Consider the following 288,358-nt stretch of genomic DNA (forward strand, 5'->3'; position numbering starts at 1 on the left):
AAACATTCCCATAATTACATGGAAATTAGATATAGTGATAGAGGAAGGCTTACAAGTCAGGAGGGAAAGGATGAACTATTTTTTTAAAAGGTGCTAGAAAAAGCAACTATCCACATGGTGTTTACAAGAGAATTCATGAGAATGTAATCAAGACTTTAGGTTAGGAAAGGGGTTCTTAAATAAGGAAACAAAATGAGACATGAAAAGACTGAATTTGACTATATTTAAATTAAAAACTGTATGATAAACATCATAAAAGTTCTGTGTTCTAATCCTCCATATTTTCATGCAAAAGTAAAAAGATCCCTCACAAAACTAAAAATCTATAAAATAGCTGAATAAATCTAATATGAAATGTGCAAGACCTTCATGAAGAAAGTTATTAAAATTTTATCCAAGAATATAACATACGCTAATAAAATGAGGCCTATCATGGTGCTAATGGGAAAAACTACATTAATTAAAAGAAGCCTATTATCCTCAAATTAATGCATAAACTAATACAATCCCAATCAAAAGAGCAACACAATTTTAGTGGAACTTAATAAACCGATTCTAAGATTCACCTGAAACAAAATGCACAAGAATAAGACAATGAAGAGGGGGGAAAAAGGAAGGGAAACATGCCTATAGATAGCAAAACACTGTACAAAGTTGGACAGGGAAGTGTGTGTTCAGTAGAATAGAATCTAGATCCACTGTCCAGAAACAGACAATTTAGCATATGATACACTAGGCATTTCAAATGGATGGAGAAAAGATTGGACTATTCAATAATAGTAGGAACAACTGCCTTTTCATTTTTGTTTGGGAAAGAGGGTAACCCCTAAGAGAGAAAATGATCTATAGTGAAACTAGGCCAACATAACATGAACAAGCAACTTGTAATGGAGGATCTACAAATGGCCAAAAAACATGGAAATGTTTAGTTTTATAAGTAATCAGGGAAATTCAAGCTAAAACAAGGTATTTTCAACCACAATATTGTTTAAGAAAACAAACTTCCGAGATTGATACGGCCTACTGTTGGCAAGGGTGTGGAGAAATGGTCCTTTTATGGAGTATGAATTGAAAGAGGTACTTTCACTACAACCATTAAAATAAAAAATCCACCTAATTTTAATTCCAGCAATTACATGAAGGTTGAGCTATACTTAGAGGAACGAAAGGATGTGTTGTATATAACGTTAAATGAAAAGTTAATAGTTGCAAAATAATAAAGATGATAATCCCATTTTTGTAAATCACATATAAAACAAAACCAGCTGCTGTAACAAGAAGACTCCAAAAGACAGTGGTTTAAACAAGTCAGGAATTTATTTTGCTCTTAACGGGTGAAAGGGAAGCAGTTCAACACTGGCAGGCCAACGTCTCCATCCTCAGCACACGACCTCTCCCCACCGCATGTCACTGCTAAAGCTCCCACAGGCATCTCGGCCAGCACAAAGGGGAATGTCGAATGGAGTGGACACCCAATTCCTTATTTAAGGGCCCAGTCTGGATGTTCTCTTCGTAGCCCATTGCCTGGTCACGTGGCCACAATTAACCATGAGGGAGGCTGGCAAGTAGAGTCGTGAGCTGAGCAGCCACGTGTCCAGGTAAAAAGCAGGAATCTTATCAGTAAAGGAGAAGGGGAAACAGACATTACAGCAGCAGTCTCTGCTGCACGCATCTGTAAAGGCATGGAAAACAGCCTGGAAGAATACACACCAAACACAGTACTTATCTCTGGAACACGAACAAGAGGGGGTGGGGAGGCAGAGTACTGCTTGAAAGTTTTTAAAGAGTGATAGTATATTCATGTATTAACTAAGGAATTTTTAAAATTTCACAAAATTTTAAAATCCTTTATTGTAGCTTAATACCATATAACATTTTAAACACATTATCTATATTGTACAAAGCTTTTAAAGTTCCAAAAGTTAGATATTATCTAAATGAAAAAGTTACTCTATGTTGTTAAAACCATGACTTAGAGCATCTTCCTCTAAGTCTCTCCACCCAGGGGCACGATGACGATGTTTACAGATATCCATACTGAGACACAGGCAAGGCAGTGACTACCCAAGGTCTCAGCTGGTGGCAGAGCTGAGACAAAGCTTGGAGTGAAGGCCACCTTGCTGTGACTGTATCATAACTTTTGCTGGCATTTTCTACTTGATGAGAAGGCTACAACTTCCCTAGCTTGGTAGAGCTTAGATTTCACACAACAGAGCTAGGATGCCAAAGCACTTCACACTCGTGAACTGCATTGGTACTTTAATCCGAGAACAAAAGGGATGCAATTTTCTTAATTGAAATGATGATTACATTTCAATTAATGACTTGATTACAAAAATAAAAATTAAAAAAGAACCTCCCAGAAACAAAAGTCATTAATTTTGACTCCCTTCTGAGCCAAGTAGTCAAGTTTAGGATGTACTGACCTGTTTAAAAGTCTCTATTATTTCTAGATAATGATGGCAGAATGAAGAAAATAATAGAATCTTCTTCCTCTAATACCGAACCACTCTAAAAACAGAATAAAATAAAAAAGCCAGAATCCAAAAAAAGAAGCAGAAAATTCTGGTGGGAATTATGACTCTGACAATGACATCTCCTAATCTAAGGGGAAGGATTCATGGCCCAAGCTATTTAACAAAATCTCAGAACAGAAAAGTAAAACCCAAGTCCTCCAACAAAAGCTGCATGCTGCCCAGCAGAGGCTCCCCCCGACCTCCAAACCCACACCCCTTCTCTCTGGGTGGCAGGGAAGAGCATACAGATCTGGACCCAGCTGCCTGATTTTAGCATGAGCTAGATGTAAAGAAACAGCATGGGAAGAAGGAGAGCACAATACAGAAAAATCAGAAAGAGTGAAAACAGCAGGCCAGAGGGAACAACTCTAAGAAACAAACTGCACCGTGACAGCTCTAGAAGACATTTAAGGAAGCCAATGAACTTCAGAAAACAGGACTTCAGAGCTGTGATGATAAAACAATGACAAGGAAAGAAAAACAACGCTAAGAAAACAAACTAAGGATCAAAACAACATCATCACAAAACTCTAAACACATAAACAACAGCCAGAAACAGATGCAGCTGAAAACCAAACCTCTAGAACAGGAGAGTCACGGCAAACGGAAAGGGAAAAGAGAGATGAAGATGACTGGACAGAAGAAGGAGAACAATGATGTCTGATATAAAGTTACCAGCATCCTTAGAAAGACAGACAATGAATAAGGTAAAAAAGGTTCAAAGTTCCCGCCCAGGATGTAAGCAGAGAGAGGGCTGGAATGGTGCTCACCATGTGGTGATGATGGAATATCCGGGTGTGGTCTGGAGCAACGTCCGTGTGCATGTGTGTGTGCATTGGTGGTTTTATTTGTACCTACTTTTGGTTCTGCTTGAGTTTTTTTTTTAAGATAACATATATTTTCCTAAAACCACTATTCACTATGTGGGGGGGAAAGGTGCCCTTTGCTTAAAATAAAGCCACTGTAAACTGAGAAAACTACAAGTTTCTGAAAATACATGTCTCATCATTTACTATCAAGCTATTCCATGCTTTACTAATAAAAATACCTGTCAATTTAACAGTACCTTAACAGAAGATCGTTTAAAGGCAACTAATAGGACTCAAAAGGTAACAAGTCTGATCTCTTTTTTGGGTGGCAAATGATCGATTTAAACATTTAAAAGCTAGGTACCAAAAACAATTCTGTTATCAGATACTGATGAACTGATTTACCGAACAGGTCTAACTGAATATAAGACATGATTTTAGCACCAATAAAAAGAATTCTTGAGAGTTCTGGTCTATAAACTTCTAAATGAGTAGTAATGTATTCCCTGACAGCATCTTCTGGGTAAAAGAACAAATGTGTTCCAAGAATTAACAGTTAGGTCCCTGATTTCATAATTAATTTTGGAAAAAAAAAAAAAGAAATCCAGGTATTTGGAAAAAAAAAAAGAAATCCAGGTATTTTTTAAGTTTCAGAGAAGAACTTCTTCCTCCCTAAAGTTTTAATTATGAGGTAGCTATCATTCAGAGTAAACATCAAATGCAGCCAACTTCCATTGACAAAACATGATTATTAATCATAAGATTAATAATCAGAAATTTCCACTAGAAAAAGTCAATTTAAAGTTCAGAAGGTAACATTGATTAGCAGTATTCTGGCTTGAGTTTCCAAATTCCTTCACCACCTGAAGTTCTATGAAAAGTGCACAGATTTCTCAATAGTTCTCGAAAGACACAAGACTGTGATGCTGATAACTTGGATTCAAACTCCTGCAGTATCTCCCGAGTGCTGGCCTGGCCATCAACTTGGGCCTGAAAGGCAATGAAGTTTCTCATTTCTACCAGAAGGTCATCGTGTTCCATGCTGGAAGGCGGAGGAGCAGAAGCCTCTGGAAGGTACCCACTTTCACTTTCTAAGCGCTCTGGCAAAATTAGGTGGTTTCTAGCTCTCATCTTAGCCAACAGTGAGGATGAAGTGAGGGCCCCGGATGAAGGCTCTGCATCTTCAACTTTTCCTCTAAAATGCTCTGAAACATTGTCTTTTCCATCCTTTTTCATAGTGCTGTCCTGGAGAAAGAAGACCAGTGCATCGATATATTTAATCTCCAGTTTACGCTCCCACTACTTATTTCTCCAAAGGCTCTGAGGGGCCATAAAATAACACACATGCCCAGGGCACTGAGGCTGACGGAGAATGGATGATACACCGTCTAATGCAAAGGGAAAGGAGGAGAGTCAAGTGTCTAAATGCACCCACTCTTAGAAAACATTTCCTAAAAAACCCAAAACTACACTATTTGCTTCGTCACCATCCTGAGGGACGGGAGTGGAGGGAGGGCAGAGAGGGTGGGGCCGGGCTTCCGAAGAAGGCTTCTAGGGAAACCTGTCTCCAGCAGGTACGAGCTCTGTGGGCATTTACTGTTCTTCCTCCCAAATTTTCCCTGATCTGAGCACCGTGGGATAAGGAACAATATCAGAGCTGTACTTCCTTCACTTTTAAATCTTTTTACTACTTTACACCTCATGTGAGTTTCCTTAGAACAGCTACATAAATCTAGTTTTTCTTCACATTCCTACTGCTAAAAGAACATAACACAGGAAGTCAAAAAAAAAAAGGTTCTCTATTCCTAAATGTGTTCATATTAACCTAAAACAGGAATCTGAACCTGGGAGTTTTCAAATTTTATAAGTAACATGACCCTTAAGCAGAAAAAAACAAAGTATTAAATGATAAGAGCATGGCCTACTATTTACTCTCAGTGAAGCACTCAAGGCCTTCGGGGTTGTAGGACAGGCAGAGAAGGGCACAGTGCTCTGGCAGCTAGGAAATTACAAACAACATTCAATAAAGGCCCTCTAGACCTTTAGTCTAGAGGGCAGTGGTCCTTGGAGCTAGTACTTCACCTCCGAATGGGGCAGGTGGTATGAGCAGCAACTCACACATCACCCATCCTTATATGAACTTTTGGAAGACAAAACAGAGATTCTACTATGGATCTTGGGTTAAAGACTTTGTCTTTTCTAGGAGGTTCGCTGGCCCTTTTAAATTCACACAAAAGTACTTCATAAATGCATGAAAGTGCATACAATGTAAACATCAGATGTCATTATGCCAGTGACGCTCTTCACGTGCAGAATCGAGTGAAATTTTCATGGCAATTCAATTAAGTAGATCTCACAAGTGAAAAGCTGATAGGCTATCAGATTACCTGGCATTTCTCCTTTGGAGACGCTGAAGAGGGATGCTGCACAGAGAAGCTGGAGTTCCTTTTCTGACCAAATCTTCTCCTAAATACGGAAGAGAGTCATAGTTGATAAAATGTAACTTTGTGACTTACAGATGAGAATGCCCTTCCAACAACTAAACTCCTCTTGGAGCAATTTTCTTCTGCACGTTTATTCTCTCACAGCCATGATGCTTCTGCTCCATCAGCCATGGTGCTTCTGCTCTATCCCCTGAGATTCCCGTACTTTACTCTCCTAGTAAAGTAGTAGAAATTATTACTGCATCTCAAGTAAAAACCACTCAATATCCTTGCTCAACTTACTACCCTTGAATTCTAGGTAGGGAAACTATTCTAAAAGAGCACACTGAATACCATAGTAATTACCGACTGCTGAAACCTAGCTACTCATCTTATTAAAGTTTAATCGTTATTCTGTACCTCTTACTATTTTTTATGACATCACCTCTTAAGCAAAACAGATTTCTCCTTTCCCTGAAAAATCAGCTTTGGAAAGGAGGGAATGAAAGCAAAGAAGAAGGTAAGATGATAAAAGTCTTTCCCCAAGTCACATACATCTGGCTGACCCAATCCCTCCCTGAGAGATTTTCTATTGCTTTAGATAAATGGGAGGAGGTATCCCCGCCCCCACCTGCCCTGATTTTATTTCCAGCCCAGCAGGTTTGGCCTCCTCACAAGCATGGCAGGGTGGCAACCTCTTACTTTCTTCCTGCTGGTGTACCAGCCACCCCCCTGTGGCCGGTCCAGGTGGGAACACCAGATGCTGCTCCCAGACACCGCTGCCGAGAGAGTCTCAGTGCTTTGAGGGCATCCTGGGCCACACGGTTGGCCTCTGCTTCCACCAGCACGTAGTCTGGACTGGCTCCGTCCATGATGGCATCATGCTTCATGATGCTGTGCACACCCACTGGCAAGAGCAAAGGAAACAGTGAACATGTTATTTCAGCTCGTACACAATCACACGTTTTCTTCTGTATAGGCTAGTGTGTTGTGAGTAGAGGAAACATCATGAACGTTTTTAGCTGCTATTCACCCATGATCACCAGGACCCAGGAACTTTTACAAATGCTGCTGCTCTTCACCTGCATCTCTACCCGATGAGGGAGGGACTATCAACTGTCATTGCTTTGTATAATCAAAGCATAATGCTTTAATAACCACACTTCAACATAAACTCTTCACTGTCACCTGGAAAACTTTAAAATCTTCTACTAATATATTCTCTATTGAAGGGGGAAAATATACAAATACAAAATAAATACAGAATTTCTAAAAAGTAATGATGATGGAAACACCACATATCAGAATCATCCAATGCAGTCATCAGTGGAAAATGCATAGCCCTAAATATTTCTATCAATAAAAATGAAAGAACAAAAATAAATACGCTGAATTCCAAGTCGAACAGTTTTATAAAAATTAAGACCAAAAAAACTCATCAAAACAACAACAAAAACAAAAGCAACAGGAAGAAAATACTGAAGATAAAAGCATAAATTAATGAGGTAGAGGACAACCATGGATCTAATTAATAAATCAAAAACCTGGTTTATTGGGAAAAAAAAAATCACAAAATAGACAATCTACTAGCTTAACCTGACAAAGGAAACGGGGGAAAAAATATACAAAATTAGAAATGACAAGGGGGAAATTATCTTGAAACAGAAGCCGATTTTAAAAAAATTATTACAAGAGTATTTTCTATGCCTCCAAGCAAATAAACTTGAAAATTAGACAAGACAGATAATTTTTCTTAGGAAAATAGACCAGGAACTGTAGAAAAAAATAGAGCAAGTTACCAATGAACTACCTTACAAGAAAGCATCAGGCCCAGATGGTTTCCTTCTGAGATGCCATACGTAAGCCTGCTTTCCTGAACAGAAACCCATTCAGCAATCTTTGGAAACTCAAGGCTGTCACCTTGGGAACACAATGACTGGTGAGACCTGAGTAAGACAGTCCCAGGGATGACTAATTTTTGCAGGCTGGCCGGTCCCTCCAGGGTCCTGGGCAATTGTTGAGTCTGCTTTCCTAATTTTTCTCCCTTGATATTAGCTACCAGCTTTCCTACTTCCAGAGTGCCTGCCTCTGGCCATGCCCCTGTGTCTCTCTCCCATGATCTGTCACTTTACTCTCCTGTGTTTGTTAAATCAGATAAATATAGCAGGCAGAGAAATCATCTATGAATGTTCAGGTAGTACAAATCCATTTTAAGCATTGCACCCCCCTGTATGTGGTTAGAAGTCGAGTCCTATTGTTCTCCCAAGGTTCAAATTCTCCTATGAAAGAGAGGTGAAAATGATTTTCAAAAATGTCAATACATTTCAAATCTGAGTTTTAGAAAGAAAAATACTTCCAGTTGAGCACACACTCTGCACTGTCAGAAAAGGCTGCTTCCACTAGAAGTGGCCCCCTCATTTCTATTCCTAGCACACCTGTGGCAAGGTCAGCAAAAGGAGTACCTGATTTTCTGAAAAGCTTTTCCAGGACGTAGTCGTCGTGGCTGCGTTCCTTGGGCTCGCTCTCATTTTCATTGTCCTGCCTCCGGTACTGCTTCTTCTTCACCAGGTGCGGAATTCGAGTTCCCTCAAACTTGGCATCTCTGCGGTGCTTAGAGCTCTTAAGCTTTTGCTTCGGCTTCAGCTGTTTCTCCAGGGTCTTTTCTTCTGCCACATGATGTTTCATTTTCGACTTGTGCTTATAAAAATTATTTTCTGTTTGCTCATTCTCCCAAAGAGGTTCTGTTTGAACCCGGCAGCTTTCTCTTTTATCAGAAAGACCCTCCTTTTCATCGATGCTTTCCTCACCAGACATCCTGTACATTTTGCTGATTCTTGGAGAATCTGAACCTTCCCCGTTTCCATGAATCACTGAGGAATCCTGCAGTCTGGACACTGCATCTGTCTCTTCTCCAAGCCTCTCACTGTTAGTTAGACTACAAGATGTTTGAGGGGCATCTTTCAAAGGATCACCTAGATTACAAGTTACTGCATTCACTTCAGGTCCTATAGTTGTAGATTTCTCTTCAGATGACATGGCAACGTTTGCAGATGTGTTAGAACCAGGGAACTTTTTACCTACTGGAACGTTCTGGTCTGTTCCAAAAGCCGGTTGAAGTTTTCTTTTTAAATGGCGTTTGGGTGTCTGAACATCTGAACCAGTTCCTGTGAAAGGGAAAAACATGCTAGTGTTATACTGCATAATTCTTATGTATTTCGTTATTTTAAGTTAAATTCTTTTATGAAATACCTGCAAAAATAGCACTTGTTTCAGTGCTCTGGGATGTATCAGGACTAGTCAGAGTAAACAGCTCATAAAGATCATTGGATTTGAAAAATCGCCTTTGCTTTGGATCTTTTAGCACTCTATTTGTCAAAAACTGCTTGAAGATTTGTCTAAAAAGATAGAAATCAAGCTGGTATGAAACAATGTTTAGCTGTACCTCAGAATTCTAAACATACAGTAATTGTTTATTAATAAGGTAAAAAAACAATCAGGTTCAAAGACATTTTTAAAAAACATACAATAAGACATCTAAGCTTATTTTAATGAGAAAGAAAAAAAACAAGATAAAAAAACCAAAACACATATCGCTCAGTTACAGCAACTATTGCTCTAAGATGGAAAGACTTTTTTTTTTAATTAATTAATTAATTAATTTGCTGTGTTGGGTCTTTGTTGCTGCGCACAGGCTTTCTCTAGTTGCCGTGAGCGGGGCCTTCTCTTGCTGCAGAGCGCGGGCTCTGTAGTTGTGGCTCGCGGGCTTAGCTGCTCCGCCGCATGTGGGATCTTCCCAGACCAGGGCTCGAACCCATGCTCCCTGCGTTGGCAGGCAGATTCTTAACCACTGCACCACCAGGGAAGTCCCAAGACTTCTTAAAGTACTATTTTTTAAAAATTCCCTGCTCCAAACCCTGGCAGCGTGCCTCTCCCTCCTGCACACCCGCAACCAGGAGAGCACCCTCCGGTCAAGGAGCACAGCCACGTGTACTGACCGGTGGTAAATCTTCTCTTCAATGGTGCCTGCGGTCAGAAGCCTGTACACCGTCACCTGTTTCTTCTGGCCTATCCGCCACGCTCGCTCCCGGGCCTACGGTAGAAGAGATGCAGCTCAACAAGGACCCTTCTCAGCGATAAGCACTGATTAATAGCCGGTCGCTTCCTTCCACTCCCGAAATTAGAATTTTGGCTAATGAGGCTAAGTACAACCAAGGCCTATTAAGGAAGATAAACAGGCAGGTGACAAAACAGACCCAGCCAACTCTACCTGAAAAACAATGTGTGTCTGTCCCCTCCCACGTTCTCTTTTTACCCATGTCTAGTGTGCCTGCTACGGGAAAACTGTGAAGACCCTTACTCCGAGCTGAAGACAAGCTACAACCAAGATGTGAGCTATGTGCTGAGGGTAACGTGGCACCGAAGGACGCTCCCGAGTGCAAGCCATCAGATAGTATGTCACCAACACGCTCCTTTAAACAAAATAAACGGACCTGCACGTCTGTGCTTGGGTTCCAGTCAGGGTCATAGATGATGACTCGGTTTGCCCCCGTCAGGTTGACTCCTAGGCCACCCACCCGAGTGGTCAGAAGAAACACAAATATGGATGTGTCCTAGAGGTAAGACACACAACACTCAGTATGCACATGGAAGACTAGTTACAGCTCCTCACCTCTGCCTTTACATATTCTCCACACGGAAGCCTGTTCCCAATACAAGCAATGGGTTATGCCCCAGAAACCTTTGGTCAGCCAAGATCCCATCTCACAGCTTCTACTTTTAATATCAATTATATTAGCAATATTTAAACCCGGGTTTTCGAGAAGGAATACACATTCTCTGTTTAAACACAACACATCCCAATAATCCAGAAAGGCACTGAGTTAAAAGCACCCACTGCCCAATCCCAGATGTAGGCTCTGTGGGTGCAGACCTCTCCTTCTTCCCCGCCCCGCACAAAGTAGCACCATGTGACTTCATCGTTCTGTTCACTTGTTACCTCATTGTATCTTGTAATCAGTGGTTGTCTTGAAGCTATCGCAGTGGTACCATCCATCTTGAGATAGGAATATTTTTGGGCCCTAAGGAATACTTCAAATATGTCCAACATCTGTTTGGGAGAAGGGGTGGAGGATATAAGAGTTTAAAAATCAAATGTACACCTCCAGTGAGTACTCCACATTTGTGTAAAGAGTCACATCCTTCCCAAAAGGCTTATATTAAAAGAGGTTTCCTGATTCGAGGAAGATAAATGTAATTACTGCAAGAATATTTTTGGTATTTCCATACTGTTAATTCTTACAAGTTTTGTAATCAGCACGGCATTTATTTGAGTTCAGACCCAAACTCACCTGCACCCCAGAATCACATGGTAATAAACCTTTTTTAAAGAGCCGACTTCTGGGCACCAACTCTAGAGAAAGATCCCATCTCCCAAAGAGCTTTGCTGGCTGCCACTTCGGGGTCAATGGGTGGATTTGCCTTTGGAGTCAGTATTTTAGACAATATCTCATTTTTTGAATAATGGTTGTGAGTCATAAAGAACCAACTTGTTTCTTATATGAGGTTTGTATACTCACCTGTCTGGACTGAGAAAACAGCAATACTCGTTGGCCCTGCTTGTGCCATATTTTCAACAAGGACTCAACAACTATCATTTTCCCAGAACGTTTCCAGTGTCCAAACTGATCTTCCCCTAGTTCCTCATCTGGAATTCCTTTAAGATTCTTGGGGCCTCCAGAAAAGAGATCAGGGTGGTTGCAGATTTTTCTTAGGGCTACAAGTCCAGAGAAAATCTATGGTACAAAAGAATTACGTGCACTCAGATTACCCCACGTAAAATACCATTCACTCCGGAAGGAAAGGAAGGAGGCTGTTTGATATGTAACACAGATTAAAAAGTAATTCTTCACCAGCTTCTTAGTTTCCTCCCTAATCACAGCATATTAGGAGCTGGAAGAAATCAACCTTTACACATCTTCTTTTCCTGATAGGGCAAGTTCTCTAAAAACAAAAAAAATCCTTATGGACCAAACATATCTACCAGGGTCACATTCAACTGCTGATGATTTATTTTCCCTCTAGAAAAAAAAGTATGCAGTTCACAGTATATAAAAAGCTGACTCACCTTTTAAATATAAATAAGAAACATCATGCCCATGTAAAATTTAGGAAAATCTATCATGTAACTTAACAAATGCATTTCTTTTTTTTTTTTTGAGTATAATTGCTTTACAATGGTGTGTTAGTTTCTGCTTTACAACAAAATGAATCAGTTATATATATACATATGTTCCCATATCTCTTCCCTCTTGCGTCTCCCTCCCTCCCACCCTCCCTATCCCACCCCTCCGGGCGGTCACAAAGCACTGAGCTGATCTCCCTGTGCTATGCGGCTGCTTCCCACTAGCTATCTACCTTACATTTGGTAGTGTATATATGTCCATGCCTCTCTCTCGCTTTGTCACAGCTCACCCTTCCCCCTCCCCATATCCTCAAGTCCGTTCTCTAGTAGGTCTGTGTCTTTATTCCTGTCTTACCCCTAGGTTCTTCATGACATTTTTTTCCTTAAATTCCATATATATGTGTTAGCATACAGTATTTGTCTCTCTCTTTCTGACTTACTTCACTCTGTATAACTGACTCTAGGTCTATCCACCTCATTACAAATAGCTCAATTTCGTTTCTTTTTATGGCTGAGTAATATTCCATTGTATATACGTGCCACATCTTCTTTATCCATTCATCTGTCGATGGACACATATGTTGTTTCCATCTCCGGGTTATTGTAAATAGAGCTGCAATGAACATTTTGGTACATGACTCTTTTTGAATTATGGTTTTCTCAGGGTACATGCCCAGTAGTGGGATTGCTGGGTCATATGGTAGTTCTATTTGTAGTTTTTTAAGGAACCTCCATACTGTTCTCCACAGTGGCTGTATCAATTTACATTCCCACCAACAGTGCAAGAGGGTTCCCTTTTCTCCACACCCTCTCCAGCATTTATTGTTTCTAGATTTTTTGATGATGGCCATTCTGACTGGTGTGAGATGATATCTCATTGTAGTTTTGATTTGCATTTCTCTAATGATTAGTGATGTTGAACATTATTTCATGTGTTTGTTGGCAATCTGCATATCTTCTTTGGAGAAATGTCTATTTAAGTCTTCTGCCCATTTTTGGATTGGGTTAGTTTTTTTGTTATTAAGCTGCATGAGCTGCTTATAAATTTTGGAGATTAATACTTTGTCAGTTGCTTCATTTGCAAATATTTTCTCCCATTTTGAGGGTTGTCTTTTGGTCTTGTTTATGGTTTCCTTTGCTGTGCAAAAACTGTGAAGTTTCATTAGGTCCCATTTGTTTATTTTTGTTTTTATTTCCATTTCTCTAGGAGGTGGGTCAAAAAGGATCTTGCTGTGATTTATGTCCTAGAGCGTTCTGCCTATGTTTTCCTCTAAGAGTTTGATAGTTTCTGGCCTTACATTTAGGTCTTTAATCCATTTTGAGCTTATTTTTGTGTATGGTGTTAGGGAGTGATCTAATCTCATACTTTTACATGTAGCTGTCCAGTTTTCCCAGCACCACTTACTGAAGAGGCTGTCCTTTCTCCACTGTACATTCCTGCCTCCTTTATCAAAGATAAGGTGACTATATGTGTGTGGGTTTATCTCTGGACTTTCCATCCTGTTCCATTGATCTATATGTCTGTTTTTGTGCCAGTACCATACTGTCTTGATTACTGTAGCTTTGTAGTATAGTCTGAAGTCAGGAAGCCTGATTCCTCCAGCTCCGTATTTCGTTCTCAAGATTGCTTTGGCTATTCGGGGTCTTTTATGTTTCCATACAAATTGTGAAATTTTTTGTTCTAGTTCTGTGAAAAATGCCAGTGGTAGTTTGATAGGGATTGCATTGAATCTGTAGATTGCTGTGGGTAGTAGAGTCATTTTCACAATGTTGTTTCTTCCAATCCAAGAACATGGTATATCTCTCCATCTATTTGTATCATCTTTAATTTCTTTCATCAGTGTCTTATTATTTTCTGCATACAGGTCTTTTGTCTCCTTAGGTAGGTTTATTCCTAGATATTTTATTCTTTTTGTTGCAATGGTAAATGGGAGTGTTTTCTTGATATTATTTTTTTTAAACATTTTTATTGGAGTATAATTGCTTTACAGTGGTGTGTTAGTTTCTGCTTTATAACAAAGTGAATTAGCTATACATATATATATATCCCCATATCTCTTCCCTCTTGCGTCTCCCTCCCTCCCACCCTCCCTATCCCACCCTTCTAGCTGGTCACAAAGCACCAAGCTGATCTCCCTGTGCTACGCGACTGCTTCCCACTAGCTATCTATTTTACAAACAAATGCATTTAAATATTATACTCCTAAGTACCTCACTAGAAGTTCTGTATTTTAACATGTGAGTCAGAGGTTGAAATTCCCTTTACCTTTACATTAGTTTATCAGAAAACATACCCACGTGCAAAATCCACGGATGGGAATGACGTGTGGGACTTTTCACGCAGCAGAAGGGCTTGGAGACCCAAAGTGAGAGAGCCCACCCGCCCGCCCCAACAAGAGGGAATCTTTCACAGGTTTCACCCCTGACTCAAGTCACACTCACCAGTATAAAAACTCAAGTGCAAAAAGATAAATCATAAATTAAGCCAAAAATCAAAGAGTATGGTAGTTTTAACTAGTAAACAGTTAAACAAATAAACAGTAAACGATCTGAACAAAGCAGGAACCCCATCACCACTCCCCAAAGTCATCTGTTACTTGTCTTTCTTTCTGGAGATCTCTGCTGTCCAACACAGCAGTCACGAGCCATGTGTGGCCACTGAGCACGTGAAGTGTGTAGTCCAAATTGAGATGTGTTACCAATGTAAAATACCCAATTTTGAAGACTTAGTACAAAAAAGAGTAAAATATCTCAGTAGTTTAAAAATTTTGATTACATATTAAAATATTTTAGATACATCAGGCTAAGTAAAATATATTATCAAAGTTGATTTCACCTGTTCTGCTTTTTAATCTTTTCTAATGTGAGTACTAGAAAATTTTAAATCACACATGTGGCTTGTGTTCTCTATCTACTGGACAGTGCTGATCTAGACCACCTAAGGCTTCACAACTTGGAGACACGTGAAGATAAGTTAAGGGGAGATACAGGAGAGATGAATAAATGTGAATGGTTTCAAAACCTCCTAGAGATGCCAAGGACAGACGAAATAAATAGTAAGAGGTGGATAAAAGAACGAAAATGCCTTAATCTGGAGGAAAAAACATGTAGATACTACGGAACACAGGCAGCCTTGTCACCCACACTCATCTCTATCTGGCTCCATGCAGGAGGCAGGAAGGTGTATTTCCCAGCATCCCATGCTGCTCAGCTGTACCTCCAACGAGGATGGACCAAGGACTAAGGAAGTCTTACATGTCAAATAAAAATACAATTCACGCTTCAAGATACTGAAGCACAAAGAAGTTGAAGAGTTTACGTGAAGCTTTTGACTAAAGCTGATGATAAACTTACTACATGTGCTGAATGAAGAAACGTTTACCCACGTATGTTGCTGAATATGCCCAATAACTAAAACGTTATTACTTATACAAAAATGTATAACAATAATTCTTCCTCTGTGCAGCCCAGCAGTCCGGGGCTGCTCCCAACACGCTACAGAGGAACAGCAATCCCTGTAGGAGCCACCACTACAGACCCTGTTGTCTAGTGCATTCTTCCACTAGACCATGCAGTGCTGGGTTCAAGTGTAACAGTGCTGCAGTACAGATAAAAAGGGAGCATGCTCAAACTGTGTGTTCTCTTACTTCTGGAAGGGCTTCAAATGAAGGGAAGGTTCACACCCAAATATTTTCAAGAGGGTAATAATAATAGTGAATCCTTGACTAGTATTAGTTTCCTTTCCTCCCCCACTTTCCTTGGTCCACAATTCTTTCTCCAGCTTCTATTATTTGGCTGACCTGCATCTCTCCATTGAGAATTCTGTAAACTTCTTTGGAATCAATGAAATTTTGGTAGACTTTATGTTGCTCATCTGTAAGACGGCAAAATAAGACCTAAGGGGAGAATAAAAACAGAGCTGAAAAATAAAACTTAACAAAACAAAATAACTAAAATAGTAACAAAATTTACTAATCAAAAGAACACAATGTATGTAATTTTCAGTGTACATCTTATTAAAAACAAAACAAAAAGAAGCCACATCTCAGAGCTGAGCAAAGAAGAGCTCCCTCCTCTCAAGAGCCCCCTCCGTTTCTGTCTCCCATCCACTTTTTGGTCCCCAGGCCATTTGGTCCCCACCCCACTATCCTGGGAGTCCCTGAAGCCTGGCTTCCTGCTCACGGGGAAGTTCAGGACCAGGTGCACAGCGCTTCCTCCATCCCAGCCTCCGAGTGCTCAGACCATCTCAGCTCGCAATCCCCTCAACCCACTCTTCACTTCAGCAAACCTGACCAGGGACCTTAGCCTTGCCTGACACACCCCCTCCCTTTCCTGGAGTTCTAAGCCATCCCCAAGTTTACCAGACTCACCTCTGACAACCCCTTACCCTGCCAGCCCAACAGCATCTACTAACCCACGCCCCCACGTTCCCCTCACCCCCCGACATTCTGCCTCTCAACCCTCCTCTCCTTCTCCAAGACCACTGCCACCATTTCACGGCCTATGTTCCTCGGCTACTCACAAACCCACGGTATTTTCGTTCAGCTACCCCTCTGCCACCCACTGCATCTGCCCTGCAAACTTCCAAATGAAGAGGAACTCAACCGCCTGCCTTCTCCACTCCTTTGTGGTAAGTGCTGAGTGCCGCTGGAGACAGCCCCACCAGGGCGGCGTCCTAGAGAGGACCCACCCGCTCAGCACCTGCTCACACCCAGACGGCCGTGACAAGACTCCTCACTCTCCCCAAGCCACCCACCCACCACCTGCGTCTCCACCTCTACTTAAAAACATCAAAAACAAAAAAACAGAAATAGAAACTGAAGCTATCAGGCCTGATTTCCTAATTTTCACTCTGTAAAATGTATCTACTTCTTCATCTGTCACACCTGGTTGTTCTCCTTTATTCTCAGACCAGCAGGTCCCTACAAGGGATCCAGGACAACCCTTTCATCTTTGCACCAGATCTGAAAACCCATTCATCTTCCTCAGATCAGTGCTCCACACCTTAGATGCTCCAAAAACTGAGGGGGATGCTTCCCTGGTGGCGCAGTGGTTAAGAATCCTCCTGCCAATGCAGGGGACATGGGTTCGATCTGTGGTCCGGAAAGATCCCACATGCTGTGGAGCAACTAAGCCTGTGCACCACAACTACTAAGCTTGCGCTCTAGAGCCCATAAGCCACAACTACTGAAGCCCGCGTACCTAGAGCCCGTGCTCCACAACAAGGGAAGCCACCGCGATGAGAAGCCCTTGCACCGCAACTAAGAGTGGTCCCCGCTCGCCACAGCTAGAGAAAGCCCGTGCACAGCAACGAAGACCCAATGCAGCCAAAAATAAATTAATTAAATAAATATATTTAAAAAAAAACTGAGGGGGAAAACTCCCTGAAAGGATGTGCACAATGACCACCTCCACTTCCGCACCCTCCAGTCACTCCTGAGCCCAGCAGGCTCACCTGTCGTAGGCAGGTATATACAACTGTAGACTAGCCTGCCCCAGAGCACCAGAGACCACACCTGTTAGCCTCACCTATTCTGTGTGTGAAAAGCAGGGTGAATGCCAGGTACACCTGTGCTTTAGGAATGTTTTGATAATTCTTGTATTTACAGACCTGTTCGTTTTTATCTGGCAAAGAAAGGCTCATTTTGACATCCGACTTCATTCTCCGCAGTAGGTATGGATTTATGGTATCTCGTAGAACACATGCACACTTATAAGCAGTTTTAACCTTTAATAAGAGAAAAGGGGAAACAATTACTGTATATCTAAGGAATGCATTTGTTCTTACCTCTCAAATGATTCCAATGCTTAAAAAAATTGTTTTAAAAGAATGACCAATGGTTGTACAAAATTGTGGCAAACAGTAGGAAAATGGTTTGTAAAAATTTAAGTTCCATATACTCCAGGACGCAGTAGCTTTCATAATAATATCATCAATAAAAAAAACAAAACAAAACTTCTCATTAACCAAAATGTACGAAAGAACAACTGCTAATTTTGTGCCCTGTTCCACCTCTATTTAATTATTATTATATAGTTAAACCCTAAAGTGGAGATTTATTCAGTGCTTGACCCCCTCTAGGGAAACAAACTGCTTTCAAACAAATCTCAGTTTATAATCTTGTACTCTCCAATAGCCACAAAGGAACTGCTACTCCGCAAGACTGAAGATCAAACACTAACTCAGGGAAACGCTGCAGCAAGGGGAACAGCAGATAATAAGCAGAGATTACTGCCCACAGGAGACTCAGAGAGTAAGTTCAAGAAAAGCCCTATGATCCCAGAAACGAAAGGTCACTCCAGCCTAAAATGGAACATATGGCTCTGTAATGGAGCACAGCCACATGAGATGGGTATTAACTGTCCAGAGAAAAACAAAGACCCACAGTGCAGGAAACCACTCTCTCTGCAATTCACTTAAAGGCAAACAAAGAATTCAATAAATTATTGATACTTTGAAAAAAATCTAAATAGGCTTAACAACCTAGTAAATACTATTTAATGGAACAAGAAAATTTCCAACCAAAGCTTAAATTTAAGAAAGTTATCAGCAAAATGAATAATTAAAAGAGCTTGAATAAACACAGAAAAATTCACGTTAAAAAATTAACATGGTTGGGCTTCCCTGGTGGCGCAGTGGTTGAGAGTCCGCCTGCCGATGCAGGGGACACGGGTTCGTGCCCCGGTCCGGGAAGTTCCCACATGCCGCGGAGCGGCTGGGCCTGTGAGCCATGGCTGCTGAGCCTGCGCGTCCAGAGCCTGTGCTCCGCAATGGGAGAGGCCCGCGTACCGCAAAAAAAAAGACAGAAAAACAAAAAAACAGTTTTACTTGGACCAGCAGACAATAACAAAGAAACTCCATTCATCAACGACTTTTGGTTACAGGTAACCCTGTAAACGTATCATTCAGACATTGATAAAAATTACCTGAAGATGATAACCAGGTTCATTTTATGGCTTGTAATGCTGAGATAAATTTCAAATTTTAACAAGACATTGCAGTCCTACCAAGGAAGCAAGTACATTATTTAAAATCTTCCTAAAAATATATACAGCATGTTAAGGAAACTCTGCCCACATGCTCACGTCTACCTCCATTTCTCTCCTCTCGAAGAATGAGTGAGATGCTGATGGTGCTGGAAACCCAGGGCTGGGCTAGTGAGTGGCCTGGCAGCTCGCTCTCTCCTGCCCGTCTACCCTTCTGGAAAGTCCGCCCGGCCCCAGCCCACTTGTGCTGAACTTGCAAGGGCTGGAGCTCAGAGTGGCTGGGGACGGGTCTGTTTCTCACACCCCACTCTCCCCAGAGGAAGATCTTAAGCTCTACACTGGGGTGGGGATGTGAGAGCAGGGAAGACCAAGAAACCCTATTTTAGCTTTGATGTCACGCCACATTCTCCAGTCCAACTTTCGAGCCAATTCTATATTGAATTCCCTTCTGCTTCTTGTGTCTGCCTCTCTGTGAGTAAAAATGCACAGTGAGGATCCAACCGTGTTCCTTCGTCACTCCACCTCCCCACTGCTATGGAAAATGGACACCTTGCTGAGCCCGCTCATGCTTCCTTCCTCTTCCTGAGGAGGCAGAGTGATAACTCCTCCAGTTCTGCCTCTCCCAGAGGAGGCAGAGTGATAACTCCTCCAGTTCTGCCTCTCCCAGAGCAAGTCACCAAAACGCTCAGTCTCAATAATAACCTTGAGCATGAAATGAGGAGGCTCAACTAGATGACTCCTCGGGCTCTTTTCAGTTCTAAAATCCCCTGCACAGGCTCAGTGTACAAATCCAAGGGGCAGTCCATGTTTTGGGTAGTTAATGTTCTTCCCCCTCACCCTCCTCAGCCTTTTAGGTCCTAATCATCCCCACCCAGGAAGCCTGCCTTGACTCCCACAAGCTCTGCTGTTGGCTATCTCCCCTGAGCACAGTCTTCATTACCCTATACCGTGATCATCTGTTTACCACTTTCTCCCCTGCACACTCTCCACTGGACCAGGAATGCTATTCAAGGCAAGGCTCTGATTGTCAGCCATTTCCCATCATTTTAGCCCCAGCCTGACACACAAAATATCTGCTGACAGACTACCTTCTTGGGATTCACTATTTCATGGCAACTATGGACTTAAAACAAAAAGGAGCAAATAAAAGCAGTACCTCTGCTCCCAACTTTACAGTCTAAAAAGGGAAAGAAGATAAGTGCACAAACTTCTGAAACGAGGACTTCAAGGAAGAAACAGACCATAGTTGCACCGCCTCAAAGTATACCCCATAAATGACTTATTAATTATAAAGGAAAAGTGGTAGCTTCAAAGAGTTTAGAAATCTGACACACAACACCTTGCCCAGTAGTCAGACCACCACCAATGAAGGGACAAACCAACAGCGTGTACCTCCAGGTACGGGTAAAGCACTGAGAGACGGGCCGCTTCTGTGCACTCCTGCTCAAAGGGGATAAGCTGATTCCAATCACAAAGAATGGAAAACAAACCCAAGGCGAGGCACGTTCTATGAAACAACAGGCCTGTAGTCTGCAAAAATGTCAAGTCATGAAGGCAAAAGAAAGATCAGAGGAACAGCTTCAGATTAAAGGAGACTAAACAGACACGGAAATTACTGGAACAACCGGCACAATGTGCATGACAAATAGATTAGATAACAGAATTACATCAATGTTACATTTCCTCCTGATTTTGATGTTTATACCATGGTTATGTAAGACAACATCCCTCTTCTTAGGAAATATACACTAAAGGATCTGGAGAAAAGGGGCATCATGTCTACAACTTACTCAGATGATTCAGAAAAAAAAAAGCATAAATTTGTGTGTGTGTGTGTGTGTGTGTGTGTGTGTGTGTGTGTATATATACGGCGGGGGGGAGGGGAGAGAGAGACAGAGACAGAGAGAGACAGAGACAGAGACAGGTAGGGAAGGAAAGATAAAGCAAATATGGCAAAATGTTAGCAAAATGCTAACAATTAGGGAATCTAGGAGCTATTTTTACAATTCTTGCAACTTTCTGTTAAGTTTGAAATTATTCCAAAATAAAGAGTTAAAAAAAAAAAAGAACAGGATACATGAAGGATAACGGGGATTCAGTGGAGGAAGAGAGCTCCCGTAAAAGTTAATTAAAAATCAAAAATCATTCAATCTCAAAATTTTAAAGGTATTAAAATGGTTTCTGACAGTCCTCTAATCTTAAAGGTCTAAAATTCTTTTTCTAGTTATGTATTTTATTTCTGGCTCAGTCATAACCTGGCTGGTACAGGCCCCCACCTGAGAGCTGTGCAGAGACCCAGCCTCTCATGGAGGCTAGAGCCTGCCCCCAAATTCCATAAACCGCCCTCCAGTTGGCCTCACCTCCTAACGTTCCTGTCTGTGACAAGCCCACTCTACCAGTCACCAGGCCTGAAGCCTCAGGAGTTAGCTACAGCAAGCTCACCACTCTCCCACCAATTTCCTTTATCTTATCAACCTCCACATCTTGTTTGTTCTGCCTAGAAAACGCCACTTGGGACTCTTGCTTTGGACCTGCTTTCTCAGGACCATCACCCACATCCAGGTCCAGGCTCTCATCACCCTCACCCCCAATTCCTGCAGGTCCCTCAATGCCAGCCTCCCTCCCACAACTACCTGCAGCCTGAGTAACCGTCCAAGAACAGCCTGCTCCCAGCCTCCTGCTCAAACACCTTCAGTGGCTCTTCCCTGCCTAAGCGCTCCTGCCTCCCTTCAAGGCCCCCACTGCCAGCATCCACAGCTTTCCCGCAACTCCTCCTAAAGCATCTCCAGTCCAGTCAAGCATGTCTCCTCACTGCTCATGGTCACACAGAGTGGCTGCATTATACTGTTACTCTAACCTAGAATGTCCCACTTTTCCCAACCTGTTTTCCCAGGATCAGGTTAAAGGGTATACGGCTTGTTAAGTCTTCCCTCGTGTCCCCTTTGCTAAGCTTGTAAAGTACTTTATAAGATGCACTACCCAATTTGCACTATTACATGCTGTCCAGAAGTGACTCACTCTTATCTCATAATTTCTGACTGCTCTTGAATATTTTACATGATTTTTTAAAAACTCATCTGGAAAGTTATGCGCTATCAAGCAAAAATAATTTTGTGGTTTTTTATCAGATACCAATTTATAAGCTTGGTCATTTCCCTTACATTCTGAATGACTTGGCTACAAAGTATAGTATTTAGTAGGAACATTTTAAATATTAAAACACCAGAAGTGTCACCTGCCTGATACATTACCTGTACTGGGGAGGCATTTGAATACCCCCCCATGGTGATGGGGACTGAGAACTGCTCCATAAACACAGGCAACGTGCCCAACTTTCCCGGGAAGATGAAATCAAAGAGTGACCACAGCTCACGGAGGTTATTCTGCATCGGTGAGCCAGACAGGATGATGCGATGAGGGGTGCGGAACTGTTCGGGGAAAGCAAGGACTTTTCTGTTAAATTCACCTTTTAGCAGATGATCACCAACCCTACCCCAAAACACTCCCATGCAATTTTATTATTTAACACAACTACATATTCTTTTGGTCTCCTCTAAAACGCAGACATTTTATGAAACTTTAATTCTTCAATTACACATAGATTAAAAAAATATATATATAGGGAAGAATTTTTCTTACTGTTCAAGCTGAAGACTATGGACTAGAGTTGGATTTGGTTACATTCTAACAACTGATCCCTATAAGAGACATTAAGTAATGTGAACAATTAGAATTTTAGAAAACATGATTAAGTGCAAGAATGAAAAGTGTTCTGCATTAAGGCAAAATGTGTATTTCAAATTCCTTATGCAAAAGCACAAGGAAAGGGCTTCCCTGGTGGCGCAGTGGTTGAGAGTCTGCCTGCCGATGCAGGGGACACGGGTTCGTGCCCCGGTCTGGGAAGATCCCACATGCCGTGGAGCGGCTGGGCCCGTGAGCCATGGCTGCTGAGCCTGCGCGTCCGGAGCCTGTGCTCCGCAACGGGAGAGGCCACAACAGTGAGCGGCCCGCGTACCACAAAAAAAAAAAAAAAAGCACAAGGAAAGATTAAATAAGTCTGTTACTAAAAGCAGAGTCTATTATTCTCAATTAAATATTATCCACCTGGAAACCCTCCTTGTTATTAAAGGTCACACCTGTTTGCAAGCAAGAGTGATGGCAGCATTTGGATTCCGAATTTTGTGTCCTTCGTCCAAGATCACATAGTGCCAGTCATGCCTGCTAATATCATCTTGCATCAGTCGAACGTAGGAGTAAGAAGTGATCAAAATCCCATGACAATGAGCAATATCTCGAATTAGTTTCTCCTAAAATGATGACAAAATGGTAAAGACAGTTTTAAATAAGAAGTTAAATGAGGATGACTCTTAAAAATCAACCTTTTAAGGACTTCTCTGGCGGTCCAGTGGTAAAGACTCCCCGATTCCAATGCAAGGAGCACGGGTTCAATCCTGGTCAGGGAACAAAATCCCACATGCCATGCGGCGTGGCCAAAAAATAAATAAATAAAATCAACCTTTCATGTGGAGAAAAGGGAACCCTCCTGCACTGTTGGTGGGAATGTAAATTGATACAGCCACTATGGAGAACAGTATGGAGGTTCCTTAAAAAACTAAAAATAGAACTACCATACGACCCAGCAATCCCACTACTGGGCATATACCCTGAGAAAACCGTAATTCAAAAAGAGTCACGTACCACAATGTTCATTGCAGCACTATTTACAATAGCCAAGACATGGAAGCGACCTAAGTGTCCATCGACAGATGAATGGATAAAGAAGCTGTGGCACATATATACAATGGAATATTACTCAGCCATAAAAAGAGATGAAATTGAGTTATTTGTAGTGAGGTGGATGGACCTAGAGTCTGTCAAACAGAGTGAAGTAAGTCAGAAAGAGAAAAACAAATACCGTATGCTAAAACACATACATGGAATCTAAGAAAAAAAAAAGGTCATGAAGAACCTAGGGGTAAGACAGGAATAAAGACACAGACCTACTAGAGCATGGACTTGAGGATATGGGGAGGGGGAAGGTTAAGCTGTGACAAAGTGAGAGAGTGGCATGGGCATATATACACTACCAAATGTAAAACAGATAGCTAGTGGGAAGCAGCCGCATAGCACAGGGAGATCAGCTCGGTGCTTTGTGACCACCTAGAGGGGTGGGATAGGGAGGGTGGGAGGGAGGGAGACGCAAGAGGGAAGAGATATGGGAACATATGTATATGTATAGCTGATTCACTTTGTTATAAAGCAGAAACGAACACACCATTGTAAAGCAATTATACTCCAATAAAGATGTTAAAAAAAAAAAGAAAGATAAGAAAGAAATAGCCATAGGTACCAGGAACAAACAGGAGATGGGCAGGGAAGAAATAGGTGAGGGAGATTAAGCGGTACAAACTTCCAGTTGCAAAATAAATGAGTCAAGGGTGAAATGTACAGTGCGGGGCAATCTAGTCAGTAACTATGCAACATCTTTGTATGGTAACATATAATAATTAGACTTATCATGAAGATCATTTTGAAACCTATAGAAATATTGAATTACTATGTTGTGTAACAGGAATTAACATAGTGTTATAGGTTAATTATACTTCAAACACAAACTCATAGAAAAAGAGATCATAGTTGCGGTTACCAGAGGTGGAAGATGGGGGGGAGGAGGAATTGGATGAAGGCAATCAAAAGGTACAAACTTCCAGTTATAAGCTAAGTACTAGGGATGTAATATACAACGTGACAAATATAATTAACACTCCTGTATGTTAGGTATGAAAGTTGAGAGTAAATTCTAGAGTTTTCATCACAGGAAATTTTTTTCTATTTCTTTAATTTTGTATCTATATGAGAGGATGAACATTCGCTAAGCTTACTGTGATAATTACTTCATGGTGTATGTATCTCAAATCATTATGCTGTACACCTCAAACTTCCAAAGTGCTGTATGTCAATTATATCTCAATAAAACTGGAAGGAAAAATAAATATAATAAAATGTTTAAAAATTAAAAAAATATCAACCTTTCAATCATGATACAATCTAAGGCACTTTATAAATATGTACACAAACATAATATATACAACAGAATTATACATTATCAGCAGTGGAAGTTTATGTTTCATTAATCTGTAAGTCGTAAACACTAACTAGTATGTCCACTACTGTGGGGGAGGAGGGCTCATAAGAAGACCAGAAAAAGGTATAACATGTAAACACTTACCCAATTTTTATTTTTCCAAAACATCCTTTGTGTCAATCCTTGTTAAACTGAAAACAACACAGTAGATGGAAAACGTTTTTTTTTTAAAACGAAAGAAAATGAGAGAAAAGCCAAGGAGACAAGAAAGACAAATCCAGGAGCTCTGATGATGTATAACATGAATTCAAGAAGGATAGAGTACAAAGGATATAAAAGAAGTGATTTTAAAAATGATAGAAAAAACTTCTGAGGAGAGACTAGAGTCTATAGAACAAAACACCGAAACAGCCATACACCTGGGTACACACCTATTAGATGTCTGAATCCCCAAAACAAGGGAAAACGAGAAAATGCTGTAGCTTCTAGTCAGAACAAAACAGACTGAAAAAAGATTCCCTGCAAAGGAAATCTGTGCTGGATATCTTTTCTGCAACACTAAATACGTCAGAAAACGAAGGGCAAATCTTTCCATAATTCTAGGGGGAAAGCAAAGACCCTGGAATTCTGCATTGATCCAAATTAGCAGTCACGCTTGACAGAAAAAAAGAACAAATTCCACCTTTAGCTGGGCAAGGACAGAAAATAAACCAGCAAGAGATGGCCTATGAACAGCATGCTACCTCCAGCCGGTGCAGGGGTGCGGTCACTAAAAGAATGCAGCTCCTTTCCCTGGTGGGAGAAGAAAGGTGCTCAGGACCCTGCACTCTGCACAAGAGCAGGCGGCAGAGCTCCCCGCCTCATGCTCATCACAGACTGAGTGCTCACAGCAACTCTGAGAGAGGACAGAGGTCCTTACCCCCAATTTACAGAGGGGAAAACTGTGGCTTATCAGGTCACATAGCTGGTAAAGTGGTGGTAGGATCTGAGCATAGAAAAGCAGCCAACTCCAAAGCTAATATTAACTGAATATTAGGCAACACTGCCTCTTACTTTACTATAAAAGAAAATATTTTTAAGGGAAGGTTACATGTAATATACCTACCATTCTAAAATTATTAAAATAATAATTAAGTAAATATTAAAACTGTTTTAAATACTAATGAAACTGTTATGAAATTATCTAAAATATAAAAAGGGATCTATTTTTGCATGATTATAATTCCAGTTTAATTTAACAAACCTAGAGTGAGAACAGGGGAAATTAAGAGTGTACTAAAAATCCCACCTTATCAATGGTAGAATGGAGCACAGGTGATGAACACTGTTCATGTCTTTATCATGACAGAAAAACAGATTGAAATACATTCATTAAAAATTTAAGCCCAGGGCTTCCCTGGTGGCACAGTGGTTGAAAGTCCGCCTGCAGATGCAGGGGACACGGGTTCGTGCCCCGGTCCAGGAAGATCCCACATGCCGCGGAGCGGCTAGGCCCGTGAGCCATGGCTGCTGAGCCTGCGCGTCCGGAGCCTGTGCTCTGCAACGGGAGAGGCCACAACACTGAGAGGCCCGCTTACCGCAAAAAAAAAAAAAAAAAAAATTTAAGTCCATTTATTGATTAATAGTTGCTACTTCAGCATAAATACCAGAAAAGAAATAGACTGTAGAACTATCAAACCACTATCAGGAAAAAAATAGATATAGGAATAGAAAATTTTCTAATAGGAAACAGAAAAAGAATTAAGAAAATATAAAAAGCAGAAAATACAATAAACAGAAAATAAGACAGCTGGCTTCAGACCTAACATTTATGTCAGGGTCTCCACATGACAGTGGGCTGTCAGCTGTGACCCTTTCCACTAGGAAAGTACGGCCAAAACCTGGCCTGTGTTTAAGAGGTGAGACCCAAACTAGACTGGTGCTGAGAGTTAAGAGTATGGGAACTATTAAAGATATCCCAAGGAAATGCAAACAAAAACAGGGCAGGATCAGAAATACAAGTATCAGACAACAAGAAGTGAACAGGAAAAGGAGGGCCTCTTTTGTATTTTAAGGAGACAACACACTAGAGAGAAGAGCCAGGCCTTTACCTGCCTGCCCGGAGCACTGCACCAGAACCCAAGGCACAGCCCTTAGAGCTATGCTGGCAAAGTAGCACATCCACAGCCAGCAGGGGACACGGCCACAGCTTCTCAGAGTTCGACAGTCAGAAGAGACAGAGGAAGACTAAAGGCAACTAAAAGCTTATAGTTAGGACCCAAAGGATCGGAGTCTCTCCATCAGTGAGCTCCTTTTAACAGCTCTCAGCAGAGCCTTAACCCACACAAAGATACTCATTCCCCACAACCTACTGAGGCTGAAATCAAACCCAGCAGCCAATACAATTGGCTAAATAAAGACAGTGAGACAGTAAGAGAAAAACAAAAATCAGGGAAGCTTAAGGACAAAACCTGGTCGAATTGATAGAGAAAAAAACTAAGTAACTCTTTGAAAAGACCAAAAAACAGACAGACCTCTGGAAAGTCAGCCCGAAGAACAGACTCAGATGGGCAGCATGAAAAACATTAAAGGAGTCACCCCAGAGGCAGAGAACACAAAATGTTAGCCAATGCCACGTGCAATCCAATGCCAAAGAATCTGAACTTTGACAGAGAATGTGAACATTACCCAAAATGGACCCAAAAAAATGAGACAAACCAATCAGACCAATACTGAAGGACTTGAAAAGGATGTTATGCTTTTCCCACCAGAAGTCTACTAGACCCAAAGGGTTTTACGAGTGAAGTAGGAATCAATCCTGTTATTTAAACGGTTCCAAAATACAGAAAAAGACAGAAGGCTAGCAAAACCCTGTTTTCAAAACTGACAGAAGCAACATACTCACACAGTGTGTGTACTCCCCAACTAGAGATTCATTACTTTATAAATAAAACCTAGCACTACATTAAGCTAACAAGGCACAACAGAAATAGAAGAATAGCCAAATATTAGGAAAACTAATACAATAATTCATGTAATCATAGTCATACAAATTTTATAAAATTCAACATCTTAAAAAATATTATCTTAATAAACAAGGGTTAAAATATTTTTTAATTCAATAGACTATAAAAGGGTGTAACAATGGCCAAGAAAATTCTGAAAGAGGAAAAGAGAAACTTTTCTCATGTCATAATACACTCAAAACTTCAGGTTAAGAGCTATAACATCTGGTACTAGTAAAGGCTCAACAGGTGAGAGCTGTATTATTAATATGACTACAGTTTTGCCATCTTCCTATTCATGATTTTCCGCGCCTATGCAATACTACATCGAGGGCCACACCTGATTTAATCATTTCCTGACTTTTTTTTTTTTTTTTTTTACCTATGATGAATGCAGCACTAAATACCTCAAGGCTCACAGCCTTACAAACACACGTATAGACCCTCCCATGCCTCGCCTTACCCACTTCTCCCTGACTACACTGCTACTCCACTGCCACCGGCTCTGCCACGGTGGCTAGTGTCCAGTGAAGAAAAGCAGGCTGTCCGGAGATGCACTGTTCCACCTCGAACGCATCCCACCAGTCCTGAGACTTTTAGAAGCCAGAGCTGATTTCAATAGTTCCTCCACATCTGAATTTTCCACTGAGATTCTAGGCAGGCAGCTATCCCAACTCTATCCCCATCTCTTCCTCCTCCTGGGACAGCAGTGGCTGCCAGAAGCCCTGAAGCAGGTAGGGCGTGGAATGACAGCAAACCGACACACAGGAATGCCCCGTGCCCTGTGCTACTCCAGGCACAGAGCTATGTGCCCAGAGAGAAATGGGAGAGTAAAACAACGACAACTGCTTGGGGCCTGAAATACAGCAGAAGTGAAATTACCACTCACATTTATAAACTGTCCGCTGGATCACAGCCAAACCCTGCCCATGTGGATCTGCTTGCTCATGACCCTGGAACTCCTAACTGCTAGATGCAGTGACTCACCACAGTCACTCCACTACCCTCCAAGGAACGCCACCCTGAACTGGATTTCGGACATCACTTTACCACAGTTAAACAAACGAGATGCCATGCCTCTCAAATACATACCACCAGAGTGATGTTTAGCTTCTTCGACATGTCTAAGAATTGAAGTTTATTTGGAAAATTCTGTAACGTTAACTACAGAAATACAAAATTTCTACCATATTCAAAAGGATGTATGATGATAAGAATCAAAGATGCTTTTATAAAAAGAGTAAGAAAATTTTTTAATGTCCACATTGAAAACATAACCTCCACTTAACAGCCACTGGGTAAAAACACATCTAAGACTATTTGTTTTTACCTGATTCAATCTCAGAATTCTGTAACTGCCTAGACCGGAGTTTCAACAATGGTGAATTGTTGAATATTATGGACGTCTCTATCCAAACACTTAAGACAAATCATCTCGGGCGGTTTCAAATTAAAAGCTTGTAAAATATGTAACCTCTCCTAGTTTTTGCAATTAATAGGGTACATCTGCAATTAGCCTGACTTACTGAATGCAGTGCTGTTGTCATTAAAAGATGTCTGTGAAAGTGCTGCTGTTATTACGGAGGCTCAGGAGACCAATCCCTCCTAGAGGGCAAACAGTGGACTGGTAGAAAACAACAGCCATAAATCACACTGTCAGGCAGCAGGGAGAGCGGAGTGGAGCACAGGCACATGAAGGCCATTCACGGTAAACACAGCACGGCAGCTTCCCAGGCAGGATTTACTGCACCTGTAATTAATTAAAATTTCCTTCAAGCTAAATCTTTAATAAACAAGGATTTGTGCTGACAATGAAGAAAAAAGGGCTCCAGCAACATAATTTTACAATATCCCTCAAAGACCAAGCATAGCATCTATCATTTCTTGTATCAGGTGTATACACCGTCTCGAAAGTTAATGGGAACTACATCGCATTGTGTTGTAATTTGTGTACCTGGAGCGGGTCTGAAATATTCAGGATGCTTGAGGGACCATGTGGCCCTTTTCTACTTTTATTTGTTATGTTTTTACTTGTCTCCCTTCCAGCTTTTTAAAAAGCCAAGTCTTTTTATTTTAGTGTGTCAGAAAACGGGCCTTTTTAAAGAACATGTGATGGTAGTTGCATCAGATGGCCATGTTTTCCTGTGGTCTGTTCTTTAGTCATAACTTGCATTTCCCAAAAAGAATTTTAACACTGTATCATTTGGGGGCCAATGAATCTAGACACGAAGGAGAAAGGTCTAGACGTGAATGACTATGAATATTTTTGATAAAGCAGGTCTGAACCTTCTACCTCGAATGTATTTATATTGAATCGCTCAGAAATGTCAGAGCATCTTTTCTCAAGTACTGAGATGAAGATGTCTACCACATTCTTCGTTTCTAATTGTAGGAATTACCTGAGTAGACACTGTATGCTGGGGACCATACTAAGTTTATTGTGCACACATATTAATCCAACAAATCCTCAAAAAATTACCAAAAATAACCCATTTTCAGGAGATCAAACTAGGCTCAGAAAAGCTAAGTGACTTGTACAAGGTCACAAAGCTATAAGATGGCAGATCCAAGATTCCAGCCCTGGTGTGGTAATTATAAAATCTATGCCTTTATGCCATTGTCACATTTCCTAATCCTATGCCTCTAAATACCATGAATGGATCAAAATGATCTCTTTGAATTATCAAAACTATTCCACAGAATTACTATATCCTACAAGACAGGGAAAGATGGGAGAGCTACAAAGTGACAACTGTTTCAGAATATAAGCAAGAAATTTCTCATTACACATCTTCCAACAAATTGAAAAAAGGGTCCTTAATAATTAAACTTTACAACACAGTGCTAAAGTTGCCACCCCCTGCTGTGAGTTATGGGATAAGAATTACAAAACTGCCTTCTTTTATTATCTTTTCATATATTTTCTTTCCCCAAGAAAATGGTTATCTTTTCAAGATCAGTTAAAAACATCATATCCATTTTTTGGAGTCCTAATAGCATCAAATACCTGCAATGTTATGTTTATAGTTATTCAACAAATAAATATTAATCAACTTATATATCAAGTTTCTCTCCATTAGAAAAAAGGGATCATAAAACATGAGAAAAGGATAATCTTAGATTCCTAGTAAATGAGATTTCAACTGACCATTAAAGGAGATTCAGAGCCTGAAAATGTCTTTATCTGATTTGATCATCTGGTTGAAAATATTAGCCACATATTTTTTTGCAAGGTTGCTGGGTGTGCATTTGATAATTCAAAATTATGCTGTCAACCAAAGAAAATATTAACAAAGATAATATAGGATCACCTGGTGAGAGAGGTGGGAAGCTAAAAGGCAATTTAGGGAAGAAAAATGATAGATGATCTCCATTTAGAAACTGTTTGATCATTTGATAGCTCTTCTCTAAATGAAAAACTTCCAAAATTTCAAAGTTTTACATCTTACCAGCTACAACAAATCATTAGAAAAATAAAAATAATCTATTTGAATGATAAGCAGAATAATTCTGGCATTATTACTTTTTTAAGTTTTCCAAAGAGAAATTCTCTTCTCTTCCCTATTTTCTCCAGCACTGAATAACCCTACACCAGAGTGCTGCTATTATCAATACATTTAGACAGGACAGCTGGTGCGCACAGAAAGTTCCCCCATGGAAAAAAGAAATTTCAGCCTATAAGGATGGAAAGGAAGTTAGACATTAGATGCTGGCTTAAAGGACACAGCAGCACTGACAGAATATTTGAAATGTGATTAAGAAATGTAAACTCTATTGCAATCTAACACACACCTTTAAGCCAACAGGTGTGCATGGAGTGGCAACAAAGATCTGTACACACAAATACAAAAGGAAGGAGCAAAGGGATCAAATGCCACTCAGTCTTTTAATCCAGAAGCCAGAGTTCTGATCTTGGAAGTGTTATAACAAGGCCTGTGCAGAGGAATTAACACATTTTCAATATGTCGTCATCACAAATAATAAACTGATATTAAATATTAATAATAAACTGATTGTGTTTCTAAGTAGAGAGTACGGTTTGAAAGATGTGAAAGAACATCTTTTCAATCTTTTGCATAACAGCTTACATCTTTAGAGATCTGAGATACTTTATAATGAAAAAGGAACTGTCCAAAGAGTTAAGGGTCAGAGTAAAAACACAAGTCTACTGCTTTTCCTCAAAAGTTAAGAAACTTCAAGTTAAAGCTCTTGGTAAACCATTAAGTACTAAAAAAATTATGAACAATCATATATATGCATGTGTCTGTGCATAACCAGACACCTCAGAAGGTGCAAATCACTGTAAACAAAAGTGAAATAATTGTTTGCTCTCTAAGCAAGTTAAGGAAGCAAATCTCACCAACAGAGACACGGACCAATGTCAATTCTATTTTCATTCATGAGTCAATGTATTTCATTTACATGAAGGTTGCTCTTCAGGCTATAATAACAGAAGAGACTCAAGTGAGCCATGATATGGTAAAGGTGTAAAAGAAAAAGCACAAAAGAAATAAAAGGATAAGGAGGAACATGTGAAAAATTTGCCTTTTAAAGACATTCATCAACTAATGAATCCTAGTACAAGACTTTGCAATACAAAATATTAAAAAATGTCAACAGACAATGGAAGTGAAAAAAGGAATCAAAAATGTTTTACAAGAATGATGACAGGATAGTTAACAATTTAGTTTGACTAGAAAAACAATCTAAGCTGCTATTTTCATGCTGCTGAAAAAAAAATCACTTTTGTTTTTTGTTTTGATTGTGGCGTTTATCCCACTTCATTAATTATTTCAACTCATTTGTTTTCTATTTATCATTTAAAATTCAGGGCAAAGTATGCTGTTTTTAACAACAGCTAGTAAAAGCAAGATTCCATCTCACCAAAGTTGAGCTACCAAATTATAGATACTCCTGATTCACTTTTATCAAAAGTTCTGCTTACTCATGACCATGAACAAAATGGGAATTTGGAGGAAAGGGGGTACTGGCAGAATTATAAAGACACTGGAGTTTAGTGGCTCGCACGTATTTAACTGAGCGAGGCAAGCATTCAACAGCTCTCTCAGCTCGCACTGCTTTCATGGGGGCACAGAGGCCTCACTCAAGAGCTGTGAAACTCAGGACAGAAAGATCTCATAGCAAACTGCCACTTCTTGTCTACAGAGTAAACCTGCAAACCCACAGTGAAAATGTGTAATTATTATCTATTGTCTATAGGGCCCCTGGGATACGATAACGATGAAGACATAGTCTCCACACTGCAGAGCTTACAGTCTAGATGGCAGACAGACATGAGGATTAAAAAAGCATAATACACCCTATCTATGCTACCCAGAGGAGAAGAGATGATAAACCTTTTTGATAATGTGTGGGTAAAACTACAAGTGAGAAAATGCAACTTTCAAAGAACAGTGATTAGACCTGAATGGTAATCAACGATTCAGAGAACAAAAAACAACTTAACTAAAAGGCAACAGTACAAATTACAAAATGGCAGGTTGTTCTTTTGTTCATTTAAAATACATTTTAAAAGCATGTTAACAAATTCATTTATCAATTAAGAGTTATTTTGTTACATTTTGTACCTACTTTCCTAAAACTGTTTAAAGCGTCTAATGCCCCCAAATCCAGCCAGTTAACTGCTGCATAAGCCCCCTGATTTCTGGTCCCACTCAGGGTATCAGGCTTGTGTTTCACGGGACAAGAACATGTCACCACCATGGACTGTTAGAATGACAAAGCCTCCATTCATAATCATTTTAAAAATACAGAGCTCTACATTAAATCAATAATAAGTTTAAATGCAAGAAAGAAACACAGGAACATACACTTAATAAATAAATGGATCAAAGCAAAAACAATTATGTAAAATGAGGGCTTTAAAACAAGCAGAAAGATTCTGAAGTACTGTAATGTTACCTTTTTGTGGGTAAAGGACCCAGTTTCGTGCAGAACTGCCACTCGGAACGGAGGCCACCACGTGTGAAATTCCTTCACCCACTGATGCATCACTGTCGTCGGACAGACAATTATAGTCGGACCCAACCCCTCGAACCTGCACCCAAAATGTCCAAGAAGAAAAGACAACCATGAAGGACAGCATATGGATGATCAACTGCCAAAAAACAAAAGAGAACAAACAAAAACTTAACAGCTCAAAAAAGAAAATCCTAGCTTTGGAAATTTACTGATATTTTCTTTAAAGAAAAAGCTATTGAGGATAAAACCCACCAAGTGAAATCCCTACAACCCCATTCATCAGTTAGTGAGTGCAGGTATTAAGAGAAGACACCAGCTACTACACATCAAAAGATAATGTCTATAGTAAAGTAAAAAAAAAAAAAAAAAAAAAAATCACACAAACATTACCTAACAAAAATACTTTTCTCTCTTCTTCCAGATTAGTGAAGGCATTGTACAGTATATCTTAACCTAAGTGAATATAAGAGTGTCTTCAATTGGTCTGAAGCTTTATAGTCTACCAAGAGTTTTCACCCACAAGATTTCAATCAATCTCACAGCCTCGGGAAGCAAGCAGGACAGAAATCCTGCGGTGTTCGGGGCCGCTGAAGGCTGCTGAGCCCGAGGCCCCCTGGTTACCAAGAGATGGAGCAAGGCCTCAAGTCGGTCTTCTGATCGCTGCAGCCTGCTCTTCCACTACATGGTGCTGCTCTCTTCTCCACGTGATAAAAAACAAGTGGGTGAGCATCACAGTGACCGTTTCTCCCAGAAAGCCCAGGCCAACGGAAGGCAAGCCGCTCAGTTCTTGTGTAAAGCAGCTGAGCACTACGTGGCAAGAGCTTTAACAAGAGTCGCACGTTGACCAAGCGATCCCAAGACAAACATTTGTGTACTGCGATACATACTGTAGCATTATTTATACTGTGGAAAAAGTGGGCGCTGCCTGAACATCTGTAAATAAGAGAAGGGCTGAATAAACCATCTTTACTACAGCACTACAGGCTGGTGGTTAGGAGCACTGACTGCCTGGGTCTGAATCCCAGCTCTGCACACACTATCGGAACCTCAGCTTTTCATCTTAAAATAATAACAGTAGTGATCATACCATTTATATGAAGATTAAATCAACATCTATAAAGTGCTTAGAACAGAATACAGTAAATACTATTAGGGTTTGTTAAATAAGATGGAATATAATATAACCATTAAAATCGTCTTTGAAGAATATTTAAAATCTGGAAGATGCTCATAAGTCTTTTAAAAAACCAAATTACTTATGGAATCACCCCAATTCACTTACACATAGATAGCCAGTAAACTGGTCACGGCCCCCTCTCTCAACATCCACATCTCCCCTCTCTCCTTCCAAACAGAACCACAATTTTGTGCAGGTATCCCCTCTTCCTTCCCAGACGTGTACTCGATGGGACTCTGATCACTGTCTGGCTATGGCGAAGAGGGGAGAAGCCAGAATCATAGCTTGTCTGTCAGCACACAGTGTTCCCCTGGCGACAATCACCTGTCCACTGAGGGGCGTGGGAAGACTGGCTTGCTCACGGTTAAGGAAGGACTTACACTCTAGGTCGGGGAGAGCTTCCTCTCTTGGTCTCTCCTGCTGCATGTGAACAAGGAAATACAGTGCAAGGAGATCTTATGACCACAAGAAGAATTGGCATCAGGAGAACCCGGGCCCCTGATGACATCCCTGGGCTGCTTCTGATCGTGCTGTGTCTACAGCCTACCCCCTCTGTAGATATGTGAACGTTTAACCCAATTTGAGGCCAAGATTTTCTTACCTGAAGTCAAAATATCCTGATCCACTGTACACCGTAGGCACCTGACTGAATCAGTACCATCCTGCCTTCCTTCCCTCCTGTTACCACGGAACAGGTGTCCCTTTTCTTGTCTGAGCCCATACCCCCGCTACATCAATGTTCCTACTACTGGAGTTGCTTCATCCTCAGTCCTGCTGGGAGATGGGTATCCATGAAATGAAAACTAAGCAAAGTCAAACTAACTATGGGAATCTCTTCAACACTAGACTCACACTCAGCTCATGCCACCAGAGGCAACTGGGAGCCAAGACTGACAGAGGAAACTGGAGCCCCAGATGGCCTACCTTCTCACTCATCCTGGAGCAGAGTCACTGGCACCTTTTAAACTGTCATTCTCCGCCCCCTACCCTTTTCTGCCCAATGAGGATACTGCATATCTGAAGCTAGATCCACTGCACACACTTTCCCCATGCTATCTCATTAACTCCCGGTCTCAATTACTATCTCTGCACTGATGATGCACATCTAGGTCTCCAACCCCAATCTCCTTCCTGAACTCCAAAGCACCACATGCCTGGATGTCCAACTGTCGGCTGACCTCTCCACTCAGATGTCCCCACGGCGCCACACGTCATCCTCTCCCCACCTGGCCCTCCTACCATGTTTCCTAATCCAATGGAAAGAACTGTCACCCATTCTCCAGGTACCCCAATTGGAAATCCAGGCCTCTGCCCCTCTCCTGTTCTCCACTGTATCCAACCTGTACTGAGTTCATGTCACATGTACCTCCTAAATCCCTCTCAAAGTTACTACCCTGTCTCTCCATCTACACTGTTAACACTCCACTTCTGGCCACTGTCATCTCTTACCTGGGTTACTGCACTTTCTAGGACAATCATTTCAAGAAAGCAAAATCTGAACACGTCATCCCTTTGCTTAAGAGCCTTTTCCTGTTTGTCCCCTGCTCTCGAAACAGTCCAAACACCTCACCCTGGCATATGAGACCAGGAGGATCTGACCTCGGCCCACCTCTTCAGCCTCTCCTCTCTCAGGGCCCCTACCCCGACACTGGCCCGGTGGTTCAGCACTCCCCCACCAGCACCGTCTTCAGTTCCTACAAAGTGCATACTCCCCTGACCTCTCAGCCTTCACCTTGTCCCTCCTTGCCCTCTTCTCCTAGCCACCTGTCCATCAGCCCGCAGCTTCTTCCCTTCCCGTCCCTTTCTCTCCAGGTAGGTCAAGGACCCTTCCCTGGTGCATCCACACTCGTTAGGACCCCACATTAACCCTGTCATAACGCATATCACCCTTACTGTAATTGTCTGCTAGATCCTTCCTAAGGTCCTTCAGGGTACAGGGACAGCCTCTTCTTCAAACGATCTCAATGTCTAGACCACAGGAGGTAATGAATAAATACTGGCTTTATTAAATGAAAACTTTTTTTAAAGGTTGGAATAAATTGTATTGAAACGTTAAAAGAGATTATTTCTGAGTTAGGGGATCCTGAGTGATTTTTTATTTTCTTGTTACGGTTCAATAAATGATTCCTGAACTTAAAATTTTTTGTAAACTAGAGTAAATCACACAGTACTTGAAATATTAAAAATAATCTGCACAACTGAAAAATACCTTGTGGTTCTAGTAGAAAAACAAGCCACAGCCTAAATGAGGCTTACCCTTATAATACTGCAACATAACAAAATGCCTCCACCCACTCTAAATCCTCCCAACCTCCAGCTACAGTCACTGCCCCTGTCCCCTCTGCTCCACAGCATGGGCTCAGATTGCAAGAAGCCAGGTGCTGACACTTCCTGAAGAATTCCCAAGCCGTGCTCTGCTCCTCCCCAAGGGCAGGGCCCATGCAAGAGCCCCTTCAAACTCCCTGGGGAGAGCAGGACTCTGCCCTGGCCTCTTCCTTGACAATATTCCTTTCTAAAAGGATTAAATGCACCAACTTCTTTATATCCTCCAAAGGGAATTAAAGAGAGTTATCATCGATATGCACTTAGCAGGGATTGGGAAACAACCAATCAAAACCTATCTAAAATATTTAAAAACAAATTCACTTTCAAAAACATAAATAGGTACATATGCTTTTGGAGGTTATACAGTATTTGTGCTCTTTTTATAACACACTCTCTGCCAACTGCCACAATGTCATTTAAGGCCAATATTTTATTCTGGCTGAACATCTAACTGGCATTATTATGCCCTTTAATTTCTGCCACTCTATGAGAAGATTACAGAGGTTTTCACACAGAGTGGGAATCTAGGAGCAGACCTAGATCGTCCCTGAACCACAGAAGGGGCAATCAAACCCATTAACAGTCACTTCAACTGCACCACCCTTCCCCAACCCTCAATCCCGTGAGATGAGTGTAAGAAATGGCTAAATGTACTAGAGTGATTAGCATCAATTACCAAACTGGCTACAATTCTTTTCATCTCTGATTATCACTGACTACCTAATGAGTTTACGACAAGCCCACGGCTCCATGGTCAAATATTTCAACCTGCAGGATGGAAATCTGCCATTCATAGCCTTGAATTTACCAGGAATTACAAAGTAAAAACATTTACCTTTGAAAGTTTATTACATTTTTCAGGCCATTTATTTGTAACTAGGAATTTCCTAAATGATATCCAAGACTTCAGAGTATTAACTGAAGTTTGAAAGGTAAATAATTTATTTCCTCTCCATCACAAAATTCAGGGGGCCTATCATTATAATATGAATGGCAAAGTGAAAAGAACGTAGTGTATACAATATGAACTGGGAACACAACAACTAGTATAGATGTTTATTATCCACATGTGAATGTAAATATGCTTTTCCCTCTTTTTTAAAAACACACATGTAAAACACATTAAAGAAACAAAAATTAAAAACTTCTTTTACCAGGAAATTCCTTCCTGGTATCCCAGAGATTTCCATGGTTTCAGGGACCGTTGACCTTAAAATTACAACACTGAGACCATCTCAAATTAGGGCCCCAAAATCTACAGCTTGCAAGAGTTCAGAGGAAACGTACATAGCCCATGAAGCAACGCTGGCTCATGCAGAACGTCGTTTGACTATGCATCTGGGTAGTTTTCTTTAGGACGTAAACACAGAGGAGGACTCCAAGGTCATCTAGTTTCAGCGGAGGACATAGTACGAAATTGTGAGAAAAATGTCATACAATTTGCTCTGGCACGTGCGCGTGGAAGGGACCAAGCTCCTCCGTACACCTCTATTCATAGAGAGCTCAGTTGTTTGGTTGATATGTAACTGCATTCTGGGAAGCCACTTCTACCAATACTATTCTAATAAAGACGATCTGGGCTATAATCCAACATGCCACACTATTTCATTACGGAAAAGAGGAGATGCGCATTGATAGTTAATTGATTACAGCTGCTGCTCATTATTAGCCCTCACTTCACTCCTAGTAGGATTGTCATCACTCGAGAGAGCACGTTTTAATTTTTTGACCGAAACTACACTGCAGGGATGACTTTAGGTTTCCTAGGCCCAGCATATTAGACTCCACACAAGTTTCATGGTAACAGGAAGGGAAGAAAAGAGATGGGAGATAAGAAAATCCCAGAAATCATTTAAGGAAAGAAAGACAGTCTTAGAAACTAGGGCAGCTTAGGGCATTCTAGTTAACAGAAACAAAAACAAAACAAAACAAAACAAACAAGAGGTGCAGAGCCAAGCCGACCAAAGAGCTTATTTAGAACAGAGAAAGCATTTTTTAAATGGTGAACTAATGACATACATAGATAAGAAAACCCTAAATGCCCATTTTCAACTCTGACTCTTCCACTGGGATGGAATGTTTTCACATGAAATGTAACAGAATTCCAATATCTGAAGAAAAAACTCTGCTTCAACACAACTTCCTTGTAATAACAACGGAACATTTAGTATTTAAAAATCTCCAAATACATTTTTCCCTTCCTACAGCTATATAAGTATTTCTAAAATATTCTAAAACTTCAGTACTGCTCCTGGTAAGTGTGGATCTGCTAAATTAATGAAAAGAGTAAGGAATAAAAGCAAAGCAATAGACTTTGAAGATTTTAAAAAAAGTTCTTTACTCAATAGTTTATGGTTCGTATCTGGCTCTCTCGCAAACATTTCTCTGACAATGAACCAGCGTGCGGGGCAGTAACTCTCTGCCGTTGCTGCCTTCAGGCACACTGACACTCTTTTAAAGGGATCGCCGAATCACATCTTGTGAGTGCCTGAGGTTTCCAGGACACAAGCACCTGGTACGTATCTTGCTGGTACTCATTAGGTCAGCCTGTTGGAATCCAAGGACATCTTCGATCACCTGGGCTCAAGATTAAAGATCCCACATAATTTACCTAGCATTATTTTTACCAATACTGATTGACATAAAAAGTCAATTTACAGCTTAAATACGGAAAAGCTCACTGGATTTCAAGATAAACTATTTCAGTCCTTCCACACAGAACAAATGTAGTTTAAATGCTTCTTCTTTCAGAATATTAAAGTTTTAATAGTTTATTTAAATTCCTAAAGAGAATAAAGATTACAACCTAAAAATATTTTTGTATCATTTTACAGTCACTTGGGCTTTGGCTTTAGAATTTATATAAAGTTATTAAAGACTAGGAGAGGAAGTAGAAAGCATAGTGAGCAGACAAATACGTAGCTTCATTAGAAAAAAAAGCACTATCTATAAAAGCTATCACGCGTAATTGATTATAAAGGAAATTCTCCAAAGCTTCAACTTTCCCCATGAATAGACTTTGTACTTACTGTAATGCTCACCCGGTCTCCTGCCAGAACAAATATTTTAATGTAAAATGTAATAAGTGGAACTAAAGGTATTATGTCTAATTTAAAATTCCATATTGTGTAAACTACTGATATTAACATAACTGAGTTTGTAAACAATCCATTTGTAGAAGCTAACCTTAGACACTGTATTGACCCAAAATATCTAGTGGGGCTCATCTGCAAAATGAAGCATCAATGCCTGGAATTCATTAAAAGTGTTACATGTTTAATTTCTCCTGCCCTACAGCTCCATTGTCTCGTAAAAATTTTCCTTTGATGTCCCCCACTAAAAGAATTAAAGGAATATTGTAATTGAAATGTCATCAATAATTCACAAGACCCTCCTCCACAGCAATACATCTGATGAAATATTAATTGAGCTCCACAGACTGACAGTCTGCAGAGGAGCACTTGCCTGTAATTTGAACCACGAGTCCTGATCTTGCTGTAGCTCAGACCTGCCAAGAAGGCAATTATCTGGATGGTCTTGCCCAATCCCATTTCGTCTCCCAGAATTCCTCCTGCCTGCTGGCAGTGCAATTCCCACAGCCACCTAACACCTGTCTGCTGGTACCTACAACAACAAACACCAACAAGAAAAAGAAAATGGCAAATGGTGGATAATACAGTTCATAACAGAAAGTACTCATGAATTAATCATTTAGCGAGGTTCTAGTACCAGTCAGAGAAACATGCCGGATGTGTGTTTTACATGAGTATTATATTTATAAGGTCATACATTTTTGATTACCTAGGCATAAAAATCACAAATTTTTCTTTACAGAACATTAACACATTTCTAATTAAACTGATAGATAGGGTAATTAGGGACTATTTCATTTCCTTTTCAACATTAGAAATAGCTTGGTAAACAAGCATAAACTTATTATCTTTTATTCAATATCCTTCTGGAAAAAACTGCAAATATTTTTAGTTATAGAAAGTTCCAATAATTTTTCTATGAAAAGATGCATTAACATTTACTTTTTCCATCTGAACAGCTTCAAAAAGCAGGACAGAGAACACTACAATTTACAGTATACACTGTTGAAAAGTCACTTGGTAATCATATTATCTTTTTATAGGAAAAATTAAATTTTAAGGCCATAAACAAGTCTGAATAACAGGGCTGCTCACAAAATTAGTACATATGATTCTGTCATATTACTAGCAGATGCAAAAAAAAAAACCCAACAGTTTAAAGACTCAACAATACAAAAGGTCTTTTAATATTTTAAAGTAGAACTTGATTCAGGGACTTTATCATAGATACAAAAAGGTCAGAGCTATTAAAATCTTAAATAAGGAGTACAGGTCAAAGAGCAATAATATATTCCCCTCTAAAAACAAAAAAAGAGTTGGTATTTGCCCTTCTCCATCAATGGTATGTCTAATTCAATAATCTAAAAATGAAGTTAAAAAGGGAATAATGCAAAAAGCATTTTTGAGAGTGAAAGATTTAACACTATGGAATGGTATGAAAATTATATGCCACGTAAAAAAATCTAAAGCAAAAAACACTTAAAAGACAATGATGGGCTTCCCTGGTGGCGCAGTGGTTGAGAGTCCGCCTGCCGATGCAGGGGACACGGGTTCGTGCCCCGGTCCGGAAGATCCCACATGCCGCAGAGCGGCTGGGCCCGTGAGCCATGGCCGCTGAGCCTGCGCATCTGGAGCCTTTGCTCCGCAACGGGAGAGGCCACAACAGTGAGAGGCCTGCGTACTGCAAAAAAAAAAAATGAAAGCTAAAGAATTTTTTTTTTTGAAAGAAAATACCAAGGCTAGTGAGCTGCCCACCTTAAAAGGAGGTGGTTTTGTTGCTGTTTTACTGCCCAAATGTTTTTTACTCTTTGGTATGTGATATGTCTACCTAAAATCTCATTGTGGATTTCAGTCCCTGTTAAACTAGTTTTATTTACTCTTCTCCTAGTAAGTATGTCATAATTAACTTTCCCCCAGTATTCTGCAAATCAATTCCAAAAGTTTGACTCTAGCTGTTGCCATTATTATCTATCATATAAGGAAAACTTTGAATGAGTATTTTGCTGCTTAAGTTTGCTAATTATAATATACACACTCAATATGTACCCTGGACGAGAGGATTTAAAACCCAAACACAGTGAAGTCTACTATGGATAAAAGATCATTTAATTTGGGATGAAGGACAAATTCTATTTAACACGTGGTATATAATCAGAAAATAAAAGCTACCAACCATTTAAGGGGCCTACTGCTGGGGAGGCACCTGGTCAGGTGAGGTTTGGATACAACCTCACAACCAGCCCACACAAAGAGGATCAGCCCATTTTATAGTTAGGAAATGAAGGCACAGAGAGGTTAAGTAACTTGCTAAAGGTCACACTGCTAGAAAAAAAAATGAGCAAGTCAGAACTGAAATCCAGAACCTCTGATTCCAAAGCGATTCCACTTTGGAGATAATCTTGACCAGCAGTTCTCAACCAGGGATGGGGGTAAATGGGGGGTAAAGAGGGTATTTTGCTCCCTAGGGGACACTGGACAATACCTAGAGACATTTTTGGTTGTTACAACTGGGAAAGTGCAAATGTAATCTAGTGGGTAGAGGCCAGAGATGCCGCTAAACATCCTACAATGCACAGAATAATCCCTATAACAAAGAATTATTCAGCCCAAAATGTCAGTTGTGCTGAGAATGAAAAATCCTGATCTAAAAATAAAAGTTGGTCATGAACTACTTACACTGGACTAATCTCAGCTATGGAAAAAGATATAGTTCAAAAAGCTCCCCCAAAAAACTGATGTACGTTCAGAATCACTAAATTCCAGTCAATCAGCCTCCTTTTACTGAGGTACAGAACAATTATGGGACCAGCTCCTCCGGGCAGAGTAGGGGCCAAAATCTCCCAGTGGCCATTCCAGTGTTTTCCCACTATACAACACTGCCTCCACCCAACACAGGTCCAACCCCTCTCTCTGTTTGGGGCCAATCAACTTAAGGAATCAAGAGAGGGACAATCGAGAAATCATGAAAGGAATAAAAACTGGTGACCAGCATGGTATCCCAGAGGGAGTTAGGACATCTGCATTCTAGGTGACTCACGAGAGGCAGAGACACTGTGCTAGATGTTTCCTCATGTACAGATGTAATTTCCAAGGGCGTTCACACAGTGTATGATTGTGCGTACAAGATGATGAACAACACTAAAGAAATGACTTCAGGAAAAATATCTACCAGGCAGCCCTGTAAGTCACATCACTACATGGAAATCCCCAACCACAGCTGGGGACGTTGTATAAAGATGGTGAAGAGCGGCTCTCTCTTTCCATGAAGGCCCTCAGGCTGCACGAGCACACTGACTGGTAGGCATGTATCACTGCATGAGGAGTTAGGGGGTCTGGGTTCTGGTTCCAGCAGCGTCACTAACTGACTCAGGCTTTGTTGCTTTAAGTTCCTAATAATAAACACTGTAAAACAATTACATACTTTAAATGAAAGCAGGCTACGGAATTCAGTTTTCAGAACCTTTGAAGACATAAAAATGACTCTTTAGGAAAAGTTAAAAGATTTTTACAAACTACTGTGTAAGAGTAAAGAAATTACTGTACTCTGCTTCCCCCATGAAACTGAAGCGTCACAAAATAACCACAGATAATTGGTATATCTTGGCATTGTCACATTAACCCAAGATTGCATTTACTAGTGTGGCTAAAAGTAAAGTTGCAAGACTGAATTTTGTCATCTGATTGCTAAATCACACAGTCAAATACATTTTCCGGGCAAACTTTCAAAACAGAATTTTAAAAGTTAACCGTGATCTTGCAGAAAACAGCACTTAAATAGATAACTGTACCTGCTGACTCCCTTGCGTACAAATATACCCTGTTAATTTAATTCCACAGAGTGCGGTAAGTACAGTAAAAATAGATCTACAGCTTAAAATTAAATTGGCCTGGCTAAAACTTAATCATGAAAGAAAAAAGGAGGCTCTACCAATCCTATTACTTTTTTTTTCATGTAGCAGAATAAAAGAAACAGAAGTTTCATAACATTTATGAACTATTTAAAATCCTGTTTTTGAGAGATGAAAAATGAAAACAACAAAATACTTTCCAGGAATGTGCAATTAAGACAAATTTTTTTAAAAAACCGTGCATTTACGTTAACTACAATAGGGTTAACAGTCAATACACTAAATCCTATATACTCCTAGTAAGCCAAGTTTGGTTCTATTAACTGTGAAACTCCTTTGCTAGAAAATACCACATTTATACAAAAATGCACATTCAACTTGATTCTTGAGGATATTTGCCAAATCACTTAATACTCATGTAGAAGTATCCTGTCTTTGTTAAACCAATTTAATCTATAATCTGGGTATTCCTTTTGCTAGTTTAACACTGATACTATTTGGCGTGTTTCTTAATAAGCAATCACTTTAGAGAAGATGAAAAGAGTTGCCAATAAATATTATCTTTATGTACCTTTCCATAGTTAAATTTTCATTTGGGAGAAGCAATAAACACAGTAGCCACCTCCCCAGGCTATAAAACATCTACAGAAATTACTAGAGATTCAGGTTTGAACTTCTTTACAGTTCTCCTGTCCAGTACGGCAACCCAACCAAGACAGTTCACATATTTAGGATTCAGCTTTCCTATTATGTTTAGTGGGATAAAATAACCACTCCCTTTGTCCCCTCCAACCCAGGAGAAAAATTAAAACTATAATAAAAGCTCTTCGAGAGGAAATATAAAAAGCACGCTCTTTTTAAGCAGACATCTTGCACAAGTTTAGGGCATGGCTGACAGCTGAATCTATGAAGGAGATTAAACATAACCATCTCAAAGAAAGAAGTTTACATCCTGCACCCAACTACCAAGTGATGATACAAGAGACAGAAAGAAGCTGTTTAATGCTTTAACTTCCTATATGCATCGAGGAAGCCTTCCTAAAGCACCTTGTTTAGTAAATCCCAGGAGGACTGAGATTGAAAACGTGGCTCAGTATTCACATTCATCACGGAGACTCGCCTGGACCTCGTAGGCTATAGGCACGCATCTATCACAGGGCATCCGGTTATATGCAACCCTGGGCCACTTGACATATGAAACATAGTCAGTTTCAAACAGCAACGCAACCCTGAAAGTGTTTGCCTATATCTTCTCTTTTGATATCAGAATAACATCTACAGGAAATATTTAGATACACATTTGGTCAGCTCAAAAGTATTATACCCTTAGGTACAGTATAGGACACTCAGAAAACTAATCTCTACACAGTTTCTTATTTCAATGTAGAAGTAAAAACCTCTCCAATATTGATTTTAATAAGCAAGTCTTCTTAATCTGATTTAGAAGTTAGAGGTTTGGCCCCTTAAAATTGCTAAGAACGGCAACAAAAAAAGAACTCGATGTAGATAGCTTTTAAATGTGTAGCTTTTAGTCTGCTGAGACAGGTCCACATAGATTCATCAGTTTATAAACATACCCAATGCGCACTTTAGTCAATTTATTACCGTCTAATCTTAATGAACAGCATGTGGCTAAAATTTCATTTGACAGTATCTGTGTTTGCAATAAATTGCTGCAAGTACCTTAAGGGCCCACAGGTAAGTACTATGTAGTTCCTAAAATATTAATTTGTACACAATGGCTTGATGACAGATGTAAAGGAAGGAACACATGGCACATACTTAAAAAGCTTTTTGAACAGAAAACCCGGCACTTTAAAACCTTCGTCAAATTCGGCATCACTTTCCTCAGAATCATCTTCAAGCCTCAGACTCTTCTCTTTGTCCTGCAGTCTCAGTTTATTCCATCTCCTACCGTGAAAACAAAAACCACATTTCCATTATTTTGGTTCCAAACCAGGTTAAAATAGATAGTTCTAAGTAATACACAGGAAAAAACAGACAAAATTGAACAGTCTTTTAGCTTTCTGCTGCCATCATTACCCAAAACACTGATATTCAAAGGAAAAAAAAAAACCAACTGATTCTCTTTTCCTTCCTCCTCAATTCAATTCTCATTTGAATTATTATAGCTGCTCTAGAAATATTCCTGTAAGGTCTCATTTCATTATCAAAACTACTTGCTCCTCTCCTGGCATACCCTAAAGGGAAAATTTCTCTGCTAGTTCCTAAGATATATGAACTTAATTCTAGAAAAGAGTCAGTGAAAATTTCAATATAACTAAATTTATAGATACTAAACGTCATAGCTCCAAAATGACAACGTAAGAAGAAATAAATTTTATTTATAATTACTATTTCTGTGCTAAAGATATGATGGTCATAGCATAAAACAGCACATCTTGAACATAAAGCAAATTTTTGGTCAAAATTACTATATATCAGATTCACATACTGATTACTTAATTAAGGGGAGGCATCAACAATATAAAGTACTGATAATTATACCACTGAGGAAAAAATGTGTCCACTAAATAAAACCTAAGTTATAAATTTAGTTATATGATGCTTTTCAGACGCGAAATAAGATGAACATTTATATTTCAGAAGGGTGACGCCATGTATGCATAACAAAAGAAACGTCTGAAGATCTGAAAGTATTAGCAATACAGCAAGGCTGTCGGGAAGGTACAGCCATTTAGCCAGACTAATTTTGCACCTATATAACTACAATGGACACTGGGGTCACAAGTGGAAAAAAAAAGTCAACAGCCTCATATTCTAGTCACTTCCATAATAAAAGGATGGCTTTTTTCAGTATGCATGCAACTGACACTTTGAATTTCACAAAATGGTGGAAATGAAATAAAACAATAACACAGATAAATGCCTTCCAAGTAAAAAGCTCACAGGAAGGGAATGAGAACAGCAACACAGTAAGAAGGCATTTCCCTGCCACTGACTATGCAGGAGTAATAGAGAAAGTGTGAGGGAAGGTAAAGGAGAACATGGAAGGATGATACCGCACACCCTGCCCAGTTGGAGGAATGGTATGTTTTCCAGCACCAACCACCAAATCAGCACAGAGGCCAAACACAGCCCCGTGCACTAGATGCTGGAGGACCTTTAAAGCACGTCCTCTGATAAATTCTGGTCTTGTTGAAAATTTCAGCTCTTCAGAGTAAGGAAAGGAAGGGTTAGCTGAGGATCAGTAAGGAAGAATTGGTTGGTGATTTGAAACTGCTTCGCAGGGCACTAAGAGAACCTATAAATGAGCAGTGCTGGTGATTTCCAGAGAACAGCCAACGAAAGAGACAGTTTATGGCCAAGTCTAAGGAAATAGCTGTCACATAACCATAAGGTTTAATATGTGACAGTCTTTTTATGGGAAAAATGTAATGGCCTTTTTGTGCTTAACTTCTAAAGGTGATCTCTTTCTCCCTTTTATTTGTATTTTTCTTCCTTAAAATCACCATGCAGTTGATGAAATGAAATACCTCTAAGTGGCTATAATAGTCTCTGCTACTCTTCTGAGTTCCACATTATCTACAAATTTAGGTAAGTGCAGTGGTTCTCAACAGGGGGCAATCTGGCCATCCTCCGAGGGCAACCCCCTCACCCCCACCCCAGGGTAACGTGACAATGTCTGCAGACATAACTGGTTGTTACAACTGCTGAGGGGGAGGGGAGAAACACTACTAGCATCTAGCAGGTAGAGGCCAGGATGCTGCTGAACAACCTACAACGTCCAAGACAGTCCTCCACAACAAAATGTTATCTGGTCTCAAACATCAGTAGTGTCAAAGTTGAGAAACCCTGGTATAAAGGTAACCCTTACCATTGGAACTTAGAAACCAAATGATGTATAAACGTTTTCCTAATGTATATATCTGAATTCCTGCTTCTCACTATCTGAAGTTTAGCAAGCAGGCAATTTCAGATAATGAGACAGTCCTCAGTACCCACATTCTTACCATCAGAGCTCAGAACCAAACACCTGCATATTAAAAGATAATTGTTTTTAGCGAATATGTGGATAATACAAATTTTGTGGAAAAATCACAAAACCTATCACAGCCACTTAAGAATACTTCATTGCGCAACTACTCAAAAATAATTGTACAGGAAGAAAAAGAAAAACAGAAGATCCTGGCTTAACAAGTTTCACACAATGAGGTCGTGAAATATCTTTCATATAAGAGTACCACACACTACCCTCCATTGATAAATGATAGCTATTGCCTTAGACTTAGCCAGTTAGTCTTTGTGGCTGTTAAATTTCCCACCACATCACTCTGTTTCAACAGATTTTCACCTTCCTCCTCCTCCCTCCCTTCTAAAACATACAGGCATCATGTCGCCACAGAACACACAGCACCTAGGAAACCACATAAGCCACTACAGAAATGACTGCATTCCAGTAACTTCCGTTTTGTAAAGAAAGATGAAAAGAGACAAATGTTTATTCAGTTTGGCTAACAGATGACTAAAGGTGGTGGGAAAAATCATTATTGCCTACAAGTATTTGTATCATTGTAAAGACAAATCGCCCCAGTAGAATCATATACACATATTAAAGACAGAGAGTACCAGGGTTACAAAACCACATGCATGTGTGGCTCAGGCTAAGAGATTCTCCTGGTATAGAAAGCAGTAATTCCTCATGTGGTTTACAGCCAAGAGACCTGACCGTCTAACCCGCGCACGCTGAAGCAGGGCAGCACCAAGTGCTGGTCGACAAGAAGTACCACGTGGCACACTATGGGGGGTGGAGGAGGGCCAGATTCACCTGGACTCTGAGAGAAACAGATGCCTTTCCCATCCCAGATGCTACCAGGGTCTAAAATTGCCCTCTTTAGTGTGCTTAACTCGCTGGTCCTACAGCCTGGCAGGCCAAGCGACCTGTCCAGCCAGCAGGTGTAAAGGGGGATGAATGAAGCGGGTCTGACACATGCAGGGAGCACAGGCCCAAACCCTCAGACTCAGACGGTCTAGAATCAAATTCTACTGCCATGTATTAGCACTTTAGCCCTCAGCAAGCAACTTAACCTCTTTAGCATCTAAGTTTCCTCGACTCTGAGACGGGGGAACAGCGGCATGTACTTCACTGGATTTAGGGGAGAATTAAATGAGGTGCCACATAGAAAGCACTTAGCACAAGCCTAGAATATAACAGGTGCTTAATGAATTAATGTTATTATATATAATCATATCTACTTAATGAAATCCTCACACAACCCTGAGTGAACTATAATGTTCACTTACAAAGGAAGAAACAGAGGCAATGTATAGTCCAATACAATCTGCATGGGATAACGCAACGCACCACAAATGCTTGACGGAACTCCTGAACATGTATATTTGCACAAAAACTATGATATTAAATGGAGGCTCAGTAAATGACTGTGAATAGCATGATCACCATGAGTAACGACACCTAGTCAGCAGACGGTATCTGCTGGAATATCTCAATTTAAAAGTTCTATAACAGATTTGTAAACAGTAAATTGACATGAAGTATGGCCACGTTTAATGCAACAGTAACAAAAAGATAGCTACAGAATGACCTAAAACTGGTTGGGGGCAGGTCAAAATTAAGATCTGGACCCCAGTGATCTGAAATCTTAAAACTCTGAAATGGCCTCGAAATGTCTAAATTCTGTTCTTTCGACAAATAAGCTAGAAAACAGATTTTAAAAGTGGGGGCGGGGGGGGGTAAATAGTCCAATATTTACGTTTTTGGAAAAGAAATAACTTTTTCATGTTTTCTTTCCTCTCGTTTTAAAAGAGCCACACATGTAAGAGTCACAGCTGCAGCCACATAAAACCTAGTGGGCCTGGTGTTCTCTGGCAGCTCCAACTCCCCACGCGACTGCCGTAGTCAGCCCGCTGCCGACTCCACTGGCAGCTACTCAGAGGAGAACCCAGTAATAAACATAAACTTACAATTCCAATCAGATGCAGGCAGGGCAAATGCTCCTTGGCTTCGCCACACTCACGCAGGAATGAGAAATCAGCCCAGGCTGTGGGACCTGGGTCTGATACTGCGATAATGATCTGTCAGAAGCAACGTGGACCCAGGGCCAAACTGCTAGCAACGCTGCACAGTCAACTGAACTGCACCAGAAACATACGTCCTTCAGTTGTAACCTACAGGCACGCCTTGTCGATGGAACCCTTAGAATACACCTGAGAAGTTAATTTATTTTCGAAGGAGAATTTCCAGCATTTCAAGGATGTTCAAAAATGCCAGGGCAGAAAAACACAGCTAGCTGCCACTGTGCTGAAATTCAGAGCCTCCTCTCTGTGCATGTGCATGCCCCGTACTGTCCCCAACCTCTCTCCCCCACACACCTGTGTACCCTTCAGAGCTCTGCCCGAGTAGCACCTCTGGAAGAAGCCATCCCTGACCGGCCAGTTAGGCGTCGCATCCTCCAAGTAGGTGCCTTCCCAACACCATGGCACCTGGGCACACCTGACATCTCCACTAGAACGCTAGCACCTACCAGAGTGTTAGCATCTTTTGAAATCCGTATCTGTCTCCCCCATTAGACTGAGGGAGACTGTCTCAGTCATTTTTGTATCTTTAGAGACTAGTATAATGCCCACCTCACAAGACGCTCAATAAATGCTCAGGGAATGAATGAATGAGGTTCTGAATTGGGCTGGGGATGAGGAAGACACCAGGGGTAGAGAAGCATGGCTTGAAAACGGTCAAAGTGGGTCCCTCAGAAATGGGTTCAAGAAACGCCCCGTTCTACCTCCTTTAGGGCCTGCCTCCTGCTGCATTCCTACCCCTTCTACATACGTGACTTTAAAGTACTACTCCGAGCTGTAGCCACTGCCTAAACGTGGCTGGGCCCACTGCAAAGGAGGCCTGGCAGAGGGTGACTGCAAAGCCAGGTGTTTAATTTAGAATTTTATAAGGAGGGAAAAAAAGGAGAGGAGGTTAAGCTCACTATGTTGAATGACAAAGATTTTGTAAGTTATTTTCAAGCCCTGATGTCTGTTTTTGGGGGGTTCCCAGGGGATTCACTTTGCAACAAGACTGGTTTTTGCACACCAGCTGATTGGAAGAAATCAGGAGTCCTGAGTTTGGGTCCAAGCCTCCCTAGGACCAGGTGGGAAAGGCTGAGCAAAAGGTTCAACTTTTTATAAAAGACTTGATCTTCTGGCAGAGGAAAAAAGAAGTTTAACTAGCCCTATATTTACATTACTAGAAAGGAAATAATGTTTCTAGTGTTCCCACTTTCATCTTTTTCTTTAATCCATACATATAAAAGTCACAGCTGCAACCAAATAAAATGAGGTGAGTGTGTTACTTACTGGGAGGTTTTCTAACTCCTATAGTCCCTCAGACTCCAGGGGCGGCCATTAGAGCAGAACCCAGCAAAAAACACAGATTTAAGATACCCACTGAGAAGGGAAAACCAGATGCAGGTCCATAACTAGTAAGGGGAGGTCCGAACTTTAGAAACATCATTTAACACCACGGTATTTGTCTCCTCGACCACAGTGAGCCAAATAATAGGTCCTTATAGGACTAAATAATATGTATACTATACCCTTTAGAAACTATTTTTTAATACTACATACATGTCAGATACTATCTTATAATTATGGGCAGGAGATTACACAAAAAAAGTAAAATTGAGAAATTTTAGTTAACTGTAGGTTAAACGTGAATAAATGGTAACAAATGTCGAAACACTTGGAATCGCAATCTTGGGCAGGCAGGAGTTAAGTGCAGCCCCCAAGTCTAGAAGGCCATCATGCTACTGCACCTGTACTATCAGCCAAGATCAAGATTATCATGGTCACTCTAGGCACAATGTCCTACACACCTAGTACAGCAAGGAATGTGGAAACTAAGCCTTATAAGGCACAAGAGAAGCATCTGGAACACTGACCTCAGAACAGAGAAAACTGTGAGGAACCAAAGTGTAATCCTGACCTATCCACACTCAGAACCAATAAGCAGGCTGTGAGGTTGGAAGAATGCCCCCTGGGCAGATGTCTAGTGACCCCTAGTTTGTTCAAAGGAGAAATAATTTTTTATTTCTCCCCAAACAATTACTGATAATGTACTTATAGTCATATAGATATTTTATCACTAAGTGGACCTTAATCATACTAATAAAAAATGTATTAGAGGTAAGAAAAGCCTAACATCAAACAACACTAAGTTTATAACTGCTAATGAGTTGCCTGTGCATATCACATACAATTGTTAAAGTGCTTTTTACCTTGGAAGAACGTCACGTCTTCATACATATCAATATTTATATAAGCTCTTCCTCATGATTCTCACAGACCCTCTTACTGGCTTGATGGAATCTTTGTAGTAAATGTTTTACCTAGTGGGCATGCAAATAACAAGAGTAGCTAACATTTATTGATTGTCTGACATTTGCCAAATATCTTAGATGTATTACCTTTTGTAATCCTCCTATCACCCTTGAAGAAGGTACTGCTAAGATCCCCATATACAAATGGGGAGATATACAAGACCCCATAGCTATTAGGGGAGACTGGCATTCTGACGCCATGGCCTGTGATTTCTACCCCCTATGCCATATATTACCTCCTTAAGTAACACTGGCTAGCTCTGGACAAGCTGTGTTTTGAAATTATATATACATATATATTATGTATACATTTTTTAAATTTAGAGGCAGAAAACAAACTCTAAGTAATAATAACAACTAATGGCTACCGATGCTCACTGTGTGCTGGGCACTGTTTTAAGTATTTACATGTATTAAATAATTTAATCCTTACAACCCTATGAGACAGATACTATTCTTAATCCCTTTTTCACAATTAAAGAAAGGTAGGCAGGGACACGTAAAGCAGCCTGCTCAAGATCACCAATGTGAAGATTCTAACCCGGAGTCTGTGCTCCTGTTGCATAATCTTGCCTCTCAAAAAGTATTTTCAAACTTCCAAAATTCACCCCTTTGCTCATAGCACCAGCCAAAAGGTCAATAATCACCTTTTTAAATGCTATACAATGAAAATGAAATGCTATACAAAAAAAAATGAAAACAACTGCACAAGAGCAAATCAAATTATAAAACTTCAATTCAAATTTGTCTCAAAAAACATTAGTGCTAAAAGTTTGAGGAGATGGGCTTCCCTGGTGGCGCAGTGGTTGAGAGTCCGCCTGCCGATGCAGGGGACACAGGTTCATGCCCCGGTCCGGGAAGATCCCACATGCCGTGGAGCCGCTGGGCCTGTGAGCCATGGCCGCTGAGCCTACGCGTCCGGAGCCTGTGCTCCGCAACGGGAAAGGCCACAACAGTGAGAGGCCCGCGTACCGCAAAAAAAAAAAAAAAAAAGTTTGAGGAGAGGAAAGATGGCCTTCGCTTTTGTACGATAACATGATTCCTTCCCCACCTCGCTACTGTGCAGAGTGGGTCAAAACTCACTCTTCACTGGACACCTGCCAACTTTTCCAAGTAATAGTAAAATCAGCTTAGTAATTCTTTTGACTACAGGTAATCTGGGCTGAACAAACACGTAAGATACACTTAATACCAGACAAACCGATATACAGGCATACCTTGGAGGTATCACAGGTTCGGTTCCAGACCACCGCAACAAAGCAAATATTGCAATAAAGCTAGTCACATGAATTTTGTGGTTTCTCAACACATATAAAAGTTATGTTGGGGCTTCCCTGGTGGCGCAGTGGTTGACAGTCCACCTGCTGATGCAGGGGATGCGGGTTTATGCCCCGGTCTGGGAAGATCCCACATGCCGCGGAGCGGCTAGGCCCGTGAGCCATGGCCGTTGAGCCTGCACGTCCGGAGCCTGTGCTCCGCAACGGGAGAGGCCACAACAGTGAGAGGCCCGTGTACCGCAAAAAAAAAAAAAAGTTATGTTTACACTAGACTGTAGTCTATTAAGTGTGAGACAGCATTATATCTAAAAGAACAATGTACATACCTTAATTAAAAAATGGTTGGCCAAGAAAACGCTAACCATCATCTGAGCCTTCAGTGAGTCATAGCAGTAACGTCAAAGATCACTGATCACAGATCACCATAACAAATATAATAATGAAAAAGTTTGAAATACTGTGAGAATTACAAATGTGACACAGAGATATGAAGTGAGCAAACGCTACTGGAAAAATGGCAATGATAGACTTGCTTAAGGCAGGGTGTCACACACCTTCGATTTGTAGAAAGTGGAGTTATCTGTAAGCACGATAAAACGAAAGGCAATAAAAGGAGGTATCGCCTATACTCAAATGCCTACACCAACCTACAAAAAAGGCAAAATATACCTATTAATGGGAATTATCAAATATTAGTAGCCCAAGATTATATATTAATAAAATGAACGTGCCCTCTCCAAAATTTCAAGGAAGTCACTGACTTTGCTGTTTGAAATTTACAACTGACCTTATTGCTCTGTTTTCATTTTTACGTTGTAAGAGCCACCAAGATCTGTAGCGATTGTGAGGGAAAAGTCACACATCATACAGTTAAATCATTTCTAATATAGAGTGAAATTTCACTCTCAGGATCATTCTCTGCTTATTGCAATATCCATGAAAAAATTCTACAACAGAAGCACAGTGAGTACAATTTGATTTTTTAAAAATATACTCAAGGCACCTAGCTGGGTATTTAATATAGTTTGCATTTCTGTAGTGCAATAAGTTTTCTATTTCAGACAGCTAAGAATTCCTTGCAGATTAGTCTAATTTGCTAAATTGAGATACTCAGTGTTTTACTTTTCTTATCTGCCTTTTTATGGTCTATCTGGTGGACTTAATTGGCACATCTGAGCAGATGAAATACTCTCAGTTAGGAGTCCAGATCTCACAGAGTAAATTAAGACTGATGCAGACAATTATGCACTGGAGCTGAGGATGAGAGGTGTGTGCAGAGCACGGAGCAGAATTAGTCTTCATTTGTGTCTTAGCTTCGTCATTTAAAAGAAGCCAGGATGCTCTCTAAGAAAAGTCCTAAAGGGAGTTAACTTTTTCTTCTCTCTTTAAAATATAGAGTCCTAGAAAAAGAAAAGAACACAAGTTTATTTCTTGAGAAAGAAATCAACTCCCAGAAACTGATGACAAGAACAATCTTCAAATAATTATACTTAGTTTCTGGATCAAACCTAGACTAAATTTTTACCAAATTCAGATTTTTAGAGATCAAATGATCTGCATTTTGTTTTGTTTTTTTAAAGGTACAAGCAAATCAAGCTCTACACTGTATCAATAATTTGGCCTTTGCCTAAGTGTGACCTGAATCCATGTGCAGCACAAACAAAGATGCAACTGAAGGATAAACATGGGACAATCGCACTGCAAAGGGACTGGCTCTGGGCAAAAGGAAGAGGAAGAGGCACGGTGAAAACAATAAAATGGAGACAGAGCAGCTGAGACTGTGGTTCTAGGAGGCACGGCCTTCAGCGCCGTTTCAAGCAAAGGAATGGGGCCTGCAAAAGTGTGGGCTTGGTCCTCATCAAGCAACGGGAGAAAGTGATCACTGAGGCCATGCTTTCTGAGCCCACCGCACCAGTCCACACTGACAGACCACTCCCTCCTGACCCAAACCACCGGCTTCTCCACTTGCTGCTATCCTGGGCAAATGACTTCAGCTTTCTCGGCTCAGGTTCCTATTTCCTAGGGCGCTGTGAGGACTAAACCAATAGAGCCACATACAGTGAAGCACTGCTAAGTGGTAAGCACTCACTAATGTCGGCTATCTTAGTTCTCATAACCACCTCCTCCCTCACCCACGGATACCACCCTTGCTCAGGGCCTCCAAATTTCAAATCCAAGAGGCTTTTTTCAACATTCATCCTCCTCAGCTTCACTCATTTCGGCATCTGAAAATACCAACAGCCTTCCCCTCCTAGAACTATGCATGTATACAGCTAAACCCTCCAAACCAGGATCCAACTCGCCCCTGGCCACAGAAGCCACAGTGCTCAAGAGACAGGGTGCTGAAGATACCATTTTCCCAGATGATTAAGTCTTACGGGGGCTTAGAAGATACTCTGTAAGATTTACACAATGAATGGAGCCATCTGACCTTTTGTTTGTTTGTTTGTTTTTGCGGTACGCGGGCCTCTCACTGTTGTGGGCTCTCCCTTTGCGGAGCACAGGCTCCGGACGCGCAGGCTCAGCGGCCATGGCTCACGGGCCCAGCCGCTCCGCGGCATGTGGGATCTTCCCGGACCGGGGCACGAACCCGTGTCCCCTGCATCGGCAGGCGGACTCTCAACCACTGCGCCATCAGCGAAGCCCTGACCTTTTTTAACTCAAAGTTATTCACGGTAAATAAAGTTCAAAATGGGGCAAAAGAAAAGAAAAACCTCTAACGACAAAACTGTATTAGAAGCCAGTTACATCAACCGGTGTCATGACTACAGACGCGAGTTACACCACACCACGAGGCAAATGCTATGCCCATCCACACCAGATCAGTCAAGTTTTCTAGAGTCCCTAGCAATCTCCCCAAATCTTTACCCAGCTGACTTGGGTCTAGGGTTTGGTCTCCAGCCCAGCGAGGTAGGGGCAGCTATGTTCTGATTCTTGGCACCACCATGTGGCCACACATAGGTACTGCCCATTCCACCCAATTCCACAAATGAAAGGAAACCGCCGTTTACACAACCCGGTCCTGGCTTCAAATCCCAGCTCTTAACCAGTGACATCATCGGCAAACTGATCACCCTGAAAGGGCCAAGATAAAGTGTTTGTGCAGCCTACTATAATCAGAACAACTGAAAGATATATATGCATAGGATCAAAGGCTGGAATGAAATATAAAAAAATAGAGGTGCAGGTAGTTTTTTCTATCTTATCACAATTTCACTATAAAAAAACAAGGAATTGGGGGCTTCCCTGGTGGTGCAGTGGTTGAGGGTCCACCTGCCGATTCAAGGGACGTGGGTTCGTGCCCCGGTCTGGGAAGATCCCACATGCCGCGGAGCGGCTGGGCCCATGAGCCATGGACGCTGAGCCTGCACGTCCGGAGGCTGTGCTCCGCAACGGGAGAGGCCACAGCATTGAGAGGCCCGCGTACAACAACAACAACAAAAAAAAAACACACACAAAAAGCACACACACATAAAAAACAAGGAATTATCAAAAGTGAAAGGTCAGGGGCAGGGTATGGGAAGCCTTCAAACTATCTGGAGGTACCAGTTCAAATCCATTTCAGGCTGTGATCTCAGCAGCTTGGCCCAAAGTACCAGATAATCTGAGGTGACCCAGGCACCACCTACTGAAGAGTCTGTTTCTAAATTCTACTGTTCCACTGACTGAGGATGGGGGGGTGGGGGGTGGTGATTTATCCCAGCAGCAATACCAAGCTAACTTTGGGCTAGAGTTGAGCATTACATCCTCAAATCCCAACATCCTTACCAACAATTCTTTCCAACCTCCTCAAAGGTTTCCTAAATGGGAACATCGTAAGGGCCTCTGATAAGGAAGAATGCTACCAACCTCACCTCAGAATTAGTGGGAGCTCAAAGCCCAAGTGCAGTGCCCAGCTCCTGCTGCTCCGGGCTGAGCCCTAAAGGTGCTCCCCAGGGGATTCTCAAGCACACACCCTGGTAAGAACCCGATGAACTATTATACACAGCACTGAGCTGAATAAACTGGCCCCAAAGCTCCTGCCCAGGCCCTCTCCTATGTAAACACAATTGTGCAGGGTACATAAAAGTTTAGAGAAAATGATATACAAACTCAATCTGCCAAAACTTACGGCCTCAGAAAGGAAGAGAATATATAAAGTCCACTTATATATATCAAAGTAGTTCCCAAACATGCCAGTGCCTCAGAATCACCTGGGAAAGCCTTTTTAAATGACCACCTGGTAGTCCCACGTACACATTTTGAATCAGCACCTCCAACGGTGGAGCCCCCAGTGATTCTGCAGGATCAGCCCATGGGCTGGGAATCTTTGCCTTAGTCTATGCTCATTGCCAAGAAAATACAGCTGTTAGGTGAGCAACTTAAGCAGTAATGGCTGGCAAATGGAAACAGAAAGGAGAGATTCAGAGTATAGGTTTAAGTCAAATTATAAATGTTCTCCCTAGTCGTGCCAGCAGGAGACAGACCTTATTTGGAAGTGCATCCTCTCACCCGGGGTGCCAACGGACCTACACTGCAAGTCCGACCCAAGCAGTACGTCCACTGCTGGGGAAAGAGGCATGAGTTGGTGACATTTTTTGTTTGTTATATCTCACGGTTGGCAAACAGCATGTTGCTTGCTTCCCTCTGTTGTCCCCGTGCCAAGGTAGACATCACCAATGGATTGCGGCACTCTTTCCCAGGGAAGCCAAACAGGCCCCAGTCTCCCCCAAACAGATTACCACTGCCAAAGGTGAGAGCTGGCTGGCAAAGGCAAGGGCTTGTGCCCTCCCTGTCTTGAAGTGGCAGCTTAGCAACCGGACTCCTCTGCAGACCACGGCCACCATGCCAATACCCGAAGCAATCCAGACGAGACCCTTGAGGAAACAATGTGCCCCCAAAGCAATGCAAGTATTTTCCTGTTCAGTGATGTACCTGAAGTTCGGGGGTAAATGTGGCAAGTTTTAACCTGCATCCTCAGGTCCATATCAACATATCTGAATGACCCAACAGACCAGGCCCAGAGCTGGGATGAACATCCTCCACAAAATCTTCCCCAAATACCTCAGTCTGATTTCATTATGCCCTGCACACTGGTTAGGTCCCATCTGTGCCCACGTCCCCTAAAAGACTGCAGATTCCTCACAGGAACCCCCAGACGCCAGTCCTAGAATGGAGATGTGCATTCATGCAGTGAGAGCAAAGATGAAGCAATGGAGATGACCTCACATCTCAACTGGAAAATGAACCAACTACACTGAGGGAACCGGGATTGCAGATCTCTGTTCACCTGGCGGGGAAAGGTGCACGTATGAAATGTGTGGTCTTCTACGCCACTCTGGGCTCACCAGGGACATATATCACCCAACACTGAATGTGTGTTATTTCTGTTAAGTGTTTGGCACCTGGAGCTCCCAGACCCTAGCTTTCTAAAGCAGCAATAGATTTGAAGGAAGACCTCACAACTGAGAGCCATACCCTAATGGAAACGTGAGTACCCCAAAATTAAAATAAAAAATAATGGATGCTTTGTAAGATCTGTTAGCGCTGACATGAATAAGAAACGACAGAATATTTGCTTCTAAGAAGTGGCCTGTCCATCACGGTACATTATCAAAGGTATGAAAATCAGGGAACACCATTGAGCAGACAGCCTCCAAATGCAACAGAACAGAGAAGAAAGCAGGATAAAAATGTTGGAAAGGCAAAATACACGGGCATTTTATAAGATGCTTAAAACTTCCAAGACTGATCTGAGGTCTTGGGCTACGTCAGAGAAAGCAGGATCATCTACTATCCAGATGCAGAAAAGGTTAAGCTGTAGAAAAGGCCTGACAGGAAATTCCCACTGAGCGTCAGCTAAAACTAAAGACACCTAGTTAGGACTAACCTAGAGCTAATGAAAGACCTAAGACTCTCCAAGTGGAGAGAATAAAGGGGGTGAGGTGTCTAGGAGTCGCCCACTTTCACTTCTAAGGGTTGAAAACAGCATTATAATCAACAGGGCTATAACCAACACATATTTAAGTCCAAAAGGTACCTACCTTGGGTACATATTCCTAAATTCTAACCATTAGGAAAAACTCATTTTCTATGTTGTAAACTATATGGGGCTTTATTCTTCTTATCCATCAACAAGCCAGTGCTAAGATAAGAAATCCTAAAGTGTTTTTCTTCCCTCAAGGGGATACCATTACAATTTCATTCTGCCTACAAAGATCAACAACAAGAAATAACAAAGTATAGAGTGACTGGCAGTTTTAAAATATTCTTAATATGCTTCTCAATCCTGAGCATTTTTTTTTAACATCCCCCAATCCAAAGGGTACCAAAGGAGATGCAGTATAAACATTTCAATGTGGATATCTGCAATTTAACAATTATCTACCTTAATAACTGTAGCTATAAAATTTTAAGAGCTATAGTATTTTGGTGGCAATTAGAGTTATTGATATTTCTGAAATTCATTTGAGATTTTACTATAACTTGAGCAAAAAACTGACTTCTAATATGGCTTTGGAAATAACAGTTTTACAGTCTTAACATTATTAAGAAAAACTTATTGCCATGAATTTAAACTAAACCTGTATTTAAAATTCAATCAAAATAATTGCTCTTGATCAAAATACTGATATACTTAAAATATATTTAATATTGACTCAATTTAATGGGAAGAATATTCATTCCACTTATAATCGATATGTTGAGATTAACACTTTTATTTTATTTTATTTTATTTTGCGGTACGCGGACCTCTCACTGTTGTGGCCTCTCCCATTGCGGAGCACAGGCTCCAGACGCGCAGGCCCAGCAGCCATGGCTCACCGGCCCAGCCGCTCCGCAGCATGTGGGATCCTCCCAGACTGGGGCACGAACCCGCGTCCCCTGCATCGGCAGGCGGACTCTCAACCACTGCGCCACCAGGGAAGCCCAACACTTTTATTAATTCTCTACAATAGTCAAGAAAAAGACTGATGCCACTCACTGTTCAGACAACTTTACAGATATCAGATGTGCAAGCTACAATGAGAAATGACAAACATTAAGCCACTCCTCAACTCTGTCTTGCTGCATGAGGTACTACCACAGTGAGAGTGTAACAGCTCTCTTAAAGACCTGGACTTAGGTTGCAGGTACTCAAATCATTGGTGAAAAGAACTATGCTGCACCTGCTTCTAAAAGGATGTATGTGGCAGCTTGGATGTAGGGCGTCGGCAGTTCTAAATAACAGAAGAAAAGAATATCAGGTCAATCTTCATTCGCAAAGGCCAGTGGAAAGCTACAAGAATTATAATAAACTAGGTCTCCCTACACTGAGAAACAAGAAAAAACTGTTGAGGACTGGGGAAAAAAGCCACCCTGGGAGCAAGTATTAAAAAAGTAATCTGTTAAGCAGATTCCCGCATCCCTTTGAGTCTCGCGGCACTCTTAAAAAGCTAAGGCGTGAGACCTGAGTCGCACAACGTCATGCTCCGTGGGACACGGTGGAGACTGTAGCATACACACTGGTTTTCTTGACTCAGAAGACGTGTGGCAACATGCAGTGCGGACTCCACAAACAAACGTGTTCACCTGGGCTTCCCTGGTGGCGCAGTGGTTGAGAGTCCGCCTGCCGATGCAGGGGCACGGGTTCGTGCCCCAGTCCGGGAAGATCCCACATGCCGCGGAGCGGCTGGGCCCGTGAGCCATGGCCGCTGAGCCTGCGCGTCCGGAGCCTGTGCTCCGCAACGGGAGAGGCCACAACAGCGAGAGACCCACGTACCACAAAAAAAAAAAAAAAAAAAAAAAGTGTTCACCTTCCTTTTACTTACTTACATCAGACACTGACAAATTCACGGAAATAAGAAGCCAAAGTTAGTCTCTAGCATAAAAAAAGACAGGGCACAGGAAGGGTGTGCTGGGCATAGGAAGCCCATTTCTGGCACGGTATTGTTGAAATTCTGTAGAGAACCACTTTTTCAAGACAAGGAAGGAGGGATTTAGGAAAGCAAGCTTATTCTTTCATACACTAAAACTTAAATTTCAGCTCTTTTTTGAAGGAAAGTCTCCTAAAATTACTTTCACCCAACATACACTACACAAGCCAACCTCCTCCTGCCCCTTGTGGCAGGGCACCCACTCTCCCACCCACCCACACAGCTCCTGCTTTAGTCCTAGGCATGCCTCTTGCCCAGCCCTCCCCCTAAGCTTTTCTTCTTAGACTTGCCCTCAAATCTCAATGAAGACCCCGAAGTAGAAGCATCTTGGGTCAGCTCCATCGAGGACTCAGGGGCTCTGATGGTTCTAGCAGGCTAAGGTTGCAGGAAGTCCAACCTTTGGATGAATGGAGGTCTAATATATTACGCTAGACTAGAACTCTCATTTATTAATAAACCTACCACCTACGATAAAGCAAGCAGTACAATCCCTGGAGACTGACCTTAACCGCTGCTTATAATAATCTTCATCTCCATCATCTCGGCATCTCACTACTTTCCGACCTCCTCCTCCTCCTCCTGCGGCTTCAGCTTCTTCCCCAGAACTTGGAAAGAAGTCATCATCAATCTCCTGCACTGTGACTTTCTTCTGCCGTTTCTGGCGACTGAGCACCCGTCTCCGGTCACAGTCGGTGTCTTCCCCAGACAGGTCAGTCCCTGCCGCCTCCCCCTGCTCCCACTCCGTGGGCAAGTACTCGGACACTTCATCCTCAGAGTCTCCCTCTGCCTTTGGCCTCACACCACACTCCAAGGGTTTCTTTCCCTTTAGCAATCCCACCTGCCCCTGGAACTGAAGAGCCCTCTTCTGGAGTTTCTTGATGTGTTTTTTCAAGCGCTTATCTGTTTTCGAGAGAACTTTGCCTCTCTTGTCTGGTTTGTTTTCATTGAGTGTTGAGCTCAGCTCAGAAGTGACCGAGGCCGGGGCTTTTTTAGTTGCTCTTTTATTACAAGCTTGCTTCTTTCTTTCAAAGGACAGTTTTGCTTGATCTGCCAAATACTTTTCAAAATCTGAGGCTTCGTTGAGCATTAGTTTTCTGGGCTTTCTCTCCTGCTTCTGAGGGATCTGGGTACCAAAAGGTGTCATCTGACCAGTGCGGACGAGCTCTTCCCAAGCAGTCTCCTGAGCGGGCATGAGCATGCTGCCGAGGGAGGACGGCTCTGCTTCTGAAAAGAGGGATGACAACACGTTGGGCACTAGCACAAAACTTTCCAAGAGAACAACGGATATGTGCACTACTCAATACATAAATTAAAAAAAGAAAAAAAATCACTGACGTACTAAAGTAGATGACGTACTAAAGTATAGTATATATGAAGAACAGAGTGAAATTTACTATGGCATTCATGCCGCATTTAGTATACTCCTATTCAAAAAGGTAACTTCTCAATAACTTTTCCCAAAACACTGCATTATCAATATACTTTCTGTGCATCCAAAGACAGACCCAGTCATATGTAACACACAGAGAAATTTTACCATGTTTCCTTATCAACTGCCCTTGAGGAAGCAATCTCCCAAGTTTCCACGTCACTGCTAATACCAGCATTCAGATGGACTTAAATACGAGACAGCAGAACTGAAAACAGACATCTAAAGAATCAGCATGCACCTAAATAGGTAAAACATAAATGCTGCCTCTGCACTGCCCAACAGGAGAGTCACCATATGGCTACTTAAATTTACGTTGAAAATTCATTCTCTCAGCGGTACTGGCCACGTTTCAAGCGCTCAATAGCCACATGTGGCTAAAGGCTACCATAATGGACAACACAGACAGCATTTCCACTATTGACAAAAGGTCCACTCAACAGCACCGTGTTAGATGTGTGAAGTTAACTGACTGAAGGGACGAACTAAAGTTGGAAGTTATGCCATAATAATAGAAAGCCACCCAGAGATCATCCCTCTTTCATCAGTTGAAATTAATCTCTAGCAAAATTACTTTACCCATAGCCAAAATACCAAAAGAAGTAAAGGCTTAATAGGAAGGCATCCATATTCTAAAATCTGTGTTTCTTGGAGGCCAACAATAGCACAGTGCAGTTTTTCATTAAATGTGCACTGAAGAAAAACATACATCAGAAAGTGCACAAATCCTAAGTGTACAGCTCAGTGAATTTTCAGAAAAAAAACAAACCCATAACACCAGCATCCAGATCAGGAAGCATAAATTACTAGGACCCCCAGATATGCCCTTCATGGTGCCTCCCAGCTTCTACCCCACCAGATACTGACTGACCTATTAACACGGTAGACAAGTTGTACCTGGCTTTCAACTTAATGGAAATGGGAATGTCTGTACTTGTATCTGGTTTCTTTTGTTCAACATTATGCTTGGGTGAGTCACACTTCCTACTGAATATAATTGCAGTTTGTTGATTCTCATTGCTGTTAGTATTCTATTATAACTCTACTACAATTTTTCCATTCTAGTGTTACTGGACATTTGGGTAGTTTCCAGGTTTGGGCTACCAGGAATAATGTTGCTACGAGCATTCCAATACACATTCTTTGGTAATGTATGTATATAATTTTTTGGGTATATTAAGCTTTAGTAGACACCACCAAACCGATTTCCAAAGTGGTCCTAGCAATTTTAAGTTCCACCAACAGTGTTTGAGAGCTGCAACTGGTCCACGTTCTTGCCATTCCACTTTAGCTACACTGGTAGGCATGGAGTAGTACCACTTTGTGGCTATAATTTGTATTTCCCTAGTGACTAATGAACTAGGGAATCTTTACGTAAGATCTGTTGATCTTTTGGGTAGCCTATTGTGAAGAAAATGTTCAAATCTTTTGCCCATTTTTCTCATATGTGGTCTGTCTTTAAAAGGAAAAAAAAAAAGATTTCTAGCTCTTCATATATTCTGGACTCAAGTCCCTGGACTGATACAGATATTGCAAACATCTTTTCCCATTCTGCAGCTTGCCTTTTCACTCTCTTAAATGCTATCTTTCAGCGACATAAGATCCTAGTTGTAACATAGTTCATTTATCAAATCTTTTCCTTTACAGTGAGCCTTGTCTTTGTGCCTTGTTAAATCTTTGCCCCAAGATCATGAAAATGTTTTCCTCTGTTATATCCTAAAAGCTTTGTTTTATCCTTAACGGTGAAATCTACAATCCATTTGGAATTTATTTTTGTACACTGTATAATGGGCCAATATTCACTTTATCTTCATGTGGAGTAACCCAGCACACTTAGTGAAAAGACGATTCTTCTCCACAGCACTGTACTGCCACATCTGTCATAAATCAAGTGACCACATATGGGTGGGTCTGTTTGCTGGACCCTCTACTCTGTCCCATTGGTGTATTTGTCTACTATCCTTATGCCACTACAGTGTCTTAATTACTATAGGTTAGTAATAAGTCTGGGTATTTTGTTCTTCTTCAAGATTGCCTTGGCCATTCTTGACCCAATGCATGTTTATATAAATTTTAGAATCAGGTTGTTAGTGCCACCCACTCTCAGCCTACTCTTCCTACTCTATACCCTCTCCCTCAAAAAACTCCCTGAAATTTATATTGGGGTTGCACTGAAACTATAAGTGGACAGAACTGTATCTTCCAATCTATGACCATGGTGTATCTCCCCATTTATTTGCCTTCTTTAATTTTTCAATGACATTTTGTAGTTTTTAATGTAGAGAGCGCTGAAGAAAACTACCTTTTTTTACTAAGAGTTATTTCCAGGTATTTGATTTTGATCGTAATTGCCATCTTTATTAAATTTTATTTTTTGCTTTTGCTCGTATGTAGAAATATGACTGATTTTTATATATTGACCTTGTATCCAGTGACACTGCTAAATTCACATGGTAATTCCAACAGACTGCCCATTGATCCTTTCAGATTTTTGATATGACCAATAACATACGCTGTAAATAATGATGGTTTTATTTCTCTTCTTACATTACTACACTATCCAGGTACAATGCTGAACAGGAAAGGTGATAGCAAGCAACTCATCTCATCCCAGATCAGAGGAGCAAAGCCAACTGTTGCAAAGTTTATCCCACCTAATTCCAGGAAAGGATTCTTTAATCAGATAATCCTCACAACAATTAGGAAACGGATCGCTATGTGGAGACCAGGGGAAAGGAAACCTCAGGCAAGCATGTGAGCAAAGAAATGAAGGTCTACTATGCTTATGCCCATCTCAAAGCAGACTTGGAAAAGTTAAAGAATGTAGCCAAGGTCTATACCTGGGCAATACAGAGCTGGGATACACAAAGCCTAGACACTCTGTTCTCCTGCCCCACCAAACAGAGCATAGAGCACCACAGAGAAGGAAGGTATCCCAGAAGGGATGGAGGAGGAAGGGTTATAAGAGAGACCAGGAGTCTGAAGTGTTAGCTGGAGCCCCACTGGAGAGGGATAATAGGAACCAGGAGTTCAGGAAAAGGGCAAAAGGCCACAGGTCTACAGATTTATAAGATACTAGAACCTAGGTGGCCACAAAAGCCATAGGTAATGGATGAGATTATTTGGGGAGAGGTAGTATAAGAAGAAGGCAGCTCAGGACTTCCCTGGTGGCGCAGCGGTTAAGAATCTGCCTGCCAATGCAAGGGACACGGGTTCGATCCCTGGTCCAGGAAGATCCCACACGCTGCGGAGCAACTAAGCCCGTGTGCCACAACTACTGAAGCCCGCGCGCCCTACAGCCCGTGCTCCGCGACAAGGGAAGCCACCGCAATGAGAAGCCCGCGCACCACAATGAAGACTCAATGCAGCCATAAATAAATAAATAAATAAATAAATTTATAAAAAAGAAGAAGAGGGCTCAGCAAGATTATTCTGAGAATAATCAACATTTAAGATAAGCCTAGAAAAGCTGGTCGTAAAAAACTAAACAGGAATGGTCAGAAGGCTAAAAGGAAAACCAGAAGAGAGACATGGATCTTGGAAGGCAGGGAAGTATCAGCTGCTACAGACAGGCCAAGTGGAGCTTTTGGATGGGGGAAGTAACAATTAATCCTGGGCCAAGTTTTACCAAACAAATAATAGGTAGCAAAAGGCAGCAGCAAGTTCTAGTCAGCCAGACCAGGACAATCGTTTTTTTTACCAATGAGAAATATGGCATTTCAGCAGCAGAAAGCACTCCTCATAGGCCCAATGGATTCTGGGAGACGTTAATAGCACATCTCATAGTTACTTTTTTCCAATGCCTCAATTCTCACAATTCTCTTGTCTTACTGAATAGTCTTCTGGAATTAGTAGAAAATATTTGCCTGAAGGGTTTAAATCTATACTTCAACTAGTAAATAACTGAACAGCTACCAACAATTTCTAAACACACATGCACACACACTGACTACAAAGATATTTCGTTTCAGAGCTTATGCATCTTCCTAAAAGGCTTCCCAAAAGATGCCCATCCAGGTCAGTGATATAAACAAAATCATGGCCATGGATTAAATAACCTGAATTAAGATGCCCTTTCTTGAACAACAGAATTGATGCTTGGAAAGCCTGCCAGACACGTCCCCAAAACATATTTAAAAGCAATTCTATGAATGTTCATGGGTGATGCTTGGTCAACAAAACGTAATCCAATCAAGATGTTAGGTGTCTACAAATCAATATAAAAGAATGTTAAGATTTCTAATTTATTAGACGTAATACTAAATGCACACCAGGAGCCTCCATTAGACTGAGTTAAAAATTTACTTTCTTTCTCTGAAACCCCATAAGACTTAAAATAGATTTGGTTCTACAGGTGTGGAGAATAAAATTTTCCTGTGTCTCTTTTGTCACTAAGTAAACAAATGTATTTTTCCCAACCCCCAGGCCAGAACTGAAGGGACACCCTCCACTGACGAGAGGCATCAGGCATCAATTCGAGAACAGAGACACCGTCCCCAGTATCCTCACCTGCATCCTCCTCCTCCAGACTGGCATGATCTAGTTCAATTTTTACCTCTGCTCCCCCAAGGATAGCCTGGAGACGTTTTTGTTTTGCTGTGATCTTCTTCAGTTGTTGTTCCTTAATGGGTAGATATTGAATACAAAAAACAGCAATGAAGTGATTAAATGTTAAATACAAACGACAGAGTTGCAAAATTTTAAAAACTTTAATCCAGAGCAAAATAAAACAATTACCAAATACAACTATTACTACAGAAAACCTTATTTGAATAACTTTTTGAATTTGAACTTTTTGAAACCTTATTTGAATAAACCTTATTTGAATAAACCTTATTTGAATAGCAGGAAGCCCTCAAAGCATGTCCATCGGGCAGCATCCCTGTCCCCACCCACTCTCCTGACTGGGCGGCACAGCTCTCTACCTGCCTGAGCAGCTAAGTTCACTGCACTGACTCTCCACTGACTTGGGAGGTGGAACTGCTCTACATGGTTTCCTCATTACACACTGGGTAAATCACTGAATTTCTGTTTCTGACCTTAGCAGCCAATGGGCTATGAGGTCAATAGGCTGTAGGGATAAGAAACAAACACAAATGTTCAAACAGTTGAAAAAGTCAGTCACCTTTGATAATCTACCATATTTATGACTGTCCTTTATAGTATCCTACCCAATCACAAAATTTTAAAGGGAAAATCTATTTTGATATACCCTTTTACTCTGTCCTCCTCGGGCCCCCCTTTGTCTTGTCTCCCTCTACATCACCAGAGCTTGGATATGCGGCCATTCCTAGGGACTCCCTAATTAACTAGGCCTGTGGTAGGTGGTTCTTTCTCCCAAGGTCAAGAATGCTTGAACACCAAACATGAGTGTGGAGCAAGGGGACATCCTGATTATAAACACCATGTTGTAATGACTTGTAATTCCTTTTACTGTATCTCACAGTTTTTCTCTCAGCAAACTCTCATACAAAACAGCCTCTCTCTGAATAGTCTCTCTCTAAACAGCAAAAAGCTGCTAAAGAGAGACAGGAATATACAACCAAGTTAGACCAGTACCTAAAGGGGCCTAAGATTGGTCCTCTCTGCTCTTCGAAACCCCAGCCCACCAGAAGCCCACTATTCACATGCTCCACGAGAAGCCAGGCGGTCTCCTCTCTGCTTTGGGGAGACCCCTGGTGCCTCAAGCCACTGTGAGCTCTGACCTTTGGGCTGCTGCTGTGGAGTTAAGTGAGAGAGACAGTGTGGAGAAGATCATGAACCGGTGAGTGGAGAGCAAAAGGAGGAACCAAGGTTAACCACACCCCACAAGTAGAGCCTGAATAAGAGCTGTGGGGACTCTACTCACTGCACTGAATCCACTGCAAGCACAAGGCCATCTGCTAGTCACTTAGGATGGCGGCAATAAAATGATCAAAACTAGTCATTTCTACCTCCTGCAATATATTGTCATGAAGTGTACATCAATTCTAAAAAATGTCTCAAACCTCATAAAAACAATGTCATAAGTGACAGACATTCCCTACCCTTAAGTCCTCCAACCCTAAGTGCAGACCCGGTCAGTGTGGCTGGGTGATGACTGAACACCGAAGGCCAGCCTCTCAGAACAGTGATCATGAGTGTGTGAGGGGCGAGGGCTGGGTCGATGGGAAACGTCTGCAGACAGTCAGTGCAAGCAGGAGCTGAGCAGGAAAAAGAGCAAGTCCACGCAAGACAAGGAGACGGCGGCGTGAGAGGCCCACATGCCAAAGAACCTAAGCTGGGGAAAGAAAGTGGCGCGGCAGGGAGACTATGAAAGTACCCGAGTGAGGAGGCACGCAAAGCCAAAAGAGGAACTTTTTCTCAGTTACGTACGTATGCGTACATATGCGTATTTTTAGAAACACTCTTTAAGCAGAGGATGTTAAAGGGAAACAGCCAAAAAAATTAAACGTATAAAAGGAACTCAAAAGTTTCTGTTATAAATTTGCTTCACATCTTACCAGTACTTTTCAGAATAGCTACTTCCCAAATATTAAATGAGCCTAAATAATGACTTTTGCAAAAATGCAACTTAGTGTGTTATTTGGAGTCACCTTGTTATACTTCTGTCGTTTTACAGAATCTAGTTTCCTGTTGATGTCTTTGTTGGTGTCAGCTTGAGGGCTAAGTTGTTCAATAATTTTATTGATTTGCCTTAGGGATGTCGTACATGACCTGAAAAAGAAGATAAAATGTCCATTTTCCACTCTGGTAACATCTTTTATAGAATAACATGGAGAGAAATGCTAAAAACATGTCCCTTTTACTTCTTATTAACTAAAAGACAAAAGCAACTAAACCAGAATACATATTCTTTTTGGCCACTAATAGAACTTGAAGGGTTATTAGGAGTCTAAGATGACTGCTCATGTTTTTCTCTAATCTGGCCAATTTTAATCAGTTCATTCCCATTTGCAAGCAGATTCATTCATTCTACAAGCATTTTAAGGGTCTACTCTATTCAAGAGACTGTGCAAAACCAATAGGCAATAAGTTGTCCCTTTATATGAAAAATGCATACACTTTTTTTTTGAGAGTTAATTTTTTAGAGTAGTTTTAGGTTCACAGCAAAACTGAGAGGAAGGTAAACATTTCCCATATACTCCCTGCCCCAAATACGCACAGCATACCCCATTACCAACAACTCATACATCCGTGTTTAAAGGCCATTATGGAAGTCTCCCAAAGCTTGGAAAAGTACTAAAAATATTTAAACATCTTCTTATATAGGTCAGGCAACTGTGACAATATTTTTCTTTTGCATGACTAGAAGACTTATTTGCTGTCGTTTTACACTTTGTAGTGCAAAGAAAAAGAATCAGTTTATAATACGTTGCTCCTAAAATAGACATCATAGAATTGTAACTCCCAAGTTTCAAAACACAAATTCAATCTCAACACTTGTGTAATTTGCTGTTTGTACCCTTTGTGGATTTCAGGAGAAGAGATGTTATCAATGCAAGTTACTGGCAGTCTCAGTACGTGTCACCATCTGTCTAGTGTTAGGCGGCCTCTAGTGTCAGGTGACTCTGCAGCACCCTGCTCTGTCACCTCTGCAAGCAGTGGATACATTTCCCAGGTCGAATGTAAAAAGTGTGTTCATTACATGGCATCGAGGTCCTCACACCTGAAGGTCAGACTACAACTATTGGAGAACACCTGCTGCTCAAGAGGCCCAAAGAACACACCAGAAAACTGTTAGCAGAAAACATGCCCTTTAAGTGCCAATAGCTGCCTGTACCACAGCGCCCCCCCACCCCACCCCACCCCAGGGTAGCCAAAAGCTCTACGTGCCTCCCTCCCCCTCCCCCAGCCGCTCCCACCTGAGACCACACCATCCCTCCACCCAGTCCTCCCCTTCCCCTTCCTGTTTCCCTGACACAGCCGAGAACACTGGCCAAGGAGGGCAGACTGGCAACGGAGAGCGAGCTCAACTCAATCCTCCGCCCCGTCTTCCAACCCAGGTCCAGGGCACCCCCTTCCCCACCAGTGTGCTGTGCGCAACACGGCCCAGGTCTGTTTCTCCTCTAAAGCACAAGTGAAGTCTCTATGGGACTTCAGCTTTCTTTATAGAGTCAAAATTACAACAGAAGAAAGAAAAAGCAGGGAGTTGTTTCTCACTGTTTCTAGAAATGCAAATCTGAAAAGGTACCAAAAGCCTGGCCCTAGGTTTAGGCACAGGAAACTGGAAAGAAATTATAGGATGGGGAGGTGGGGGGGGGGCGGATATGTTCCTGGTATCTGGAGTAGGACATATCAGAACTTTAGGAACACTTCTCCTGAGAACCATTCTGTGCACAAGCTTGCAAAATCTGGGGCACTTAGAACAGTGCTTCTCTCCAGGACATCATGTGTAACAAGCTGCTGTGAACTGAACTGAGCCCCTAACTACTGTGTACAGCGCTTCTGAGCGAAAGGGCTGGGGTTTAGACACAAGGTCAAGGACCACCCTTACTGACCCCATCCTCCAATTAAAGGTTCTATAAATCTCCTAAATTTCTGGACTACCACAGCTATTGTCTGAATCTCTCCGTCATATGTAAATACAAACTCTATAATCAGAGAGGAGGTGGTCCACTCACATGAGGTCGTCCAGCACTGACTGATACTCCTTCTCTGCGTCGGCAAGCTGGGCCACACGGCTGGCCTCATGAATGGCGCTGTCCACCTGCTGAAGCACCCCTTGCTCCAGCACGTCCTGGTCATAGACGTCCACACCCAAACCCTGCAGCTCCAGGGCCTGGGCACTGGGCTCCACCGCCTGGATCTGATGTCTGTTGATGTGCAGCAGGGCTGGCCCTCTCCTCGGAAGTTCCGAGGGATACCCCTTGGCGGAAGTGGAGGGTCCATTAGCAGGGGAACAAGAGGGGAGGCTCTCCCCCAGCTCCACGTCGCCATCGTTCTCCTGCTTGATTGTCCCCTCTGCACTCTCACTGATATCCTGACTCTGTGAACAGTCTTGCTCCTGAGTTTGACTTGAGTGGGGGATCCTCTCATTTGGCATCCTCTACAGACTATCTAAAAGGAAAACAATTTTTCAGTCAGCCCTTCAGTTATATAGAATTGATATTTATATAGTTTCGTAAATATCTTATAACGAAAGCAGACCAATTTCTAAAAAAATCAAGAAATAATCCTCCAATTATACATAAATTTAAGTTCCCAAGTATTTTTCTTAAACGGGCACAAGCTATAGATCTTCTTGAGTGCTGATAATTGAGAAAAATTAACCAGAAAAACAAAAAAAAAACGAAGAAAAAATGCAGTATCACCAACAAATGACACTGGGGTAGCCAGCTAAGAAAGCTGGCAGCCAGCATCCTGAATGATGCCCACAGAGTCTTCTCCAAATCAACTGAAGTCATTTCACTGCTGCTTTCCAAGTCAGCCTCTTCACTGCATTATGGCACAAGTGACCTACATTATAGTGGCAAGATCAACTGTAAAGTATAGATTTAGTGACTTGAGAGAGATTCTCTACAAATCTAACACTAAAAACTTTTAGGTTGAACTCCAAAAAACAGGAACTCTGAACAAGAGGTAATAAATAGCACCACTCAAATCAGAATCTGAGGAAGATTAATTAAAATATTCTCAAAAATAACTCCATTTCAATGCATGATATCATTTCTCACCATCAGGCTGGCAAAAACATGACGACTGATAATATCCAGGAGAGGCAAGAAAAATCCACTTTCACATAATGCCGGTGGGAACATAAGTTTGTAAAATTCTTTTGGAAGGCAATTTAGCAATATCTGTCAAGATTTAAAATTCACATTACTAGACACTTATTCCAGAGAAATACTCACATATACATAAGGATATTTATTGTAGCATGTTTTAAAATAGTTTTTAAAAGTCATTAAGTATTTTCAATGGTAGTGATATAAAAGCCAAGCAAGACGAAAAAAGTCACATCGTATGAAGACATTTATATTGGAAAACAATGTGTATCCACACCTGTGTGTATGGAATGCATTCAAAATGATCTGGGGATACAAACTAAACCTGCGACAATTGGGAGGGGGAAGCAGAAGGAACAGGTAGGAATAAAGGGGAACTCTCACATTTTACTCCAAGAAATCAAGAACTCCTTGAAAGAAAATGTGTTCACTATATTGCCTGTATAACTCCATCGAACAAATACTTTTATATACATTAAAAAAAAAGTGACAGCTTTTCTTTTTATTTAACAGTGAATAAACTAAGGTTTCTTTCAGCACTAAAACTTTATTTCAATGAAATGATGACAAATTCCCCAACAAGCCCCACTCATTCCTCATTAAATAAAATGATCCCAGTGGCCAAGCACTAGGATACAAAGATGCCAGGAACTTAAGTGTCATCCTGACCTAAGCAGCTCGCTCACTAGTGGAGGAGAAGCATGCCAGTAACAACACAGAGGGGCAGGTCTGTAAAAGAGGCACAGGCAAGAGCCCAGATGGGGGACTTCCCTGGTGGCACAGTGGTTAAGAATCCGCCTGTCAATGCAGGGGACATGGGTTCGATCCCTGGTCCAGGAAGATCCCACATGCCGCGGAGCAACTAAGCCCATGCGCCACAACTACTGAGCCTGCGCTCTAGAGCCCGCGAGCCACAACTAGTGAGCCCGCATGCCACAACTACTGAAGCCTGCGTGCCTAGAGCCCATGCTCCAAACCAAGAGAAGCCACCCCAATGAGAAGCCCGCGCACCGCAACGAAGAGTAGCCTCCGCTCGCCGCAACTAGAGAAAGCCCGCATGCAGCAAGACCCAACGCAGACCAAAAAAATAATTAATTAATTTTTGAAAGTTATCTTAGGAACTTAATAAATTCTTTAATTCAAATGAAACTCTTTGATCAACGTAGTCTTCAAAATTAACATTACCTACAGTATTTAGAGCAAGTCAGTTTGGAATATACACTGAGATATTTTTCTAACAGTAAAGATATTGAATCTATTTCCCTTTTTTCCTTCTGTTTCCCTGTGACCAAGGGCATATATTTTTTTTTCTGTAAATTCATTTTTTTTTGAATTTTTGAATTTTATTTTATTTATTTTTTATACAGCAGGTTCTTATTAGTTATCCATTTTATACATATTAGTGTATACATGTCAATCCCAATCTCCCAATTCATCACACCATCACCACCACCCGCCATTTTTCACCCTTGGTGTCCATACGTTTTTTCTCTACATCTGTGTCTTAATTTCTGCCCTGCAAACCAATTCATCTGTACCATTTTTCTAGGTTCCACATATATGCGTTAATATACGATATCTGTTTTTCTCTTTCTGAGAAAAAAAGAGGCCAGGTGGGCATAGAGGAAACGACAGTGCACTGGGTCTGGAGTTCAAAAAACACATACAAACTGAGATTTGAACATGTGACCCAGGATCTGATATACAGGAGGTGTTCATACACGCTGAAAGGAAGTAAGGTTCAGAGAGGAATCTAAAATAACAAGTCCGGTCTGGACAACCGAGTCACTCATGAATTCAGTCACAAAAATATGAATCAGAAAAGCAGCAGATGGGAAGCAGGGAGAGCTGGCAGTAACGTGTCCAGCTGGCATGCAGGCAGAAATGCAAATCTAGGCTCTAGAGAAAATCTGGACAAGATGTGGATGCACTGGCAGAGTAAACAGCCCCAGGGATCCCAAGGCTGTGACAGGTACCAAAGATCCTTTTAGAGGGTAAGAAAAGGCTAACACTGAAAAGGTTAAAAGAGAACAGCAGAGTAAGAAAGTTCCTCCATTTGGGGCCATTCTGATTATTTTCAGGAGAAAGGATAAGACTGGCACTCTGTCATTTTCAACAGAGACAGCAGGATTCTGGCTCAGAGTCTTCATACTAGCTGGAATTTAACAATTCTGTTTTCATTGTTCTTATTTGTATGTATATAAAGATTTCCTTTTCAGGTTAAAAAAAGACATTAAATCCATCAAAATATTAAGTAATAACACTGTAGTACAAAGAAAAGGTTAAAATAATAATGTTTGGAGAAAACTTCTAATAACAGAAAAAGAGTAAGAGGGAATGGTTAAAAATGGAAAATAATAGGGCAAGTTCCAAAGGAAACCAGAAAGGGTCCAGCGGATTTGGAAAGTAGGTCGCTAGTTACCTTAGTAAAAGAAACCTTAGTGGAGCAAAGGGGACAAAGCCAGACTGCAGTGGGATAAGAAGTGAGTAGAGAAGGAAACAGAGGCCTTATCCCCTTAAGGATAGGCCATGGCAGGAAGATCACTGGAATAATAAAGTAATCACAGGATGGGGTAAAGATGCTGAGTAATTGACCTTGGGGTCCAAGCTGGGTAGATTTTTAAAAAACAAGCCAGAAGGGACTGGAAGAGGGAGGGAAGGAGGGAGAAAGGGAAGGGAAGGGAAAAGGGAAAAAAGAAATAAGGAAGCAGTCAAGAAGCCACTTGGAGAATGGACCAAAGGGCAAGTCTCCTGGGAATAAGAGATGAAAACAAGGAAGCTCTCCTCAGAACGTGAAGAGTTTCCAAAGTGAAATAAATTATATGACATTCAATAAATATTTATTGAGTGACTTCCCTGGTGGTCCAGTGGTTAAGACTCCACGCTCCCAATGCAGCGGGCCGGGGTTCGATCCCTGGTCAGGGAACTAGATCCTGCATGCCGCAACTAAGAGCCCGCATGCCGCAACTAAGAGCCCGCATGCCAGCTCAGCCAAATAAATAAACATATTTTTTAAAAACATTTATTGAAAGTCAATTACACCAGGCAATGCACTCGGTTAACTAGTTTCCGTCCCCACTGAGCTTAGAGGCTCTTGCGGATGACACATATTTTAAGAATTTTATATATACATATACATATTTACGTATAAGTATGTATTTATACATAAATTATACACACACACAAATGTAACCGTGGTTAACTGCCTTAAGAAGAAAGTACAGGATTCTTTATGACAAAATAACAGAGGAGCCTAATTGACATTGCAGAGGTAGGTGTGAGGTCAGGGAGGTCTCTCTGATAAAGTTATATTTGAACCAGCATCTGAAGGATGAATAGGAGTTAACAGGCCAAAAGTGAACATTTTGCAAAGAAACAGCATGTCTAATTCCTAAGGCTGGAAAGAGCTGGTGCGGTTGGAAAAATGGAAGAAGGCTGCATTGTGAGAAATCTTTTATTTTATTTTACATGAATAACAGAGTTAAAGGAGCTGATAAAGACTCCATTTATTGTGTAAATTCTACAAAATATCTTCTAACACTCTGCAAGGCTCAATCATCTGAGAAAACAATATCTTCATTGTCTTTCTTTAAGCACTGGGCTTCTGTGGGATGAGCTGGATTCTGGTTGGGAGGTTTGGTTGAATGCATGCCGAGCTGGGGAGGGGAATGGGCACAAGTGAAGACGGAGGGGCAGGCAAGGGCCCTGAGGAAATACAAAGGGCCTGAGGAAACATGAACTTGGATTTTTCTCCAAGTGTAATGGAGTGACTTCGAAGAGTTTTAAACAGGGTGACAATGGCATGACCCAATTTATGTTTGTAAAAGACCAGTTGGACTACTGTACAGATAATGGATTGGAGGAAACAGTGCAACATGGACATGTTGGGACACGTACGGGTGACAAGTGACAGAAGCTTGGAACAGGGAGACAGCACTGAAGATGGATGCTACGTGGGAAATGTTTCTGTTACGGAACTTATATGCGGACTGCTCAATCCTCCTTCACATACTCCCACTTTACTGTATCAATGCCTAAAGTGCCTGACTTCTACTTACCCCGATTCTCTCTTTCAAATAACAGTGTTTTAATCGAGACCAAACAGGGCCAGGCTGCCCCTGCGCGCGGGGGCCGAACACAAAGCCGAGAAGTTGATGCTTAGATGCCGGCCCGCCTGCCCGCGGCGGAACCAGAAGCTGGGACAACCCCCGGCCCCCCCAGGTGAGCGCCCCGCAGCGTCACTTCCGGCCGCAGGTGGGCTGGCGCATTAGGCTATCGCCCGGCCCGAGGGCCGCCTCCCGGCCCCCCGCGCGGATGGGCTTCTTCCCGGCCGCCTGGACAGCCCGAGCGGGCCCCAGACATCTCCCGCCCGACGTTCAACTCAGCTGCCAGAACACTCACCGCAGGGCCGCACGGCCAGCCGTATAGAAACGTAGAAGCAGCCGCCTTCGCGAACAGCCTTGCAACCGGGTCTGGGACCGGGCGCGGCGCGTGCGTCTTCTGCCCACCGTAAGCACCGCCCAAGCACCGCCCCCAACAATGACCGGACTGGCTTGCGCGTGTGGGGCCTATGGCGCATGCGCCGGCTCCAGGGTTTATTTTGAACTGCGGGCGAGACCACGTGGTTTGAGCGAAGAATGCAGCCCCGCCTTTCTACCTGTGCACCGGGTACGAAAGTGGCCTAGGCTGCTGACCTGTGGCTTGTGACCAGCGCTTCACTCGTGGTGAAAAATGCCTCTGTAGTAAGGCGGTTATAAGAATTAAAAAATGTTTCCAGAAAAAGAGAGAGAGGTACGTATACTAGTGTGCCGTGCGAATGTAAGTGCTTACAATTAACCACGAACTCCAAAAAGAAAGTGAGCTTGGGGAAGGGAGCTGGCTTGAGCACTGCACATTTCGGTAGCGCGCGCGCGCGCGCGCACACACACACACACACACACACACCAAGCAGGGGTGGGTGTGTGTGCATAGTGGGCCTATGTCAATGTCTTGATTGCATTAGTGAGCCAGTCATTTAATATTTGTCCTCCTATCAAAGAGGTAAGGAGCATTTTGAGCCAGGTGAGAATTTAGCAGAACATTTGCAGAACATTTGCAGAAAGGAAATGTTCACACATGGGTTCAGAACAAAGGGAGGAAATTGAGCTACACCTGAGGAAGGAGTAGCCCACGATGGGTGGTAGCTGTACCATACAGCAGCTTCTTAGCCCAGGGATTCCTGCTCTGGGAGAGGGTGGATTTTCCAGGGGCCAGAGCCAGAAAGCCCTCTGGGAGTGGCAGTGACTGTGGGAAGGATCTTTGGGGCCTAGGTAGGGAAGTGCCTTAATCATTTTGAAGCCTGAAGTTGGAAGGTAGGAAAAGGGGATGGGAAGTGTACTTGATAATGCTCAGTAATACCACTGTATCTCTCCTGTTAGCAGTGCCAATCTACGTATGCCTAGAGCCATCCCACATCAAAATATAACTTTTTTATTAGAAAGGAATAAAAAATTCTAGCCATCTCTTGAATAAAATATTGAAAATAGTAATGCATCGGTAAGATATTAGTTTTAATGCTTGAATGTCAGAGCAGTTTCTCCCAGATATATAATGGTTACCAACCATTCTGAGAATGAGGTCCACTTTTTAATGTGTATTATTTTGGTGAGCCCCTATGTATCATTCAGAATTTGGACAGGAAGCAGATGGTACACTCAGACTAGGTAGTTGAGAAGAATTAATAACAATGTTTACAGAGGTGTGGGCAGGGTTTAGGAAAACAACTCAGGATGGCAAAGTAACCCTGGGGCTAGCAAGAGGCCAGGAGCCTCTGTTCCCATCTGTTATGGGCTAGATTGCATCCCCCCAAATTCATTTGAAATTCTAACCCCCAGTACCTCAGAATGTGTATTTGGAGATCTGGTCTTTAAAGACCCTAAAAGCCTTTAATTAAGTTAAGATGAGGTCATTAGGGTGGGCCCTAATCTAATATAACTGGTGTCCTTATAAGAAGAGGAGATCAGGACACAGACACAGAGGAAAGACCATGTGAAGACACAGGGAGAAGATAGCCATCTACAGGCCAAGAAGAGAGGACTCAGAAGAAAACCCTGCAGACACCTTGGTATCAGACTTCTGGCCTCCAGAACTGTGAGAAAATTAACTTCTGTAGTTTAAGCCACCTAGTCTGTAGTACTTTGTATGGCAGCCCTACCAAACTAATACACCATCCCTGGGCCTGAAGGGGTAATGGGAGGATACAGGTTCAGAAGAGAGTAGCTGAGTGGAGAAGACCACTTGACCAGAATAAAGCACAAACCTGTGATCACTCAGCAGGAGGGGACTAGGGAGATAAATACCCAGACCTCACTATCCTCCATTATTTCATCTGCTGGTGCATCCCGTTGGACAAAACCACTGAAGCCAGAGGGCAAGGGAGCCTGTTGATGCCCATCTATATAGATCAGTATCTTAGAGCACAGGGCAGGGTAGAGAGAGATGGGGAGTGGATCTGGAACATCAAACAAGATATGCATCATATCCCACACAATTGTAATCATCCTTTTCATATCCCTTTAATTTAGAAAATGCGTAATGATTTACAGTTACTATTAATTCAGGGAAGCTTTTCACGTGAATTTGTATTTAACTAAAGGGTCTGTATATACTTTCCCCAAGCCAAGTTTCCTCTGACCTCTCTAGACTGAAAGTAGTAATAAGGTCGTGTTAGCAGCAGAATTTGAAGATTCCTGTGCCCACCTGAATATTCAGGACCCTTCTTTTCCCCCACGCCCTTACAAATGAAACTAATACACTGTAAAAGAGAGATTCCCTTAGCCCTTCCACCGTGTGAGGACACAATGACAAAATCGTGGTCCTGGAAGTGGGCTCTCACCAGACACTGAACCTGCTGGCATCTTAATCTCGAACTTCCCAGCCTCCAGAACAGTGAGAAATTTCTGTTGTTTATAAGCCACCCAGTCTATATTTTGTTAGCAGCCTAAATGGACATAGAATATAATAGTGGGATTTTCAGTAACTTATTTGTAATACTCATTTATAAACTGAGACATCTAGATATCAACCAAGACCTCTCCTTTCCTCCCTACTCACTCAGTCCCCATTGGTTCTGCCTAAATAGCTTACACACCTACCCAACCTTCTCCATCCCCTCTGTTGGAACCAGTCTTCTCACTCCAGTCTTGTTCCCTACCCATGCATGTGCATGCATTTGCCAGAGGGATTTAAGACACTACTCTGGTCATGTTCTCCTCTGCCTCAGACCCACTCTTGTATGATAAAATCCAAGCTATTTAACATGTTATCCAAGCCATTTTATTATCCTGCCCAATCAGATTTTTCTGCATCATTTCTGTGCTCTCCCGGGATATGCTGAAAATTTAAGGAACTACATACTCTTCTATTTGTAGTGTGCTGCTGTTGGCTCCTACTGGCTAGCAAGCCTATTGTGTGCATCTATTCTCAATTGTTTTAGACTTCTTGGGCTGCCATAACAAAACATGAATGGCTTAAACAACATACTTATTTTCTCACAGTTCTGGAGGCTGGGAAGTCCAAGATTAAGGTGCCAGCTGGTTCAGTCCTGATGAGAACTCTTCCTGGTTTGCAGACAGCCACCTTCTTAGTGGAGAGAGAGTTCTGGTATCTCTTCCTTTTCTTATAAGGGCATCAGGCCCATCAGATTAGGACCCACCCCACTCTTAAGGCCTCATTTAACCTTAAGTATCAATACATCCCAAAGGCCCTATCTCCAAATACATTCACAGTGAGGGGTTAGGACTTCAACATGAGAGGGTGGTCATGGGAGACACAATTCAGTCCATAGCCCACTCTGCTTTCAGTGACTTCTCATTGGTAGCTTGAAATTGGTCGTATAGGAGTATTTACACTGCAGAAATGGATAAACTCTATGAGCCAGGGCTTTTGGTGGGAGGGGAGCAGTTAATCTTTCCCTAGCACACCTCCACTTCTTATTCTGAGGCCCATGTGACTTTGCACATGGGTCTCTCACCTGGAATTCTCTCACCTATTCCAAACTCAGCCTAAACTTTCTTCTTCTGAAGCTTTCCTTGACCCTCTCAGCAGAATTAGGCCCTTGCATCTCCTCTACACCCCGAAACCAGTATTTCAAAAATCCCTAGTATAGCACTTACTGTTTTCGATTTTAATGCATTCTACTTAACAAGCACTTATATAGCCCTGACGGTGGGCCAGGTTTTGTCCTAAGTGCTTTACAAATATTAACTCATTTAAATATGACCAGAATTGTCCTCGTACCTTGACGTTCTATTTAGTATTCAGTGTGAGAAACTCTCCCCCTACCCTTACAAAGCAGAAGGACTATGTCGACTCTCACTTTTAAAAACTTCTGGGTGATGACAATGCATCAGTTTGGTTCTCCATTCCCCATAAACATGAGGGGGAAACGTATATTGGAAGTGCATTGAAAACTGTGCAGATTTGATAAATCAAAAAATAAAGGTAAAAGCATATTGTTTAGAACTATCTTGGCAACCACTGGAAAAATTAATGTTAAATATATGCTGAATAAATGAGCAAATAATTTTAAGAGGAATGGCCATATAAAACCATATGATTCCATTGAAAAATGTAGCTATATGTATATATGTGTGCGTGTACACGGGTATGTACAGTGGGGGAGTATAAGATAGGAATGAGGAACGGTCTCCTTACTTTTTGGGCACGCCTCTGTAACGGCGTTCTGTGCCTCTATCTCTCTTAATCTCATTGTTTCATATATTCTGTCCAACATTGTTGTTGCCCTGATTTTTCACAAATCCCTCCCTGATTAATTTTGGGCGTTGCTTGCTTTTTCCCTAATCTTTTAGGGGCATTTTGGTAATCTTCAGCAAACTCCTTGCTCTCCAAAGCTGGTATAGAAAGAAGAGAGCAAATATGTATAAGCAAATCTCCTACTCAAACTTTAGGAGGTACCAGTTAATCTCAGTGTGCCCTGATTTTAGCAGGTTCCACTATTTCAGTGTAATTTTATTGTTAGTAACCAGCATTATAACTAATCTCTGCAGTTATACATTAAGGAGACTTCTAAGGGACTTGTGACGATTCTGAACACAAGAGAAGAAAAGGTATCATCAATCTATTCATATCAATGGAAACTGATTGAGAGTATGAATATAAGGAAGAATTTAGCAATTGTAAGAATAACCTGAGGATATGGACGTGTTTACACGATATCTAACTGCAGCTTAAATTCGTAGAAAGAAAGTAGATTGACATGATCTTAGTGTGCTGTACGCTGTGGGGCAATTTCACTTGTTTGTTCATTGTCAGTGCAGCTCCCTTTGAGCAGCCAACTCTCAGAGAATGCTATTACACCAATGGCCACTAGACGAAGCAGAGCATCAACCATTGGGTTTGAATAATTTCAACAGATGCCTTTGATTGAGTGGCTACTATTGTAACCAGAAGTGGAGGTGCGGCCGCCCCCTACTCAAAAGCTAATAAACAGCCAAGGTTGGTGGAAAGGAAAGTTTGCTTTATTTTGGATGCCAGCAACCTGGGGCGCGGGGGTGGGGCATGCCAAGGGCGGACTCCTGGCCACAGGCCGACTTCCCGCCTCCAATGACAACCAGTGCTGAGACTGCATGTCCGGAGCCTGTGCTCCACAACGGGAGAGGCCACAGCAGTGAGAGGCCTGCGTACGGCAAAAAAAAAAAAAAAAAAAAAAAATTGGCTAAACTTATCAGATGTGACCTGGGTAATATTGTCTGGCGAGAGACCCAGTTTTCTTTCCTCCCCATGTTAAGGAACAGAAGAAGGACCTAATACAGCAATGTTGATAGTAGTGGTTTTAGAGGGGGGAAAATCATATACACACATTGCAAGATTAACCTCCCAGTTCAGCCTGTTAACATCCTCATTCATTTTTCTCTCCCTCATATTTGGAGCTAACAATGCATCTGACCCTTGGAAAGCGGAAGAATAAATATCTGAGTCTTTGTTCATGTCCTTCTTCTCTCTAGGTTGTCAGTACGGTGATACTGTATGAGTCCCCCATTATTTACCTCAAATTCCAGTCCTTTCATAAAGCTTTCCCACCACCACCCTCAGGCTGCAGGAAGTCCTCTTTGCTCTCTGAGTCCAGCACAGCACTCCCCAGACTGCTTTGCAATTGGCTGGGTCAGCATCCATTTCCCCCACTGATGGGGAACTGGGACCTCTGCTGCCCCACCACCTTAACCTCTCCCTCCACAGACACAGAATACCACCCCTAGCCCTGTCCCCTCTCCCAGAGCTACAAGGACTGTCAAGCACTTAAGATAAAGAGGTCCAGCTGCTGCCTCTCAAAGCATCAGCCCCTTGGGGACCGCAGATCTCAGAGCCATCAGCAGTTCCAAGGTTGTACCAAATGGTGAAGCTTTAAAAACTTGCCTGCTCCAGCCTGGCATGAGCATCTACCCACAACCCACCTCATTTCTGCTAGGGCTGTGCTTAGAGACTCACAGATTCCTCAAGATGCTTTTTAAGACTTCCTGCTCTTTGCTGGCAAATTGTTAATCAGTTTGTGGCAGCATAAATAAAATTAGAGGGTTTAATTAAAATTAATGAACGAGTGAGTGGAGACCAGCCTGGCCGCTTTGCTCTCTGAGCCTCAGAGCAGTAAATAATGAAAATGTCACACAGCAAGTGATGTGTTTTAGCAGAAGTGAAGGGCCAGCCGAAACAAGGCCACAGAGAGCTCCTCCACTGGGGTGCAATTTGGAAGTAGGTGGAATCCCCATTTTGGTGTATCTTATTAACTAATTCCACAGGAACTGTTCCAGTTTTCTGGCCCTTCCAAAAAGAAAAAAAGAGTAGCACACAGGAAGTCCATTCTCTGTGTAGCCTTGGCGTGCTTTAACGTCCTGGTCCCCATGGAAGGGAGCAGTGGACACAATGATAGGGCCATACTGTAGGCAGTTAGTGGGCAGGAGTCTGGAATTCTGACTTTCTCAATGTGGAGGATACAAAAGCTAGAGTGTTCTATTTCCACTCGCCTTTCAAATGCTTTCCCAGAAGTTCATGTAGGTAAAAACCTGTCCATGACTGTTTGGGCTTAGGCCTGAGTGCCATTTAATCATAAAATCCTTTTTGCACAGTTTTAGTAAGGCATTTTCCAGATATGCAACGACCATGCAAGTGAGAGAAGCATTTGAAAGGTCACATCCCCAATGCAACCCTCCTCCCAGTGTCCACCTCTGTGATATAAAAGCTGCATCAGCCTGCACTGTAGCTTGTCACTTTCAAGGTGATTCTACACACAGATACAGGCATCTTATGATTCATTTTGTCCCTGAGTGGAGGCCTGCCCAAGCATTTGCATGTTGAAATGAATATTACTTTATTATGAATTGCTTCCCTTTTCGTCAGCTAGGGCATTATACTGATTTCAAAAAACTGTGTGCATGTGTGCAGGGAGTGTTAAGAAATATTTATTACAGAAATGGGTGCCTCAGACGTGATTCTGTTTGTGTATATGAAATGGGTGGGAGGCCGGCTCGTGAGATCCTGGAATGGTCTGCTGGGGAGTTTCCTTCTGCCTTCCTGGGTCTAGCGCCCTCTTCTTAGCTTGGAACAGTGCTTCTCCAAGTGTGGTCCGAGGTACACCTACATCAGCATCAGGTGCTTATTAAACAGAGATTCCCAGGCCCCCTTCAGACCACAGAATTGGAATCCCCAGGAGTAGGCTGGGAACAGGACTGTCTCCCCAGCTCCATGGGACCTGACACGTGGTGAGAAGAGACCTCCAGGACTTCCGGACCAGGGGAGGCACTTCTGACCCCTCCCCCTCAGGGGACCTCCTCTCCTCCTCCGTCCTCATCCACATGCACCCACCCCACCCCCAGATTTAGCCAACATTTCCTTTCCTTACATTTACCTCCACCTCCTGTTATCTCCCTCTGGCAGCTTGGCCTATTTTGCACACCAGAGTAACTATTGTGGAGTCCAGTGGGAATATTTTTCCATAAAGTTACACTTTCCTATTTCCCACTCAAAAAATGTATCTCAGGGCTTCCCTGGTGGCGCAGTGGTTGAGAGTCCGCCTGCCGATGCAGGGGACACAGGTTCGTGCCCCGGTCCAGGAAGATCCCACATGCCGCGGAGTGGCTAGGCCCATGAGCCATGGCCACTGAGCCTACGCGTCCGGAGCCTGTACTCCGCAACGGGAGAGGCCACAACAGTGAGAGGCCTGCGTACCGCAAAAAAAAAAAAAAAAAATGTATCTCAGTCACCTCTATGTTTATAGCAGCACTATGCACGGTAGCCAAGACATGGAAACAACCTAAATGTCCATCGACAAATGCATGGATAAAGAAGATGTACATCTATACGATGGAATACTACTCAGTCATAAAGAAGAATGAAATCATGCCCTTTGCAGCAACATGGATGGATCTAGAGATTATCACCTAAGCAAAGTCAGAAAGAGAATGACAGATATCATATGATATCACTTATATGTGGAATCTAAAATACGACACAAATGAGCTTATCTACAAAACAAACAAACTCACAGACATAGAGAACAGACTTGCGGTTGCCAAGGGGAAGGGGTGGTGGGGAAGGGATGGATTGAGAGTTTGGGATTAGCATATGCAAACTATTATATATAGAATGGATAAACAACAAGGTCCTACTGTGTAGCACAGGGAAATATATTCAATATCCTGTGATAAACCATAATGGAAAAGAATATGAAAAAGAATGTGTATATATATGTATAACTGAATCACTTTGCTGTACAGCAGAAATTAACACAACACTGTAAATCAATTATACTTCAATAAAATAAATTTTGTTAAAAAAGAAATGTGGTACTTTATTTGTAGTTGGCTGTTCTAGCCTGAGTCAATACGGAAGTGATACAGGTAGAGACTGAGGAGCAAACGTACAAAAATCAACAAAGGTCCCAGGAAAAATCCTAATTTAACAAAACAATATTCAAGAAAAGTATGCAAAACCCTCTCAAACAATTAATGGCTTGGGATCACAGCTTTAATTTAAAAATTTTTAAATACATATTGGGGATGAGGGTTAGGAATCGTAGCCAGCGAGGTGTGTGTTGTTTTCTGACTGGTAACAGTTGAGGCCTTTGGTCCAGGAGAGAAAATGTCAGGCTCAGCAAGATTCCAAAGTGGAAGCAATTTGAAAAAGGTTTAGAGGAGATCAATTCCCTGCCCGAAAGGTCTAAACAAACCCAAACCAGAGCTTTTTACACAAATGATTAGAAATGAAAGAAAAATTTCATCAAAGCGAATGTGTGTGTGTGTGCAACATATTGGCCCCCTGGTGTCATTTGAAGGAAATTAATGTGGAGGGCCAAAGAGATAGAGTCTGCATTATGCAATGCTCCGGAGACCTGCCTGCGATTTTGTTCCTAGTGTAGCAGAAATAAATGCTCCCAGCAAGCCTTCAGGGAGAAATAAGACATGTGCATAAGTAAGATTAATCAGTAAAGGTAGCGTCGACCTAATGAGTCATCTTTGACAGCATAAAACTTGAAAACTACAAGGTTGTGTCCTGTCAGACCTGTGCATTCTCACAAGAAGTGAAACGGGGCTGCCCAAGTGTGCAGTGTGAGCGGCTCTTCAGCACGTTGGGCCTAGCAGAGAGAAGGTGATAGAAAAATGGCTGCAGTGGGGTTTATTGACCTACCATGGGACTGGTTCTGTAGAGACTTGGGGTGGGATGCTGGGGTGGAGAAAAATGAAGGTTTGGGGGCTCGTGCACCTTCTTCCCTCAGGAACCCCCATCCTTCTTGTCAAATGAAGCTCCCAGGGAGGCTGTGTTTCCATCCAAACAAACAATCCACCAGGATTTCCTGAGGTACGGCAAAAGCTTCTGAGAGATTGGGAAATGGGGGGCACAGAGAATGGCCAGGTCAGGACGTCCATGGGGCAGAACCTCCAGAAGTTTCCAGGCCTGGTGAAGAGAGCTTGGAGTGGGCTTGTGTCCACCCGTGCTGCCAATTCTCTGCCCCCATTTGTCACCAGCTCCTGCAGGCCAGCCCTCACCTAGAATTAGCCCCTCTCTCTGCTATGCCTCAACACCTGCTCACACACAGCCTTTACTTTCTTTGCGCCTGAAAACCTCTTCACGTCCCTCTCTTCCCAGCCCTGATTATCCTCAGACTCAATCAACAACAGGCTGAGGACCTGCTGTCCTCGTAAGTCACAGTCCCTTTTAGAAAGTGGGGACATCAGTGTCTCAGATGTCCCTACCTTTGTTACGCTTAGCCGTCAAAATGCCAAACCTCTTCCTCAGGGAATCATGGTCACCTGGCAAGCCAGACCCTGCCACTCCCCAGATACGCCCCAGCTTTGAGAGATTTCTTTAAACACCCGAAAAGTTGAACCCCACCTTCCTTCTGTTGACTGATTCCGTTTAGATGGTGGACAGCATGCCCCAAAGGGCCCTAGAGAGTTCCTATGTGCTTAGAGCCTCCTGAACGAATAGCCAGGCCCCTCCACATGCCCACAGCCAGGTTCTGTGGGAGCAGCATCCTCCCTGCAGAGACAGCCGCACGGCACACTGGTGCGGGCACCCGACCCACCCTAGCCCATTACATGCACCACCAGCCCTGCTACCTGGCTTATTCCACAAGGCTCATCCTGGGCACACAACCCCCCTCCTCCCCTGAGCAGCTGATCCCACAAGTCCTCAGCAAGGGCATCAGACCTGGCCGTCTTTCCTGAGCCATGGGCACGCTCCCTGTCTATGCATGCAACTAGAGGAAAGGTTTCTGGGACTCTTGCTCATGATAGCCATTGAGTGCACAAGAGGGCACAAGCTTTGGAGCAATGTGGCAACCTTCCTGGCCCGGTGTCGTGGCACAGTCACTGATGTGCATCCTGGCAAGTGAGTTAATATCTTGGAGCCTCGGTTTCCTCATCTATCACTCACTCAATGATTATTTACTGTGCCTGCTATGTGCCTGCACTGTTCTAGGCACTGAGGATACAGCAGCAAACAGCAAAGATATAATCTCTGCTGTCCCGGAGCTGACAAACAATCAATGAGTAACCAAATAAATAAATGTAGTAACATCAGCCAGTGGTAAATGCCATGCAGGAAATCCATATGACAGAGGGACTGTGGCTGGACAGATGGGAAGTGACTTGGATAGTGTGGTCAGGGAGGGCCACTCTGAGGAGATGATCTTTGAGATGAGGCCTGATGACCCAGTGGAAGCCAGCTGTGAGAAGATCTAGAGCAAGGTGAAAGGAGAGAAGAAAGGTGGCTGAGGTCAGAGTGAATTCCACATATTCAAGGAGCAGAAGGGCAGTGAATGGAGGGAGTGAAGGGGAGCAGGGGTGACGTGAGTCCAAGACGTGGCTGGATCAGGTAGGGTCTTGGGAGCTACAGGGTCCTCTCTGTTTGATTTTTATTCTAATTGTAACAGAAAACCACTGGATGATTTTCCACAAGACAAGGATACAAAATTTCAGTTTTCAGAGCTTTACTGTCTGCCTGCATGTGATGAGTAGATGGTGGTAGTGGGGTGGGGGTGGGTGGAATAGAAGCGGGTGACTATTATTGTCCAAGAAAGATTAGGATGGAAATAGTGGAGTAGAGCTGGGACAGATTTGGAATATGCCTCGGAAAAAACCCGATAGATCTTGCCAATGGATCTGATATGAGGGTTGAGGAAATTCAGGATGAGTCTAAGAAGTTTTGCTGGAGCCACTAGTTGGCTGGTGGTACCACTTGCTGAGATGGCGACATCTGGGAGAGAAGCAGATACAGGTGGGGAGGAAGCAGGAGGAATGTTTTGGCTGGGATACGTTTGAGAGACCTCTTAGACATGTGAGTGGAAATTCCAAGTATGCAGTTGGTTATATGAGCCTAGAGTTGAAGAGAGAGGTCCGGAGTAGTACCTGGATGGAATGTGAAGTCGTGAGATCGGATGAGAGCACCTCAAGGCAATGTGTAAGTGGGAAAGATGGACCAAGCTCTGGAGACCCCAACCTTTAGAAGTCAAGCATGAGAAACCAGTGAAGGAGACTGAGAAAATGAGGTGGGAGCAAAAGTGGGAAAGAGAGAACATCATGAAAGCCAAGAGAGGAGACTACTTCAAGAAGCAGGGAGTAGTCTGCTGTGGTTTGTTTTCAATTTTACTGAAGTATAGTTGATGTAAAATATTGTATATTACAGGTGTATGACATAGTGATTCACAATTTTTAAAGGTTATATACATCATTTATAGTTATTATAAAATATTGGCTATACTCCCCGTGTTGTACAATATATCCTTATAGCTTATTTTCTACCTAATAATTTGTACTTCTTAATCCCTTACCCCTATCTTGCCCCTCCCCCTTCCCTCTCCCCACTGGTAACCACTAGTTTGTTCTCTATATCTGTGAGTCTGCTTCTTTTTTGTTATATTACTAGTTTGTTCTATGTTTTAGATTCTACATATAAGTGACATCATACAGTATTTGTCTTTCTCTGTCTGACTTATTTCATTTAGCATAATGCCCCCCAAGTCCATCCATGTTGCTGCAAGTGGCAAAATTTCAAGTTTTTTAATGGCTGAGCAGTATTCCACTGTATATATGAGCAATTTTTTTAATGGCTGAGCAGTATTCCACTGTATATATACGCAACAGCTTCTTTACCTGTTGATAGACACTTAAGTTGCTTCCATACCTTGGCAGTTGTAATAATGCTGCTTTGAACATTGGGGGTGCATGTGTCTTTTCAAATTAGCGATTTGGGTTTTTTTTATGTACACCCAGGGGTGGAATTGCTGGGTTATACAGTAATTCTATTTTTAGTTTTTTGAGAAACCTCCATGCTGTCTGTTTTCCACAGTGGCTGCACCAACCATGTACAAGGGTTCCATTTTCTCCCATCCTTACCAACATTTGTTATTTATGTTCTTTTTGATGATAGCTGATCCTGGCAGCTCAGTTGGACCATGTTCTGCCTTTAGTCATCCAATTATTCACGAGCCTATATACAATATGCCATGCATCCACCCACCTGCCCATCCAGTAAGCATTCATTGATCACTTGCTCTATTCCAGGTTCTGCGCTTGATGCTAAGAAGTCAGAAATGAGGAGAAATTCAGGATAAAACAAAACCAGATTTTAAGAGGGAATTATAAGGACCATAAATACCCTCCCACATGGAACAATCAAAAATGCAGTCAAAATATACGAAATAATGAATTTTAACACATTGGATACCAGGCAAGGAAATACAGGGATTCCTGAGAAATAGAAAAAAAAAAAAAATGGGATGAGCCCTACAATTGCTCAGTACACAGAGAATCCAAACAGAACCAGAAGACTCTCTGATTTGAGAACATGGAGCTGAGAGTCTGGGGCAACCAGACAGCTAGAGTTCTAAGGACAGAGTACCAGAGAGGAGAGAGAACTACAGAGACTTACAGCGAGTCCCTCTTGAGTATTTAGCAGAGTACTGACCAGCATGTTTGTGTAAGGAGATTACCCAGGTCTGGGAAAGGAGCCATCCAAGACCATTAGGGGGAACAATGCCCAGTGCTCACACAGTGATTGGAATAGTGCCTGCTCCTACCAGGCAGACTGGAATACCTCATTAACAATAGAAATACTCAGGAAAATCTTGCCTCAATAATGCAAAATTATTAATCCGAGACTGGGCACTGCTCCAAACTCACCAAACAAATCATAAATCAAAACTTAAAGGATCAAACTGTCTCCTAGTAAATTAACTTCATCCCAGAACAAAACTCAAGAAGATTTATAATAACAAAAAATATTCAGCATCTAACAAGGTAAACTCATAATGTCTGACATCCAATCAACGTTTACCAGGCATTCAAAGAGGCAGGAAAACATGATCCACAATGAGGATAAGACAGTTATTTTTAAGAAGACCCAAGTTAAATTCCTGAGGTGAAAACTACCACGTATGAAATGAAATCTACCCTGGATGGGATTAATGGAGGAATAGACATTGCGTAAAAGATGAATGAATTTGTAAACATTGTAATAAAAATTATACAAAGTGAAACACAGAGAGAAAAATAAATTTTAAAAAGAAAAGAGCATCAGTGAGGTGCAGAACAACTTTAAACAGCCTAATATATGTGTGATTGGAGTCCCTGAAGGAGCAGGAGAGAATATTTGAGAAATAATGGCTAAAATTTTTCCAAACTTGATGAAAGCTATGAACCCACAGATCTATGAAACTTAGTAAACCCAAAGCACAAGAAACATGAAGAAAAGTACACCAAAGCATATCATAATCAAATTGCTCAAAACCAGTGACAAAGAGAAGATCTAAAAAGCAGCCAGAGGAAAAGGGCATGTTATATACAGAGAAACAAAGATAAGGATGACTGTAGATTTCTCTTTGGAAACAGTGCAACAAGGAACACAGTGGAGCCACATCTTTAAAGTACAGATAGAAAAAAATCTGTCTAGATTTCTATACCCAGCAAAAACATCTTTCAAAAACAAAGGTGAAATAAATACTTTTTCTGACATATGAAAGCTGAAACAATTTATCATGAGCAGACCAGCAATACAAGAAATGTTAAAGGAAATCCTTCATAGAGAAGTAAAATAATACCATATAGAAATCTGGATCTATACAAAGAAACAAAGAATACCAGAAATGGTAACTCTATGGGTAAGTGTATGAGATTTTTTTATTATTTAAGTTAATTTAAAAGATAACAGTTTAACAAAAATGATGATAACATGTCATAATATTTATGACATATGTAAAGATAAAATGTTTGGCAACAATAGCATAAAGGCTAGGAGAGGAAGTATACTATTATAAGGCTCTTATACCATATGTCAGTGTTTCTCAACCACTATTAACATGTTGGACTGGATAATTTTTCATTGTGAGGGACTATTCTGTGCATTGTAGGAGTTTTAGCAGCATCCCTGTCCTTTATCGATTAGAGGCCCCTAGTCTCTAGATCATGCCAACTGTCTTCTGAAGGACAAAATTTCCCCCAGTTGAAAACCACTTCTGTATATGAAAAGGTTTAATATCACTTGAAGGTAGACTGTGATAAGTTAAACATATATCCCATAAACCCTAGAGCAACTACTAAAATAACAAAACAAAGAGCTGATAGGCCAACAGAGGGGATAAAATTGAATCTCAGAAAACATTCAATCCAAAGAAGGCATGAAAAGAGTTAAAAGGGAACAAAGAACAGACAGGATACATAGAAAACAAATAGGATGATAGACTTGAACTTAACCATATCAAAAAATCGTATTAAATGTACATGATTTAAACATCCAATTAAAGGCAGGGATTGTCAGACTGGATTAAAAAAGCAATACCAAAACTACATGCTGCCTAAAAGAAATCCACTTTACATATAAAGACAGAAATAGGTTAGACATCAGGGTGGAAAAAAACATATGCCATGCTAACACTAGTCAAAAGAAAGCTGCAGTGGCTGTATCAACACCAGACAAAGAAGATTTCAGAGCAAAAAATAATATCAGGAATGAAAAAGGTCATTTCATAAAGATAAAGGGGTCAATCTATCAAGAGGACATAACAGTCATAAACATTTGTGACCCTCGATAAGAGAACTTAATAATATATGAAGTAAAACTGATGTAACTGTAATGAAAAGTAGACAAATCCACACGATACTCAGAAATTTCAATACTCCCCTCTCGATAATTGATAAAACAAGAGCACAGAAAATCAGCAAAGGTATAGCAGATATGAACAGTCTCAACCGACTTGACCTGTTTGACATCTGTAGAATGCTCCACAGAAAAAGTACTCATTCTTCCCAAGTGCACATAGAACATTTACCAAGATACTCCAGGCTATAAAATGTCTCAATAAATTAAAAAAATATTCCAGTCATACAAAGTATGTTCTGTGACACAATGGAATTAAATTAGGAGTCAATAACAGAAAGATATCTGGAAAATACCCAAATATTTGTAACTTAAATAATATACTTCTAAATGATCCATGGGTCAAAGAACAAATCCAAAAAGAAGTCAGAAATTATCTTGACTTGAATGAAAATTAAAACACAATATAGGGCTTCCCTGGTGGCACAGTGGTTAAGGATCCGCCTGCTGGGCTTCCATGGTGGCGCGGTGGTTGAGAGTCCGCCTGCCGATGCAGGGGACGCGGGTTCGTGCCCCGATCCGGGAAGATCCCACATGCCGCGGAGCGGCTGGGCCCGTGAGCCATGGCCGCTGAGCCTGCACGTCCGGAGCCTGTGCTCCGCAACGGGAGAGGCCACAACAGTGAGAGGCCCGCGTACCGCAAAAAAAAAAAAAAAGAAAGAAAGAAAGAAACTAGAAAAAGAAGATCATATTAAAGCCAAAGCAAAAAAAAAAGGAAATAAGATCAATGAAGAAATCAATATGACTGAAAAAAAAAAAAAGATAGAAAATCAATGAAATAAAAATCTGGTTCCCTGAGAAGATCAACGAACTCGATAATCTTCTAGCCAAACTGATCAGAAAAAAAATAGACACAAATTGCCAACGTCAGAAAATGAGAGAGGCGATACCACTAAAAATTCTACACATATTAAAAGGACAATAAAAGAATATTATGAACAACTGTATGCCAATAAATTCACAACTTAGGTGAAATTGACAAATTCTAGACAAATTTTGGCTGCATTTTTGCTGTCTCCTATCCTCTTTTGACTTCTAAATGTTGGAGCGCACAAGAGTCCCATCTTGGCAATCTTCTCTTTTCAGTCTACTTTCATTTTCAATATGATCTCATCTAATCCTGTCTCTTTAAACACCATCTAAATGCTGATGACTCCCTGATTTTTTCCTCCAGGCTGACCTGTCCCCTGAGCCCAAAACATGTATATTCACTTTCTACTCAACAGCACCACGATAATATCCTATCTGCATTTCCAATTTAAAAGTTCAAAACAAATATCTTGATTTCCTCCTACTCACATACACAACTAGTCCCTCTCTCAGACTTCCCCATCTCAGTAAATGCAACGACACTTCTTCCAATGTCTTGGGCTAAAACCCAAGGAATCATCTTTAATTCCAATCCAACAACAAGTACTCTCTACTTTCAAAACATATATTGAATCTAATCTCCTCTCTATCTCCACCACTACTACCCTGGTACAAGTCACCGTATCTTGTCTGGACTTCTGCAGTAGCCTCCTAATTAAAATCCCTGCCTACACTCTCGCTCAGCCCCTACCATTTATCCTAATGACATAAATATTGAATGTTCACAGATTATCTGTGTGCTCCCTCAAACTTGCCAGCACCCTTGTAGTTCAGCCTATCTGACCCACTTCAGCCACCATGGGAAGGGCTTCCAACTAAGGGAGCAACTGGAAGAAAAGGGAGGGGTACTGATCTAAGTGAATGAAAAGCAGATGAAACAAGAAAAGAAAAGGTGAGCCCAAGTAATTGGAGTTCCTGGTCAGAGAGTGGGAGCGGGGTTATAGTGGGATAGCACCCGTTCAAGGGAGCTCATGGCAACAGCCATGAGTTTGAGCACCACCAGGGGGCGTAGGTGGGAGCCCCCGGGGCCTAGGAAGTCAGGTGTTGTGAGGCCCTAAGGAGGACTACATTCTTCCCTGACGATTCCTGTCTCCCCTTGCCCGCTGCGTGCCTTAGCCTCACAGAAGGAGGGATGGCCACAAGAAGATTATAAAAAGGGACCCTCTCCTGGCTTTGAATTTCAAAGCTAAGAAGGCCCTTCGGTGGCATAGACCATGGATTTGGGAGAAAAACCTGTTGAATAAGAATAGGGATACCACCCACCTTGCTCTGCCACCTGTCTCCCACCAATCGGAAAACCATTCCCTAGGCTATCAGGAGAGGGGATTTGAGGGTGGGGGATCGGAGGGACAATGAGAGTGTAAATGTGGGTGGGTCTCAAAGAGACTGGTCATGCAGGTTGTCCCCAGGCTGATCCTGAAGTACAGGTAAGAATCCAGATGAGTCTGTGGCATCTATGAGAAGAAGCAAGCTATGCCTGCCACCTGGGTGACACCTGGGAGAAGCAGCAGGGGTAGTCCTAGAGGGACAGGCTCTCAGTCAGTACTGACAGTGCTTCCTGTCATATCTCCAAGGACCAGTGGAGAGTCGGGTTTGCACTATCACCTCCCATCACAGCCCTTCTGCACACAAACTACCCCAGCTCAGTAGCTTACGGCAAAAAGCATTTATTTCTCTCTCTGCACGGTGAGCGACTCAGCTGGGATTGGCGGAGGGTGGCTCCAGGCTGGGACAAGCACGACTGGGGCACAACTTTCTTGAGGCATAGGGCAGAAGCACAAGATTCTAAATCGCATCACACAAGTACACCAAAGACTCTGATCACAGTTCCACCGGCCAAAGCAAGTCACACGGCCAAACCCCACTCCAGGGGGGCAGAGAGGTTCACTCTGCCCATGGCGAACCATGGCAAGAATGGACGGAGGGAAGATGGTGCATGACCAGTACCATCCATCTTGTCGATCTCACTAAATGGAAGGACTGTGTGACGAGACAGTGTATCACACTTGTGTTGATACAAGCACATGGCTCAGTGCCTGGCTCACAGTATGTTAGTGAAGGTAAAAGATACTTTCAGGCAAAGACTAAAAAGCCCTGTTTCCCTGACCCAATCTGACCGCCACATTTGGGAGACTCACTTCCCCACGGCCCCTTGTGATGGTTAATTTTATGTGTCAACTTGGCTACGCTATGGTGCCCAGATGTGTGGTCAAACCACTGTCTAGATGTTGCTTTGAAGGTATTTTTCAGATGAGCTTAGCATCCGGATCAGTAGACTTTTGAGTAAAGAGGACTACCCTCCATTCTGTGGGTGGGTCGCATCAGCGGATTGAAGGTCTTCAGAGAAAAAGATCAAGGTCCCCCAGGGAAGAAGGAATTCTGCCTCCAGTCTTTGGACTCAAGCTGCAACATCAACTCTCCCCTTGCTCTCCAGCCTACCAGCCTGCCCTGTAGATTTGGACCTGCCAGTTGACCTTCTCAAGGCAGAAAGCAGGGGCAGGAGACTCTAAGCCACACCACCACAATCACATGAGCCAATTCCTTAAACTTAATCTCTCTTTCCCTCTCTGTATATATACACATCCTACTGGTTCTATCTTTCTGAAGAACCCTGACTAATACATCCATCAAGTGATTTGTCCATTGAGGCCCAACCTCTGACCTCCCACAGGGTCACACTTTCCCCAGGGACCTGAATCCTGGGCAGGGAATGATCTATGCATGGTCATGGGTCAAAGAGGAAAAGGTCAGGCCACCTTCCAGAAACCTCGGAGCAAAGAAGTGTCCCAGAGCAAATACTCACTGAGATGGCTGGCTTGCTGGCTGCTTTGATCCCAAGCAATTTTTTAAACACACCAGCACTTCTTCAACTTTAATCCCTTAAAATGATCCTCAGGAGGAGTAAAAAGGCTGAGTGGTAAAAGTTTGGAAGACACTGGATAGGCTCATGAAAATTTCCAAGAAGTTCTGCAGTAAAATAAAACGCAGTAATAATAACAAAACCCTCCAAACCCAAATCTGTTTTACTTTGTTTAATGTAACCCGGGACGCTGCCCTTTATCCTCAATCTGAAATACCTGCAGAAAATGATGTGCCCACTGCCAGAAATCAAAGAGTTCGGGGCAATTAGAAGTTAGGCAAACCAAGGTCAAATTTCAATCACTAAATAGTTTGGTATTGGATGTCAGCATTTCCCCAAGCCCGAATGAAATAACGATGCTTCTTGCTATGAGAGATCCCGGGGAAATGCCTTGGATGTGGCCGGTACTGCTGAACATAGGTGGTAAGTTATTCTCCCTCTCCTGGGGACAGATGAACTGTCTGCTTGTCCCTCAGCAAGCACACCAAGACCTCTACGTGTCTTCCAAAAGAAAAGTGGTCTAGGAATCTGCTCTGAGAGAGGAGGACATCTATCTTCTGCCTCAAGCAGGTGTTTGAAAGCCTCTTTCTTTTTTTAATTGAAGTATAGTTGATTTACAATGTTGTGTTAGTTTCAGATGTACAGCAAAGTGATTCAGTTATACATACATGCGTATATATAATATATATATTCTTTTTCCTTAGAGGTTATTACAAAACATTGAATATAGTTCCCTCTGCTATACAGTAAGTCCTTGTTGGTTATCTATCTATCTATCTATCTATCTATATATTTGTGTACACACACACACACACACACACACACACATACATATATATAAAACTCCTAATTTATCCCCCGCTTTCCCCTTTGGTAACCATAAGTTCGTTTTCTATGTCTGTGGGTCTATTTCTGTTTTGCATATAAGTTAATTTGTATCTTTTTTTAAGATTCCACATATAATGAAATCCTCTTTCTTTAAAAAATCCTGCTTGTTTTGTTTATGGACCAGTTTGAGTCAATTATATATAATAAAGGTACGAATAAGTCATTTTTTAAAATCCTGCCTGCTTAATCTTTTGATATATGCCTTAATAAATAAATTGGGGGGGGATTTGTCTCTTTATACCCCAAATAGGACTAAGGAAATGTTTTATAGCTGTCACTGTAGACACACAATGTTGCCCCAGAGAAGGTGAGAGGTCAGAACGTTCCCATCTTCTACTGAGACCTTTTGTTGCCCCAAACTGAATGCTGATACCGTCAGAGGGAGAACATGTCATTCTCAAGAGTGACCAGACAGTGGCAGCAAAGACCAGTAATGGAATCATCCAGGCCAGTGCAGACTCTCGACCAGCAACCTGTTTAGCAAACATATAAGATAATTTCAGGCCAGAGCAAAGCCCTGCTGAGATCTCTTTAGAGATACAAATCCCAACCCCACTGAATCAGAAACTGCTGGTGATGGCGTCCAGGACTCTGCATTTTACCAAGCGTTCCAGATGATTCTTGTACCTGCTCAGGACACCCTGCAGCCAAGCCCTGGTCAGTTTTCTCTGAAATTAGCAGGCACTGCTGTAGGAATTGATTACATGTTTCTTTATTTCACCAAACAGCTTCTGCCTAGCCAATAAACTGCTTATTTTTGAAAGAAATAAAATGTGGCTGACTCTATGTCAGACTCGGAAGCCTGCCACTTTAAACCTTGTCTCCAGCTCTGGCAAAGGGATGGGTGGGTCACAGCCCTGTGTCTACAAGAATAGCTCCCAGGCTGGCCACTCTCATCCCCTTGTCCTCCTGGCCTGGGTACTGCGGCTGCCCAGCTTAACCTCCGTCTCCTGCCTCAATGCTTCTCACACTGATTACCTGCAGGTAGCATCTTCCCCGTGTGTCTTGGTTCTCCTCTTGGAAAAGAACCCTATGATCAACCCCAGGAAGCAGGATCTGCATTCCTGGGTCCCACCCTCCCCCCAGCCCCCGGCCTGGGTGCTGGAGTTCAGATGTTGTACCACCTGGAACTCCCTCTTTCCATAGTTTCCCGGTTGGTAAACTAGAGGGAACACCCAGACCTGGCCCTCTTCTTTCACCAGGTCAGCCCTGGTTTCTCCTATGAAAGCCTGGGCAGCACTCACAGTCACACCCCATGAGGGTATTGCACGAGCAATGAGTGGAACGAGGTGATGAGATGGAGATGATATTGCCCACAGAGCCTTGGAACAAGGTCTGGGCGCAGCAGCTGAAAGAGCAGGGGCTCCGGAAGAAGACAGACCCGTCCCAGGCTCGGCACCCCCGCCTTCTGCAGGGTATGCACAAGTCACCAAGTCTTCCCAAGCCTCGATTTCTAATCTGTGAAATGGAGCTCAAATCGCATTTCCCACAGGTTCACTGTACTATCAAGCAGTGTCTAGTACGGTATGTAATACCTGCTAGGCTCTCTGCACATGGAGATAGTCTTCCTTTCCCACAGGAAGTAATGAGCTTCCTGTGCCGGGAGGTATGTAAACAAAGATCGATGCCCATTTTGTCAGAGACATTTGTTAGGAGCAAAGACGACAAGCTCAAATGCTTACAGGATGCCGGAGACTAACAGAAGTTTGCACAGTAGCCAGATGGGGCCTGTGAGAGGCTGGGGACCGCACGGCCTGTCTGTACGGGAACGCTGCTACTTGGCTCAGTGGGCTGCTGCCCGGTGGAAAAGAGGGCCCTGAGTCATCAGACTTTCTAGTTTTTTGAGAGAAATTGGAAATACAGATGTGTACATGAAGCCCAGGCTATGGCCTTCACACCTGAGGGCTACAGCAGAGGGGCTTCATGCCCCGGGGCACTCACAGCTGTGCCAAGCTGAAACCGTCACCCTTGGAGGCCTTCCTGGGGGGAGGGCCTGGTCCCTAGTCAGCAGACCTGGCTTTGCATCTTGGCACCATGAGATCTTGTACCCTACGGTAACCAACACGAGCCTCTTCTTCTCCATCTGTTAAATGGAGCAGGTAATAACATCTACCTTGCCAGTCTTTAGTGTGGGTTGAGTGAAACTGCATGTGGGAAAGGGCTTTGAGACCTCACTGTTGATCAGTGATAACAAAGCCCATGTGGGGCCTTCCCTAGAGGTCCAGTGGTTAAGAGTTCCCCTTCCAATGCAGGGTGTGCGGGTTCAATCCCTGGTCGGGGAGCTAAGACTCCACATGCCTCCAGGCCAAAAAACCAAAACATAAAACAGAAGCAATATTGTAACAAATTCAATAAAGACTTTAAAAATGGTCCACATCAAAATCTTAAAACAAAAAAAGCCCATGTGATAAAGACTGCTAGGGATGTACCACCACAGCCCAAGAAAATTGTTAGTTAACTTGCTGCAAATAAGGAGACTGCCTGCTGTGGGTAGGGAACTGCGGGTGTCCAATCAGAGGAGTGGCAGGGCTACTGGAGAGTTTGGGGGAAGGGCGGAGCATAGGAACACATCTAAATGAAGCAGTGTTTGACACAGCTAAGACAGAGCAAGGCTGTGTGTAAAGGGGTCTTCTCCAAGAGGTCACCTGGGGTCCTGTTTCCTTAGAAACTACAAAGATCAGATCATATGGGCTGATGTGTCTGATAACCCTCACCTGGGGCTCTGCACCTGGGTTGGAGATGCAGCCTGGTTCTCTGAGCCACAGCAACCCCCTGGCTTGGGTCCTCCTGTGATGACCGGGACGTCCCATTCTTGCTCGTGATTCCAAACAGCCCAGTGTGTGGCCATCTGCAAATTTAGAGAGCTGGTTTCTCAGCACCACATCCCCGATGTCCCTGACGTGGTGTGATATCAATAGTAGGTGCCCCTCCAGCGCTGCGCAAGTTCAGAGCCTCAGCTCTGCCACTTCTTAGTTCTGCCACCACTACATTTATCAGAACCTCAGTTTGGGGACAAACACAGACCCATAATCCCTAACCTGCCATTTCAAAATCTAAAAAGCACTAAATGCCAAACGATGGTTTAGAACTCATGTGGCTGCAAAACCTGTCTGAACTGACATGAGCCGTTTTCTGTTTCTTGTGGTCTCTGCTGATGCTGCAACATGTGAATATTCCTACACGTCTCTGCAGAAAATACTGATACATTGGATTAGAGGGTGTTCCCCCCAGACTCTGCTGGAAAGTTAGAAAAGATACGGTATATGCATTACCTTCTTTTGCTAAAATAGGAAAGATTTTCAATTCCAAAAACCCTAAGGCCTCAGGGTTTCAGAAAAGGATTTGCAGATCTTTGGTAGCCGGCTCACAGGGCGGCTGGGGATTAAATGTGGAGCCTCGTGGAAAGTTGCTCTGTGTAGAGCACATGGCAAGTGCTCGGCGATGCAGCCGTGAGGATTGTGGCTGCATGCTGGTGGCACCCTCCTCCCCTGCCCCCCCTTCTCTTCCCCAGGTCTCACCTCCTTCCTCAGGGCCCCTGGGCACTTTGCCCTCTCCCCAGCCTCGATACCTCCTCTAGGCATTGCCAATTCTGAGGCTGTCCTCCTGGGGTGAGCCCCCCTTCCCAGGACAGACGAGGTATGGCCCTCCCATCCACCAAGATGCCCCCAGAGCCCATCCTTCATTTCACCTCAAGCCTTCAGCCAGGCCTTCCAAGTTCAGAGCAAGGCCAAACCAACTCTGCCCGGCAGCTTTCTCCCTTCGCCCCCCTCCCAGCTGATTGCCTCACTCCACTTCTCTTGCTGAAGAACCGATTAAAAGGGAAGGCCTCCCAAAGGATTCACTGTGTCACTCGTGTCTCCATCAGTCAAGGGCAGAACCTGCTTGTCCAGTTCCACAGGACCTGATGCCTGCGTTACTCAGAATCCTGGGAGGCACGGAGACTTCTCAGCAGCTCCTGTGTCTCCTGGGGTTTCCAGGCCTCCTGAATGAGCCATTCGTAGACCCGCTGCGCTCCTCCACTCTGCTCTGGCTGCTGGAGGACACAGCCTTGCCCAGTGAGTGAAGCTGGGATGCACGTCTCCTCATCTGGGGCTGGCTGCTGTGGGTGGTAGTCTCCACCCATGAGGTGCGATCTCTGATGTTCACCAAGATAGAGCCCACCCAGGCTTCACCCTGGCAGCTTTCAGTTCTGCTCGGACCTGGTCCTGACCAGCTCCCTTCTAAGGGCTCGCGGCCAGCTCTCTGCTGATGCAGGCTTCCAGACCCAGTCGTCTTGAGCAGGGTAGGAGGAGCTCAGGAATCAAGGAGTGAGAGCCACAGGCTCTAAGACAGAAGGACACAGATCTCCCAGGCCGAGAGGCCCTGGGGACAGTCTCAGTGAAGGCTTGTCCCTGGATAAGCTGAAGGGAAGTCTGGACCACCAGTGACTATGGGGACAGAGGGCAGTTTCCCTGGGCTAAGGTCACGGCTCAGGACACTTGGTCTGTGTCTCGGCACATTAAGAGTCCCAGCAGAGGGTAGATGCCATTAACCCTCTCGCCTCCTGCTTCTCTTCTCAAAGTCACACGTCATTTTTGGATTGGGCTGTTTTGTTTTTTTGTTATTGAGCTGCATGAGCTGCTTGTAAATTTTGGAGATTAATCCTTTGTCAGTTGGTTCATTTGCAAATATTTTCTCCCATTCTAAGGGCTGTCTTTTGGTCTTGTTTATGCTTTCCTTACTACCAAACGTAAAATAGATAGCTAGTGGGAAGCAGCTGCATAGCACAGGGAGATCAGCTCGGTGCTTTGTGACCACCTAGAGGGGTGGGATAGGGAGGGTGGGAGGGAGAGAGATGTAAGAGGGAAGAGATATGGGAACATATGTATATGTATAACCGATTCACTTTGTTATAAAGCAGAAACTAACACACCATTGTAAAGCAATTATACTCCAATAAAGATGTTAAAAAAAAAAAAAAAGTCACACGCCATCAGCTCACCGTAGCCCTTCCTTCACCACCTGGCTCTATGGACGACTCCTCCAAGTTACACTTTCCTCAAACACGCCCTCCACCTCTGGGCCTCCCTGAAGCCTGGCTTTTCTCCAGGGGCACCATCTCTTTCCCACCCTCCCTCTGGATTAATTCAACAGCCGCTCAAGGTCCTTGGAGTGCCAGTGCCTGCCACCTCCAGGGCCCCCACCCTCACCTCCCAGGACACTTCAGGGCTCCCTATCAGAGGGGCCATGCACTCAGCCCTTGCTACAGGCTGTGCACTGTCACCCGAAATGCAGCTAAGGCAGAGAATGGCCAGGAGGTCTCCCATGCGTTAACACCCTGCTGGGGGGCAGTGGAAAGATTCTCCCTCCACTCCCAGCCCTCCCCAAAGAGCAGCAGAGGGGTCAGACACCAGGATGCACCCCCATGCTTCTCCATCCTCAGCTCCGCCTCCACTCCAGCTGAGCAGCCAGGGCTGGGCCCCAGGCGGGGGCAGGGGGGGCAGTTAGGTGCTGGTAGGGGAAAGTGTGGCTGGCTTCTCTCTTTCTAGCTAACATTCAGCTCTGCACCCTGGCCTTGCTTCCCTTTCCGTGTGCCCTCCTGGGGCATCCATTCCAGGGAAGGGAGACAGACAGTAAACATAATCTATAAACTGTGCACATGGGGACAGGTACACTGGAAAAAATAAAGCAGCTAGGGAGGGATAAGAAGTACTGGGGTGCGGGGAGGGGGGGCGGGGAAAAAAAGAAGTACTGGGGTGCGATTTTAAGCAAGGTGGTCTGGGAAGCCTTCATTAATAAGTGCGGATGGGAGAAAGATGAGGGAATGAGACATGCAGATGGATTACTTTCCAGGCAGAGGGGAGAGCAGGTGCAAAGGACCTGAGGCGGGTAGAGCAGGCACACAGAGGACCTGCCAGCTTTGGTGAGGGTGGGGTCTAGAGTGCCTGGAGGCCGCCAGGAGGGCAGGAGGCCGACATCTAATCATCAAAGGACAGTAATTAAACAAGATGACATAGTTCCCAGGTTAGCTTGTTAGTCTTTTAAGGTAATAAACCTGGGTGTTGTCAGGGTGAAAAGAGGCACCCTCATAGTGGGAATGGAGGCCACATCATGCTTTTAGAAAGCCGTTTGGCTGTATGAGTTGAGACATAAAGATGGTCCTACCGTTTGGACCAGTCATTCCACATCCGGGACTGTATCCTTGAGAAAAATCCCAAACATGGGGATCTTTATATTGCGCCCTTCAATTAGCCATGAAAAGCCAGTTGGCTCCCTGGGGCCCTGGCACACTGCCCCCCCAGTCCCAGGGCTCTGCACCCCAGCACACCCCACCCCTTACCCACGGCCCCCTGACCTGGCTTCCCACCTGGAACCCCTGCCTCAAAGTGTGACATTGGTCTCCTCCCCCAGCACTGCGTGGGTCAGGGTGTGCCTACCCCACCCGCTCCTTCCCGTCACTAGAGGAAGGACAGAGGCTTCCTGAGCCCATCAACTGTGCAGACTAAACACTCAACAAGGGAGGCTGGAATTTGCTCAGTATCTGGGGTCAGACGAGACGAACGTTCCAGGTCATGCTGTCTGCTACCAGATGGCATCTGAGAAGTTCACGGGAAGACATGGTGCCAATCCACCTGTCACTTATTCATTTACAAACCCACGGACAGTCCATCCTGTGCCACCCTGGACAGTCATGGAACCTGCCAATGGTCCAGCCCCCGGCTGAGGCCTCACAGCCCAGAGGAGACAGGCACATTCCTTATGAGGGGTGCACACACGTGTCATCAAGAATTCGTTTTGAAACTAGCTTTAAATGGAGTTTAGCATGTTAATTGCCTGGGAAAACAGTGCTCTGGTTAGTTTCTTGATACAAAGCTTATCATGCTTTCAACTGAGTCACATGATCTTCCCCACAGTCGGGGGCCCCGTCTGCACACCCACATGGGGAGAGGCCTCCACACACCTGCATTCATGTCTCTGGCTATGACGTCTCTGTGTCCCTGTCCATGTCACCATCTGGAGCTCCAGGGATATGCAGGGGATTCCCCTCCTGCACTCAGACAGCTCTGAGTCAGGACTCACCATGAACTTGACTCAGGTGGTCGGGATGGCCAGAGTCAGTGTCAGTCAGAGGTGTTCTGGGCCACCTTCCTGTGCCCCAGGGGGCCAGTTCTTTGCATCAAGATAAAAGGTTTTTCTCCAGAACCTCCCACGACATCACCAGAAGCTTGGGGGTTGGAATCCCCAGCGTAGTAACCTAGACTTTCTTTGTCTCAGAGCCCCATCTTGTCACATGTCCACAGCGCAGGCCCCCAAAGTTCTTCAGTTGTACTTTAATATCTTTGTGCCTCAACAAGAAAGGGTCAGAGCTCCGCTCACTTTCCTCCCCGCAAATGCCTCCAAAAAAAAAAGCCACTTTTTGTTTGTTTGCTCCACAATCACGGTGCCAGGTGCTGGGGACACAGTGGTGACAGATCTGAGAGGGTCACGGCTCGTGCATGAGAAGCATTGGCTGTTGTCGGTGCACAATCACGGGCAGGACCAGGGGCACCGCTGTCCTGCAGTCGGCTGTGTGCTTCGCAGCCCTGTTCACATGTCCACCCGCCCTCCCTCACACCCTGCTCTCCCTGGTCCCAGATCCCGATACCCGCACTTCAGCACAAGCTAACTGCCCCCTCACCCCTGGAGGTACAGCCATAGCTCGACCTCGGAGGAAGGAGATCACTCCAGCTCTTTTTTTCCTTCTGTCCACATGCGAAGGGTGTGTAGGGAGCTGGGAGCCACCTCTGCAGCAGGGCTCACTGTGGTCTCTTGTCCTACTAGAACCTCGAGCCCCGATCAATCATCAAAGCCACATTTGTGGGCGTTGGGAGCACGGGCTTTGGGGCCACCTAGATTCAAACCCTGGCTCTGTTTCTCCCTGGCTGTGTGACCGCGAGTGAGTTATTTCATCTCTCTGTATCTCAGAGTCATCAGATATACATGGGAGAGAATCATAGTATCAACATGATAAAGCCGTTTTCAGGAAGAACTGAGCCAGCGCCACGCTTTACAAGCTGCAAGTCACCAAGGATTTCCTGGTTATAAATCCAGGTTAGTGGGTTATGACCAGCATTCAACATAAATAGAGTGGAAACAAGAGCATGTCTCACTTCAGAGGTGTCGATACACACATCTGTATGTGCATGTGGCACAAACCATCCCCAGATGTTTTTCTGCCTGTGAGGCACCATTGTGGGCTTTGGAGATGTTAGGTGGATTAAATACAGGTCAAGGTGGGGGGAAGACATGCAATCCAAGCCTGGAAGCCACGCTGCAAGTGCTAGGTCTGAGGTGTGTGCACGTGGGCCAGGATGCTCCCAGTGGTGAGTAACTTATTCTGCTGGGAAAGAAAACGTGGATGCCAACACGACACGGCATGTCAGGACCCTGGTGTCCTGGACAGGCAGCTGTGCATGTGTGGCCAGCCGTGCCAAGAGAAGCAGCACGGGGAGGGGCTGGAGTCACACACCGAGGGCCTTGAAAGCCAAGGTTACCTTTTGAGTTCGACCCTAGGCAATGGGAATTTAAAGCAGGATGACCGATTTAACAAATATCTATCGAGTGCCTACTATGGGGAAGATTTATGTTGTAAAACGTTGACTGTGAGAGCAGTTTGGGGGGTCAGGAGCTAGCGGCAATACTGAAGGCGGGGGATCTGCCACGAAGCTACTGCAAGAGTCCTAGCATGAGATAATAAGGACAGAGGTCAGAACGTCTGGAGAAGGAGGAGTCAGGTACAGCCTCTGTATCTGGGGCTGCGTGGTCCCCAGCATCCAGGGGAGGATGGCAACTATGACCCTGCACACAGGTCAGGGGGAAAGAGCAGGGCTCTGGAGGTCACAGAGGAATTCCACGACCCCCAAAAGCACAGAAGTCACATGGCCAAATGGATAAACCCATGGGCATGAGTCAGACAGCCCTGTGACCATGGCACATTACTCAAGCCCCTGCATTGCCAATTTATACAATGGGGCCAGCCCAGAAGAACACTTAGCTCACAGGGGTGTTATGATATTGAAAGCTAATAATGGTAAAAGCCTTCCACTGTGTCTGGCACAGGGCCAGGGGTCACACTAGGACTCCTTGCTGACCTCTCTTACATCACAGACATGCCTAGAGAAGGTGCTGGCAGGCAGCCTGAGAAAGGACCAACTTCTAGCCACTTACACACAAGTCAGGGAAACGGGGCTGAGTCTGTAGCACCGCTGCCCTCTCCAGACCCATGTTCACAACTCAGACCCGTCCCTCCCCAATGACTTGGAGCCTGGGGGTGGGGGGACATTGTATACAGGCCCTGCAGGGCCAGCCCTCTCACCCGATGAGGGCTCCTCCCTGCATCTTCATCACCCACACCATCACCATCACCATCACCATCACCCACCTCCCATCCTGAGAGGGAATAGGTTTTCAAAGGCTTCAAGACAGATGATCTTGAACGTGTGACGTTACCCAAGCACAGAGGGTTTCCCTGGTCCTCAGTGAAGATGGTCACTACATACGCATTCAGAACAATTCGCTCCGAAGCAAGCATCCCCGTTGGATTATTCACTGAGCCCTTCTGTGCGCAGAGAGTGTGCTGGGTGCTGGGGACGCAGCCCTGTGCAGCTCGCATCTGCAAGGAACCTCCTTCCGGAGTAATCCTCTGCCCTCCCTCCTGCTGGCCTCCAAGATTTCCCTGCCTCAAACCTACACTTTTCGGGTCTGACAATCGAAGTGACTCTGACTGATCAGTGCTCACTTTTTGGATCAAGACGAGCCTCCAAAACCAGGAGAGCTGGCTGGCAGCTTTCATAGATCTTCTTGGTTTTCCCAACAGAACCAACTCCGAATGTAAAATACAGAGTTTCCCTTAACTATCTTTCGCCTACGGAACTGGTCAACCAGGGAAGCTTTTCAGCAAGGCTGCATTGTCAATGTGCCTTAAAGCAAACATGTTTCCTGGCTATCCCCAGGGTATATCTGGGGTATTTTTCAGGAACACGTAAGCTTTTCTCTAAGTGTTCCCCTGTCCATTCCAGGCTCAACAGAATTTTGGCACAATGAGAAAGTCTACCCTTTTCAAAAGTGATAAACAGTTCTGTTCTTCCATTGCACAATCATCTGTTGGGTGTGTTGTGTACCAGGTGCTGAGCGCAACCCAGCCACCTTAGATTCTTCCTGCAAGGACACACACCCTGGTAGAGGAAACAGACACATGAACACATCCTCATGATACAGTATGACAAGTACAGTGATGGACACATGGAACTGATCCACGGGAAGGAGAAATCAGTTTTATTTGGAAGGTGGGACAAAGAGGCTTGATTTTATCGTAAAAGATGAGAAGTCACCTAGGTGGCTAGGGAGAGGTATAATTAACAACAGCATCAACTTACTTCACAAGGAATCTCATTCCAACAATACCAAACCCTGTGAGGCATTGTCAATGCACCCATTTTACTAATGTGTAAGTAAGGTTTGGAGAGGTTAAGTAATTTTTCACAAGGTCAGAGAGTTAGAAACTTGCAGAGGAGAGACAACTCTGTACAGCTTTTTAAATGATGGAAACTAGATCCAGAGAATTTAAGAAAATTTGCTTAAGGTTAGACAGGTGATGGAATAGGAATCAAACCCAGGCCTCATACTGAGACCATAGAGGTAGATGAGTTATAGAGGACCTTTCATGTCAAGCTAAAGAATTTGGACTCTTTCCCATTGACGATGAAGAGGCTCTGAAGGGTTTTAATTGGTGTGTCCACTTCACCACATCCACTCTAATTTATCCTGCCCAATACGTATAACTGATAAATTCTAGTAGTGAAGAAGAAACACCAGTTTTAGCCACAATGGACATGTCCAAGGCAAAGATATTTTATTTAATGATGTTAGTCTATTAAACGATGATATTCTATTTAATGAGAATTACTACAACTCAGGAAGAAAAAAGGCAAAGAATCTAATAGAAAAATGGGGAAAGAAAGTAGCAGCAATTTACAAAAAAGAAAATGCAAATGGCTAATACACATATGAAAAGGTAGTCAGCCAATTAAAACAATAATGTAATTAAAACAATAATGAACACCATTTTTCTCCCATCAGATTGACAAAAGGGAAAAAGAAAGAGCAAGTGTTAGCAAGGATATTTAGGGCTGTGTCCTCTGTTTTGTGAGGGTACACACTTATGCAGCCACTTTGGAGGGCAATTTAGAAATTTCTTTTCAAATTTAAAAAGCACACAGATTGGTGGGATCTACCAAGTTTTGGTGTATCTCTGGGGGAAGCACCTCCATACGAGCACAAGGAGATTCATTGCAACATTGTCACACCTAAAAATTAGACATAACCCAAATGTCCACCTAAGGAAATAGCTGTAAACACTGGGGTCTGCTCATAACAAAAAATAATGTGCAACAGCTAAGAAAATCGTGCTGCTTCTGTATAGACTAAAGTGGATACATTGTTGAGTGGAAAAGGAGAGAACTGCAGAATGATACATATATAACAACATTTATGTAAAAATATACTTATGTAAACACAGAGGCTGCTTATGTTACATTTTATATGGGTTCATAGATATGTATGGAGAGTTTAGCAAGGGCTTGGAAAATACATGCTAAAAACAGGAACAGTGGTAGTCTGAGAGGTAACAGAAGGGACCAGGGTTGGGGGCCAGAAAGAAACATTGATAATGCCCTAATTTCTATGAGCAATCTCTGTGAGCAATTTCTATTTATGTACTACTTATGTGATTAATTTTCATTTTAATAAATGTAGAGATGGATTTCAAAACCACTGACACGTCAGCTCCTCTGCAGTTTTATGGCCAGTGCTCTGCAGAATGCATAAGAAGCAAAATCTTGTTATTAGACACCCGAACGCAGATCCTGCCTTCAAGGAGCTCTCAGGCTGGTGTGGGGGAACAGGTCCACCACCACGTGGGATTAACTCCTGATGGGGAGTAGATAACGCAAGGGGATTCATGCTGGGAGGAAAGGGAGGTTATTCACATTATTTCAGGGATCCGGAAGGTATGGCACCCAAGGAGAGGCAAAGCTGGGCATGGGCCAAGAGAACTTCCCGTTCAAAGTGGGACCCAGCAATCCCACTACTGGGCATAAACCCAGAGAAAACCACAATTCAAAAAGACACATGCACCCTAATGTTCATTGCAGCACTACTTACAATAGCCAGGTCATGGAAGCAACCTAAATGCTCATCAACAGACGCACGGATAAAGAAGATGTGGTACATATATACAGTGGAGTATTAGCCTTAAAGGGAATGAAATTGGGTCATTTGTAGAGATGTGGATGGACCTAGAGACTGTCATACAGAGTGCAGTAAGTCAGAAAGAGAAAAACAAATATTGTATATTATCACATATATGTGGAATCTAGAAAAAATGGTACAGATGAACCAGTTTGCAAGGCAGAAATAAAGACACAGATGTAGAGAACAAACGTATGGACACCAAGGGGGGAAGCGGGGTTGGGGGTGGTGGTGTGATGAATTGGGAGATTGGGATTGACATATATACACGAATATGTATAAAATAGATAACTAATAAGAACCTGCTGTATAAAAAAATAAAATTTAATTTTTAAAAAAGTGCAGAGGTGGGAGCTCCTGTGGCCATTAGGGAAGACAGGGAGAATGGGAGGTGGGGGGCAGGTTGTGGAAAGGCATGAGGCTGGGAGAAGAAGATGGACCCTAGTCCCAGGCATCAGGGGCCCCTGCAAGGTATGTTGGTCCCCGAGAACGTGCCTGAAACTTTACAGAGAAAAGAAGTTTGGCATCTGTGCAGGAGTGGGTTGGCCAGGTCAGGAGGCAAAGGACAAGTTGGAATGTAATTGACTGCCCCAGTGCAAAGGAAGATGTGCAGTCTGTGCCAGGGGCAGGGGTGGTCTTGATGGAGGAGGGAGATGAACCTGAGAAACTCATTCGATTGGGGTGGGAAGTGAGTGGAGGGAGCAGAGACAAAGGGGATTTTGAGGCTCTGCTTCCACTCAGTGATTTACAGGAAAGCGGGTAGAGGCCGCCCCTTCTCTGGGAGCTATACAGAGGAGCTACAAGTCCCACACACAGTGCAGGAGCTGTAGTCCCCTTCTTTTCCCATTGGAGCCCAGCTATGCTGTGCATAAGGCAAGTCTGGCCCCTAAGGACAGGCTGGCCAAGGGCAGGCAGGCAGGCACGTAGTCCTTCTGGCTTCCAGCCACCAGACTCACAGGCTTCCGGGAAAGGCTGACAGGGCCGCTCTGTTCCTTTGAATCTGGAAATATGTGGCTGGGGAAACCTAAATTAATTAAGTGATGCTGAGGCCCTGAGGCCCCCCCCCCGAGGAAGCACACAAGGGAGGGGGTGGCGAGGGCAGGGTAAACTGCACCCCCCCTCCCAGTATTGGAATCCAGAGAGGCTCATGAGCCTCATTGGAACGAAGCCGGCACTCAAGTGCTTTCTGGAAGACAAAGAAATAATAAATCAAGAGCAGGGGCCCTGCCCACACACTGCCACTACCACCAACAACCTGCTTCTCCACAGATACATGGCCATTTCCCGTCTCTGGGACCAGATGTCTCAGTGAAGCAACAAACGGCAAGGCCCTGGAATTGACCCAGTCCATGACCTTCTCAGAAAAGAGGCCATGATGGACTGATGCCTCCCTCCAAAGCAGCCCCCCTCCATACACAACTCCCCCAGGACCCCCCCAAATACACACACACACACACACACACACCAGACCTCACCCAGGCACAGGTGCAAGATGGCTATCCTTCCACCCCCTCCCTCCCTAAGCTGCCACATACCGGGACTCCCCGAGTCCCCAGCAAGCTCCACTATGGCACTAGTCCGGTGTAGAAAAATTTTTTGTTTTTCTAGCAGACTGAGGTCACAACTGTAGGCAATGGATAAAATGAGAAGGAAGATTGTCAGCCAGAAATCATCAACCTGTCTCTATTCATACAAAGCAATAATAATTAAGCTCCCACTAAGTGTCAGGCATTGAGCTAGATACTTTCAAGTAAGTCATCTCATAATCTTCATTCGTCCTGGAGCAGGATAGCACGGTGGCTGAGAGCTGGATGCTGGGGCTAGCCTGCATATGAAGTCTGTCTCCACCACTTGAGAGCTCTCTGACTGTGGATGAATTTCTATACCTTGGCGTCCTTACCTGCAAAAAGGTAGTATGAAGGTTGATAAAGGATTAAGTGAATTAATGTTTATAAAATGCTTAGAACGGTGCCTGGCACTTTATAAACACATCTATGTGTCTTATAAATAAGTTCCTTGCTTTACTCATTCCACTTACTAGATATGTACTCTCTAGTAATAGTTACTACATCTGGTTGAGAAAAGAGAGAAAAAATTGCTTTCATTTTCTCCAACAGAATTGGATGGGAAGTTCCCTTTTGCCTGCGAGTTATGCTCAGATAGAGGACTCTCTGGGAAGGAATTTACCAAGAGTTCTGGTGAAGAGGAAGCCACAGGTGCAGGAAGATGGAGGGTCAGGGCCCTGGAGGGAGGCTGGTTGGCAAGTTGCAGAGCCTGTACCAGCACCCTGGACAGCTCCCTGCAGGCCAGGGCCAGAATAGAGGTTGATCCCCTCCTGCCAAGGCTCAGCTTTTTGCTGAGGCAAGGCATCCTGGCCTGCTGCCAACTCCTCCACCCTAGTCCTTGGGGCTGCTGATGCACAGGTGGGGGGTTGCCTTCTAAGCTGGAAGTGGGAGGGTGAGAGAATTTAGTGTCCCTGGAGCTTCCTTAAGGAGCTGGTCCTGGACCATCTTCCTTCCTCCCTTCCTTCCTTCCTGCCTGCCTGCCTGCCTGCCTGGGTGAAGTCTGGTGTGTGTGTGTGTGTGTGTGTGTGTGTGTGTGTGTGTGTGTGTGTGTGTGTGTGTGTGTGTGTGTGTGTGTGTGTGTGTGTGTGTGTGTGTGTGTGTGTGTGTGTGTGTGTGTGTGTGTGTGTTTGGGGGGGATGTCCTGGTGAGTTTTGTGTGGAGGGCTGCTGCTTTGGAGGGAGGCATCCGTCCATCCTGGCCTCTTTTCCTTCCATGGATCTTCATCTGCCCCTCTCCTTGGCACTGACAGGGAGGGTGTGGTCACCTTGCACAAAGAGCAGCAGAGGCATGATGAGGCACAAGGAACAGGGAAGCAGCATGAGGACAACAAGACTGGTCTCCATGGCCTGGGTTTAAATTTAGGCTCTACTGCTGGAATCTCAGGCAAGTGACCCAGCTTCTCCATGCCCAACTTCCTCATCAATAAGACAGGGGAAATAGCACCTACACTGAACCAGGATTCAGTGAGAATTAAATAAAGCAGCACACACAACACCTCTGGAACAGAGATGTGCTTAATAAATGAACCTGTTTCCTGCCATAGGGGAACAGAGAACTGGAGAATTAGGCATGAGCCCAGAGATAACTTGCCTTCATGCTCAGGAACAGCCATGAATTCTGTGGGCCAGAGAGCTGGAAGAAGGGATCTGCATCTTGAAGGTCCTGGGAAAGTTTCTCTTCTCTAAGATTCCACTGTTCTTTAGCCACGAGACAGAAAACTTCTGCCTTAAATTCCAACCCCCCTCTTTCAAATCAGATAAGGCAAACAACATATGCATACATGATAATTGCTCAGTAGGTGGGAAGACTGTCCCTTTGAAAGCCTCATAATGGGAGAGTCAGAAGGGACCAGAGGTCTCCAACTCAAAAGACCAGAGAGCGAGGCAGGTGATGTAAATTTGTGCAGCCAGCTGGAGAAAGACTGCAATGAGCTGGAGAGGGTGTGTACTGACTAACGGCCTTCAAATAAAATTTAAAATAATCATCTCACCCAACGGAGCCCTTCTACAGCACCCATTTCCTGCTGAGGGCTGCAGCGAGTTAGGAGTCCCCTAACCCCTTACTTAACAGAGACCAAGGCTGTGACTTGACCAAGGTCACCCAGAGCCAGGCCTGTCCCCATACTGGAACTTTTTCCCTCCCTCAGACAGAGGACAGTTTGGCCACTTCAGAGCAGGTGTTGGCAACTCCTTGAGTGGAAGTTTCTTCTCCTTCCCTGAGTGGGTGGAGAGATTGGGAATGGGTGGCAAGGCTGCTGCCTCTCACCCTGGCGTGCTGGTCTCCATCACCTCATCCGACAGCTATCTCAGGGACAGAAGCCAACTTTCCAATGCCTTCTGGGCGTCTCACCAGCCAAGACACAGCCTGGAATGATAACGCCTGCTTAACCAGCGGGGCAAGCCAGGAAGCCAGGGCACCCCTGAAACTTTTATCTCCTCTTTACAAGAGCCACAGCTGTAAAATGAAGATAAAACCACACATCTTACAGATGATAATAACCACAGCAGCCACTTACATTGCTCTTACTGTGTGCCAGGCACCCTAAGCAGTGGGTACTATTATCCATTTTACAGATAAAGAAGCTGAGGGATAGAGAGGTGAAGTGATTCCCCCCCTTCCTCCCAGGCACCCTAACTAGCAGGTGGCAGAGCCAGGAGCCATCTCAGTCCTCTGCCTCTAAAGCCCAAGTTCTTTCCACTGTATCAGGATGCCTCCTTCGGGGTGGGGAGCACCGTAAGGGAAGAAGCGGTGTCTAATGGTAATTTGCTTTTGAGGCCAGAAGGATGGGAAGAATCCTCTCTGACTCTGGAAGAAAGGGACAAACTGTAATCTCAACAGCACAAATCTCCCAGCCTCCACTGCCTCAGAGCCTCTCTCGGGCTAGTCCGCAGACCAGAACATGGACTCGATGTGCCATCCATGGTCAACGCTGGGGACGCATTAGGCCCAGCGCAAAGCCAGGGCGGCTCACCTTGTCTTCTGAGAACGGGGCGTCTCAGCGGGTGTGGCCCTCTTAAGGTGAGCCCCCCTTGAACCTCTGCTGAGAGCAAAGCTGCTGGATCCTGCCCAGGAAATGGTTTCGGCGCCCACGCGGGGTCTCTTACGGCTCCAGGCGTAGACCCCGCCACATCACTCCCTGAGCCCACCCGGGACTTGGAGGCAGCTCTGGAGATTGGAGGTGGGGGTGGGGTTGGGAAGGGGGCGGGACCTCGCAGGAGCGGAGGGAGGGCTTGGTGTAGTGCGAAGACGAGACTGCCTGGGAGGAGTTAGAACGGGGAGGGAGTGAGGAGGCGGGAAGGGAGAAGAGGCGGAGCTGCCGGACCCGGACAGTTAAAACGGAAAGGGGGCGCACTGGTTAGGAGAAGGAGGTGGGGAAAGCGGTAGGGTGGGCGGGGCAGAGCTGATATTGGGGGCCCCGGGTGGGGACGAAGCGACTTCTCCCCTCAATCCCCAGATGCTCTTAGTCTGGAGTTCTCTGCTGTGACATTCTCCCGAAGGGCCGGTCGGTCGGAACCCAGTCCAGCAGTATGCGCCTCCCCTCCCCGGCGTGGAAGGGGCCAGGGGGCGGGGCCAGAGAAAGGGTTGAGGGATCTGTAGTTGGCGCCCCTCCAGTCACTGCCCCACATTCCAGCTGCGAGAACAGATGGACGTAGCCGCGGCTCACCTCGGGGACTCCTTACCCGCTGCGCGCTGAGATCCAGGCTAAGGCGGAGATCTGGAGCCCCTAGCGTCCCCCTCTCCCGCGGGGCCGGGGGAAAGCGGCCGCTGTGTGCCCCTCTCCGTGGGGAGAAGAGCGGGCGCGGACCCCACGAGTCCTAGAACTGCTGGGGCGGAGAACCCGCTTGTCGCGCGGCGCACCCATCCTCAGGGGCTTGGCCAGGACTCTTTCCGCACCGAGACCCCTTTCTGGGGCTTCCAGCCTTGGCGCATCTGGGGAGAGGACCCCCTCCCGGCAGCGCCCCGCCCCCAGCCCCCGCCCCGCCGACGTCGCATTAGCATGAGCGACGCAAGTGGCCCGGGCACCACTCGGGGGCCGAGACTCGCCGCGTCACAGCCCCGAGTGTAAAAGAAAAAAAGAGTAGGCGGCGGCGGAGGAGGCAAGAGCCGACGCGAGGGGAGGGGAGAGCGGCGGGGCGAGCGAGCCGGCGGGCGGGCGGCAGCAGCATGCCCCTCGGCCTGCTCAGGCGGCCTCTCAGCGCTGCGGGGGTGGCTCCCTGCGCGCCCGAGCCTCAGAGCGCTCAGTCTCCGGCTCCGGCGCCTTGGCACGGCCGCCTTTCCTGACCGCCCCTGAGCCCAGCGGCGGCGGGTCCCGAGCTCGGTTCCGGACAGCGGCGGCGCCTCGCCGGACAGGGTCCTTGCCTTTCCCGGCGAGCAGGGTTCCCCGAAGTTCCGCGCCCTGGTCTCTGCACTGCAGGGCGCGCGCGCCCGGCCCCGGCCGAAGCGTCCTCGGAAGAGCGGCGGGGTGCGGGTGATGGAACCCGAGGCGCCGGCGGGTCAGGCCCCGGCGGCAGCCAGCAAGCTGTCGGAGGCGGTGGGCGCGGCGCTGCAAGATCCCCGGCGGCAGCGGCGCCTGGTGCTGGTCATCGTGTGCGTGGCGCTGTTGCTGGACAACATGCTGTACATGGTCATCGTGCCCATCGTGCCCTACTACGTGCACTCGGCCAGCGAGAAGCCCACCCTGACTTCCAAAGTGTGTGTGACCACCCTGCCGCCGCCCACTCCGGCCAATGCCAGTGCAGACACAGTCAACATCTCGGAGTCCTCGACGGCCGCGATGCCGGCCAGGTCTACCGCGCAGCCCCAATACCCCACCGACAACGAGGACGTGAAGATCGGGGTGCTGTTTGCCTCCAAGGCCATCCTGCAGCTGCTGGTGAACCCCCTGAGCGGGACCTTCATCGACCGCATGAGCTATGACTTGCCGCTGCTTATGGGCCTGGGCGTACTGTTCGCCTCTACAGTGATGTTTGCCTTTGCGGAGGACTACGCGACGCTCTTCGCCGCGCGCAGCCTGCAGGGTCTCGGCTCGGCCTTCGCGGACACGTCTGGCATTGCCATGATCGCCGACAAGTACCCTGAGGAGCCGGAGCGCAGTCGTGCCCTGGGCTTGGCGTTGGCCTTCATCAGCTTCGGAAGCCTAGTGGCGCCGCCCTTCGGGGGGTTCCTCCACAAGTTCGTGGGCAAGACCGCGCCCTTTCTGGTGCTCGCCATGGTTTCGCTGCTCGACGCCCTGTTGCTGCTGGTCGTGGCCAAGCCCTTCTCCGCCGCGGCGCGGGCGCGGGCCAACCTGCCAGTGGGCACGCCTATCCACCGCCTCATGCTGGACCCCTACATCGCCGTGGTGGCAGGGGCGCTCACCACCTGCAACATCCCCCTCGCCTTTCTCGAGCCTACCATCGCCACGTGGATGGAGCACACGATGGCGGCGTCCGAGTGGGACGCAGGCATAGCCTGGCTGCCGGCCTTCGTGCCGCACGTGCTAGGTGTGTACCTCACAGTGCGACTGGCAGCGCGCTACCCCCACCTGCAGTGGCTGTACGGCGCCTTCGGGCTGGCAGTGATAGGCGCCAGCTCGTGCTTGGTGCCCGCCTGCCGCTCCTTTGCACCACTAGTGGTCTCGCTCTGCGGCCTCTGCTTCGGCATTGCGCTGGTGGACACGGCGCTGCTGCCCACGCTCGCCTTTCTTGTGGACGTGCGCCACGTCTCGGTCTATGGCAGCGTCTACGCCATTGCCGACATATCCTATTGCGTGGCCTATGCGCTCGGGCCCATAGTGGCGGGCCACATCGTGCACTCGCTTGGCTTTGAGCAGCTTAGCCTTGTTATGGGCCTGGCCAACCTGCTGTATGCGCCCGTCCTGCTGCTTCTGCGCAACGTGGGCCGCCTGAAGCGCTCCCGCTCCGAGCGCGATGTGCTGCTCGATGAGCCACCGCAGGGTCTATACGATGCTGTGCGCCTGCGGGAGCGCCCTCTGTCCGACCGGGAAGGCGCGCCTCGCAGCCCGCCAGGCCCCTTTGACGCATGTGAGGACGACTACGACTACTACACCCGCAGCTAGCAGCCCGCTTCTCCTCCAGGCCACCCGCCCACTCCCCACCCCCGGGTCAAGGTGGCTGCTCTGTGAGCACACTGGCCAGCTCAGGCTCAGGTCCCGCCTCCTGCAGCGAGTACCCCAGCCTCTCCTCTGTCTTGATTTCCCCTGCCCGAGTCCCCTCTTTATGACCCTTTCTGTGTCCTCCTCCCTTTCCTCCAATGGAGCATGGAGCACCGAGGCACGTGAACTTATGTGCTCCTGGCAAAGACGAAGAGGCGCGCGGGTCGCCACCTCGGGGCTCCCCGATGTAGAGCCGTGCCTCTGTTTGTCCTTCCTTCCGTTCCTCCCAGTGCCAACTTGGCCCGCTGCGCTGCGGTGCCTCCGGGCCGAATCAATAAACTATATCTGTACGAGACCGAGTCTCTCTTTACTGATGGGGTGGGCGGCCGGGCAAGGGGCCAGGGCAGAATGGGAGGGTGAGCTGGGTCTAACCCAAATCCGGGTCTCAGTCCAGCGGGCATGCAGGAAGCCTGTTGCTCTTTTGCTACCTGGAAAAGGAGATACGAAAGAAGCAAACTCAACAAGGGCTCCCACCCACAAACACCCTGGTGCCTAGGCCGGCCTCAGCCCGCGACAGCCCCTCCCTCACCCAGGCCTAGCGCAGCGCCCCAGGGCGCCGCCCGGGGGAGCCTGAGGACCCTCTCCCTCCGGGTGCGCTGGTCCCGCCCCTTGAGGACACACCCTGAGTCTAAGACAGAGCTCTTAGGCGCCCAAGCTTCCCTTCCCTTCGAGCCTGGCAACCTGTCCCGTCCAGACTCCGAAAGGGAATAGGGGTGGAACTGTTATGGGCAGCTGAAAAAAAACCGGCTGCATCCTTAAGGGCTTGATTTCTCGAGAAGCGTGCGTGTGATTGTGTGTTCGTTAGACCACTGGACTCTATCCTACGAGGAGTGGAGGAACAGTTGTCGATGTGTCCGCTGTGTTCCAGCTATACGGGCTTGAGTCAGGGCTGGAGAGAATGATAGTGTGAGAGCTGATACCAACCCCACCCTACCCGGTCCTGAGTGCAAGCAAGCGCCCAGGGCTGCCAGAGAAGTCTCCCCACCTTGAGTGGGGGTCCCCAGAGTCCCAGACCAGCGTGTGTGCACCACTCCCAGTCCTGCAACCTGCGGCCTCCTGAAGGCTGCAGAGTCCTCGGATTCCGGCATGGAGAGGTCGCCGTGTTGGGGTACGCCTGTGTATTAGACAACGTCTGTGGGGGTCTGTACTGCTGGTGTGTGCACGTCTGTTCTGACTCTGTGTGTCCGGCTGTGTGTGTGTCTGTCTGAGCAGGGTCTCTCTTTGTGAGTCTGTCTGTGTGTGTTCGTGTGTAAGGATCTATATGGGGTGGGGGGGGAATGCATTGTCTGGGAGGAATGTCTGCCTCTGGCTGCGTGTCTCTAAGCATCCCCAGGTCTGTATCCTGCATATTCCCTGTAGTGCCAGCCGGGATGAGTGGGAATAGAAAAGGACCTGCAGTGATCGATAAACAGGTTGTTTTATTTATTATTATTATTATTATTATATTGTAAGAGGAGTTGTAATAAGGTTTGAGCCTGCCCTGGACAGTGGGGAGGCACAGATTTATCCAGACCCAACCCTCCCCCGGGTTCTGCAGAGGCAGCCACGGCTAGGATAAAGGGGTTAGGGGGGCGCAGGGACTGGGGAAGGCTGAGCTGAGGGCGATGGGCACGGGCGGGGCCACGTTCTGCACCCCCCATCTCGGGCCTGGATTCCGCTGCCTTTGCTAGAGATCGTCCGGGAAGCCGTCAGAGCACGGGATGGGGACCGGGAGGTGGGATCCCGGAAGGCAGCGGAGTGGTGAGGCGGGGTGGAGGGGGGGGGACAAAGGATGGAGAGGGCGAGAGGTAGGGGTGGGGCTGGGGGGAGGGAGGAAAAGGGAGAAAGGGGAGGGAGGAGGAACAGGAGGAAAGAGGGGAGGCGACTGGCGCGGCCGGCTCGCTCGCAGCCAGTCGCGAGGCCTGGGGACCCGGCGACGTCGGAGGCTCTGCCACCGACTGAGGCGGTGGCCCCCACCCCCGCACTGCTGACGCGCCCCCGAATCCCTTCCGGCTCACATTCTAGCCCCTAGTTCTGCTGGGTGCGGTGCAGCGGCGGCCGAGGCAGCAGAGACGAGGAGAGCAGGTGAGTAGGGCTGGACTGGCGGAGCACAGCGCGGGGAGCCGGGAGCGCAGGGAGGCTCCGTCCAGGGACCGCGCCGGGGCCGGGAGGCCCTAGAACCCGCGGAGTCCTCCGAGTCCCGAAGGGCAGCGGCCGTCGGGGGACGGCCAGGAGACTGCGGGATTCTGTGGCTCTGGTGTTTCTCCACCGAGGGTGGGGGTAGGGGACGGGGAGCTGGATGGTGCGAAGTTGGGGGAAAGGGCTTGGACAGGCTTGACCGTCACCTTCGCGGCTTCACGTGTGTGTCCACACTTCTGAACCCCCATCTGCTAAGTGCCAAGGTCTGCACTTTCCGTGCCCAGTTGGAGGGTCTGCAGGTCTCACTCCAACCCCCTGAAGTGCTGGCATGCACCTGCCTCTCTCCGACTCTCTCGCGGAGGCGGGAGATGGGGTGCAGGCGTGGGCGCAAGTGGCAAGTATAAGCCGGGTGACAGGTAGCCCCTGGAGCACGCGGGCAGCCTGCGGTGCCCGGGCTGAGCTGGGCTTCGGCTTCCAGGGCAAAGCAGAGCCCCCTCCAGGCAGGCTTCAGAAGCCAGGCTGGTGGGAGTGTGGAGTGGAGGGCACCAAACTGACAAAGAAAGATACCGACACAAATACACCCTTTAGGCGCCAGCCCAAGGGCCAGTGAGGAAGAGCAGCTGGCCGACAGGAACAAAGCCCTCCCATGTGGCACCCATGAAACCATCCTACTTCAATCTCCTGTGCCTCTCTGAGACATGGGGTCTCTGAGGCTTGACTAGTATCTTCCCGCTGTGGGCTGGCTGGGGGCCAGAGCAAGAGCAGGTATTGGCTGCATTGTCTATAGGGCCCTTACCACCTTGCCCTTGCCCTACTCGCCCCCTCAAAACTCCCGTGGCTCTGGGGTCGACTCTCATCTGGACGCCGTTGCTTCTGCTTTGCAGTGGGTCGTGGCAGCCCCTGTGCTACAGGGCGCTCGCCGGTCTGGGGACCACCTAGTCCCGAGTGCTGGGGGCACAGTGCCCGCAAGGACTCTCCCTTCTCTGCCCAGCGCTACCAGGCAACCCCAGGCCCCTCCACCCCTGGACCGGGATTATCTATCTTTCAGGATGCTGTGTCTTAGGGTCAGCTGTGCCTTGCACCCAGCCCCCCTCTCCCACTGTGTCTGCCTGGGGGTAGAAGGGGCTAAGTCTTAGCTTTAGGCTCTTGGGAGAGAATAGGGGATGGATGAGTGGAAAGCATGGGTGGGTGCTCATCCTTATGCAGGCTTAGGGTTAGAGGTTGGGCCCTGAGGGTAGAGGTTGGGCCCCAGTAACCTTAAAAACTGGCTTTTGCCCCTCTTGGCCTGGCTCACTTCTACTGTACCTTCAGAATTAATCCACCTCCTTACAGGCCTATTCAGGGGACCCCTAGGGGCCTGGGCTGCTTAACTTCCCTGTACCATCTCCCTCCGCATTCTCATGCCACCTACACTGGCAGCCAGCCGACCAGAGACTGCCTAAGTCACAGCGCATCCAGCAGGGTCCTCCCTGCCTTGGCCACAGGCCAGCCTCTGATAAGCCTCGAGCGTCTCCTGGAGCCCAGAGCCTTAGAGGACCTTGTATTCATTCATGTGCGCACGCATTCCTTGTACTCAGCTACCCAACACTGATTTTACTCCATGCCAGGCACAGGGCTACGGCTCAGAGGTGAAGCACTGAACACGGCAGGTGTAGTCTTGCCCTGGAGAAGCTCACAGTCTAGTGGGAAAGAGAGATTTTAATCTGCAAAGCACATATCTATCGGGTCCCAGGCAGGAACAACGCAAGTGCTCTGCCAGTGACCCCTCATGGATCTGGAATGAGAGGACACTGTGGTCAGTGTGTGGACTGGTCTGGAGGTCAGGAGATTGGGACCAGGCCCACAAGGAGGGCTGTGAACACTACTGCCCAGCTCTGGCCTCCTCACAGGGCAGAGGCAGGGTACCAGGCTATGGGAAGTGAAGGGTCCGGTCTAGGCGGCTCTTGTATTGATGCCTCTCTGCTTCTCGGTCCCCAGGTCCACACCTCTGCTTCCCCAATCAGGAGTCACCAAGATGCCCATCCTCGAAAAAACGCCCCCTAAGATGGCAGCAAAAAGTCCCAGCAGTGAGGAGGAGCCTGTAAGTGACGTTTGGATCCCTCTCTCCCCACTCACAAATTCTTGCTTCCAGAACAGTCCTGAGAGGGACTGACCCCCAACTTTTGCCTGGCCCCTAGCCCTGTGCTCTCCTGGGCAGGAGGCCCAGGCTGCAGCCCTGCCCCAAGTTTGCTGAGGAGCCCGGGGAGGCCTGGAGGGGCTGGGAGTGGCGTCAGGGAATACTGAGGGAATGCTGACAGCCACACTTCCTAACCTCCAAGGCCAGGGAGAGCCCTTGACCTGAGCCGGGCACTCTTTTTTCTCTCAGGGCCTCCCCTCTCTCCAAGTTCCACCTCCAACGGCTGTGAGCCCAGTGGAACTGCCTTAGGATGAGGCCGAATTTCCTACTCTAAGCCTTGTCACATCCCAGCCCCAGCTGCTGTCAGCCCTGGAGCCTTAAACGCCGTCTTCCCCACTGGTTTGAGACAATGCCACCCTTCCCTGGGCAGGCATCCTCCTTCCCCACCACACTCAACCCACCTTCCAGAGTGATAGAGCGACACATCTGATCTTCAGGCTGTTGCACATGGCGGTTCCTGTCTTCTTGACACCTCTTTACCCCAACCCTAACCCCAGGGCTTCATTTGAAAACCTGATCAGAACTTTCTGGCTTCTCCTCATGAAGTTGCTCACCACATTGTCCAGACAAACAGCCTGACAAACACCTCTGTTGTTGCCTCTGGTCCGTGGCACGTCCCTCCCTTTGGACTGTGGCTGCCTTGAGAGCAGGCTCTGTATCTCCATTGTCCCTGAGACCAGCCCAGAAATGTGAGCCCTGGCTCACATAAATTGCCCAGAAATGTTTATTGATCTAAGACCCCAGGGCCCAAAGACCCTCATTTGTACAAGTCCCTGCCTCTGCACCCAGGCCAGGCCAGAAGCCCACGAGAGTCTGGGAAGAGCCCCAAGGGGCTGAGACATCTGTGCAGAGATTTCCTGCTTCACTCCTTCTTACCCATCACTGATCCCCCATGACCCAGGCTGAGTCACTGTCAGAGCTCCGAAGAAGGGTAGCCTGTTTCTAGCAGGGGCTCTAGCCAGATCTGCTGGCACTCTTGGCCAAGCCACCAGCTGCACTGCGCTTTCTGTAGATGCTTCCCCACTCACGCACCACACAGACCCCCAAGACCCCAAGAGAAGGAAGAGGGAACTAGAGCAGCTTGGTGGGGAGGCTGGACCTGGCTCTCTGGGAGTGCGCGGAGCAACCTGGAATGCTGCGCGGACCCATCCTCAAGGGTTACCCAGGGCAGGAGCAGCCCGTAGTTGGCACTGACACCCTCCTCCCTCCTCCTAGGGCAGTGAACTCTAGAGACAGGTAGAGCCCCTTCCCTCATCAGCACACGCGCTCCGGTTCACTCACACTTGGGGTCCTCACACTTGGGGTCCGCCTGCCCAGAGCTCCCGGGGATGCGGGTGGGGGTCCGCTTCAGTCCCTGCAGCAGCAGGAGCGGAGCACAGGTAAGCATTCAATGGACCCCCTTCACTCCACAGCCTGGCCGGGGTGGAAATTCACTGACCCCACCACCCCACAGAGGAGAAACCCCTGAAAAGAAGGCAGCCCACCATGGGCCAGCTTTGTAAAGTTTAAGTAGTAGCATGAAGAGTCCTGGTTTCCGATTGTGACCAGCTAAGTGAGGAAGAGGGAAAAGGATGGATGGAAAAGGGAGCAAGGGAGAGAACGCCCAAGGAGGAAGGAGCAGAAGGGCTGTCGGTGGGGGCGGGTGTGGTGGTGGCGGGGACTGATTTCAGGTCCTGGCTCTGCCACAGAATGGCTGGATGACTTTGGACTAGCCTCTTCACCCTCTGGTCCTCAGTTTCCTCATCTGAAAATGGGACAAAAATTCCTTCCCAGGCTAAGCCATAACACTGTTGAACGCACACAAGATCCCAGGGTGACAGAGCTCGTAAACTGAGAAGCCCAGATCAGGAGGACATGGGTGGCGAGTTCTACTTAGATTCTTGAGACACTTTGGGGGCCCCCAGGTATTACGGGTTTTCTCTTAGGAATCCATCTGGAGGGATAAGGATAGTAATATCATAACGTTTTATGATGTGCCTAATTGGGGCCAGTTGTTTCTCTTATTTAATTCTCTCTGTGCCCCTCTCACATAGGAATTGTTATTTATGTCCTATGAATGAGGAAGCTGAGGTTTGGAGAGATTAAGAGTGGAAAAACTTCCAGTGCATTTCCCCCCTACCTGCGCCCCATACCCACAAGGAGCTAAATGCCCCTCCCTGTGCTTCATAACTGGGAGGGATTTAATAAGGAGACCAGTGCATGAGTCACCTTCCCAGGAAATATCATGCAGAATTCTGGTCATTAGGGCAAGCAGTGAACTATACCTCGCACCACCTTTCAACTGTCCAAATCTCTCCATTAAAGTCACACCCTTTGGGTCCGGAGATCAACTGGATTGTGGAGCCCCAGCTGGGAACAAGTCCTAAATTAAGAGTGGCCAGCAGTCAATATCAATAACAGGACCGTTTCATCTTACACTCGTTCTTTATGGTTTGTAGGCACTTTCATATTCGTGATCTCTTTGATCTTATGAGAGATAGAGGTTATTACTTCTGTTTTACAGGGTAGGAAACTGAGGCACAGAGGTAGGGGCGATTTGCTCAAGATCACACAGGTGGTCAGCAGCAGGGTCGGGGCATGAACCCATGTCTGTCTGGTGTCAGCCTCAAGGTCTTTTCCTCTGCACTTTGCCCCCTCCTAGAGACCAGGATGCGGTGTGGGAGAAAGCTAACAGGAGCTTCCTAAGTTCACAATTCTGCTGAGCTGAGCCCTGGAAAGAGATGAGTCCCAGAATAGGGAACAAAGATGGGGCAGATTGAAATAGACACAGGGGATCAATTTGGGGACAGGCATGGGCCACACATGAGAAGAGGAACCAAAGCCTGTGATCCTTCTCTTCCAGGGGCTGCCCAAACTCCCCGTGCCCCCGCTGCAGCAGACCCTGGCCACCTACCTGCGGTGCATGCAGCATCTGGTGCCTGAGGAGCAATTCAGGAGGAGCCAGGCCATTGTGCAGCGGTTTGGGGCTCCTGGTGGCCTCGGTGAGACCCTGCAGCAGAAGCTTCTGGAACGGCGGGAGAAGACAGCCAACTGGGTAAGAGCTGCTGGGAGGGGGCAAACAAGGAACCCATGGGTCAGGGGGCAGAAAGCAGTCATGGAGACAGAGGGATCTGGATGAGGGGCAGGTAGGTGACAAAGATGGGGCAGATGGAGGGACAGGCATGGGGGAGACAACAGAGCGATAGTGAGGAGCAAGGGTGAAGGACAGACAAGATGGGGTTGGGGACAGAGAGGGGACAGATGGGGATAAGGATGGGGGACAGACAGGGACAGAGATGGGGGCAGTTGGGGGACAGAAATGGGGGGCAGATGAGTAACAGGGATGGGAGCAGTAGAGGATAGCGTGAGGTCAGGGGAGCAGAGAGGGGTGAAAGGCAGGAATGAGACACTCATAAGAAAGGACAGGGGGCATGGATGAAGCAGTAAACAACCAGGATGAACACTGGGATGGAAGAAAGGAGATAGTGTGGGACAAAGCTGAAGGACAGGCCTGGTAGACGGGGAGCACACAGGCCCTAGCCCGTAAATGGGGCTCAGCGAATGTTTGTGGAATGAATGAATGAATGAAAAAAGTACATGATCTACTGAAGGGTCCCCATTTTCCCCTGGGGCTGCCAGGATGGGACTGGTGCGCTCCACAGGCGAGATGTGTGTGGCCATTGGGGGTAATGGCACCCTTCCCCACCCTCCCTGGCAGGTGTCTGAGTACTGGCTGAATGACATGTATCTCAATAACCGACTGGCCCTGCCTGTCAACTCCAGCCCAGCTGTGATCTTTGCCCGGCAGCACTTCCAAGATACCAGTGACCAGCTAAGGTGAGGCCCCCGTGACCCTGGGCTCACAGCTTGGCAGTCTGCCTGGAGGAGGGGGCCTGGCACCAGCACCAGGAAGGAGAGGTTGAAACTCGTGCCTCGGCTGAGCTTTCTGAGGCCGAATGGCCCTGAGACAGTGGCATCCAGGCCATGGTGTCAGAAGGGGGTTAGGCAAGTGGCACGTGGGTAACAAACACAGGGTCTTCCTCAGAATGTATCTATTTGGGGTGGGGTGGGGAGGTCACGGGCCCCCAGGTGTCCCCATGGCAGTCTGGGCCTGGTTGAGGCCCTGGGAGGAAGCCTGTAGCCTCTGATCCTGCCAGCACTTGAGGCTGGGGCTTCTTACTGGGACCCACGGCCCCAGGCTATCTCAGAGGGCCTCTGCAGCCCTGCAGCCCCCAGCTCTGGACAGAGGCTCTGAGGGAGTGGAAATGGTTTCTTCCCGCCAGCCACTGCCAGAGTCTCTGCCATCTGCTGCAATTTCAGAGCTCACTGAGCCCCTGGAACAGCCTCTGGGCCCACTGATGACAACGGAGGGGCCGTTTACGCAAGGGTCGGGTCGGGAGGAAGGGTCTCTCTGCCAGAGTCTCTCAGAGCCAAACCCAGGTCTCTGGCCTCAAGACCCAAAAGTGGCACAGCATGGGGACAGTTCAGAGGGAGGAAAAAAAAAAACAAGAGGCAGGGCCCACCTTGGCCTCTGAGCAGGGCTCAACTATGCTGGAAGACCCCTGCCCCCCTCCTTCTTCACCAAGACCAGCTCGGCCAACCTGCTGGCCGGGGGCAGTCTTCCCCCTTCCCCTGCAGCCAGGCCTTCCCTGGGCAGAAGGAAGTGTGTGGATGGATGAACAGCTTCCGGAAACAGTTCTCAAAATTGCATCGAAGGGGGCGTTTTCCTCCTGATGCAATTAAGCCAGGCTCATCATCCATGGGCCGTTAAGATGACAGAGTCCTTTAAGGAACCTCCATACTGTTCTCCATAGTGGCTGCACCAATTCACATTCCCACCAGCAGTGCAGGAGGGTCCCTTAAAAAACTACAAATAGAACTACCATACGACCCAGCAATCCCACTACTGGGCATATACCCTGAGAAAACCATCATTCAAAAAGAGTCATGTACCAAGATGTTCATTGCAGCTCTATTTACAATAGCCAGGACATGGAAACAACCTAAGTGTCCATCATCAGATGAATGGATAAAGAAGATGTGGCACATATATACAATGGAATATTAATCAGCCGTAAAAAGAAACGAAATTGAGCTATTTGTAATGAGGTGGATAGACCTAGAGTCTGTCATACAGAGTGAAGTAAGTTAGAATGAGAAAGACAAATACCGTATGCTAACACATATATATGGGATTTAAGGGAAAAAAAAGTCATGAAGAACCTAGGGGTAAGACAGGAATAAAGACACAGACCTACTGGAGAATGGACTTGAGGATATGGAGAGGGGGAAGGGTGAGCTGTGACAAAGTGAGAGAGTGGCATGGACATATATACACTACCAAACGTAAGATAGATAGCTAGTGGGAAGCAGCCGCATAGCACAGGGAGATCAGCTCGGTGCTTTGTGTCCACCTAGAGGGGTGGGATAGGGACGGTGGGAGGGAGGGAGACGTAAGAGGGAAGAGATATGGGAACATATGTATATGTATAACTGATTCACTTTGTTATAAAGCAGAAACTAACACACCATTGTAAAGCAATTATACTCTAATAAAGATTAAAAAAAAAAAAGATGACAGGGGCCCGTGGTAAGGTTGTCTGGTGCCTTTTTTCCCCACGCCAGCACCCACTTTCCTTTTCATTAGCATTAAGGGGACCAAATGACTGACTTTCCCCAGGAGATTGGATTTCCCAGAACCCCAGGGTTTTGGCCCAGTCCAGCCCCAGCACAGGCCTTCACCTGGAAGAACCCCATCCCTCACTGTCCAACCCCCTCTTGCCTGCTCTGTGGCCTCTCCTGGCTTCCTCTCCCTCCTCCTCCTCCTCTTCAGTCACCTTCCAGTTTCCTCTCCTCCCCCCCAGTTCTCTTCTCAGGACCATTTTTAATCCAAAGGTTTGTGAAGGACCAACAGCATGGGGGTAGGGGCGGGGCAGCAGGAACCCCACCTGATCAGTGTACCATCAAGGCCAGACATCTGGTGGGTGGTCCATGAGTTTGGGAGAGACTGAGTGGAGGTGGGAGGGAGGGGCAGAGGGAGGAGGAGAGAGAAGTAAGAAGGAATGAAGGAAGAAGGGAGGGAGGGAGGAAGGGAGCTGAAGGATGGAGGGAGGGAGGGAGCCTGGGCCCTGGGGAGGAAATACTAAGGCCTCATCTCTCTCTGCAGGTTTGCAGCCAACCTCATCTCCGGCGTGCTCAGCTACAAGGCCCTGCTGGACAGGTAGGACACAGCCCAGCCTGAGAAGGGTAGTACCCCGTTCCGGCACAGTCTGTTGGCCCATCTGCCCCCACCACACTAGCCAAGGAGCTCCCAGAGGGCAGAGAACTTGCCTTTTTCCAGCTCTGTGTTCTGGGCTCCCATCACAGAGCAAACAGCCCCCTTGAACTTCCTGAGCATCAGAATGACCTTTACCCCAGCTGGCCTAGCCATTCATGGTTACTGTGCCCGGGGTAAGCACGCTCCCTCCTTGATCTCTTTAAAATGCCCCCCTCCCTCCATACGTCTTATATATACACATGCCATGATTCAGCGCGTCAGGAATATAGAGAGCATATCAAAAGGTGGGGAAGGAAAAGTTGTTGGAGCGCGGTGATGGTGAGTTCAGCCTTGTTACTCACTACGTGGAAGGAATGGGCTCCCCACTCTGAGCCTGTTTCCTCAACCCTATCAAACTTGAGAAATGGGTGAGCTGACTCAGTGGACCCAAAGGTGTCCTGACAGATGGAGAGAGCTGCATAAGCACAGTGGATCATCACTGATTTTAGGAGGAAAGTCCCTTTTCCAGCCAAGCACCAGGTGCCCAGGAGCAGCAGAGGGAGTGAGAGGGCGTGGGGGACCCCATGAGAGGGTCTCAGAGTCCCCAGAGGCAGGAAATATAAGGGCATCAGATGCTGGAAAGAAAGAAGGGTCCAAAGCAATGTCCATTGCACAGACGGGGAAGCTGAGGCTCAGAGAGGTTAAGGGTCTTGTCCGTGGTCACACAGCCAGGAGGTGGCAGAGTGAGGAAGGCACAGGGGCAAACTTCACTTTCTCTTTAACTTGATCCAACTGAGTCTTACCCAGACTTGTGGGAGAGGCTTAGACCTACAGCCCCTCCAGGGTAGGGCTGTTTCCTCTGGAGAGGAGGGGGCAGGCCCCCAGACCCAAAGTGCAGAGTAGCTCAGGGCTTGGGCCCTGGGGTCAGCAGACCTGAGTCTGAATTCTGACACCCACAACACAGGACGTGTCGATCTTGGGTGAGTAATCACTCCTAGCTATATACCCCTGTCTGTCAAATGGAAATAATAATAGTAGCAGCCTCTTGGGGCTGCTGCAACTGTCCTATGAGATGATGCCTTCAAAGCTTTCAGCCCTAAGTTAGGCACACAGCAGGCTCTTCATGCATTTCTGAACCAAACGCTCCTAGACTTCTGTCTGCTCACTCCTCTCCGTACCATTCCCTCGCTGGGTCACCAGACCTTCCGGCTACTGTTACTCGTGGTGTTTTTTTGGTGTCTCTCTTCCTCGCTGGGAGAGCTCTGCCATCCCCCAGAACTCAGTGCTACTGACACTCAACTCTCTGATTTCAGAGAGCTTCATCCCTTACCTTGTCCAGCTGGACAGCAGAGGAGGAAGGGCACCACCCACGACCTTGTACCCTTCCATCGCTGACAGTCTAGACCCCAGACTCCCACGTGTGTGTGCGTGCGCTTGTGCGCATGCATGTGGGCACACTCACACAGACATGCATACCTGTACATATCCAAGTGAAGGTTCCCACATCTGATCACCGTAAATGTCATAAGGCTGGAAATTTATGCCATTGCCCAAGCGCCTGTTTTAGACGCTCCATTTACTCATTTATTCATTTGCTCACTTTGCAAATTGATGTTGGGAAGGTGAAGGGAAATAAGGCCCCATTCCTGTCTTCGAAATGTTCTCAGACCGTTTGGCAAGACAGACACCTCAACAGCACAGAATACAGCTGTGTCGGTCCCCATGAGCCCCACACTCCAATATCTGACCCCCTGACGTCCCCACCAGGGCACCTCCCGGTCATTGCAAGCTGAGTCATCCCCAGTGGGCCCTTGGGGTCCCTCCCCACACCCCAGCTGGACCCTTACCTTGTCCTGCCATCTCAGTAAATGCACCACACACCCCTAGTGGTGAATCCAGGACCCTAGAAATCACCTGAGGTGTCTTTCTCCCTCGCCTGCTCATCTAGTCCAAGTGCAGGTGCATCACTCTCCCTCCAGAACCCATTCCCATGCCTCCCTTCCCCTCCTCCCACCACCCTCCCCAGGCCCATCACCTTCCCAGCAGCCCACAGCCTCCTTCCTGGTTCTTCCTTTGACCCACTTCCACCCATTCTCCACACAGAACCAGGGCCATTACAGAAGCAAAACAGATCAAATCCTGCCCCTGAAAGCTCTCACCTTCTGGGGCTTTCACTGCCCCAAGAATGAAACGGCACCACCTTTCCACTGCCAAGGAGACTCACAAGTCTCCCCACCTCTTTACTCAGTTTCAATGCACTGGCTTCCTTTCACCTTGGACGAGTGTTCCTCAAATGATCTATGGTGAAGGACCAATATATTCTTTTAATTTAGTAAAGTGTTTGTAAAACACCGCAGAAATGAATTAGCAGAAAAATGGCCCAAAGGTACAAAATACAACACCATTTGTTTTATCGTTAGATTCAACACACACAAACGTCCTCTGTCAGCCTGTTACAAGTTTCTGAAAGCTTCTGGAGTCCCACACTCACCCTGTCGTGAGCTGGTTGTTACAGTTCAGTTCGACACCCACAGTCGGAGCAGCAGGGCCGTGGGACACTCCACCCAGCACACCTCCTGCCTGCTTCTTACCCTCAGGGCTCAGCTCACAGGTCTGGTCCACAGTGAGGCTGTCCCTGGTCGCTCCTTCTGCTCCAGCAGTCACTGTCTCATCACCCTGTCTCACTACCTGCTTGCTGTCTTTGCCCCACTACGTACCCCAGACCTGCGCCCCATTAGAACAGGAAACTCAGGTCTTCTTTGCAGCTATATGCCCAGATGCTGGTGCCTGGCCCTGGCGAGTGCTCAGTCACATTTGTTGGCTGAAGGGGTGGAAGGAAGGAAGGAGGAAGGAGGGAAGGAAGAAAGGAAAGAAGGAAGGAAGGGAAGGAGGGAGGAGAGAAAGAGACAGAAAGAGAGAGAAGACAAAGGAGGAAGAGGAAGAGGAAAAGGAAGGGAAGGCAGAAGGGGGAGAGGAGGAGGAGACAGAAGGAGGGAAGACAGGGCAAGAGAGAAAGTGAGAGGGAAGGAGGAGGAGAAAAAAGGAGGGAAGAAAGTACACGAGACACGCTGAGACCACAGGAGAAAGAGAACTTTCCACCTTGAACTCAGAGGAGGTTTCTAGAAGAGGTGATGAAGGAGTAGGCTCTAAAAAGAGTAGAGGGGGGCTTCCCAGGTGGCGCAGCGGTTGAGAGTCCGCCTGCCGATGCAGGGGACGCGGGTTCGTGCCCCGGTCCGGGAAGATCCCACATGCCGCGGAGCGGCTGGGCCCGTGAGCCATGGCCACTGAGCCTGCGCGTCCGGAGCCTGTGCTCTGCAACGGGAGAGGCCACAACAGTGAGAGGCCCGCGTACCGCAAAAAAAAAAAAAAAAAAAAAAAAGAGTAGAGGAAGTTTTCTAAATACATTAGTTGAGAGCAGGAGTGAGGGTGAAAGTGTGCCAAGCAGAGCAGCAGAAGCAAAGGCCCAGAGGGCTGAGATGGCCAGATCCGCACCTGTGCATATGCAGTGCATGAGGCCGGGGCAAGGCAGACTAATGGAGGCCGGAGAACACCCCGAGGGGCTCCACGGGGCACTCCACTGCTTTAGAAAGTGGCAAATCGAGCTCTTTGACAGCCACCGTCATGCAGTTCTGGTGTTTCTGCTCCACTTTGCCTAATCAGGTTAGAGTAGAATCAACTCTGATTCCCTGCCTCCCTCCCCTCCCTCCCCTCCAGCCACTCCATCCCCACTGACTGTGCCAAGGGCCAGCTGTCAGGGCAGCAGCTCTGTATGAAGCAGTACTACGGGCTCTTCTCCTCCTACCGGCTCCCTGGCCACACCCAGGACACGCTGGTGGCCCAGAAGAGCAGTGTCATGCCAGAGCCTGAGCACGTCATCGTGGCCTGCTGCGACCAGGTAGGCGGCCCCTTGCTGCTGCAGCCTCTCAGGCTTGGGGAGGGGTGCACGTGTGTTCATCCATTCCTGCTTCTCCAAGGGTGTTCCACCCCCTCCCGGAGTCACACGGTGAGCTGGGGCAGGGTGGCCCCAAAGTGGAGTGTCTTGAGTCCTGGTCAGTCCTATTTCTCTCCGCTGGTTGGATTTTAAGAACGAGGAGAGTCATCAATTGAGAATGCCTTCAGTGGGTTCCCATTTCAGTCCTGACCAGCCAGGTCAGGTTCAAAGAACCGCCTGGACAGACTGAGAGTCGTTAATGAGACCCAGCATGTCCTTAGCCCTTCCACATGCAGTGACCCAGGCTGTGGCCTTCCTGGAGACCACATACAGACAGACAGACAGCTTACAGACTGACTGTCAGGACTTCCATGTCCAGACCATAGGCTTGGCACTTCCGTTCATCCCATCTGATACTATGATGGCCCTGCAGAGGGGACCTTGGAATCTCCATTTGACAGATGAGGAAACGAGACTTAGGTTAAGTGGCTTGTCCAAGGGTGAGAAGTCCTCCTAGGTCTGCCAGTGTCACAAGCCCACAAGGTCCTCAGACTGGGTTCCAGGGAACAAAAAAGAGTCCATGGGGGCCCAGGGGACAGGGCGAGCACGAGGACTTCTGACAACAGACAGTATATTCTATATATTGAGGCTCCACATAAATATTCCATCTGACTAAAAGCTGTTTTGTTTTCTGTCAAAACCCAAGTGTGACACCCACCCTGGGGACTCCCCTGGTATGTTCTACAGTGTTGTCTTCTTGGGCTTATCTGACATTTTCAGTCTAAGCCGGGAGCCCTAAAGTCTGCCATAGGAGGATGGCCGTTCCCAGGTTCGAAGCCCACCTGACGCCTGGCCGGCCACAAAACGAGGACCTTTCTCCATCTTCGTTCAAAAGTCAAACCCAGAATTTCCCAGCGCCCACGCACCCTAGCGTCCACCCCTTCCAGAAACGCTCTCAGGCTCCCACCCTGAGCCAGGCCACCTGTATGCTGTCCAGCGTGTGGGACCAGGCACTCACGTCAACCAGCTAACAAGCGTTCTTGACCTGGGGCTGGGAATAAAACCCTTTACAATGCCCGAGGCTCTGGCTTCAAAACTGCTGAACGACAGCTCACAAGCCTTACACACAGAGCACACGCAGGTGCACATGTATCTGTGTACACGTATGCGTAGAGCATTTTGTGTGTTGTGTCTCCATTTTAACCTTCCTCTGCATATTATTCGCTGACTTGCTTTTTTCTCCACTCACCAGTGTGTTTGAGATCTATCCCCGTAGCTGTACCTAGAGCTAGTTCATTCCCTTTAACTGCTGGATAGTCATGCACTGGATGAGTACACCACAATTTACTTAACCATTCCCCTGCTGGAGGACATTTGGGCTCTCTGTACCGCTTTGCTATTGCAAACAGGCTGCTATGCACATTCCTTTATATGTCTTTCCGGGCACAAGAGTATACGTTTCTCTAAGCCTTAGGCTAGAGTATGTATTTATAAGAACAACTGCTGGATTATAGGGCATGCACATTTTCAGTTTTGATTGACACAGCCCTCCAACAGCAGTTGTATCCATTTCTACTCAATTCCCCACAAACATAATGGTTTTATGTAATCTAGGAACTACAGAAACAAGCTTTCTTCAGTAAGTTTAATCTGACCTTCCTTGATTTGGGGCAGTTTGGAGTCCAGCACAGTCAGCAGTGTTGGGCTGGTCCCCACATTATGACTCTTCAGAACCATCACATACCTTGGGAACCAGGGGCCCGAGCATCCCCGCCCTGCCCCCATGCGGAGGCTCAGGGAGGGCCCAACGCCTTGGGCTGACCGCCCTGAGTGACGTCTTTGACCTGTCTCCCCCACAGTTCTTTGTCTTGGATGTTGTGATTAATTTCCGCCGTCTCAGTGAGGGGGATCTGTTCACTCAGTTGAGAAAGATAGTCAGAATGGCTTCCAACGAGGATGAACGCTTACCTCCAATCGGCCTGCTGACGTCAGACGGGAGGAGCGAGTGGGCTGAGGCCAGGACGGTCCTCGTGAAAGGTTAGCAGCAGTGCCCAGTACGTCTCCACGCTCATCTCATCCTCACACCCATCGGCTCCCCTCCCTCCAGGGTCGGGCGCCGTGCCTCATCCTCATTTGCCATAGTGCGGGGAGCTCAGGCCTCCCTCCAGCCCAGGACCGATGGCCTGTCCTACTGCCAGCCGAGGTGCCTTGAAACTGAAGGCACATTCTGTGCCCTTGTAATTCATCTGACAACGTGCTAGCTTTCTGGGTGAGGCTGACTAGCCCTGGAATCTGAGGATGTCCAGGAATATTGAGGGAGGGAAGGTTATGAGCTGGATGAAGGCCAGCTGCAATGAAGCAGTTGTGTTTTACCGGTGGGCAGGGATGGTACTCATTTCAAGAGTCTGAGTCACTGGGAGAGCTGTCAGGTGGGGATATGGGATGGAGCCCACCTCTGGGAGGGTGGTTGGCTGCCTCCTTCCTGTGATTTCACGGTCCCGGAACTCTTCACCTTCAAGCTGACCTTATCCTTCAGGCTGCTGCTCTTATGAAAGTTTCTGAGCGTTCCCATAAGAAATCCAGGAAGAGCCTTAAAATTTTCAGATCATCCTTCTGGAAACGACTTTTCAAACCCAAAGCGAGCCCTAGTCTCAGAAACCGGATGGAGAGCCTTCCTTTCTTGTCTACGTTAGAGATTCCCAGATGAGGGGTGACGCTTCTGTGAACCTCTGTCTGCCCCTCAGGTTTTGATGCAGCCGGGTGACCATTCGGACTCCCTGACTGTCTGTAAGCTGAGGACCTGGGATAGGCCTAGGGAGTGTAAGGGACAGAAAGGATGAACCCCTGGCCCTGAGCAGCCCCTTCGAGAGGAATCGGGGAAGGGATGACAGATGAGGGAGCAGATTTAAGGACGTAGTAACGCAGTGTCTACCCATGTAAGGCAGTAGAGCCAGCAGGTGCCCAATAAACGCTCCAGGACCTCAGAGAGGGGAGGGAGCCCTTCTAATTGGGAGGCTTTTGAAAGGCTTTGTAGGAAGAGGTGGGAATTGAGCAAAGCCCTTGACACGAGTGAGAGGGGCAGGAGGAAGGGACAGTGTCCGGGCAAGTACACCAACTGCAGGCAAAGTCGACCGCCCAGCAGGGCCATGTCTGACCTGCCAGTACCATGAGGAGAGCAGTCTGGCTGGCAAAGGTGGCCATGCTAAATGTACTGAGAGAATGAGAAAGTGGTGGGGCTTGGATGTATGGCCACAGGCACTTCCCTCTCCCTAGAAAGTTCTTCCCCCAGGGCTGGCTGGCTCCTTGCACCATCCCAAACTCAGCTCAGGTGCCCCACCCTAGCCCCTCCTTGAGTATCCCCCAGCTCTCCCCAGCTCACTCTGTCCCCTTGTCCTGTTTTCTCATCTTGATTGCATCTCTCACCCTCTGAAGTCAGCTTTTCATTTGTTTGATTCGTGCTGATTATCTGTCCTGCCCCACCCCCCAAGTCTATAAGGTCCAGGAGAACAAGGGCCTTACCTGGTTTAACTGCTGAATCTGCTGTCCCAAACACAGCTGGTCCCCAGTTATATTTGTTAAATAAAAGAATGAAGGACTGGGCTTCCATGGTGGCGCAGTGGTTGAGAGTCGCCTGCCGATGCAGGGGACACGGGTTCATGCCCCTGTCCGGGAGGATCCCACATGCCGCGGAGCGGCTGGGCCCGTGAGCCATGGCCGCTGCGCCTGCGCGTCTGGAGCCTGTGCTCCGCAACGGGAGAGGCCACAGTAGTGAGAGGCCCGCGTACCGCAAAAATAACAAAAACAAAAAGAATGAAGGACTACTAAGGATACTGGGCCCCAGACTTATTTCCCACTTACCAATGAATTTTTCTTTCATTCGATTCTTGGGAACTTTAAAGTGCTTGGTCTTAGATCGGAGGCTGCATGGGTCACAGGGAGGTGTAAGAGTTGACCCTGTTCTCACCGAACTCACTGCCAAGTCGGGGAATTAATAACTTATGATTTGAAAGTGAGTTGATTCCCTCAGCAGACCATGGTGTAATCAAATCCCACTCTTCTCCCCTCCAGGGAAAGAGACAGGCATCAAAAGAATCGCCTCTGCTTCCAGTAAGGTTCCCACTTTATTAGCAGGCCAGGCCCAAGCCATCTCTCTGCAGAACTGCCCGGGACTGCCTTGGGCTTTGAGTGCTTGGGTGCGCTAATCGGAATTAATTTGTTAATGGCACTTGATCTGGCTTTCTGGATGGAAGTGCTGTTTCTAAAGGAAGCACCACAGAAAGGAGGGGGCGCAAACACGCCTTCCCTTTGGAAATCTAATTAATCCAGTTAGCACTGACTGTGTCATCTGCACAGCGGGAGGCCAATCTTTCACAGAACTCTCCTCTCTGGAGCGCCCCTTCCCATGGAGGGAAAACAGGGAAACCACTTGGATACAATTTTGGTGTAAAAATGAAAGATTAAGGCAGCTTGGGCTAGAGTGGAGAGTGAAGATGGAAAGACACAGATGGGGGTCTAGATATGTTTCAAACTAGAAGTGACAATAAGGAAAAGAGGAATGAGCAAGTGTCCTAGGTTTTTGATGTGAGCAACTGAGTAGACGGTGGTACCATTCACTGAGATGAGAACCAGGTGAGGGAAGTGGCAACAGAATGGAGAAGTCCTTTCCAAGAATGTTTGGGCTGAGACGCCTTGAGTCGTTAGATCTATGTGTCTGGTGCTCAAGGGAGAGGTCGGTACAGAGATATAAATTTGAGAGCCATCAGCACAGAAGTGATATTTAAAGTCACGGACTTGGATGAGATCATCTGGAAACAGAAGAATGGGGCCTTGGAGGTCAGGTAGAGAAAGATGCAAAGGGGATTGCAAAAGAGCAGCCTGTGAAGTCAAGAGGAAACCAGGAGATGAGTCACGAAAATCCAAGAGGGAAGGAGAGAGCCACTGACCACGTGGGATGCTGCTGAGAGCTCACAGAAGAGCAAGACAGAGAGGAAACCCTGGGCTTAGCAACCCTAAGTCATCCGTGACCTTCACCAAAGTCAGACTAGAGTGCTAGGAAGGGTGAATTGTTGTATGCTGATGGAAGCCATCCAACAGCAGGAGGGAATTGTTGATGAGACGGTCACTGAGTAGTATCTTGAAGGGTGGGTGGTTCTTTTCAGACACTTTGGTACTAGAAGGAGCAGGAAAATGGGAGTGGTGGGAAGAGGATGGGGCTCAAGGGCAGTGTTTTTAGTAGGAGAGGCAAGTGCATGGAAGTAATCCAGGAAGTGAAATTGTTAATGAGGAGAGAGGAGACAAACAGAGGGGTGGAATTCTTGCAAAGGCAAAAGGAAATGGAACCCAGAGAATCAGAGGTCTTTGACTGGTACAGGGAAAACAGGAGCTGGGTCCGAGGTCCACGGGGATGTGGCTGTGGTGGCAGGAATAAGAGGAGGTTCCTCACTAGAGGCTTCTGGCTTCAGATCCGCAGAGCCACGGCTATGCACCAAGAGAGGCGAGGGTGGGACACTGGAGGCAGAAGAGAATACATGGAACAGCCTCTTGCAAAGTGGAAAAGACAGCCTACTCAGGAAACCTGCTAAGATTCATGGACTATGTCGAGCTTGTATTTGAGGGCTTGGGGTCATACATTTTAGAAGAAATTAATTAGCATTGTTTTGCATTCCCCCCCACCCCGCCATAGTGCTCAGGTCCTGAGGTTCAGGCGAGGAGAAGGTGGGTTGCTGGGTTCATCCAAGGTTGGTGAGCATAACGGAGGGAGTGGGGGGCAAGTGTGGCAGGGGAATGACCATAATGTTGGAATCTGAACTGAGTAAGGAGATTCGTTAGTCTGCTCAGGCTGCCATAACAACGTACGACACACTGGGGGGCTTAGACAACAGCCATTTATCTTCCCCCACTTCAGGAGGCTAGAAGTCCAAGATCAAGATGTCAACAGAGTTGGTTTCTTCTGAGGCCTCTCTCCTTGGCTCATGGATGGCCATCTTCTCCCTGTGTCTTCACGTCGTCTTCCCTCTGTGTGTGTGGATGTCTGTGTTCTCATCTCCTCTTCTTATAAGGACACCAGTCATGTTGGACTAGGGCCCCACCCCAGTGACCTCATTTTAATTTAATTACCTCTGTAAAGATCCCCATCTCCAAATACGGTCCCATTCTGAGGTAGAGGGGGTTAGGACTTCAACTTGGGAATTTTGGGGGGACATAGTTCAGCCCATCACAGGACGGAAGTGAAAGACAGGGGTGGGTGGTGGAGAGTTGAAATAGGCAGTGGGGCCCAAGGGTTTTGGGGGTGTCAGAGAGGTGAGACGTGTTTCAGTGGGAGGTAAGAGAGTGTGAAGCAGGAGTCAAGAGTGTGGTCAGGGTGCGGCATGCTTGAACTAGGCTTTAGAGGGGGTTGGCTCCTGGTAGAGGTACATCCCCAGATGTGATGGTGGGAGTGGGTACTGAGGTTAGACTGTCAAAAGTGAGAAGTCAAGGGGCTGAAAGAGGAGTATGCCAGCCAGGTCACACACACGGGGATGTCCAAGCTACCGGAAGGACGGCCAGAGTGCTGATGGGGAGAAAGAAGATGAGCCAGGAGCCCAGGTCATCATGGCCGGGCACTGTGAAGAAGTCAGTGGAGCCCAGCAGCAAGGAGGAGGGTGTGATGGGAGGGGTGAACGCCCAACAGCTGCAGCTCCAAAGGGAAAGGGAGGAGGAGTCATTTAGGAGCAGGAACAGAGAAGGGGAAGCCCCCTACCAACCTGGCCCCCTGGTGAGTGTGAGGGGACACAACAGTCTCTTAGGAGGGGGTTCAGGGTGGTGGGCCCTCGGGGGGCCACCCTCCAGTTGAGGCAGAAGGTGAATAGAACACTTTCAGAAGAGGTTAACAACACAGGGAATAGCCAATCAGTCACCGTGAAGAGTCCAGGAAGGAGGAGAGGGGGAGGGGGGAGGGCTGTGTCCACACAGGGGACACTGGAACAGCAGGGGATGAGAGTGCCAGGGGAAGACCCAGGGATGGTGGTCATTGTTGCAAATGATGCTCCCAAAGCCCTAACCTCGGGGAAGCCTCTCTCCTGGTTCCAGGAGCAGCTGCTGGCTGTGGTTGTGAGGCTTGGGGGTCTTTCTGGCTCACAGTAAAACCACAGTTAATTCTGTGAAATGGGTTGAGCTTTCCGGGGTATCTCAGCTGAAGTCCCAAGGGCTCCACCTCCCTTCCTGGGACCCAGGCAGAGACCCAGTCCGTGGGCACTGGGCCCAGGCTGGCACTGTCCAGCAGGAGGCTTTAGCCATGCTGAGCTCCGCTCGTCCTGATGGAGGCCTGGACCAAGGAGCCTGAACTCAGACAAAATCCACCCCTGAATTCTCACAGGGTCCGCTGAGACCCAGAGGGGCAGTTGATTTCATCAACCCACTCTCTTTCCAGAGATGGTTCCTTGATCCCCCAACCAGGATGGCCGCCTCTGTGAACCCCCAGGCTGCCCAGCCCCTGACCCTCTGCCATGACATCAAGAGGGTGGAGCTCGTGGAGGTCCAGTAACTGCCAGTGGGGCACAGCCCACATGGAGTGCCCTCTGGGGAGGCCAAGGGCTACAAGACCTGCTGGTACCGTGACTGCCCCTGAGGCCTACCAACTTGCTGGGGAGACCAGAATAAGCAGAATCGTGAGGGCAGGAGTGGACAGGATAAAACCAAATGAGGGTCTCCATCAGGAGTCCTGCGGGCGTTTGGAGGCCTGACCCCTCTGCATGTCAGAGCCCAGGAGGCTTTCCTGTGTCAAGTGGGACTAGAGGTAAACCCAGGTGGGTTGAGGTGGGTGGGACTGGGGCTAGCTGACAGTATCAGGATCATCTAGAGAGCTCCTAAAAAGAACCCCGAAAACCCAGATTCCTGGGTGCTGGTGATTTTCCAGTGGGACTGGAGTGAGGCCAAGGGATTTGTATTCTTAAAGTACCCTCAGGTGTAGCGCAGGTTGGGACCCACTTATTCGGATATCAGCGGCTACTGTGCATGGAGGTTCCCCTTGGTGCTGAGCCCTGTCCTGGGCGCTTTCTGTCCCTTGTTGCCATCAGTCTTCATAATAGCCTATGAGGCGAGAGTTTCATCCCCACAGAGTAGAGGAGGCTGTCTGCCACAGTTTGAGGGAGTCCCCACCCTTACAGGTGGTGGGCGGTGGAGCCAGGACTGAATAAGGAACATCTGTCTCCCCAGCCTGAGATCTGCGGGGCCCGGTGGGCAGGGGTGGGATTCAGGCCTCAGGAGGGCCGTGCACATTCTCTCAGTACCTCCCACCCCGCCCGACGCGAAGCTATGGCCTTCCCGAAGCCAGGAGGAGCCAACACCGTTATCCTGGTCTGGAAATTTAATTAGACATCCAGCCCTGAGTCTGGAAGACCACAGTGCTTGTCAATTTGTAGGAAAAGGATAGCCAGCAGGAGACACCTCCACCCCACTCACCCACCGCAGCCCGCTGGCTTGCCTGGGTGCTGCCGTGGAGAACCTGCAAGCAGACTCCGGAGGCATATGCCGCCATTTACGCAGTCCCGTAAATATTTATCCCCAGCAGCCAATTAGAGCTGAGCCACTGCTTTCAAGGAGGGAGCTGACAGAAGGTAGCTGTGTCTGCAGAAGGCCTCCTCGGTCGTGGTTTACAAGAACCGCTCGGGATGGGGCATTTCGCTCTTTAAATATTGTCATCCAGAGATAAGCAAGTCTGCTGATTTGAAAAACAATTGCACATTAGCAATCACAGCATGTCTGATTTAACTGGCCCAGAAATACCTCCTGGTCTCTTGAGGCTGAATGCTGTTTCTTGGGGCCAACCCCTCCCTCCCACAGTGGAAGCATGAAGGCTTTTATGGATGAGAGCATCCAGGCAGGGAGAGGCATGTGGTCCAAGGCAAGAGGCCTGAGCTTGACCTGTGCCTCACTGCTGTCCCCTGGAGCCTGGCTTCCTAGGCCAGGATGCGGAAATAGCAGCCCCACCCGTGGATAGGACCAAGGGGATGCAAAGCTGGTGGCCTGGTGCCTGGCACACAGAGGGTGATCGCTAAGGGATAACTCTTATTAGATTGGGGATGTTTTGCCCAAGCCCACAGCCTCTCTGGAAAAATCTGGTGAACTGAAAATGGACACCTGTTGATGGGCACTGCCCTTGCAGTCAGTGACAGTGGCTCATGGCCTCAGACCGAATGGCCTATAGTCCTTGTGTGGAGCCCTAACCCTTATTGACTCTGGGGTGCTCTTTTGCCTCCCCCAGGCTCCCCACATACCACATGCTCTGTGTGCACACACTCCAGACACCTGTCCTCTTTCATCTCTCGCTGGGCGCCATCTCTCTGGCCCTCACCGTCCATTTCATGACCAGCACTATGATATTTGGTTACAAGGCAGCTAAGAGGTTTTGGGGGCTTTTTGTATCTCCTGACCTTCTCCACTCACCACCTCTCCCCTATATTCTGGAAGTATGATAGCTCTTTAAATCTGCCTTTGTGGGAAAGGTGGCTAGAACCCAGAGGAAAGAAATTCTTGGCTCCTGACTTTTTTAAAAAAATTAAATTAAACTTATTTGGAGATAATTGCACATGCACTTGTAAGAAATAAACTCGCCTGTACCATTTTCCCCCCGAATGGTAACATCTTGCAAATCTTACAATATCACAACCAGGACATTGACATTGATACAGTCAAGATACAGAACATGTCCATCCCCACAAGGATCCCTCTGTTCCCTTTATAGCCACACCCACCTCCCTTCCAGCCCCATCCCTCCTTAACCCCTAGCAACCACTAATCTATCCTTCATTTCTATGATGTTGTTTCAAGAATGTCATATAAATGGAGTCATGCAGTATGTAACCTTCGGAGATTGGCTTTTTCACTCAGTATAATTCTCCGGAGATTCATCCAAGTTATTGCATGTGTGAATAGTTCATACTGCATTCCACAGTATAGATATGTCACAATGGGTGATATAACCATTGAAGGATATCTGAGTTGTTTCTACTTTTTGGCTATTACAAATAAAGCTACTATGAACATATATGTATAGGTTTTTGTGTGATCATAAGTTTTCATTTCAGAAAAAAATGTTCAGGAATGAAATTGCTAGGTCATATGATATTTGCATGCTTAATTTTTCAAGAAACTGCTAAAATGTTCTTCAGAGTGACTGTACCATTTTACATTCCCATCAGCAACGTATAAGTGATCCAGTTTCTCTGCATCCTTACCAGCATTTGGGATTGTCACTATTTTTTTTTTTTTACCCTTCTGATAGGTGTGTAGAGATCTTACTATAGTTATAATTTACATTTTTCTTATGACTAATGATGTTGAATGTCTTTTCATGGCTAATTTCCCTCTAGAGCTCATCTTTTGGGAAATATCATTTCATGTCTTCTGCTCATTTTCTAACTGGATTGTTTGGGGTTCAGGCTTGGGGTTTTGGGGTTTTCTTTTTACTGTGAGTTCTAAGAATTGTTTCTATATTCTTTGCTAGCCTTTTATTGGATGTGGCTTTATATTTTCTCCCAATATGTAGCTTATCTTTTCATCTTCTTAACAGGGTGTTTCACTAAGGAAATGTTTTTAGTTTTGATGAAATCCAATTTATCAATTTTTTCTTTTATGGATCATACATTTGGCATCAACTCTAAGAATTCTTTGCCTAGCCCGAGATCCCAAAGATGAATTTCTCCTATTTTTTTCTAAAAGTTTTATAATATTACATTTAAGTTGACTATCCATTTTGTATTAATTTTTTTTATAAGATATGAGATTAAAAAATATTTTTTTATTTGGGTATAGTTATTTTACAGTGCTGTGCTAGTTTCTCCTATACAGCGAAGTAGAGTTCCCTGTGCTGTACAGCAGGTTCTTATTAGTTATTTATTTTATACATATTAGTGTATATATGTCAATCCCAATCTCCCAGTTTATCCCCCCCGCCCTGCTTTCCCCCCTTGGTGTCCACACGTTTGTTCACTACATCTGTGTCTCTATGTCTGCCTTGCAAACCAGTTCATCTGTACCATTTTTCTAGATTCCACACATATGCATTAATATATGAGATTTTTATCCAAGCTTTTTTGAGGAGGGGTGCCTATGAGTGTCCAATTACTCCAATAATATTTGTTGAAAAGGCCATTCTTCCTACACTGAATTACTTTTGCACCTTGGTCAAAATCAAATGGACATATTTGCGTTAGTCTATTTTGGGGTTTTCTGTTTGCTTCCATTGATCTATGTGTTCATCTCTCTGCCAATACCGCACATTCTTGGCTATGTAACTATGTGGTAAGTCTTTAAATTGGATACACTGACTCCTCCAACTTCATTGTTTTTTAAAATTGTTTTAGCTATTCTAGTTCCTTTGCCTTTTCACATAGATTTTAGAATAATCTTGTCTATATCTACAAAAAGTCTTCTGAGATTTTGATGGGAGCTGTGTTAAGCTTGTATATCAATTTGGGAGAATTGGCATCTTCACCCTGTTGAGTGTTCCAATGTGTGAATACGGTATGTCTCTCCATTTACTTAGATCTTTGAAGTTTTGCATTAGTGTTTTGTAGTTTCAGTATACAAGTCCTGTATGGTTTTGTTAGATTTACACTGGAGTACTTCATTTGTTTTGCATGATTTAAATCACATTGTATTTTTAATTTTGGTGTTCCTGCCTTGTCACTGGTATGCAGAAATACAATTGATTTTTGTATGTTTATCTTGCTCCTTGTGAACTTCTAACTCACTTATTAGTTCTACGTGGGTTTTTTTTTGTAGATTCCTTATAATTTTCTACATAGACAAATCATGTAGTATGAAAATAGGCAGTTGTTTTTTCTTTCTTGTATGTTTCTTTTTTATTCCCTTTTCTTGCCTTTTTGTGCTGGCCAGAACTTCCAGTACTATGTTGAATAGCAGTGGTAAGAATGGGTATTCTTTCTTGTTCCTCATCGTAGGGGCAAAGCATGCAGTCTTTTCACCCTTAAGTATGATGTTAGCTATAGGCTTTTTTTGTAGATGCTGTTTATGAAGTTAAGGAAATTACCTTCTATTCCTAGTTTTCTGAGATTTTATCATGACAAGATGTTGAATTTTGTCACTTACACTTCATCAATTGATATGATCATGTGATTTTTCTGTAGTCTGTTAATAAAGTGGATTACATCAATTGATTTTCAAATATTGAACCAGGTTTGCATCCCTGGAATAAGCCCCACTTAGTCACAGTGTATAATTCTTTTTATATGTTGCTTAATTCTATTTGCTGATATATCGTTAACTATCTTTGTATCTATACTCATGAGGGTTATTTGTCTTGTAGTTGGTTGTTTTTTTTCATGTGTTTGGGGGTGGTGGCAGTGGTGTACTGTTGTATCTGGTTTTGGTGTCAGGGTAACATTGGGAAGTGTTCCCGCCTTTTATATTATCTGGAAGAAATTGTGTAGATTGAAGTTAATTCTTCCCTAACTGTTTGGTAGACTTCTCTAGAACCATCTGGGCTTGGAGATTTTGGTGCGGAGGGGAAAGTTTAAACATACAAATTCAATTTCCTTAATAATTACAGGGTCTCCAAATTGTCTGTTTCAGATTTGGTGCATTGTGGTAGTTTATACTTTTTAAGGGATTGGTCCATTTCATCTAAGTTGTCAAATTTATGTCTGTAGAGTTGTTCATAGTATTTCTGAAAAGTTGTCTTTTTGATATCTGCAAGATCCATAGTGATGTGCCTGTTTAATCCCTGATATTATGTCTTTTATCTCTTTTGTTTTTCTTCATTAGTCTTACTAGAGATTTGATTGATTTTTGAAAAGAAACAGCTTTCTTTTCATTGATTTTCTTTCTTTTTTCCCCTGTTTTCAATATCATTGATTTCTGCTCTTTGTTATTTCTTTCCTTCTCCTTGTTTTGGATTTATTTTGCTTTTTTTCCCTAAGTTTTTGAGTTGAGAGCTTATATTATTCATTTGAGACTTTTCCTCTTTTCTGATGTCAGCATTTGTGCTATACATTTCCCTCTCAACAAAGCTTTAGCTGTGTCTCACAAATTTTGATATGGTGTATTTTTATTTTCATTTATTTCTATGTTTTTTTTTTTTAATTTCCTTTAAGATTTCCTCTTTGACCCATGGATTATTTGGAAGAGTGTTGTTTAGTTTCCAAATGTTTGGAACATTTATTTTTCTGCTGTTTTTAAAAATCTTGATTCCAGTGGTCAGAGAACACATTTTGTATGATTTCAATTCTTTTCAATTAGTTGAGGGTGTTTTATGGCCTAGGATATGGTCTACTGTGGCATATACTTTCCAAGGGCACTTGAAGAGAATGTGCATTCTGCTGTTGTTGGGTGAAGTGTTCTATCAATAGATCCTGTTGATCGATGGTGTTGTTAAGTTCTTTTATATCCTTGCTGACTTTCTGTAGCTGTTCTGTCAAGTATCAAGAGAGGGGTGTCGAAGTCTCCAATACACTTGTGGATTTGTCATTTTTTCCTTCAGTTCTGTTAGTTTTTGCTTCACATATTTTGAGGTATGTTTGGTAGATACACATTTAGGATTGCTATGTCTTCTTGATAGATTGACCTTTTTTTTTTATGTAATATCCCTCGACATCTCTTGTAATTTTCTTTGCTCCGAAGTTTACTTAATCTGATATTAATATAGCCACTCCTGCTTTCTTTTCATTAATATTTGCTGGATATGTCCTCTTCCATCTCCTTTCACCCAACCTATATCATCATATTTGATGTGAGTTTCTTGTAGATAGAATATAGCTTGGACATACTTTTTGTTGGCCTCCTCATAGCCTCTAGGGGCTGGGAGTATAAAGATCACCCCATAAGCCATAGAGTAGAGAAGAATTTGAGAGGTGTGATGGCAGACTTCCCCCCCAAAAGGAGCTATGATTCCTTTATCTGCGGAGGAAAGATGCTCAGGTGTGATTGACAAATATTTAGAAGCTCTAAGTGTCTGAGAAGGAACCCAGTGCCTCCATCTCCCAGACTATCTATTCCCAGGGAATAGATCCCAGAGGGCTGTGTGTCTATCTGTGTGTGTGCGTGTGCACAGGTGGATGTGTTGGGGAGCAACACCTGAGGGGTCTGCAGCCCTCTAAAGGCAGAGGTGCTGTGTTCATTTTATCTTTGCTCACCTTAGTCACAGTCTGGATGCTTTCAACCTCTAACAGAAGCTCCAGGGCCCTCCAAGGCCGCATGGCCTCTGGAATTTCTGCATCGCGGAAGCTGTCAACCCCCCAGGCGTGGGTGGCAGCTCCTCCTATTACTCAACTCCGACTTCTACCTATTAAGCAGGGGCTCCTTGAGGAAGATTGATTTACCACATTAAACGAGCCTCCATGTGCTCGATGAGGATGTCACAAGACAAATGGCTCCTGCCGTGTGCCTCCAGCCCACTGCCCCGTGTTTCCATTACGTTCGGGCCAGAGTCATGGTGAATGAGTTTGGGTGTAGTTCATTTTCTGCCTTACACGATAAACTTGTCAGCATTTGACCGATCAGCTGCTTGTATGCAGGGAGTTCATTTGCAAGGCGACCTGGCATCCCAGCTCTGCTGTCCTGCTCCCATTTCACTCTGTCTAATGAGCTAGGACCCAGTTCCCGTTGGTTGGTGCTGCGCTCCGGGGCCCTGCTCAACCTGCACGCAGTGGTGATAGTTCAGCCCCTCCTCAGGGGTCCCTCTCTCCTGCCTGGAGGTGGCTGGGGCACTGATGCCTTTTTTGCTGCCAGCCTCAAGTCACCCGGCTGGGAAGGAGAGTGCCAAACTCCCACTCTTCTGCATAGAAGCGGCATCAGACCTGCTCCCCAGCCTCTGAGATGGACAGGCCTGCCGTGGACTTCCTGGGGAGCTGCAGCCTGCCCACTCCACACTGGCCTTGGGGCTGTTTCATAGGCAAATACCAAGCCTGGGCTCTCAGAGCTCACTGAGACATGGACCAACGTGTGTAACATCGGGGTTGCCCATGGTCCCCAGGCCCAGGCCCTCCCCAAGTGGCTAGGCATCACTGACAAGCTCCACCCACAAGCCTGGGTGTCTACTGCCTAGCCTCAGAGCCTTTTCCAGCACTGTTATCTCCCTTCCTCTCCGCCTATTTGAATCAGACCCAGGCCTAGCCAAGGCCTCCCGTGCTTTGAAGCCCCCAGCCACCCTGATCCCAAAGGACCCCCAGAATAGCACACAGTGCAGGGCCAGGCACCATGGCCATTGGCAGGGACTCCTATAGGAGCAGAGAGGGGCAGGGTGGGAAGCTTTGCAGAGAGTGAGGAATCCCTTTCCTGTCTCCATCTCTCCCCCATCCCTTCCATCCCATGAAGCTCCATGCCCCAAAGGTAGTGGTTTCCTGACTTTCAAGGGGCTGGCTGGGCTCCTCTGAGCTCCCTCTCTGAGCTGTGCCCACAGATCTCAGCCTCACCTATCCATGCACACTCAAGTCCATTGCCAGCCACGGACACTTTCCTGTGCCCACCTGGGCTGGGGACCCAGGCCCTGCTCTCTGTGAGCTCAAAGGCGTGGGAAGAGGGGGCCAGATCAGGGCTCCTGGAGCTGGACTGTCGGTGACAGGGTTTTGGGGCGTGACAGGGTCACGCACTGTAGGGTCATGCACAGAGCGCTAGGAGGTGGTGGTTACATGGAGCGAGCAGAGGGTCCTCATCTGCCCTGAGCACGCAGCCGAGCCGGCTTGTTCCCGGTGTGAGGCGTCCTGGAGGGCAGGAGCTCTCGGGGCTGCTCCCACCCACGCCGGGCGCAGGGTCGGTACCATGAGAGGGTTAGGGAACTTGGGAGGATTTGACCAGTAGGGCTTTGCTAGGCAGAGAAGGAGAAGGGCCCCCATACAGGGGGCAGCCTGCGCGATGGTGAGGGGATGAATGTGCGCAGGCGACTGGGAGTGGCAGGAGGCTCCTGTGAGGTCCATGCAGGGATTCAGGGCAGGCGACCTGGAGGGTCAGCAGACACGAGCAGTGGAGCCCAGGAGCCACGCTGAGAAGTTTGGATCCTTCCTTGTGGGCCGTAGAAGTTGTTTCAGGTCGAAGAGGGTGATGTGGTGACTGTATCACACTTAAGGAAGGGCGGAGGGGAGTTCTCCACCCCCCAGCCCACCCCCAGCACAATGGTGTCTCGTTTGCCGTTCAGTCCCCAGGTCATGGTCCAAAACCTTGATGTGGATCAGATGAGGCAGGAAAGTCCAAGAGGCCATGTGGAAGGTGATGAGTCATCCTGGACCCACAGGAGTCAAGAGGGATCCTGAACCCCCAGGGCTCCCCGAATCCATATTCTAGACAGGAAGCGGGGAAGGGAGAGCTGAGGGTGGGCTGGCTTGCTGGTTAGCCTCGTTCGCAGTCTAGAAGGTCTCCTCTGAGAGACATCTCCTTCCCCCAGGATTTGCAAGAGGAGGGAGGAAGGGGATAGTGGGGACTGCAGACTCCTTTCACTCGAGGACGTCTGCGGACCCCTCTCACGAACCTGGAGAAATCGCCCTGGCGTGGCGGGGACTGCACAGGTGGCCTTAGCGTCTGTGTGCCCAGTAGGTGTTGAGGAGACCCAGGGGAGGGTCTCAGGGATTGCCTCACTCGAGGCTGCCTATGCCAGGAAGGAAAGCAGCCCCGAGAGCCTGGGGTGAGGCCAAGAGGAAGGAGGAGCAGACAGGACTTTCTCGATGGCCGTTCCAGGCCCCTAACTGGACAGAGGAAAGGATGGGCCGAGTCCGGCTGTGGTCCTCACTGGCAGCGTCAGCTGTGTACTCAGCCTCCCACTGACTGGGGAAGGTGCTGCTGTGCCTCGCTCAGCCCATGGGCAGGACCTGGCTGGTGAACAGCACAGGGAGACCTGAGCCTGAGGGTGTGGAAGCCGTACCTGCTCCCACACATTCCTTGGACTTCAGGAAGGCAGATTCCAGGCGACTGTGACACACGATGGGTATATTTCTCGGCTTCAGGCTCTGGAAGGAAAGAAGGCTCCAGAGCTGGGGGCTGGAGTGGGGGTGAGAGCTCTGAAAAGAGAAGTTCTGATTCCGCAGTTCCTGGGGTTCCAGCGGGAGGGGCAGGAGGGGAGAGGAGTTGTGGCTGCAGAAGCAGAGGGCTGCGTGTCCAGGCTCAGAATCGAGGGGCACAGAGCTGACTGCAGGAAAGAGCAGAGCCAGCACCCAGGACCAGGGCTGCCCAAGGGTCTGCATTAGTGCTGAGACAGGAGGGCGCTGGGAGGGGGCTCGACTGCCTTCTTGGAGGGATCTTCAGCCCCCAGAGTGTTTCTCTCTGACACAGAGAATAGCATTCTGGACAGGGATCTTGTCCTTAAATAACTGCAGGGACAAGAGGGTTAAATAAATGAGAGAGGACTGAGGCAAACAAAGGGCGCAGCTTCTCAGCTCCAGCCAATTCCTGCAGTGTGAAGATGTGAATCCAGTGTAACCAGACTGTATAAGTTAGTATTAGATTTGGCCACATGTGACTGAAAACCCAAAATAATAGTGGCTTAAAAAAAATAGAGATTTCTCTCTCTCTTCCTCTCTCTCACATATACGAGAACTGAGCCCTCCAGAGCTGATAGGTGGCTAGGATTCTTCCATCTCACCCCAAGGGTGTGGCCCACAGCCTCCTGGCCCAAAACGGAGGCTAAAGCTCTGGCCATCACACCTGTGTTCCAGGCAGCAGGATGGAGGAAGGTGGAAAGAAGGGCAAAGAGCATGTGCTAGTTGTATTTAAGGATGTTTCTTGGAAGCTGTCATATAGTGTTTCTAGATTTTGTTGGCAGAATTGAACACACGATTTCCCCCAGCTGTAAGAGGAGCCAGGAAATGTAGCTGTAGTGCTGCTCGTCCCTGTGCCAAGCTAAAAACCAGGAGTTCGATGACTAAAGGGGGTATGGATATTGGAATACGTCACATAATGCCCCTTTGCTTCCAAATAACAGGCACTCCATCTTCTCATGCATAGAACACACTGGGGCTGGGGGCGGGCTGTAACCCTGCACCTCATCCAGCCCAGAGGTCAGGAGGTCTGGGTGATGTTCATCCCTCGCCATCGGGTCCTGATGCCCGCACACCCTGTGTGGGATGGTGGAGAAAGAGTACTGTCACCACAGTAAAGACTCCTGACTGGGAGAAAGGATACACAGCAGCACACAGTCAGGTCCCACTGGGCAGACTTTGCGAATCTTCCTGTGCTTATTGGAGGAAGCTGCCTGGGGCAGCCCATCTGGCTGGCCCAGCTCTATTCCTGGAGGAACTCCATACCCAGTGTCCCCCATGGAGGAGTCAGGCTCCCTTGGTGACGCGTCTCCTGCACAACTCAGTGGCTTTTAGATGAATTCTACGTGTCTGAAACTGCCCCCAATGATCTCATCTGGATATAGGTTAAGGGGCAACCTGGCCCTTCCACTTACCCTCTGCGTGGAAGCAACAGCTGGGGTGATGGTGGTGGGAGGGGTCTGGGAGAACAACACCCTCACTCCCTTACTTCCGGTTTTCATGTGAAATTGACAAATTAAAATATGTTGGCGACTAATGTTTGAAAATTATAGTTCAGGACAAATGAACTTGCCTACGTGCCAGGTATGCCCTCGGGTGTGAGTGGAGGGCACCGCTGGGTGGGGCAATTGGAGCTCCTTCTCTGGCACAGGCTGGCCCGAGGGTCTAACATTTACAGGGAAGGTCCCACACCACCCCTTCTCATCCTGGCAGGCAGGACCAGTGACCTCACATCTGGGGTCAGAACTGGCTACAGCTGAAGGGCAGGACTCTTGCAGGGACCCTGACGGTGAGCTGGCCCCTGGGGTTAGCATAGAAGCTCAGGACAGTCAGGCTGACTTCCCAGCCCAACCCCTGGGGTGGTGGGGGACTCAGGACTGGCTCAAGATCTGGGTGTCCACACGTGTGTACGCCTGTGGCATGTGGGGCTCTGCAGAGGGGACCCCGGGCCCGGGGCAGGGCAGGTGCTAAGTAAGGCCATGCTTGCCTTCCCTGCAGACTCCACCAACAGGGACTCTCTGGATATGATCGAGCGCTGCATCTGCCTGGTGTGCCTGGATGCCCCGGGAGGCGTGGAGCTCAGCGACACCAACAGGGCGCTCCAGCTCCTCCACGGCGGAGGCTGCAGCAAGAATGGGGCCAACCGCTGGTACGACAAGTCCCTGCAGGTAAGCCTCCCCCTGGCAGGGCCAGTGGCCGGAGCTGCCTCGTGCTTACATCCAGCAGGCTCTCTTGCTGGCTTCTGCTGCCTAGGAGGTTGCATCTGGGGCCGAGGGAGCGGAGGACATGTGCCATTGGTGTCAGGTCCTGGACTGGCCAGAACTCTTCTCAGGAGCAAGCGGCCAAACCCAGCTCCAACCCCCCTAACCTGCAGCCCAGCCTAAGGGGCCTCTGGGTCAGGCCTGGGGCTCATTCCCCATCTCCCATCACACACTGTAAGCTGGGGGCATACCAGGGGCTCCCATCAAACAAATCCTCAACACATTCAGCAAGAAGGCACATGAAAAGATGCTCAATATCACCAATTATTAGAGAAATGCAAATCAATACTACAACGAGGTATCACCTCACACCAGTCAGAATGGCCATCATCAAAAAGCTACGAACAATAAATGCTGGAGAGGGTGTGGAGAAAAGGGGACCCTCTTGCACTGTTGGTGGGAATGTAAATTGATACAGACACTATGGAGAACAGTATGGAGGTTCCTTAAAAGACTAAAAATAGGGCTTCCCTGGTGGCGCAGTGGTTGAGAGTCCGCCTGCCAATGCAGGGGACACGGGTTCGTGCCCCGGTCTGGGAAGATCCCACATGCCACGGAGCGGCTGGGCCCGTGAGCCATGGCCGCTGAGCCTGCGCATCCGGAGCCTGTGCTCCGCAACGGGAGAGGCCACAACAGTGAGAGGCCCGTGTACCGCAAAAAAATAAATAAATAAATAAAACTAAAAATAGAACTACCTTATGACCCAGCAATCCCACTACTGGGCATATACCCTGAGAAAACCATAATTCAAAAAGACACATGTACCCCAATGTTCATTGCAGCACTATTTACAATAGCCAGGGTATGGAAGCAACCTAAATGTCCATCAACAGATGAATGGATAAAGAAGATGTGGCACGTATATCATCTAGGGTGTTGGACCATGGACCCGTGTCGGGCTGCGGCCTGTTAAGAATCGGGCTGCCCAGCAGGAGGCGAGCGGCGGGGGAGCGAGCAAAGCTTCATCTGCGGCTCCCCCTCGCTCCCATTACCGCCTGAACCATCCCCCTCTCCCCCCAGTCCATGGAAAAAATGTCTTCCACGAAACCAGTCCCAAAAAGGTTGGGGACCGCTGATATATACAATGAAATATTACTCAGCCATAAAAAGAAACAAAGTTGGGTCATTTGTAGAGACGTGGATAGACCTAGAGACTGTCGTACAAAGTGAAGTAGGTCAGAAAGAAAAAACAAATATCATATATTAATGCATATATGTGGAATCTAGAAAAATGGTACAGATGAACCTATCTGCAAAGCAGAAATAGAGACCCAGATGTAGAGAACAAACATATGGACACCAAGGGAGGGAAAGGGAGGGTGGGATGAATTGGGAGATTGGGATTGACATATATACACTACTATGTATAAAACAGATAACTAGGGCTTCCCTGGTGGCGCAGTGGTTGGGAGTCCGCCTGCTGATGCAGGGGACACGGGTTCGTGCCCTGGACCGGGAAGATCCCACATGCCGCGGAGCGGCTGGGCCCGTGAGCCATGGCCACTGAGCCTGCGCGTCCGGACCCTGTGCTCCGCAATGGGAGAGGCCACAACAGTGAGAGGCCCGCGTACCACAAAAAACAAAACAACAACAACAGATAACTAATGAAAACCCACCATACAGCACAGGAAACTCTACTCAGTGCTCTGTGGTGACCTAAATGGGAAGGAAATCCAAAAAAGAGGGGCTATCGGTATACATGTAGCTGATTCACTTCTCCGTACAGCAGGAACTAACAAAATATTGTAAAGCAACTATACTCCAATTTAAAAAAAAAAAGAATCATGTCTGATGCCTGAAGATGTCAGGCACCCTGACATCTTGTCCGTCACCCTGACCTGGCCATGTCGATATACCTCCCTTCATCCCTGAGGAGTAGGGTAGCCCAGCATCTCCACAGAAGAGAAGTCATAAAATGAAACAAAACCATTCATATATATATACTTTTTAAATTTATTTTTATTTTTGGCTGTGTTGGGTCTTCATTGCTGCACGCGGGCTTTCTCTAGTTGTGGCGAGCAGGGGGTACTCTTCGTTGCGGTGCGTGGGCTTCTCACTGCGGTGGCTTCACTTGTTGCACAGCATGGGCTGTAGGCGCACGGGCTTCAGTAGTTGTGGCTCGTGGGCTCTAGAGCGCAGGCTCTGTAGTTGTGGCGCATGGGCTTAGTTGTTCCGCGACATGTGGGATCTTCCCGGACCAGGGCTCGAACCCGTTTCCCCTACATCGACAGGCAGATTCTTAACCACTGCGCCACCAGGGAAGTCCCTGTTTATATATTTTTCATTCACGTGACATCAGCCCAGAAACAAGACATTCACTTTGGCCTGGAGAAAAATACTCACACAGATGACGATGAAGATTGGGCCATTCATTCCCATCCCCCATTCTTTTACCCCAGCACGCCAATCCTGTATCTAACCTTATTTGTAAAGCCCCCGCACTTTCACAATGACCATATTAAGTAGCACGCGGCCATCTTTATGTTTTGATTTAGCATCACTCACGCTGGTAAGCATTTCTAGGCCGCCTCTCGTTGTTCTCCCTCTCTGTACCCTACATTCTGCAGGTTAGCCTTTTTATTGGTTTGCATATTGATTCTGCTATTTCTGCTGAGTTCTCTCCCTGCTGCGCTGGCTACTTAGCCTCCACCAGTGGTGCTAATGGCTTGTAATCTTTCATGGAGCAGCTGTGGGATTGAAATGATATAATGGATGTACAGGACCTGAAATATAGTAAGCCTTGGTAGTGGTTTTTAAAAGATACCATTTTCCTCCCTTTCTTTTAGCGACAGGGACAGAAAAGCACTAATGTGTGAGTGGGCACAGCCCTCCCCTCCTGCCTCACGTGGATGACCATGCCCACCTCTGGGCTCTTTTTGCAGACAGGACAGATTATCAGGGGAGCCGGAAAAGCCAAACAGGCTCCATGAATGTGAACTGTAAGGTTCAAGAGTGAGTCTCAGGACAGAAAGGCAGGGGACACAAAGGGAGAGAGCAAAGAGCCTACAAGGGATGAATCTCGAGAGAAACTCTGTGGGAAGTGTGCTTGCTTGAAGAATGGGAGAAAAGGTTCGGGCAGCTATGAGATTGGAGGAGACAGGGAGACAGCTCAGAGGTGTGCTGTGCCACGGTTCCCTGGAAGGTCTCATAAAGATTTCAGTAGCTTGTTGGTTTGTTTTGCTTATGGATGACAGGCTAGTACCTCTTGAGTGTGATGCTGTGCTGAGGTGGACCTCAAGGCAGCCCCACTTTATTCGCGTTATGCTTTAAGAATCAGATCTCATTCTTCTTGTTATTTTCTCCTAGTCCTTTTGTACATACTGAGTATGTCCCTTTTCCAAGTCAACTAAATCCAGCCTTTGTACAGTCATAAAAATCATAAGTAATCTTCACAGTTCCCGTGGGCCTTTCATATGCCTTCTCTCTAATCCTCACATCGATCTGGTGAACTGGGCCTTATTGGATCCATTTTAAATGAGAGCAAACTGAAGCCAGAGAGTTGAAGTGTCTTGTCAAAGCTCTCCCAGCTGGCAGGCGGCAGCCACAGAGCTGGAATCAGGGTCCCTGACTAGAAGCCCAGGCGGCAGTTAATGGGGCATCCTCCGTTCACCTTTCTTTCGCTCCCATCAAGGGACATTTTATTTCTCCCTAGGAATCTGCACACCATCCAAAATGGATCATTATCGTTCATTACTCATTTAACAAAATTATGAAGCACCTACTATGGGGCGATCCTGGGAATAATATCAGGGGTGGCCAAACACACAGCGTCCATCAGACACATAATCACACAAAGCAGACCAGGATGGTGGCCCTTATGTACACCGTGAAGGGGGAAACAGGGCTAACAGGAGACTAAGGAGCTTGCCCAGCACCCGAGGAGAGTGTGTACAGCCTCGGCGTGAGCTCTTAGGAATCGCTGGGCTACTTGAGCCAGGGAGCTCTGGGCTCCACCTTCACTGCCTGGGGCATTTCTGGGAAGAAGGTCACACAGTTTAGAGCTGTCTTGAGGCTCCCATACTCTCAGGCCGTGGCAATGGCATGCAGCGTTCTTTTCAGGAAATGATGTGCTTTGGTGTTCCTAGAGGAGAGTTTCCCCCTGAGACGTGGGGGCAGAGGGAGAATGCGGGGTTCCTGACCTGGGGCCAAGGTGCTGGTTTGAAATATTGACTGTCCCAGAGGTCCACTCACTTCTCTTTCCTATTGCAGTTTGTGGTGGGACGAGACGGCACCTGTGGCGTGGTGTGCGAACACTCCCCTTTCGATGGCATCGTCCTGGTGCAATGCACAGAGCATCTGCTCAAGCACATGTGAGTCTGGGAGCAGGGCCCCTCCCGAGCAGCCAGAGGAGGCAAAGCCAGACTGCCAAGCAGCCGTCAAGCTAGGCCAAGGAAAATGTGGGCGGCCGCTGGGGGGCCGCACTAGTCCGGAAAGTGTCTTAGCACAAGATGAATCTGAAAACCAACCTGAACAAGACATCATAGGCTTTATCGGTCATGGACGGAAGGGGCAGACTGAGCGACAGGTTAGGGGCAGACTGAGCGACAGGTTAGGGGCAGACTGAGCAACAGGTTAGGGGCAGACTGAGCGACAGGTTAGGGGCAGTTAGGGCAAGGCTTGGCCAAGAATTCTCAGCTTTAAAGGAACATCTGCTTCGGTCCAGGGAAGTCCAGGTCGATGTCTTGCTTGTCCAGAGTCAGGGCTGGGCCTGCTGTTGACCCAGCACAGAGGGGAGGTCTCTGAGCTGCGCCTCTTTCCTTTCCCTTGGGCTGGGTCTCTGTCTCCAACTCCCATCCTGCACAGACTGAGTACTTCTGTGTCCCTTAAACACACCATGTTCCTTCCTCCATTCACAGTTTTGCTCATCTCTCCTTCTAGGATCTTCTCCCTGAATCTATAAGTTCTTCCATGATTCAGGAACTCTTCAGGATCACTGAAAACCCAAACCCGCCCTCGTAAACAGAACAACACAATTTGCTTGTTCCATTTGCCCCCAAGTGTTTTTTAAGGGTTAGTGGTGTAGCGTGGTCAAATGGAAAACGTGAAAAGGAATACTGGGCTTTGGAGTCAGGTGGAACCGGATGGAATCCTAGCTCTGCCACTCACTAATTTAGGTGGCCTCTCTGAGCTTCAGTCTGCTCATCTGTTTCATGGTTTGGGGGGCAAATCAAACTCCAACAGCTAAGATGACGACAGCACAAAGAAACAAGCTGCCCGCAGCCCCCCAGCTTGCAGGCCACAGGAGGTCACCACTTTGTCCTGCAGGGTGAAGACCAGCAAGAGAATGGTCCGAGCCGACTCGGTCAGAGAGCTCCCAGCACCCAGGAGACTGAGGTGGAAATGTTCTCCGGAAATTCAAGGCCTCTTAGCCTCCTCGGCAGAAAAACTTCAACAGTAAGGAGAATCCCAGGTCTTTGGGGTTGATGCTCTGGGGGTCACCCTACAACGCCCCCGCCCCTCCAGCTACCAAGGCACCCTGGAAGCTTCCAAAGACCCCAGCCACTCTGCCTCCTCTCACCTGCCTCCGCCCACCCCCTCATGGAAATGTAGTCAAACAGAAGGGGAGTTATAACTCTTGGGGAAATAACCTTGCTGAAGTATCCATCATTTCCATAAAATGCAAACGTGGAGCTATTTTTTTCCCCCGCAGGTTTCACCTGACTGAGCAGAGTCAAGGCGGGGAAATCATCCTCTGCTTTCGGGGGAGTCATAAACAACTGGTTTGAATAAGTCATTTGAATCCAAGCTATTTCAATTTGCTTGAATTTACACTGCAACTTGACAAGGGGCCTTTTTTCCCAAGGGCCATGCTGGCCCTCATGGGACCTAGGCAGGAGGGCCAGGGATGGATGTGAGCCCTCGCTGACAGTGGCAAGGTGTGCTGGGAGCCACGGGCTGGACTTTGGTTGTTCATTCCCGCATTCAATAAGTGAGCATGAGTACATTGATTCATTCTTACATTCATTCATTCATCAAACACATGTAGAGCTCTGGTGTGTGCCAGGCCTCTGGTAGGGCTCTGGGGACACAGAGATCAATGTGCCACGGGGCCTGCCCTCCATGCTTTAGTGGAGGAAGTGGACCCCCAACACAAAAATATCAGATGCAATGAGCACCAAAACCAGAGAGAGGCATTCGAACCTGAACACACAGAGGACACGGGAGCTGGGTTCTGCCAGGATGCTGAGGGAGGGCTTTACAGAGTTGGGCCTTGAAAGATGACTAGGAGTTCGTGGTACAAGCAGCTGGGGGAGAGATAGGTTCATAAGAGATCAGACTGGTTTGGAGGCCAGCAAGTGAGAGAATGGCCAGAGTTGGGGCAATAAAGGGAAGTCAGGGTCACATTGTGAAGAACTTCATGTCCTTATGTTATGGGCACTGGAAGCTGTCCTGTAGCAGTGAGGAGCCCCTGGAGGATTTTGTGCATGGGTTTCGGGGAGCCAGTGAGGAGACCGTGGGAATAGCACAGGTGAGCAGGACAGAACGTGGCCGGGCTCAGAGGCCGAGGGATGGCGAGGATGAGCCCACGGTGAGCTGCTGGGGAGGTTGAATGGCTTTCCATGGGGAGGAGGAGAGGCCTCAGGTGTTCATCTGTAAAGCTGTGCTCGTATCTCAACCCTACGGGGCTGTTCTTGGGACACACAGGCTGTTAGGAGAGTGAACTGGTGGGCTGGTGAACCCTGGGCCGGGGAAGGAGCCCCTTTACTTTCAGGGATTCAAGCAGGAGTCACGCGGTCCCGAGACCCCCAGCTTCCCTTTCTGGAGGACCAGAAAAGCCAAGAGAGGCCTGTGGGTGGGGAAGCAGCAGGAGCTGAGGGGGGTCTTGAGCTGCCATGGAAGGCAGGTAGGGTCTGATGGCCAGGGCTTGGACAAGAGGTGCCCAGGTGTCTGTGGTGACTGTAAGTTCAGTCTGTTGGGGGACGGTGGGTCAATAGGCCCGACTGAGCAGTGAGTTCCCATGAGCACTGGGCCCTCTCCGAGTCCTGATGGGTCCCCGGAGCCTGGCATGGCCCACCGAGAGCTGAGCTCACATGGCTGGAGGGATAATTCAAGGCAAAGCAGGCAGGGAACAGAAAATCCTGAGGGAGTGTGGGAGGAGGGTCAGGGCTGCCCACCTAGGGCTCTGCGCACGCGCACACACGCACGGCTGGTGGACGGGCGGCAAGGACCTTGCTGGATGTCACTTCAGGCAGCAGTCAGCCCAGACCCCAGACTCATTATGAAGGAGGAGACTGGTCAATATGTGAGGGTGGGCATTGGGGGAGACCGGCGCTGGAAGGTCTCAGTGTGGACTCAGGGATTCTTCCGGCTGCTCTGACAATGATTCGTGAGCAGCAAAGACCTACGCACGTCAGGGGAGGCTCAGCAGCTCTTTCTGGGTAAAATGGGTTTTCAGTCACCAGCAAAGCCCAGATGAGCAGCTCTTGCTGTGGTGACCGTGACCAGCGGCCAGGCTCCAGGCCTTTCTTCCATAGCACGACAGGGACGAGTCTCAGTGAGGAGATGCTGCTTGCAGCCATCAGAGAAATGGGCTTTTCCCTGGACATAGGGGATTTGCAGGTCTGGCAGGATGGCCGGGACGCCTAGAGTCCATGGGGATGCCAGGCACACCTTCCCAAACAGATCGAACGCATGGCCTCTCTCAGGCCTTCTTCTGTGGGCAATTTAGGACTTTGTTTGTGGGCAGTGTTCTCCCTGCCCATGCAAATGTCCCTCGTGCTTCCACGTTCTTCCCTGCAGCCAGGCCCACCTCCCCTACCCCCAGAGCAGGGCCACTACCTAGCCAAGCCTCACCTTTAGCTCAGAGTCACCCTGCTTGGCATGCCTTCTGCACTTCCAAACGTCAAGGCCTGTCTCTGACAGTGCACTGGATATCTAGCGTGCTGGGATGTAGACCAGGATCGAGAAACTTCTTTAGACCCTGTGGTGAGTGCATTCTATTTTGCATGCGATGAATGCATCTTTTCTTTTTCTTCCACAGAATAGTAAAGAATCTCGACTTCACCGTTTATAAATTTGATGGCTATGGGAAAACATTCATTAAGCAGCAGAAATGCAGCCCCGATGCCTTTATTCAGGTGGCCCTCCAGCTGGCCTTCTATAGGTAAGTACAGCCTGCTAAGGTGGGCTGACTGACAAGCTACTCTAGAGTCTAGAATCATCTTGGAGGGAGAGATGACTTTCTGTGGGCCTAGAGGATGGGGGTATGATCAGGGCAGGCTGCATGGAAGGAGGTGTCACCTAACTGGGTTTCAAAGTGTGAGTCCAACCTCAGAAATGAAAAGAAGGATATTGCAGTCAAGGAGCTGGCGAGCGATGGCCCAGGGGCACAGAGCTCACAGGGAAGGAACGCAGAACTCACAAGGGCCAGGCAGGTGGTGAGGACGTCAGGTAGGGAGGCTGCTTCTCCTGCTGATCTCACCCAGCCCACCTGGGTCCCTGTATAATTGTGACCTGTTCCTCTCCACCTTTCCTGGCCTTGATAAGGAAACAGAACTAGCATCCCCACCCTGCCCACCCCGGAAAGGGGGTCAAGTCAAAGATTTGGAGCTTGATTTTTCTCTGTCTCTCATTCCCCTCATTCCCATGTCAATTCTCCTCCAAATGTCTACCCTCCATCCTCTTCCCTTCACCTCCACTGCCATCGGCCCCTCCGAAGCCCCCATCATCTAGTGCTTGGTCAACTGTAGCATGCCCCAGGGGGTCTCTGCTTCCACTCTTGTCCCCTCTAATCCTGTCTTCATGAAGCATGAACTTTGAAATATGCAAGTCAGTCTTTATCACCTACCATGTTTCCCTTCACGCTTAGAACAAAGTCCAGCTCCTTGAAGGGCTCCCTGTGAACCAGCCTTCCCTGGGGCCCTGCCCCCAAGCTCTCTTCCGCCTGCAGATCTTTGCTCTGGCTCTGCCTCTGCCCACCCACCCATCACCACTGCTCTTCACGTACCAGCTCCTTCCCACCGCTCAGGTCTCAGCCCAGGTGTCAGCCCTCAGAGGCCACCTCGGGGCTCCTTGCCACCCAGGTCTCTGTCACAGCACATTGTGCTTTTTCCTTCATGGCAGTCGTTATTCATGTGGACTCCCTTATTCATTGATTTGCTGACTTTGTTTTCTAGACTGTCTCCCCCAGGCATGATGTTCTGGGTGTCTTGCACACCTGGGACAGAGTACGCATCAGGGACTGTCACAGACATGAGAAGACACTGCAGGAGTTTTAGCCCAGGGTGGCACAGTGAAGTGTGTGGTTTAGAAAAATCTCTATAATGGTAGCTGTGTGTTGGGGAAGGGATACAGCGTAGGGAGGTAAGGGTTGAAGGCAGGGTTGGGAGCCTAACTGGTCTTTTATAGGAGGCGAAAAGTAAAATGCAAAATAGATCTTCCTCAAGACAGGGCCGGCCCCTGTTGGTTTCAGCGTTCCAGAAGCTATAGCTCGTAAACTGGCAGGGGCAGTAAATAGCACTATGCCCCCACCAGAACCTGCCTTCGGTTTGCAGCCGGGGAGGCATAAAGCGACCTTGGAGAAAGCCGGGGCAAGGAGGTGTCACTAACGAGCAGGCGGCATCCCAGAGCCCAGTGTCCCATGCAGGGGGCTGTGACTCATGGGGAAGGGAGTGCAGCCACTCTGTCATCTGTCAGGCTGACGTCACCCCACACAAGGACTGTGCTCGTCACCAGGACATGGAGACCTCACCAGCAGGACCTGGCCTCTGGAACTGCAATCAATGCCGTTCTGATACTCAGATGGTATGTGGCTAAAATGGGCCACGAGGTCAGTGTTCTGCTGGTGCCATAACTGGGGACACTGCTGCACTGGTGCCCCCCTGGCAAGCACTTCAGAGCTTCAGATCCAAAGCCCAGAGGGGCTGGTGGACACTGCATAGAGCCTCCCAACTCCACCCTCCAGGGATCTTTGCTGTCACTGGACATGGCCAGGAATAGATGTGGCCAGAGGCTCCCGGGCTCATTGAACAGGCAAAATATGACCTGCTGCCCGTGGAATGCATTCTTCAGAGTTTCAGCTGTAACAAAACAGACAGTTTTTAATCTGCTCCTACATTCAGCAGAAACCTGGAAGCTACCTAAACTGGGGTTGATCAGCGACCAGCCAGTGATGGCGTCTACTTCTGTGCTCGGCATGGCATTTGCCCCCAGGGGCTAGAGAGATACAGGAAGTGAGCTCCCTGCCAGAGTCTTGGGGAAATGAGACATAAGTGTACAGAAAGTGTCGTTCGCTTGGCAAGCCATACAGTGCCAAGCACTGTGCCAAACCAGACTCTGCCTTCCCTCCTCCTGGAGCTCACCCAGGGTGGGAGAGACGTGCCCTGAGAAGGCCAAGATACAGGGCCCCAGCCTGCTGTGTGACTTCGGGGTGTCACTGCCCCTCTCTGAGCTCTGTGTCTTTCCCCTCCCTGACCCCAACACCAACAACTTTCCTGACTGGTGAGAAGGGCGTGTGCCAGCCTGGTGCGCAAGGGGAAGAGACTTGCTCTGGCTGGTCGGGACAGCGGCCACTGCTCTTCTGGTCACAGACGTGAGGGAGGAGAGGCACAGCCCTCGTGCCCATGGGTCTGTTTGGAAGCCCTGCTGCCCCCTGGACGGTGAGCCTCTGCAGCAGCTGACACCCACGGCCACTAAGGCCCCCTCCCTGCCTCCACCCATAGATCATGCTTGAATTGTTTCTAAATAAAACAGGATTCCCTCAAGAGTGCGAATGATGAATTAGTCCATGCTGTGCTATTAATCAAACACTAATTGGATCTCGCAGAAAACTCTAGGTTTCCCACCAGACTGGGACTTTAAAAAAACTACCAGTCATGTCTTCCTTATTTTATATCCACACAATATCACCCACGCAGGAAAGTGTGCTCAGCTCTTCGTATCCGAGGCTCCCCGACATTCATCTTTGGGGAATCTCCTCCAGAATTCTATTAGCGTTAAAATGAAATACTGTGCAGAGCGAAGGCAGGATTGTAAAAGTAAGGGCAGCCAAGGCTATTTCAGCATTTATGACTCCCTGAGAAGGCAGCACCGTCTGCCATTCCTCCTTCATCCTGTGCAGGCTCCACAGGAGACTCGTGCCCACCTACGAGAGCGCGTCCATCCGTCGGTTCCGCGAGGGACGGGTGGACAACATTCGATCAGCCACTCTGGAGGTGCTGCGTTTCGTGAAAACCATCACTGACCACACGGCCACTGTGCCGGTAAGTCCTGCTGGCCCGAGGAGTCTCAGGGGGACCAGTGAGGCAGCTGTGGACCGCCTGTCCTCTCGGCCCCGAGACAACCAGCTCCTTTAGCTTGTCTGCCACTGAGCACCCTCTTAAAGCCCCATGCGCTGTGTCTCTGGTCCATTTACAGGATTCAGAGAAGCTACTGCTCCTGAAGGATGCCATCCGAGCCCAGACCGAGTACACAGTCATGGTGAGTGACCTCGCCTCAGCTCAGGACTGTGGGCTGTGCCCAGTGCTGGGGCCTCGGCATGGGCTCTGGGTGACAGCCAGGCCACCACCTGTGCAGCGACTTGGTGAGAGCACCTCACCTCTCAGAGCCTCCTCTTCCTTATTTTTAGAACCTGGGTAACACACCACTCCTGGTTTTTACACAGATTTTACAAGAATACAATGAACGGTCTTTGAAACAACAACAATAATAATAACACCAACATGTATAGCACTTTACAATTTATACAAGAGAGTCAGATGTGTGGTGGTTTGCACACTTGGCACAATCTCAGGTGAGGCGGTATTTATTCCCACTCAGGACTGGTTTTGTCTTCTTATTCTCCATGTATTTATTTATACTGCCTGTGAATTAAAAAAATATATTTGCTGAAAGTTAACGGTGAAATCGAAATTGTAAGGGAAATGTTTCCCTAGTTTAGGGAAATAATATATTTTCTAGCACTGCAAAGCCCTCATTTGCATACAAACAGAGAATAAGCTACTACTTGGACTGGTGATCAATGTATTAATTGCAAATCATTCTGATACAGTCTCTGAAGGATCATATAATCTCTGAAAAGGAGTTGACTGATTTCACTCTATATACTTGAAAGCAAGCACAACACATATCTGGGTTTTAGAACTAGCCAATGTAGGCTTTTCTGTAATTCAGTTGCTAGGTCCCTGATTCATCGGAATAGTTAAGTGTTTGTTCTGTTTGGGGAAAATCAAGCTCGCTGTCGTGTGTTCAGTGGGTAGCCTTTGTTTTCCCACTTTATGCCAGGCAAGGCCCTGGGTACTAGGAAATAAGAAATGAAGCCCTATACTTGGGGAGTGTACCGTGTAGTTGGGAGAAGAGGTCTTACATGCTTCAGGAAGTAGCAGAGAACATGGAGTAGCAAGCTCCTTCTTCTGCTTGGGAAAGCCAGGAAGACTTTTCAGAGGAAGTGGTGCTTAATATGAGACTTGAAGCATGAAGAAGTGCTTGTCAGGTGGGTATAGAAGGGAAGGATGGCCCCAGAAGGGAACAGCATGTGCAATGGCAAAGAGTCTTGAGAGAATAAGACCTATTGGAGGGAAAGCAAGTAGTTCCGTATGTGCAGCTTGCAAAGGACAGAAAAGCAGGAAAGCTCGTGATGCTGGATTTCCCTGTCACAAAGCTTACCCTGGTGACCAGGTAGAAGGACTGGTTGGAGCGTAGGGTGGTCTGCCAAGAGACAGAATTAGGGACCTAGATAATGTTTAGGGAGAGCTGGTAAAAGGACTGATGTAGAGCAGGGGCGGGGGGTGTTGAAGAGGAAGACACAAACTTCTGATCAAACATGGTGAACTGAACACAAGGGTTTACTGTCACTCCCTCTAAGACCCTCAAAAACATCAGCAAAGGGGTTTTTTTAAGCCATAAATACACTAGAGCAAAGAGAATGGGAAAGGAGGTGACAACAAAGTTTCAGAGCTGGAAAGCAGAAGAGATGGCATCTGATTTAGCAGACCAGAGAAAGCTAAAACCCAAGCAGACAGTGAGGGAGACCCAGGAGCCCAGTGAAGTGCACTGCAGAACCTCAGAACGTCTCAGGTGTTGGAGGCTCCACCAAAAGTAGGAGTGCATGTGGGACTGAAAAGAAGAGGATTCGCTGATGATCTATGTGAGAAGCAGTTAGCCCCTCAATTCCTCCTTTGACCTTAGTGTTGTCCAATTTCCTTGGTATGAAAAAAAAAAGTCTGAGAGGAAAAAAATCAAATACAAAGATAGGAATAAAAACATAATTGGGCTTAACATCACTGGAAGGTGGAAGATGCTGAAACAATACCTTCAAATTCTGAGGGAAAATGATTTTTAATGCATATTCTATACCCAGCTAAACTATCAAATTTGAAGCTAGAATAAAGACATTTTATACAGATAAGGTCTTAAAATTTTTACTTATTAAGCTCTCTTTCTTGTAAAACTATTGGAGGATATAGACCACTAATGTAAGAGAATAAAGCACGAAAAGGAAAGTCATACGCTCAAACATCAGAAGATTCAACACAAGAAAGAGGTAGAGAAAGAGGATGAGAGTAAAGGGAGATCCCATGTTGATAGCTGTTCATCAGACCCAGAGAACAGAGGATCCACAGAGAAGCAAGAAGTGAAAGGAGAAATTAAATTGATAAATTATCTGATACATTTTAATGTATTAAGGGAAGTTTTACACTTCGAGCTAAGGGTTTAGGAATCAATTAGTTACAGATACATAGAAAGGTAAGCAAGTGGGAAAATCATAGTTTAATTATTTACAAATTGTCATTTCTAGGGAAAACAAAAAACTGAATAAGAAAGGAAATCTGATTCTAATACACTACAGGACTCAGCTGTGAGTACCTGTATAATTATAACCATGTAAACACTGAATATTGATCAAGCAACAAGGAGTTCAAATGTAACTCTATTTGGGAGCATAGGAGAGTGGAAGTGTATTTGGGGAGTGGGGATATAAAAGAACCAAAGCTTCATCTTCTATAATAAGAAAACTGAAAAATGCAGTAACGGCAATCTAAGCATGTTGTTTAGAACTAAGAAAGTCAGTCGCTAAAAGGGTTCCAAGTGATTGCTTCTGTGGAGTGAGACTCAGTGCTGGCAAAGTGACATAAGCCTTTGGCTTACTTGGGTTTTTTTTTTAAACTATAAATATACAACTTTGATAATAATTTAAATTTTTATGAAAAATTTAGAAAAATATCTTCCAAAGCATTGCCATAGGCTTCTGTTGTTTTAACTATTTTAAGTTGGTGAAAACGACAAAGTAAAAGAGACGAGGGATGGGAAGAGGAGAGCTATAAAGATGCTTTGTAGGTAAATCTGGTACCTGGTTGGCCGTGCAGGGTAAGGGACAGAGGAAGGAAGCCAGGAGACCTCCAGATATCTGGCAAGTATATTTGGTAGTGGTAGTGGAGATAGGAAATTCCAGGGAAAGGAGCAAATGTGATCCAACCTCGCTATCACATACTCTCACAGCACCTTATGCTTTTCCTTCCTAGCATTTACTCGGTTTATGATCACAAGCTTATTTGTATGGTTGGTTAACATCTGTCTCCCATCACACTCAGCCTCTGTGAGGCTGAGTCTGTGACTGCTTTGTTCTCCAGCAGCTGCTCAGGCACATAGTAGGTACTCAATTAAGATCCCTTGAATGAAACGAAAGACTGAATGCCGAGTCATTTTACTCATTACTACTCATGGCTCTGATCCAAACAACCTGTTAAATCAACCCCAATTGCTACAGTGACTTCGGAGATGGTGAAAACAGGGGTGGATTGGCTGCTGCACAGAATAGCTGCTTTGATAGATCTACACAAATCAGTCATTAAACAGAGGCAACCAGAGAAATTAAAAGTGCATCTACTTCATAGCTGGTCTGTCTCACAGTGCTTCCCCTCTGTCCTAAGGGGGCACGTCTAAAATGAGCGGTGGTTGTATAACATGTCTTTTCAGCCCATAATTAGGGGCATTTGGAGAGACTGGGGCCTCTGAGTCATCTTTATGCATTCATTGTCAGCTGAAAGAAAACAGCTGTCAAATTCCAAAACGTGACTTGTAAACCTGAACAAAGTTCATTGTGATAGGAGGTTTCCTCCTAGGTGGGGCGTTAACAGCTAAGTGGCCATCTTACGTAACCGTGAAACTCCCCCAAGAGTTACTCACAATGACCCTGTTGTTGATCCAGAGGTTAATACGAGAGACCAGATGTGGCCCCCATGTCTCCATCAGCCCCCCGAATTGCCCCAGATAAGCATGTAATCCAAGCAAAACCCATGTGCGTGCTACACATGCAGCCTCCAGCGGGGAATATGAAGAATGAGTGCCCTGGCCTCACTGCCACACTTCCAGCCACACCACCGCCACCCCCGGGCTCCTCCTACACAGAAATTCTCTTACCACTGCTTCCACTGCTATTCTCTCACCCGCCCTTTTTTTAAAAGATTTTTTTGATATGGACTATTTTTAGTCTTTATTGAATTAGTTACAATATTGCTTCTGTTTTATGTTTTGGTTTTTTGGCCACGAGGCATGTGGGATCTTAGCTCCCCGACCAGGGATTGAACCCGCACCCCCTGCATTGGAAGGCAAAGTCTTAACCACTGGACCGCCATGAAAGTCCCTCTCTTATCCTTTGATAAGAGTTCAAATACCTGTGACAAAAAGGAAAACCCTTTCTTCATCCAAAAACCCTTGAAAATGTGAGCTGAGCCTCTGCTAAGCTGTCTATTTCCTGTCTCAAAATTATTCTTAGATTACGAATCCAGTTTAGTTGAATTGATTCTGAGCCTACGAAACAGCAGCCAGGACTCAGGAACAGACCTCAGTGCTCTCTACCCCTCATTCCTTGGGCTCCTGCTGGAGTATGAAGTGCTGGTTGTGGTGAGAGTCTGTCCAGTGATAGCCCGGGGCACCCCTCCCCATGCTTGGATGGGGCCCAGCACCTGTGCTCCTGCCCGGATTCCTGCCCTACCCGAGAAGGCACTGGGGATGGCCCAGCCGACCCCACTCTTTCCACTTAGAGCACGGAGTAGTTATACACAGTGTACGCCAGCAGGGACCATGCTGTTGGGAGGACTCAGACTCACTGACTTTTAACGGAGGCATCCTCGTGTTAGAACCCAAACTGCTCTGGCTCATCCTGTGTACGTAGAAATGCACGAGGGCCCAAGGAGCAGAGACCATGTAGTACAGTGGTCGGTCCTGGGCGGTCACCCACACACGTGGTCTGCAGCAAGTACTGGGTAGGCGAGAGCAGTTAGAGTCCCCTTTAGCACTGCGGACTAGAGAGGAGGGGAGGAGGGGGAGCCCATGTCTCATGTCCTGTTCTTTGTCCCCAACTACCCAGGCCATAACGGGGATGGCCATTGACAACCACCTGCTGGGGCTGCAGGAGCTGGCTCGGGAAGTGTGCAAGGAACTGCCCGAGATGTTCACGGATGAAACATACCTGATGAGCAACCGGTTTGTCCTCTCCACCAGCCAGGTACAGCCCTAGCACGGCCGTCACCCAAGAAGCCACTTAGTGGAAGCAGTGGGCTCTCTAAAGAGCTCGGTGTCTACAGCCCACTGCTTAGAGTCAGGCAAGTCCTGGCTCTGCTCCCCGTGAGCTGCGTGGCCTTCAACGGAAGGACCTGAATGCTCAGAGTACAGGTCTCCCCACCTTCTAAATGGGCATAAGCATGAATGCCACCTTAGCAGAGGTGGGCAGGATGGGAGAACACCCATTCTGGTGTCCTAACCATTAGGCTTACTCCTTCCAATGTTGCCTGAGACGTGGTGTTCCACCATGGTGACCACAGGCTCTGAAGCCCGACAGGCCCACAGCAAGGTCCTGGCTCAACCAGATGTGACAATATCAGTGGAAAGCCCAGCCCAGCGGCTGGTACAGACAGGGTCCTCCAAACAGGTCACAGCCATTATTCTAAGGGGCCACTGCTGGCCCAGCATCTCCTAACCAGTGCTACAGGCTTGTTCTGTTGGAGGACCACTGACACAAAAACAGAATGCAATCCATTAGAGAGAGGCAGCCATTTAGGGGAGAAATTACCTATTCCCCCCACCCCCGCCCCCGCGAATGTCAATTTACTAAAACTCCACCTCATCTGCGAAAAGCTGGACGCGGGCAATAAAAAGGGCTGATAAAGTTGTGTTTGAGGATAAAAGCACACTCAGTAATTTCATTTTGGCATTATGGCAGTGAGCTTGCAGACGTGAATAAACGAGGGCAGAACACAGCAACATAAATTCTTCAGGAAACCATCCATGGGCAAAAAGTGCTTGGGAACGGCTTTATGGCCTTCGGCTGTTACACGGCAAATTTATCTGACAATGAGGTGACTCTATTAGCAAGACTAATGGTTGGTTCTGCCCCATTAAAATGGCCAGTGTCATTTCTGAAGGCTCGAGCACACAGAGCCTATGGGTTTAAAGCAAACCCCACCCTGCACCTGCTCAAGAATGTGCTCTATTTTCCCTCTAAAGCCAGCTAATAAAATTAATTTAGGGTGTGGTGACTCATTTTTCCAACTGGAATGAACATGTATGGCTTGAATGCCTTCAGAAACACTTCCTTGGTTTGTGATCCAAATTACAAAATCTCTGCCCTCTGAATTCAAAACATGTCAGGTACATAACTAACACCCCAGTCGGTGGCCAGCTCTGAAACGCCCAGTGCCGGGTAATTGTGCGTGGCCAGGCTGTGGGGAGAAAATCAGACCAGCCAGCCAATACTGACAGTAATTAAGGATGTGGGAAAAATCGACAGAGAAGACGAGCCAGATTTCCTCCAGTTCATAAATTACTCCCTCTGGGAAGCCATCTAACTGTTGGGTGCCACCAGGGTACCATTTAGTAAATTGCTCTGATTGCCTCGGTGATTCAAACAGCCCCCAGGTGAAGGAGAGACTCGGCTGAGACCCAGCACCAGGTCACTCTGGGAGCTTCTGACTTCACAAGTAGAGCAGATTTCACACCAGGGAGGACCTTACGGCCCTTCTTCTTCTGATTTCATGCAGTTAGACGGGTTTGTTTTGATGACTCTGGCTGTGGCCATCCATGATGAAGCAATCAGTTGATGGGGTTAATTCAGTCAAACACCCAGGTGGAAAATAGTCAAAGAGAAGCAAATATCCCATCGAGGCCCCTGGGTTGTTGGAACGCCATGCTTTATAGCAGACTTTCAGAACAAGCAGCTTCTGACCTGTCCTCTCCTCCAGGTACCCACCACCATGGAGATGTTTTGCTGCTACGGTCCTGTGGTACCTAATGGCTACGGCGCCTGCTACAACCCCCAGCCAGAGAGCATCCTTTTCTGCATCTCCAGCTTCCATGGCTGCAAAGAGACCTCTTCAACCAAGTTTGCAAAAGCTGTGGAAGAAAGCCTCATTGAAGTGAGAGGCCTCTGCAGTCGGCCACCGTGTGCCACGGGCAAGCCACTGGTGACAAAGGAAAAAGTAACAAGGCCCAGCCAGGGGCACCAAGCTTAACTGCTGCCACTAGGTTTCACCTCCTCAAACCCAGCATTCTGCAGCTGCCAGACCCTGCCAAACCCCTGTCCCAACCCTTACCCCAGCTTTCTGTAGCTCCCCTGTAACTATGGACCCAACACATAGACCACACTGAGGCATCACACAAAGCTGGAGTGTTAGGAGGAAAGCGTCCCTCATGATGCATGGGAATCGTCATTATTGATCAAGGTGCCCTCAGGCCTGCGCACTGGGATATAAAGCCAGCCTGGCCCGGAGGTGGCCTGGGCGAGATGGGGAAGGCACCACTGACTTCCCTCCATGGCCATGGAAGCTTAATATTGGTTTGCTTCCCAGCAGGACCTAGCGTGTCCAGGTGATGTTTCTGCCCAACGAAAGAGTCACCTTATTATGTGCAATGTACCCAAATGAACCACAAAGGAAGAGGCTAACTCCAGGTCATTACCTTGTGTCTTTTTGGGAGGAGTAGGGGGCTTTGTTTTCAGATTCAAAGCAGTCTGATCACGGCATTCAGAATGACCTGCCCCGAGACACACAGGCCTGTAAGCACTAACCGCCCCCCCCCCCCGACATACACACATACACACACACAGACACACACACAAACAGAGCACAAGTTAATTTAAAATATAATGATCTGGGCCTGCAGACACATTTCTCCTTTTGCCTCCCGGAAGCAGCCTTCCATTGAGTTCAGAAAATCTGGTCCAGCTAGTCTAAAAGGGAAAAGAAATGGTCTACCATTGCCCTGGAGTAGCTGCTGCTCCCTGCTTTCCCCGGGGACGTGGCAGGGACCACTTCCCCAGGGATCCTGCCACTTGCATTTTTTCTGGTTGCATTCCCACCCGCCTTCACAAGAAACATGCCCTGATAGGTGATCTGTCTCTTAGAGGAGACAGGGATGCTTCGGGGGTTTTCTGCTGCTGTTGTTTATTTGTTTTGTTCTGTTCATTCTTAAGAGAGGCTTTTAAGAAAACCACTGTGACGTTAATTTCAGATCTCAGCGGCCTAAGCAGGGCACCCTTGGACAGCTGGGCTCCTTTATGTGGAGGATGTTATCTAGGGATTCTGCCTAAAAACTCGTGTGGAGGAGCCCAGAGCAGGGCTCTCCACTGGCCTGGGGGCTGAGGGCACAGCTGGCAGAGAGAGGGGTTGGGAGAAGGGAATGGCCACATGAAGAGCCAGCCCTGACAGAGGGGCAGACAGTCCACAGAGCCGAGGTGAGATTGTCTGGGGAGGCTGTGATCGTGGAGGAGATGTGAGAGGCACTTTCTGCTGGGGCATACTTTTATGGGAAAGCAACCAGAAAAATCAAAACTGCAAAAAGCTGAGGCAGCCTGCCTCTGTCCAGAGGAGGTGCAGAACTGGGCTCCCATCACACTGAGTTCTGCCATGCTCCCTGCGGGGTTTTCTGGAAAAGCCTCCCTGCCCCTGCCCATCCTGCTCTGTATCACTCTGAGCCCTCCACACTGGCCCAGGGACCCTGCACGTGTCCCTTCTTCAGACCACTGCGCCACCTCTCTGCACTTTGACCTGTATGGAAGCCGGCAGGGCTGAGATGGGATGGGCATTTTAACTTTTACTGGGCTCTTTGTAACACAAACAGCCCAATGTAGTGAATTCCTTAAACCCCTGGTTTTGGATTGCAGATTTCTATTGGATGATCTGGGAGATTCTGGCACTGCCCTTCAGAATTATTGGTCTATAGGTCCATGCTCCTTCCCTCACACGTCCACCTTCCTGCTCCCCCTGGAAAGGTGCAGCCCAAGAGTTCTGGGAATGTTTGGGGAACTGCTGTCCACCTGCTGTAGGTTGACCCAAAGCCACTTATCCGTTCTCATCAAATGACCACGGTGAAGATCCGAGTTCTCTTCTGGTTTCTCTCCATGGATTTCTGGGCAGGCAGAGAACTCTGGTTTGGGGGATCAGGCAGACCCACTGACCTTGGCCAAGAAACTTAAAAGCCCAGAGACTCAATTGCCTCCAACATCAAATGGGGAAAAGAGTGTCCCGGCCTTGTGAGGTTGTCAGGATTGTATATCACGTGTGTAAAGGGCTTTCCACAAGCAGGTGGGCACTGGTGCCTGCTGTCAGGATGATGTTACCCCAGCAGGCATTGTTCAAGTGATGTTTGTTTCAACCTTTCTGCACTGATTTGACAGAATCAAATTCATATCTGCCGTTCTCTGAGCATAGGGAAAGGAACCTGTCTCTGTGTATTCGGATATCAACCATGTGTGGATGGCAGACATTTGGCTGGAGGGAACACCTCCTCCCTCTGAGGAAGGGGCTGGAAGCTGGTCTTCCCCCTCCAAGAACTGGTGGGTGCACTGAGCCTTATGTAAAGGCAATGCTGAGCCATGGCCATGGGCATCTCTGTGGGGACCCTGGTAAAGGAGACTGTTCCAAGTGTCCCCAAAGGGATGGAAAATGAAACTTGGAGACAGACATTTGGGGGACAGTGATGCATAATAAAAATGTATGTGGCCACCTTACAATATTGCTAAGTTTCAAAATATATAAAGTTGATATTTGAGTTCTATTTTTATAAAATAGTTCTAGATTTATGGCGATATGTACATGTGTATTTATAGCCTTTCAATTTTAGGTTACAGTTTTGTGCTCTAAAGAAATATATGTATGACTAAAGAACTGTATATTGAAAGCACTATATTCAAATAATTTAAAGACTGTAAGTCTGTATTCAATAAAATGTAATGCCAAGAAAGATGGTGTTGGCTATTGTTTCTACCCAGAAATGCTATAAAAATTCTGTAGTAAATTCTGTGAGCTGGGTCAACAATTCACTCGCCTCTGAGGTCTGACAGCAGCAGTGGCAGATGTCTAAAAGACAGGGGTTGGGAGAGAAAAGCGGGGAAGGAACTTAGTCTCTCCTAGTGTGTGGCATGCCACCATGGGGTGGGGGTGAGGGTCAGAGAGGCTTCATGGGATGTTTGTGATCAGGTTGGCAGAAACCTGGGTGTAGAGATGGGTGTTTCCACTCAAGCCTGCACGAACACGCATAAGCAGAATGAAGTGGAGGGAAAAGCATCAAGCTCAGAGGTGGGATGCCTAAACTGGAGCCCCAGGTCTAGCTCTAGCTTGCTGTTAGAGACAGAGTGACTTTGGGGATGTCACTTTTACCTCTCTAGCCCTCAGTTCCCTCACCTGTAAAATGGGGATGTTGATATCAGCGCTACCCATTTCCAGGGTTGTAGCAAGATGACAGAAGATGGTCACTGTTCGAAAACTTAGAAGTGATGTAAAAACTTAACAGCCTTCCTGCAGGCTCACAGGTACATGTGCACAGAGGTTCCTGCACCCTGCACAGGTATATTCCCAGTTGCAACATCCCCTCCACAGCCCCAAGGATCCACAGAACCAGAACTGAGCTTCCTTCAAATAGAAGCCCGAATCGAACTTAAAGTGTATGAATTTGTGTGACTGGGATGCAGAAAAGCATTATCCAAAAAGACAATGGCTAAGAATATTCCGGGAGCAATGGGGGGGATAGGAAGGAACAGGAGGAAAGTAATGTGGGTTTGCTCTTATTGATCACATATATCACACGTGGCCCCAAAATAACAAGATATAGGTGACAGAGAAGAGTACCAACAGGCAAGCCAACCCCCAACATGCAAAATAATGCCACCCCCTCCTTGTTGTCTCTGAAGGTCCTGAGAGGTAGCCATTGGTACATTCAGGTAAAAATGTAAGGAGGAGTCCTTCCTAGGTTCACAAGAGCGGCCACGAGTTTCCAAATTACTCCTAAGCAGTTCTTCTTGCGGGTAGAGAGAAAACCAGTACCTTGGTTTCCCTTTATAAATTCAGGCAGTCTCCCTGCTTTTATGTTTCTCTGAGTTTTCTTTCCAAAGAGGCCTCTTGAGTCTGCAGGATGAATAGTATGGCATCTGGGGGAAAAGCTGGCCTCATCTTTCTCAAAGCCCTGTTCTCCCTCATTCCCTAAGGACCAGCTCTCTCCTTGTTCTTTTCTTTCTGCTTCTTCCACCTCCTTGTGGGATTTCACTTTCTATTTCTGTTCCTTTTATATCGTTGGACCCCAGGATTCTGTCCTTGGTCTCCATTTCTTATATTTAAGGAGCCTGCAAAATGGCAGGCTGAGCTGGTACAGAAGGGCCCCTTCTGCCTATAAAAACATACACACAAAGAGGAAGGAAATTTTAAACAGAGAGTCAAGTTCAAAAGAAAGAAAAGAAATCCCCACATTCCAGAAAAAAAAGGCTGTTCAAAACAGAGCAGTGAGTGGGAGCTAAAGGTATGTCGGACCAGACACAGACTCCAGCGGTTGACAGTGGGCTTTTCCACCCCTTCAAGTTGACAGGATGTAACCTCAGCCCAGCCAAGGTGGGAGATACAGCTAAACACCCCTCACAAAACAGGAACCTCAGAGGGGTGTCCCAACACTTTTCTAAAAAGGACTAGAAACACTCTTCCCATCAGCCCAGGGGAGCATTAAGGAACCAGGCCATTCACTCAGGGCTGCAGATGGTGGAAAAAAGACATCCATGAGAAATCTAATTATAAGCTTATGCCACATGTGGATGTAGAATCTGAATGTATACACCTTATCTGTAAAGCAGGAATTCCAAGCCAATAGTTTATTTAAATTGCCTGGGTTAGTAAGATCCGAAGGGCCTCAGCAGAATCAAGTATAAAACCACTCTCCACAACCCTGGACACACCAAACCCCCAGGGGGAAAACACTCCATTAAAAATGAGCTCACAGTCAAAAAATACAAACAGCACAAGAGATGGCTCACAGGAGGGAAAGCAGCGGATAAAAGAAACAGGTGAATAATATCACAAAGGCTGGAGAAAAGAGATGACTCAAAGAGAAGCCATGAAATAGATGTGTTTAACATTATATAAAAAATAAAAGTACAGGAGAGATACATATAGAAGTTCACAAAGGAGAGATTAGATACAGTGGGGGGAAAGCACTATTCAAAGAGAAAATGGCTAAGAATATTACAAAATCCAGAAAACACACCATTCTAAAACTCATGGTCAAAAAAGAGATAATAATGGAAATTTTAAAATACTTAGAGCAGGATGATAATAAAGATACTTCATATCAAAACCTCTGGGATACAGCAAAAGCGATGCTTTGAGGGAAATTTATACTTACATCAGAAAAGAGGAAAGACTCAAGATTGATGAGCTAAGTGTAACTTTAAAAGTAAGAAAAAAGGACCAAACAATAGACTCAAAGAAAGCAGAAGGAACAGTAAACTCAAAGAAAGTAATAAAGATAAAAACAGCTCTCAGTGAAAGAGAAAGCAAAAAACAATAGAGAAGCTAAATAAAGGAAAAGTTGACTCTTTGAAAAGACTAACAAAATAGACAAGTCTCTGGTAAAACCAATAAAATAAAAAGAGAAGGTCAGAAATAAATAATAATATGAATAAAAAGCTGACATAACTACAATAAAGTAGATGATAAAAGGATAACAAAAACACATCAACCACTTTATGGCAATAAATTTAAAAACAGATTAAAAACAGAAAAATTCTTAGAAAAATATAATTGACTAAAACTGATGTAAGAAGAAATAAAATTTCTGGATAGTCTTATAAATCTTAAACCAAAGTGATAATTTAAAGTCTTCCCACTCAGGGGAAAAAAGGGGGGTGTCAAGAACATTAAATTTTATAGACATGTTCTACCAAACATTCTAAGAAGTACTCATTTCAGTTGTATACAAAATAAGTAAAGGGATATTCCCTCTTCTTCTATACTCCCTTATTTATTCTCTGAAGCCAGTGTAACTTTAATATCCAAACCAGACTAGGACATACAAAGAAAAACTACAGGCCCGGGCTTCCCTGGTGGCGCAGTGGTTGAGAGTCCGCCTGCTGATGCAGGGGACATGGGTTCGGGCCCCGGTCCGGGAAGATCCCACATGCCGCGGAGCGGCTGGGCCCGTGAGCCATGGCCGCTGAGGCTGCACGTCTGGAGCCTGTGCTCCGCAACGGAAGAGGCCACAGCAGTGAGAGGCCGACGTACCGAAAAAAAAAAAAAAACCTACAGGCCCATTTAACTCATGCATGTATATCCAAAATTCCTAAATGAAATACTAGCAAACAAATTCTAACAGAATATAAAAGAAATAATACACCCATGATCAATTCAGGTTTATCTAAGAATGCAAAGTATTTTAATATTAGAAGATATCTAAATGTCATTTACTCATCAACAGCCTAAAGAATAAAAATAATAGGATCATTCTAATCATTAAAATCACTAAAATACATTCAAAAAATTCAACAGTCATTCATAATTTTAAAAAACTCATAGTAAAATGGAATTAGAAAAGAACTTAGCTTGACAAAAATCTACAAAAACATACAATATACATCATCCTAAATAGGTAAATGTTGGAAATGTTTTCTATCCTTTAAAATCAGGGTAAGGGGACTTCCCTGGCAGTCCAGTGGTTAAGAATCTGCCTTCCAATGCAGGGGACCCGGGTTCAATCCCTGGTTGCGGAACTGAGATCCCACATGTGCGGGGCAACTAAGCCCATGCACTCTAGAGCCCGCGCGCCACAACTAGAGAGAAGCCCGCGTGCCGCAGCTAAGACCCGACGCAGCCAAAAATAAATAAATAAATATTTAAAAAATAAAACTAAAATAAAATCAGGGTAAGGAGACGATAGGCAGTATTATCACTCCTATTCTTCATTCCACTAGAGGTTCTAGCCTGTCCAATAAGAAGGAAAAAAGAAAGGCTTACTCAAGTAAATAAAATTATCATTGTTTGTAGACAGTATGATTGTCTACATAGAAAACTCAAAAGAATCTACAATTAATAGAAATCATAAGAAACGGTCAAGGTAGCTTATATAAAATCAATATATAAAAGTCATCTTCATTTTATACAGCAATAAAATCGCAATGTGAAATACACAACTTACAATAGAAACTTGCAATAAGTTTAACAAAAGACATGCAGAGCCATGCACAGATAATAATAAACTATACTTAAAGACATTGAAGAAGATCTAAATAAAGGAGAGGTATTTCAATATAACAAATAGGAAGGCGTCAGAAAGATTCAGTTTTCCCCAAATCGATTTCTAGATTCAATGCAACTCCGGCGACATTCTCAATGGGTGAACTTCTGTTTCTGATAACAGTAGAGGAGTTTAATTCAGACTATGCTTCCTACATAAGACATCTTTAAAAATCTGTCACATATGTTTTTTTAACTCTTCTTGAAAATCAAGAAAAGAGCTAACTGGATTAAGATCAGGAAGAGGATGAGAGTAAGCATAGCACTGGAGATACTTTTTCTCTGGAACTATCTAGTGATATTGAATAGGCAACCTAGAAGATGAGATGCAATTTGGAGTTTGCAGAGTTAGGCTTAACAAAAATTGGAGTCTAACACCACCAAGGTGGGGAAGCCTGGTAATCTACAATCCTCATTGGGCTAGGATCCAAAAAGACTGCACCACAGAAATGAGGAAAAAATATAAATAAACCAACCTCCACATGGACTGCAGCCCAGTTTCAGGCCATCTGGATGGCTCAGAAAATCTCAAGTCCTGAAATTGTATTAAGATGATCCTGGGTCGCTGGTGCCACCAGGACCTGGCAAGAAGTGAAAAATAAAGTCATCTATAGAGGAAAATAACATCTTTCTTGGCCTCAACTTATTTCCACAAATAATTTTTCTAGTACAATGTCCAGTACACAATTAAAGGAAACCAAGCACTCTAGGAGACAAGACAAAATGACAGAAACTAGCAGAAATAACAACAGAAACAGACACATGGGGTCTCTAGAGAATGGAATTCCCAAACACAGACTATAAAACAAATATTTTTACTATGATCAAGAAGATAAAACCAAACTGAAAAACTTGGCAAGAAACTGAACTCTATAAAAAGTGGCACAGCAAATTTGAAAAGGGACCAAACTAAAATTCTTGAATTGAAAAATAAATAACTGAAATAACCAGATTAATGGTTTTGATAGTATTTAAGACACAACTGCAGAAAAATTAGTAAAATGGATTACAGGTAAAAATGAATGAATGAATGAATGAATCAATCCATGAATACACACATACATACAATCCCAAAAGAAGCACGGAAGAAAGAAAGAGAGAAAAACACAGGAGAGAAGAGACTGTGCAAAGAATACAGCAGGAATACAGTGAGAATACATTGAGAAAGTCTTACGTACATTTAACTGGAGTCCCTGAAAAGTGAGAAAATGGGACAGAAGCAATATGTGAAGAGATAATGGCTCAAAATTTTCCGAAAACAGGTGAGGGATTTAAATTCAAAGTTTTAAGTGTCCCAACAAACCCCAGGCAGGATCAATAAAAAGACATCTATGCAAACCTTACAAAGGTTTCCAATCCATGCTACACGCCTGACTTGCCTGGGAAGGCTACTTGGCACCTCTGACGCTCAGTTTTGTAAATACAAATTACAGCCTATTTCATAGAAATGGTAAAATGATTAAACGAGATAACACGGAAGGTGCTTAGCTTGTCGCCTGACACATACTTTCTGTAACTAGCTGTGAACGTTGGCTATTGTTGTTATTTATCATTAACACTTGCCGTACCAAGTTGAAATTCCGTGTTTACCGGGCTGCGCCAGTGACGAGAGCAAGTGGCCTTTTTGCACCCCAGCAGAGGGCACACAGTAGTTGGTGCAGGCATTCAAGAAGGGAGACTCCTCACCCCCAGTCCCTACGCCAGGCACTTGACAGAGGACTTGGGGTGCAGGGAATCTTCGAGCTCCACGCTCACACTTTGCGGCCCTGCCCACCCACGCACGACCACGCCCATTCCCAAGGGCCTGAAAAGCAGTTGCCTAGCAGCGTGTACTGCCCCGTAACCCCGGCAGGAGGCCTGGCCATGCCCAGGAACGCGTTGGTCATCATGCCCTAGGGGTCGTACAGCTCAGTCGGCCTGTCAGTGGAGCACCGCACCTACCTCTTGGAGGGCCTGCTAGGTAGGCAGCTGGGCGCCAAAGGGCCACCCAGCTGAGTGCGCCCAGGTACACCGCAGCCTCTGAGCATCTGTGCAGGCTGTGCCCTCTGCCTAGACTTCCTTCATTCCTCAGACCTAGACCGAGTGCCACTTCCTCTGGAAAGTCGGCCCTAAGCCCCACAGCTGCAGGATGTTTTAGCATCTTCCTCTGGCTTCTGCTGCCTCCATATTAGAGCAGGAAGAAACATACACTGTGAGCCCACTGGGTGCTGGGTAGTAAATGCAAATTACCTGGATAGAAAATATTACATACCCTGCTTTACACATTGGGAAACTGAGAAGCAGGAATATTAAGTGACTTTTCCAAGGTACGTGGCTGAAAAATGGCAGAGAGTCTGTCCCTTGATCATCCATTCATGCAACAAACCTTCACTGAGCAAGTAATATGTGTTGGACACTCTTCGAGGTACTGGGGACACACTGGTGAACATGATACGTGTCCTCGAAGTGACTGTGTCATTGTTGACTGCTAACTGACAGCTGTGCCAAGGCTCTGACACAGGAGCGTAATCATAGTGGGACCTCCCATTGGCCATAATTGGAGGGGAGAGGACAGAGATCTGGAAAGGTTTACTTGCCTGAATTACATCTGAGTTGAGCTTTAAAGAATGAGGAGAAGCTAACCAGGTAAAGGAAGAAAGAGCACTCCAGGTAGGGGGACTAATATCTGCAAAGGCTGGAAGCATGAACAAATGACCTATGTATTTGTTGAACTGATGGGAAGATGAGGCTAGAGAGGTGGACAGGGGCCAGATCCTGCAGGGCTGTGTAGTATTAGGCAGGGGAAAGAAACTGTGGCTGCTGTGAGTAGAACAGATTAGAGGGGGCCAAGAATGGAAGCAGGGAGACAAGGGATGGTTGTGGTGGTCCAGGGGAGAGATGATAGTAGCTTGGACCAGGACAACCTTAAAGGGGTGGTGGATTAAAGTAAAAGTAACAGTCCTCCCTAAGAGGATGGAGATGGGAGGCGAGGTTCAGGGGGCTGTGCTCCAGATCCAGTCAGTGTCTGGCTAGAAAACCCTAGAGTTTACAAAACCACTGTTTGAACTAATAAAAAAAATCAGCACAGTTTAACTATACAAAATCAACACACAGGACTTCCCTGGTGGCGCAGTGGTTAAGAATCCATCTGCCAATGCAGGGGACACGGGTTCAAGCCCTGGTGCAGGAAGATCGCACATGCTGCGGAGCAACTAAGCCCGTGCACGACAGCTACTGAGCCTGCGTGCCTACAACCCGTGCTCCACAACAAAGAGTAGCCCCCGCTCGCCACAACTAAAGCCCACGCGCAGCAACGAAGACTCAATGCAGCCAAAAAGTAATTAATTAATTTAAAAATATCAACACACAAAAATCAATTGTAATTCTGTAACTAACAATGAACCATCTCAAAAGGAAATTAACAATTCCATTTACAATAGCATCTAAAAGAACAAAACACATATGAACAGATCTAACCAAGGAGGTGCAAATCTTATACACTGAAAACTACAAAAATTGCTAAAAGAAATCAAAGAAAACCTAAGTAAATGGAAAAATATACCATGTGCATGGATTGAAAGATTTAATATTGTTAAGATGACAATACTTCCCAAAGCAGTATACAGATTCAATGCAATTCCTATCAAAATCTCAATGGTGGTGTTTTTGCAGAAATGGAAAAACTCATCCTAAAATTCATAGGTAATTTCAAGGGACTGAGACTAGCCCAAACAATCTCAAGAACGAACAAAGTTGGAGGTATCACACTTGCTGATTTCATAACTTACTCAAAGTTATAGTAATCAAAATAGTGTGGTACTGTCATAAGGATAAATATATAGACCAATGGAATAGAATTGAGAGTCTAGAAGTAAACCATCACCATTATAGTCAATTGACTTTTGTCGTGAGAGTCAGGACTGCTCAATGCGTAAAGAACATTCTCTTTAACAATTTGTACTGGGGAAACTGGATATCTACATGAATATCTTTTGAATGAAGTTAGACCCTTATACCATATATAAAAATTAACTCGAAATTGATCAGAGGTCTAAATTTAGAAACTAAAAAACTCTTAGAAGGAAACATAGGGGCAATTCTGAATGACCTTAGATTTGGCAAGTATGTCTTGAACACCAAAAGCATAGGCAACAAAACGAAAATCAGAACAACTGAAATTCATTACAGTTAAAAACTTTTGTGCATCGAAGGACACTACTAAAAAAGTGAAAAGACAATCTATAGAATGGGAGAAAAGATTTGCAAATCATATATCTGCAGTCAGGACCTCTCATTGTCATTGGGATGCTTAATAGGCATCTCGGACCAATATGTCCAAAATATCTAAACCAGACTCCTAATACTCATCAGTCCCTCCTGCATTTTTTCCATCTCGGTTCATAGCAGTGCCATTCTTTCACTTACTCAAGCCAAAAACCTTGCAGGCATCTTTCTCTACTCTCTTTCCCTCACACACCCCATCTAGTCTAGCAGCACATTCTGTTGGCTCTATCTTCAAAGTATCCCGACAGAATTCAACCATGCCTTAACCTCCCTGCCATCACCCTCGGTCTCTTTGTCCAAGCCACCATCAGTCATCTCTTGTTTGGATCACCGCCCTGGCTTTCTCACTGAGCCCCCTGCGACCACCTTGTCCCCTGCAGTATGTTCTCAAAGCCAGGTGATGCCATTAAACCTGAGTCAGAGCATGGCCCTTGTCTCCGAGAACATTCTGGTTGCTCCTACAGTGGGCTGCCAGGCTCCTGATGACTTCCCTGACCTCATCTCCCCCTGTTGCTACTTACCCTCTCTGACCAGGGCTCGAACCCGTGTCCCCTGCATTGGCAGGCAGATTCTTAACCACTGCGCCACCAGGGAAGTCCCTGGTCTTTTCTCTTTACTCTCTCAGCCTTCAGGTGTTTCTCAAAAGTCACCTTCACAGACAGGTCTTCCTTGAGCATCTCCATTGACAATGTCGACACTTCCCTCAGTCTCCCTCTTCCTTATCTCCCTTCCCTCCTCTTTTATTTCTTCCTAGCGCTCATTGGTATCCAACATAACATATATTTCACCTATTTCTCTTGTTATCCTTCTCTCCTACCGGGATGAATGCTTCAGGGGCTCAGGGATTCTTGTCTGTTCTGTTCTCTGCTCTGTCCCAGAGTCTGGAACTGTGCCTGGCATATCTGAAGGACTGATAAATACTAGTTAAAATGAACCTGCATGGAGCGAATGCTGGAACCACAGAAGGTGAGACTGGAAGAAGCAAGGAAAGTCAGAACCAGGCAGACCACAGGACATGGGCAGTGGTCCCTCTGAGGGCTGCAACGGTAGCAGAGAATCTGGAGGTACAGAAGGCAAGTGAGATGAGGAGTTCAAGAAGAAAATAGCTAATAGGCACCAAACTGTTAGCAGGAGTTATCTCTAGAAAAAGATAAATCCATGGTTGATGAAGGACATAGAGTGTTCCCAAAGACCTGTGATGGGAGGGGAAGTTGGCACAGTAACTTTGGGGGGCAACCTGGCAGTGTCTTAAAATTTAACTGTATACTGTAGAATCCAGCTACTCCATTTCTCAGTTTCATAAATATATAAAAACTCGCACATGTACATGGAAACATGCCCATGAAGATTTTCTGCATTCCTTGGTCATCTTGAAAAATTGGAAACGACCGGAAAAAGGAATGACTGGATATATTGCAGTACATCTGTCACATGAAACGCAACACGGCAGATCTGTGTGTACTGATGGGGCTGGATTGCCACAGCCATTGTGTTAAAGGAATAAAGCATATTCCGGAATTTTATGCACACTATGATCTCACTTCCACTGAAAAAGACAAAAGGAGGGGGAGGGGAAGAATTATAGGCGATTTTTAAATGTGTCCTTTTCTGTAATTTTTAAGGTTTTTAAGAACTCATCAGTCTGCATTACATTTATAATCTGATAAAGTTTTAGAGTTTAAAATATGTTTTTACCAGCACAAGTGTTTTAAGAAGCAAGAAAGGAGATAGATCAGAGCATGAATCTGCTGGAAGGGTGGGGGAGAACTGGGTGAGCCACTGAATGTGCTAATGGGTCTTCGCCTCTGACGATGCAAGTTCAGGAGAAGGTGGGCAGAGGCTCCAACTGCAGGAGGTAGAGGAGTGGTAGAGATGAGGAAATAAAGAGCCCAGGCAGCTCTTCCCACAGTAAGGGAGGGGAAGGCGTATTTTAAGAGGATCAAGGGGAGAATTTTTATGATTGAAGGATACTTGAGTATTGCAAGGTATCAGCAGGTGGTTGATTTTTAAAGTTAGCTTTGTATCTCCCTGAATGGTAGTTCATATAATACTGGCAGCCAACATTTACTGAGGGCTGGTGACAAATGCCGGGGTGTTAACAGAAGCAAAGCAGGGAGCATCTGCTCCCCTTTCTCTGTTCAACACTCCCCCCATCATTTTAGACCCAACTAACATCACACCAAGCACAGAGTGGTGCATTTGCAGGCTCTCATTTGTAAAATCTGCCTCTGAGTTCTGTGCATTTCTTTAAAAATCATAGCCCTTTTATCATTTCCCGAAACCCTGCTGGCTTTGGAAATATGCCTGATCTCTCCTGAATTTACCATGCCTTAAGCAATCTGAAAAGTTTATTTCTTTCTTTATTACCCATGAATTATAATAGCTTAGCAAAAGTGTCCTGACTATGGCCTCAATACTGATGAAATTAAACTAACTAATGCTGAACAAGAAGTGTTAATTTCCCTCGCCATGGTTGTGCCTTGCCTGCTGTACTTAAGTCTGCCAAATGACCTGCTAAAAAGGAAAAGACTCATAAGAATAGAATCCATCCTTATTTAGCTAAGTTGCTCTGTGTACCATCCTCCTGTCCCTAGCTATGCATTAGCTACACACGTTAATAGTCATTGGCTTTGCATCTGTGCCGAGCAGAGGAGGGGGAGATGCCTGTCTGTTTGCCTTGACTTCCTAACCAGGAACATGTAAATCATTTGCAGGTGGCACACGATTCCACCAGTACTGAGAAGAGGGAGGCTTTTCCATAACCCTCCAGTTCACCCAGATCCCCCTTGAAGAATGAGATGCCACTTCAAAGAGTCAGGTTTTCTGCGGGTGGCCTTACAGCTTCTGGTTGATTTATGCTGGAGTTTAGCTACTGCCTTTGCAAAGACTTTGTTGTATGGAGTATATTTATCTGACCTTTCTTTGAATAGACAACCCATAGCAGCTCATAGGAAAAAAATGTGTCCTCCATATAGAGAGGTGGCATTTGGATGAGCTGCAGGAATTCTGGTGCTTCTCCGAGTTTGATCCCTTAAGCCGGCACTGGCGGCCCTGCAGCTGGGCTCAACACATCCTGGAGTGGTGAGAAGGGGACAGGCATCCTGAGGATGTGTAGATGAAGTAGACTCAGCTTATCGCTTTAATAAGACTCAGATTTGCGTCACTCAGGGTCCAAAAGAATCGTTGGAGGTGCCCAGCGCCATTAGGAGCTTGTTTATTCAACAAGCTGTATTAACACCAGGCCCGGGGTGGGGCGGGGGGGAGGATGGACTGTGGTCAGTGAAGGAGACACGGGGTTTTGTAAGGCAAAATGAGGACTGACATGCTCTGATGAGGAGGATTTCTTCCTGTGGGACTTCATTTGCTCAGATGTTGAGGCATATTCCCATTTTTGGCACTGCCGCCACCTCCATAGGGTGGGTTATTCGGTGGATTAAACCCTGTTTCTTAGGTAAACCTTGCCACGAAATAGTGCTGCTGTTCTCATAAAACAAACCCCAAACGCAGATGTTACATGAGGCTTGGTGAGATGTGCTCTGCAGGGAAAGGGCCATAGCAGGCTGTGGGGTACACACCTTCCCGGGTCTCCTTCTACAGAGCCCCTCCTCCCTTACACTCCTTCTACAGAGCCCCTCCTCCCTTACACTCCCTGTCACAGGGACCGGCCCCAGGTGGAACCTGTACCCCTTCTCTTCAGAACCCCCAGGATTTAGAGAAGCTGGTATTATGTGTTATCAGAATAGAGGTAGCACCTTGCCCCCAGAGGTGGGGTGTAAGGTGGGCATGGAGAAGCTGTTTTGTTCCTGATTTCTCCCAATCAAATTGAAGTACATGTCCCAGGAGCGTCTTCGGACAATGCAAAGCCAAGGTCATGGAGGCCAAATGGCCTCCTACCTACCAGCTTGCAGCTTTTCCCTCTCTGGCTATAACTCCCCTCTCCAGAGGGGGCGCTGCTGGGGGAGTATCTGATCCCCAGAAATCTCTGCCCACAAACTGCCTTCATGCCTCCCTGGACGATTCACTGGCCATTCCAAACTGGGTGGACTGCTTCATTTAAACAAGTCACTGGTCCAAACTGAGTGCCTTCCTCTAAAGATGTTTAAGAACAAGACACTTAAATAGGATACAATAACATAAATATGCCAAAGAAAAAGATGCCGGTGTTCTGTAGAGAGAGGTGTTAGCAGCAGTCACAGGGACAATTAGGGCCACCACTGGGTACCCAAGGAGCACTATCTTGTTAATGGAGATCCTCGCTGAGTTGCTTTTTGAAGTTCCTTTCCAGAAGTGAAATTAAAATCACGCAATTAAAATGTTCACAGTTGGGGCTGGATGTTCTTGAACTGATTGAAAGAGAAGAAGTGGACATGGCAACATTTTGAAACAGCAATTGTCTCTGTAATTAAATGCAATTAACTGACATAGCTGTCTGCTTTTCTCCACATAGGACTGATTGAAATGCTAAGACTTTAAAAAACATGCCCACCATCTGATTTCTCTTTCCATTCTAACCACAATTCTCACCAACGAATGAAGACTGCCAAAGGTGGTGATTTAGTGAACCAACCCTAACACTGAGGTTGTAGGGTGAACATATCAGGAAACGTGGGGAGAAATGTGTTGGAGAAAACAGAGCTCCAGGCTGTCCCATGCACATCATTTCTCCTAAACCCATATGCCCTTGCATTTCCACAATAGAGAATAAATCTAACAATTTTCCCATAGCTGATCTCTAGGAAAGGAGCTGTTGAATGTAAGTAATAACCAAAATGCAGATTCCAAAGGGGAGAATAAAAATTTAGTCCATTAGTTTTAAAAAAATTTTTTCCCTGATTTTTATAGAAAATCTAGAATATGCTAAAAGAATTTTTTTTAAGTTTCTCATAATCTCACCACAGAGAGCTAATCACTGGATATTTTCTTTTTTCCTAATATATACACATTAATTGCACTGAATACATATTTTTATTGATTGATTGATTGATTTAGGCTGCGCTGGCTCTTCATTGCTGTGCGCGGGCTTTCTCTAGCTGCAGTGAGCAAGGGCTACTCTTCATTGAGGTGCACATGCTTCTCATTACAGTGACTTCTCTTGTGGCAGAGCACGGGCTCTAGGAGTACAAGCTCAGTAGTTGTGGCGCGTGGGCTCTAGAGCGCACTGGCTTTGGTAGCTGTATCGCACGAGCTTAGTTGCTCCGCAGCACATGGGATCTTCCCAGACCAGGGATCAAACCCGTGTCCCCTGCATTGGCAGGTGGATTCTTAACCACTGGACCACCAGGGAAGTCCCTGAACACACATTTTAATATATATTATACATGTACCCTGATTTTTTGCTTATATTACAAATATTTTTCTTGCTATTAAAAATTTATAAACATTTTTGAAATGTCCAAATAAAATCATATGCATTTGCCACCATTTACTTGACCATCTTCTTATTATTGGGCATGTAAGTTATTCACAGTATTTTGCTATTATAATAGTACAGAAAGGAATATCTTGTTGCAAAAGTCTGCCTTGTTGCAAAAGTCTGTATTTCTGATTTTTTCCTTAGGGAGCTTTCTTATAAGTGCAATTTCATGGGCCAGAGATTAGAATCATTTTTTAATTCTAATTTTTGTGAGGCATTTGAGGCTTTTGGTATGTACTTCCAAACTGCCCTCCAGACAGGTGACCAGTTTATATTTCCATCATCAGGGTAAGACTTTACCTAATTCTGTATATCCCCTCCAACACTGAGCATCACCTCTATAAGAAAGGCTCAAAACTATTCCTAGAGAAAGCTCATATTTTCACTGATCATATGGCTCTGGGGCAAATCACAACCAAAACCAAAATTTTTCAGGTCTCTGGCTGTGCTTCCCAGCAAAGGAGAGGACACATCGGGGCCAGTACCAGGTGGGCACCCACCAGGGATGTTGAGTTACAGCCATGAACAACTGGAGAGCAGACCAGTCGCTGCCATCCATGAAGACACCTGCATATCAGGTTCATCTGTCCCCGTGGCACCCACATCCTTCCCCATCTTTTCCAGCTGTGTTGGCTAAAGATGGACACCAGGCCATCCCAGAGAAGATAGAAGACTGGAATGTGGTGGAACTCGTGGTGAATGGAGAAGTTGTCTTCCACTGCAACATCAAAGACTTGGAGTTTGGTAAGCCCTTCCCACCAGCATTTTGCCTTCTCTGGGGCATTTCTATTTCTAGTTGAAGTGGTCGATGTGTCCTGCCCATATTCAAATTGGGTTTCTTTCTGAGTTTTAAATTCTTACTCAAAGCCCCATGCTCTGTGGCACATGAATGAGCGCCTCCTACACCATACACAGTAAAGTGCTTGATGCTCTGGGCTTCTTCCCAGAACACTGGAAACAGAAGAGGGATGGAAAGAAAATGAAGTTTTAGCTCTAGACGTCAAATGGGACTGTGCAAATTTAGGGAGAATAGGTTGTTTAGTAGTTTTTCATTTTAATAATGTGTGTTTTATTATTATTTACCTTGAAAATGGTTTTTGTTCTGTTTGATTATTCTATCTAGGCTAGCTAAGACAATCAGAGTTGATATGCCGGCAGTGTATGGCATCATCAGCTACGTTCTATGGATTTCTTTGCCTCAGAGAGCTTCTGGCTCAGCAGTCTGGCATCATGCATGCCTCACTGTATGCTCAAAGTAAAAGCTTTCCCAATCCACTAATGCTCTACAAAGGCTGGGACCTTTGGAAATGCTCTCCTAGTGGAAGCCGTATGTTTGTCTTATATGACATGACATGGTATATAAAGCTGGCTAAAAGAAAATTATACCTATTTCCCTAGGAGGCGATGGTAAACTAGACCCACGGTGCAAAGAGGCCAGGAGAGCTGTATTAAATGCCTACTGATCTCTTCATTGGAACAGGCATCTGAAGTCAGCAGAAGAGCAGGTGCCTCCCGCCATTCTGCAGTACAAGCAAAAGCGGCCATTCCGGGCCGTGGATGCTGGGCTCAGGCAGGGCCACACACCCTGTCCTTCAGCCGGCACAGCCAGGTTTCTCACCTGGCTGCAAGGAAACGGGGCCCGCAAAAGTAATAAAACCACACCATCTGCAGCATCTCTCAATCTCAACCCATAGGGAGAGCCCTCCAATATCAGGTACACATTGAGCTTGAAGGAAATAAAATGCAATCTAATAACAAAGCGCCATCCCTTGCTAATAACGCAAAGTTGCCAGAAGCATCAGAGATTCCACTGTGTAGCAGTGAAGAGCTAGGAAGAGGTAGAATTAAGGATAAGGCAGGAGCGGGGTGGTGGGAGGGAGAATAGTGGGCTTTGAAAATCTGAACCAGGAGTTAATGTCAGTATTTGGAAACCTGCCTATTCTTACAGGTTTACTTCTTGCTCCCAACAGAATAACATTTAACATTGTAATATATAATTACCTAACGACAAATCTTCATTTATTTTCTTTCAAATAAATCTTTATTTATTTTCCAGATCACAAGAAAATGATCTGCATTCTTTTGCATTAGCCAATCCAACGGGCTGGTCTGACGAGGGCCCGAAAGAGGCCGGGACAGAAGGGGAAAGTGGCTCCCTGTCTCACTTGGAGGAAAACACAGCCAGCGGTGTTTAAAAAGTGTTTTAGCTGTGGTCAGTGTCAACCTCAGCCATGTCAAAATGACGTTCATTTTCTTTTCAGGATCTTTGCACCGAACTGTAGCATGCATTCTTAGCTGTAGAGTAAAGGAGAGGGGAGAAATGCAGGTATTGATCTAATGATGTTAACTGTGAGGTCATGGTAAGAAGGCATCACAGAAGAAAGCTGGATTCCTTCACAGAAGACTCCGGGCGCTGTGTTGAAAGAGAACGGCTTGCAGGGCCTGTGACAGGCAGCGGCTGGCTCTGGGTGCACAGCCTGCAGGGATGCGGGGCCACCCTGCTCCCTGCAGCCTCACTGCACCTGGGGAGCCATCCTTCCCTTTGCTCCAGGGAACCTCAAACCCCCCTGCGCCCCAGAACTGCAAAGGCATCTGGTGCTCCATGAAACCACTTAGCCAAGTTCTTTCCCGCACGTGATGAAATAGGGGATAGAATTTTCATTTTCAGCCCAAGTTCCACTTTATCAGATTTCATTCAGAGATTACGAATCACTTAGGATGCTGGAAATATTTAATCATCTTTGCTGAGAACCTGAGGCTAAAAACAAATCTTCTTCCCGGTGTCTGGTGCCGGTTTTCACACGTTTTTAGTAACCCTGGATTTAGTCCCTTTTTCTCAAAGATCAGTTTAAGTTATTATTTGCTTTCGTACAAACATTTCACTACAAAAGAAGTACATTTTCATTACAGTAAAATGAAAAAATACAGGTAAAGATAAAGTATAAATTTGATAACATTTTGGTTTATTTCAGTTGGGGTTTCTTCCATTCATATCTGAATGTTCATTAAGAGCTAGACATACATAGAAATGGATTTCGCCAATTTGGGATCATGCTGTATGTATCCAATTACGTATCTTTCTTTTAAACTTAACCTTTTATGTTGAACCTCTTCCCATGTGACCAAAACATTTGCTGACTGTCTAAGCGTTCTATCTTGAACCAGGGAAATTTCTTCCTGCTTGAATGGTGCTTCCTACTTTCATTGCCAAAAGCTTTTCTGCTGGGATATACAATTACAGGCTTTCCCATCTACATTTGGTGCGGTAACTTCAGCTCCTCAGGCTCCAGGACCCCAATGTTAACCGGTACAAAGGGTCCACCCTGCAGCCACCTTGCCCTCCTCTGACACACCCTCCACCCTGGCCTGTATTTTGTCTCAGAACAGCGCCCCCATACACCCAACCTGCTCTCCTTTCCCCCACGGCCAGAGCAGAAGGTCTGGTAAGGGGAAGTTGCACACGGTTCTAAGAAAAAACCAAGTGCAGAAAGCTTCTGGGAGATCCTGTGCCCAGGGTGCTGTGTTCCAAGTTAGATCAGAATGAAATGATGTATGAATCAGCACTACTGGAAAAAGCCCCAGGGTTACCTCTGGGCTGTAGGCTTGGAGGGGTGGGTGGGGTGAGTGGAGGGAGGAGTCCTGCAGGACTATCATTTCTTCCTTTTTGTAAATGTTCTCAATGGTGGAATTGATTTTTACTTTGCATATGAATGTGAGTGTGTGTGTGTGTGTGTGTGTGTGTGTGTGTGTGTGTGTCCGGGAGGGGGGTATTTTTCAAATAAACATTTAAAATAAAATCAAGAATTCGGCATAGAGTTCATCTGTCTATATAACCTAGCTCTTCTCTGTCATTGATTAAGAAGAGCTTTGTCTTTGGAAATGTAATCATTTTTTGGTCTACAGAAACATGCCCTCATCCTTCTCCTCTGCTTCCCTCTGTCTTACGTCTTCTTAAAAAGATATCTCCCTGGGGCTTCCCTGGTGGCGCAGTGGTTGAGAGTCCACCTGCCGATGCAGGGGACACGGGTTCGTGCCCCGGTCCGGGAAGATCCCACATGCCGCGGAGCGGCTGGGCCCGTGAGCCATGGCCGCTGAACCTGCGTGTCCGGAGCCTGTGCTCCGCAACGGGAGAGTCCTCAACAGTGAGAGGCCCGCGCACCGCAAAAAAAAAAAAAAAGGAAATATAAATGGTCCTTAACAAGGAAAAGATGTTTAACCTCACTCGTAATAAGATCAATGCAAATCAAAAATGAGATATTAAATCAAAAAAATGAGATAGCATTCCATGTTGGCAAGGATGTGGGAAATAGACACTCATGCGTTGCTGGCAGCAGTGTAAATTGATAAAATGTCTGCAGAGGTATCTGGCAATATTTGTCAAAAATTTAAACCATATATCTTTTTTTTTTTTTTTTTTGCGGTACACGGGCCTCTCACTGTTGCAGCCTCTCCCGTTGAGGAGCACAGGCTCCGGACGCACAGGCTCAGTGGCCATGGCTCACGGGCCCAGTCACTCCGCGGCATGTGGGATCTTCCCGGACCGGGGCACGAACCCGTGTCCTCTGCATCGGCAAGCGGACTCTCAACCACTGCACCACCAGGGAAGCCCAAACCATATATCTTTTGATTCAATAGATTCCTCTTATCCTGAAGATATACATCTACAAATACAAATTTCTACATGTACAAAAATTCTTTACAGCATGTCTCATAATAAGAAAAGATTGGAAGCTGCCTCATATCCACTAACAAGGGATCGGTTAAATAAACCACAGTTCATTCAAGCGGTGGAAACCTGTGCATCCTGTAAAAAGACCGAGAGATATTTTTGGAGCACTGTTATGAAACAGTCACCAAGATATATTACTTACGTCCAAAGAAGCATGAAAAATATGGCTCAGAAAAGTATATAGCATTACAATTTGTGAAAAAAAAAGAGAAAGAATATATGTATATACATTGAATCTGCATAAAATACCAAGAAACACGCTTGGGGTAGCAGAGGGACAGCTGTGAGAGGGAGACTGCTTCACTAGACACCCTTTTTACCTTTTAAATTTGTATTTAAATTTAAATTTGTATATATTTTATTATATAATAACATTAAATAAAAATCACATAAATAACATTTTAAAAATAAAGCATTCAGGTTTAGACTGACAGAGAAACCAGATCACAGCAGAGCAGAGGGCTGTTGACAACACAAGAAACAAGAATCAACTGAAAGACACTCTGAACTAAAGAGAGAATTCAGTATATGGAGGAAGATCCAAAAATTAGTTACCTCAAGAGATGGTGCTGGGACAACGGGACAGCACAAGCAAAAGAATGAAGTTTGATCCTGACTTCACACTGTATACAAAAATAACTCAAAATAGATGAAAGACACATATGTAAGAGCCAAAACTATAAAACTCTTAGAAGAAAACACGAGGGTAAATCCACATGACCCTGGATAAGGCAATGGTTTCTTAGATATGACACCAAAAACACGTATCTAGAATACATACAGAATTCTTACAATTCAATAATAAAAGAAACCAAGTAACCCAGTTTTAAAATGGAGAAAGGATCTGAATAGACACCTCTTCAAAGATATACAAATGGCTGACACAAGCATATGAAAAGATGCTCAACACCATTAGTCATCAGGGAAATGGAAATCAAAACTACAGTGAAGTATCATTCACACGCATTAGGGTGGCTATTATCAAAAAGTCAACAAGTTTTGGTAAGGATATAGAGAAATCAGAACCCTCATACACTGTTGGTGGGAAAGTAAAGTGGTACAGCTACTTTGGAAAACAGTTCCTAAAAAATTAAAACACAGAGTTACCCAGCAATTCCTCTCCCAAGAGCAATGAAAACATATGTTGACAAAAAAGTTGCACATGAATATTCATAACATTTACTCATAATAGCCAAAAGTTGGAAACAACCCAAATGTCCATCAACTGATAAGTGGATAAACAAAATGTGATGTATCCATACAATGGAATATTGTTTGGTCATAAAAAGGAATGAAGTACTGGTACATGCTACAACTTGGAAGAAACTTCAAAACATTTATGCTAAGTGAAGTAAGCCAATTATAAAATACCACATATTATATGATTCAATTTGTATGAAATGTCCAAATAAGCAAATAGAGATAGAAAGCAGGTTAATGGTTGCATCGGACTCAGGGGGCTAAGTGGGTGGAGAATTGAAGGGCTGATAGACTATGGGGTTTCTTTTTGACATGATGAAAATGTCCTGTAACTGATTGTGGTGAAGTCCGTGAATATACCAAAAACAATTGAATTGTACACTTTAAAATGAGTGAATTGTATGACATGTGAATTATACATATATAAAAACGTTACCAACAAAAGTCAGTTACCTCCTCTCTCCGAACTATTTGAACAACTTTAAAAAGAATGAGATACTATCTATATCTATCTATAGGTGCTGGTTTTGTAAAGATGTCCACATCATATACATGTGAACAATTGTGCGGTCTGTGTATAGTGTGTGTACACATTTGCACAAGTAAAAATATGTCAGGAATCTTGCCCAGGGTCACCTGCGATCAAGGCACATAGATAGGAGGGGAACTTTCCTTTTTAATTTATATACTTCTATGTTATTTGATTTTTTAAAAATGAGTACTTGCTGTTTTATTAGTATATGATAAAAAATAAGAAAAGGCAAAAACTGAGCTCCTTTACTGACATCTATCAATTATTGAGCCCTTGCTAACTGCCATACACTGTTCTGACCTCCTGATGTACCTGATCTCATCTCATCCTCAAAAGACTCTTACACAGCCCTTCACAGTATTTTCTCTTACTGGGGGGGAAGACTGAGTCTCAGAGGAGGTGAGGGACTCAACCAGGCTCTCTCACATAGCTGAGAGGTGGCTGAGTCTGGAAGCTGAACCCTCCTCTATGGGCTAAACCCTCATCCTAAGCCTAAGCATTCCAGCTCCATCGCCTCCCATTGTTGGAATGAGACTCGAGCTATTTTTGTAATTTTCCCCAAACCGACCTCCTTTGAGTCTACTTCAACAACAATGGATGACAACAATAATCTAGTTAAAGTGTCATATAAAATAAACCAGGCTTGTGCAACGAATTTCAAAGTTCACCAAAATTAAGTAAGAGCCTAAATAACACCAAAGGAGGCTCAGAGCAGCCGGTGATCTGGCTCCCAGGCTTGACTGATTCTTGTCTTTAAAATGTTCCAGTCGTTTAAATATTCATTAGGAATTCAGCATCACTGGGGAAATGGGTTAAATGAACTAAAGACCACAATTCACAACGGGAAAATATCCCAAACTACTTGTTGATTACTGTACTTTCTGAAGTGAGGAGGGGGCTGGCACTAATGCCAGGCAGCCCAGTGGCATTTGAATAGTGTATGCCTTCCTGGGAACTGTCCTTAGAGAAACATCTATTTTCCCTGGTTTTGAAAAATGCTTCCAAAACATCTAATCATGTCTCAGTGGTTTTTTGTAGAAATAAAAAACAAAAAAAACAAAACTAGCGTGGTGTTTTTAACTGTCTTAAAACTTTTCTCAATTTGCTACAAGCATTAGCACTTTATAACAAGGGTCCTAGTATTACTTGTTTGTTTGTTTATAACTGCGAAGGTATTTACAAGTGTTTCTAAATGTATTTCTGTACCAGCGCCCACATATTGGCTCACCCCATGATTCTGTCCATGGTCCTCTTCTCCCTTCACTCTCTGAGGTCACATCCAGAGCTTCAGCTATAATTGCCCAACACCTTTCCCAGTCCTGATTTCTTTGCTAAGTGCCACATGCCAAATCCCAGTGGTCTAGTCAGGAAATTTTACCTTCAAATGTCTTAAGCCAAATACAGTTGGCTTAAGAAAATAGGAAGTACATTGGTTCGTCTAACTGAAAACTCCATGTACAGCTTCAAGCTTTGTGGGATACAAGTGCTCAATCAGTGACAGCAGACTCTGTCTCCATCTCTTGGAATTGGCTTCATTCTCATGCAAGCAGACCCAAGCTGCTTCAGGCTGACCCTTCACTAGCGTAGCAGCCCTAGCAGGAAGAAAACTTTACCTTCCCAAATGCGCCAGGAAAAGCCCCAGGGCTTGACTCTCATTGGCTCAGGTGGAGTCCTGTGTCCATTTCTGAATCAATCACTGTGACTTGGGTTGGTCATGCTCACTCCTGGAACTGAGAGGAGGGGGACTCAATCCTATTGGAACCAAAAGGACTGTGTGGGAGAGAGGTTAGTTTCCCAAAAGGAAAAGAGAGGATCTGTTTCCAGAATAAATAGAAGCCGAGTAGCTAAAACAAAAACAAAAACAAATAGTTGTCCCACATTTCCTGAACATCTCCAACGGGATGTCCATAGACAACCTGCAGTAAACCTAACACATCTGCTCCCCAACTCTATCTCTCCAACTGTATTCCTCTCGATAATTAAGGTTATGATCAATAACCTACTTAATTTGGAAACTTGGAGACAGCCAATTACCCTTTTAACATCTTCGCTTGTTTCTGCTCCTGAAACGGGCTAATCTGTCCTTTCCTCAACAATGCCAGTGCTTCTGCCCTAGTTTGGGATTTCAACATCTCTTGCCTAGACTATTTCACTAGATTCTTATCTTGTTATTCTGTCTCCATTATCTCCTCCTGAAAACCACTCTCCATTGCTGCTGAAATAACCTTTCTAAAGTATAAACCAGACCCTGTTTCTTCCCTGTGCATGTTTTGTGGGATTTTTTTTGGCTGTCCATCATCATGGTGTGTTTGGGGGTCTCTCCACCTATGGGCCCTGGTGGAAGCCGAGTGCTGACATGGGCAAGGAACTCACACTTGGGCAGTTGGCTGCACCTTCCCCAGACCTTGACTCTAGAGCTCTTGGCGCAAGGCTGAAGAGAGAACGGATAAGGTGTTCTGTGCCTCCAGCTGCGGCAGCTAGCCCAGCTTCTGGAGTCATCCAGGCAGTCATGCCAACCACAGCATCCAGCGTCCAATGAGGCGTGTGGTGCGGGCTGCCATTCCAGCAGCCACAGCCATGGGGTCCTCCCAGGCCTGTTTTGTTGTGTGACTTGAGGTGCTCCTCTGGCTCCCCTTGTCCCTGTTTTTTCTTTCTTCTTTATAAATTTATTTTTTAATTCATTTTTGGCTGTGTTGGGTCTTTGTTGCTGTGCACGGGCTTTCTCTAGTTGCGGTGAGCAGGGGCTACTCTTCGTTGTGGTGTGCGGGCTTCTCATTGCGGTGGCTTCTCTTGTTGCAGAGTACAGGCTCTAGGTGTGCGGGCTTCAGTAGTTGCAGCACGCAGGCTCGGTAGTTGTGGCACACAGGCTTAGTTGCTCCGCGGCATGTGGGATCTTCCCGGACAAGGGCTCGAATCCGTGTCCCCTGCATTGGCAGGTGGATTCTTAACCACTGCGCCACCAGGGAAGTCCCCTTGTCCCTGTTTTTAGTCCAGCCTGCGTTCCCAGACTTCCTGGCAATTCTTTGAGCTCCCTGGCTTCCCCTCTTACATTTTCTTTTGAATCTGTCTCAGCCAGAGTCAGCTCTGTGGCTCACAGCTTGAACCCGGACTGAAACATCCCTACATGGCTTCAGGATAAAACCTAAACTCTTCAGCCGGGCATCAGAGTCCTTTATGACATAGGCCTCACTCACCTCTCCACTTGCCCACTGTCTGCTCCACAGCCCTAAGTGATCAGACCAGGCCCTCCCGGTCTATAAGCCTTTGCACTCCTGTCATGCCCTAGTTCACCTGGTAAATGCTGCCTGACTCAAAAGGCTCCTCACCTTTCCTCATCCCTGTCTCTCCCGACAGCCTGGTGGGCTCCCTTCTCTAGTCTCCTTTAGCCCTCATCCTCCACTGGCTCTGAACAAATGCCTGGCACCTTGTATCCGCGTGTGTCTGTCTCCTGAGAGGGTCATAGAGCTCCTCAAAGGAGCAGCCATGTCATCTTTCATGTCTCTGTGCCTCTTGCCCCAGAGCCTGGCGCACAGCAAGCGTCACCCAGTGAGCTCTCAACGACACGTTGGTCGACAATGGAAGGCTCAGATACCAGCAATCAACCCTTACTGAAGGGGCAGTGTGGCATTCTCGCTTAACAAAGCATGTTGGAAATTGCTTAAATGCCTTGGAGAAACATGCGTAGTACAAACTGTTGCTGACAATTTCTTAGCATTTCCCTCTGGGGATCAGTTGACTTGCTAGAGAAAACTGTCTCCCTGGATTCTTGGTAGCTGGAAAACCTCTGGGTCCGTGGAGCACAGAAGACTTGGCTCTCTCCTTTGGCCACTGTGGTGGGCAGTGGCTGTTCACTTCTGCTCCTTCCCTTCCACCTTCTTCCAGGAACAGCCCTGTCGTTAGGGCTCCACCTCTCCCCTACTCTTGGTTCCACTGGGAAGACAAACTCTGCTCTGCTGCAGCTGAAAACTCGTGTCCGGCTAATCAGAGCGCGACACCACCCAGACGAGCGTGATTGGCTTTTCTTAGGCCAGTGTGAGTTAGGTTTCCTGTCACCTGGAACCAAAACGTTTTTCACTAGATCAGCCACCAAACACAACAGGGGTGTTCACTAAGATTAAACCAGCCACGGCTCAGAGCAGCTGGAGGGCCGTTGGGACCTGAGGCAGCTCGCTGCAGCTCCGGGGACCCCCGCTCCAGTCTGGGACCTGAATCACCACCCTCACCCCTGCAGGAGCTGACTGTTGGCACTCACCTCATCTTCCTCTCAGGGTGCCCCCAAATAAACCCACCTGCCTAGAGGCAGCCACGCACAAAGTTGGATCTATGGAAGCTTCCCTCGGGAGAGGGGAGAGGGCTCCTATCACATACTCCCAGGAAGGGATTTCAGTCTTCCTCATGTTCGTCTGCACGGCCCTCGCCATCACCCCACACCTCACCCTCCTGGCAGAAGCAAACAATTTCCTGTTTTCTCCTCAGGCAGCAAACTCCTCTTCCTTGTCTCAATTCCAGGCAAAAGATGGGCTGCAGGCTGCAGGGCGCCCCTGGGTCAGCTGTTCTGAGCTAGGAAACTATGCCTCGCCCTTCATGTATGTTAATGAGTTCTCAACAGACTGCCGGCTACCAAGCCTGCTATCTGGAGCCTTAAAAACGGTTCCAGAGAGTGAAGCAACTTGCCCCTGGCCACAAGGCTGCTGGGCAGTCAGGACTCAAGCCCAGTCTGCCTTCGTGACCCAGATGCTCAGAAAACAGCGTGGCCGAGCTGTGTGCTGGTGGGGAAGGGAGAGAGGCAGCACAGGTGGTCGGGAACACTGGGACTCACTTCATCAGATGTGAAGCTGTCAGAACATGTTAGGGCTTCTGGCAAAGAAAGAGGAGTATACGTCGTGGAGTCTTTCCTGAGAAAAACGATCGTAACAGTGATATGTTTGGGAAAATCACTCCATCTCCCAACTTGTTCAGTTTGTCATGGTGATTGTTGTTTTCCAGGCAGCTTGATTTGCTCGCAGCGTGAGTGATGCCCGCCCTGGCGTGCAGAGACGCAGCCCGGATGGCGCCCTTGGTGGTCCAAGCATATATTTATTTCTACAGGCTGTAAGATCCCAGCAAAAAATGCCCCCACCCCCAATCCCTTTACTGAACACGACAACCCTGGGCACATGTATGTTCGAGAAAATGCTTTGAAGGTTGGCCAAAGTGAAGTATGTGTGTCAACTTCTGGAATGGGGACACAGAAAAAAAAAAAAAAAAAGATGGCTGTTTTCTTTGTCGCCAACACAATGTGCACAGTTCAGGGTGGAGATTCAGAGCTGGGGTGTAAATGCTAATCCCCCCCTTGGGATCTGTGTGGCCGAGAAATTACTCCACCTCACAATTCTCAGTTTTCTCCTCTATAAAATGGGGGTGGTAATAACATCTTCCTCATGTGACTATTATGAGGATAAAAATGAAAGAACATACAGAGCAGAGCCCAGATCCTGGCGCACTGTGAAGTCGTCAATACATCAGGGGTTATTATGTTTTATTATTATCTGGAATGCTTCTTTATTACGCAAAGGACATATATTACTTTTCCCATGAGGAAAAAGATGAAGTTTGGTTTTTACGATCCTCTGCAGTAAAGCAGCATCTGTTTTCTTTGACCTTTCTTTTGGGTCCAGCAATTCTGTGAAGGAAATGACTGCAGAGTATTTTCACTTTGCACTTCAGCTGGAAAGAGAGGTGACAAACAGAATGGGAGACAGATCATTTGTAACACAATTCAACTCTGGCCTCCAATTTTTGAGAATTCCGCCTTATTATGAAAGTTTCCTTAGTTATTCAAAGGAAAAACAGCTCACATCGCCTTCTCTCACTCCCCACATATGGAGAAAACCCAACGAACCCCAGCTGGACCCACACTGACCAACGTGGTTAGACACTGAAAAACCGTCACGGACTGACCACTGTGTCTGGTGCTCTGTCCATACTGCCTCACTTAACTCTCAATCGACCTTATGAAGAAGCACCTGAGTCCAGAGGTAACTGCGGCTCAAAGGCTCAGGATAAGGACACTAGACCCCAACCAACTGGATGTGAATCCCAACCATGTGACCTTAGGAAAATTACTCAACCTCTCTGAGCCTCAACATCTTAACGGGTAGCACGAAAGTAATACATGTCTCATGGGGCGCAGTGAGAATTTAGAGGTGTAATGAGGTGGAAGAGACCAAGAACAGCGACTGGCGCGTAGTAAGTACTTGATAAATATCAGCTGTTATTGTTCTCACACCTACCTTGTGGCCGAGGAAGCAGAGCGGGCATCTATAGTTTGTTCTGCCCAACATCCATATTCTCACCTCCTGGAAACCACACCCCAAGTTTATTTTCAAGTTCCTCTTCCATTCGTTGCACAGAGTCTTGGATAGGCTGTCAGTCAAAATACTCCAAGAAAGATATGGGTGGCCCGAGAAATGCCAATCAGACATGCTTTCCTAGAATTTAACTCTTAAGGATAGTGACAAAAATAATTGAACACGATAAGAAATCTAAGAATTCAACTTCAGAACAGCACGGACCGGGCTCTCCATTAGTTTCTATTGCCCAGATCCCCAGATCTATTCGGGTCACATCCCTCCACCCCATGAGCTATCTCCCAGGCTTCCTAAGTACAAATTCCAGGGGTCATTTCTGTGGCTTACAATGAAAGAACTCATTCAGCCCATCTATTGATGTCTTTGTTTTGGCAATATTTGGTATTTTCTAAACATCTGATTTTTTTTAATAGTCTATTGCTGTTTCATAGAAGCAAGATCTCCCTTGCCCTCTGAAGTTATTACAGTTCATATAAAGCCTTTGTTCCATGAGCTCCATTTTACTTCCCAGTGTTAGTTATTATCTTTGTAGAGTTTGGAGCCCTCGTTTCATGTGTTTGGTTTTCTTCAGTTTGGCAACCCCAGCAATTGGTCCCCACCAGCCTGTCTGCAGCCTCCCTACACAGAGAGTGAGGAAGGGGCAGTGTGTAGTAGGGCAGGATGCACCAACCATCAACTCCAGAGCGCGAGGGCTCCTTACAAGCCCAGGCACCTCACGGGATGCATCCCCACTCACTGCCACAGCCCAGCTGCAGGGAGAGACCCCAGACCGCTAGATTTCCACAGGGCCAGGAATACACGCTATGGGAAGAGGTTATTTCCCAAGGGAAGCAGTGTAGCCTCACAGACAGAAGCCAAGTCGACTTGGCGAGTGGCCCTCAACTTCAAGGTTCACATGAAATTATTTGCAAATTCATGTGAACTTTGATTTCCTCATCTATAAAATGGGCATATTCCCAGCATGCAAAGCCATGGTGAAGGTTAAAGAATATTTAGTAATATATGCAAAACACCCAGCAGAGGGCCCAGGACACACATCCTATAAGTGGCAGCTATAATTACTTTTACTTTATGTCACTGAGAATGCTCCTGCAGTGTGATTCAGCGTGTACCCCAATAAGCTGTACTTGAGCAGATGGAATTTTAACACCCTATCCTCCAACTTCACGTTGATGTTTTTCTTTAGGGTGCCCCACTCTAACCCCATGATCAATCAGTATTTCCGGGTCTGCTCTATAAGAGGCTCATGTCTCCCAGCTGTCCTGTAGGACTCTTTTCTTCAAACACCATCATCTCCAGGGAGACTTCCCTGACTTCCACAGCCCTCTGCACTTACCTCCAACATAACCCACAATTCAGTGAATGACAGCAGTCCCTCAGTATCCATGGGGGATTGGTTCCAGGACCTCCCCGAAGATACCAAACTCCACGGATGCTCGAGTCCCTCGTATAAAATGGTATAGCATTTGCATGTAACCTACACACATCCTCCCACGTACTTGTAACTCATCTCTAGATTACTTACAATACCGAACACAGTATAAATGCCAGGAAATAGTTGTAAATACAATGTAAATACCACATAACATAGTTTGCTTTTTGGAACTTTCTGGAATTTTCTTCCCCAAGTATTTTTGCATCTGTGGATGTGGAACCCCCACGGATACGGAGGGCCAACTGAAAACTGTTTACCCATCTCCCGTGCTGGGCTCCAAGGCACACGTTTCTTTCACCCTGGGTCCCAGCGTCTAGCACAGAGGAAGTGCTCTGAGAAGGGGAGTGGGGAATAAATGATTTGCAGAAAGCAAACCATCCCTCCTGTGCTGCTGCTTCCCGAGCATCTTTGCAGGGAAGCAAACCAACGAAAGGCTAAAGACTGGCAATGCCGACAGATCTGCAAACATCGCCTGGTGCTCAAAGGAAAATCTGGCCACAGGAGGCAGGTAGTTATCCCCTACATGTTTCGTTTTTCTTTCCCCCCATCCCTCACCATCTCTAAACCATCTGCCTCTTCCCCCAACTTTACAACATGAAGTGACAACAGGAAGTCTCCCTTAAGCATTTTCTAATTTCTCTGTTATTTGGTTTTCTACTTTGGTACATGTGAGCCTTGGCTGTATTTCACACAGAAGCTGACATATTTTATTATGACACACCCCATAAAACAGAGCACATATAAATCACCTGGTACGGTTTTGCTTCACCTGGTTGTTATTGCTAAGATCTCTATTTCTAAGAGCACAAAAGAGAACAGTTCTTGAATCCACAGACGAACAAGGACAGGGTGAGCAGCAGTCAAGTCTACCAGGCTGGGAGACAGAGACCAGAGACACGGGCTCCTGGGTGGCTGGCTGTCTGCAGAGACATGAACGACACAGACGGAGAAGCCACACGAACACTCCAGAGAGACCCGGGCAGCTGGGGAAACAGTCTACAACTACAGCCCATCTATCAGACCCCTCTGGCTTTCTCAGCCCTAAGAGATTCTGAAATAAACACAAAGGCCCAAGGTGGCATAATACCGAAGCCAGCGGTACCTACTCTTTGGCCTCTATCACTGCATGGGTATGTTTTATCTTGGGGACCCTGACAGTCCCTCTCCTGGGCAGAAGAGCCAGCCAGTCCCTAATGTCCCCGGTGTCCTCAACAACCCCACAGCAAGACCCAGGCAGGCTCTAAAATGTCTTGCCCTCAAAGGCCTGGAGATTGAAGGCAGTATCCAGAAACTTCTTCAGAGACACCAGGTGAGTGTTCCTGTTTCCTGTGGCTGGTGCAGCTGCTGGGTCTCGGCCAACATACCTGGGGGAGGAGAGCCAAGCTAAGCGGAGGGCTGAGCCCGGCCCTGCTGCTACCCCAGGACTGCACCGGGTCTAATCCAGCTGCAGAAACGAAGAGCCTGAGGTTCCAAGGGGCCAAGTCACTGGCCTAAGATCAAAGGTAGGAGATTTGAGACACGCAGGAGGTTCTCTAGTTCAGTTCTGGCTGCAGAACAAACACAAAAGTTTCCCCTCCATAAGGCCGTGTTAAAGAGGATCCCTGATGGGGAAGCTGATCTGCCACTGACAGTCACAGAGCCAGCAGGGACTATGGGGCCCAACTCCGCAGTTTCCAATGCAACCCAGAGAAGGGCAGTGGCCAGTGCTGGGTCACACAGCAAATGGGGTGGGCAGAGCCAGGATGGGGCCTCAAGCCCCCAGAGCCTCAGGCCTGGAAGACGTGAGGGGTAAATGGCGGGCAACCCCTCGCACCCAGCCTTGTACCATATGGGCCGCGCTCGGCCCAGGATGGTCATGAAGCGCGGGCTGATGTAGTCGTAGTAGCCCATGTTCTTGTGCTCCTCCTGGCACCACACCAGCTCTGCACCTGGGTACTTCTCTGCCTCTCGCCTGATCAGGTCGAAGGGGAATGGAGAGATCTGGGACAGACAGGGAGAAAGAAGGGAATAGCTAGGGGAAGGGGGAAATGCGCATGCCAGGCCCCCAGGAGAGCAGCCACCGCTTCCCTCACTGGCCCCAGCCCTGGCACGCTGTCCAGGGCCAGGGGGCTGGCGATATGAGCTTGCTTGTCACTCTGAGCAGTTGAGGGGCTCGGGCGCACCTGCTCCAGGCGTGTGATGGCCACTTGCTCGTCCAGGCCCTGGCTGCTCCGCTCCTTCACCAGGTCATAGTACACCTTTCCCGTGCAGAAGATGAGCCGCCGCACCTGCCCGGGAGCCTGCGCCGCAGCCCCATCCTCAGGAATCACCCGCTGGAAGCTGGTCCCTGGGGACCGACAGGGCATGGCAGGGGTGTCTGCTTCCAGAGGGGCCAGAGCAGCTTGGGAATCAGGTCCACATCCCTGGCACCTCCAGGCTCTCCCTGGCCACTAAGACAAGCCCCAGATTTAGACCTGTGGCTGCAATAGGAACCTCTTGAGCCAAACAATGGAGCAGGGGACAGGGACAAGGTGGAGACAGTGGCTGGAGCCAAGGGCAGAGCCTTGGGAGCATCAACAATAAGGTGATGGGGCGGGGGGGCGCTGGGGATGATGGGGAGAGCCCCTGAAGGGGACAGAGGTGATGTCACATCCCCATCTGACAGCGTCACTGTCCCAAACCTGCTCCCCTTCCAGCCATGCCTACCTCCCAGGCACACTCAATCCACCCCGTCACCAAGCTGGAAGGCGAACCCTGCACAGTCCTCCCTCTCAGCCCCAGAGCCCAGCCTCCATCCCCAAGTCCCATCCATTTTTCCTTCCTGAGCTCATGCCATGTGCCAGGCACCAGACTAAAAATACTACAAAAACCTCTGAGGAAGGTACTGTAGGGTCCCCGCAACCCAGATGAGGACACTGCGGCAGAGAGGGTCACTGGCTGCCAGGGCCCACCAGTACTAGGCACTCAGCCCAGGCGGTCCAGCCCAACGCCAGAGCTCTGCACTGCTGGCTCAGCCGCCCGCCACATCTGAGGGGATGCCCACACACACACATGAAGAACAAGCACCTGTCCACGCCACTGAGGTCCTCCTGGCCAGCCCCTGCCCCTCCGCCTACAACCCAGGACCGTTTTCCCAGACAGCTCTGCTCTGCCAAGCCTCAAGGCCCCACACCTGCTCCTCCCTGATCCTCCACTGGGTCACGTCTCACTTCCAAAACCTGGTCCTTCGGGTGCTTTATCTGACCTCCGACTCCCAGCTAAATGAGGCTGAGAGCTCTTGGAGGGGGCGCTGGCTCCCCAGGGCCAGAAATGTCTGTCTGGCTCATGAGAGAAAACAACGGATGAGTGAACTGATGCTCAGTGTCCCACGAACTAGCAGACCTCTTCCAGGCCTCCTGCCTCTAAGTTCTTCCGGCGCAGCCAGGCCGGCCCTGCTGGGAGGCTGCGGGGTCCCAGTGCACTCCTCTGGCCCTGGTGCTCCGCGTAAGTGACCCAAGTGGGTTCACCCACCTGGCCGCTGCACCAACCTCCCAACGCAGCTGCTGGTGGGGATCATGCCAGAAGCCGCTTCAGGGCCAACAGAGCCACAGACAGAGGCAAGAACGGAAGAGTTCCGGGAGCAGAGGCCACACGTGGGCCACCAGGGCCCCCATCAGCCGCCTCCCCCCCACGCCCAGGCACATACCAGAAACCATTTGGTCAAAGCTGGACTTGGCTTCTGGGTGCCTCAGCAGAGATTTGGGTGTGAAGATGATCAGCTGGAAGGGAAACACGTGCCCGGCTACCAGCCGCCCCTGCTTGGCCAGGGTGCCCTGCACTCGGCCCCTGTACGGTCCCGGTGACGACCAGGGCGGGTGGCTCACCGGCTTGCGGAAGGGCAGCAGGATCTGGCGGCGCAGCACGTGGAAGTAGCTGGCCGGCGTGGAGCAGTTGACCACTATCCAGTTGCAGTCGTAGAGCTGTCTCACCTCGAAGTCCTGGGTGAACGCCTGGAGGGGCAGGGTGCGGCTGGGAGGTGGCCTGCCTGTGGCATCCACACCCTGGCCTTGCTGGGCACAGCAGCGTGCAGTCCTGTCCTGGGGGAGGGCGGGCAACACTCACGGGGTAGGCGTCCGAGTCATCATTGCTCATCTGCAGGAACCTCTCGGGCCTGGCTGAGGAGTGCTCCGGGCCCTGGAAGCAAATGCCAGATGGCCCAGGCTGGCCAGCGTTTGGGGGGGACTGGGGATCTGTCACACAGGACGGGGACCCTGGGCTTGGGGGAGAGTCTAGAGGGCTTCGTGGAGGAGATGCCCTCACTCCGGAGTGTCAACCGCAGGAAAGCACCAGGAATGTGGGACAAGAGTAGGGAGGTAGCCTCCGACGAGGGTCCGGCCACAGCCACCATGTGTGAACATGTGGGGCAGAAGGAAAAAGCAAAACGGCCAAGATGCTCTTTCTCTAGAACGTTCTGACCTACAGCAGTGACTGTTTACTATGTGCCTGTGGTGCGCCAGACATAGCTCTACGGACCCCACACAGATTATTCTCTCGTCTTGTGAAAGCAGCCCTGCGATGGAGATGAGGAAGGCGAGGGACAAAGAGATTAAGAAACAACCTCAAGGTCACTCAGCCAGAAAGGGACAGATTCAAACCCAGGTCTGACTCCTACTCCTACCCTGGCCCACGGGGCTGCTCTGCTCCATAAGAGCAGCAAGAACCCCCGCACTGTCCTCCAGGCTGGCTCTTCGTGGGACAGGGGTGACCTGCTCCTCCCTTAGTGGGGACGCCCCAAGGACCCATGGCCACAGGCACCAGCCAGGCCGGCCCAACCCTCCGCAACCAGCCTGACTCACGCTCCACCCAGTGAGATGCCAGCCACCTTTACAGCTGGGAGACCGTGGGCAGTCACAGGCCTTCTCTCCTCGCACGTGAAACAGGAACAGAACTGACTGCCTGGTCCAGCTGTGAGGAGGCCACAGGATTATACGTGGCGTGTAAAGTGCACGGCACAGGGAGACCTGACTCTGAGCAGTACTGATCAATCCCTGACCACGTGACCAGTCCAAGCTGAGTGGGTCTTCGGGGCCATCCACTGCAGCCAGCACAGCCCTGCCCACGCTCCACCTGGTCAGGCTACACACTCACCAGGCTGGCATCTCCTGATGCTGTGCTCCTCCCCTCCCCGAGGGCCTGCACATCCTTCTTCTCCCCAACATGAGGTTCCCCCGACAACATAGGTTCAAATTCCAGCTACTAGCTGTGTGACCTTAGGCAAGCTACTCCACCTCTCTGTGCCCCAGTTTCCTCATCTGGAAAGTGGGAACAGGTCCCGGCACAAAGCAGGCACTCAGGCATGTCCGTTCCGTTTACTGCTAGAACAGTAGCATCACCAATTTCAGCAGCGGTGACACAGAGCTATGCAGGCCCCGCCCTGCGGACCCATGTGGTTCCGGGGGACTGGGAGGCACATACCCCCCCCCCTCAACTCTGCAAGTGGCCAAGGGTCTAGCCGTCCTCTCCCAGGCCGGCCAGGGCCCGCCCCCACGGCCCTCACCATGCCCTCCATGCCGTGGGGCAGCAGCAGCACGACGCCATTGTGCCGAACCCACTTGGCCTGGCCCGTGCTGATGAACTGGTCGATGATGCACTGGGCCGTGTTGTGGAAGTCACCAAACTGCGCCTCCCAGAGGACCAGGGCGTTGGGGCTGGCCATGGCATAGCCCAGCTCGAAGCCTAAACGGGAGACGCCGAGGCAGAGCCTGTCACACACGTGGTGGTGTCCCCAAGTGGTGGTGGCTCCGGCCAGACCCAGCCCTTCCTCCCACGCGCTGCCTGCTCCGCCCGTCCCTCCCAGCAGGACAGAAGCGCCCGGGGACTCCTTGGCGCCCAAAGATCAGGATCTCCCTTCCTGGCCGCCGGCAACACACCCAGAGATGCCACTCTCAGCCCTGACCTCACGTACAGCCAGCTTCAGCCTTATGTAGGCCAGGAGTCAACTCCAAAGACACCCTGGGGAGGCAGCAGGGCCCATTTGCCAAGGGGCCCCCCAAATATGGCGGGGCTGCTGAGGGGAACGGGCAGGAACAGCCCCAGAGGCAGCTCCCCAGAAGCGGTGGCCAGTCTCGGTGGGTTCCCGTTTCTGGGAGGAAGCAGGCCAGCTAAAGGTCAAGCCAAGGGAGAGTGCAGGGGGCCAGTCTGGGGAGCCCAGAGTCTAGGCAGGGGGCCTCGAGATGGGGCTGCTGGGTGTGGTGGCACAGAGGGCAAGACAGACAGGAACGTGGAGGTGGCCAGGCCAGGCTCAGGGCCGGTCAGTGGCAGCAGCAGTCAGTGGACTCGATGGGGTTTTCTGTCTGGGCCCACTGTTGCCCAGGGACAAGCTCTGGTATCCAGAGCTCCCACCCAGGCCAGAGTGCACCCCCACCCCCCATCTGGGCTCTCTGAGGGGCCAGATGGGACAGGACCTCATCTCTGATGTGGCCTCAGGTGGAGGCAGCCCAACCACTGTCCCTCAGGGCTGTCCGAGGACTCAGGTCCACCCAGGGGCCTCTGAGCCTCTTCGGCCCCACCCAGCCCCAGACCACGGTCAACACAACAAAAACAGACACCCTGAGGTGCAAGACCCTCTCTGGTCCCCAAGCATCTCAGGGCCCGCCCGACCTGCAGGCAGAGTTCTGACCCACCCAGAACTCCGTACTCCGAGAGGGAGCTGTTGCACACAGTGTAGGGGGCCTGGTGAGGCCAGAGGTGGTTCATGGGGACACACGTCCTCCGGTCAACTTCCTGGTCATGGAGAACGTGGTGCCGGTGACTGCAGAGACACAGACCAGGAAGGGAGGGGAGGCGGGCGGACTGAGCAGGACACCAGGCAAAGTCCCACAGGATGGCGACATCAAGAAGGCCGTGGAAAGCCAGAGCGATCTGGTCCTTCCTCTGGGCAGCCGCCCCTCCCACTGGTGCCCTCACACACGCCCTGGGGGTCTTGGAGCACAGGCGTGAGAGGCTCAGCTTCTCCCCTAAGGAGGGATCCGATGACACCTGCCTTGCCGACCTCCCAGATGCTGGGTGGAGCCTGAGACCCTAGGAGGCCACACCCCAGGGGCACCATCTCCCTGCCCATCCTGCTAGCCCCTTTACCACCTCACCTGCTCTGTCCAGGTTTACAGGAGGCAGGAATTCCTGTGCATAAGGGGGGCCCCCCTGGCCAAACCCCAAGCCTTGTGAGGACTGACATGCCACTCAGGGTGCAGTGGAGTGGCCCTCTGTACCCTGGTTGGAGCAAGACCAGCAGTGATGAGGGAGTGGGACGTGGGAAAGATGGCCTGTCGAATACTGGAAGCCACGCCTCCAGGACTCACTAACATGGTAGAGACGGAGTTGAGATCCCAAACATCTGGGGACCCACACAGAGGAAATGTAATGAGGACAACCGGCAAGTGTAAAGTCCCTCATCTGGACTCAAAACCGAACCGCGAACAAGCAAGATGGTGGCAGGGAGCTGGCTTGACAGTAGTTCACAGAAGAGAAACAAAGGATCTTGAGGACCATAGATAACCACAAGGGTTGACATCAACCAACAGCTTGGGCCAAGCAGTCAGCTCTGCACGCTGGCCCCGTGGGGACAGAGAGGCAGGCAGCCTAGCAGCCCTCAGACAGCTTGGCCCAAGGGTGGGGGCTAGCGTGCTGATAGAGTTACCTGAGAACACCTCCTTGGCTTCCCAGACAAGGTCTAGGAAGAGAAGGAAGGGCCACTCCACTCCAGAGGCCCTGGGCCGACTGTGAGAGATCCCCAGCGCAGCTGAGCTCTCGGCTCCCCCCAGGCACAAGGCTAATGCCCATGGGGCCTAGGGCCCAGAGCCCCCCCACCCTCACCTGAATGTGCCCCTCTCCACGTCCTGCCCACTGAGCCGCACATGGATGCCTTCCTTGAGCAGGGAGCCAAAGGCCATGTACTCTGCCAGCGCCCAGTCCACTGTCCTCTTCCTGGTCATGTCCGCACGGCCCCGCAGGATACGAGAGAGGCCTGCGGGAGGGGAGGGCCAGCCTGAGGGCCACAGGGGCTTGGCCACCCCATCTGGGACAGCCATAGTCCCTGGGACCTGGGCCGGGTGTGTATATACTCAGTGTACACCCCTCCCACCGAGCAGGGCCCCGGCAGGATGCAGGAGGCCCCTCCTCCAGCATCACCACTCTAGCCAACACACAGGGCCAGCCTGAGCCCACATCCCCACCAGCCTCCCTCCCTGCGGGAAGGAGCAGGCACCGTTACGCGATCATCCGCCACATGCATACGCCGCATTCGTTGATTCAGGGACGTTTCTCATAAGCCCACGGGAGAGGTACCAAACTCCCCCACCCCTAGATGAGAAGACACGCTCAGAAGAAGGAATTCATTTACTCACGATCACTTAGCTATGAAGGTGCTTGGATCTGAGCCCAGGCACCCGGCCCAGGCTGGGCTCCCATCAGCCCTACACCCACACAGACCCTGTGTGACTGCACAGAGCCGGTGCCCCAAGACACCTGGGCCTCCACGTGCATGTGGAGGAATCCTCTTGGAACGCCCACAGGCTGCTCAGAGGGTGCACAGGGACCCCACTACCATCGCGGGGGCCCTCCAGGCTGCCTGAGCAGAGGTCACGATGGACACCATCGTGGCCAAGAGGCGCAGCCAGTGACCACCTACTAGCCTAGGGTCGCCCTCTGTCATCCACCCAGCCCAGCACTCTTGCCGCCCAACATTCTAGGCCCAACCGCCCCCTCCATGGGAAGCCCTTCTTTCCCTGCTCTCCTTCTGCCTGATGCAGGGATGCCTCCGGCAAAGGCATTGGGAAAATACAAGGTGTCCCACAGGAGCCTGGTCACCAGCACCCAGCTGGGAGCGTGGCATCCACATCTGCTCACCCTGAAAGGAGCTGTTAACACAGGCACCTCATGGGGCACAAAGGAGGCACTGAGAGCTCCGCTGATCTACCCAAGACCAAGTCAAGATGAGGGCCGGGCCTCCCTGACTCCTGATGCCATCTCCCTTGGGGCACGATGCCTGGGACAGTGGCCCATGCTGGAGCCTGCACAGCAACCTCACCCGTGTGGATCTTAAAGTCCTCCAGGGGCACAGAGCTGGCCACTTCACCAATGTGGGTCAGCATGTCCTCTGGAATACCCGTGGCTGGGCATGTCATGCTCTTGGGCTCCCCGTCCACAGTGAAGAAGCCTGAGAGGGCAGAGGCTCTGTGACTTGTGTGTGGCAGTGGGGCCTCAGTTCCCCTGGCCAGGCTGTCTCCCCAGGACTCAGGGGCCCACCACTCCCTTAACCCCAATGGCACTCAAACCCTGAGCCCATCCTGGGGACCTGGGACAGCTGACAGCACCCACCTAACATCCTCCCCTCCGGCGCCTGTGAGGCCCCTCCCTGGACCCAGGGTCACAGCCATCTAGCTCCGCCCCAGAGAGGCCCGCTGAGCACCCCTCCCCAAGGGCCCACTCCACTTTGCGGTCCACCCTCCCTGACCCAGCCCTTTCCAGGAAGCAGCTCATCACATGTGTCCCGAGGGCCGCACTATCTCCCTCTACTCCCGCCTACCCCACCTGCAGGAAGCAGTCCCACACAGCCTCAGGGGTCTCAGGGACAAAGCCCACAGCCTCTGGGCTGAGCAGCAACTGTCCTCATTCAGGATCACTCCAGTCCTGGTCCCAGTGCCAGAGCCCAGGGCCCAGGCAAATCACTCTTAGCCACACGCTGCTCACTCACCAGGCCAGGGGGAGTCCAGCCAGTGCTTTATATGCAGGATCTTTTTATCCTTGGACCTGCCAAACGCCTCCTCACAGATCCGGTCATATTTGGCGATTTCTTCCTGAAATCAGGGTGAAGGCCTGGATTGAGGCAACGATGCCCTGGGCAGCCGGAGGCTGAGTCAACCCAGACTCATAAACCCTGGTCCCTCTCACCACGTTCTAGAGGAACTGTCTGCCCACTGGCCCACAGGGACCTTAAGGCCAGAGATAAAAGTCCCAGAGTGCAGGGGGATCCTGGAAAGAGTTCAGATGATTGCACTCAGCAAGGGACTTGGGGGAACGCAGGAAAGACTCACAGTCCTTGCTCTGAGAGCTCCCTGAAGGCGGGAGGGCAAGCACATCCACAGATAACTACGGGGTCAAACCCGGCTCAGGGCTACCTCCTACAGGAAGCCTTCTTGGACTCTGGCCTGAGGATGGGCTTCCATGCATCGCAGCGTTCCCTGTACCCCACCAGACTGTAAATGTCTCTGGTCCTCCATCCCCCTCGATAACTGGGGGCTAGTGGGGACAAGGACCATATTGGCTACTTCTATAAACCGCCAGTGCCCAGCACTGGGCTGATGACATCAGCAGCCGCCTCAGGCTGATCCCAGGCGCTGACCGGCCCACCTCAAATTCCTGCAGGGTCACGGTGCCCTCAGCGATGAGCTTGTCTGCGTACTTCTTCAGCACAGGCACCTGCCTGTGGATCTGCTTGTACATGAGCGGCTGCGTGAACATGGGCTCGTCCATCTCGTTGTGGCCACGCCGGCGGTAACAGACCTGCAGGGACAGAGGGTGGGTCCCCACGCCCAGGTGGTGTGGCTGGCGCAGTCACTGCACAACTGGGGCACACCTGGCAGGCCACATCCGTGAGGCCTCACCAGCCCCCACTACAACCCATCACCAAATGCCCCACCCCCAGGCCTCTGCAGAGATGGTGCTCAGCGGTTCTAAACCTGCCGCTCAGCCCCGACTAGCAAAGATGTTGCAGACCCGGCACACTTGCCACGGCAGGGACAGTCTGAGCACCTCCACCTCAGTTCCCCAGACCCACCAGGTCCACCACGACGTCTTTATTGAAGGTGTTCCTCCACTCGGCCGCCACACTGCACACATACATCACGGCCTCTGGGTCGTCTGCATTCACATGGAAGATGGGCGCGTTGACTACACGGGCGACGTCGGTGGGGTATGGTGAGGAGCGGGCCATCCGGGGGTCCGTCGTGAAGCCAATCTGCAGAAGCAGGAGGCACTGAGAGCTGGACAGCAGCAGCCGCCTGGGAGACCAGAGGGCCAGGGGGCCAGGGGAGAGGCGCCTTTGCCTCGAGGTCCATCCTTTGTGCTCAGGAGGTGCAGGGGACATGATGGGCTAACAGTGGATGACCTCGAAATCAGACGTAGCTGCGGGTCCCACGGGGATGGCGGTAACACCAGGGGAATCGTGTCTGCTCTTTCTCCAGCAATCATTTTTATACAGTGGGAGTGGGGAGTGCAAGTTGGGGTAAAACCCAGTCTCACCAGTTACTAACTGTACAACCTTGGGCCAGGTACTTAATTCCCAAAGCCTGTTTCCTCATCGATTAAAAGGGCTCATTAAATTCCTACCTCACAGGGTTATACTGTGAAGGTTAAATGACTTAATATGCGAATAAGGTAGTTAACCCAGGGCTTTACAGGCTCAGAAGAAGAGCTGTTATTAACCACAGCTACCTTTTTTAAAAGCAAAGGCTGTGAGAGTTGTGTTCTAAGACTGCCTGGGTCACATGGAGCTCAAGGCAGCATCTAGTTACATGCTCAGCCTCGGTGCTGGTTATATCCATCTTCCTCTGCCCTTACTGCTTTCTCACATATATAATATGGGGGGAGGGGGCTGCAGAGAGAAGGACAGAGAGACACAGAGACAAAGACAGACAGATGTATACACCTCCCAGTTCCACAGACCAGGAAACCGAGGCTGAGAGATCAGGCATCTTGCCTGAAATCACACTCTGGTAAGTAGCAGAGCGGGGGGGTTAAACCCAGAAATGCCTCACTCGTCCCCTCAAAGTGCTGCCTGGATTCAGGGATGGAGGACACTGACAGGGCCCAGCACACAGCCCAGGCCCTCACCTGGTTGTTGACGACGACGTGCACGGTACCGTTGGTGGTGTAAGAGGGCAGGTCACTCAGGTGGAAGGTCTCATAGACCACACCCTGGCCAGCGAAGGCGGCATCCCCATGCACCAGGATGGACATGACCTGCAGGGCAGGATATAAGCCAGGAGGGGCCCCCATGCCCCAGCCCGTGCAGCCCAGCCCTGCTCCTGGACTTCAGAGATTCAGAGCCTACCCCTCAGAACCCAGGACCTCAGGGCCCAGGCAAGCTCACCTTCTTGCCCTGAGCATCCCCGCGGTAGAATTGCTCTGCCTTCGTCTTCCCCTGCACCACGGGGTCCACAGCTTCCAGGTGGGAGGGGTTGGCCACAAGCGACAGAGTGATGTTCCTGTTTGTGACTCGGTTGATCCTCTCATGGTACATGCCGAGGTGATATTTGACATCTCCGGAGCCCTGAAGGTCGACGTGGCCTGTGATGAACCTCCCCCCCACCCTATCCCAGACACGCAAGCTTACAGTGGCGCTGGGACATTCCCGGGATTCTGCTCCCTGGGAAGGCTGTTTTGTCGCTGACTCACACCTGCATCCTTCCCCCAAACCCAGCACAACGCCCTTCTTGCCCTCCAGGCTGGCCTAAGAAAGGTAGGCAGGTTCCCTGGGCCTTGGCTCCCTTCTTGGAGCCCCTCCACATTAACAACCATCCTCTCCGCATTAACGATGGCAAAGTGGGGAGGGGTAAGGCACCCGTAGGAAGGGGCCAGCCAGCAGCAATGAAGGCACAGAAATGAAGAGCGGCTCTTAATTGGCATTGAGACCACGGGCTAGGCCTCTGGGCACACATTGGAGCAGGACCCGTACCTAACTCCTTACACCAAAGTAACCAAAAATGTACAGACAAAGCCATAGTGTCAGGGGAAAACATGACATACTTTATGATCTTGGAGTAGGGAAAGTCTTTCTAAACAATGTACAAACCTCAGAAGCCATAAAGGATAAGACAGCTAAAATCTAATATATTTGCCACGTGGGAAGAAGATCCATGCACAGTATTAGGGGAAAAAAATCAAGCTGGGAAAATACTTATCAGACAAACGCAGGCAAAGGGCTAACTCCTTCAATACATAAGGCACTTTTACAAATTGGTGAGATAAAGCCCAAAAAACCCATAGAAAAATGAGCAAAAGCCAGGAAAAGGAATTTACAGAAAAAGGCACCCATGACTTAAACATGTGAAAAGACGCTCAAATTCGAAACAGAGAAATATGTTCAAATGCAGTGACTTTTGGACCTAGCACATTGGCAAAGATGGAAAGGTTGGACAGAGTAAGGGAAGCCGGGGGCCTGGGACCTTCGCACACAGCATGTGGGCTCGCTGCTGTCTGCAAGCTCTTTGGAGGGCAATTCAGTCCTACCTCCTCAGCTCCAGCCACCGCATTTCTCGGATACCACCTAAAAGTGCACACATGTGCGCAAAGACACTCATTCCACCACCTAATGCTCATCAACAGGAGATAGCAGAAACCAGAGGGGCACTCGAAGCTCGGGGAGCTCTGTGTGCAGCTCTGAAGCAGTGACAGCTCGTTAAGTGAAAACAGCAAGGTGGCCAGCGGCATCACGAGCTGCTCCCCTGGCCTTTTACAAATAAAGCTGTACTGGACACATACGTGTGTTCGCACTGCGTGGAACATTCTGGAAGTACACACTTTAACACAAAAACTGACCACAGCAGAGCCTATGGGGAGCAGGAAAGGGGTCTCAGAAGGGAAACACACTCATTGTGTAATCTTTTCTTCAAACGACGCTCACATTACTTTTTCTATTAAAAAAAAGTAAATTTGTTTAAAGTGTCCTTTGGCCAGGTTTTACAGTTTACTCACATGTCGCCTCTGATTCCTCACAACCATTCTGGGGGCAGGAACTTTTATCCCCATTTTACAGAAGAGCAAACTGAGGCTCAGAGAGATGAAAGTGCTTGAGCAAAATGAACATGATGGCGGGAAGATTCTGGATTGGGAGCCAGCAGATGTGGATTCTAGTCCTGCTCTGGCCTAACGTGCTGGATGATTTTGGAGCAGTCATTTAATGTGGTTCATTTTAACAAACCATGCACCTGTGCTGAGTGCTGGGGCTTTGGGAATGAGGTCCCTGCCATCACCCTGCTACCAGCCTGGAAGGGAAAACAGACACATACACGCACACACACGCGCGCGCGCGCGCGCGCGCGCGCGATGGAGAAGGCCAGAGTACAGACAGATCTGCTGGGAAAGGAGGCACAGAGGAGGGAGAGACAGGATTGCTGCCTGGAGGACCAGGAAAGTCACTAGAAGGGGAGACGGGCAGGGCTGGGAAAGAGGCAGAGAGCAGAAGAGAGGAAGGCCATCTGGCTGAGGGCCCAGCATGGGCAGAGGCGTGGGGTATGAGGCATACATGACACGTATACGTGCCAGGAAGGGGGTGAGGGCAGAAAAATATTCTCTCTGCTCATCAGTGGGCACAGGAAACCGTCCTGACCTCCCAATGCTGTGCTGGTCAAACAAGTGAGTGAGGCAGCCCTTCAGGGAAGGTAGACAGGACCCTGGGCACAGAAGTATGGCCACATGAGCTGAACTGAATAACTTCAGGCACTTCCCTGCACACCTCTCTGGGCCTCAGTCCCCCTAGCTGGAAAGAGGGAGGTTAGCCCAGATTACCCGAGGGCTCTCCCAGCTGTTGGAGATCATAGCACTTGGCTCCCAAACACCTTAGGGGCCTCACACAGACACCCCCAGCCTCTCTCCCACTCTTCTGCATGTCCGTCCACCTCAAGGTCTGTCTGAGCCTGCAAGCTCCTGGCCCAGGCCCTCTCCAGTCCACGTCCCAAATACCCAGCTCTCCAGGGGCTCTGGGGCCTGGGCCTGGCACCCACCTCATCCGCCGCCTCCAGCTTGGGGTCAAACTGGCAGAAGATCTGCTCCAGGTCCTTGCGGATGACGTTGGCCAGCACGTTCAGCCTGCCCCTGGAGCCAGAGGGGGCAGGGCTCTTACCATGCTCCCTGCCCACCTGGGACCTATCAGAATTAGCATGGGGGCTGGAAGGCCCCACCCTCTCATCCCGCCTCAATCTACAAGGTGTGTGAACAGGTCCAGCTGGCCGGCCCCCCTGGGCAGGCAGGCATCCCCCGCTACAACTCAGATTCAGGAGGCCCTCGCGAGCAGGGAGCCACCCAGCCTCATGGCAGGGTGTCTACTCACCCCTCTCCCCAACCAAAAGTTGAGCCCAACCCAGCACCTTGACCCCTAGCTGCTAGCGAATCACAGCTGCTCCCACATGGCTCCCCACCCCAGCCCAGTGACATGGAAGTGATAAGGAGAGGGAAGAGGGGACTGGACTGCCCCTAAGATCAGGAGTCACCAGAGGCCCTGTCCAGAGGAGCTGAGTGAGGACTGAGGGGTGGGGGGAGGAAAGCAGCCAGGCCCAGGGATTCTCCAGTCCAGCCTGAACTTCCCATCGGGGGCAATCTATTCAGGGGAGGGCACCAGCCTGATGGGGGCACAGGACATGACTCCGAACCCGCTCCCCATAGACTACCAGCCGGTCCCAGGCCTGCTCACACCCTGACCTCCAGCCCCGCACGGCCCAGTGACAGAAGGGCAGCGCTCTTCCAGCAGGCCCCTCTCCTGCTCTGCGGTGGTGGCAGGGCTGTGGGATCACAGGAGCCGTATGAACAACCCTCAGCCCCTCTGGGCAAAGCCTCCGGCCTCAAAGGCCCCTCCCCAAACACGGAGGCCTGGCCGCGGGCAGCCCTTGACTCTGGAGCCCTCCTCAGGCCAGGAGCCTGGCCAGCACCACCACCCAGTCCCAGAGCTGCCTGACGGCCCAGCACCATCCTCTCCCACAGTCCTACTGAAGCCACGTATGCCCCTGCCTCCTCAGACCACGGGGCCAGCTCTGCACGACCCTCTGACCAGACACCAAGCATTTCTGGGACCCCCAGAGCACAGAGCCTGTGTGGCAAAGCTCGGGCTCCCGGGAGGCCAGCCCACAGGGTGGGGACCCTCCTCACAATGCATCCTGATGCCCCTGGTGTGGATGCAGTCCGGGGCTGGCCCACCTGTGAGCAGCTGGAAACAGGCACAGGAAATGCAGGGGCTTTGCCCCCCAGACTGCTCAGCAGTCCTCTTCCAGCCCATTTAGCAGGTCCCCTGGCCACCTTGGCCATATTCCTCATTAGCCTGCAGGCTCAGAGGTAACTGCCCAGTGGCCAGACCAGCCTTCCAAGTCTTTATCAAAGTCACAGGAAATGTGTGGCCAGCTTGCAGCTGGGGAAAGAGACTCTCGGCTCACCTCCAGAGACCTCCCACCGGGGGATGCGAACCTGAGGCCACCTGCCCAGGCTCTGCCCTCACTTCCCTGGGATGTGCCCCTCCACATCTCCTTGTCCACAGGAACCTCAAGTAGCGTGATATACCCCTCTTCTGTAACCTCAATACTCCTGGGGACAACAGCAACATGGTGAGAGAGAAACAGTTTAAGAGAGCCTGGTTCCATGTGGCTTTGGCCACGTGCTTTCTGTGATGAGCAGCCCAGGGCCCAGGGACTCTGATAACTTTCTAGACCACTTTGCCTCTATCCCCAGGTCCCACCAACACCCCTGCTCTGATTTTCAAAGCCTCCTATCCACCTCAGCTTGCTGGGCCTGGAGGAGAAGGGCCCACCTGTGTGGCATCCCCAGGATGACATTCTCGATCCCCATCTCACTGGATTTGTCGATGATGGTCTTGAGGGCAGGAATCATGACCTCACAGCCCTCCAGGCCAAACCGCTTCTCCGAGGACCACTTCCGGGCCAGGAAATCTTCAAACCTGCTTGGGGAGAGATGGGGAAGGGTGGAGAGGCTGGGCTCCTGGGGGCTGTTCATGAGGGCTCGGAGCAGGATGCCAGGACAAAGGAAGCTGCACCTTCCTCTGCGCAGTCCAGGACCTGGCACAGACACCATGATGCTCCTACCAGCAAGCAGCATAGGTCGGCGGGGAGGCTGAGGGCCCTCCCAACTTCAATGGACCTCTGGCTCCATCCATTCCCAGTTACCACCCTCTCTTCCCCTTCCAGTCCCACTGCTCCAACTAGCCATTCCCCTGCTCCCAGACCACTGCCCTCCAGCACACACGTGCCCTGGGGCTCTCTCCTCATGCCCCAAAGATGCCTCACGGCTCAACTCAAATTCCAGCCCACACGTCACTGCTCAGGGAGCCACTTTACTCCTAGCAGCTGGGCCAGGGGCTCCTCCAGGCCCCCGTAGCCCTGGGCAGACCCAGCTTCAGAGAAGTTCAGGGGCAGAACCAGGCAGTGCCCCACCTGCAGGAAGGCGCTGCTACACTCACTCCACACAGGGACATCTTTCTGCCACTTCCACCCTCGTTCGGTGTCATGTTCTCCTGGAGCACCATCCAGCCCTGCCTTCCCTTACCGGGCACCCTCCTAGTTTCTTAGCCAGGGCCTGGGACATTTCATACAGCCCTGGAGCAGGCCCCCCAGCCACTCAGGCTGCCCGGGGTGGTGCTGGGAGCCTGACCTCATAGAGCGCACCAGCCGGGCCAGCAGGGTCCGCTTCTCCTCGCTGGAGAACTGCATCACGCCAGGGGTCTCGAACTTCTGCCGGATCCACTGACACTGCTCCACATCATTGATGAACATGAACTCCAGACCGATGTGCTGGCAGTATGTGTTCTGGGGGAAAGGGAAGCGTTCCACGAGGAGCCAAGAAGAAGACCGACCACCTTGGGATCTGGAACAGAAAAGGCAGCGCCCTCCCTCCCTCTATCGCACGCCAGAGCTTCATCAACTGTGCCCGACACACCTGCCTGTGCTCACCTCCAGGCGCCGAATGATCTCCCGCAGAGAAAGGGTGTTTTCAGAGCCTCCAATAAAGGTAGTTGTGGGCAGCTGGAACTCCTTATCCAGGTCAGCCTCCCGCAGGTCGTAGAAAGCTAGGAGGCACACATGGCAAAGCCCGGGCAGCAGAGAGGAGAGAGGGAAGTCAGGCCCAGGTGGGGCCCAGCTGTATCCCCAGACCTCCCAACAGTGCCCCCAGGACCCTCCCGCCATGTCTAGCCTAAAGCTCAAAGGCCCTCTGTCTGCAGGGCACAGGGCATGAGTCAGAGCCTAGCTTGCCGCCATAAGGGTGGGCCTGGACAGGTGTCTCAAGCTTGCTGAGCGTGGCACACCAGCTAGGGAAGACAGGGAGGCCTCCCTTGCAGGGACACCATGCATAGCTGGGCAAGGGTCAGAAGAAAGCCTCCCAGGCTGCTTGCTGAAACCCAAGACCCAGAGGCACTGTAGGCTCAGAGCCCCTCACTGGGCACAGGCACCAGCTGGCTCTGGTGTCGCCAGGGCAACAGGAAAGGGTACCGACTCACCCAATTTATCAATGGTGGTGATTAAGTCTGAGGGCACAAAGGAGTCCAGGTCTGCATCCAGAATACCCAGGGGGTCCAGTTGGGCCACATGGTGGCCACGGATCTGGAGAAGGGGAAAAGGTCGGGGCGGAGCTGGAACGCAGCTGGACAGACCCTCACCAAGACTGAGATTCTGGGCCCTGGCCCCTCAAGTCCCCCTTCAGAATTTCAAGTTTCCACATATCTCCAGCACCCAGCCACTGAACAGTTGCCTAGGAGACCCCACCATAGCCACTAAGGTGGCAGGAGCTCAATTCTGTTTCAAAGTACAACATGCAGCTTTCAGAAACAGGAAAGAATGCGTACACAAAAGTAGTTACTACGGTACTATTAGTAATTGCAAAATTCTAAAAACTTCCCAAATGTCCATCAACAGGACACTGGCAACTGGATATGGGAAATCCACACAGGGGATACTACAGAGCTGCTAAAAGGAATGAGGAAAATTCCTAACTGCTACTATGAGGTTGTCTCCACAAAATATTATTAAGCAAAAAAGCAAATTACAGAAAAGTGTGTGTGGTAAACTACCCAGTATCTAAGAAAGGGAAGAGAAAAGTAAACACATGCATTTGCATATATTTGTATATATTTGCATGTCTACAAATAAATATATGCATTAGAAGAATATACAGTAAAATAAGAAAACTATAAAATAAGGAAAATTATTACCTACAGGGAAAGGACAAAATAGGGCAGAGCAGCAGGGCTAGAAGCTAGACTTTTAAGAATATATCTTGCATTGACGATTTGATTTTGGAATCTTATAAATATTTTATATCACTATAAAACAAAATTAAGTTTTAAAAATTGAAAGTAAGACAAAACAAATGAATTAATGCATCCATTTGGTGGCATAACTACATAGAGAGGAACTATGCCAACTGACTAACAGAATATTCCCCAAAGACAAACAGAACTGCAGGAATAAAAAGACCATAAATTCATTTTCAGTACCAATCAGCAGTGGTAGTACTAGAATTGTATTCTCAGACTGTCATGTGTGGATTGTGGGAAAATCAAGTAAGTCATTGTATTGCTGTCTTTGAGAACCTCTATTTTTGGTATCTTTAAAAGGAGATGGTGACATAAGACTGATGAGGTCAAGGACAAACACTAAGTCCTACATTTGATGTATATAGAAGCATCAGTATAAACCCATAAAGTATGGTATCTTTTAAAAAAATACATATTTCCTGGCTCTAACCATCAAAAGAACCCAGAAGTCATGACCAAACCAATAGCAGTAAATACTCGCTCACTCCCTGGAGAACTGGCTGGACAGAAATGTGCGAGATGAGCTCAAAGCATCTTGTCCTACCAGATAGCAAAGGGGTGCTCAAACACTACTGGGGCTGGGAATAAGGACACATTTTGAGCAACAAAAAGGATAATATCTATAGCAGACTGAAACTCATTAAATATGTTTAAATTCATGCATTCATATCATACTATGAAAAAGAAGAAAAACCTTTATTGGCCATCTTTGGAGGATGCTAGGAAACCATGTCATAATTTTGAAAATCCATCAGCAAAAGGAAAAGTCAAGCACTGATCCTGCCCTCCCTATACCATTTGTACCTCAGGATAAACAGAGCTGACAAAGGGAAGGTTCTGACGAGAGAAGTATTTCAGGTAATAAACAAAGAAAGAAAGAATTAGAATATCACCAATTTTACCACTCCCAATGGCTTAATGTGTCCAGGAAATAATTATCTTTAGCTGCTAACTGATGAAAGTGCCCATCACCACCAGGAAGCTGATTTTGCAACAACAGAAAAAATCAAATCTATGTTGGATCAAGCATCTAGATCTAACTACCAATTTACAGAAATTACATGGGACAAAGGGACAGATGAAGTGACACCATGAGGATGCAATCAGCAAAATCCACACTCGAGAAAACGCTATAGGACAAGCAACCTGGTTTCTTATACACACACACACACACACACACACAGAGCAAGAAACACAAAAAGAAATGGAGAGGAACCCGCAGAGTAGAGTACAAGAGGTTTGAAAAGCCATGTCAACATATCACAACCTGTGGCTTTATTTGGATCCTGATTCAAACAAGCAGTAAAAAGAAATCCTAGGACAAAAAGGCAAACATGAATACCAACTGGGTATTTGGTGACATTAAGGATTATTACTATTTTTAGGTGTGATAATACTATCACGGTATATTTGAATTCTTTTTTTTTTTTTTTTTTGCAGTACGCGGGCCTCTCACTGCTGTGGCCTCTCCCATTGCAGAGCACAGGCTCCGGACACGCAGGCTCAGCGGCCACCACTCACGGGCCCAGCTGCTCCGCGGCACGTGGGATCTTCCCGGACCAGGGCACGAACCCGTGTCCCCTGCATCGGCAGGCGGACTCTCAACCACTGCGCCACCAGGGAAGCCCATATTTGAATATTTTTAAAGGAGGCTTTACCTCTGGAAATACACGCTGAAACGTTCAATGAATGAAATGATATGAAGTCTGGGATTTGCTTCAAAATAATCAGTGGCCTATGGGTGGAGCCGGAGATGGGTAAGATGAATCAAGACTGGCCCTGTATTGATGGGGGTTCACTACATAATTCTTCTACCTATTATATGCTTGAAAACATGCATTAAGAAGCAGCCTGGGTTTTTTTTCAGTACTATGTGCAAATGAGTCAAACCAGAGCTCAGCCCCCAAGTGACCTGTGAGGGGCTACAGCCCACCCAGTAGGTGCTCACTACCAGGCAGATTTTTATCATGCAAGTATGGAGTAACATTCCTGAATCCAGAGACCATCCTGCTGGAAGGATGCTTTGGTCTTGGCCAGTGAAAGAACAAAGAGCTGCTGCAGAGCTGGGACTGTACTTAGAAGATAAGGCCCTCAGGCCGTACTCTGAATGCTACCCCACATTTCATACAGAGTTTTATGTTCCTTGTCCTTTTTCAAAGTCAACAGTCAGATCACTTTCTGCCTCTTTCAGCCAACCAAGAAAAACATAATTACAATCACTGCTGTTTCCTCGCAGGTGGCCCACGATCCATGGGTCCTGAGGCCAGTGAAGGAGCCCAGTCCTGTGCACCTTTCCTCTTCCGCCCCAGCACACCTGGGCAGGCAGCTGCCATCCCACACAGAGTGCATCGTTCAGAGGCAAGGCGCCATTTCCATTTGCTAAGGCCTCCCTCTCCCCCGAGTTCCTGCAGCGGCTGGCTGCACCCTCCCACGGAGTCTCTACCAAGGACCGCAGGATGCCCCTACCCTGCCTTCTACATGTCTTCAAGACAAGTTTCTCTTATGAAATACCTCCTGCCACTGATTCCCAGACAGATCCCAAATGATTACATTTTTATGGAGTGAACACCCAGTATAGCCCTCCGGTTAGTCCTGTTGGGTCAAGACCAAGAATAGGAAACATCATCAGGACTCTTTGACATAGCAAGGGCCCAGCCTGGGAACCCAGCAGAGGGGAGCCTAAGTCTCCAGGACAGAGCAGCTGATGGGGGAGAGCTGCTTAATGAACTAGTCATTCATTCCACAAATACTAACTAAGCACCTGCTGGACATGAGCCCCTGTCCTCTTGGAATGCTCAGCCAAGAGAAAACAGACATTAACAAGCGGCAATCTACTCACCTTTCATTCAACACTCACTGAAACTGATCACTCACTAAGTACTTCTCCAGGTTCTGGGGCAGAGTGGTGTGGGCGACAGATGAGAAAGACCACAAACAATCCACTTTGCACAAGAAATACAGGGGGTGGTAAGTGATGTGAATGGGTAACGTGACAAAGAGCAGGAGGAGGGGTCAGAGCCACCAAGCTCCCTAAAGTGACGCTGGAGCTGAGCCAGTCTTCTTGCCATCAGCACCTGGCCACACCCCAGGAGCCTGTACCCTCCCAGCCGCTCACCTGGTAGGCCCGGATCAGAGACTGCACAGCCAGGTGGTCCTCCACCAGCTTACTGGTCTTGGTCCGGCTCAACACTGCCGGCCTGCTCTCAGGGACAACAGAAAGGGGCCGGGGCTGAGCCGGACCATAAGAGGCTTCCTCACTGGCTTTCCGGAAGAAGCTGTCCCAGGACTGGGCAGGGGCAGAAGAAGGAAAACAGCCAGGTTAGGGCCTGGGAGTAGCGCGGGGTGGCCCAGGCTGGGGCCCTAGGGGACATCAGTCTTCCTTCACCACCATAGCTCTCAGGGCCCTCCCAGGACCCTGCCGACAATACCCTTCTCAATCAGCCCAGGGCCCCCACCCAAATTCTGGATCTCTCCAGGACCCAGCTTGGTAGTGTGTGGGGGAGGTTATAAGCTGTGATCAAGGGGCTTTATGTATGAAACGGGCTTCTATCCATAGGCAAAACATGCCCTCACACACTGTGGGTTGGAGGCAGCTCTGTGGAGGGCAAGGGCAGGCAGGCCCTCAACATTTCCAATGCATGTATCTTTGAACCAGCAATTCCACTGCCAGCAATTTATTCTACAGATGTACTTGGACAGGTGTGCCTACATGTACAAGGATGTTCCCTGCAGGAGAGTTTATAAAAATGACAACGTAAAAACAATCTAAGCAGTGATCAATAGGAAACTGGTTAAATAAATGATGGTAAATTTAGATTCCGGAAAATTATGTAGTCTTTTTTAAAAAGACGCATTTATTATTGTGGATGTGGAATATTGCCAAGATATGTTGTAAAGTGAACACAGCAGAAGAGGATGTATGCTTTGCTACTATTCGTGCAGAAACAAAAAGCAGATGGGCACATGCACCAGCACCTCCACGTTCTAGCAGAACACATACAAAAGTGCTTTCCTCTACGCCCTCTCATACAGTACTGGTAGGAGAATAAGGTGGTACAAGCCGTGTGGAAAGCAATTTGGCAACACCCATCAAAATTATGTACACAGATGCCCTCTAACCCAACAATTCCACTTTGGGGAATTTATGCCACAGTTAGCTGCACACGTGCAGGATGATGAACGTACAAGATGATGTAGTACAGCACCCGTCATGACAGCCAGAGACTGGAAATGAGGCAGATGCCTGTCCCTGGGGATGAATGTAGAACATCCATCCAAACAGTGGAATACTATACAGCTGGGAAAAAGAAAAACGAGGCTCTTGAGGTACTGACATGGAAAATCTTGGAGATGTATGCTGAGTGAAAAAAGCCTGGGGCAAAAGAGTGGATGTTACATGTTACTTTTTGTGTAAAGGGGGAGAATCCAGAGTTATGTTTGCAATAAGTTTATCTGAATGGATACAGAAGAAATTAAGAATAGACTGGGGAACAGACAGGTAGGAGCTGAGCAGATATGGGATGGAATGGGAGGAAGGTTTTTCACTGTAGAACTTAATACTTTTTGTTTTTGGATCATGTGAGCATATTACTTTCCTCTGAGGCATGTGAGTGAAGGAGAGAGAGCAGCTACGCTTTTCACTTTTGTCCTGGCATCTGATTTTGATTTTTTTTTTTTTACCATCAGTGGGTACTTATTTTATCAGCTTACTATATATGTAAACACTTATGCTCCTAACTATATAACAAGAGGCCATCTGGAGACGGCACTGCATGACAAAGGAGGCAGGGACAGGCCTCAGACCAGGTGTGACTGAGCACGGCATTATCAGAGCTTCTCAAGCCAGACCACCACCCACTGGCTGGTCCAGCAACAGGACAGCAATGGACTTTCCTCACCCAATATGAGGACCAAGCTCTTTCACAAAGATGATGGAGGACCCGAGAGACAAAGAAACCTGCCCGGGGTCACACAGCAGGCAAGTTGCTTCTCCCCACTCCCCTCTCCACAGCCCAGCCCCAGGACCTTCTCTCCTGCACAGAGGGCAGGGTTGGGGTGCCAACCTTGTGGACACTCTGGGGGTTTTCCAACCAGGCGAAGTACATCTCCTCCATGTAACTGGAGCCGCCTCCAACTTTGCTGCTTGGGAAGGTGGCCGGTGGCCCAGACGACCTGCTGTACCAGCTGAACCTTTGGACGCCATGTGCGGCCAGGAGCCTCGAGGCCTGTGCCCCAAGCCGGGATGGCAGCAGCCTCAGCTGACTCATTCTGGACACAGGCAACAAGGGAGAGACATAAACCACGGGACTGGGATGGAAGGAAGGAGGCTCTGGCAGCCACTCATCCACTCATATGGCATTTGCTGGGCCTACTGGGCAGGTGGCCCTGGGCTAGGCAGTGACGAGACAGAGGTGAGAGGGACAGTCAGCCAGGCCTACTGAACACCCCGGAACTCAGGCAGCGGAGTCCTCCAGGGACTGGGTGCTCCATGACCGGTCAGAAAAAGGCCGGAAGCAAGGCGTCTGGCTGAGCTGCACGATCTCGAGGCCCATGGCACTGCTGGGTCTCTAGTCATTGTGACCAAAAGGGACCAGTGACTTCCCCTGACTGCAGTATAGGCCCAGCATGTCCTCCCAGGCCAGAAGGCCAATGACACGGGCCTCAATGGCCCCACTTCACATCGGGGACGACTGAGGCTCAGAGAAGGGAAGGGCACTGGGGGACAGTGGAGGGCAGACCAGAGGCAGGCGCCTTGCCCAGCCAAGCTCCCAGTTGCAGCTGCCCTCTTTGGCTCCCATACCCTGCCCAGAGCTTACACTCAGGACAGCTAACAGCTCAGGGGGTACATTCAGGCTGGAAGCCCACTCAGGATATAGAGGAAAAAGAACCTGGAGCTCATCTCACCCCCGCAATCTCATCTGCTCTTTCCCAGGGAAAATGCTCGAACAACGGGCTTTCAGGAATCCGTGTGTACATATGGAGAGGTGGGGGGGGAGGGGCTTCCTCTTCCCCCCAGAAGACAGAGGTTCTCGGATAAGAGGCTCCTCTTAGAACCTCTGTTCCTCTACATCACCCCCCAACACAACTGTAAGCAGAGCCCCCTCCTCTTCCCCAGCATTGCCTGGACACACACGGCTCCCCCTGAATACTTGCTAACACCCTTCTGCCCAGAGAATCCCAGCCTGTGAGTAGGGTGCAGCACCAGGGCCACCCCACCAGGGGCCATGCAGGCAGGAGGGCCTGCTTCCCCCCACATAACTCAGTCCCAGAAAGTGTGCCTTTATGCCTGGGCCTGGGCCTGGGCCTGAGTCAATGCTCCTGGGGCCAGATGTGCCCAGCTCACAGGGCACACACCCCGCCCCAGCTCAAACAAGTCACCAGAACCAGCTGGCTGGACCTTCTATTCTACAAGGGGTCAGGCCCCAAGGCAGGGCATGGCACAGCCCCCCTAGCCCGCGTGCTCCCTCTTTCCCTCCAAACTTACATGAGGCAAAGGGCAGGGAGGCGGTCTCCTTGAGCGAGGGACAGTGGGCTCCTCAGGGCAACCAGCAGCAAGTCTGAACAGAGGAAAATTAAAAAGCAAAAATATACTGCACTGCAGGGAGGAAGGAGGTGGGTTCAGCTGGAACCTGAGCCTCAAGTGCCCCAAGCTTCCTATCCACATGCTCAGCTGCATGTCCCGCCAGCCAGTGACACCAGGCCCTACTGAGGGCTGCTAGGGGCTGGCTCTTCCTGGAGTGGCACCTCTCCAGGTGCTGGGTGGGGACTCAAGGCCTGAGCTCTGGGGTCAGAGGGCCGGGGTCCCAACCCCTGCTCTCCCTCTGATGGTCCCTGAGACCTGGCCAAATACAGGGTTGCTGCCCCGGCCCAGATGGCCATAGGGCCCAGGAGCTACTGGCCTGGAATGTGAGAAGAATCTAAACAACCCAATGGGGAAACTCTAACATCCCCATCCTAAGGCAAAGAAAGCAGACACCAAGATCATCCACTGAGGGAATAAAAATAGGAGCACAATTAGTCAGCACCGATTCGGGGGCAGGCACTGTGCTCACCTAACCCTCTCAACAATCTCAAGAGGTGGGCACTTGGATTAGCCCCATTTTACAAATAGGGAAACTGAGGCACAGAGAGGCTAAGCTGGTGAGTGGCAGGGCTCTGGGTTCCGGAGCCTGTGCCCTCCTCACTGCAGAGTCATGATGTAAACACAGATTTCTCTTAATGCCAACGCTCCTTCCAACGGCTGCAGCCAGAGCTGCTCTCTCTGCTGGCACCCACCCCCGCAGGGGAATGGGATGGCTCGGGGGGGTAGTGACAAGCCTGGCTGTGTCCAGCCTGGCCCAGTGCAGGAACACTGTGTTTCACAAACACTGAATAATCTGGGCAGCCGCTGGACACTGCTGTGGCCCTCACCCGGCCTGATGGAAGGACAGCCAGCCAGCCACCCCTGCCCCAATCCCAGCAGGGCCTGAGGACTCAGGAGCCCTAGAGGGCTGGGGACAGAGTCAACCTCAGTATCTGGAGCCAAAGCCCAAGCCTGCCCTGCCAGGTCCTGCCCACACAGGTGAAAGGGAAGAGTTAGGGTCAGGCACTGTGCACACCCCCTGACCAGCCCAGCCCACCCTGGACTAACAGGCAGGTTGCTCTGGGCAGCTCTTGGTGGCCTCCCCTCTACGGATAAAGTCAGTACCATCCCCACCGCCACCCTCAGAAGCATAACGACGACAGACATCCCTGGCCACTAAGCCTCCCACACGCAAGGCCCTATCTGGGCTGCTCTGCAATACGCCCACTGTAGAGATCCCAAGACCTTGAAGCTGGGCAGCAGCAGAGCCTGGACTCACACTCCCGCAGGCCTACGATGGCCCCACGTGCTGGGAACTGGGTGGGCTTTTCTCAGGAATAAACCCCACCTCTAGTTTACTGAACACAAAAGGCAGCCACGGAAGCAGACTACGAGGTAGGAAGCAGGGTAGGGAGGGGGTGTGCTTATTTCCTTGACAGAGATGGAGGGTCTGAGCTAAAGGCCAGAGGTGGCGAAAGCACAAAGGTGAAAGGGGCCTGTTCCAATATGCTACAGGATATATGGGCAGGGTGCGCAGGGATGGGTTAGGGCCCATGGTGGAGGGGCATCATGGCACCCCGCTGGGACCTCAGGGTCACCCCATCCCCGCACATTTCCCTGAGGGAAGGAGAAGCACTTCCCAGGCTGGCTGCCACCTCAGGTCAGTCTTGCCTCCCTCAGGGCCTCAGTCTCCCCATCTGTGAGCGGAAACCCGGTTAAAACCGTCTGTAAAGGCCCTGCCCCCTGCCCCCACTACGAGGTCCTGAGACTTCGAAGCTGCCTGCCTGTCCCACCAAGCACATAACGCTAGACCATCCCCATCCCCAGCGCTGCCCTCCGCAGCCAGGGCTCCTTGAGAAGGCGAAGAGCAGCAGGCCCCTCCCCAGGCCACGAAAGGCGTGGACAGTCTGTAGTCTTTGGGCTGGAGAACCCACGCTGATGCCTGAAACCCCACCGTTAAAAGCTTCGCTCCCTTACGCAAAACACTTCACAAGAACTGCACTCGCAGGGTCGGATGCGCGCGAAGGGCTGAGGGTCCCTGGGGACGCCTCGGCCAAACAAAGGCGAAGCCAAGGTCACGCTCACTCCCCCTCCCACCTCCCGGGCCAGGCTTAGGGCTGCGGGCTGCGGCGCCCCGGGACCCAGGAGACTGGAGCAGAAGGGCCTCCCGCGACACAGCTGGAGAGGAGGAGGCGCAGGGACCCGGAAGGGAGGGGCCGCCGCGCTCACCGGGCCAGTGGGGGTCGGCGCGGCAGTGAGGTCCAGAGGCTGCAGGTCAAGGGAGGCGAGCAGTTGGTGCGCGACTAGCTGTACCAATTATCTGGGTCACGTGACGTGGCGGCGCCAGCAGCCAGCGAGCGAGCGCCGGGGAGACTCCGCGCGCCGTGACGTCTCTGAGGACGCCCCGCCCAGCCCTGCCCCGTTGGCGCTGTCCGCGGTGCTGAAGGCCCAGGGATGAGGCTTCCCGGGCCTGGAAGAGTGAAGATCCTGCAGACCGCAAGGAGAGATGACCCCGTCTGTCTGGGAAACCTGGCACGCTGCTGAGCCCCTGAACCCCGGGGTCCTCGTCCAAACACTAAGGAGAGTGAACCAGAAAAAAAAAAAGCGGCCGTTTGTGTGTATGGAAGGATAGTTTCCGTTTTACAGACGGTAAACAGTATTTACAGATACTATTAAAAATCCCAGTCTTAGGGCTATCTTGAAGAAAAGATGAGATAATGCTTATTAAGTGCTTATCACAAAACCTGATACACATTTTACTCATTCATTGTCCAAATTATGGAGACCTAGGCTGCCTTTGCCTCCTTGTTGCTGCAATGAACACCTTCCTATACATTCCCTTAAGAACCTATGTGGAAATTTTTCTGGAATATATAACAGGCTGCTGAATTGCTGGGTCATGGGTTTGTGTATACTTAACTTGACTCAGCAGTGTTACATTGCTTCTTGATTCTCCATTCCCATAAACCGTGCAAGAGAATTTTAAAATCTTCATATCCCAGCCAACTCTTGGCAGTGTCTGGTCATGTAATTTTTGCCAGAATAACAGATGCAATGTCATATCATTGTTTTAATCCACGTTTCTCTGCTTATCAATGATTTGTATCTCATGTTGTTTGTTAGTTTGGGGGGCTTCCTGCTGCACTTGTCTTGCATTTTTCTCTTGTTTATATACAAGAGTTCCTGGAAGAGGAACATATACATCCGAGGTTCAAACCGCCATCTACTTTCCCATGGATTACTGCAACAGCCCCTAACCGGCCTTCTTGCTTCACACTTGCACCCCTGAATTTTAATCTCAACACACTAGAGTTTTCCTTGTAGAACACCAATTCAAATCATGTTGCCCCTCTGCTCAAAACCCTGAAATGACTTCACTCAAAGTAAAAGGCAAAATCCTAACATTTGCTTCTAAGGCTCATTATCTCATTTCAAGTATCTCATGCATGCTACCATGCTTCATGAAGAAAATCAGAAAACTAAAAGAAATACGTAATGTAATACTTTTGGCGTTAATTAAAAGCACTGGCCCATACAACTACAACATACATTTCACAAGAACTCATTCAAATACATATTGAACACATTCAAATATATATCAAACACATTAATATGGTTGCCTAGGGGAGGGGATTGAGGGATGCAGATATGGGGTAATTAAATGATTGTCCATACCAGTACTGGTAGGATGCCAGAATGGACTAATATAATTAACTTTATCCTGCACCTAAAGCCCCCCCCCAAAAGAATTGTTTATTTAGAGATATTTTAAAGTCCATATGGCCAAGGACCATATCTGTTTTCTATTGTATCCCCAGCACTTAGCATAGTGCCCAACTCATAGCATGTTTTCAGTAAATATTTGTTGAATGAATAAATGAAGGAGTAAGTGGACACTTAACTTGGACCCTGAAGGATAAGTAAGAGTTTCTCTGATGCAGAAGGGCTGGGTTCATTGGGAGTTCTTTGATTAAAAGCACCAGAAAATTATCTGGCTGGCTTAAGAAAAAGGAATTGATGGGAAGATTGTCTAAAGGACAACTCAGAATCACAGGAAAACTGGAGAATTAGTCTCAGGGAGCAGGGCTGAGCCAGAAATGGACTGACTCTTCAAGGCTCGTAGGATGTTCAAGATTCAAATTCCAAGAAGAGAGATGCTAAATGATCTGGCTCGGCCTGAAGGGGGGAAGAGGGGACCTGGAGCCACCCATATGAAACACACATGGATTGAGAAGAAAGGCAGATGGTTTATGGGAGGCAGGTAGCACAAGAAATAGGAGTGGATGCTGGGAAAGAACAAATCAGCACTCGTGCACAGGAGACCTCCAGCAGGAAAGCACCATATGCAAAAGCAGAGTTGGATGAAGGGCCAGAGGAATGGTAACTGCCTGGATGCACACAGGGAACTGGTGGCCTAGGCCAGGTGACACTGGGCTTTGTCTACCATGTCAAGGGGTTTGGACTCTATTCAGTAGGGTATTGGATACCAGCAAGATTTTAAGCTGTGAGGGGGCATGGTCAGATTTGCTTTTTAGTAAGATTTCTGTGGCAACTGGAGGGAAGATGGAGTAGTAAAAGGTGAGAGCAAAAATATATCCAGGTGAGAGGCAATAATGCACTGGCTGGCAGTAGAAGTAGAGAGTGAGGGACAGATTTAAGAGACATTTAGGAGTCAGCTCCATAGGGTTTAATGGTTGACCTGGCATGAGTGGTGGGCACAACGATAACTCACAGATTTCTGGCTTTAGTGACTGTGGGGACAGTGGAACCTCTCAGTGAGCTGCAAAACAGGAGATGCAGGTTGGGAAGAACAACAGAAAAAGTATACACGTTGGAGCCACCAATGAGCCACTTAAGAAAGATGAAGAGTATGACATGGAACAGCAGGCAGGAACAAAACCCTAGCAAATCAATAGGCTTCAGAACCTCCCATTTGCCCACAGTGGTCTTCAGAGTTAAGAGAGGAAACACAGAGCCATGGAGAGAGACTCACACCATGGAGGGAAGCTGAGTCGCTGAAGGGGCTGGGCGGGGCAGTGAACGGAAGCAGCTGCTGTAGGAGCCTTTTAGCCTAATTGATGCTCTGCTAATTACATTGATTAAAGCAAACATTTGGGGCAATTAAGACTCCCACGAGGATGTCTGCCATTCTCAGAAGACTGAGAAGCCTCGAGGCATGGCTATGGGCTCTGCAAAGATCTTCAGAAGCAGAGACCTTCCTTTTCTTCTCTCTCTGACAGAACATGCATGCAAGTTTGTACTTATTCTGGTTGTATAGACTTTAGAATTTAAATAATACAGAAGGATACAGAGCAAAATGTGAAAATCTCCCTTCCACCTGCCTCAGCTTCACCTTTCTCCCCCTCCAGAAATTACTGGCCACAGCTGGGTGAACATCTTTACAAAACTGTCTATGTATTTATTTAAGTCTACTTGTACAAATACACATTTATAAAAACATAAAATGCATCCACTAGACTGTAGTTCTGCAATTTGCTTCCTTTTTTCAATTGTCTTGAAGATCTTTATTTTAATTTCAGTACATGTAGGATCACCTATTTCTTAATGGGTATATTGCATTAATTGTAGGGGTGTGTAATTATTATATTTAACTTCTTTTGCATTGAACAGACATTTACAGCAAAAAAAAAAAAAAAAGTCCTTCCACGTATATCCTTTAGCACGTGTGCAACTATTTTGGCAATACTGATTCCTAGAAGAAGTGTAACACTGGGTTAAGGGAAATGGATGTTTTAATTTTTAATAGCTACTGTCTTCAGTAAGACCATTTCAATATGTGTCCCCATTAACATTTGAGAGTTCCCACTTCCTTACATCCTTGCCAAGACTTGTTATTATCAGTCTTTTTAATTTGTGCCACTATGATAGATGAAAAACAACTGTTTAGTTTGTATAAAACTGGTAAGTGCAGTTGAGAACCTTTTAATGTTTATTTTGTATTCCCCTTCTGTGAATTGCCTAATCATTTTCTTTGCGCATTTTTCTATTGGGTTGTTTTCATCTTATTGATTCATCTAAACTCTGTATATATTCTGGATAAGAATACTTTGGTATGTCATAAATACTGAAAATATTTATTTCCCCCAGTCTGTCACTTGTCTTTTAACTTTGTTTATAGATGTTTTAGCCATAGGGTAATTAACACTTGTCACAGGCTGAATTGTGTCTCCCACCACCAAATTCATATGCTGAAGTTCTAACGCCCAGTACTCAGAATCATAATAATCATATTTGGAGATAAGATCTTTAAAGATCTTAATTAAGTTAAAATGAGGTTATTAAGTTAAAATGAGGTAGTTAGGGTGGGTATTATAAGTACTTATAAGAAAAGAAATTTGGACACAGACATCTTTACACACAGAGGTAAGACCATGTGAAAACTGAGGGAGAACGTAGCCATCTGCAAGCCAAGGAGAGAGGCCTCAGAAAAAACCAACCCTGATGACACCTTGATCTTAGACTTCTGGCCTCCAGAACTGTGAGAAAATTAATTTCTGTTGTTTAAGCCCCCCTGTCTGTGGTACTTTGTTACGGTGGCCTTATAAATGAATACAGTGCTCTTTTTGGAGGCTCCATTCCTTAATTTGAGAACCACTCAGGACTCCAGGGTTTTCCCTCAATTCCAGCTTCTCCTGGGTCAGGGCTCCTTCTATCCCCAGGTGGGGTAGGGATGGCCCCATTTTACCCTCTCATACAGCTCCTCGCTAAAGTCTGCTTACAGTTGACAAGTACATTTCTTTTGTTCTTTCCTCTCCCATCTCATTATATTATTATTTTGAAGAGAGATACCGAAAGGACAGATCATCACTCAGAGGCAAATACTCTTAGCTTTGGGGTAGATTTTATCTTCACTTTTAAAAATACATCTTTTACAAACACAGTTGAGATAATATGTTATTTACTTAACAGGACAACTTAAGCATTTCCCATGTTTTAAAATATTTTTAAACCTGGTTTTAATGACTGCAAGTATATAATGATATATTTTCTTGAGTGTTTCCTCTAGCACGATTTTTTTTCCAACACAAGCCATTCTCTGTCTGTGGCCTCTGACCAGACTTCACACTGCTCGCTTTGTTCCCACCATGATTATTGCTCCCACCACAGTGCCAGGTTATGTGCTAAGCACTTAACAGGTGTCATCCCATATATTCTTTTTTTAAAAATTTATTTAATTTATTTATTTTTGGCTGTGTTGGGTCTCTGTTGCTGAGCACAGGCTTTCTCTAGTTGCGGCGAGCGAGGGCTACTCTTCGTTGTGGTGCGTGGGCTTCTCATTGCAGTGGCTTCTCTTGTTGCAGAGCATGGGCTCTAGGCACGTGGGCTTCAGTAGTTGTGGCATGTGGGCTCAGTAGCTGTGGCTCACGGGCTTAGTTGCTCCGCGGCATGTGGGATCTTCCTGGACCAGGGCTCAAACCCGTGTCCCCTGCATTGGCAGGTGGATTCTTAACCACTGTGCCACCAGGGAAGCCCCATCCCATATATTCTTTCCAACAACTGAGAGATGAGGAAACTGCCACTTGCAGCGGTCACTTATAGATGTAGATGGAGGCAGAGTAACACTCTGTATCAATAAAGAAATATCAGTGTAGAACTCTGAGACTTCCAGCTCCAGTCCCAACACTCATTCAGTGGAACTAAAGGCTGAACACTGATTGAGGTGCTGATATTTGCACAGGGTCACAGAACACAGCCAGATGAAGAAGTCTTGTTACCCAAAAACTGGGTTTGCCTCTTGGTGGATGTGGAGCCAAAAGACACAGCCAAGCCAAAGAGCAGGGGAAGAAAGGATTTTATTACTTGTAATGAGTAAGGAGAACACCAGGGATATTTGCCAAAGCTATGTCTCCCAGAACAGCAAAACTGGGGAAGATTTAAGCTAGGGGGGCATACATATTCATGAAGGGGATTGAGCAGAGAATTCAGCATAGAATTGAGGCAAAGTTTAACAGAGTCTGGGCTCTAGCTGATTGACATCACGAGGGTCAGCAAAAGCCAGCATCTTCATTCCTTAGGGTCTAGTTATTCTGCTGGTTGAGTGCTTGAGGGGGTTTGGATCCTTGGATCCTGCAAAATAGCTCAAGGATGTGCTTCAGGCTAATCTTTACCTTTGAAACAGAACTGGGAGCCTTTACAACTGATTTATTGTCTCCAGTATGGGTAAGTTATTTCCCTGGTCTGCTAATAGCTGCTTATTCTTACATTCTTTGTTCCTTTAAAATCATTAAATACCGAGGCCTATTCTTTTGCAAGGGCAAGCTTGTGGCCAGGCTTAGATCACAAAATGGCTTGAGCCTAAAACAGCTACTCTTATGTCAAGAAAGCCATGCCTGGTTCTCTTCCTCCAGGGACCTCCCTACCCTATCCGGCTACAGCCTGGCCTCCTGTCTCTTCACCCTGGCTCTTTCCATGCCCCAGCCTGCCCTCTCACATGCTTCACACCCTCTCCTAGAGAGGGCCCAACCCAGGAGGCCCCAGCTCCCAAGGACTTCTCCAGACAAGCCTCTACCCCAGGGAAGTTCAACTTCCCACCTTCTCCAAACTCTCTCCTTTTGGCGCTTGGTGGGTGGTGAACTATAGCTGAAAGCTTCATTAATTCAGGTTCCAATAGCTCAGAATCAGTGTAGGATCATTCATTCTCAAGATACATTCATATTAACCTTAACCATCTATGTACATGTTTTTTTTTGTACATGGTTGTTTTATAGCAAACTTATTAAAATCAGTGATATGGAAAAGGAACACTTTAAATTAAACTTCTTATTTTGAGATAATTCTATATTCATTTGCAGTTGTAAGAAATAACACAGAGAGATACTGTGTACTCCACCCAGTTTCCCCCAGTGGTACCATCTTGCAAACCAATATCATAACCAGGGTATCAACATCTTCTGTCAAACCAGGAGAATCCCTTATGTTACCCTTTTACAGCCACATTTGGTGTTGTCACTTCTTTTGTTGTTGAAATTTTAGTCTTTCTGATAGGTTTCTAGTGATATCTCATTATGGTTTTATTTTGCATGTCTCTGACAGCTAATGAACATCTATCTTTTCATGTGCTTGTTTCCATCCGTGTATCTTCTTCAGTGAAATGTTCATGTCTTAAAGCCCCTTTCTAATTGAATTGCTTTTTTTTTTAACTGTTGAGTTTTGAGAGTCCTTTATATATTCTAGATACTAGTCCTTGAGCATATGTGGTATGCAAATATTTTCTCCCAGTCTGTAGTTTCTTTTCATCCTCAAAAGAGGCTCTTACATTGAACTAAAGTTTTCAATTCTGATGAAGTCCAATTTATTAATTTTTCATTTATGGCTTGTGCTTTGGTTTTCAGTCTAAGAACTTTTCGCCTAGCCCTAGATCCTGAAGATTTTTCTCCTCTATATTTTTTTCAGAGTTTTTGGGTTTTACATTTTACATTTAAGCCCATCATCCATTTTGAGTTAATTTTTGTTTAAGGGGTGAAACTTAGGTTGAGCTTCATTTTTTTTTTTTTTTTTTTGCCTACAAATGCCCAATTGCTCCTGCACTATTTGTTGAAAAGGCTATCCTCCCTCTATTGAATTGATTCTATACCTTTGTCCAAACTCAGTCAGGCATGTTTGTATGGCTCTATCCCTGGGCTGTGCTTTATTGAGATATAATTCCCATACCATACAACTCACCCATTTAAAATATACCATTCAGTGGTTTTTAGTAAATTCCCAGAGTTGTGCAAACCATCACCACAATCAATTTTGTAATATTTCATCACCCCCAAAAGAAACCAAAAGGGGAACTTTTACCACCTTAAGAAAAACAAATGGTTCCAAGACCTATGGCTTTCTAAAAATTGTCTGTGGGTTCCCTAAAGTGGAGAACAGGCCTCCTCTGATAAGCCGGTGACGTGTCAGTAGTCTGATCATAGGCCTGGAGGGGTCAGCTCCACCAGAAGCACTTCGACAAGCTGCCCAAGTCACAGCTGCCTCCCACAGACCTTACTTGCTCCCAGCATTGGGACTTGGCTGCCAACTTCCAGAGGACAGGCCAGAGTTTTCATCCTGGGAAGATGGACCTGCTGCTGCCAAGCCTCTGCATTACCACCAGTTCCTCCTCCAGCTGGCCCTTTACACTCCGACCCAGGCCAGGTGGAGCGGGCACAAAGACTGGGGTGATTTAGGCTTTTGTTTGGAGCAGCTGGATGCAGATGCAAGTTCAGTCCCCAAACCCATGCAGGCTCCTCCCAGCAAAATCGGAAGCCTCCCTCCTCCCAGAGCAAGCCCCCGGGAGATCACAGCCTGGCTGTTGGAAGGACAGAAACATCCGTTCCAGGCATTGCTATCCCTCCAGGCTCTGACACCTGCCGCTGTGCCTGGCTCAGGCACACCTGTCCGGTCACCTCACAGGCAGCATCTGCACCTCAGGTCCCTCTGTCCCAGCTCTCCGGGTCTGATGAGCTTCTGCTCCTCAGGGTCCTTTTCGGCAAGGTCCTGCGACAGTCCCCTCCTGGGGGGGGGGTGGTCCAGAGGGCGTGGGGAGCCTGTGCCGACAGCTGGGCTCCCAGCCCACCCACTCATCATCACCGCACCTGCCATACTGGGTGTAGACTCCGCCTGGTAGGCCTCTGGCAGGCAAACCACTGTCTTTCCGGATGACCTCAGGGACGCCGCTTGCGTGCTGGCCTTCGGTGGGCCAGCCGATATCAGTCGGTGGAAGTGGGAGCTTGGGGAGTCCCTCGTGGGATGGGGTGGGGAGGTAAGAGGGCCTTTGGGCTGGGGAACCAGAACCATGAGTAACAGTTTTACAGACCCTGGACTTGGTGAGCAAGAAGAAGCCACAAGAGAGAAAGCGCCGGGGCGGCGACCTTGCCTGGTTGTTTAAGGGATGCAGGGTCGCTTTCTGGAGCGCGGGTTCTGGAGAAGGTAGAGAAGGGAGGGGAGGCTGCAAAGGCAGGTTGGGGCCAGACATCCCTTCCCCACGCGTGTGGAGGGACGCGATCCAGGACACAGCTGCACGAGGACCCAGCAGCGGGGACCTGGGCCAGAGTCCCGCACGACCGTTGGGGCGCTGCGTGGGGCCGGCCTCGGGCTCCCCCTGGCGGGGACGTCCCGCGGTGCGCCTCGGGGGAGGACCCAACGTCTGGGCTATAAAAGACCCTTTCGGCATTTCCGTGTCCGCCTCTTCCCCCTCCTCACTCCGCCCACGCCAAGCGCGCCGGGCCGAGAACTCCCGTCTAAGGAGGCTCTGAGCCCGGGCACAGCTTTGCTGCAGACGCTCGGCTAAGCAGCCTCACGTCTCTCCTGCCAGAGCCGGGCCCCGCGCCACGCTTATTCTGAACTGTAGGGCGCCGAGCTCTTTGGAGGTGGGGGCAGGAAGGCGCCAATCCTTTGCTGAAATGGGCGCCTGGGGGGCGGGCGTGCGCCCACTCCTGGTGAACTTCATCAAGGAGTATCCGGGGAAATCCAGTCCAGGCCCCTGATGTGGGGAGACATGGCCAGCGCCGAGGGAAAGCCGCGACTCCCTCAAGAGGGGCCACAGTTTCCTGTAAAATGGAGACAGGCAGTTTGAAATCCCACACACCAGGTGAGCACTTGCGTATGCGGGTCCCTCCCAGGCAGAGAGAAAAAACCGCCCGACCGTCAAGCTCGCCCTCCTGGGGACTCGGGTGGAGGACGGATGTATCAGGGAGGGCTTCCTGGACAAGAAGGAAAGAATGTTGGGCTGAAGGGGAGTGTTGTGGGCAAAGGCTTGGAGGGCGAGTAAGAGTCGGGCAGGTCTGGGGAGGTGGTGGGGGGTGGTGCTCCGCGGTGGGGCATCTAGTGCTCCAGAGCAGGAGTCAGAACGGAGACCTCAGACGGGCCCGAGGGAACAGCTTCTAAGGTTCTAGCTGATATTTGAGTCCTCAGAGCTCTGTGGAGCCTCTTCAGGGTTCAGGTAGGGGACGTGGTCAGAGTTTTTCTAGAAAAAAATCGTTCTGGAAGGTGGTGGAGGACTGGTAGGAAACAAGGCAGAGGCAAGAAGAAAACCCCCCAATCAAGGAGAGAACCGGTAAGACCTGTGAACTGCAATTGTACCAGTGGGGCCTCGGGAAGAGCTATCTGTGGCAGGGTATTATGGGAGTGGGATCAGCTGGGCTGCGGGCTGTGGATAGTGTTGGTGTCAGGTGTGCATCCCAGGCCCCTGGAGGTGTCCCCAAGTCCCCTCATGCCTCTGAGAGACGGTTACCACCTCTTAGGAAGCCCTGCCTCATGCCCCTCTGGGCCATAATATTCTTTGAGGCCAAGAGAATTGTGTTTTCTCATTACCCTGGGAGAACTACTATGAGCTCAGTGGGGGGAGAGACCCAAGCAGTCCCTGCCTTCATGGTGGTTTCAGAATGTATAGGTCCCTCTCAGCAGGTTCATGGAGCCCTCAGCCCTGAATATGCAGAGAAGGCAAAACAGAGAAACCAAAAGAATAAAACAGAAAGAAATAACACTGAAGTGGTTAACAAATTAGAAGGCAGGCACTCTTAGCCGAGTTGCATTTTAGAGTCGAGATTTTTTTTTTTAATTGCGATGTCAATAAATACTCACTATAGAAAAGTTTGAAAGCACAAAAAATTATAAGAGGAAGAATATTCATACCCTTTCACTCAAACTTAACCACTTAGTTTCGTTTATCATTTACAGTTTTCCTTTCTATCTTTCTTCCTTATATAGTTTTCAAACTTCTAACACAGTTGTGGTTAGATTGTCTTCACAACTTGCAGTGTCTTCTCACTTAAGAATATCTCTAAGGGATCTTTGTTTTGTTGCTTCCTTAATCCCCACCTACAGATTTCTTAAGGCTTTTAAATGGTAACATCTCATTCTATGTAGAATCTGAATATTAAAGTGTTCTCACTTTCTTAAACCTCTAGTAACCAACAGGAATTGTGCTACTGAACACACAGAAGAGACTCTCCTTATACAATGCAAAAATGATTAGAAAGAAAGAATGATGATAATTTGGCCATGACAACATCACCCAAGTTCTGCTTCCAGATGTCAGATAGACACTGATCTACTCCATGCAATTGATCTGAATGAATTTTCAATGTACATTATGATCAACTAATTGTTTCCAATGCTACCTTGCCATTTAATCTTGTTTTTAGCTGAAAATTTATCTTCAAAAGGACACATTATTTGCTATTCATAAGCTGCTTATAATAGCAAAAGGAGATACAGCACTCTTAGCTAATTTCTGGGTGAAATGTGTGAGATCTTTAACTAAGGGATTCTTCCCAAACGCTGAAGTATTTAGGCTTCTTCTTGGAAAGAAAAAAGCAAAAAGAAACAATGTGCTCCTAAAGAACTTAGGTTTAGTGTGTGTGTGTGTGTGTGTGTGTGTGTGTGTGTGTGTTTCCCTAATGTGGATCATAAATGGTTATCTATTTTATTTGGACCTCAGGTGTACAGAACTGGATTAATCGCAATCCTTGGTTCATAACACAGTCTCATTTTGGCAAACACTTTGTTTGGATATTTAATTTAGTTATTTTTATTTTACTTTTTGGCCATACCACACGTTATGCAGGATCTTAGTTCCCCAACCAGGGATTGATTCCAAACCCCGGTAGTGGAAGCGCAGAGTCTTAACCACTGGACTGCAACAGAAGTCCCAATTTAGTTATTTTTAACATTGTGAAAAGCAAACTAAAAGCTAAGACCTTGACAAAAACTTATTTCTAACCATATAGTCTCTGCCTCCTTCACCCTATCTCCCTGTTTCTGCAACTCCCAAAATTATTATGCTCAACCATGTTTCATAATTCCCTTGTTTTTCTTTTTATAGTTTTTTCCTGCATTTATATGTAATCCTTATATTTTTATTTTTTATTTTAATTTTTGAAGGGTATTTTAGTTTTATGAAAAGGCTATCATGCACTATGAGACCTTTTGGGACTTATTTTTTCACTTAGTCTCATCCACAACGTTATATATCTTTGTGGTTTATTCTGTTGTATATAACACTTTGTTGTTTTGCTTTTCAAAAATCTGTTCCTTTGACGGGTAAAAAAAACCCAAAAAGAATATCTCTAAGGCATTTCCCATTATATAACAAACTTTCCCAGGTCACCTTAAATATCGCAGGGTTGAACAGGTCACCCCAATCCTGGCCTGCCAGGTTCAGCTTAATCCCTGACGCCTAAACTCCAGTAAATCTACAAATTATGAATGCAGTGCCACTTGGCTTACTTGTGTTTTGCATTATAACAGAATTTAAGAAACCTGGCTTCCAAATGCTCATTAATCCTTGTTTTTTTTTCCTGGAAAAGATTTGGGCAACTCTAAGCACAGTGACTTAGAAACTACAGCAGTATAAATAACTTCCAGTGGAAGCAAGGATGAAGTATGGGCTGAGGTTAGTTAATAAGATTGGGATAGTGTCTTGTATCATATGAAGTGTGTGGTTTAGAGATGGTGAGTGACCCTAGGGGATAATCAGTGCCATTCTAGGTTGTGTTCACATTGATCTCATAAGGAGGAACTGAGCTATTGAGACATGGTTGGAGAGAGACATTGTCTCATTATTTAAACTGCACCAGAAAAAAAGTTTGCAGCATACTCTCAGTGGTTGACCCAGGAGAGGGAAGGAGGTATTTGTCATTATTTACACTGTGAATCACAGCTAGAAAGAGGGGCTCTGCTGACCTTTAAGGAAACCTTAGGAACAGGCCTTATGTTTTGAGCTCAGACCCAGGAGCACAAGTGTTCAACATCTTCCAGGAATTGGGCTCCATCATTGCCTGGGTCCTTGCTCTTTAGGGTGGGGTCTGCAAACCCATTGGCATCACCTGGGAGCTTATTGGCATCACCTGGGAGCTTATTAGTAGCCCCTACCCAGATCTACTGAATCAGAATCTGTATTTAAAGAATCCCCAGGTGATAACGCACATTCAATTTGAGAAGCACTGCTCTCTGTAACATCTAGAATCCTTCAGCTTTTTTCCTTCAGAAAAATTAGACTCTGGGTAAGGCTGTCAATAAAAAGGATGTTTAAAGGGGACCAACTTTGTGGCTTAACTTTTCCTTTTTAACTGAAGTATAGTTGATATACAGTGTTGTGCTAGTTTTGGGTGTACAGCAAAGTGATTGAGTTATATGTACATATACATATATCTTTTTTTTTCAAATTCTTTTCCCTTATAGATTATTACCAAGTGTTGAGTATACTTCTCTGTGCTATACAGGAGGTCCTTGTTGGTTATCTATTTTATATGTAGTAGTATGTATCTGTTAATCCCAAACTCCTAATTTATCCCTCCCCTGCCACCTTCCCCCATTCTCCTTTGGTAACCCTAAGTGTGTTTTCTATGTGGGTCTATTTCTGTTTTGTCTGTAAGTTCATTTGTATATATATTTTTAGATTCCACATATAAGTGATGTCATATGATATTTGTCTTTCCCTGTCTAGCTTACTTCACTTAGTATGATAATCTCTAGGTCCATCCATGTTGCTGCAGATGGCATTATTTCATTCATATATATGATGGAATATTGGATAAAGAGGTATTCTTTATACATTCATCTGTTGATGGACACTTAGGTTGCTTCCATGTCTTGGCTATTGTAAATAGTGCTGCAGTGTTGGGGTGCAAGTATCTTTTCGAATTATGGTTTTCTCTGGGTATATGCCCAGGAGTGGGATTGCAGGATCATAGGGTAGCTCTATTTTTAGTTTTATAAGGGACCTCCACTGTTTTTCATAGTGGCTGCACCAATTTACATTCCCACCAACAGTGTAGGAGGGTTCCTTTTTCTGTACACCCTCTCCAGCATTTATTAGTTGTAGACTTTTTTATGATGGCCTTTCAGACCAGTGTGAGGTGATACCTCATTGTGATTTTGATTTGTATTTCTCTAATAATTTGTGATGTGGAGCATCTTTTCATGTGCATTTTGGCCATCTGTATGTCTTCTCTGGAGAAATATCTATTTAGATCTTCTGTCCATTTTTTGATTAGGCTGTTTTTTTTTGATATTGAGCTGGAAGAGCTGTTTGTATATTTTGGAGATGAATCCCTTGTCAGTCTCACCATTCACAAATATTTTCTCCCATTCTGTAGGTTGTCTGTTTCCATTTTGTTTATGGTTTCCTTTGCTGTGCAAAAGCTTTTAAGCTTAATTAGGTCTCATTTATTTCTGTTTTTATTTCCATTACTCTAGGAGACAGATCCAAAAAGATATTGCTGCGATTTATGTCAGAGTATTCTGCCTATGTTTTCCTCTAGGAGTTTTACAGTATTTGGTCTTACATTTAGGTCTTTAATCCATTTTGGGTGTATTTTTTTTATGGTGTTAGAGAATATTCTAATTTCATTCTTTTATGTGTAGCTGTCCCGTTTTCTCAGCACCACTTATTGAAGACACTGTCTTTTCTCCACTGTATATTCTTGCCTCCTTTGTCACAGATTAATTGACCATAGGTGCGTGGGTTTACCTCTGGGCTTTCTATCCTGTTCCATTGATCTATGTGTCTGTTTTTGTGCCAGTACCAGGGTGTTTTTATGACTGTAGTTGTTTGTAGTATAGTCTGAAGTCAGGGAGCCTGATTCCTCCAGCTCCGTTTCTCTTTCTCAAGATTGCTTTGGCTATTCGGGGTCTTTTGTGTTTCCATATAAATTATAATATTTTGTGTTCTAGTTCTGTGAAAAATGCCATTGATAATTTGATAGGGATTGCATTGAGTCTGTGGATTGCCTTGGGTAGTATAGTAATTTTGACAAAATTAATTCTTCTAATCCAAGAACATGGTGTATCTTTCCATTTGTCATTTTTAATTTTTTTCATCAGTGTCTCATAGTTTTCAGAGTACAGGTCTTTTGTCTCCTTACGTAGGTTCATTCTTAGTTATTTTATTTTTTATTTATTTATTTTTGTGTGGTACGCGGGCCTCTCACTGTTGTGGCCTCTCCCGTTGCGGAGCACAGGCTCTGGACGCACAGGCTCAGCGGCCACGGCCCACGGACCCAGCTGCTCCGCGGCATGTGGGGTCTTCCCGGACCGGGGCACAAACCCATGTCCCCTGCATCGGCAGGTGGACCCTCAACCACTGCGCCACCAGGGAAGCCCTATTTTATTCTTTTTGAAGTGAAGGTAGGTGGGATTGTTTCCTTAATTTCTGTTTCTTAATCTTTTGTTGTTAATGTATAGAAATGCAACAGATTTCTGTGTATTAATTTTGTATCCTGTACCTTTACTGAATTCATTGATGAGGCCTAGTAGTTTTCTGGTAGAGTCTTTAGGATTTTCTATGTATTTTCTATAGTATCATGTCATCTGCAAACAGTGACAGTTTTACTTCTTCTTTTCTAATTTGGATTCCTCTTGTTTCTTTTTCTTCTCTGATTGGTATGGCTAGAACTTCCAAAACTATGTTGAATAAAAGTGGCGAGAGTGGACATCCTTGTCTTGTTCCTGATCTTAGAGGAAATGCTTTCAGCTTTTCACAGTTGAGAATGATGTTAGCTGTGGGTTTGTCATATGTGGCCTTTATTATGTTGAGGAGTGTTCCCTCTGTGCTGACTTTCTGGGGAGTTTTTTTTTTTTTTTTAAGGAATTTTGCCTTTTTTTAAAATTAATTAATTAATTTATTTATGGCTGTGTTGGGTCTTCGTTTCCGTGCGAGGGCTTTCTCCAGTTGCGGCAAGCAGGCGCCACTCTTCATCGCGGTGTACCAACCTCTCACTATCGCGGCCTTTCGTTGAGGAGCACAGGCTCCAGACGTGCAGGCTCAGTAATTGTGGCTCACGGGGCTAGCCGCTCTGAGGCATGTGGTATCCTCCCAGACCAGGGCTCGAACCCGTGTCCCCTGCATTAGCAGGCAGACTCCCAACCACTGCGCCACCAGGGAAGCCCTCTGGAGAGTTTTTATCATAAATGGAGGTTGGATTTTTCAAAAGCTTTTTCTGCATCTATTGAGGTGAGCATATGGTTTTTATTCTTCCATTTGTTAATGTGGTGTATCACGCTGATTGATTGGTGGATATTGAAAAATCCTTGTATCCCTGGGATAAATCCCACTTGATCATGGTGTATGATCCTTCTAATGTTTTGTTGGATTCGGTTTGCTAGTATTTTGTTGAAGATTTTTGCATCTATGTTTATCAGTGATATTGGCCTGTAATTTTCCTTTTCTGTGGTACCTTTGTCTGGTTTTTGTATCAGGGTGGTGGTGGCGTCATAGAGTGGAAGTGTTCCTTCCTCTGCAATTTTTTGGCATAGTTTCAGAAGGATAGGTGTTGACTCTTCTCTGAATGTTTGATAGAATTTGCCTGTGAAGGCATCTGGTCCTGGACTTTTGTTTGTTGGGAGTTTTTAATGACAGATTCAATTTCAGTACCTGTAATTGATCAGTTCATATTTTCTATTTCTCCTAGTTCAGTTTTGGGAGGTTGTACCTTTCTAAGAATTTGTCCATTTCTTCTAGATTGTCCATTTTATTGGCATATAGTTGGTTGTAGTAGTCTCTTATGGTCCTTTGTATTTCTGTGGTGTCCGTTGTAACTTCTTTTTTGTCTCTAATTTTATTGATTTGGGCTTTTTTAAAAAATTAAAAGCTGCACGCGGGCTTTCTCTAGTTGTGGCAGGTGGGAGCTACTCTTCATTGCGGTGGCTTGTCGTTGTGGAGCATGGGCTCTAGACACATGGGCTTCAGTAGTTGGGGCTTTGGGTTCTAGAGCGCAGGCTCAGTAGTTGTGGCACATGGGCTTAGTTGCTCCGTGGCATGTGGTATCTTCCCAGACCAAGGATCGAACCTGTGTCCCCTGCACTGGCAGGCAGATTCTTATCCCCTGCGCCACCAGGGAAGTCCCCCCTTTCTTTTTCTTGATGAGTCTGCCTAAAGGTTTATCAGTTTTGCTTATCTTTTCAAAGTACCAACTTTTAGTTTAATTGATCTTTTCTATTGTTTTCTTAGTCTTTATTTCTATTCTGATCTTTTTGATTTCTTTCTACTAACTTTGCGTTTTATTCTTTCTTCTTTCTTTAGTTGCTTTTGGTGTAAGGTTAGGTTGTTTATATGAGATTTTTCTTGTGTCTTGAGGTAAGCTTGTATTGCTGTCAACTTCCCTATTAGAACTGCCTTTGCCATGTCCCATAGGTTTTGGATCATCGTGTTTTCATTTTCATGTGTCTCTAGGTATATTTTTTAGTTTCCTCTTTTATTTCTTCAGTGATCCATTGGTTGTTTAGTAGCATATTGCTTAGTCTCCATGTGTTTGTGATTTTTGCAGTTTTTTTCTTGTGGTTGACTTCTGATCTCATAGGATTGTGGTTGGAAAGGTGCTTGATATGATTTCAGTTTTCTTAAATTTACTGAGGCTTGCTTTGTGGCCCTGCATCATGTGAGCTATCCTGGAGAATGTTCCATGTGCACTTGAAAAGAAAGTGTATATGCTGCTCTTAGATGGAATGCTCTGTAAATATCAATGAAGTCCATCTGGTCTAGTGTGTCTTTTAAGGCCTGTGTTTCCTTGTAGATTTTCAGTCTGGTTGATCTGTCCATTGATGTAACTGGGGTGTTAAAGTCCTCCACTATTTTGTGTTACTGTCAATTTCTCCTTTTATGGCTGTTAATATTTGCCTTATATATTGACGTGCTTCTGTGTTGGGTGCATATATATTTACAATTATTATGTCTTCTTCTTGGATTGATCCCTTGATAGTTATGTAGTGTCCTTCTTTGACTTTTGTAACAGTCTTTGTTTAAAGTCTATTTTGTCTGATATGAGTATTGCTACTCCAGCTTTCTTTTGATTTCCATTTGCATGGAGTACCTTTTTCCATCCCCTCACTTTCAGTCTGTGTATGTCTCTTGTAGACAGCATATATACAGGTCTGTTTTTGTGTCCATTCAGCCCATCTATGTCTTTTGGTTGGAGCATTTAATCTGTTTACATTTAAGGTAATTATAGATATGTATGCCATTTTGTTGATTGTTTTGGGTTTTTTTTTTTTGTAGGTCTTTTTTCTTCCCTCTTTTGTTCTCTTGTGATTTGATGACTATCTTTAGTGTTGTGCTTGGATTCCTTTTTCTTTTTTGTGTGTATATCTACTGTAGATTTTTGGCTTGTGGTTACCATGAGGTTTTGATATAGCAGTCTATACGTAAACATGATTGTTTTAACTTGCTGATCTCCTAATTTCAAATGCATTTTAAGTATCCTTCATTTGTACTTGCTTCCTTTCACAATTACCGGTTTTGATATCATATTTATGTGTGGATGTGATTTCCTACCTTTACTGTATGTTTGCCTTTACCAGTGAGCTTTCCCATTTCGTAATTTTCTTGTTTCTAGTTGTGGCCTTTTCTATTCTGCCTAGAGAAGTTCCTTTACCATTTGTTGTAAAGCTGGTATGGTGGTGCTGAATTCTTTTAGCTTTTTCTTGCCTGTAAAAGTTTTGATTTCTCTGTCACATTTGAACAAGAGCCTTGCTGGATAGAGGATTCTTGGTTGTAGGTTTTTCCCTCATCACTTTAAATATATCATGCCACTCCCTTCTGGCCTACAGAGTTTCTGCTAAAAAAAATCAGCTGATAGCCTTATAGGGATTCCCTTGTATGTCATTTGTTGCTTTTCCCTTGTTGCTTTTAATATTTTCTCTTTATTTTTAATTTTGTCAACTTGATTACTATGTGTCTTGGTGTGTTCCTCCTTAGGTTAATCCTGTATGGGACTGCACTTTCCAGACGTGAGTGGCTGTTTCCTTTCCCAGGTCAGGGAAGTTTTCAGCTATTATCTCTTAAACTATTTTCTCAGGCCCTCTCTCTCTCTTTTCCTTCTGGGACCCCTATAATGTGGATGTCATTTGTGATTGATGTTGTCCCAGAGGTCTCTTAAAATGTCCTCATTTCTTTTCATTCTTTTTTCTTTATTCTGTTCCTTGGCAGTGATTTCTACCACTCTGTCTTCCAGCTCACTTACTCGTTCTTCTGCCTTATTTATTCTGCTACTGATTCCTTCTAGTGTATTTTTCATTTCACTTACTATATTCTTTAACTCTGGCTGTTCTTTATATTTTCTAACTATTTGTTAAAAACTTCTTGTAACTTCTCACTCTTTGCATCCATTCTTTTCCTGAGTTCTTGGATCATCTACGATCATTGCTCTGAACTCTTTCTCGGGTAGATTTGCCTATCTCCACTTCACGTAGTTATTCTACTGGGGTTTTATCTTGTTTCTTTGTCTGGAACATATTCCTCTGCCATCTCATCTTGTCTAAATTTCTGTTTGTATTTTTTTTTAAGATTTTTTTGTTGTTTTCGTTGTGGACCATTTTTAAAGTCTTTATTGAATTGTTATAGTATTACTTATGTTTTATGGGATTTTTTTTGGCTGTGAAGCATGTGAAATCTTAGTTCCCCAACCATGGATGGAACCTGCACCCCCTGCATTGGAAGGTGAAGTCTTAACCACTGGACTGCCAGGGAAGTCCCACTGTTTGTATTTTTATGTATGCAGCGGGTTAGTTATGTTTCTCGACTTTGGAGAAGTGGCCTTCTATAGGGGATTTCCTCTGTGTCCCAGCAGTACACTCCCCTCTCATCACACAAGGGTGAGTGACCAGCTGATCCCAGGGGAATGTCTGACCTGTGTTTGCGTATTCAGGTCCGCAGGCTGCAGGACTGTAGTTTTCTTGCTTCTGTTGTCTGCCCCCTCGTGGGTGAGCCTGGTCTAGAGGCTCGTGCAGCCTTCCTGGTGGGAGGGCCCAGTGCCTGCCCACTGTTGGTTTTAGCTGGGTCTTGGCCATCTGGTGGGGCAGGGCTGTGTCAACTGCTGTGTCTAGAGGTTGCTGTGGGCTCAGGAAGTCCTTAGGCAGCCTGTCTGCTGGTGGGTGGGGCTGTGTTCCCGCCCTGTTGATTGTTTGGCCCCAGCACTGGAGCCACAGGCTGTTGGGTGGGGCCAGGTCTTGGTGCCAAAATGTCGGCCTCTAGGAGAGCTCACACTGATGAATACCTGATACCTGATACCTCTGCTACCAGGTCCTTGTCCCCAGAGTGAGTCACAGCAGCCCCTCGCCCCCCACAGAGACCCTCCAAGATCAGCAGGTAGGTCTGGCCCAGGCTCCCATGAAGTCACTGCTCTTTCCCTGGGTCCCAGTGCACATGAGACCTCACGTTCACCCTCCAAGAGTGGAGTCTGCCTCCCTCAGTTCTGTGGAGTGCCTGCGATCAAGCCCTGCTGGCTTTCAAAGCCAAATGCTCTGGGGGCTTCTCCTGCCAATGCTAGACCCTCAGGCTGTGGAGCCTGACGTGGGGCTCAGAACTCTGACTCCTGTGGGAGAACTTCTGCGATATTATTATTTTCCAGTTTGTGGGTCACCTCCTGGGGTGGGTATGGGATTTGACTATATCGCGAGCACACACCTCCTACCATCTCATTGTGGGATCTTCTTTATGTCTTTGGATGTAGACTTTCTTTTTTTGTTAGACTCCAGTCTTTTTTATCAATGGTTGTTCAGCAGTTAGTTGTAATTTTGGTGTGTTCATGAGAGGAGGTGAGCTCAAGGTCATTCTACTCCATCACCTTGTTCAGAAAGCTGTGGCTTAACTTTTGATTATTAAATAGATTAAATAAAAACTCTATCATGACTGTATGTTCAAGAATTCCAATCTCTGGGAATGTCTTTCTTTTTCATCTTTCCAAGAGGTGATTATTTTTCTCCCAAGTGCTGCTGGGGAGTGTTCTCTACTGTGACTTTTCTGGAATTTCACAGAAATATAAAATGTGAGGGCTTTGCCTGAGTGTGACATAGGCAAGCCATGTCTCCTTAGGAAAGTTTGAATCATATTTTCAATATACATTTTTTAAAACTTTTATTATTGTTAAGCATTTATGGCTGGCTCTGTTTCTTCTCGTCAGCTTCTCATCCTTTCAAGGTGATATCATGTACCAGACCCCAAGTCAGAGAGAGGGGCCAGGCTGCAGTTGGAGGTGGACAGTCTCCCTGTTGAGGGCATGGCTGAAGAAACAAATCTCTGGAGAGGCTGAGGAACTGTGCTTTTAATTCCTTGGTAGTTAAGGATATACTGCACTCATTACCTCCAAACTTCTGGAAGCCCAGTCATTTACCACAGTGCCCTATTGCTTTATCATAGGAGAAAAGCTATGACAAAGGAGGTGACTGAGGACTTAAGTCTAAGCCCCAGAACTGTCGCTGAGTCAGCTTGGTTAAGTCACAATCTCTAGAATATAAACTGTGGAAAGGAACAACCCAATGTGAAGTATTTTCTATGCCTAGGGAGTGGGATAAAGTTGTGCAGTGGTCTTACAAGATGCTATCTTTAGTCATTAAGATCCGATCACTTCTGCAGTGAATGGGTAGTAGATGTATGATGGCTTTTGCTTTGATGAATTATGGTTTTCTTTGCTATTTCTGAGAATGTTGTAGCTTAGCTGTGTCTGAACATGAACACCAGTTTACAAGATACATGAGTCATCATGGAAGAGCCCCTTCCAGCATCCTTCTCAAAAGGGCCAGGCCAAACCTGCAGCCAGACATTAGTCAGTGATTGTCAGAGACCCGCATACAAAATGTAAGTGCCACCTGAATGTACTCTTGTTCTCTTTTTCCTGATGAGTAGATTCTCACTTCACTGAGACTCTACTGTGTGTCAGATAGTGTGCTAAGGACAGTGAACAGGACATGATCCCCTGCCCTCAAGAGGCTCACAGTCTGTACAGTGGAGACACATAAGCAAACAGGAAATTGTGGCCCAGCGTGATAAGCCACATCTGGTGGAAAGTGCTGGGCCCAGGGCCTGAGAAGAGAGAAGTTAATGCTGGAGTTAGAGCTGCCATAAGATGAGTCAAGAGGAAGAAGAACAACAGAAATCTATAGTAAATAGTGAAGCACTTGCATCCTAAAGAAGAAAAATTAGCTCACAGAGGTCAGAAGGGACCCCAGAGTCCCCTGTACACCAGAAGTGTTTTGCAGGGGGCTGGCCCTTAATGTCAGGTTCAGGAGCAAGGGCTTCCAGATGCAAGAGAGGAGCTAGTGGGAGTCCTGGTTTCTGCTCCTAGCTTGGATGCTCTCTGCCTATTTTCTCAGACTCAGTTTCCCTATCTGAAAATAGGTTTAGAATAGATGATCTCTGCAAGCTTTCTTCTGGGTGGGCCATCCTATGGCTGCTTAATATTTGAAAGTGGTACAAAACTACATCACCGCAAATGTTCACTGCAGGTTATCTCCCTGTATATGTTGTTGTATCACTTTATGATATAATTTAGTTTTGCTTGTGTACCCATTGTAAACAGCAGAGTATGAAGGGGGTGGATGTGGAAAAAAAAAAAAAGGGTAAGCCAGAGAGAAAAACAAAAAAGAGAATGGACTGGGAGTGTGCGACTTGGGGTGGAAAATGACACCTCTTTTAACTGTTGACTACTTATCATGCCAAGGCAACCCAATACTGTCCTGGGATGGAATGGATGAGGGCCACTCATCCTTCACAAATTTTATACTTCTTCCATCATCCTCAGTGCACAACATCTAAAACAAGGATGCGCATTAGTTAACTGGAATCTGACGAGGAAGAAATCGAAGTCCCACTTCCATTGGATCTGAGCCACACTCACTAAGCAATGATACAAGACATGAAGCATGTGGAGTGAGAATCGAGTGCATAAACAAGGCACTGGAATCTTGAAGGATCTCAGTGAAAGAAGCTGCTAGCCTCGTCACCTTAATAAAGCCAGCTAGACCAGGTGAGGGTGGAGCTGTGTGCATGTGTTTTTTCTCTAAGTATCTGTTTTGTTCCTTGAGTTAAAAAGCAACCAACAGCCTGTGTCTCTCTTAAAAATAAAGAGAACACCAACAATGAAACATGTGCCAAAAAGAAAAAGAAGAGACAGTAGCATAAAAATCTATGAAGTGGTTGTGTAGATGGAGGAGGGGAAGCTGATGTCAGTGAGGGTGATGGGGAGGAATCCTCTTTCAACAAATATTCAGAGTTTCACAGTTGGCTTTGCACTCACTGCTGGACACTCAGAGATGAAACAGTCAGTCACTGTCCTGCTAAAGCAGAAGGAGGAGACGGAGATGACACACAAGTAAGAACCAACCCTGTGCTGTGAACATTCTTACCACTTGGAGAGTTGCCGTGGACCAGCAGCAGCATCTGAGTGTTTGTTAGAAATGCGCAGTCCTTGGCTCCAGAATCAGTATGTACATTTCAATAGGAACGCAAAAGTTTTAGAAGCACTGCCCCATGTGGTGAGGGGCTGTGGGTAGCATGGGGTTAGGAGGAGAAGGACTGACTGGCTTAGAAGGTCAGGGAAGGCTTCCCAGAGGAAGTGACGTTTGTGCCAGGTCTTCAAAGAGGAGTAGGAACTTACTGGTTTGAAAAGAGGGGGAAGGAAATTCCTAGTAGAGGGAGCGGTAGGATGAATAAGTAGCTGACTGAGAGGGGAGGCTGAACTGGAAACATAGGCTGGAATCTGATTTCGACAGTAAGTATCTGCCATATTAAGGAACTTATATTTCTTTGTTTCCTAAGCATGGAAATCAAGGAAGGAGGGAGAATATTCTCCAGGCACCATGCTGATGTTTAATCAGTGGCAGGGTGTTCAATGCACATTAGAGTTACTGATGACCTTTTTCACAGTGGAAATATGTTTTTGGGGATGACTAGTGGTCTCCAGGTTTGCTCACCAAGGGTGGGAGTTTCCATGAATTTGAAAGGAAACAAAAGAAAATTTCAATCTAAGGGCACTTGTTTTTTTTCTGAAAATTAATTTTTCTTAGAGGCGGAGTAGCAACTGTTTAATCTTTTAAACATCCTCATGAAAAGCCAAGGCAGATAGAGAATACCTGCCACACTTTAACTGAAACTCAGTTCTAGCTCAGGATCAACGGTCTGGTGTTCCGATAACGGCTGTCGATCAGTATGCCAGGCCAGCAGGATGTTGAGCCGTTGCCCAGGATCCTGGCTCTGGGTGTGATTACCGCCGTCGTGCAGTCCTAGGCCTTCCTTTGTCTTCCAGCTGGCTGGATCCGTTCAATGGTGAGCCAGAGAAACCCACAGGGCTTTTAGAAGTGGCAGAAAACATTTGTCCTACTCTACTATTATAATGATTATTGATTTCTTAAGTGGTCCTGTGTGTGTGAAATAAGACAGTGCATCAGATCTAGTATGGATAATTCAGGCACCTCTCACTTTTACAGGTAAACTTGTCCTGGCACCTAAAGGTGCCTTATTGTATCAAAAGTCCTTGGGCCATTGGGACTATTAACTGGAGGGTAAAGTGTGTGAGAAGCAAAAAGCAGAGCATTAGCAGGGAGGAGAAAATCATGCTGCAACGTGCGGAAGTGGGGAAAAAGAAGTGGAGGCTCCTATACCAGCACCCACTAGGCGCTGGCACCATGATGAATGCTTTACAGCACTCTCCTCTTATTCGTTCCATAGCCCTACAAGATAGCTGTCCTTGGCCCCAGTTTCAAAGGAGGAACCTGCGGCTCAGTGAAGGTGGTTGTTAGGATCCCATAGCCAGGATGTGCAGAGCTTGGATTCAAGTCTACGTCAGACTTATTGTTGACCGCAGTCCACTGCCCCCCACTTCCTGGAGTAGACTGCACTGTCACTCAGAAGTGTCCAATAGCCTGCAAGTTTGTCTAGCCTGGAAGATTGACCAGAACAGCAGAAGACACAAACTCCACATAGATAAGAGATTATTGAACAGTGATTGTTAAATTATATAAAATTTATAAATTATATAAGCATATATAATAATGATTGTTTTCCTTTAAAAAACTTCACTGTACAAGAGCCTCAGCATAGGTTTTACACATCCAGCTTTTTTTTTTTTTTTTTCCTGCATTGGGTCTTTGTTGCTGCGTGCGGGCTTTTCTCTAGTTGTGGTGAGCGGGGGCTACTCTTTGTTGCGGTGATTGGTCTTCTCATTGTGGTGGCTTCTCTTGTTGCAGAGCACGGGATCTAGGCACACGGGCTTCTGTAGTTGTGGCACGTGGGCTCAGTAGTTGTGGCTTGCAGGCTTTGGAGCGCAGGCTCAATAGTTGTGGCATACGGACTTAGTTGCTCCATGGCATGTGGGATCTTCCCAGACCAGGAATCGAACCCATGTCCCCCGCATAAGCAGGCAGATTCTTAACTACTGTGCCACCAGGGAAGTCCCCACATCCAGCTTTTAAATGCACTTAAGATGATCTGTTTAGATGTTTAGTTTGTAGTTTTTCCAGAACACAGTTTTCATGTCTCCATTTTACAGATGAATGAGTATTTCACATAAAGGCAAATCTATGGATCCATTTGGTTCCTTGAGACACTGGTAATAGTAGGTCAGTGAGCATCTATCTATCACTTATTCATTAAAGATGCTGTGGATCTAAATCCTGGAAGAGAAACAATGAGGGACCCAGGTCCTGCTCTAAAGAGGTCTCTCTCCAGCAGGGAGCTAAATCAAACAAGTGAAGAATTAAGTAAAAGAGAGGTTTTTTGGTTTGTTTAATGTTAGTGACGATAGGAAAAAATTAGAGAGATAAAGGTTTTACCAGCCTAAATAGTATTCAGATGATACTTACTATAAAGACTCAGAAAGGAGTTATGGGATAAGGTACAGAAAGGTTAGGCAAAGCTTTGCAAAGCCAAACATGTCACTAAGTTTAAAAGGGAGATAAATGTTGAAAGGAAAAAAGAGGTTGTATATATTGGGCACAAACAAAGGTATAGAGGAAGACGTATTTAGAGAAGAGTAAGTGGATTAATTTGAATTTGAAGAAACATTTGCAGTTGGAGTACAGGTTGTTAAATCAGAAGATGCAAGCCGGAGCCAAACTGTGAAGAAGGCCTTGAAAGACCTATGCAGCAATTCTACTGTCTCTCTTTAAGTATGGCAGCCACCAAAGGTTTTTGTTTTTCCCCAAACCATCCCAGTTTACCCCTTAACCCATTCCTTAGTTTGTTTGTCATCTTTAAGTGGGACATATCTGAGGGGGGGTTGTTTTCTCTCTTTTTTTTTTTCTTTCCACATATCTAGAATATAATACCTTAAACTAAGGGGAGAAAAGGAAATATCAACAGTAACAATCTAAAGTTTGTTCTAAGACAAACTTTGTAGTAGCCTTACATGAATAGATTTTTGTTGTTGTTTATGACTTTTCAGAATTACATTGATCTTTTCCTTAGGTTACCAAGATGTCCCAAGCATTGCATCTGTTTCATTTCCGATAACCTCTCTTTGCTTCCCTGTGTTGGATTTCTACATTGCATCTGATGCTTCTGTCTGATTTTCTCACACAGATTCTTTCATATGAATCAAGAAATGTAGAGTTGACAACTGTAAACCGCATATATTTTGGATGGAAAATAAAATTATCATGTAACTAATTTTAAATGAGTCTTTGAGGTTTGGGATAACTGTAGGATAACCTACAATTGCAGAATAACCTACAATTATCCCAAAGGTTTTTGATCTGCCTGAAACTCTTCCTTCGTTATCAACAGTTGGTGCTGGAACAACTGGATATCAACATGCAAAAAAAAAGAATTTGGATTCCCTAACTCACTCCATATGCAAAAATTAACTCAAAATGGATCACAGACTTAAATGTAAGTGATATAACTCTTAGGAGAAATCATAGGAGTAAATCTTTGTGATCTTGGGTTAAGCAGTTATTTCTTACGTGCAACATCAAAAGCACAAATGATATTGCACAGCAAAGGAAACCATAAACAAGACGAGAAGATAACCCTCAGAATGGGAGAAAATATTTGCAAATGAAGCAACTGACAAAGGATTAATCTCCAAAATTTACAAGCAGCTCATGCAGCTCAATATCAAAAAAACAAACAACCCCATCCAAAAATGGGCAGAACACCTAAACAGACATTTCTCCGAAGAAGATATACAGATTGCCAACAAACACATGAAAGTATGCTCAACATCATTAATCATTAGAGAAATGCGAATCAGATATACAATGAGATATCATCTCACACCAGTCAGAATGGCCATCATCAAAAAATCTACAAACAATATGGGCTTCCCTGGTGGCGCAGTGGTTGAGAGTCCACCTGCCGTTGCAGGGGACACAGGTTCGTGCCCCGGTCCAGGAAGATCCCACATGCTGCAGACCAGCTGGGCCCATGAGCCATGGCCGCTGAGCCTGCGCGTCCGGAGCCTGTGCTCCGCAACGGGAGAGGCTACAACAGTGAGAGGTCCGCGTACTGCGCAAAAAAAAAAAAAAAAAAAAATCTACAAACAATAAATGCTGGACAGCATGCGGAGAAAAGGGAACCCTCTTGCACTGTTGGTGGGAATATAAATTGATACAGACACTATGGAGAGCAGTATGGAGGTTCCTTAAAAAACTAAAAATAGAACTACCATACGACCCAGCAATCCCACTATTGGGCATATACCCTGAGAAAAATAATTCAAAAAGAGTCATGTACCAAAATGTTCATTGCAGCTCTATTTATGATAGCCAGGACATGGAAGCAACCTAAGTGTCCATCAACAGATGAATGGATAAAGAAGATGTGGCACATATATACAATGGAATATTACTCAGCCATAAAAAGAAACGAAATTGAGCTATTTGTAGTGAGGTGGATGGACCTAGAGTCTGTCATACAGAGTGAAGTAAGTCAGAAAGAAAAACAAATACCGTATGCTAACACATATATATGGAATCTAAGAAAAAAAAAAGGTCATGAAGAACCTAGGGATAAGATGGGAATAAAGACACAGACCTACTAGAGCATGGACTTGAGGATATGGGGAAGGGGAAGGGTAAGCTGTGACAAAGTGAGAGAGTGGCATAGACATATATACACTACCAAACGTGAAACAGATAGCTAGTGGGAAGTAGCCGCATAGCACAGGGAGATCAGCTACGTGGTTTGTGACCACCTAGTGGGGTGGAATAGGGAGGGTGGGAGGGAGATAGATGAAAGAGGGAAGAGATATGGGAACATATGTCTATGTATAACTGATTCACTTTGTTATAAAGCAGAAACTAACACACCATTGTAAAGCAATTATACTCCAATAAAGATGTTAAAAGGAAAACACAAATGATAAAAGAAAAAGTGATAAATTTAATCAAAATTTAAAATTTTGCAGTTAAACAACATCATCTAGAAATGGAGAAGACAGCCTATAGAGTGGGAGAAAATATTTATATGTATGGAATTTATCCAATGAGAGTCTTATTTTTGGAATATTTTAAAATACTTTTACAACTCAGTGACAAGAAGATTTAAAAAATTTTTTAAATGATCAAAAGATTTGAACAGACATTTCTCAAAAGAAGATACAGGAATGACCAGTAAGCACATGTTCAACGTCATTAGTCATTAGAGAATTAAAAATCAAAATCACAGTGATATACCACTTCACACACACTAGAATAGCTATTACAGAAAAACAATCAGCTTTGATTGTTTGATTATGATTGATTATGATAGCTGTGGGTTTGTCACATACGGCTTTTATATGTTGAGGTATGTTCCCTGTATGGCCACTTTCTGGAGAGTTTTTGTCATAAATGGATGTTGAGTTTTATCAAAAGCTTTTTCTGCATGTGTTGAGATGATTATATGGTTTTTATTCTCCAGTTTGTTAATGTGGTGTATCACACTGATTGGTTTCAGGATATTGAAAAATCCTTGCATCCCTGGGATAAACCCCACTTGATCATGGTGTATGATTCTTTTTAATGTATTCTTGGATTCGGTTTGCTAGTATTTTGTTGAAGATTTTTGCATCTATGTTTATCAGTGATACTGGCCTGTAATTTTTTTTGTGTGTGAGTGGTATCTTTGTCCGGTTTTGGTATCAGGGTGATGGTGACCTCATAGAATGAGTTTGGAAGTGTTCCTTCCTCTGCAATTTTTTGGCATAGTTTCAGAAGGATAGGTGTTGACTCTTCTCTGAATGTTTGATAGAATTTGCCTGTGAAGCCATCTGGTCCTGGACTTTTGTTCGTTGGGAGTTTTTTTTTTTTTTTTTTTTTGCGGTATACGGGCCTCTCACTGTTGCGGCCTCTCCCATTGTGGAGCACAGGCTCCGGACGTGCAGGCTCAGCGGCCATGGCTCACGGGCCCAGCCGCTCCGCGGCATGTGGGATCCTCCCGGACCGGGTCACGAACCCATGTCCTCTGCATCGGCAGGCAGACTCTCAACCACTGAGCCACCAGGGAAGCCCTCGTTGGGAGTTTTTTAATCACAAGTTCAATTTCAATACTTGTAGTTGGTCTGTTCATATTTTCTATTTCTTCCTGGTTCAGTTTTGGGAGATTGTACCTTTCTAAGAATTTGTCCATTTCTTCTAGGTTTTGCATTTTATTGGCATATAGTTGGTTGTAGTAGTTTCTTATGGTCCTTTGTATTTCTATGGTGCCCATTCTAACTTCTTTTTCATCTCTAATTTTATTGATTTGGGCTCTCTCCCTTTTTTTTCCTTGATGAGTCTGCCTAAAGATTTATCAATTTTGTTTTTTTCAAAGAACCAGCTTTTAGTTTCATTGATATTTCCTATTGTTTTCTTAGTCTCTATTTTATTTATTTCTACTCTGATCTTTATGATTTCTTTCCTTCTACTAACTTTGGGTTTTATTTGTTTTTCTTTCTTTTGTTACTTTAGGGATATGGTTAGGTTGTTTATTTGAGATTTTTCTTCTTTCCTGAGGAAAGTTTGTATCACTATCAACTTCCCTCTTAGAACTACTTTTGCTGCATCCCATAGGTTTTGGATCATTGTGTTTTCATTTTCATTTGTCTCTTGGTGTTTTTTTATTTCCTCTTAGATTTCTTCAGTGATCCATTAGTTATTTAGTAGCATATTATTTAGCCTCCACGTGTTTGTTTTTTTGCAGTTGTTTTCTTGTAGTTGATTTCTAATCTCATAGCATTGTGGTCAGAAAAGATGCTTGATATGATTTCAGTTTTCTTAAATTTACTGAGGCTTACTATGTGGCCCAATAGGTTATCTATCCTGGAGAATGTTCCATGCACACTTGAAAAGAATGTATGTTATGCTGCTTTCAGATGGAATGCTCTCTAAATATCAGTGAAGTCCATCTGGTCTAGTGTGTCATTTAAGGTCTGTGTTTCCTTATTGGTTTTCTGTCTGGATGATCTGTCCATTGATGTAAGTGGGGTGTTAAAGTCCCCCACTATTATTGTGTTACTTTCCATTTCTCCTTATGTTTGTTAACATGTGCCTTATATACTGATGTGCTTCTATGTTGGGTGCATATATATTTATAATGATCATAACTTCTTCTTCGATTGACCCCTTGATCATCATGTGTTGTTCTTCTTTGCCTCTTGTAACAGTCTTTGATTTAAAGTCTGTTTTCTCTGATATGTGTATTGCTACTCCAGCTTTCTTTTGATTTCCATTTACATGGAGTACCTTTTTCCATCACCAAACTTTCAGTCTCTAGATCTGAAGTGGGTTTTTTAAAAAAATTAATTTATTTCTTTTTACCTTTATTGTAATATAATAGCTTTACAATGGTGTGTTAGTATCTGCTTTACAACAAAGTGAATCAGTCATACATATACATATGTTCCCATATCTCCTCCCGCTTGCGTCTCGCTCCCTCCCACCCTCCCTATCCCACCCCTCCAGGCGGTCACAAAGCACCTAGATGATCTCCCTGTGCTATGCGGCTGCTTCCCACTAGGTATCTACCTTACGTTTGGTAGTGTATATATGTCCATGCCTCTCTCCCGCTGTGTCACAGCTCACCCTTCCCATTCCCCATATCCTCAAGTCCATTCTCTGGTAGGTCTGTGTCTTTATCTCTGTCTTACCACTAGGTTCTTCGTGACATTTTTTTTTTTTTTACATTCCATATATATGTGTTAGCATACGGTATTTGTCTTTCTCTTTCTGACTTACTTTACTCTGTATGACAGACTCTGTGTCTATCCACTTCATTACAAATATCTCAGTTACGTTTCTTTTTATGGCGGAGTAATACTCCATTGTATATATGTGCCACATCTTCTTTATCCATTCATCCGACGATGGGCACTTAGGTTGTTTCCATCACCGGGCTATTGTAAATAGAGCTGCAATGAACACTGTGGTACATGACTCGTTTTGAATTATGGTTTTCTCAGGGTATATGCCCAGTAGTGGGATTGCTGGGTCATATGGTAGTTCTATTTGTCGTTTTTTAAGGAACCTCCATACTGTTCTCCATAGTGGCTGTAGCAATTCACATTGCCACCGGCAGTGCAGGAGTGTTCCCTTTTCTCCACACCCTGTCCAGCATTTAGTGTTTCTAGATTTTTGGATGATGGCCATAGTGACTGGGGTGAGATGATATCTCATTGTAGTTTTGATTTGCATTTCCCAAATGATTAATGATGTTGAGCATTCTTTCATGAGTTTGTTGGCAGTCTGTATACGTTCTTTGGAGAAATGTCTATTTAGGTCTTCTGCCCATTTTTGGATTGGGTTGTTTGTTTTTTTTGTTATTGAGCTGCATGAGCTGCTTGTAAATTTTGGCAATTAATCCTTTGTCAGTTGCTTCATTTGCAAATATTTTCTCCCATTCTGAGGGTTGTCTTTTGGTCTTGTTTATGGTTTCCTTTGCTGTGCAAAAGCTTTGAAGTTTCATTAGGTCCCATTTGTTTATTTTTGTTTTTATTTCCATTTCTCTAGGAGGTGGGTCAAAAAGGATCTTGCTGTGATTTATGTCCTAGAGTGTTCCGCCTATGTTTTCCTCTAAGAGTTTGATAGGTCCTGGCCTCACATTTAGGTCTTTAATGCATTATGAGCTTATTTTTGTGTATGGTGTTAGGGAGTGATCTAATCTCATACTTTTACATGTAGCTGTCCAGTTTTCCCAGCACCACTTACTGAAGAGGCTGTCCTTTCTCCACTGTACATTCCTGCCTCGTTTATCAAAGATAAGGTGACCCTATGTGCGTGGGTTTATCTCTGGGCTTTCTGTCCTGTTCCATTGATGTATCTTGGTGTTTTTGTGCCGGTACCATACTGTCTTGATTACTGTAGCTTTGTAGTATAGTCTGAAGTCAGGGAGCCTGATTCCTCCAGCTCCGTTTTTCGTTCTGAAGATTGCTTTGCCTGTCGGGCGTCTTCTGTGTTTCCATACAAATTGTGAACGTTTTTATTCTAGTTCTGTGAGAAATGCCAGTGGTAGTTTGACAGGGATTGCATTGAATCTGTAGATTGCTGTGGGTAGTAGAGTCATTTTCTCAATGTTGATTCTTCCAATCCCAGAACATGGTATATCTCTCCCTCTATTTGTATCATGCTTAATTTCTTTCATCAGTGTCTTATAATTTTCTGCATACAGGTCTTCTGTCTCCTTAGGTAGGTTTCTTCCTAGATACTTCATTCTTTTTGTGGCAGTGGTAAATGGGAGTATTTTCTTGATTTCACTTTCAGATGTTTTCATCGTTAGTGTATAGTAATGCGAGAGATTTCTGTGCATTAATTTTGTATTTTGCAACTTTACCCGATTCATTGATTAGGTCTAGTACTTTCCTGGTAGCATCTTTAGGATTCTCTGTGTATAGTATCATGTCATCTGCAAACAGTGACAGCTTTACTTCTTCTCTTCCGATTTGGATTCCTTTTATTTCCTTTTTTTCTCTGATTGCTGTGCCTAAACCTTGCAAAACTATATTGAATAAGAGGGGTGAGAGTGGGCAACGTTGTCTTGTTCCTGATCTTAGTGGAAATACTTTCAGCTTTTCACCATTGAGGAGGATGTTGGCTGTGGGTTTGTCGTATATGGCCTTTATTATGTGGAGGAAAGTTCTCTCTAAGCCTACCTTTTGCAGGGTTTTTATCATAAATGGGTGTGGAATTTTTTCAAAAGCTTTCTCTGCATTTATTGAGATGATCATATGGTTTTTCTCCTTCAATTTGTTAATATGGTTTATCACATTGATTTGCGTATATTGAAGAATCCTTGCATTCCTGGAATAAACCCCACTTGATCATGGTGTATGATTCTTTTAATGTGCTGTTGGATTCTGTTTGTTAGTATTTTGTTGAGGATTTCTGCATGTGTGTTCATCAGTGATATTGGCCTGTAGTTTTCTTTCTTTGTGACATCCTTGTCTGGTTTTGGTACCAAGGTGATGGTGGCCTCGTAGAATGAATTTGGGAGTGTTCGTCCCTCTGCCATATTTTGGAAGAGTTTGAGAAGGACAGGTGTTAGCTCTTCTCTAAATGTTTGATAGAATTGGCCTGTGAAGCCATCTGGTCCTGGGCTTTTGTTTGTTGGAAGATTTTTAATCACAGTTTCAATTTCAGTGCTTGTGATTGGTGTGTTCATATTTTCTATTTCTTCCTGGTTCAGTCTTGGCAGGTTGTGCACTTCTAAGAATTTGTCCATTTCTTCCAGGTTGTCCATTTTATTGGCGTAGAGTTGCTTGTAGTAATCTCTCATGATCTTTTGTATTTCTGCAGTGTTAGTTGTAACTTCTCCTTTTTCATTTCTAATTCTATTGATTTGAGTCTTCTCCCTTTTTTTCTTGATGAGTCTGGCTAATGGTTTATCTATTTTGTTTATCTTCTCAAAGAACCAGCTTTTAGTTTTATTGATCTTTGCTATCGTTTCCTTCATTTCTTTTTCATTTATTTCTGATCTGATTTTTATGATTTCTTTCCTTCTGGTAACTTTGGGTTTTTTTTTGTTCTTCTTTCTCTAATTGCTTTAGGTGCAAGGTTAGGTTGTTTATTCGAGATGTTTCCTGTTTTTTTTTTTTTTTGTATCTCTATTGGGGTATAATTGCTTTACAATGGTGTGTTAGTTTCTGCTTTATAACAAAGTGAATCAGTTATACATAGACATATGTTCCCGTATGTCTTCCATCTTGCGTCTCCCTCCCTCCCACCCTCCCTATCCCACCCCTCCAGGCGGTCACAAAGCACCGAGCTGATCTCCCTGTGCTATGCGGCTGCTTCCCAGTAGCTATCTACCTTAGGTTTGGTAGTGTATATATGTCCATGCCTCTCTCTCGCTGTGTCAGAGCTCACCCTTCCCCCTCCCCATATCCTCAAGTCCGTTCTCCGGTACGTGTGTGTCTTTATTCCTGTCTTACCCCTAGGTTCTTCGTGACATTTATTTTTTCTTAAATTCCGTATATATGTGTTAGCATACGGTATTTGTCTTTCTCTTTCTGACTTACTTCACTCTGTATGACAGACTCTAGGTCTATCCACCTCATTACAAATAGCTCAATTTCGTTTCTTTTTATGGCTGAGTAATATTCCATTGTATATATGTGCCACATCTTCTTTATCCATTCATCCGACGATGGGCACTTAGGTTGTTTCCATCTCCGGGCTATTGTAAATAGAGCTGCAATGAACATTTTGGTACATGACTCTTTTTGAATTATGGTTTTCTCAGGGTATATGCCCAGTAGTGGGATTGCTGGGTCATATGGTAGTTCTATTTGTCGTTTTTTAAGGAACCTCCATACTGTTCTCCATAGTGGCTGTAGCAATTCACATTGCCACCGGCAGTGCAGGAGTGTTCCCTTTTCTCCACACCCTGTCCAGCATTTAGTGTTTCTAGATTTTTGGATGATGGCCATTGTGACTGGGGTGAGATGATATCTCATTGTAGTTTTGATTTGCATTTCCCGAATGATTAATGATGTTGAGCATTCTTTCATGAGTTTGTTGGCAGTCTGTATACGTTCTTTGGAGAAATGTCTATTTAGGTCTTCTGCCCATTTTTGGATTGGGTTGTTTGTTTTTTTTGTTATTGAGCTGCATGAGCTGCTTGTAAATTTCGGCAATTAATCCTTTGTCAGTTGCTTCATTTGCAAATATTTTCTCCCATTCTGAGGGTTGTCTTTTGGTCTTGTTTATGGTTTCCTTTGCTGTGCAAAAGCTTTGAAGTTTCATTAGGTCCCATTTGTTTATTTTTGTTTTTATTTCCATTTCTCTAGGAGGTGGGTCAAAAAGGATCTTGCTGTGGTTTATGTCCTAGAGTGTTCCGCCTATGTTTTCCTCTAAGAGTTTGATAGGTCCTGGCCTCACATTGAGGTCTTTAATGCATTTTGAGCTTATTTTTGTGTATGGTGTTAGGGAGTGATCTAATCTCATACTTTTACATGTAGCTGTCCAGTTTTCCCAGCACCACTTACTGAAGAGGCTGTCCTTTCTCCACTGTACATTCCTGCCTCGTTTATCAAAGATAAGGTGACCCTATGTGCGTGGGTTTATCTCTGGGCTTTCTGTCCTGTTCCATTGATGTATCTTGGTGTTTTTGTGCCGGTACCATACTGTCTTGATTACTGTAGCTTTGTAGTATAGTCTGAAGTCAGGGAGCCTGATTCCTCCAGCTCCGTTTTTCGTTCTGAAGATTGCTTCGCCTGTCGGGCGTCTTCTGTGTTTCCATACAAATTGTGAACGTTTTTATTCTAGTTCTGTGAGAAATGCCAGTGGTAGTTTGACAGGGATTGCATTGAATCTGTAGATTGCTGTGGGTAGTAGAGTCATTTTCTCAATGTTGATTCTTCCAATCCCAGAACATGGTATATCTCTCCCTCTATTTGTATCATGCTTAATTTCTTTCATCAGTGTCTTATAATTTTCTGCATACAGGTCTTCTGTCTCCTTAGGTAGGTTTCTTCCTAGATACTTTATTCTTTTTGTGGCAGTGGTAAATGGGAGTATTTTCTTGATTCCACTTTCAGATGTTTTCATCGTTAGTGTATAGTAATGCGAGAGATTTCTGTGCATTAATTTTGTATTTTGCAACTTTACCCGATTCATTGATTAGGTCTAGTACTTTCCTGGTAGCATCTTTAGGATTCTCTGTGTATAGTATCATGTCATCTGCAAACAGTGACAGCTTTACTTCTTCTCTTCCGATTTGGATTCCTTTTATTTCCTCTTTTTCTCTGATTGCTGTGCCTAAACCTTGCAAAACTATATTGAATAAGAGGGGTGAGAGTGGGCAACGTTGTCTTGTTCCTGATCTTAGTGGAAATACTTTCAGCTTTTCACCATTGAGGAGGATGTTGGCTGTGGGTTTGTCGTATATGGCCTTTATTATGTGGAGGAAAGTTCTCTCTAAGCCTACCTTTTGCAGGGTTTTTATCATAAATGGGTGTTGAATTTTTTCAAAAGCTTTCTCTGCATTTATTGAGATGATCATATGGTTTTTCTCCTTCAATTTGTTAATATGGTTTATCACATTGATTTGCGTATATTGAAGAATCCTTGCATTCCTGGAATAAACCCCACTTGATCATGGTGTATGATTCTTTTAATGTGCTGTTGGATTCTGTTTGTTAGTATTTTGTTGAGGATTTCTGCATGTGTGTTCATCAGTGATATTGGCCTGTAGTTTTCTTTCTTTGTGACATCCTTGTCTGGTTTTGGTACCAAGGTGATGGTGGCCTCGTAGGATGAATTTGGGAGTGTTCGTCCCTCTGCCATATTTTGGAAGAGTTTGAGAAGGACAGGTGTTAGCTCTTCTCTAAATGTTTGATAGAATTGGCCTGTGAAGCCATCTGGTCCTGGGCTTTTGTTTGTTGGAAGATTTTTAATCACAGTTTCAATTTCAGTGCTTGTGATTAGTGTGTTCATATTTTCTATTTCTTCCTGGTTCACTCTTGGCAGGTTGTGCACTTCTAAGAATTTGTCCATTTCTTCCAGGTTGTCCATTTTATTGGCGTAGAGTTGCTTGTAGTAATCTCTCATGATCTTTTGTATTTCTGCAGTGTTAGTTGTAACTTCTCCTTTTTCATTTCTAATTCTATTGATTTGAGTCTTCTCCCTTTTTTTCTTGATGAGTCTGGCTAATGGTTTATCTGTTTTGTTTATCTTCTCAAAGAACCAGCCTTTAGTTTTATTGATCTTTGCTATCGTTTCCTTCATTTCTTTTTCATTTATTTCTGATCTGATTTTTATGATTTCTTTCCTTCTGGTAACTTTGGGGTTTTTTTTGTTCTTCTTTCTCTAATTGCTTTAGGTGCAAGGTTAGGTTGTTTATTCGAGATGTTTCCTGTTTTTTTTTTTTTTTTTGTATCTCTATTGGGGTATAATTGCTTTACAATGGTGTGTTAGTTTCTGCTTTATAACAAAGTGAATCAGTTATACATAGACATATGTTCCCGTATGTCTTCCATCTTGCGTCTCCCTCCCTCCCACCCTCCCTATCCCACCCCTCCAGGCGGTCACAAAGCACCTAGCTGATCTCCCTGTGCTATGCGGCTGCTTCCCAGTAGCTATCTACCTTAGGTTTGGTAGTGTATATATGTCCATGCCTCTCTCTCGCTGTGTCAGAGCTCACCCTTCCCCCTCCCCATATCCTCAAGTCCGTTCTCCGGTACGTGTGTGTCTTTATTCCTGTCTTACCCCTAGGTTCTTCGTGACATTTATTTTTTCTTAAATTCCGTATATATGTGTTAGCATACGGTATTTGTCTTTCTCTTTCTGACTTACTTCACTCTGTATGACAGACTCTAGGTCTATCCACCTCATTACAAATAGCTGAATTTCGTTTCTTTTTATGGCTGAGTAATATTCCATTGTATATATGTGCCACATCTTCTTTATCCATTCATCCGACGATGGGCACTTAGGTTGTTTCCATCTCCGGGCTATTGTAAATAGAGCTGCAATGAACATTTTGGTACATGACTCTTTTTGAATTATGGTTTTCTCAGGGTATATGCCCAGTAGTGGGATTGCTGGGTCATATGGTAGTTCTATTTGTCGTTTTTTAAGGAACCTCCATACTGTTCTCCATAGTGGCTGTAGCAATTCACATTGCCACCGGCAGTGCAGGAGTGTTCCCTTTTCTCCACACCCTGTCCAGCATTTAGTGTTTCTAGATTTTTGGATGATGGCCATTGTGACTGGGGTGAGATGATATCTCATTGTAGTTTTGATTTGCATTTCCCGAATGATTAATGATGTTGAGCATTCTTTCATGAGCTTGTTGGCAGTCTGTATACGTTCTTTGGAGAAATGTCTATTTAGGTCTTCTGCCCATTTTTGGATTGGGTTGTTTGTTTTTTTTGTTATTGAGCTGCATGAGCTGCTTGTAAATTTCGGCAATTAATCCTTTGTCAGTTGCTTCATTTGCAAATATTTTCTCCCATTCTGAGGGTTGTCTTTTGGTCTTGTTTATGGTTTCCTTTGCTGTGCAAAAGCTTTGAAGTTTCATTAGGTCCCATTTGTTTATTTTTGTTTTTATTTCCATTTCTCTAGGAGGTGGGTCAAAAAGGATCTTGCTGTGGTTTATGTCCTAGAGTGTTCCGCCTATGTTTTCCTCTAAGAGTTTGATAGGTCCTGGCCTCACATTGAGGTCTTTAATGCATTTTGAGCTTATTTTTGTGTATGGTGTTAGGGAGTGATCTAATCTCATACTTTTACATGTAGCTGTCCAGTTTTCCCAGCACCACTTACTGAAGAGGCTGTCCTTTCTCCACTGTACATTCCTGCCTCGTTTATCAAAGATAAGGTGACCCTATGTGCGTGGGTTTATCTCTGGGCTTTCTGTCCTGTTCCATTGATGTATCTTGGTGTTTTTGTGCCGGTACCATACTGTCTTGATTACTGTAGCTTTGTAGTATAGTCTGAAGTCAGGGAGCCTGATTCCTCCAGCTCCGTTTTTCGTTCTGAAGATTGCTTCGCCTGTCGGGCGTCTTCTGTGTTTCCATACAAATTGTGAACGTTTTTATTCTAGTTCTGTGAGAAATGCCAGTGGTAGTTTGACAGGGATTGCATTGAATCTGTAGATTGCTGTGGGTAGTAGAGTCATTTTCTCAATGTTGATTCTTCCAATCCCAGAACATGGTATATCTCTCCCTCTATTTGTATCATGCTTAATTTCTTTCATCAGTGTCTTATAATTTTCTGCATACAGGTCTTCTGTCTCCTTAGGTAGGTTTCTTCCTAGATACTTTATTCTTTTTGTGGCAGTGGTAAATGGGAGTATTTTCTTGATTCCACTTTCAGATGTTTTCATCGTTAGTGTATAGTAATGCGAGAGATTTCTGTGCATTAATTTTGTATTTTGCAACTTTACCCGATTCATTGATTAGGTCTAGTACTTTCCTGGTAGCATCTTTAGGATTCTCTGTGTATAGTATCATGTCATCTGCAAACAGTGACAGCTTTACTTCTTCTCTTCCGATTTGGATTCCTTTTATTTCCTCTTTTTCTCTGATTGCTGTGCCTAAACCTTGCAAAACTATATTGAATAAGAGGGGTGAGAGTGGGCAACGTTGTCTTGTTCCTGATCTTAGTGGAAATACTTTCAGCTTTTCACCATTGAGGAGGATGTTGGCTGTGGGTTTGTCGTATATGGCCTTTATTATGTGGAGGAAAGTTCTCTCTAAGCCTACCTTTTGCAGGGTTTTTATCATAAATGGGTGTTGAATTTTTTCAAAAGCTTTCTCTGCATTTATTGAGATGATCATATGGTTTTTCTCCTTCAATTTGTTAATATGGTTTATCACATTGATTTGCGTATATTGAAGAATCCTTGCATTCCTGGAATAAACCCCACTTGATCATGGTGTATGATTCTTTTAATGTGCTGTTGGATTCTGTTTGTTAGTATTTTGTTGAGGATTTCTGCATGTGTGTTCATCAGTGATATTGGCCTGTAGTTTTCTTTCTTTGTGACATCCTTGTCTGGTTTTGGTACCAAGGTGATGGTGGCCTCGTAGGATGAATTTGGGAGTGTTCGTCCCTCTGCCATATTTTGGAAGAGTTTGAGAAGGACAGGTGTTAGCTCTTCTCTAAATGTTTGATAGAATTGGCCTGTGAAGCCATCTGGTCCTGGGCTTTTGTTTGTTGGAAGATTTTTAATCACAGTTTCAATTTCAGTGCTTGTGATTGGTGTGTTCATATTTTCTATTTCTTCCTGGTTCAGTCTTGGCAGGTTGTGCACTTCTAAGAATTTGTCCATTTCTTCCAGGTTGTCCATTTTATTGGCGTAGAGTTGCTTGTAGTAATCTCTCATGATCTTTTGTATTTCTGCAGTGTTAGTTGTAACTTCTCCTTTTTCATTTCTAATTCTATTGATTTGAGTCTTCTCCCTTTTTTTCTTGATGAGTCTGGCTAATGGTTTATCTATTTTGTTTATCTTCTCAAAGAACCAGCCTTTAGTTTTATTGATCTTTGCTATCGTTTCCCTCATTTCTTTTTCATTTATTTCTGATCTGATTTTTATGATTTCTTTCCTTCTGGTAACTTTGGGTTTTTTTTTGTTCTTCTTTCTCTAATTGCTTTAGGTGCAAGGTTAGGTTGTTTATTCGAGATGTTTCCTGTTTTTTTTTTTTTTTTGTATCTCTATTGGGGTATAATTGCTTTACAATGGTGTGTTAGTTTCTGCTTTATAACAAAGTGAATCAGTTATACATAGACATATGTTCCCGTATGTCTTCCATCTTGCGTCTCCCTCCCTCCCACCCTCCCTATCCCACCCCTCCAGGCGGTCACAAAGCACCTAGCTGATCTCCCTGTGCTATGCGGCTGCTTCCCAGTAGCTATCTACCTTAGGTTTGGTAGTGTATATATGTCCATGCCTCTCTCTCGCTGTGTCAGAGCTCACCCTTCCCCCTCCCCATATCCTCAAGTCCGTTCTCCGGTACGTGTGTGTCTTTATTCCTGTCTTACCCCTAGGTTCTTCGTGACATTTATTTTTTCTTAAATTCCGTATATATGTGTTAGCATACGGTATTTGTCTTTCTCTTTCTGACTTACTTCACTCTGTATGACAGACTCTAGGTCTATCCACCTCATTACAAATAGCTCAATTTCGTTTCTTTTTATGGCTGAGTAATATTCCATTGTATATATGTGCCACATCTTCTTTATCCATTCATCCGACGATGGGCACTTAGGTTGTTTCCATCTCCGGGCTATTGTAAATAGAGCTGCAATGAACATTTTGGTACATGACTCTTTTTGAATTATGGTTTTCTCAGGGTATATGCCCAGTAGTGGGATTGCTGGGTCATATGGTAGTTCTATTTGTCGTTTTTTAAGGAACCTCCATACTGTTCTCCATAGTGGCTGTAGCAATTCACATTGCCACCGGCAGTGCAGGAGTGTTCCCTTTTCTCCACACCCTGTCCAGCATTTAGTGTTTCTAGATTTTTGGATGATGGCCATTGTGACTGGGGTGAGATGATATCTCATTGTAGTTTTGATTTGCATTTCCCGAATGATTAATGATGTTGAGCATTCTTTCATGAGTTTGTTGGCAGTCTGTATACGTTCTTTGGAGAAATGTCTATTTAGGTCTTCTGCCCATTTTTGGATTGGGTTGTTTGTTTTTTTTGTTATTGAGCTGCATGAGCTGCTTGTAAATTTCGGCAATTAATCCTTTGTCAGTTGCTTCATTTGCAAATATTTTCTCCCATTCTGAGGGTTGTCTTTTGGTCTTGTTTATGGTTTCCTTTGCTGTGCAAAAGCTTTGAAGTTTCATTAGGTCCCATTTGTTTATTTTTGTTTTTATTTCCATTTCTCTAGGAGGTGGGTCAAAAAGGATCTTGCTGTGGTTTATGTCCTAGAGTGTTCCGCCTATGTTTTCCTCTAAGAGTTTGATAGGTCCTGGCCTCACATTGAGGTCTTTAATGCATTTTGAGCTTATTTTTGTGTATGGTGTTAGGGAGTGATCTAATCTCATACTTTTACATGTAGCTGTCCAGTTTTCCCAGCACCACTTACTGAAGAGGCTGTCCTTTCTCCACTGTACATTCCTGCCTCGTTTATCAAAGATAAGGTGACCCTATGTGCGTGGGTTTATCTCTGGGCTTTCTGTCCTGTTCCATTGATGTATCTTGGTGTTTTTGTGCCGGTACCATACTGTCTTGATTACTGTAGCTTTGTAGTATAGTCTGAAGTCAGGGAGCCTGATTCCTCCAGCTCCGTTTTTCGTTCTGAAGATTGCTTCGCCTGTCGGGCGTCTTCTGTGTTTCCATACAAATTGTGAACGTTTTTATTCTAGTTCTGTGAGAAATGCCAGTGGTAGTTTGACAGGGATTGCATTGAATCTGTAGATTGCTGTGGGTAGTAGAGTCATTTTCTCAATGTTGATTCTTCCAATCCCAGAACATGGTATATCTCTCCCTCTATTTGTATCATGCTTAATTTCTTTCATCAGTGTCTTATAATTTTCTGCATACAGGTCTTCTGTCTCCTTAGGTAGGTTTCTTCCTAGATACTTTATTCTTTTTGTGGCAGTGGTAAATGGGAGTATTTTCTTGATTCCACTTTCAGATGTTTTCATCGTTAGTGTATAGTAATGCGAGAGATTTCTGTGCATTAATTTTGTATTTTGCAACTTTACCCGATTCATTGATTAGGTCTAGTACTTTCCTGGTAGCATCTTTAGGATTCTCTGTGTATAGTATCATGTCATCTGCAAACAGTGACAGCTTTACTTCTTCTCTTCCGATTTGGATTCCTTTTATTTCCTCTTTTTCTCTGATTGCTGTGCCTAAACCTTGCAAAACTATATTGAATAAGAGGGGTGAGAGTGGGCAACGTTGTCTTGTTCCTGATCTTAGTGGAAATACTTTCAGCTTTTCACCATTGAGGAGGATGTTGGCTGTGGGTTTGTCGTATATGGCCTTTATTATGTGGAGGAAAGTTCTCTCTAAGCCTACCTTTTGCAGGGTTTTTATCATAAATGGGTGTGGAATTTTTTCAAAAGCTTTCTCTGCATTTATTGAGATGATCATATGGTTTTTCTCCTTCAATTTGTTAATATGGTTTATCACATTGATTTGCGTATATTGAAGAATCCTTGCATTCCTGGAATAAACCCCACTTGATCATGGTGTATGATTCTTTTAATGTGCTGTTGGATTCTGTTTGTTAGTATTTTGTTGAGGATTTCTGCATGTGTGTTCATCAGTGATATTGGCCTGTAGTTTTCTTTCTTTGTGACATCCTTGTCTGGTTTTGGTACCAAGGTGATGGTGGCCTCGTAGAATGAATTTGGGAGTGTTCGTCCCTCTGCCATATTTTGGAAGAGTTTGAGAAGGACAGGTGTTAGCTCTTCTCTAAATGTTTGATAGAATTGGCCTGTGAAGCCATCTGGTCCTGGGCTTTTGTTTGTTGGAAGATTTTTAATCACAGTTTCAATTTCAGTGCTTGTGATTGGTGTGTTCATATTTTCTATTTCTTCCTGGTTCACTCTTGGCAGGTTGTGCACTTCTAAGAATTTGTCCATTTCTTCCAGGTTGTCCATTTTATTGGCGTAGAGTTGCTTGTAGTAATCTCTCATGATCTTTTGTATTTCTGCAGTGTTAGTTGTAACTTCTCCTTTTTCATTTCTAATTCTATTGATTTGAGTCTTCTCCCTTTTTTTCTTGATGAGTCTGGCTAATGGTTTATCTGTTTTGTTTATCTTCTCAAAGAACCAGCCTTTAGTTTTATTGATCTTTGCTATCGTTTCCCTCATTTCTTTTTCATTTATTTCTGATCTGATTTTTATGATTTCTTTCCTTCTGGTAACTTTGGGGTTTTTTTTGTTCTTCTTTCTCTAATTGCTTTAGGTGCAAGGTTAGGTTGTTTATTCGAGATGTTTCCTGTTTTTTTTTTTTTTTGTATCTCTATTGGGGTATAATTGCTTTACAATGGTGTGTTAGTTTCTGCTTTATAACAAAGTGAATCAGTTATACATAGACATATGTTCCCGTATGTCTTCCATCTTGCGTCTCCCTCCCTCCCACCCTCCCTATCCCACCCCTCCAGGCGGTCACAAAGCACCGAGCTGATCTCCCTGTGCTATGCGGCTGCTTCCCAGTAGCTATCTACCTTAGGTTTGGTAGTGTATATATGTCCATGCCTCTCTCTCGCTGTGTCAGAGCTCACCCTTCCCCCTCCCCATATCCTCAAGTCCGTTCTCCGGTACGTGTGTGTCTTTATTCCTGTCTTACCCCTAGGTTCTTCGTGACATTTATTTTTTCTTAAATTCCGTATATATGTGTTAGCATACGGTATTTGTCTTTCTCTTTCTGACTTACTTCACTCTGTATGACAGACTCTAGGTCTATCCACCTCATTACAAATAGCTGAATTTCGTTTCTTTTTATGGCTGAGTAATATTCCATTGTATATATGTGCCACATCTTCTTTATCCATTCATCCGACGATGGGCACTTAGGTTGTTTCCATCTCCGGGCTATTGTAAATAGAGCTGCAATGAACATTTTGGTACATGACTCTTTTTGAATTATGGTTTTCTCAGGGTATATGCCCAGTAGTGGGATTGCTGGGTCATATGGTAGTTCTATTTGTCGTTTTTTAAGGAACCTCCATACTGTTCTCCATAGTGGCTGTAGCAATTCACATTGCCACCGGCAGTGCAGGAGTGTTCCCTTTTCTCCACACCCTGTCCAGCATTTAGTGTTTCTAGATTTTTGGATGATGGCCATTGTGACTGGGGTGAGATGATATCTCATTGTAGTTTTGATTTGCATTTCCCGAATGATTAATGATGTTGAGCATTCTTTCATGAGTTTGTTGGCAGTCTGTATACGTTCTTTGGAGAAATGTCTATTTAGGTCTTCTGCCCATTTTTGGATTGGGTTGTTTGTTTTTTTTGTTATTGAGCTGCATGAGCTGCTTGTAAATTTCGGCAATTAATCCTTTGTCAGTTGCTTCATTTGCAAATATTTTCTCCCATTCTGAGGGTTGTCTTTTGGTCTTGTTTATGGTTTCCTTTGCTGTGCAAAAGCTTTGAAGTTTCATTAGGTCCCATTTGTTTATTTTTGTTTTTATTTCCATTTCTCTAGGAGGTGGGTCAAAAAGGATCTTGCTGTGGTTTATGTCCTAGAGTGTTCCGCCTATGTTTTCCTCTAAGAGTTTGATAGGTCCTGGCCTCACATTGAGGTCTTTAATGCATTTTGAGCTTATTTTTGTGTATGGTGTTAGGGAGTGATCTAATCTCATACTTTTACATGTAGCTGTCCAGTTTTCCCAGCACCACTTACTGAAGAGGCTGTCCTTTCTCCACTGTACATTCCTGCCTCGTTTATCAAAGATAAGGTGACCCTATGTGCGTGGGTTTATCTCTGGGCTTTCTGTCCTGTTCCATTGATGTATCTTGGTGTTTTTGTGCCGGTACCATACTGTCTTGATTACTGTAGCTTTGTAGTATAGTCTGAAGTCAGGGAGCCTGATTCCTCCAGCTCCGTTTTTCGTTCTGAAGATTGCTTCGCCTGTCGGGCGTCTTCTGTGTTTCCATACAAATTGTGAACGTTTTTATTCTAGTTCTGTGAGAAATGCCAGTGGTAGTTTGACAGGGATTGCATTGAATCTGTAGATTGCTGTGGGTAGTAGAGTCATTTTCTCAATGTTGATTCTTCCAATCCCAGAACATGGTATATCTCTCCCTCTATTTGTATCATGCTTAATTTCTTTCATCAGTGTCTTATAATTTTCTGCATACAGGTCTTCTGTCTCCTTAGGTAGGTTTCTTCCTAGATACTTTATTCTTTTTGTGGCAGTGGTAAATGGGAGTATTTTCTTGATTCCACTTTCAGATGTTTTCATCGTTAGTGTATAGTAATGCGAGAGATTTCTGTGCATTAATTGTGTATTTTGCAACTTTACCCGATTCATTGATTAGGTCTAGTACTTTCCTGGTAGCATCTTTAGGATTCTCTGTGTATAGTATCATGTCATCTGCAAACAGTGACAGCTTTACTTCTTCTCTTCCGATTTGGATTCCTTTTATTTCCTCTTTTTCTCTGATTGCTGTGCCTAAACCTTGCAAAACTATATTGAATAAGAGGGGTGAGAGTGGGCAACGTTGTCTTGTTCCTGATCTTAGTGGAAATACTTTCAGCTTTTCACCATTGAGGAGGATGTTGGCTGTGGGTTTGTCGTATATGGCCTTTATTATGTGGAGGAAAGTTCTCTCTAAGCCTACCTTTTGCAGGGTTTTTATCATAAATGGGTGTTGAATTTTTTCAAAAGCTTTCTCTGCATTTATTGAGATGATCATATGGTTTTTCTCCTTCAATTTGTTAATATGGTTTATCACATTGATTTGCGTATATTGAAGAATCCTTGCATTCCTGGAATAAACCCCACTTGATCATGGTGTATGATTCTTTTAATGTGCTGTTGGATTCTGTTTGTTAGTATTTTGTTGAGGATTTCTGCATGTGTGTTCATCAGTGATATTGGCCTGTAGTTTTCTTTCTTTGTGACATCCTTGTCTGGTTTTGGTACCAAGGTGATGGTGGCCTCGTAGGATGAATTTGGGAGTGTTCGTCCCTCTGCCATATTTTGGAAGAGTTTGAGAAGGACAGGTGTTAGCTCTTCTCTAAATGTTTGATAGAATTGGCCTGTGAAGCCATCTGGTCCTGGGCTTTTGTTTGTTGGAAGATTTTTAATCACAGTTTCAATTTCAGTGCTTGTGATTGGTGTGTTCATATTTTCTATTTCTTCCTGGTTCAGTCTTGGCAGGTTGTGCACTTCTAAGAATTTGTCCATTTCTTCCAGGTTGTCCATTTTATTGGCGTAGAGTTGCTTGTAGTAATCTCTCATGATCTTTTGTATTTCTGCAGTGTTAGTTGTAACTTCTCCTTTTTCATTTCTAATTCTATTGATTTGAGTCTTCTCCCTTTTTTTCTTGATGAGTCTGGCTAATGGTTTATCTATTTTGTTTATCTTCTCAAAGAACCAGCCTTTAGTTTTATTGATCTTTGCTATCGTTTCCCTCATTTCTTTTTCATTTATTTCTGATCTGATTTTTATGATTTCTTTCCTTCTGGTAACTTTGGGTTTTTTTTTGTTCTTCTTTCTCTAATTGCTTTAGGTGCAAGGTTAGGTTGTTTATTCGAGATGTTTCCTGTTTTTTTTTTTTTTTTGTATCTCTATTGGGGTATAATTGCTTTACAATGGTGTGTTAGTTTCTGCTTTATAACAAAGTGAATCAGTTATACATAGACATATGTTCCCGTATGTCTTCCATCTTGCGTCTCCCTCCCTCCCACCCTCCCTATCCCACCCCTCCAGGCGGTCACAAAGCACCTAGCTGATCTCCCTGTGCTATGCGGCTGCTTCCCAGTAGCTATCTACCTTAGGTTTGGTAGTGTATATATGTCCATGCCTCTCTCTCGCTGTGTCAGAGCTCACCCTTCCCCCTCCCCATATCCTCAAGTCCGTTCTCCGGTACGTGTGTGTCTTTATTCCTGTCTTACCCCTAGGTTCTTCGTGACATTTATTTTTTCTTAAATTCCGTATATATGTGTTAGCATACGGTATTTGTCTTTCTCTTTCTGACTTACTTCACTCTGTATGACAGACTCTAGGTCTATCCACCTCATTACAAATAGCTCAATTTCGTTTCTTTTTATGGCTGAGTAATATTCCATTGTATATATGTGCCACATCTTCTTTATCCATTCATCCGACGATGGGCACTTAGGTTGTTTCCATCTCCGGGCTATTGTAAATAGAGCTGCAATGAACATTTTGGTACATGACTCTTTTTGAATTATGGTTTTCTCAGGGTATATGCCCAGTAGTGGGATTGCTGGGTCATATGGTAGTTCTATTTGTCGTTTTTTAAGGAACCTCCATACTGTTCTCCATAGTGGCTGTAGCAATTCACATTGCCACCGGCAGTGCAGGAGTGTTCCCTTTTCTCCACACCCTGTCCAGCATTTAGTGTTTCTAGATTTTTGGATGATGGCCATTGTGACTGGGGTGAGATGATATCTCATTGTAGTTTTGATTTGCATTTCCCGAATGATTAATGATGTTGAGCATTCTTTCATGAGTTTGTTGGCAGTCTGTATACGTTCTTTGGAGAAATGTCTATTTAGGTCTTCTGCCCATTTTTGGATTGGGTTGTTTGTTTTTTTTGTTATTGAGCTGCATGAGCTGCTTGTAAATTTCGGCAATTAATCCTTTGTCAGTTGCTTCATTTGCAAATATTTTCTCCCATTCTGAGGGTTGTCTTTTGGTCTTGTTTATGGTTTCCTTTGCTGTGCAAAAGCTTTGAAGTTTCATTAGGTCCCATTTGTTTATTTTTGTTTTTATTTCCATTTCTCTAGGAGGTGGGTCAAAAAGGATCTTGCTGTGGTTTATGTCCTAGAGTGTTCCGCCTATGTTTTCCTCTAAGAGTTTGATAGGTCCTGGCCTCACATTGAGGTCTTTAATGCATTTTGAGCTTATTTTTGTGTATGGTGTTAGGGAGTGATCTAATCTCATACTTTTACATGTAGCTGTCCAGTTTTCCCAGCACCACTTACTGAAGAGGCTGTCCTTTCTCCACTGTACATTCCTGCCTCGTTTGTCAAAGATAAGGTGACCCTATGTGCGTGGGTTTATCTCTGGGCTTTCTGTCCTGTTCCATTGATGTATCTTGGTGTTTTTGTGCCGGTACCATACTGTCTTGATTACTGTAGCTTTGTAGTATAGTCTGAAGTCAGGGAGCCTGATTCCTCCAGCTCCGTTTTTCGTTCTGAAGATTGCTTCGCCTGTCGGGCGTCTTCTGTGTTTCCATACAAATTGTGAACGTTTTTATTCTAGTTCTGTGAGAAATGCCAGTGGTAGTTTGACAGGGATTGCATTGAATCTGTAGATTGCTGTGGGTAGTAGAGTCATTTTCTCAATGTTGATTCTTCCAATCCCAGAACATGGTATATCTCTCCCTCTATTTGTATCATGCTTAATTTCTTTCATCAGTGTCTTATAATTTTCTGCATACAGGTCTTCTGTCTCCTTAGGTAGGTTTCTTCCTAGATACTTTATTCTTTTTGTGGCAGTGGTAAATGGGAGTATTTTCTTGATTCCACTTTCAGATGTTTTCATCGTTAGTGTATAGTAATGCGAGAGATTTCTGTGCATTAATTTTGTATTTTGCAACTTTACCCGATTCATTGATTAGGTCTAGTACTTTCCTGGTAGCATCTTTAGGATTCTCTGTGTATAGTATCATGTCATCTGCAAACAGTGACAGCTTTACTTCTTCTCTTCCGATTTGGATTCCTTTTATTTCCTCTTTTTCTCTGATTGCTGTGCCTAAACCTTGCAAAACTATATTGAATAAGAGGGGTGAGAGTGGGCAACGTTGTCTTGTTCCTGATCTTAGTGGAAATACTTTCAGCTTTTCACCATTGAGGAGGATGTTGGCTGTGGGTTTGTCGTATATGGCCTTTATTATGTGGAGGAAAGTTCTCTCTAAGCCTACCTTTTGCAGGGTTTTTATCATAAATGGGTGTTGAATTTTTTCAAAAGCTTTCTCTGCATTTATTGAGATGATCATATGGTTTTTCTCCTTCAATTTGTTAATATGGTTTATCACATTGATTTGCGTATATTGAAGAATCCTTGCATTCCTGGAATAAACCCCACTTGATCATGGTGTATGATTCTTTTAATGTGCTGTTGGATTCTGTTTGTTAGTATTTTGTTGAGGATTTCTGCATGTGTGTTCATCAGTGATATTGGCCTGTAGTTTTCTTTCTTTGTGACATCCTTGTCTGGTTTTGGTACCAAGGTGATGGTGGCCTCGTAGGATGAATTTGGGAGTGTTCGTCCCTCTGCCATATTTTGGAAGAGTTTGAGAAGGACAGGTGTTAGCTCTTCTCTAAATGTTTGATAGAATTGGCCTGTGAAGCCATCTGGTCCTGGGCTTTTGTTTGTTGGAAGATTTTTAATCACAGTTTCAATTTCAGTGCTTGTGATTGGTGTGTTCATATTTTCTATTTCTTCCTGGTTCAGTCTTGGCAGGTTGTGCACTTCTAAGAATTTGTCCATTTCTTCCAGGTTGTCCATTTTATTGGCGTAGAGTTGCTTGTAGTAATCTCTCATGATCTTTTGTATTTCTGCAGTGTTAGTTGTAACTTCTCCTTTTTCATTTCTAATTCTATTGATTTGAGTCTTCTCCCTTTTTTTCTTGATGAGTCTGGCTAATGGTTTATCTATTTTGTTTATCTTCTCAAAGAACCAGCCTTTAGTTTTATTGATCTTTGCTATCGTTTCCCTCATTTCTTTTTCATTTATTTCTGATCTGATTTTTATGATTTCTTTCCTTCTGGTAACTTTGGGTTTTTTTTTGTTCTTCTTTCTCTAATTGCTTTAGGTGCAAGGTTAGGTTGTTTATTCGAGATGTTTCCTGTTTTTTTTTTTTTTTTGTATCTCTATTGGGGTATAATTGCTTTACAATGGTGTGTTAGTTTCTGCTTTATAACAAAGTGAATCAGTTATACATAGACATATGTTCCCGTATGTCTTCCATCTTGCGTCTCCCTCCCTCCCACCCTCCCTATCCCACCCCTCCAGGCGGTCACAAAGCACCTAGCTGATCTCCCTGTGCTATGCGGCTGCTTCCCAGTAGCTATCTACCTTAGGTTTGGTAGTGTATATATGTCCATGCCTCTCTCTCGCTGTGTCAGAGCTCACCCTTCCCCCTCCCCATATCCTCAAGTCCGTTCTCCGGTACGTGTGTGTCTTTATTCCTGTCTTACCCCTAGGTTCTTCGTGACATTTATTTTTTCTTAAATTCCGTATATATGTGTTAGCATACGGTATTTGTCTTTCTCTTTCTGACTTACTTCACTCTGTATGACAGACTCTAGGTCTATCCACCTCATTACAAATAGCTCAATTTCGTTTCTTTTTATGGCTGAGTAATATTCCATTGTATATATGTGCCACATCTTCTTTATCCATTCATCCGACGATGGGCACTTAGGTTGTTTCCATCTCCGGGCTATTGTAAATAGAGCTGCAATGAACATTTTGGTACATGACTCTTTTTGAATTATGGTTTTCTCAGGGTATATGCCCAGTAGTGGGATTGCTGGGTCATATGGTAGTTCTATTTGTCGTTTTTTAAGGAACCTCCATACTGTTCTCCATAGTGGCTGTAGCAATTCACATTGCCACCGGCAGTGCAGGAGTGTTCCCTTTTCTCCACACCCTGTCCAGCATTTAGTGTTTCTAGATTTTTGGATGATGGCCATTGTGACTGGGGTGAGATGATATCTCATTGTAGTTTTGATTTGCATTTCCCGAATGATTAATGATGTTGAGCATTCTTTCATGAGTTTGTTGGCAGTCTGTATACGTTCTTTGGAGAAATGTCTATTTAGGTCTTCTGCCCATTTTTGGATTGGGTTGTTTGTTTTTTTTGTTATTGAGCTGCATGAGCTGCTTGTAAATTTCGGCAATTAATCCTTTGTCAGTTGCTTCATTTGCAAATATTTTCTCCCATTCTGAGGGTTGTCTTTTGGTCTTGTTTATGGTTTCCTTTGCTGTGCAAAAGCTTTGAAGTTTCATTAGGTCCCATTTGTTTATTTTTGTTTTTATTTCCATTTCTCTAGGAGGTGGGTCAAAAAGGATCTTGCTGTGGTTTATGTCCTAGAGTGTTCCGCCTATGTTTTCCTCTAAGAGTTTGATAGGTCCTGGCCTCACATTGAGGTCTTTAATGCATTTTGAGCTTATTTTTGTGTATGGTGTTAGGGAGTGATCTAATCTCATACTTTTACATGTAGCTGTCCAGTTTTCCCAGCACCACTTACTGAAGAGGCTGTCCTTTCTCCACTGTACATTCCTGCCTCGTTTGTCAAAGATAAGGTGACCCTATGTGCGTGGGTTTATCTCTGGGCTTTCTGTCCTGTTCCATTGATGTATCTTGGTGTTTTTGTGCCGGTACCATACTGTCTTGATTACTGTAGCTTTGTAGTATAGTCTGAAGTCAGGGAGCCTGATTCCTCCAGCTCCGTTTTTCGTTCTGAAGATTGCTTCGCCTGTCGGGCGTCTTCTGTGTTTCCATACAAATTGTGAACGTTTTTATTCTAGTTCTGTGAGAAATGCCAGTGGTAGTTTGACAGGGATTGCATTGAATCTGTAGATTGCTGTGGGTAGTAGAGTCATTTTCTCAATGTTGATTCTTCCAATCCCAGAACATGGTATATCTCTCCCTCTATTTGTATCATGCTTAATTTCTTTCATCAGTGTCTTATAATTTTCTGCATACAGGTCTTCTGTCTCCTTAGGTAGGTTTCTTCCTAGATACTTTATTCTTTTTGTGGCAGTGGTAAATGGGAGTATTTTCTTGATTCCACTTTCAGATGTTTTCATCGTTAGTGTATAGTAATGCGAGAGATTTCTGTGCATTAATTTTGTATTTTGCAACTTTACCCGATTCATTGATTAGGTCTAGTACTTTCCTGGTAGCATCTTTAGGATTCTCTGTGTATAGTATCATGTCATCTGCAAACAGTGACAGCTTTACTTCTTCTCTTCCGATTTGGATTCCTTTTATTTCCTCTTTTTCTCTGATTGCTGTGCCTAAACCTTGCAAAACTATATTGAATAAGAGGGGTGAGAGTGGGCAACGTTGTCTTGTTCCTGATCTTAGTGGAAATACTTTCAGCTTTTCACCATTGAGGAGGATGTTGGCTGTGGGTTTGTCGTATATGGCCTTTATTATGTGGAGGAAAGTTCTCTCTAAGCCTACCTTTTGCAGGGTTTTTATCATAAATGGGTGTTGAATTTTTTCAAAAGCTTTCTCTGCATTTATTGAGATGATCATATGGTTTTTCTCCTTCAATTTGTTAATATGGTTTATCACATTGATTTGCGTATATTGAAGAATCCTTGCATTCCTGGAATAAACCCCACTTGATCATGGTGTATGATTCTTTTAATGTGCTGTTGGATTCTGTTTGTTAGTATTTTGTTGAGGATTTCTGCATGTGTGTTCATCAGTGATATTGGCCTGTAGTTTTCTTTCTTTGTGACATCCTTGTCTGGTTTTGGTACCAAGGTGATGGTGGCCTCGTAGGATGAATTTGGGAGTGTTCGTCCCTCTGCCATATTTTGGAAGAGTTTGAGAAGGACAGGTGTTAGCTCTTCTCTAAATGTTTGATAGAATTGGCCTGTGAAGCCATCTGGTCCTGGGCTTTTGTTTGTTGGAAGATTTTTAATCACAGTTTCAATTTCAGTGCTTGTGATTGGTGTGTTCATATTTTCTATTTCTTCCTGGTTCAGTCTTGGCAGGTTGTGCACTTCTAAGAATTTGTCCATTTCTTCCAGGTTGTCCATTTTATTGGCGTAGAGTTGCTTGTAGTAATCTCTCATGATCTTTTGTATTTCTGCAGTGTTAGTTGTAACTTCTCCTTTTTCATTTCTAATTCTATTGATTTGAGTCTTCTCCCTTTTTTTCTTGATGAGTCTGGCTAATGGTTTATCTATTTTGTTTATCTTCTCAAAGAACCAGCCTTTAGTTTTATTGATCTTTGCTATCGTTTCCCTCATTTCTTTTTCATTTATTTCTGATCTGATTTTTATGATTTCTTTCCTTCTGGTAACTTTGGGTTTTTTTTTGTTCTTCTTTCTCTAATTGCTTTAGGTGCAAGGTTAGGTTGTTTATTCGAGATGTTTCCTGTTTTTTTTTTTTTTTTGTATCTCTATTGGGGTATAATTGCTTTACAATGGTGTGTTAGTTTCTGCTTTATAACAAAGTGAATCAGTTATACATAGACATATGTTCCCGTATGTCTTCCATCTTGCGTCTCCCTCCCTCCCACCCTCCCTATCCCACCCCTCCAGGCGGTCACAAAGCACCTAGCTGATCTCCCTGTGCTATGCGGCTGCTTCCCAGTAGCTATCTACCTTAGGTTTGGTAGTGTATATATGTCCATGCCTCTCTCTCGCTGTGTCAGAGCTCACCCTTCCCCCTCCCCATATCCTCAAGTCCGTTCTCCGGTACGTGTGTGTCTTTATTCCTGTCTTACCCCTAGGTTCTTCGTGACATTTATTTTTTCTTAAATTCCGTATATATGTGTTAGCATACGGTATTTGTCTTTCTCTTTCTGACTTACTTCACTCTGTATGACAGACTCTAGGTCTATCCACCTCATTACAAATAGCTCAATTTCGTTTCTTTTTATGGCTGAGTAATATTCCATTGTATATATGTGCCACATCTTCTTTATCCATTCATCCGACGATGGGCACTTAGGTTGTTTCCATCTCCGGGCTATTGTAAATAGAGCTGCAATGAACATTTTGGTACATGACTCTTTTTGAATTATGGTTTTCTCAGGGTATATGCCCAGTAGTGGGATTGCTGGGTCATATGGTAGTTCTATTTGTCGTTTTTTAAGGAACCTCCATACTGTTCTCCATAGTGGCTGTAGCAATTCACATTGCCACCGGCAGTGCAGGAGTGTTCCCTTTTCTCCACACCCTGTCCAGCATTTAGTGTTTCTAGATTTTTGGATGATGGCCATTGTGACTGGGGTGAGATGATATCTCATTGTAGTTTTGATTTGCATTTCCCGAATGATTAATGATGTTGAGCATTCTTTCATGAGTTTGTTGGCAGTCTGTATACGTTCTTTGGAGAAATGTCTATTTAGGTCTTCTGCCCATTTTTGGATTGGGTTGTTTGTTTTTTTTGTTATTGAGCTGCATGAGCTGCTTGTAAATTTCGGCAATTAATCCTTTGTCAGTTGCTTCATTTGCAAATATTTTCTCCCATTCTGAGGGTTGTCTTTTGGTCTTGTTTATGGTTTCCTTTGCTGTGCAAAAGCTTTGAAGTTTCATTAGGTCCCATTTGTTTATTTTTGTTTTTATTTCCATTTCTCTAGGAGGTGGGTCAAAAAGGATCTTGCTGTGGTTTATGTCCTAGAGTGTTCCGCCTATGTTTTCCTCTAAGAGTTTGATAGGTCCTGGCCTCACATTGAGGTCTTTAATGCATTTTGAGCTTATTTTTGTGTATGGTGTTAGGGAGTGATCTAATCTCATACTTTTACATGTAGCTGTCCAGTTTTCCCAGCACCACTTACTGAAGAGGCTGTCCTTTCTCCACTGTACATTCCTGCCTCGTTTATCAAAGATAAGGTGACCCTATGTGCGTGGGTTTATCTCTGGGCTTTCTGTCCTGTTCCATTGATGTATCTTGGTGTTTTTGTGCCGGTACCATACTGTCTTGATTACTGTAGCTTTGTAGTATAGTCTGAAGTCAGGGAGCCTGATTCCTCCAGCTCCGTTTTTCGTTCTGAAGATTGCTTCGCCTGTCGGGCGTCTTCTGTGTTTCCATACAAATTGTGAACGTTTTTATTCTAGTTCTGTGAGAAATGCCAGTGGTAGTTTGACAGGGATTGCATTGAATCTGTAGATTGCTGTGGGTAGTAGAGTCATTTTCTCAATGTTGATTCTTCCAATCCCAGAACATGGTATATCTCTCCCTCTATTTGTATCATGCTTAATTTCTTTCATCAGTGTCTTATAATTTTCTGCATACAGGTCTTCTGTCTCCTTAGGTAGGTTTCGTCCTAGATATTTTATTCTTTTTGTGGCAGTGGTAAATGGGAGTATTTTCTTGATTCCACTTTCAGATGTTTTCATCGTTAGTGTATAGTAATGCGAGAGATTTCTGTGCATTAATTTTGTATTTTGCAACTTTACCCGATTCATTGATTAGGTCTAGTACTTTCCTGGTAGCATCTTTAGGATTCTCTGTGTATAGTATCATGTCATCTGCAAACAGTGACAGCTTTACTTCTTCTCTTCCGATTTGGATTCCTTTTATTTCCTCTTTTTCTCTGATTGCTGTGCCTAAACCTTGCAAAACTATATTGAATAAGAGGGGTGAGAGTGGGCAACGTTGTCTTGTTCCTGATCTTAGTGGAAATACTTTCAGCTTTTCACCATTGAGGAGGATGTTGGCTGTGGGTTTGTCGTATATGGCCTTTATTATGTGGAGGAAAGTTCTCTCTAAGCCTACCTTTTGCAGGGTTTTTATCATAAATGGGTGTTGAATTTTTTCAAAAGCTTTCTCTGCATTTATTGAGATGATCATATGGTTTTTCTCCTTCAATTTGTTAATATGGTTTATCACATTGATTTGCGTATATTGAAGAATCCTTGCATTCCTGGAATAAACCCCACTTGATCATGGTGTATGATTCTTTTAATGTGCTGTTGGATTCTGTTTGTTAGTATTTTGTTGAGGATTTCTGCATGTGTGTTCATCAGTGATATTGGCCTGTAGTTTTCTTTCTTTGTGACATCCTTGTCTGGTTTTGGTACCAAGGTGATGGTGGCCTCGTAGAATGAATTTGGGAGTGTTCGTCCCTCTGCCATATTTTGGAAGAGTTTGAGAAGGATAGGTGTTAGCTCTTCTCTAAATGTTTGATAGAATTGGCCTGTGAAGCCATCTGGTCCTGGGCTTTTGTTTGTTGGAAGATTTTTAATCACAGTTTCAATTTCAGTGCTTGTGATTGGTGTGTTCATATTTTCTATTTCTTCCTGGTTCAGTCTTGGCAGGTTGTGCACTTCTAAGAATTTGTCCATTTCTTCCAGGTTGTCCATTTTATTGGCGTAGAGTTGCTTGTAGTAATCTCTCATGATCTTTTGTATTTCTGCAGTGTTAGTTGTTACTTCTCCTTTTTTATTTCTTATTCTATTGATTTGAGTCTTCTTTTTTTCTTGATGCGTGTGGGTAATGGTTTATCTATTTTGTTTATATTCTGAAAGAACCAGCTTTTAGTTTTATTGATCTTTGCTATCCTTTTCTTCATTTCTTTATCATTTAGTTGTGATCTGATTTTTATGATTTCTTTCCTTCTGGTAACTTTCGGGGTGTTTTTTCTTCTTTCTCTAATTGCTTTAGTTGCAGGGTTAGTTTGTTTATTGGAGATGTTTTCTAGTTTTTAAGGTGGGCTTTTATTCCTCTGAACTTCCTCTCTGAACTGCTTTTTCTGCGTCCCATAGGGTTTGGGTCATTGTGTCTCCATTGTCATTTGTTTCTATGCATTTTAATTTCCTGTTTGATTTCTTCAGTGATCACTTCGTTATTCAGTACTGTATTGTTTAGCCTTCATGTGTTTGTATTTTTTATACATATTTTCTTGTAATTGATATCTAGTCTCATGGCATTGTGTTTGGAAAAGATACTTGATACAATTTCAATTTTCTTAAATTTAACAAGGCTTGATTTGTGACCCAAGATATGATCTATCCCAGAGAACGTTTCATGAACACTTGAGAAAAATGTTTATTCTGTTGTTTTTGGATGGAGTTTCCTGTAAATATCAGTTAAATCCATCTTGTTTAATGTATCATTTAAAGCTTGTGTTTCCTTATTTATTTTCATTTTGTATGATCTGTCCTTTGGTGAAAGTGGGGTGTTAAAGTTCCCTAATATAAATGTGTTACTGTCGATTTCCCCTTTTATGGCTGTTAGTATTTGTCTTATGTATGGAGGTTCTCCTATGTTGGGTGCATAAATATTTACAATTGTTATATCTTCTTATTGGATCAATCCCTTGATCATTATATAGTGTCTTTCTTTGTCTCTTCTAATAGTCTTTATTTTAGTGTATTTTTTCTGATGTGAGAATTGCTAGTCCAGCTTTCTTTTGGTTTCCATTTGCATGGATTATCTTTTTCCATTCCCTTACTTTCAGTCTGTATGTGTCCCTAGGTCTGACGTCGGTCTGTTGTAGACAGCATATATATGGGTCTTGTTTTTGTATCCATTCAGCCAATCTGTGTCTTTTGGTGGGAGCTTTTAGTCCATTTACATTTAAGGTAATTATCGATAGGTATGTTCTTGTTCCCATTTTCTAAATTGTTTTGTGTTTGTTATTGTAGGTCTTTTCCTTCTCTTGTGTTTCTTGCCTAGAGAAGTTCCTTTAGCATTTGTTGTAAAGCTGGTTTGGTGGTGCTCACCTCTCTCAGCTTTTGCTTGTCTGTAAAGTTTTCAATTTCTCCATCAAATTTGAATGAGATCCTTGCTGGGTAGAGTAGTCTTGGCTGCAGGTTTTTCTCCTTCATCACTCTCAGTATGTCTTGCCACTCCCTTCTTGCTTGCAGAGTTTCTGCTGAAGGTTCAGCTGTTAACCTTATGGGGATTCACTGGTGTGTTATTTGTTGTTTTTCCCCTGCTGCTTTTAATACGCTTTCTTTCTATTCAATTTTTGACAGTTTGATTAATATGTCTCTTGGCGTATTTCTCCTTGGATTTATCCTATATGGGACTCTCTGTGCTTCCTGGACTTGATTAACTATTTCCTTTCCCATATTAGGGAAGTTTTCAACTATAATCTCTTCATATATTTTCTCAGTCCATTTCTTTTTCTCTTCTTCTTCTGGAACCCCTATAATTCGAATGTTGTTGCGTTTAATGTTGTCCCAGAGGTCTCTGAGACTGTTCTCAGTTCTTTTCATTCTGTTTTCTTTATTCTGCTCTGCAGTAGGTATTTCCACTATTTTATCTTCCAGGTCACTTACCCGTTCTTCTGCCTCAGTTATTCTGCTATTGATCCCATCTAGAGTATTTTTCATTTCATTTATTGTGTTGTTCATCGTTGTTTGTTTCATGTTTAGTTCTTCTAAGTCCTTGTTAAATGTTTCTTGCATTTTCTCTATTCTATTTCCAATATTTTGCATCATCTTTACTATTATTATTCTTAATTCTTTTTGAGGTAGACTGCCTATTTCCTCTTTATTTATTAGGTCTGGTGGGTTTTTATCTTGCTCCTTCATCTGTGGTGTGTTTTTTTCTTCTCATTTTGCTTATCTTATTGTGTTTGGGGTCTCCTTTTTGCAGGCTGCAGGTTCGTAGTTCCCATTGTTTTTGGTGTCTGTCCCCAGTGGCTAAGGTTGGTTCAGTGGGTTGTGTAGGCTTCCTGGTGGAGGGGACTTGTGCCTGTGTTCTGGTGGATGAGGCTGGATCTTGTCTTTCTTGTGGGCAGGTCCACGTCTGGTGGTGTGTTTTGGGGTGTCTGTGGACTTAGTATGATTTTAGGCGGCCTCTGTGCTAATGGGTGGGGTTGTGTACCTGTCTTGCTGGTTGTTTGGCGTAGGATGTTCAGCGCTGTAGCTTGCTGGTCGTTGAGTGAAGCTGGGTGCTGGCATTGAGATGGAGATGTCTGGGAGGTTTTCGCCATTTGATATTATGTAGAGCTGGAGGTCTCTTGTTGACCAGTGTCCTGAAGTTGGCTCTCCCACCTCAGAGGCACAGCACTAACTTGTGGCTGCAGCACCAAGAGCCTTTCGTCCACACGGCTCAGGATAAAAGGGAGAAAAAGTAGAGAGAAAGAATTAGTAGAAGTAGGACGAAAGAGAGAAAGAAAGGAAGGAAGGAAGGAAGGAAGGAAGGAAGAAAGAATGAAAGAAGGAAAGAAAGAAAGAAATGAGGGAGGCAGGGAGGGACTGTGGGAGGAAGGAAGGAAGGAAGGAAGGAAAAAAGAAAGAAGATAAAGTAAATAAAATAAAGTAAAATATAGTAAAGTTATTAAAGTAAAAAATAATTATTAAGAAAAAAAAATTAAAAACAACAACAACAAAAAAAACCAGAAGGATAGAACCTTAGGACAAATGGTGGAAGCAAAGCTATACAGACAAAATCTCGTACAGAAGCATACACATACACATTCACAAAAAGAGAAAAAGGGGAAAAAATCATAAATCTTGCTCTCAAAGTTCACCTCCTCAATTTGGGATGATTGGTTGTCTATTCATGTATTCCACAGATGCAGGGTACATCAAGTTGATTGTGGAGTTTTAATCCGCCGCTTCTGAGGCTTTTGGGAGGTCTGAGGTCTTCTGCAGGTGTTCAGTAGGTGTCCTGTAGGAGTTGTTCCACGTGTAGATGTATTTCTGGTGTATTAACGTGGCTGCAGTTGGAGGCCTCAGTTTCTTGCCCCATGGGTCTCTCCATAGGGCTGCTTGAGTGTCCTCATGATATGGAAGCTGGCTTGCCCCCGGATGAGTGATCCGGCCCGTGGTCCCCAGGACTGTCGTGGTTTCGGCCTCCGGGGCCCCTCCAGACCTGGCAGCCTCAGTGAGGCCGCCCTCCCTTCGGGCTCCGGGGCAGTTCCGTGACGGTAGACGGAAGAGACCCTGAGCCGGGAATTCCAGCTCTGTGGAAATGCGGGCTCCGTTCTCTGAAGTGGGTCTTTTGTAGACAGCATATGTCTTGTTTTTGTATCGATTCAGCCAGTCTAGGTCTTTTGGATGGAGCATTTAATCCATTTATATTTAAGGTGATTATCAGTATGTATGTTCTTATTGCCATTTTGTTAATTGTTTTGGATTTGTTTTTGAAAGTCTTTATTTTCCTTTTTTTCCTCTTTGTTCTTTTGTCTTCTGATTTGATGACTGTCATTAATGTTGTATTTGGACTTCTTTTTCTTTTTTGTGTGTATATCTATTGCAGATTTTTGGTTTGCAATTGCCATGAGGTTTGATATAGCAGACTATACATATACGTGATTGTTTTAAGTTGTTGATCTCTTAATTTCAAATGCATTTCAAATATCCTGAATTTGTACTCTCCTTCTCTCCTGATTACTGGATTAGATATCATATATTACATCTAATTTTTTTTTGT

At 45.7% G+C, this 288,358-nt stretch overlaps 5 protein-coding genes across 8 annotated transcripts; 3 read left to right on the forward strand and 2 right to left on the reverse strand.

Annotated features, from left to right (window-relative positions):
- Window positions 1-1,298: 1,298 nt before the first annotated feature.
- ERCC6 (ERCC excision repair 6, chromatin remodeling factor) lies at window positions 1,299-77,550 on the reverse strand. The gene is made up of 21 exons (XM_060126278.1): window positions 77,467-77,550; window positions 71,962-72,397; window positions 69,934-70,054; window positions 67,868-67,979; window positions 62,433-63,153; window positions 46,192-46,320; window positions 40,935-41,093; window positions 33,908-34,043; window positions 23,053-23,223; window positions 22,168-22,344; window positions 17,541-17,657; window positions 15,730-15,825; window positions 11,325-11,540; window positions 10,745-10,855; window positions 10,239-10,358; window positions 9,744-9,838; window positions 8,998-9,143; window positions 8,211-8,912; window positions 6,451-6,655; window positions 5,713-5,791; window positions 1,299-4,570 (listed from the first exon to the last, which is right to left on the reverse strand). The coding sequence occupies exons 2-21, from the start codon at window positions 72,381-72,383 to the stop codon at window positions 4,148-4,150; spliced, it is 4,458 nt and encodes a 1,485-aa protein (XP_059982261.1). The 5' UTR covers window positions 72,384-72,397; window positions 77,467-77,550; the 3' UTR covers window positions 1,299-4,147.
- Window positions 77,551-115,630: 38,080 nt separating this feature from the next.
- SLC18A3 (solute carrier family 18 member A3) lies at window positions 115,631-117,217 on the forward strand. The gene has a single exon (XM_060126724.1). It carries the CDS (start codon window positions 115,631-115,633, stop codon window positions 117,215-117,217), a length of 1,587 nt encoding a protein of 528 aa, XP_059982707.1.
- A 2,010-nt stretch (window positions 117,218-119,227) lies between these two features.
- On the forward strand, window positions 119,228-169,441 carry CHAT (choline O-acetyltransferase). Its single transcript, XM_060125757.1, has 15 exons — window positions 119,228-119,377; window positions 121,409-121,511; window positions 124,450-124,641; window positions 125,305-125,423; window positions 127,753-127,806; window positions 131,557-131,737; window positions 133,633-133,810; window positions 150,733-150,902; window positions 155,205-155,305; window positions 156,261-156,389; window positions 158,977-159,099; window positions 162,055-162,196; window positions 162,351-162,413; window positions 167,302-167,439; window positions 169,172-169,441. Exons 2-15 carry the CDS (start codon window positions 121,446-121,448, stop codon window positions 169,439-169,441), a joined length of 1,926 nt encoding a protein of 641 aa, XP_059981740.1. The 5' UTR covers window positions 119,228-119,377; window positions 121,409-121,445.
- Window positions 169,442-178,339: 8,898 nt separating this feature from the next.
- Window positions 178,340-187,615, forward strand: C16H10orf53 (chromosome 16 C10orf53 homolog). Its single transcript, XM_060125435.1, is given in 3 exon segments — window positions 178,340-178,436; window positions 186,777-186,896; window positions 187,551-187,615. Coding segments are annotated over 3 exon segments (282 nt in total).
- Window positions 187,616-201,127: 13,512 nt separating this feature from the next.
- OGDHL (oxoglutarate dehydrogenase L) lies at window positions 201,128-224,710 on the reverse strand. 4 transcript variants are annotated; one of them, XM_060125694.1, is made up of 22 exons: window positions 224,507-224,710; window positions 222,559-222,729; window positions 218,628-218,730; window positions 218,083-218,198; window positions 217,784-217,938; window positions 216,927-217,073; window positions 215,137-215,227; window positions 212,505-212,684; window positions 212,246-212,374; window positions 211,191-211,370; window positions 210,764-210,916; window positions 210,108-210,210; window positions 209,442-209,570; window positions 208,229-208,379; window positions 207,040-207,167; window positions 205,914-206,092; window positions 204,479-204,550; window positions 204,241-204,366; window positions 204,063-204,135; window positions 202,561-202,724; window positions 202,224-202,378; window positions 201,128-201,762 (listed from the first exon to the last, which is right to left on the reverse strand). In XM_060125694.1, the coding sequence occupies exons 1-22, from the start codon at window positions 224,708-224,710 to the stop codon at window positions 201,639-201,641; spliced, it is 3,033 nt and encodes a 1,010-aa protein (XP_059981677.1). In that variant the 3' UTR covers window positions 201,128-201,638. The 4 variants fall into 4 exon arrangements, with proteins under 4 accessions (XP_059981677.1, XP_059981678.1, XP_059981679.1 ...); XM_060125695.1 differs by lacking the exon at window positions 222,559-222,729; XM_060125696.1 differs by lacking the exon at window positions 211,191-211,370.
- Between the last annotated feature and the right edge of the window lie 63,648 nt (window positions 224,711-288,358).

Source organism: Lagenorhynchus albirostris, chromosome 16 (genome assembly GCF_949774975.1).
Source record: "Lagenorhynchus albirostris chromosome 16, mLagAlb1.1, whole genome shotgun sequence".
NCBI classification, from domain to species: Eukaryota; Metazoa; Chordata; class Mammalia; order Artiodactyla; family Delphinidae; genus Lagenorhynchus; species Lagenorhynchus albirostris.

Bases quoted from the DNA above. Each gene is read 5' to 3' on its own strand.
- SLC18A3 (XM_060126724.1), top strand. From the start codon at position 115,631: ATGGAACCCGAGGCGCCGGCGGGTCAGGCCCCGGCGGCAGCCAGCAAG.
- OGDHL (XM_060125694.1), bottom strand. From the start codon at position 224,710: ATGAGTCAGCTGAGGCTGCTGCCATCCCGGCTTGGGGCACAGGCCTCG. The intron at 222,730-224,506 runs GTTGGCACCCCA...GCCCCTGCCCAG, and splicing joins ACCCCCAGAGTGTCCACAAG to TCCTGGGACAGCTTCTTCCG. The intron at 204,367-204,478 runs GTGAGTGTTGCC...CTGCCCCTCCAG, and splicing joins ATGACTCGGACGCCTACCCC to GCGTTCACCCAGGACTTCGA.
- ERCC6 (XM_060126278.1), bottom strand. From the start codon at position 72,383: ATGCCAAATGAGAGGATCCCCCACTCAAGTCAAACTCAGGAGCAAGAC. The intron at 9,144-9,743 runs GTCAGTACACGT...CTATCTTTTTAG, and splicing joins GAAGAGAAGATTTACCACCG to ACAAATCTTCAAGCAGTTTT. The intron at 5,792-6,450 runs GTAAGAGGTTGC...TTCCGTATTTAG, and splicing joins GGTACACCAGCAGGAAGAAA to GAGAAGATTTGGTCAGAAAA.
- CHAT (XM_060125757.1), top strand. From the start codon at position 121,446: ATGCCCATCCTCGAAAAAACGCCCCCTAAGATGGCAGCAAAAAGTCCC. The intron at 131,738-133,632 runs GTAGGCGGCCCC...TCTCCCCCACAG, and splicing joins TCGTGGCCTGCTGCGACCAG to TTCTTTGTCTTGGATGTTGT. The intron at 167,440-169,171 runs GTACAGCCCTAG...CCTCTCCTCCAG, and splicing joins TTGTCCTCTCCACCAGCCAG to GTACCCACCACCATGGAGAT.